At 43.4% G+C, this 248,739-nt stretch overlaps 6 protein-coding genes and 1 pseudogene across 8 annotated transcripts in view; 1 reads left to right on the top strand and 6 right to left on the bottom strand.

Annotated features, from left to right (window-relative positions):
- Positions 1-4,338: 4,338 nt before the first annotated feature.
- On the bottom strand, positions 4,339-19,244 carry rsph3 (radial spoke head 3). The gene is made up of 8 exons (XM_079527038.1): positions 18,971-19,244; positions 17,740-17,827; positions 15,898-16,042; positions 14,409-14,554; positions 10,816-11,019; positions 7,399-7,561; positions 6,095-6,181; positions 4,339-5,039 (listed from the first exon to the last, which is right to left on the bottom strand). The coding sequence occupies exons 1-8, from the start codon at positions 19,090-19,092 to the stop codon at positions 4,969-4,971; spliced, it is 1,026 nt and encodes a 341-aa protein (XP_079383164.1). The 5' UTR covers positions 19,093-19,244; the 3' UTR covers positions 4,339-4,968.
- Positions 19,245-28,010: 8,766 nt separating this feature from the next.
- On the bottom strand, positions 28,011-59,838 carry tagapb (T cell activation RhoGTPase activating protein b). The gene is made up of 13 exons (XM_079525495.1): positions 59,658-59,838; positions 54,720-54,808; positions 49,103-49,273; positions 39,792-39,962; positions 36,482-36,523; positions 35,913-35,994; positions 35,393-35,446; positions 34,942-35,014; positions 34,539-34,675; positions 32,256-32,417; positions 31,773-31,882; positions 30,564-30,753; positions 28,011-29,700 (listed from the first exon to the last, which is right to left on the bottom strand). The coding sequence occupies exons 1-13, from the start codon at positions 59,748-59,750 to the stop codon at positions 28,453-28,455; spliced, it is 2,622 nt and encodes an 873-aa protein (XP_079381621.1). The 5' UTR covers positions 59,751-59,838; the 3' UTR covers positions 28,011-28,452.
- Positions 59,839-72,283: 12,445 nt separating this feature from the next.
- On the bottom strand, positions 72,284-85,725 carry opn8c (opsin 8, group member c; the record flags this gene model as incomplete). Its single annotated transcript, XM_079526372.1, has 4 exons — positions 72,284-72,904; positions 75,620-75,951; positions 80,376-80,669; positions 85,590-85,725. 4 exons carry the CDS (start codon positions 85,723-85,725, stop codon positions 72,284-72,286), a joined length of 1,383 nt encoding a protein of 460 aa, XP_079382498.1.
- Positions 85,726-86,770: 1,045 nt separating this feature from the next.
- On the bottom strand, positions 86,771-180,999 carry ppp2r5a (protein phosphatase 2, regulatory subunit B', alpha isoform). The gene is made up of 13 exons (XM_079527037.1): positions 180,005-180,999; positions 136,495-136,691; positions 112,787-112,888; positions 112,512-112,604; positions 101,896-102,026; positions 99,487-99,546; positions 97,255-97,363; positions 95,413-95,466; positions 95,050-95,100; positions 93,216-93,335; positions 92,388-92,515; positions 91,066-91,167; positions 86,771-90,153 (listed from the first exon to the last, which is right to left on the bottom strand). Exons 1-13 carry the CDS (start codon positions 180,150-180,152, stop codon positions 89,850-89,852), a joined length of 1,599 nt encoding a protein of 532 aa, XP_079383163.1. The 5' UTR covers positions 180,153-180,999; the 3' UTR covers positions 86,771-89,849.
- Positions 181,000-182,038: 1,039 nt separating this feature from the next.
- On the bottom strand, positions 182,039-195,927 carry dtl (denticleless E3 ubiquitin protein ligase homolog). Of its 2 annotated transcripts, none has more exons than XM_079526521.1 (15): positions 195,643-195,927; positions 193,642-193,770; positions 193,375-193,467; positions 193,200-193,261; positions 192,493-192,613; positions 192,196-192,261; positions 191,047-191,165; positions 190,883-190,956; positions 190,131-190,234; positions 189,585-189,689; positions 188,664-188,776; positions 188,253-188,342; positions 184,221-184,350; positions 183,321-184,042; positions 182,039-182,692 (listed from the first exon to the last, which is right to left on the bottom strand). In XM_079526521.1, the coding sequence occupies exons 1-15, from the start codon at positions 195,692-195,694 to the stop codon at positions 182,627-182,629; spliced, it is 2,046 nt and encodes a 681-aa protein (XP_079382647.1). In that variant the 5' UTR covers positions 195,695-195,927; the 3' UTR covers positions 182,039-182,626. The 2 variants fall into 2 exon arrangements, with proteins under 2 accessions (XP_079382647.1, XP_079382648.1); XM_079526522.1 differs by having other exon boundaries at positions 193,642-193,767; positions 195,643-195,925.
- A 14,137-nt stretch (positions 195,928-210,064) lies between these two features.
- Positions 210,065-211,190, bottom strand: LOC306941066 (peptide chain release factor 1-like, mitochondrial; annotated as a pseudogene). Its single transcript has one exon. The product of its transcript is annotated as a peptide chain release factor 1-like, mitochondrial (transcript).
- A 34,612-nt stretch (positions 211,191-245,802) lies between these two features.
- The window catches only part of dusp10 (dual specificity phosphatase 10), a 20,511-nt gene continuing 17,574 nt past the window's right edge, over positions 245,803-248,739 (top strand). Inside the window, exons 1-2 of the mRNA XM_079526943.1 lie at positions 245,803-245,950; positions 247,570-248,521. Coding sequence (XP_079383069.1) covers positions 247,618-248,521 — 904 coding nt within the window. The 5' untranslated portion in view covers positions 245,803-245,950; positions 247,570-247,617. The remainder of the gene's footprint in view (positions 245,951-247,569; positions 248,522-248,739) is intronic.

The raw sequence follows: 248,739 nt of genomic DNA, 5'->3' as shown, positions 1-248,739 counted from the left end.
TCAATCAAAATGTCGCATATGGGCTTCTTGCCTTCTATAAAGTCGATATACATTATGCAGAAGCACTTTATCGCAGATCCGTCATGTTGGCTCTAAGCAGCCACATCCTCACTATAATCCCACACAGACACCTGTTGTGCTGTCTGGGAGATTTGCCTCCTTTGTGAGGAGGCGCGCGTACTATACACAATGCAACAAAGTGCGCAAAAAGTAAACCGAACACGTACAATGTGGTGACGCCGTATGATGGGTCCTCGTTCGTCCGGTGCAATCCGCGGTAGAAAGTCTTACCAGATGATGATGATGATATTAGAATGTCTTCAGTCCTGAAGCCGCAGATCTGAGATTTCCACCCTGACCCTCCTCCCCTGCCGTGTGTGTGGAAGTTGCAGCGTGCGACAATATGGCGGCGCACGCGCTCTGCGCGCATCCACATCCATGAGCCATCCCACATACTGTTGTGTTGTCACCAGTTCCCACCAGTGGTGGGAAGTAACTAATTACATTTACGTAAGTACAATTCTGAGGTACTTTTACTTTACTGGAGTATTTAAAAATGTATACACTTGTTTTACTTCTACTCCACTGCGTTGTAGAGGCAATTATTTTATTTTTACGCCACTACAATTATTTGAAAACTTTAGTTACCAACGGAACAGCGCGGCCTGGTATTCCTAAAGTAATCTAAGTAAATTATGCTTAAACGGTTAAACCAATCCTAACCTTATTCCTAACCTTAACCTCGGTAAAACTATGCCTAAACCTAACCCTATTCCTAAACTTAACCCCAGTAAAACTATGCCTAACCCTAAACTTATTTCTAACCTTATTGATTAAAACAAAATAAAGAATACAAGAACCGCCGCACCGAGCTGTCGGCGGAAAAGAACTGGGGCGAGATGGAATTGGGGCGACCGTACCTGTTACCCCTTGAGTTTATAGAACTACTAGGGCCTTTGATATAGCCTACTTCACAGGAAATAGGTATACAAAATAAGCCTATAGCCTAATAGGATATTGTGATAAGTGATCTAATAGCCTAACTAAATCATCATTCAAGCCATTATAGTTAATAAGCAATCACATCACACAGCCTCTGATTAAGAGAATACTTTTTAGGGGGAGACAAAAAGGTTAGGCTTTCATAAAAAAAACAACTCATTACCTTCCAGTCTCCCTTCAGAGTTAATTAGTCTGCAAGACTTTCATTTTAATATGTCTGGCAAATTGGGTGTGAATTGAATTGAGAGTCCGTAACATCCTCAGTGTTCACTTATCCATGTCTGCAGGAGACAGTGGAGTGTAGGATACAATATGTAACCAATTGGACACAGGAACACCACGATTTCACTGGGTTCACACTTTTCCATAGCATTGCCCCGTGTGTAATGCTATGTAAAAGTGTGAACACTGTATATACAGTCAGTAAGTGATTACATTTACAGTTTTACACCATCATCTCTCGCTCTCGTTTATTTCCATCTCAGTCGGGGAAGTTACACTCGTGCACACGCCCACAGCGCACACGCCCACTGTGTGAGTGTGTGCACGTACACGCCCCCTGACTGGAGTTTCAACGTAGAGCTGCGAAACCCAGTGGGGAGGTGTCATTACTGTCATAAGTACCGCTGGCCAATAGTTTGACAGGACTAAAATAGAGTCATATATATCGGAGGTAGAACGTGCAGTTTACCTTCAGTGCTCGCTCGCTGTCTCTGTAGTAGTGTAGGCTGTGTACAGTGTACACACTACAGTCAAGTGAGTCAGCCTCAGCCTGGCCCTGGACACACCTAGCAACCACTTCCTCACGCCAGCACTATAGCCTGCCCTACAAGTCTATAGCTTACCTCAAACTCCACATAGCCTAAACCAGGGGTCTTATCACTGTTTTCAGCCTAAAGACCCCTTAAGCTGATAGTGATAGAGAAATGAAGTTATAAATTAAGTGAAGTAAAAGTACAATATTTGGATCCAAGATGTAGAAGTAAAAGTATTGGAAGTGAAGAGGGGTCCCATCGGGAAGGGGCTTCAAGCACACTCTTGAGCAAGCATAGATCAAAAAGCCTTTATTAACTAGACAGGGCTATACATAAACAAACAAATGTGAAAATATTAAAAGTATTGGAAATTAAAAAAGTTAAAGTTAAAAAAAACAAAAAACTATTGAGCAATTTGAATACAACCAAGACGCATCAGAAATGCTGCATAATAATCGAGAATATTCCTATGTCTACTAATTTCGAATACATATTATTTTCCCTCATCTTGGGGTGGTTGGGTAGTTCAGTTTTACAAACACAGGATATGATGCGCCTGACCGCATACTTGAATTGGACTGGGCGCAATCCGTTTATAACTTCAGAAACGGGTTCGTCATGTGGGCGCCTTTCATCTTGGGTGTTTCATTGACTACGACACGTCAAGAGGGTTTAACAGCAACAACTGGCTTCCCAGGTGTGCCCCCCTCTGCCTTATCCCCTTCTAAACCTCACTCCCCCCTTGATGTCGTCTTGGACTTTAGGCGTCATTGGGGTCAATGGGGTGGCTGCTACCATTATAGTAGCTAATTAAATGTACAGATGGGCAGGTAAATGTAGTCAAACACTAACTACAGTGACTGGGATGCCTCAGGGGTCTATACCAAATCTCGTTGTTGAAAATAGCCAATCTAATCGCAATGTGACGCATTGTGAGGTTATAGACCAATTATACCATTATTACATGCCCAGAATAGAGATGCTATAGGCCCGGGTTCATTTGGTTAAGACAAACCTCTTTAAGACTGTTTTCGAGAACTATCTCAAAGCTCACCTGAGATTAGTGGAAGGCAGCGCCGGAAGTTCTGTCTTGTAGCATTTGGATGATGCACACCTTCATACAGTAGGTTGTTGACAACGCTGAGGAAGGCCCATCAGTCCCAAACGCGTCCGTTGTCCATCAGAGGTAAATAAACCATGTGAAAGGGACATTTCTTGTGTGTTGGCTATTTATTCATTCCTTTATACGTTGTTTCCTTGTTTATTTTGCTCTCATAGGGAGATAGTTATTAAAGTAAATTTTCTTCTGATTCACACTGACCAGTTGCATTCTATGATTCTTTATTTTAGATATGAAATGTAAAATATTGACTGTCTGGCTCTGGTTAATTTAAGGGACTACTAGTACTTACCACCACAACAGAAGATAATGAGGATCAAATAATGAACAGTACATTGCAAAGGCTAAAACTTTGAATGAAACCAACACAGAATATTGATTAAGAAACTCATCTTAAAGGTGTTGGGGGAGATTATACAAACACAGCAATCATTACCATCACAATGTAGTTATAACCAGTGGTGGAAAAAGTACTCTTAATTGTTTTACTTGTGTAAAAGTACCAATACTGCAATTTAGAACTACTTCGTTACAAGTAAAAGTACGGAATTGAAAATGTACTTGAGTAAAAGTACAAAAGTATCGGCATCAAAATGTACTCACAGTACTAAAAGTAGAAGTACTCATATTGCAGAATGTCCCATTTCACAAGTTCAAACTGTGTACTAGATTTAAATGACTATGTAAAAATGGAGATATGTTTTGCCAAAGGGACTTTTATTTCTCAAGCTTGGGAAAGAAGACAGAGTACTAATATAATGAATTATGTAATGTAAACATTCTGTAAATGCATGAATTATGTAATGTAAACATGCTGTAAATGCAATTGTGAAATGGTGTCTTATGAACCCATGAGGGTTGGGCACATTGTGTGCAGGACACGAAAATAAATAAACAATCAATCAAAATCAAATGTACAAAATCGTTTGAAAATAGCAGATCTACAAGCTCACAATGCGTCACGTTGCCATGCATTGTGAGCTTGTAGATCGGCTATTTTCAAATGGCCGAAATGTATAGGGTTGAAGTGGTTAATGTATGTTTTCTAATACAAATTAAAATCGCCAAAGTAACTAGTAACTAAAGTTTTCAAATAGTTGTACTGAAGTAAAAGTACAAATGTTGGCTCTGAGATGTAGTGGAGTAGAAGTAAAAGTACTGGAAATTGGAAATACTCAAGTAAAGTACAAATACCTCAATTGTACTTAAGTACAGTACTTAAGTAAAAGTACTTAGTTACTTTCCACCACTGGTTATAAAGTTAATAATAGCAACAACAACAATGGTCACTTACAGCAGTGGTTCTCAAACCTTTTCATGCCAAGGACCCTTCAATTAATGTATGCATTAGACTATAACAACTCAGTCTTCATAGTAAGTGAGTACATTTAAGATTTCCTCCTGTTGTTATCGTTAAATAAGTGTTCAGACGATACACACTTACACATTGATTGTGATTTATTCAATAGCAACTGTAAAACAGACCAACTTTTGTCATTAGGATTTTTCATTATGTTGGCAAGGCTCCAACCTTAAATATAAAAGAAACACCATCCCAACACATGTATCTACGTAAGTCTGTGTTATTTTACCAAATGAACAACACAAGGGAGTTTATGCAACTAAGAACCGTTCATTTATTGTTCATACTATTTCCGTGGCCTTGACGTTTCTCTTTATTTTATTTTATGGAGGGACAGACAGTAGGCTGACAGGAAATGGGGAGGGAGATGGGGGGATGACATGCAGTGAGGGCCGTCGGGATCGCGAGTCGAGCCCGCAGCACACTGCCAGACTGGATTACCAGCCTAGGTGCCTGGACCGCTGAGCCACGGCCCAGGCCAACTTGTAAAGTCTTTTCATAAATTAATGTTGACAAATGTAGCAAAAAATAGCCAGCCAATCTATTGAACATTTGTGAAAGTGGTTAAGTGTATCTGTTAAGTGCTGTTGTGACTTAATAACTACATTGAACACTTTGGAACACAGGTTAAATTGTTTTGCCATCTCCTGAAAAGTAGTGGTTTTGGGACTTACGAGGTTTCCTCCCGACAGTGACGAAATGATCGCTAATATTATTATACCCCACAGTCATTTGGGTGGGTTTGGCTCCAGCTGCCAGTAGGCCTCCAGCTGCCTCTGTGTGACATCAAGGATGAGCGCTGTAACAGAGGAGAGCAGTATCATTGAAGTGTCAATCTGAGAACCCATCATAAAAAAAATAAAAGGAAAAACAACGCCCTCTTCTCCTTAGTCAACAATCTGTCTCGAGACTACTGAAGTGTAGACAGAACATGCTTGATGTGAGATTTAACCCATTGAGACCAGCTTCTACAAACGTCTTCTAAATCATGGCAGTTTTCTGAAAATGTTTTTTCTCTATGTCAGTGATGCTCAAACCTTTTCATGTCAAGGACCCCCAAAATTATATGTATTTGGCCATAGACCCCATCTCATAATATTTTCCCAGGCAAAATTTCTCGTTTGGATCATGAGATAAGGTTTTGGGAACCACTGGACTACAGCAATCTGTAATGCTAAAACATGACCACTAGATGGAGATGTAACAACATTATAAATTGTCATCCCTAGAGGCACGCCACCAGTAAAGTGTGCTTAAAGTTTAAGGCAGCTAAATGCTTAATTTAAATTGATACATCATCATACAACAAAGTCAGACACTGATCTAGCGTTGTTCGCTTGTAGATCTGCTAGTTTCATTTAGCAACCAGGGTTTAGGCTAACATGTGTATGCATGTCTATTTGTCTAACCCTGCTTGTTGAAAAAGATGTGTACAAATTGGTGGATAGAAAACTAAGTACATTTGCTTCAGTAGAACTGTAGAAATGTACTGAAAGTATATTTTGATGCCAATACCTGAAAGTTTGAATTCAGCACATTCAGACAGGATACTTTAATCCATTCAGGCCTGACCTCAAAATTAAAAAATATATATTCTAAATCCTCCAGTTTTCTGAAAAGAATATTTTCACGATTTTTCAAAAATAGCAGACCTACAAGCTCGTAGCGCGCCACTCGGTGGCACGCTATGAGCTTGTAGATCTGCTATTTTTCAATAGCTAAATTATAACATAATGTATGTAACACCAAAAGGGGTTCCCACCCAAAATGGGTTAAGGAGTATTCCTACTTTGTTGTGTATTATTACTACTTTTACTTATGCAAGAAAATCTGTGTGCGTGTGTATTCTCTTACAGTCCAATTGTTGTCTAGCGATGCATCTCTTCTCCAGATTGTTGCCAACTTCAGTCATCAGCCAAGGGAAGAAATCACTCTCGATATCTAGAAGTCAAAACAACAGACACACATAACAAGGTTATGTAGGCCTACAGTATCTATCTATAGGACTAACTATATCAGTGATGTCAAACCTTTTCAAGGACCCCCAAACTGATATTTATTTTTACTGCAGACACCCATCTCAAAGATATTTTGTGCCAAGGACCCCCAGGCGTCTGAGGACCCCCAGGGGTCCTTGTGGGGGTTCCAGGGGGGTCCCAAACAAATTGTCTAATACACCATCAAAATCTGTTTAACCACTTCAACCCTATTTCATACATGAGCAGCTATTGGACAACAGCTGATCTACAAGCTCACAACACAAACATGTGTTGTGAGCTTTAAATGAGAATAATGTGGAATGTTTTAGAAACATTTTAACAACACAAATCCTGTATACTAGAGTTCCTTAGCATAAAGTATCTGCAGAAGTGGGCCTGCGCTGCGGCCAAACACATATTAATACGCATTTGGCAGTCCTTGACATGAAAAGGTTTGAATGACTTGTGTGCAACACATAATACTGGTGTTATAACCAATTTATGCCATAAGATTGCTGCTGCGTTGCGTTGCGTTGCGTTGCCTAATTTATGGTTGGAGTGGAGGTCGTTGACCTTCTTGTGTCAGGGACTTACACAAACGTTGACTGAGGTTATATGAAATAATCGATTTAACCGACAATTACGGTAATTAATCGAAAATGAAACCAACAGAATAAAAGAAAATGATATGGTAACAAATAAATGTGCAGCCCAAATGGAAACCAAGGGCAGGAACCTTATGGCAGTGGTACTCAAACTTTATGTTTTACCAAACTCAGATTTTAAATCTGAGTATACATAATATGGAACCAGACCTGTAAAATGGTAAATGGTGCATTTATATAGCACCTTTATCCAAGGCGCTTTACATAGATTGTGCATTACATTCACCCATTCACACACACATTCATACACCGATTGCGGCGGAAGCCATGCAAGGTACCAACCAGCATGTCGGGAGCAATTTGGGGTTCAGTGTCTTGCCCAAGGACACTTCGACATGTAGACAGGAGGAGCCGGGATTCGAACCGCCGACCCATGGATCATTGGACGACTTGCTCTACCTCCTGAGCCACAGTCGCCCCGTAACGGACCATTTAGAATCCCCTCAGGGAACACTGAGGGTCCCCCTGGACCTCACTTTAAGAACCACTGGCTCAATGGTAAAGAAGGGCACACCTTTCTCCACGGGGTCATAGAAGTAGCCCTGGTTCCTCAGGGTGTTGTAGACCGACGGCAGGAGTTCAGACAGGTAGTGTTGGGCAAACGCCCGCGCAGCGATCTTCTCCGCAGTCTCCATGTCCTTCTGCAGCATGGCCCTCTCCTCTGCAAGTCTAGCATCCTGGGCTCAGAGAGAGAGAGAGAACACAGTTCTAACATTTTCATGTCAAGGACTCAGAAAAATTGACTTTGAAATAAAATCTAAATTATTCCACTTTTTCGTATTTCAATGTTTCAATATTTACTTTCTCTACAAGCTTGCAAAAAGCCAAAGTATAAAATAGTATTAATTAACTAGATCGATCTTCTGATAGTAATAATTGCTAATAGCACAGTGGTTCCCAAACTTTATACTGTAGGCTTTCTATGGACTCCCAATCCTTAAATAAAGGCAAGGCAAGCACATTTCAGAAACAAGGCTAATGTTCAATGTGCACCGAGTGCAAGTACTGTATGAACTTGTAGGTCTGCTATTTTTGAAAAATCGTGAAAATGTGGCGCAAATCTTTGAATATATTTTCTTTCAGAGGGAACGTTTTTAACTCAAGTCTTTGCTTCTGGGGGCATCCCTGGAACGACATATTTTCAGATGGGGGTCGGCGGCCAAATACATATAATTTTTGGGGTTCTTGACATGTAGAGAAAAAGAATCCCGCACACTGTCTTCACTTAGTTAGATTTATTGAGCAACGTTTTGGTCGTCAGACCTTCATCAGAAGAACTGACAAACAGTCAGTATAAATACAACTCTGGGATCAGCGGGGGCCAATCAAAAGCCCCGCGCCAAACCGTTACCATGGAGAGGTTCTGAAATTAATTGAAATATTGAGCACCACTGATATGGAAACATAGGTATTTCAGAAAACTGTCAGGATTTAGAAGTAATTTTTTAAGAATAGTCCTCAGGTCTAAATGGGTTAAGGGTGAGGACAGGGACACATGGGTTAAGGGTGAGGACAGGGACACATGGGTTAAGGGTGAGGACAGGGACACATGGGTTAAGGGTGAGGATAGGGACACATGGGTTAAGGGTGAGGATAGGGACACATGGGTTAAGGGTGAGGACAGGGACACATGGGTTAAGGGTGAGGACAGGGACACATGGGTTAAGGGTGAGGACAGGGACACATGGGTTAAGGGTGAGGACAGGGACACATGGGTTAAGGGTGAGGATAGGGACACATGGGTTAAGGGTGAGGACAGGGACACATGGGTTAAGGGTGAGGACAGGGACACATGGGTTAAGGGTGAGGATAGGGACACATGGGTTAAGGGTGAGGATAGGGACACATGGGTTAAGGGTGAGGATAGGGACACATGGGTTAAGGGTGAGGACAGGGACACATGGGTTAAGGGTGAGGACAGGGACACATGGGTTAAGGGTGAGGATAGGGACACATGGGTTAAGGGTGAGGACAGGGACACATGCACAGGTGCATTGGCCATCATGAGAGAAGATGGGGGAATGCTGTCATGACTCATGATTAGGACACATTAAATTAACAAATAATGTATTCTTTAAAATAAATTAAATTGCAGCGTAAGTGCATTTTGGGGACATTAATTGATTTATTACGAGATTCGCTCAGACACACATTATGTAATTCTCCATTCATTGTCAACGGGAATTTAATGTTTGTGTAAGACGAAAGTAGCTGAATATAGGAGGGACTAGCGCCCCTCAAAAAAAGACGATGTGGGCAGTGGCACTCAGGAGTAAAAAAAGAGGAACAGCCTTTATTTAACCCATTCAGGACCGGGAACCCCTTTTGGGGTTCTTGTTGCTATGTACAATATATAGCAGCATAAAATTCTTTCCCGAAAACTTGAAACATGTTGGCAACTGCCAACATGTTTCGGCCTTGGGAGGTCTTCATCAGGGCAAAATGAACCCACTACTTTAAATTAAATATTAGTATATTACTCAACTACAAGTGAAGGTTGCATCGTGCAGCCTGTACTTGAGATATAGTACTATTCAACAGCACAACTTCATTGCGTCAAGAGTGCCGACACCTCGTTACGCATTGACAGGTTCTGGGTATCGTACGCCTCACTTATACCTTGGAGTGACTGGAGGACATCTTCGTAATGAATCCACGCGGCTTTGGCTGCTGATGCGTGAGCAGCACAGTGCACACCACTCAAATTGAGTGTCTCTATACGATTACTTTCATTAGGTTGAAGATGCATTGTCAGTAGCCTATCTACCACCACAATGGTGATCTGAAGAAAAGATAATAAAGGGAAAGAAATAACTAAAAAGACCTATTACCTGTTTAGTCTACTCTGCAGGCAGCATTTTACTGTGTTCACTCCCACTAGATGTAATGTATGGGCTGTGCATGGGACCCATTCTGCCAGTTGGGTTGTGATAAGAAAGGTCGGAGTGGCTTATTGGGAAAGCCAACATCTTATCCACTAGCCTAAAAGGGGATTCCACTTTGGCCAGGGGAGATATTAGCAGGATTCGCACACATTTTTACCAATACATTTTCAGAACTTTTTCAAAACATTTCTTTAACCCCAAGTATTTAACCCCAGTTCCAGGCTTATAGCAATCATATTGTGCAATATAGAGGGTATGCGCATGCATAGACGTTCCTGCACAACTTCCGGGTAAAATAACAGATCTATACGCCAATAACATATCACGGTGCAACATGTTGTTTGTTTCTCCCGGGTTTCAGTGTGTGTTGAGCTGTTATGTATGTTCTCAGTGTATGCTTGTGTTAACCTTGTTTAAGTTCAGTACAGTCTGTGTAAACTGTCCTTCTTGGTTTCCTGTGTGTACTCTGAGTTTTGAGATTCTGCATATGGGTCCAAACACACCCGGGGTCCTGACAGTGTTTATGTCCTTTCAGACGGGGAGCAGGTGACGCTGGCGTTGTTGCCTAGATCAATGACAGGTCTCTAGATCTGCTCATGAGGGGCACGGGACACGTAGCGTTAAAAAATAGCTAAACACAATCCAGGTCTAGTCAGCCGCGGGCGCGTGCACGAAACAAGCACATGAGCGACAATTTCACGGGGCCGCGCCCACGAAAAAACGCTTGCATTGTCGCCCCTCAACTTCTCTGCGCGTCCAAAATTAACGCATGCCTCTCATTGAAAATTAATTACTAGGCGCGTCAGGTCACTGTCCATCTGAAAAGACCTCTAGATGTATGTTTTGGGCATGTTTTTTTTTTTTTTTTTTGGGGGGGATTTTTTACTCCCTTTCAAAACACAAATGACCAAAGAAAATCCACTTCTCGAGTATTCAATTTATCCGCAAATCTGAAAGATGATGGACAGAATAATCACCAAGACCAAGCAATAATAATGGATAGTTGCAACTGATCTGTTTTGTGCGTATAGTATTAGGTAGGCTACCTTCTCTTGCCGCTTGCGTCTCTCCTGCTCCTCCAGACGCTGCACCTCCACCAGCTCTCCGTTCCTCAGCTCCTCGAAGGCCCTCTGCTGGGCGCGCAGCACCGCCAGCTCCTCCTCCTCCATCACCTCCAGCAGAGACTGCTCCACCGTCTTCCCCACCAGAACCTCCAGCGTGGCCTGCACCTCCCGGTCAAAGTCAAACAGCTGCCGTGGGGTGTTGGGGGGGGGGGGCAAACACAGGACAGAACGGTTCTGAGCTGAACACAGGACAGAGACAGGACATACCAGAACCCTACTCTCCTGGGTCACTGGCATAGGGTCCAGGTACCTAGGCCGACAGTGCGCCGCGGGTTTTCGAGTCCTGATCCCGTGTCACACTCACTCCCCATCTCTCTATCCCCATTTCCTGTCGGCAATGCACGTAATGATCAAAGTAACTAGTAACGTGAACTTTTCAAATAAATGCAGTGAAGTACAAAATTTGGATCCGAGATATAGTGGAGCAGAAGTAAAAAAAGATTGGAAATACTCCAACACAAAATGTTACTTAAGTACAGTACTTGAGACGGTTTTGGACATTACCTTCCACCCGACATGCACATGCACACTATTTGATTGTAAGGTTAAATGTGTTTTAAGGCACATGTGTTTGGGTTCACATACCGTAGCTACACCATAGATCTTTTAACTCCATAAGAGACACTGCTGCAGCTTCTGCTTATGCAATTATTGTGCTGTCTACATGACATGCTATACATGTGTGCCACTCGTGAAAAGCCCTTTGAATAGATTTGCTATGTACAGGCTTATGTAAGCTCAGTGCTGCAGATAGATAGATTGTTTATTTATGTGTCATGCACCCGAGGTGCCCAGCCCACATGGACTTATAGGACACACCATACAAATCATTGCTTCACTATTGCATAAGTGTACAATAAAATGAAAAAAAAAAACAAAAAAACATTCAACCTTTTTTCCCACGCTTTGCATAAAAAGTCTGCTAAAGCAAAAATACCTTTCCTAAAGCAAAATTCAAGAACATACGGTTCAGGGCCATAATTATTTTTAATGAGACGATATGTTCTTAGTTTTGGTTTGTACCATAAATCAACAGCCCAACTCTCCTTATACCCAAGGAACATATAGTTCTGTATTTCATGATTATTACAGCCTAGTCTATTTAAATAAATAAATGATGAATTATTCATAACAAATAAAGACTTTACTTCATTGGCCCAGGGGTAACCATTATAAATGTCCCAGTTAAAAATGTCATCGGACATATTAACAAGTCTATTCCAAAGTCTCACCTTTGTGTCTGATATTTACGGGCATCCATCCCATATCTCCGCTAATAGCCAAGATAGGCGTAAGCTTATGAACTCCAAGAAATTACATGGCTCTATTTTGAATTGTGTTACAACTTTCATTGTCCGGAAAACCCCATACACCGGAGGCATAATCCGAAACAGGGCATACACAAGACTGATATAATTGTGTATATGTATGTATGTATGATATCCTAAGTCCTTACAGGCTTTCACCTTATTCAGTACTGACCCCAGGGCTCTACCAGCTGAATCAGAAAGAACCCGAGTGCCTTCCTTCATATGCTCATCTAAAGTGAGGCCAAGATATGTATATGTCTTTGTGTATGTTAATACAGTTCTCCCAAACATAAATGAAAATAGACTCCTTTCTACAGATGGTTTCCTAAAGTGAACAATTTGTGTTTTGTCATTATTTACCACCAGCCTCCACCTTAAACACCAATCCGCAACAATATTGAGCATGTTTTGCAGCTCCTTTTCGCAATCGGCAAGTAAAATTATGTCGTCTGCATACAAAAGTATGCCTACAATCATATCCGCTACTTCCAGACCCAATTTAGAGTTTCTAATCTCGATTGCTGATCATTAACGTACATGGAGAACAAAGTTGGTGACAAGACATCTCCTTGTTTCACACCAAAGTGTGTAGGAAACCATCCTGTTCTGAAGTAATTTACCTGAACACAAGCAATGGGGGCCCGATACAGGGCCTTAATGGCGGCATAAAACTTCCCGTTCACCCCTGTTGTTATTAATCTGTATTCAAGGAGCTCCCTATTTACCCAGTCAAAGGCTTTTTGAAAATCAATGAAACATGCATATGTAGATTTCTTTTCTTGAAGTCTTGCTCTAACAATGATAGTGACTGTGTAAATATGGTCAATACAAGATCTTGCTTTACGGAAACCGTTCTGTTCGTCAACAAGAAATCCTGACCGTTCAAAATGATCTGTAAGTCTATTATTTAGAAGTGACGAGTATAATTTGTATACATTACTAATTAGACTTATGCCTCGATAACTCAGCGGAAGTTTAGGGTAATTCTTTTAGGACTTTGGAATAGGCTTTATGATAGTTTTGTACCACTGCGAAGGAACAATACCACTATCGAAACAGGATTGAAACAAATTAAACAAGATTTCTAACAACTTAGGTGATTTCAATACCTCATATGAAATGTCATCAATTCCCGTAGCTTTTCTTAATTTACTTTATAGTGCTGTATAGTGGTGAAAACACTTTGCATGTTGGTAGTACCACCTATATAGGTGGTCTATACACTGATGCATAGTCCTAGGTGCAGAATAGAAGGCCAGGTCAGATCTTAAGTCATCTTTAGTGTGTTGCTGTCGGCTGAAAATCTTTTATTAACAGCTCCTTTTTTATTATTTGAAAAACGATATAGCCAATTTACGAGTATATCTGCTTTTTCACAATATTTGTGCACCATTCTATTATGATGAAGTAGGATACTCATATTAATTTAAGAAATAACATTACAAAATATCTATATTATGGAGAGACAAGGGGCCGTACCCCTAATCCCTAAACCTCTTTGCCTTTCTTTTTTTTTTTATATATATATTTTTAAGAACATTTTTGAATAGTTCAAACAGCCGATCTACAAGCTCACAACGTGTCGATGTAGATCGGCTAGTTGAACTATTTTTAAATGTTTTTCAAAATGGTAAAAAAGGCAAAGAAGTTTAGGGATAAGGTGTAAGGCACTGACGAAAAGAGGGCCCAAGGTTTCTGCCCAACAGCAACGAGTCAACGACATTTTATATTGTTGCTGTCGGGCAGAAAGCTCTTATCTCCATATTCTAACGCCCTACTTGATCATACTACAGTGTCACACAAAAGTAGCAGATCTACAAGCTCAGAATGCGTTGCTAAGCGACGTGTTTTGAGCTGTGGATCTGCTACTTTGAATTTGAATCCAAAGAAGTTTTGAACAGATGATGTTTCCATACTCAACACATACTCCATATATGGCCAGTACAAAATTCATTCCATATGTTGATCTGACCCCCCCCCCCCCCCCCATGCCACAACACCAGCGCTCGCCCAGCAGCCTGCCGCCTGCCGTCACCCAGGCGGATGCGTGCATGCAACTGCCCTCAGGGCGTCTTACTGGTTTTAACACTTTCTGTACTCTCTTTTGAATAAATCTTCCTCCTAGTATAATAGTACCTGATGGTCATGTTTAAAGGAGAGGGGGAAATCACAGTACTGTGCCTTGACCCACAGTGGACCACCTACCTCGCCATGCTCTATCTGCGTGGCCACGTCTCTGCCAGATTTGGCCGGGATGAAGAGCGGAGTCGCTGGTTTGTCCATAAAAGCATCCGTCTGGCACTGGACATCAGTCACCTCAATGCGATCGCTCAGTTCCTCAAGATAGAGCTCTGAGAAGAAAAGGCGTTACTGTTTGAGTCCAAATGCAGACATTTTATCAAGCACGTATACGTATAGCCATATATACTTTGAGGTACGACAAACAATAGCCAATCTTTTTGTGACACATTTCAAGTGACAGGTGGTTCACATACAATTAACCCATTTAGACCTGAGGCTGATTCTAAAAACGCCTTCTAAATCCTGACCTAAGTTTTCTGAAAACCTTCAAATTCGTATTCAAAAATCACACCCGTGTGAAGTGAGCGGCGCTAATATATTAAAGTCTAACTCATGTTGATTAGGTGATGTAATGGTGAACAAACGGTGCCAACACAAACATTAAATGCCATGAACAATAAAGAGACAATATGACGTAATGAGGGACAACATGACGTACATTTTCCCTTCATTGTCAATGGCGTTTTTAAAACAAACATTGAACTAAAAACAAACATTAAACCTGTATATAGGAGGGCCCCTCAAAAATGTAAAGAAATGAGACAGAGGTAGCTCAAGGATTGAATAACAACGTATAGGGTACTTACAACTACAACAAAAACTGGTTAATAAAAACAAACAACCACAGTCACAGAGTATGGTGGCAACCTCAGGAACTGTCTATAACAGGGGTAAGGCAACCTTAGTGCTCCAATGTCCTCTCCTTCTCAGAGGTTTGATTATTTTTTTGTATTCTTTGAAGGACCTTTATGTTTCCATGGAGACTGCCACGTGCAGAACAGTGCAGATTACAGTATTAGAGCACTACCCTCCCCTGTTTGGTATGTGAATGCCTCCCTAGCCCGCAGCTTTCCTGACTCTGAGGAAGATGTCGAAGACATCGAAACGTCAGCCATCCTTGCTAGTTCCTGTGACGCACCGGACAACATGCCTTGTTTTGGCTGAGGCGTGGTGGTATTCCTCTTCTTCATGAATATCAGACCCTCTACATTTCTCAAAAGGAAATGCCAGTACTGTACTTAAGTACAAGTTTGAGGTATTTGAGTCTTTCTGATTTCCAGTACTTTTACTTCTACTGCACTACATTTCAGAGGCAAATATTGTACCTTTACTCCACTACATTTATTTGAAACTTTAGTTACTAGTTACTTTGTAGATTTTGATTATTATTACAAAAAATCAATCTGACCAGAAGCAGAAATCAAACATATCTCCACCGGCCATACAAATGAAAGACCAGAGAGGGAGATATCAAAAGCAGGGTTCAGTCAGACATTTTCAGCAAGCTATCTGCTATCTTTTAATGGCTAAAGTTTAAAATAATGGTTAATTAACGTGGTTAAAAGCTAAGGTGACACAGACACGTTCCAGGTCTTAATGGGTGATGTTGTACCTGTTTGTACGTCGATGTGCTGTCTGCCCTGCAGGGCCTCGGGGGTCGTGGGTCTGTACTGCTCTCTGGTGCGTTTACGAGCCAGCGCTCTCCTTCTGGTCTCCGTCTGTTTCTGGATCTCTGCTGCTGGCTCTAGCTGAGCTGTCTGTCACACACAAACTTACATACTGTAGATTATATTGTACATGCACATTTTTAAGATTCAGCCTCTTGGCGTTCGGGGTGGCGCAGTGGTAAAGTGTGCGGAGGTTGTGGGTTCTAATCCACTGCCGTGCATCCGACTTTGTCGAGCGTCTATGCAATTGGTCCCATTGAACACGGGACAAATTTTGTTTGGGGAGTGAAGCCGGGTGGGGAGGGTGATATTTGTCACTGCATGTGTTCCTACGAGCCTGGGGCGGCAGCTGTCAGTGGGGAGTGTTGGCCGGGAGGAGTATGCCAAAGGCTCTACAACATCATCCCGGTGGTGGCTCCTCACTGGCAGGTAAGATACAACAGCAGTGACAACAACACACAAATGTATGTGGGGAGGAAATAATTGCCATTAACACTTAGGCCGCTAGCATTTATTGAAAAATTAGGATCTAATTCACGCCAGCATTTTTTAAATTTGAGCTCTTATTTTGAAAAGCCGCCATTTCCGGTCCATGAGCAGTAGTCATAACCTAGGAAGCTACACGGAGCGGACAGGCCTTGTTTACCATCTGAAGCCAGACCGGAGCTCTGGAGAGCTCTACATCGTCCGATCTGTGCCGTCAAAGAAACGCTGTTTTGACCAAAATGCCATCTGGGACAAGGAATAGGAGATACAGGCGATTGAAAGAAATGGATAGAATGGATTCTTATGGCGACGACGATCTAAGATGGGCGATCCAGTGCTGTGCTAACAACACAGCTAGCTAACCGGCTAACGTGAGTAGCATTTTGGCTCAAGCAATCGAACGCACTATAAAAGCTCAATTGCCGAAGGCCGTCGGCAATGGCGTTAAGCGTCAGTATCAAAATTAGGCTTCAATTGACTTTAATCGTCGGCAATGGCACGCTAAGTGTTAATAGTGACTCATAGGAATAGACTACGTGACAAGTCTGGTGACCACCGGAGAGACGGATGATAGCCGGAATGTAGACGGTACCCGGGAGCAGTTTGGGTTGGCGCCCCAGGCTGTGTCTTCCGTGAGGAGGAAGCCCGAAAAACCCACGGTGAGGCCTATAGGAGGGCCATTCAAGCCGCAAGCGGAGCCTGCAGCACCACCATGCAGAACCATTGCGGCTCGAGAATCCAACACTACTGAATGACGTGCCTGGTGGGAGACTGGTGGAACGCACAGGTCCTGGACCTGGTGAGAGCAGGAATGGACCTGGTGTGACGTAGGAGGGGCCCGGACAGGAGTCAACCGACTCCACGTGCCAGTTCCTCTCACTCCCAGTTCCGGCAGAGTAGTTCCGGAGCATCAGATTGTGTGGCCCTGTCTTTCCCTAATGGGACTGATCGAGGGTAGCTACTGGGACGTAAATCTGGACTTGATCACCCCGGCTGGGTCACCTGAGTGATGATGATGAGAGACCCGAAACCCCGATAACCTTAGGATACATCACTGAGGATACGTCCCAGGTGCATCCATGCGATGTATTTTTGTTTTAGTCCATAATGACTAAATTGGGGAGAAAAGAGGGGTAAAAAGAAAATAAATAGACAAAAAAAAGAAAATCACAGGCAGCCATCTTTGAATATATATATATATATATATATATATATATACATATATATATATATATATATATATATATATTTTTTTTTAAGCAAGGCTTCTGGAACACTATCTGTGGCTCAGGTATACTCACAAGTGGCATGATGTGCTGGGCATAAGTGTTCCCTCTGACAACACGGCGGTCATACATAATGTTTCCATATTGACTGGCTGTGTCATCCCTATGATGTCAGGGAAAAGGAAAATTGTGCAATTATCAACACTTTCAAAGCGCAATTCAGACAAAGCCGTAACATATATATAGTGTAGGACATGATCGTTCTGTCAATACTCAATATGCTTAAATAAACGGACTCAAAGACTCATTTTCTTGAGCTCTTTACAGCACCTTTAGGACTATGGCTGTCGTTCTTTATTGCTTTTATCTTTAGCCAATTTATTTAACTAGAGTGTGTGTGTGTGTGTGTGTGTGTGTGTGTGTGTGTGTGTGTGTGTGTGTGTGTGTGTGTGTGTGTGTGTGTGTGTGTGTGTGCGCACGTGCATGCCTGCATGTGTGAGTGATGTCCCTCACGCATTAGAAGGACATTCTAATGTGTGAGGCCAAAAAATTCCACATTTATGTGATTTTTATTGTAATAATATAATATTTAATGTTATTTATTTGAAAGTGAAATATCCCTTTAAGTGGTCAAATGGTTAAATCCACCAAATGTGGAATCTACAGGAAACATTTAGGCTATTATAGGCTAATCTATATATGCCTGTCTCTATTGTATGCTACATACTACATATAGGCCTAGGCTATTTTATATAATTTTACCACTTGTAGCCTTCTGTCCTCCTAGTCATTGGCAATTCGAAACGACTAATAGGGCTGCGGGCTCTGAAGGCACGTACCAAGTAGGCCTACCATGCATTTACATTGTCACAGTAATTAACCTCTCAAGCAGGTGGGGATTCTTGGTGGATGATGTGAAGACAGCAATGAGCAATATCAATAGATCTAGTTAGTAAGTTCAACTGCCAATAATTCTATTCCTGGATATGGAGTCGTTTTATAAGAACTGAGAAGGCAGGCCACCGTGACCCTGGGCCCTTGATCACAATTAAATCGACACTTCAACAATGACACTTAGGCTACGGTAAATTGAATTGACTTGATTGCACCTTCCGAGTGCACTATGGAGTGATGAGCTCAATGCTTTGTGAGCGAGCGAGCGCGCACACGCGCGCGCACGCACCCGTTTATTATAATAGCCCACGCCTACCGTGTCCGTGATATATATTATGCTGTCTGTCACAGTCTGTGCATGAGGGTTTATGTCAGTGAAGTAAACCGCTTTACTTAATGTTCTCAAACTCACTGTTGTTCGGAGACAGGTTCCCTGTATTTGGAGCGGTTCTGTGCGGGTCTGGGTCGGCTTGAGAACGTGTAGGTGCTGTTGGTGGACTCCTTCTGAGTTTGAGGCTTCAGAACCGACGTCATTGTCTTCTCATAAAAATGATAAAACGATCAGTTGTAGTTATATCACTGACAACTTTGACTAGCAACGCTTGGAGGCTTTACTACCCCGTTGGATCAAATAGGCTGCTGGATGTTTGAGCGAGACAGAGGAGTTGAAACGGTGTTGATGTTTATCAAGGCAACGCAACGGTATCCAGGAAACGCGTCGTTCATCACTTCCTCTTTCAGAAATGTAAAGTGTAATTTGAAGATGTTCAATAAAGTTTCATTTCATGTAAACTTTTTATGTGACTGTGACCTTAATTGTCTCCACCAGGCCGAAGGCATGGGGAGAGAGTGTGGAGAAGGCATGGGGAGAGAGTATGTTTTGCACTCCGTCCGTCCGTCCGTGTGTCCGTGTGTCCGTCCGTCCGTCTGGGAACAGCTAATCTCTGGCACCGTTGGCTTGATCGCAGCCATACTCTGCACACACACTCCCTGAATGCCAGAGCTGAACCTCTGCCCCAAAGTTTTCACATTGGCCTGTTATAGCGCCACCAGGAGGCCGCTTTGTGCAAAACAAATGTTTTGAAAGTACACCTACAGATTTTGTCCAAACATTACGCAAATTGGTACACAGTCTCTCTAGAGCCATTCAACGAAACGGGTCTTTCAGATTTTTCAGACTCCATCCTGATTGGCTAAGATTGGCTTCCAAAGTTCGAAGGAGTGCTCCGTTTCAACAAAATGCTGCAAATCATGAACACATGGTGTGATTTCCGTGAAATTTTGCACGCACATTCCCACTAGGTCGAGGAAGAAATGCCACTTGAATATTTTCAACTCAGCCTCATGGTGGCGCTATAACTGGCCGATTTGTGTTTTTACCTATAACTGCACCGATCTGTGTAAAACCATGTATGCACACTCCCTAGAGGCCAAGTAAAAACCTTTGCCTGGAATTTTTCACATCTGCTCTTTATAGCGCCACCAGGAGGCCGACATATGTAAAACACATTTTCTAATATTACTCCTTCAGATTTTATCCAAATTTCACGCAAATCGGTACACATGCTCTCCATAGTCATGTGATCATGTGATTTGTTTGATTTCGCATAATTATCCATCCTGATTGCTACGATTGGCTTCTAAAGTTTTCAGGAGTAGCCCGTTTTGTACAAATCGCCACAACTCCGCAACGCAGCGTCCGATTGCGGTGAAACTGTGCATGCCTATTCCCACTACTAGGCTGAGGAAGAAATGCCACTTGACAGTTTTCAAATCAGCCTCATGGTGGCGCTACAACAGGCCAAGTCGCGTCACACACACACACACACACACACACACACACACACACACACACACACACACACACACACACACACACGTTTATATTACTCCTAAACATTTTGCCAAACATCACACACAATCCTATCCTCCTGGTGGAGACCTGTGCCCAGAAGGGCACTTTTTCTAGTTTTGATTTGAATTACATGGGGAAAAAAATCTATACTCCATACTAACAAAATGTCTAGACATTGATTGATTGATTGATTGATTAATTGATTGATTGATTGATTAACAGTTTGCAGAATTACAGTACATTCAAGCACAACTCCATACAAAAACTGTTAACTGTGTGGGGGTCCCCAGGGGGTCCCCGGAAGTTCCAGAAACACAGGAACGCGGCTAGCGTGCCGGCCTGGTTCCGGCGAGCCACCCCGCATCCGAAATAGTTGAGAAATGACAGAGTTACCGTGTGGGGGTCCCCAGGGGCCCCTCTACTGTACTGCACTGTACTGTCACTGTACTGTAACAGTGTGTGTGTGTGTGTGTGTGTGTGTGTGTGTGTGTGTGTGTGTGTGTGTGTGTGTGTGTGTGTGTGTGTGTGTGTGTGTGTGTGTGTGTGTGTGTGTGTTAGGCTGCGCAACAGTGACACTTGGTTGTGAAAACCAACCAAACGCTATTTTGTGCTCGGACAGACAGACAGACAGACAGACAGCCAGGGACCCATGGGACACACATGTCTATAGGAGTGGTTGCACCACTCAAAAAAACATATACAATGAGGGGGAAAAGGGGTGGGTGCAGGGGGATTCAGATTTTACGGGGGCCAGTTTTGAATTGCAGCCGTCCGTAGGTGCCCTTTGAGAGCGGTTTTAAAGGAGTCAAGGGATTCACATATGTTAATGACTGTTGGTAGGGCGTTTCACAATCCACATTTTGGTGGCATAGGAGCGAAATGTATTTAGTCCCTTGTTTGTGCTGAATCTGGGTTGCACATGTTGAACTCCCTCTGGTGTTGTGGGTGTAGAAGACTGCGTTGACATTAACATAAATTAACATTATACATATTTATATACATTTCCCCCCCACCTCATAGCTGACTTATTATGACTTGTTTTGACTGACTTGTTTAAAATATTGTATTTCAATAGTGTGTGTGTGTGTGTGTGTGTGTGTGTGTGTGTGTGTGTGTGTGTGTGTGTTTGTTTCACAGACACTCTGGCTAGCGGTCTGACTCTGCACTTGCTTGTGAACCTGTACTTTGGTACTCAGTAAGTGAAAACATATTCTGAACAATTTCACTGTTTACATTCAGAAGCTCAGTTGGCACACTATCAGATTGTATTTCTGAAACTGAACAAAGAGACTAGGAGACTAATTGCAATCAATTGAGCTATCAATAACAACTCACTTGATCTCTTAGCTCTGCCTTCACTTTTGAAAAGCTCTAATATGTATAGTTTCATTATATAGATATTCCACTGTTACGTTCTTAGCTTACCGGTATGCATGTTTCATGATAAATGCTTTATGTGATGTATTCCCATGCTTTTTTGTTCTTGCTTAATGTAAATCGCTCTGGATTAAGAGCGTCTGCTAAATGCCTAAATTGTAAATTGTTGTGTGTGTGTGTACGAGGACATGTGTGCATGTGTATGTGTATTGTCTGAATATTGAGCACACACTCCTGAAAAGATGAAGTCTATGTTGCCCATGTTCCATTTGAATTGTCAAGGTTGTACTTTGTTACAGGTTACAATATGAGTAGTTGTTTGGCTTCCTTCAGACAATGCAGCAGCATAGATAACAGCAAAAACACAGGGATAGAATAAAGAGTGCAAAAAAGAGAACACACTCCTGAAAAGATGAAGTCTATGTTGCCCATGTTCCGTTTGAATTGTCAAGGTTGTACTTTGTTACAGGTTACAATATGAGTAGTTGTTTGGCTTCCTTCAGACAATGCAGCAGCATAGATAACAGCAAAAACACAGGGATAGAATCTTCTTCTTCTTCTTAGGCCTTTGTATTCCTTTCGGAACATAGGCCATTGATGAGTCGTTTCCACCCTCGTCTGTCTTGCGCCATCCTCTCCAGCTGTTTCCACGTCAGTCCCTTCTGTTTGACATCTAGCTCTGTGCTCCTTCGCCAGGTGTTTTTGGGTCTCCCTCTGCTCCGTTTTCCTTGTGGGTTCCACGTTAGTGCCTGTTAGGGATAGAATAAAGAGTGCAAAAAAGAGAAAACGAAGAGTAAAATCACACCCGTGTGAAGTAAGTGGTGCAACGCCATGTGGGGGTCCCCAGAACTTCCAGACCCGCAGGAACGCACCCAGGGTGCCGGCCCGGTTCCGGCGAGCCGCCCGCGTCCGAAACGGTTGAGAAATTACAGAGTTACCGTGTGGGGGTCCCTCTACTGTACTGTACCACCTGAAATCATACAGTTAATATGTATGTGTGTGTTAGGCTGCGCAACAGTGACACATGGTTTTGAAAACCAACCAAATGCTATTTTCGTGCTCAGACACAGGTAGCCAGGCAGCCAGCCAGGCAGGCAGGCACACACAAAGCTACTTAATGAAGTGGTTGCACCACTTAACTAAAAGAGTATCATGTACATGTGCATGTCTTCCCTCCCTGTAGTAGCAAGTGAAAGTGATATTTTGCATGTATATTGTTAATATTTGTTACGGCCCTTTAAAATTGGCTCGAACACCAAGGGCCACAACATAATAAAGGACACGAAGTCAGGTCAAAAGTGTACAAAAATATACCAAATTTATTTAAAATTGAGATCGAGCATTAAATGTCAGAAACTGAACCCCAGCAAGCCATGAATGCAACACAAAAGGAAACACTGAATAACTAAAGGGTTAACTTAATAAATGCTGAAAACATTAATGATAAACTCAAGACCTAACTAGGCATCCTAACTAACAAACACAAATATGGGCTGGGCAAACTAATAAGTGGGGGAGCCTGGGGAGCTATGCACTATGTGCATGTCGGAGTCCCCAGACTACCCATAAACTACCAAAACAAAATAAAGACCTAAACTATAACCAAAAACCAAACGGCAAACAAATACTTACGACCAGCCCAGTAACTGAAATAACGAATAACAAGATCAACAGAAAACAAGGGAATGGCATGTTTTTGTTTTGCCTTGAGACCTGAATATGTGGGCAGCGAAAGATAAGAAACTGCACAGAAGAAGATGTTAACCACAATAAAGACCTTTATGAGAGTTTTAAAATGACTGAAAGGTGTCACAGGAAAATATAGGGCACAGGAAACTGCACACAGCAACTCTGTTCCTTTTTGTGACCTCTCTTTGTGCTCATAGAAAACAGTCAAAACTTGATATTTTATATTATTCTGCTCTGTGCACACTAAAATCTGCAGTGTAGGCCTTTTTAAACCATGACAGTTGTTATCTAATATTGCCTCATTTGTCAGTGACAAAACATGCATCTGCATAAACAAATTGATAACCATGACATGATGATTGTCCACTACTGTATCGGAGGGACTGTCTGTATATGTGCAATATGATATGAGTTGCATGCTTGTTCCTGCTCATTCTGTTCTTTGTTTCCATAATCTGCTAGGGACGTCATAGATCCACTGTCGCCTCACGAGACATGGCCAAAGCATTTCCGGAGGTCCCGAGCCAAAAACGTTGAGAACCTCTGATGTAAAGAGTAGATGGGCGTAACAGGTAAAGGGCCGTAAGTATTGTAGTAGAGAGGGTTATTGTCAGTATCAGCTATCCCCGTCTCAATGCACTAATCCCCTGGTTGGTTTGCTGAGATGGAGCCCCACACCTACCATCACCTCCCTGCAGTATTTAACCTAACTCACAACTTGCTGCAGCTAAGCTGTGCTACTCATACACTGAATCGTGGTGTCAGGGATCAAACTCATGATGACCTTGTGGTTCAAAGGCGAGAGCTCTACTGACTGAGCCCCTATAGAAAAGTCTTGTTTTGGGCTCCATACCGTACTACATTGGTATAAAAGGGACACAGATACTACTAGTGATATTAGTCTCGTCACTCTCAGTGTTAGGTTTTTTTTTTTTTTTTAATATTTGAATATTTTGTTACCCACAGTTTTTTTGTCTAATTCTGGGCGCTACACCTCCTCTGCCAACCTGGGGAGGGCAGCGGACTGACCTCATGCTTCCAAGTGTCTTACCCACATTCTGTCTGTTGGTTATAGCCTGGTTCCAGATGAATCTGGTTGGCCGCCACCATTTCGGCCGTGAAGTCCAATTGAGAGGGGCCAGACCTAATCTGGGGCAATATGCATTACAAAGGCAGATGAAGGCTGGCTACGCGAGGCTACGATAGCACGCACCTAAATAAAAGGCTTTAATGTAACTGTCCGAGCTCCAGTGTCTATATTCTCCATGACAGACAGACAGACAGACAGACAGACAGACAGACAGACAGGCAGGCAGACAGACAGACAGACAGACAGACAGACAGACAGACAGACAGACAGACAGACAGACAGACAGACAGACAGACAGACAGACAGACAGACAGACAGACAGACAGACAGACAGACAGACAGACAGACAGAAATAAGTAGGTAAAAGCACAATCTATCACCATTTAATACAATGCATGATGAATGTACAGTACATCTGTTGCCAATGGATATAAGATATATAATTATACAAGTGAACAGTGAATTTGAGAAGTATAAATTAGGCTACGCTATTAGGCTATTATGTGTCATTATATGGATCATTGGTTAACACTTGCTCATAATGAGCAGGTGTGACCAGACATTATAAGGCTGCTGCTGTGATTCTTGGAAATGGTCACAGATGTACTATATAAGTGGCACGCTCCTGAGTAATTGCAAGTGCAGAGAGCGCTCCTGAGTAATTGCAAGTGCAGAGAGCGCTCCTGAGTAATTGCAAGTGCAGAGAGCGCTCCTGAGTCATTGCAAGTGCAGAGAGTGCTCCTGAGTAATTTCAAGTGCAGAGATCAACGTATTTTATGAAGGGTTGAAATGATGCTGTTCATCATCACATGTCACTAAGAGTAAGGACAGGGAGAGGGTTGCAGTTGTGGAATTAACAAGTAGGCTATTCCCATTTCTATCCATATCCATACTGCAATGTAGAAGTACTCTGTTACAAGTCAAAGTCCGGAATTCAAAATTTACTTGAGCAAAAGTACAAGTATTTGTATCAAAATGTACTTAAAATATCAAAAGTACTTCAATTTCAATTGGGTCCCGGGTCTAATCTCTCTTTTTGGGTCTCGACCTGAAAAGTTTGGGAACCACTGCTATAGACTACTATGACGTGTATGCATGACATGTAGCACAAACCACATATCGTAGTTGTGGAGCATCTCCTGATAATGATCACCATGAGAACTGAGCAGTGGTGGAATGAACAAAGTGAATGTACAGTTGGGTGCCACAGATATTGTCCCTTATCATTTGACCCATTTAGGCCTGACCTCAACATTTTAAAAAATCCTTCTAAATCCTCTGTTTTCTGAAATAAATATTTTCACGATTTTTCAAAAATAGCAGACCTACAAGCTCGTAGCGCGCCACTCGGTGGCGCGCTATGAGCTTGTAGATCTGCTATTTTTCAATAGCTAAATTATAACATAATGTTTAAAACACCAAAAGGGGTTCCCGCCCAAAATGGGTTAACTGTCCTTTTGCGCAGATCACGCAAACCTCAGCAAAAGGAAAAGGACAATATCGATGGCCTCCAACTGTACCATTTAGAAGTAGCCTAATTACTAATTATACTTTGCTTGAGTTTATCCATGTCATGCTTAGACTTTTACATTTACTCTTCTGCAATTATTTGAAAGCTTTTAGTTTGCAGTTATTAGTCATCCAAATTATGAATCAGCTGATACGTTACAATCTATTTTCATATTGCCTATACTGTCGGTTAAGCCGGTGGATGGTTCCCAGACTTTTTAGGTCGAAAATTAGACGTTTGGGCAGTTTGACGTTTTGACATCCCTGCTTTAAGTGGCCATGTCAAAGATCTAAGTACTTCTTCACTTGTGAAGTCTCATCTGTTTCCTGCTGGGGGCGCTGTCCACATGCTAGCGTGTACATGAGCAGTAATGTGTAGGGGTCCAAGAGGTGTGTTACATTCTGTGTTATTTTAATTGGCTGTGTCTGGCACGTGCTGCAACAATGTGCTGCAAGCTGTTCCATCCCCAGGTGTATTCAGTATCAAAGTAAGCACAATTTAAAGCTGTTGTTGTGCAGGACAGAACAGTTATGTCTGTTGTAGCCTGCTCTGTATGTGCACTCAATGCAATTGTTTTGTAATAATTGTTCAAATTAATATTTGGGCACAGACCCGCCCATCTAAAAATATTTGTGTCACAGACCCCCCATACAATATTTATGTTATTACATTTTGTCTTTTTTATTCAAATGTTTGAACCGGTGACTGTATATATTTTACATATATGTTATGGCCTATTTGTCTTTATTGACAGATCATTCACAGTGGTTTGACAGGAAAGGGGGAGAGAGATGTGGGGGAAGACACACAGCAAAGGTCGTCGGGATCGGGACTCGAACCCGCAAGACACTGTCAGGCCTAGGTGCCTGGCCCGCTCGGCCGGCCCAGACCCATCAGACACATTCTTAAACATTTGACAGTGTGTACTGTGTTGTATACATAGTATACATATATATAGAATAGTAACTGCTGATCATAGCAGGTCCGTTTGAACCAGAGCTCCATTAATGCATTTTGGGTTATACAATTGAGGAAGGAAAAGTGTCAAACCAAAATGCTCAGAGAGGAAGAGGAAGAAGTCCTGCCATCAGCTCATCAAGCAGCCAAAGATGGCAGGCAAGACAATTCAGAGAAAAACCAAATCCGTTCATGTGACATGTCTGGTTTCCCTAGCTCGTTGTTCATAAGTGTGCCAGAAAGAACATGTTGTTCTTTCATATACTGTTACGCAACACCATGCTAAAGGAGAAGTGAGGCCAATTAAGCTCTCTGTGCACTCTGTTTAACCAGGCTAATTAAATGGTCCATGTTCTCACTATAGGGGATGGCCTATACATGGTTAGCCTCGGAAACCCAGACGTTTTTATTTCCAGGGAATACATGGTTATCCCTAACAGAATAATATCCAATATTGAGATTCTTGTTGCATTGTCGTCCTCCAAAGGTGGCCTCACATTGTTTCGATCAAATCTTTTGATCAAAGTTCTACAAGTCACAAGCTTGGGGATCGGTTATTTTTGGTTCAGCAACATAAGGTGTAGATAAGGAAAAAAGGAGCAGCCCAAGTATAGTTTTGGGTGGACCACCATGGTCAACTATAGTATTTGAACTTACAGGTATATGGTTAAACTTAGAGGTGTGCATTGGCACTGCTTACGATTACTACTTATGATTCACCAGGTAGCGATTCGATTTGATTCCACGATGCATCGTGTTGCATCACTTTTCTATACTGCACAACATGGCACAGATATACTGAACAACAAATTAAATTTTGAATTATATTATACAGTATTATATTTACATATAATTATATTTAGGCTTCGATTATGTCACGTTGCTGCATCGATGCAGAATCGTGCACGGCTGAATCGCGGTGCATTGCTGAATCGATTATTTTTTACACCACCAGATAAAATGAGGACAAAGTATGACTTATCATCACAAAGGTGCTTTAATGTAGTGAAAGTAACCAGGTTAGTATTTACAAAAGATTATAAAATGTGCGCTCAGATACTAGTTCATACAGTGGGACTATACAAAACAAAACAAAACACAAACTTGTAGACAGATAAAAAATGTACATTTTTAAGTTTAGCATATTTTTCTCCTTGATATTCTGTATTTATTTACATAGCTTTTTTGCCATCGACTAGATATCTACCCTACACCATAAATATCCACGAAATGATGTACTCTAAACGGTACTACTGAAAAAGCCTCATTTATACTTTGTCATACGCTGGTGTCGCGTGCCAAAAGCCAGCAGTTTCAGGCATGCAACACCGACATATGATGGTGCATAAATTAAGCATAATGGTTGCACACAGTCAACATACATTCAAATTGAAAGAGTGAAACATGAAAGTCCATTCAAACGTAAGACTCCTTGGCATAAGATAAGTCATCAAATGGCAGCTGCTGGCCGCAGCACCGCAACACAGACTCGGACATGGCCCTCGGGCGGCGGTACGGCGGTATGACTCCGACAGCTGCGGCGGCCGGCGTTTGCGTGAAGCAGTCCGCAGCGGCGTACCGGCTCGCGGGACAGCTCGCCATGAAATCGCCATGCACGGAGGAGGGGCGGGACCTCCTGCCCAGCTCTCGGGCGACCTGCACGGTCATCATGGTCCGGTACTGCGGAGGAGGCGCTGGCAGGGCGGTGCTGAGCACGGCGTGCTCGTAGGGCGGAGGCCTGCATGGCAGCTTGGCATCCACCTGCCGGAACACCTCGATGGCCGACAGGGGCCGGCGCTGTTTGATCAGCTTGTCCGCCGCTGGCGTTTCAGGCCCCCCCTCGCTCTGGGAGTCCTCCTGGAGGGTCCCGCAGGTGGTGAAGGGCCTCTCTCTCTGGTGGTGCCCGCCTTTCTTCAGACTGCCCATGGAGAAGGAGAAGCCGCCCAGGCTCTTGGTCCTGAGAGGGACCTTGTCGAGCCTCATGGAATGGGAGCGTCTCTTCACCTCCACCGCGTCCTTTCCTTCCTTCACCCCGACGGAGGACGTGGCCGGCTGCCGGGTGGAGTTGGCCCTGCGGACGCAGACAGGAGACCCCGGAGGAGGGGAACTGGCGAAAACGGAGCCCTCCGACTGGTTGCTCTCCAGCGAGCAGGACGAGGATCGCGAGCCGTCCTTGGACAGGTTGCAGGCGGCGTACAGCAGCGCCGGTTCCGCGTTCCATGGTGGCAGCGCCTCCGTGGCCCCGGCTCCTCCCCCCCGCCCTCTGAGCAAGAAGGAATCGTCCGAGATGGGCTTCTTCAGGGGCTGCTCTCTCTCGTGGGTGCAGTCCTCCTGGCTCCTGGATCCCACGCGACGCAGGCTCCTCACCGCAGACGCGTGCAAGATGTTGGGTTCGGAGCGGCGTCGGTTGAAGGGGGCGGGCCTGGTTGTCGTGGGGAAGAAGACGGCGTCATCGTGCGGACAGTTGGACGAACCGCCCGCCGCCTCTCCCTGGACGGAGCCCGCCTCTCCGTCGGCGTCGGGGCCGGGGCTGTCGTATGCCGAGTCGTGCTGCTGGGAGGACAGGGAGTCCTCGTCGAAGTCTCCCAGGAGGTCCGAGACGTTTCCCCCCAGGATGTCACAGGCGTAGCAGTTCTCCATGAGGAACCGCGTCAGCTCCGTCACCTGCAAAGGAACCAGGACGGGAGAGCTGGATGAGCAAACATGATTCGCCATCCAAAGTGACTGAACATCGCTCAACATACCTTACATATGAAAGGACATTTTATATCAACTGTCAATATCACTGGCAGGTTTCTGACCTGTCCACACGACTCCGCAGCCAGGAGGACCAATTATTCAACATAAGGTTGAAAATGGACGAAGTTCTCCTTTAATGTTTCATAATTCAGCTTTTTATTCTAAGCTACAGATGTACTTTTTTTTTGTTGTGATGTGCATTTCTCCTTTTCCTTTTTTAAGTGTATCCTCATCCTCACATGCATGAATGGAGATGTTTATGAACAATATTGTAGATGTTAATGCGAGTAAAAGATTTTAAGCCATTTAGTAATTGTTTGCTTGACTAAACATTTGACATTCTTTTGCGTTGTACAGCTGCCAATTCTCAACTATTGTTGACATCAATACAGGACTGCGCTTTGTCTGAACATACTGAACATCAACAGTTCCTTCAGTACTACTCTGTGAAACGAATCCCATGGCATTGCTTCAGAACACCACGGTTGCTGCTGCAGCCTAACTCTTGTGAAACTCGTTTGTGGTTTTCACCGCAGAGCTTCAAAGAGCCCTGCAGGGAGGCGAGTGGCATCTAGAACTTTCACCTTATTAGTGTTGATTTTGACAGAGCAAATTTTGACATAGTTTTAGTCATTTGTCTTTTGAATAAAAACCCATTTAGTTTTAGTCACATTTTAGTCATCTGAAATGTTTTAGTTTTAGTTTATATCTAGTTTTCGTCAGTTAAAAAAAACGTGGTCGACGGTCATTTTTCGTCATAGTTTAGGTCGACAGCATCAACACTGCACCTTGTTCAGCTTGGCCATCTGCTCCGCCACGGGCGTGGCGGCCTCCAGCTGCAGCAGCGTGGGCGCGATGCACACCGCCAGATTGGCGGCGTCCATCTTGTTGGTGTCGGCGCTCTCGAGGACGCGGCAGAGCACGCACAGGAGGTAGCGCAGGAGCAGCCTGTTGGGCCCCGGAAGCATGTCTACCACCCTGCAGGGAGGAGGAGGGGTGAAAGAGGATGTATGTCAGTTGAGCGCACCCCCTTTCTTTATGTAATATACTTCTCTTTTTCAAAACTGTGAGGCCAAGTGAGGAAAAGGGGAAGTGTTTTACTTTTATGTAACACGTTACATAAAACGACCTCAGCTCACACTCTGAAAGTCTGCATTCAGAAAACTTGGACCAAACAACTTGGTCTTGTTTCAATGAATAAAACATAACTTTTTTAACCAATCTGTATGTATACGTTAATACAATATAACTATAGTACATCTGTATGGTAGAGTATAGTAATACAATAAATCAGACGTGTCTGAACTGAGCGGTGCAGGCTGTGTGTGTGTGTGTGTGTGTGTGTGTGTGTGTGTGTGTGTGTGTGTGTGTGTGTGTGTGTGTGTGTGTGTGTGTGTGTGTGTGTTAGGCTGCTCAACAGTGCCACTTTAGGTCACCCAGCGGTATTGCCATACTCAAGCGGACATACATGGAGACATACATATACGGACACACATAGCCGTTCATTAGAGCGGTTAGGCACCGCTCAATAACTAGCACATCTGCAGTCGGTGGTCTCCCTACTCTAGGCATCTAGACCCTGCGGTGTCTTAGGACAGGGGTTCTCAACCTTTTTGGCCGGGGACCCCCGGAAATGCTTTGGCCATGTCTCGTGACCCAAAGCGTGCCCCCCCCCCTGCCAATACAAACTGACTTACAAAATAACCGTAATAATAGAGAAAATATATCAGTCTATATATAGTCTATATTAGTCTGAAACCAGATTTTTTTTTTTAATATATAATTTGGGGACCTCCCAAAATAATGTGGCGACCCCCCGAGGGGTCGCGACCCACGGGTTGAGAACCCCTGTTTTAGGACACCTGCTGACAATATCAGTAAAGGTATTTGAAGCAGCGCATGAGCAAGTGAGCCACAGAATGTTGTGGATCGTGGCTTTAAAATAGATCAGCAGATCAGATCAGAAGCTATAGTGGCTCTAAAGCCGGGGAACTGACCTCTTGACCCGTGAGGCTCTCTGCTGTACGTCCTCTGTGTCCAGAGCCTCCATCCACACGTCGTACAGGTCAGACACCAGCAGGCTGCCGGGCAGCTCCTTCAGAAAGCTCTGCATGTGGTCAACAGGAGACACACCGTATCACACCACCATCCCTCCTGGAATCAACCATCTTAAGCCCTATATACTTCATTAGATGACGAATAGCTCACTAGAATAACTCACTTATAGCTCACTTTTAATAATATTTGTTTACTATGATCCTTGCATTAGGTAGCGGTCTCTGTATCTGTCACTATTAGGGATGGGCAATATATACATTACCAGTATACTGATATCCTAATATGTGGCTAGATATCGTCTGGGATAATGGATATCAATTGTTGGCATCATAATGGTGCGTCAAAAAGACAATCTAAACTTTGCCACGGACGAGACCAAAGTCTTTGCCACGGACACATTGATGAGCCCTGCTGCGACGCACCTTGAGGAGGCCCACGAGGTTGGCCACATTCATGTCTCCCATGTCCACGTCGTGTCCACCGTCGAGCTGCTCCCGGGCCAGCCTCATGGCCTTGTTGTTGCACGGCTTCCTGAAGACGCCCTCCGTGGACGGAGCTTTCTTCCACAGCAACGCCAGCAGGACCTGGTGGGAGGGAGGGAGGGAGGGAGGGAGGGAGGGAGCGGATCAGATTACTCAAGTGCTGTACTTAAGCACAATTTTGAGGTATTTTCTATACTTTACATGAGTATGTCCGATTTCCAATACTTTTACTTCTACTCCACTACATCTCAGATCCAAATATTGTACACTTTACTTACCAGTGGTGGCAAGTAACATTTACTCAAGTACTTATACTTAAATTCAAGTTTTAGGTGTTTCTTCTATACTTGAGTATTTCCAATTTGCAATACTTTTACTTCTACTCCACTAGGGATTCCAAACCGATATTGTACTTTTTACTCCACTACAATTATTTGAAAACATTAGTTACTATAGTTTCTTTGTCGTTGTTGATTAGTATTACAAAACATACATTAACCACTTAGCTTGCCGTATATACATTTCGGCCATTTGAAAATAGTCGATCTACAAGCTCACAATGCGTCGCATTGTAGATCTGCCATTTTCAAAAGGTTTCTTATGCATTTGAAAACTTGAAATGGGACATTCTGCGTCACGAGCACTTTTACTTTTGGTACTTTAACCTTCTAAATCCTGACCTAAGTTTTTACAGCAACAAGAACCCACACATGGGTTCCCGTCTTGGAAGGGTAAAAACCCCAAAGGGGGTTCGCGTCCTAAATGGGTTAAGTATACACATTGAAGCCAATACTTCTGTACTTCTACTTACAGTAAGTGAAAAATAAGAGTACTTTTGTCCACCACTGCAGATTACAGCCGGTGGCACAACAGGAGGTCATGCGTGTGTGCATGAATAAGTCAGCGGTCCATGGGGGGATCATTATAAAGTGTGAGCGTGTTTAAGTGGAGGCTGAGAGTGTTACATGGCCACAACCTGCCACAGTATAGACACTTTCAGAGAGTCGCAGGGGACCCGTATTTCCTGTAGGCGGAGAAAAGATTCCCAGAGCATTTAGTAGTGTAACTAATTACGGCACCGCTCAGCCACCGCGGGGCCGTTGAACCGTCTCTGAATGCGTCTATAGGTACCAGGGATGGACAGCCAACCTATACAGCAGTCATTTTATTCTCCACCTTTGGACTTTCAAGGTGATAAGCGTTAGGCCATGGACGCCCCCATTTGGACCCCAATCCTCCACGCTGTAATGCCTTCATTTATTATGTTCGGTGAAGAGATTTGCCATAGAGGGAGAAAAGGAGGGGACGACATACAGAGGCCTGTAGGACACTGGTGTCCTGGACACCCATCAATGAATTGAGTAGTTGAGACACAAACAAACCACAATGTGATCATTTTAACCTTTTCTCTTCTCTGTACTTGTGTATAAGTATATTTTCTACATTGTTACTTGTAATGTTTCAGTTTGTTACCTGCCTATAGTGACTATGCTGCTGCTCATATATCTAAACAGATCATCAGAGAATAATAAGCCACAAGATTAAGAAATGTACAGTAAAGTAAGAATTCACACCTGCAGCTGATTCGCAAGAGACAGAACAATGATGGTGGATGGTTGGTGCGAGGCGACCATACGGGTCTTGTTCACAGGTTTGTGGTGTCACCTCAGAACGATGCAGTCACTCCACACTATGCAGCGTGCACGCTTCAAGGTACACCTTGCACACTCGCAATATCTATAATTGGGCCACCTCACTAGTAACAGCCATTACAAGATGACACCCTTTCTTTCTAACACTTTCATCCCGCCTCAGAGGAGAGCTGTGGATTCTTCAGAAAGCATGCCTATACTGTACCAATCGTGGCCAATCGTGGTGATCGTGGCCAAAAATAGCCGATCTACAGGCTCCACGACACATTGCATTGTGCAGCTTGTAGATACTGTCATGTTCGAACAAGGTTTTGAGCGTTGTCGTAAAATGTTCGTCCAAATATAGAGGCGGCACGTTGAACCCAGTGGTTTAACCCAGACCTGAGGTCGATTTATCAGGTGGAAACCTCCAAAACTGTTACTTTTCAGTATTCAAATCCAAAAACAGCAAAAGCTGCTGATCTATAAGCTCAATCCGTTATTAGAGTAATTAACTCCATAGACACATACAAAACAGAAAAAGTACAAAAATCACGGCACTCCATCTTTAAAACAAAGAGGAACAACATACTGTGATTGGTTTGGGCAGAGGGCCGTCATCGGGGCAGATGCTCGTCAGCGGCTGTCCAAACAGCTGCGTTCTGGACTCGGACTGATGGGCCTTCCTCCCAAGAACGCTCTTCAGGATGTTCCACTTGCTGCCGTTCTCTGATGGACGGAGGAGGACAAAAAACAAAGCGTTTGGATCAGTCACCATTATGATGATGACAGGCAGCAGTGCATTGGAAAACAACAAGAACAACCAGGTAAACAAAAGGTAACGACAGTAAAAAGTGTAAATGGTGCTCTCATTCACTTGTACAGTACATTGCAGTTGTTAATTCTACTAATTAAGTAAAACATTTGAGTACTTTCTCCAGCGCTGCGGCCCCATGCAGGCTGACATCTGGGGTTGTGGTTTCATTCAAACTCACCAATAGGCTGCTGAGCCAGCCTGTCGTCTTGGCTATGTGAGGCCTTGGGCAGGGCGGAGATCTTTGCATCGCCCTGACAACGAAACAAACATGAGTAAAGACATGACGAGGATGAGGGAAGGTGTGTCCTTGGCAGAGGGGGGGGGGGGGGGGGGGTTGTCTCAAACAGTCCTAAAACCACAGGGCCTCACATACCCTCTTATACGCACAAACCTCCACAGCCACAAGCACATGCGATTCACACACACCTCCACGCACGCACGCACACACGCACACACACACACTTCATGTCTACTTCCGTCTGAATGATACAGAGTGAAATAAGACCCACGAGATCAACCCGACCTCAACACCGTCCCACTCCAAAATTGCCCATATTTTCAACAAACATGAACATGTCTTAATATCAAACTGTAATTCACTCTTCAAGGCAGAATGGGAACTGGCTCACCTCAAGTGGAAACCCAATGAAAGGCTCCATTCCACCTCCGGTTAGACTTTTAGTCTATAGAAAGCAGAGAGACGGAGAGTGAGACACACAGAGGATGTATACGTACAGTATATGTGTAATAGGCCTACACATCATAATACCAGTGGTTCTCAAACCTTTCAGGCCGTGACCTCCTTCCCCCAAAAAAAAAACATATTTGAACTGGGGACCACCCAAAACAATATTTGAATTGGGGACCCCCCACACTGACATAGCCTGGCTAATAAGCCAGACCGAATCAGCCGTTGGCAAAAAAAAATTCCTGCCGACGGATTACAGTGTTGTGTGATATTAGTCTGGCTCATTAGCCAGGCTAACAATGACAAGCACTTGGAATGTAGGAGTTAATTGAGGCATATTATATTCTGTTTGACTCGGTTCCTCTGTCAAATATTGTGAAAATAGCAGATCTACTTGTAGAACAGCGATGTGTGCTGTACTATGTGTATCCCCAACTGTGTTGTATCAGGGGGTAACTTACAGCGATGCTGCCACTCAACACCTTCATGAGTAGGCTTGGAGGAGAAGTACAACCGTTCCTCTCTTTTGCTTCCTTAATCTTCCTGTGATGAGGAAACACGTAAAAGATAAATAATGTTGACTTCTATTCCATTACATGGTTTGTTGGTTTGCATTTGGTCAGTCTGTGCAGCGCTGATTATTACACAGACTGGCGATATCATCTAAATCTAAAGTCCATATTATGAACCTTTTTTTTGTGTCTTAAAAGGAGAGATTCATATATAAAAATAATGAATATAACAAACACATAAAACAATACAAAATAAAACATTTTAAATGTGTTATCATTAGTCATCCAAGTTGTTAATTATTGGTAATAAAAAAAACTTAAAAAAATAAAAAAATTCTGTAACTTTAAACGTAATTCCTCCTCTGTGTTAATTTAACTCCAAGACTGTGCAAGTGGAACCAAACTCTTGGAGATACAACACCTATACAATCACAATTGAAGTAATTGTCGTTTAATCTCGAGTGCTCATTTGCCTCACGTGATTAACAATTTAGTGTGAGAAAGTCATCGATGCGTACCTGTGCAGAGTACCCAACCAGCGTTCTTTGAGCTCAGGCGAGCTGGAGGCAGATTAACAGCATGGCACGAGTTACCAATGACAATGACCAATCCACACAGACAGAGAGAGAGACACAGACACACACACACAAGAGTGAGAGTCAGTGGGGGGACTGAAAACAACGGCTCCGCCTGCCTCTTTTAATATGTCTGGTGGAAAGACCATAGTCTTTTGGAAACTCTAACTCAGTCATGGGGACAGGAAGTATAGCGTCACGGAGGCCTGACACCACCTTCTTCTTCCACTTCCTGATGTGCTGCTGCCATGTGCCTTGATGTCGTCCACCATTGGAAACACACTGCAGTGTGACGGAGAGACTGTCACTGTCACACACACACCTGACAGCTGAATACCTGTCAAGCACCACTGGGGGGTGGGGGGGTCGCCCTAGACTTTAGGTTTATTCATACTGTAGTTTTAGGTGATAAGATTGATATGGTAATGGATGTGGTTGCCTGGCATCTCCGGACGCAAAGATTTGAGTACAATGTTCGATTTAAAAATATATTTGCACAAATGTTCACCATTTTTGAATTAAGTATAAAATATGTTTAAAGTGGTTAAAATGATTGTGATGCTATTAACTAATTCTGCTGGGGACCCCCTGGTACAACCCTGTATACTTATATAACGGACCCAAGTTAACTGTACTTTTCCCCCCCTCTTTACACCAACTCTCTATGCCAAAAATAGCCAATCTACAAGCTCACAAGTTCTGCTATTTTTGGCAAACGTTTCCCTCAGAATAGGGATGCTGGGGTTCAAGTGTTTAACGGTTGCAAAACACTGTGCATTTCTCAAAAACAATTTCTGCAAACACAACACCACACAATGTATAACCTGCAAAGGGCTAAAGTGGAGGTGCATGCTGCTCTCTATTACCTTTATAACCTGCAAAGGGCTAAAGTGGAGGTGCATGCTCTATTACCTTTAACCTGCAAAGGGCTAAAGTGGAGGTGCATGCTCTATTACCTTTAACCTGCAAAGGGCTAAAGTGGAGGTGCATGCTCTATTACCTTTAACCTGCAAAGGGCTAGAGTGGAGGTGCATGCTCTATTACCTTTATAACCTGCAAATGGCTAAAGTGGAGGTACATGCTCTATTACCTTTATAACCTGCAAAGGGCTAAAGTGGAGGTGCATGCTGCTCTCTATTACCTTTATAACCTGCAAAGGGCTAAAGTGGAGGTGCATGCTCTATTACCTTTATAACCTGCAAAGGGCTAAAGTGGAGGTGCATGCTCTATTACCTTTAACCTGCAAAGGGCTAAAGTGGAGGTGCATGCTCTATTACCTTTAACCTGCAAAGGCCTAAAGTGGAGGTGCATGCTCTATTACCTTTAAACTGCAAAGGGCTAAAGTGGAGGTGCATGCTCTATTACCTTTATAACCTGCAAAGGCCCATCGCTGATCTCTCCAAAGTAAATAGGTCAGTGCCATCAGAATGACACGTCATTCTTTACAGACCAGACAGTCAGAAATCCCTATCATGTTGCATGTCGATACAACGGTATATGTTCTCATGAAAATGTCAATAATTGATTAATGCTCAGAGCTGTACCTTTTCTGTATGATAAAGCAATTTCAAACAGAACAAAATAACACATTAGTGACATTACAGTTCTGTTCTGTTCTGTGACAACAGATCCAGGACAACAGATACTCATCCATATCACGATTGACTGACTGATTGATTGATTGATTGATTGATACACTCAGAGCGCTGAGAATATTATTGTTATTGTTATTATTGATGTGCACAAGTGACTATATGTGATTGGAACTTAAGTGGAACATGTAATTTAGAGAATTTCAATTCTGAACTTCAGACATGTACCAAAGCGACCGAGGAAAAACTGCAACAACATTTCGACCTTTTTTGTTTTGGAATGCATGGATGGCCTCGTGTCATCACACACACATGGCCTCGTCGTCATTGCCATCATCGATTCGTTATCAATCTCCACCCACAGAAAAAGAGCAAACCACAACCATTTTCTGATAACAGTAAAAGACTGATGTTTCAGGACTATAGCAGGAGGACCTGTTGACTCCCAGCTTATTGGAAGGATAGCTAAACAGTTTCAACTCTTATGTTAGTTCAAAACAAATGCACAGGTCCAGGAACCCGGTTACACAAAAAGTGCAGGAACCCGGATACATGTAATCTTGACCTTCAGGTCAACATTTTCGTCAAAGCATTGAGAGGATCGTGTCAAAATGTCATGTCTCACCTAGACAGGATGGAAATGTCTCAATAGAAGAGCAACGAGAAAAATACGACCACCCCAATTACATTTAAGTATTATAGTGTATTTAACATGCTCTGTCTACCATACAGATTGAACACATTTTATTAATTAAAAAAACGTTAGTGTCGCTTTAAATGATCCATTTCATAACTACAGTACAGTCAGTGTTACAGAAACATCTCCGTGCCCACAGTCTATTAGTCAATATCTGAGGTTCTCTTTTGTTTTTATTGTAAAAGCCTGCGTTTCCAAAACGACGAGGTCCTCTGGCACAGAAATCCCCAGAGTCATGTGATCGAGCTGTCAGATGACCCCAACTTCCTATTAGAATAAACCAAAACAGAAATCTCTCTACTTCCCTTTATTTTTTCAATGAATTGAAACGCCGGGCTACGTTCACGGAGTTAGTGGGGCATTCCAGTACACCATTACTACGTTTCACTGGTCACTGGTCCAATAAACACACCAGATTAGAGAAACAGAAAGAGAGGGACAGAAACAGATAGGACACTTTTTCTGCCTCACAAGTTACAACAACAAGACACAAAAGCTTGCACGGAGCCTAAGCCCTTATCCCTAATTGACCTAAACATATTAGTCTTTTTTGTTTGTTTTTACTATTTCAAACATTTTAAAATTGTTATAGTGCCATGCAGCACATGCAATACACTGCAGGAGGCATTACATATGTAGGCATGAAAGAATGTGGATATGATACATCACATCCACTTTCATGTCTTCATGGCTTTCATCTATTGTGAAAAATCACGTCATGTTTTGCTAATCTTTGAATACATATATATATATATTAAAAGCAAACATGTTAAACTCAAATCTTTGCTTGAAAACTCAGAAAACTGGTAGGATTTAGAAGACATTAAAGAATCGGCCTCAGGACTTAATAGGCTAGACGTTAGAACGATTGTTCAGGTACACAGGGTCTGCTGTTGCAGATGTTATGTACCTTGCGCGCGCACGTGCGCGTGTGTGTGTGTGTGTGTGTGTGTGTCTGTCTCACCGGAACGACACCAGGCAGAAACTGAGAGCCCAGGCCAACATGAGTGTAATCCTGAGATCAATATCTCCCCTTTCATCTTCCTCATCCTCTGGGTCTTCTTCATCATCAAAGCTGTACAGCCACACGTCCTGTAGACTCACCCTGTGCTTCAGACGATAGCTGGCACTGGACCTGCGCGCGCGCGCGCGCACGCACGCACGCACGCACGCAACGCACGCACGCACACACACACACACACACACACACACACACACACACACACACACACACACACACACACACACACACACACACACACACACACACACACACACACACACACACACACACACACACACACACACACACACACACACACACACACACACACACACACACACACACACACACATTACATCAGGTCTCAAGGTCATGCTCTCAACGAATGACGCTGTTAAGCTGTAGTTAAGCTACAAAGCTTCATTGGTCCAGTCCAGTGAGAGACCACCTGAGCCCCACTGTTCTAGAGTCTGATACTGAATTTCTGAAGCTTTTTATAATGCAAGTGTAATTATCGTATTGTGAGGTATGTAATACCGCAACACTATTGTTGTAAAAATACAGGGGTACATTTTATGAGCAGGCAACTTCGTAGACAATTAAGTAGCCTATACCTGGTGATCACAGCAATGGAGGGTTCATTCAACTCCATTTGTATACACTCTCAGAGTTACAGACCTGAAATGTCCATTTGGTTCCTACTGTAACTATCAGTCATTAACTGGGGACTCCCTGCAAACCCCTCAAGGACCCATCGGGGTCCCCCACACCCCATTTTGAGAACCACTGCTGTAGAACACCTACATGTTGTTGATGGCACATTGGTCACTAAAGAGCTCAGACTTGCATTGCAGTGTGTGCAGTGCAGATGCTGCAGATTAATCAAGAACCCTTCCACACGTTCCATGTTTCTGGGAAGCTCTTCCAACGACGACACTCATTTTATTGACCGCTTGGGAACCAGTTCGATGCCGGGCTCCCCCAGGGTTAGTGTTGAATAGAGCCAGACTCTGAACCCCTAATTGCATCCGATGAGCAGTTTGGTGCCTTGCATGTTTTCCTCCACCATCGGCGTATGAATGTGTGTGTGTGTGTGTGTGTGTGTGTGTGTGTGTGTGTGTGAATCTAAGTAAAGCACCTTAGCATAAAGGCGCTATATAAATGCACCCTTTACCATATTAATTGGGCATTATATTATAATGCCCAGTTTATATTCCGTTGTATGACGTCATAGCTTCTAAAGGTCGCTGTTCCATATGTCCATGCTTGTAAGCAGATAAGACGTTTTGTTTTGGTATGCAACAGGAGACAATGAAATTGCATAATGTGTCTGTCGGGTTTGATGATTGCTAAGCTGGGCTCCTTGGAGCAACCAGGTCTATGAAAACAAGCCCAAAAGAAGCGACTATAGGCCACATGAGAACTTCACACATATACTTCGACATATTTGAAAATAGCCAATCTACCAGCTCACAACGCGTTGCGATGCTTGATGCAAATTTGAATCTTGAAAAGTAACATAATGAGGTTTGCAGCCAACAGAGACAATACATTATAGACTGTATTACAGCATTGTTGATAGTTGTCTCCACCAGGCCGAAGGCATGGGGAGAGAGTATGTTTTGCACTCCGTCCGTGTGTGTGTGTCCGTCCGTCCGTCCGTCCGTCCGTCCGTCCGTCCTTCCGTCCGTCCGTCCGTTACCAGCTAATCTCCGGCACCGTTAACCCGGTCGATGCCAAACTTTGCACACACACTCCCTGGATGCCAACGATGAACCTCTGCCCCGCATTTTCCAGAACGGCCTGTTATAGCGCCACCATGAGGCAGCTTTTCACATACCTAAAACTGCACCGATCTGCGTGAAACGTTGCATGCACACTCCCAGAGGCCAAGGACAAACCTTTGACCTGCATTTTCCGCATCTGCCTTTTATAGCGCCACCAGGAGGCCGACTTTTGTAAAACACATTTTTTGATATTACTCCTCCAGATTCTGTCCAAAAATCGCAAATCGTTACACAGTATCTCTATGGTCATGTGCTCAAGTCGGATCTGTCCGATATTTCATATTCCATCCTAATTGGCTATAATTGGCTTTCACAGTTTGCAAGATTGCCCCGTTTTGAACAAAAGCCTCAAATCATGAACGCAGCATGCAATTTACGTGAAATCTTTCACACATTTTCTTACTAGGCTGAGGAATATATCCCACCCTTTTCACATTGGTCTGTTATAGCGCCACCAACAGGTTGATTTTTGCTAAACACATTTTTGGAACAAAATCCCTCAAATCATCCAATTGCCATCAAAGGCAAACATGTTTATATTACTCCTAAACATTTTGACAAACATCTCACACAGTCCTATCCTTCTGGTGGAGACCTGTGCCCAGAAGGGCACTTTTTCTAGTTGGATTTGTTTTCTCATTTCCACTATATACATCTTATTGTACTTTATTCTTATTACACTGTTGAAGAAGAGTGAGTAATAACTTGAACCATAGATTAGAGAGTATGAAAAGGTCTAAATATCGATCCAGAGGGGGGGAAAAAAGATCTGAAACAATTCAAGCAACAGACGTGCCGTTTTTGTCGGTTCGACTCACCCATCCAAAGTCAATAAAACCGATACTAATAATAAAAGGCTTAAGTGCACTGACCTACCGGCATGTGCACCGGCAGGTATGGCTCCCCATATCTTGCAAGCATGATTGAACCCTACAAACCCCCCCAAGCACTCAGATCAGCCAACGCAGGAAAGCTGGAAGTACCCTCACTAAAAACGCCGGGACAACGCTCCACACGTCCCAAACTCTTCTCCCTTCTGGCCCCAAAACTTCCCGTTGCAATCACAACTGCAGCATCACTCCCAATCTTCCTTCACTTTTTAGACTTAGATAGCATTTGAAACAGACTTATAGCATGTAGACAGCACAATAATTGCATTGTATGTAGTCATAGCTGTCACGGTGAGACAAAGGGTAGGACCCAAATGCAGGACAAGAGCAAGTTCAATTAACTGATTTATTAAATTAAACAAGGTGAGGCTTACAACAAAAGTTAGCAGTATAGCTGCATTCAGAAAAAACAGGAACGCCCAAAATGCAAAACTCTTCAAAAGCATAAAGTCCAAAAGTCAAACCTTTCAAAAGGCACCAAGTAGCAAAGTCCAAAACTGCCAAACCATTCGGAGTGCAACGCTAGGGACAACAGTGAATGTTCTGACGGTGTGTTAGTGGAATGAGTCCAGTCTTATAGGGAGCAGGGTGATTGCAGAAGTGTTCTCAGGTGGGAATGGGCATGGCACTGTTGGGCTGAAGAGGGGGTGGAAACAGGTGTGTGACAAGGACTGAGAGAGGGAATGGAGAGTGGGAGTGGCTGATGTGGAGACATGGTCTGTAGAGCGACAGACCATGACAGTACCTCCCTCATAAGGGACGGATTCCAGACGTCCCACCACGCTGGCCCGGAACACAGAGCAGGGTGGGTGGAGGGGGTCTGGGGGAGGGGAACTGATGCTGAGCAGATTTCAGGTGGGCGGCCCGGATGATGGACCAGGGCAGAGGAGACATCAGGAGGACGACCAGGGGGCTGAGACAACAGAGATGAGGCGCTGTCCGGTGGCAGACCAGGGGGCAGAGATGACGGAGATGAGGCGACGTCCGGTGGCCGACCAGGGGGCTGAGACGAGGCGGAGGTGACGTCTGGTGGTCGGCCAGGAGGCCGAGGCGAGGCGGAGGTGTCGTCTGGTGGTCGGCCTGGAGGCCGAGACGAGGCAGAGGACACCGAAGCCAGGAAAACCGCAGGCGGCGGCAGGGGAGCCGCAGGGTATGCTGGGGAAGCCACCAGCGGAGGCGATGCCAGGGAAGCTACAGGCAGAGGCAGGGCCAGGAGAGCTGCAGGTAGAGGCGGGGCCAGGAGAGCTGCAGGTAGAGGCGGGGCCAGGAGAGCTGCAGGTAGAGGCAGTGCCAGGGAAGCTACAGGCAGAGGCGGGGCCAGGAGAGCTGCAGGTAGAGGCGGGGCCAGGAGAGCTGCAGGTAGAGGCGGGCCCAGGAGAGCTGCAGGTAGAGGCGGGGCTGCAGAGACGAGAGGCAGGGACGCAGGCGGGGCTGCAGAGACGAGAGGCAGGGCTGCAGGCGGGGCTGCAGAGACGAGAGGCAGGACTGCAGGCGGGGCTGCAGAGACGAGAGGCAGGGCTGCAGGCGGGGCTGCAGAGACGAGAGGCAGGGCTGCAGGCGGGGCTGCAGAGACGAGAGGCAGGGCTGCAGGCTTGAGTACTGGCGAGACAGTGGACTGAAGAGAAGGAGAGGCCGGAGGGACTGCCTCTTGAGATGGAAATTGAGGAAAAATGGCACCCCGACTCTCCCACCTGAAAAAGGCCATGTACTGGGCAAATTCTGGATCCTGCCTCCAGTATTTGGCCAGTTGCTCCAAGAAATGGGGATCTTCATTAAAGATGTCCCTAGTAACTCCAAAGGTGGCTACTGGCCATGGTTGACAGCCTCAGCAGCTCACCGACACAACACTGGCAAAAAATCCAAAAAACTAAAGTCCAACAAAAACAAACTTGTCCGCTGGGTCCAGACTGGTCAGAACATTCTGTCACGGTGAGACAAAGGGTAGGACCCAAATGCAGGACAAGAGCAAGTTCAATTAACTGATTTATTAAATTAAACAAGGTGAGGCTTACAACAAAAGTTAGCAGTATAGCTGCATTCAGAAAAAACAGGAACGCCCAAAATGCAAAACTCTTCAAAAGCATAAAGCCTTCAACAGAAAGTCCAAAAGTCAAACCTTTCAAAAGGCACCACGTAGCAAAGTCCAAAACTGCCAAACCATTCGGAGTGCAACGCTAGGGACAACAGTGAATGTTCTGACGGTGTGTTAGTGGAATGAGTCCAGTCTTATAGGGAGCAGGGTGATTGCAGAAGTGTTCTCAGGTGGGAATGGGCATGGCACTGTTGGGCTGAAGAGGGGGTGGAAACAGGTGTGTGACAAGGACTGAGAGAGGGAATGGAGAGTGGGAGTGGCTGATGTGGAGACATGGTCTGTAGAGCGACAGACCATGACAATAGCACAGTATAGTATATATGTATAGTTTATATGTATAGTGTCATTATATAGATATGTTCTAGTTACGTTCTTAGCTTACGCATGTTTCATGATAAATGCATTTTATATATGTGATGTATTCCCATGCTTTAGTGTTCTTGCCTAATGTAAATCGCTCTGGATTAAGCCTCTGCTAAATGCCTAAATTGTAAATTGTAAAAAATATCTGGGATTTGTCTTGATAAGGCTTGGGATTTGTCTTGATAAGGCTTGGGATTTGTCTTGGGATTTGTCTTGATAAGGCTTGGGCTTTGTCTTGGGATTTGTCTTGATAAGGCTCGTCTTCAATGCAGGCAAAAAACTTTTACCGGCGCACCGGAAGTTGCTGTGTTGCTGCATGTCTGTGTAGCAGCTAACAATAGCCACACCACTCTAGAGTCGATCGACAACAACGGGAGACAAGAATAAATCTATCGCGACTAGCGACTCGACCGCGGAAGGCCGTCAAACACAGGATCTTTTTTCAGAATTAGACGGGATGATTTAGATCGGGAGTTATGATCGTTTTAAGATTTTCGTTTTCGTCAGCTAAACAGGCAGGGAACATTTGACACGTCATCTGATCGGGCAACAAGCGCTCCTCCTAGGCTCTAGAGCGAACGGTTTTGTTATCATTAATCTCCGTCCTATTTATCAATCTCCGGCTTGGGCACTTGACCATGACCTTGAACTTGACGGAAAACCCCGCCCGGGCCTCCATGGTAACAATGACAAACAATAACAGCAATCATGATAATGATTAAAAAAATAAAAACAAACAAACAGTGAAATAGCTTCTACACAGTCAAAATAAGAAACTATTTGACTACAAACAAATAGCCCCCACACACTGAAATGAGTCATGAGCTGATTCACAGCACACTGACTGGAACCAAACAGACACAATGCACTAATACACTCCATACTCCATACTCTACATGTGACTGTAATAAGCCGAAGGACTTTTTTTTGTGTGGCTTTTGCCTTTATTTTTTTTATTTTTTTTATGGAGGGACAGACAGTAGGCTGACAGGAAATGGGGAGAGAGATGGGGGGGTGACATGCAGTAAAGGGATCAGGAGTCGAACCCGTGGCACACTGCCAGACTGGATTAACAGCCAAGGTGCCTGGACCGCTGAGCCACGGCCCAGGCAGCTCAAGGACTTTTAATCCTCCGACATTACATTTCTATTCACCCTTGACAGAATAGCTGCAGATCACTGAGAGGCTCTTTGAATATGTTATTCTCAAAAGTTTTTCTTCAAAGCCTGTATCTGCCTAAGCTTAATAATAATATTAATTAAAAAAAAAAGTAAAAAGAAAAGAAAAGAAGATGCGTCTTGATTATAGGCAGCCCAGAACAAAACATGAATGTATCATTCATTCTTCTATACAGTCTGCGGCAGCTACTGGAAAAGTGGGCAGTTGGTCTACAACGGCAGTGAAAGGAAAAGTGAGTGGGACAGACGACCTACTCTTCAGCTAAAAGCTATAAACAAAAACGTTCCCCCTCAGTTTGAGCCTCTGCTTAGTAACACATTGTTACGCCTGTAATTTACACTGTTGGATGACAGTGTCGCTCGCAGATAATAGAGCTCAATGAGCTGTAGATATTATGTGCTATTTTGGCAAGTGACACGAGGTGTTGTGAGCTTGTGGTTAGGCTATTTTCACAACGTTTGCCCCTTTCTTACGTAATATCTTACAATTTGGTATTAAAAATAGTCTTAAGTTGTGCCGCAGGTTCGACTCCCGATCCCGACGGCCTTTACTGCATGTCACCCCCCCATCTCTCTCCCCATTTCCTGTCAGCCTACTATCTATCCCTCCATAAAACAAATAAAATAAAGGCGAAAGCCACAAAAAAACATTAAAAGAAAAAGATATATATAGTCTTAAGTTAAGTCATTAAATTATAACTTTAGAAATGTGCAGATACCCTGTAAACACTTCTATTGAATGTTGGTATATGTTTACGGTTGAGTGAGAAAACAACGTTGCACATTTAATCATCTGGGGACCTCCCAAAATAATTTGGGGTCACCCTGACCCACTGGAGTTCCCGACACCCGGTTTGGGAAGTACTGAGCTATGGCACACAGTGGCGTATCCAGGAATTACGTTTTGGGCAGGCAAGATCATGTGTTAATTGTCGTCTCCCCGCGCACAATCGTAGCACTAAAGGTTTTCAAAGAGCTATACCTGCCAGACGAGTAGGATACAAAGGCTGAAAGGCATGCATTTACATTCCAATGGGTGATTGAGGGTCGCGCTCTACCACAACGGCCAATTAGCTGTCCATTAATAGTTCTCAGGTCTTGTTTTTGTATTATTTTTTTCCTCATTGTATGGATTTTGGCCAGGCCAGAAATGGATTTGGACAGGCGGACGCCTGCCCTCGCCTTATTGTAGATACGCCTCTGATGGCACAGCGGCAATAATTAACCCCTGGCCTCGGGTTATATTTGCTGCTCACATTTTGGATGGATATTGGTGAGAATATCACTATTTAATGTATTTAACCATTCATCCTGATAGAAGCTTATCTGTACTAATCCTCAACAGTAGCATTTTTAAAAGAATACCGGTGTTGATTTAGCAGATATTGACCAAAAAAAACAATTTTTAAATCTAGGACATCAGGGCCAATGTGGATAACAATCATTTTGATGAAATAGTTAAATTGTGATACTATGAAACATAAATATCAAACATAATGAGACCAAAAGGAAATGCATGTATATTCAGTGTGACCAGAAGCTGTGATCAAATATATCCCCACCGGCCATTCAAATGGATGACTAAAGGTGGGGGTGTCAAAAGCAGAGGTATACAAGGAGCAGATCCAATTGTCACGGTGACACAAGTCCAGACAACTACTCACTTCCTTTAAAAAAATAACAACATTCAAATCTGAGTCATTGTAATGGCCATTTAAAACATGGAACTATGATGAATGGAAAATCTGCCAAAAATAACATGCTATTAGTGCGGTTGCCATATACAGAGTAGTAATTGCTATGTATATCTTACTGCTTTTTATGGGATCAAGAAGATTCAATTCCTCCATCCTTGTGGCTATTTCTTTACATTTTTTAAATGTTTGAGGAAAAAGTTTGAGAAGGTTTAGAAGGCATTTGTAGAACCGACCTAAAGGTCAATAATGGAGATTTCGGGCCTTCCTGATCCTCTGTTAAAATGATTCAACCAAGATATACCAAATTCTGTACACATTTCGATCACTGGAGTTATATGACAAGTTAATAATTTGTAAATAGTAGTTAAATCTTATATTCAGTCTAAAGACATTTCTGAAAATAATTCAAGCTGAGAAACCTTCAACTGAAGTGGGAATCCCCATGCTTTCTACTCCGTATTTGGAGACACTACAGACTACACAAACAGATGCGTTGCCAGGAGAATCCCTGACAGTCATGTGTTCAGCAACACGTTTTTCTCACTTCCCCCATTGCACTACTGGTAGATATTATATTACATGTAGATGTGTCAGGGCTTGTAGCACATACAGTACATGTAACATATACATCTTTTCCATGTTTTTATCAAAGTTCCTCCTGGTGGATTAAATTGCTTTTTTTATGTCACACAATTTAAAGAGGGGGAACTGGCTACGGTGTGTGGTTTATACACTGAGAGAGGGAAGTCCATTGAGAAATTCCCTTTGACTTTGTGTGTTGACTCTTGAAATCTTCATTGTGTCAACACTACAGAGTGCAGCAATTTGGATGTCGTTTGATTTGCTTGCTCTGTTGCACTTCAACTTCAAACTTTATTGTAACATGACTAATTTACAGGTATTTTGTAGTGCCATTATGAAATGGAGTCACATATCAAAGATATGCCAGAGATGAGTGACATCATAGAGGATTGGATTCAAAGGTTGGATACATGACATCTGAGATCAACATTGGCCCCACAATGTGCCCATGTGTATCCCTATCCCAAGATTCAAGATTCATCATGATTCCATTTGTATCGTTATATCTTATACGAGTGCATGAGAGTATAAAGGTATTTGGTTTTGGTTTTGGTTCCCAAACATTGTAGGTTGTCGCAAATAGTGATAAGAATAGAGAATGGAGAAAGGGAAAACGGTTAATTGTCATGTCTTTTCATCTGTAGCTACACACACCGCTTCATCGTTTGTGTCCATCATCTTACTTGAGCTTGGCGAAGATGATGACGTCACTGAAGAGGAAGAGGTGTCTGTCCCTGGTCTTGGTGCCCTCGGTCACCTGGACGCACTCGTCCAATAGGAGCTCTCCGTTCTCGCTGCATAGACCGAGGACAAAGGGACACTGGTCCAAGGTGACCCAGCATGAAGACTCCTCCCTAGACCGGTGACAACAACACACAACAGCCAAATCTGGACCGTTCATTTAAACTCTTAAATTAGTAGTTCCTGAGCCACTAATTTGATGACGGGTCATCGATCAATCTGGAGACTCCGCCGGTCATCAAATGAAGGCTTCATGGGGTGTGTGATAGATAGCGCTACTGAATACGGAGTACAACAAATATGGAAAATACAATCCCATCGTGACTTTCCCAAAGTCGGCAGGCTGAAAGTAAGGGTCAATGTTTGACTCAGTGGTGGGCCGTCAGGGCCAGCAAGGCCTTCTCTGCTGGCCCACTTGCCTGATGCCACTTGCCTGATGCAGAAATTTATATTTTATAATAAGTTTTTCTTTTTAACAAATATTATATCTATAATATTATATATAATATTATATTTATTTCGCTGCCACTGCACTGTTTTTCACTCAGACAGGCTGGATGCTCTGCTTCCATTCTGTGCAGGTACAACAGCCCTTGGGTTTTTTTTAACCAATGAGATTATTTCCTTGTGTTGTCTCCGGGTAAAATTCTCTACCGGGAGGCCTGCAGAAACTCCAGTGAATCCCCTTGCTGTTGAAATGAATGGGATCAATATAGAGATTGACAGGTTCCTTAGCCAATCAGATTTCGAGTTTGCCCTGCTGGGCGTTTTCTTTCAAGTACGAGCGCCACCTAGCTGGCCTTTGGTGACGTTAACGTCTTGCTTGGATCCCATCATTGGGGGGAAATATTGTCAAATGAGAAAAGAGAACTGGGTGTTTCAAACTTTCTGCGCGAGTTCCCATTTGTGGGTTGATTGAGGAGCTAAATAGATTTAACTCACAAACAAACGCGGAAAACGGCTGAAGGAGGAGAAGAAACAGATTTAGTGGTGGATTTACAGTCAAAGCATTTTTCGAGAAGGAAGGACTTCAAGAAAAGCTTGCAGGGTAGACCATTGGTATGATGCAGGCAGCCATGGTAAGGATCTTTATATAATATTTAAATACTGTACATGCGATCACGATGCGACGCAGCTTATTGATTGATCGTTTTATAGGCTATGGTTGTGGACTTCAGGACGTGTGGTTGTCCGTGCTGACAGTGTGTGTGGCCGAGTCTTATGTGGCTGTGCGCTGCGGAGTGTGGTTCAGTTCCACCAATTTTTGCGTGGTTTAATGTTGTATAAGAACATATGACAGGGGGGGGGGGGGGGGAATAGCCGATCTACAAGCCCACAGCGCGTCGTGAGCTTGTAGATCGGCTAGTTTCGGGGGGGGTGGGGGTGGGGGGGGGGGTGTTGAAGGCCTAGTTCATTTCGGCACGGACCGCCACTGATGTTTGTACACTTTCATCACCTGGTAGATCAAAAAGATGTGATTGAGGGGTTATAGTATGCAACTTATATAGTGTAGAACTGATGGTCAAACTGGGGACCCAAAAACAAAAAGAAAGTATGCAATTGTAACAAGCAGTTCCTTGCAGTGTTTTTGTGTTGATATCAGTCTTTAGCCACTTCTTAAACCCCATCGCCTACTGAGGGTCCCTCAGAGGAAACCCTCTATACTTGGCCCCTTTCTGCCTGTCTATAACAAATTTCATGGGCTGAAAATAACAGATCTACAAACAAGCTCACAATACGTTGCATTGCAACACATTGCAAGCTTATAAGATGTCCACTTTTCACAGAATGTTCACCACAGTGTACAAGTAGTCAGTCTACCGTTATAATAACCGGAATTATAGCCTACTGTCTGAAGAAATCTAGGCTACATGCAGCACTGCAAATAGTATACTATAGTTAGTATACTACAACAGTACAGAAGTGTATGTTCACCACACAGTATGTTCGCAAACTTTGCATATCATGACATGAATTAATCTGAATGGAATGCTACAGGGTTCATGTGGTAAAAACAATAATGAACCATCTTATTCATAGACACACTTCAGGACAAAGCTGAGCCCAGCCTTTGCCTGGAAAAGCAGCCCATTGGTTGTTTGCAATCAATAGCATGCAGTCCTGAAATCCCCAATCAAATGTCATTCAATGACACTTATTGATTACCTGTTCTTCCCACAATGACAGTCATTGTGCGAAAATAATATTCAGTTTTGAGAATAAATGTCATTGAAGCGGGGGTGGGGGGGTCACTTGAGGTCACTGACAACATTGTATTGGAAAGTAGCTCTTTCTGACCGAGGGGTTTTCGGTTGGGTGTAGCCTATTTAATATTCAAATGACATCAACACAGGTACTTTCCATCCTAAACCACAGCTACTGGGTATGAAATGGATAAACCAAAAGGTTAGCTCTGAAATCCAATAGGTGTGAGAATGAGAACAGAAATCACTGGATAATTGGAGCACAGCAGCCCCACATCGGCAAGGTGCAGCAGGTGATAACCATTATTATAGCATTGCCCATAGGAACAGAAAATTAAATCTATTTCACGGTTACTGTACAAACTACAAAGGTGCTTTGTCTTCTGCTAGATGCAAGATAAGTATCTCCTGTGCACAGTATTGTATGTGCATGGCACAACGAAAGGCCATCGCGATTCGCGATATATAGATAGCTTTGTTTATGAATGTAGCTTTGATTATTCTTTTTTTCTTCTTTTTTACATAGTGTGTTTAGAGTCGATATGCTTTTGTGTGACGCTGTAGTATGATCGGTTACTAGAACGCTCGCCCCAAAACACAGTCACCTCGAGGGGCGTACGGCCTACAGTTGGCGGAACTGCTCAGCCTGGTTACTGGTATATTCCTAAACGTAACCTAAGTAAACAATATGCTTAAACGGTTACATCTAACCTTATTCCTGACCTTAAACTCAGTAAAACGGTGCCAAAACCTAATACCCTATTAAAACGTAACCCCAATGAAACTATGGCTAACCCTAAATGTATTTCCAAGCTTATTCTCTGTAAAACAAATACAAGGATATACAAGAACCTCCCAAGTCCCCACAGAGCGGTCGGCATGAGGTCAGTGGAAACAAAATGAGGGCGAGCGTGTTTTAAGCCGAGCACTGTATGATCAAGTAGGGCATTAATTCACGAAAAAACTCAAACATTAAAAATATGAAGATATAGATTTCTGCCCGACAGCAATGCTACTGTACTGTACTTTAGTTGACTGACGCATATATGCGTTGTGAGCTTGTCGATGGTTCATGTGGTTAGATGCCTGTCGTGATCTAGACTAGATCAAAGAGACATGGTCGCCCACCGCTGGTCTCGATAGCAGCTTCTCCATGTCATTGACGCCCACGCGGAATATCGTGTGGAATGTATGCAGCATTGAATGCAGTGTGAATATGATAACTCCCCCTGTCTGCAGCTCTGGGCGGTCTGCGAGGGCAGTGTTCTAAAGGTTAAGTGGGATAGTAGTGAGTGACTCATAATATAATATAGTAGGCTATGGTATGGTGGGCTTCAACGTGGGCTATAGAGGCCACCAGGGGGGCAATAGGAAAGAAATTAATTTAATTCTCAAGATTGTTGACATCTATGCAATCCTCCCTCCCTCCATCCATCCATCCATCCATGATCCATCATTTGAATGGACTATTGTCACAATGACAACATTCTTGGACTGAACCTACCGGTATGTCCAATGTTCATGAAACAGAACTCAATTAGAGAGAAAGGAAAATGAAACAGTAATGAATTTTAATTTAAATTCCAATAAAAGTCATAACATTGTTGGCGCACACACACACACACACACACACACACACACACACACACACACACACACACACACACACACACACACACACACACACACACACACACACACACACACACACACACACACACACACACACACACACACACACACACACAGGTGTTTATTTACCTACAGCTATCGGAAACCCCTCGGCAAACCCCCATACACACGCACACGCATGCACGTCACACACACACACACACACACACACACACAGCTGGGCGCTGAACAGAGTGAGGGACTAAAGCCCACACGGTGACATAGAGAAACCAACAAACCGCTATTAAACAGGTGCTGAAGGCCTAAGAGCACATTTACAGCATGTGTTGCTTGCAGTATGCAGCAAAGTCTGTTTGTGAATAGTGTATACTGTATATGAGTAAAGAGCCTGAGTGTTAATAAAGGGATATATCACTTTCTAATAAAATAAAACATAAAACAAAATATATAAACAATATTGCATGCATTAAATGTTCTTCTATGGCCTATATGTTTATTGTATTTGAAAGAACTCTGTCGGTGTACAACTGTAACCAAATGGACCATTGTATTTGTACACCCACAGAGTTACAGACCCATAAGGTACCATTTGTTTCAAATTGTACCCTCTCAAGAGTTAGAAATGGATACATTTACACAGTATTTTACTGTGTAGACTGTAGACTCATACTCTGCCATGTTTCCTCTAGCTCCCCCTGTAGGCTGTGAAGTGCAGTGAGGAGTGAGAATGAAGTTAGATTAATTAACAAAGATACAGTAGGTGACATCCTAATCCTATACAACAAGATCCATCCTAATTAAAGAATACCAACTGGGAAATTAGAAGCAAGAACAGAACAGTGTTGCTCGTTGTACTGGGCTTTTCCCAGCTGCGAGGGAGTGTGCAGACCTGCAAAATGATTATGCTTGCTCTGCAATCATTCTGTTGAAGTGTTACAGGGACACTTCACCCCTTTTGCAACCAGATCTTATTTGAATGATGTTTGGGAGACAAGAAACACTTTCCTGGGGGGGTTTATGTGGGTTTTTAGATATTTCAGTATCTCAAAGTGTCCATGGACATGATGTCATGGATGCGTTATTATTTATCCCACCGCAGTTCTAGGAAAGCCCTGCTGTGATTGGCCAGTAGTCGTTGTGATTGACAGTTCTCGTTTTTGCGACCAGTCATTACTCCTACAACTACAACCTATCTCAAACCCTCACCCTAAACCTAACCTCCCATGGGGCAGCACACCTAAACCTAACCTTAACCCATGTCTAACCAATGACTAGTCTAAACTAAGTATGCACCCCCCTAAACCTAACCCGAACGGCCTAACCTCAGTAAAACTATGCCTTCCCGGGAGCCAATCAGACACATGGTGAGGCGGGTCTACCCTAGAACATTGGTGGGATTCATAATCACGCGTCATGGATACTGGGCTCACTTCCTTCCTGGACTACAATTCCCATAATGCTTTGGTCCACTGCTCCTCCTTGTGGATAGGGGGAGGGCTGTCTTACTGAGACAACATGTAGTCCAGGAAGTAAGTGAGCCCAGTATCCATGACATCATGGAGCCTGGACACTTTGAAATACTGAAATATCTAAAAACACACTTTACCCACATGAGAACCCCAGGAAAGTGTTTCTGGTCTCCCAAACATCATTAAAATAAGATCTGGTTGCAAAAGGGGTGAAGTGGCCCTTTAAGAGAGGACAAAAAAGAGGTTCCACACACCTGATGGGAGAGCATGGGATCCCCAACGCCTTCCCGAAAGCCAGCGATGGAGCCGAGCGTCGCCTCTGAGCCAAGCTACGGAGCTGCCGCTGGAAGACACCAGAAAGGTTTGAAGATGGTAAATTAAGGGTTCCATTTTAAAAACTAAACACGGTGTGAGCTTGTAGATCTGCATTTTTTTTTTGTTCATTTCAACCTTCGTTGACGAAGTTTGACACATTCTTAAGATTTTCCCAAAGTACAGTAGGGATATTGTAGGGATTGCTGTGTGCGTGCATGCGTCTCAGATGTGGCTATAGACGACTAGACGCTATAGACGACTAGACGCTATAGACGACTAGACGCTATAGACGACTAGACGCTATAGAGTCTATAGCGTCTAGTCGTCTATAGTATAGACGACTAGATCGCTTGACACAAGCGATTTAGTTATTATAATAATGTAATTATAGACCGATTCTGAACATTAAAATGACCAGCAGAAAGGATTCAGAGACCAGGAGAAATTGATGTCCTTGCATGCAAGGCTTTTGTCGAATGTTATGCCACATGGCTCTGCAATAGGCTAGCTGTCTATGAGAGTGCGTGTGTACAGTGTGTGTGCGCGAGCGCGCACGTGCGCGCGCGTGCGTGCGTGCGTGCGTGCGTGCGTGCGTGCGTGCGTGCGTGCGTGTGTGTGTGTGTGTGTCCGGAGCTAATCTCGTAAACTGCTGGACCAATTAGTGCCAAACGTTGTATGCACACTGCCAGTAGGCCACAGAAGTAGCTTCACACCAATAGATTTTTCCTCATATATTTATACTTTTGAATTACTTGCATTTGTTCATGGAAGTCAATAAAGAGCTTCGATCTGGCTGGTGGAAAAAGTGCTCACATTTTTTACTTAATAAAAGTATCAATGCTGCAATATAGAAATACTCTGTATTTACTTTATTACGAGTAACAGTCCAGCGCTTCTTGATTACTGGATGAATCCATAGTTGCAAGCAGCCCTGGACAATAATAAGCATTCCACTGTCCAGCACTTTATGATGAGTTACTGACTGGAAGTAAACTTCTTATTCACAACAACACAAAGCATCTCTTTCTGGTCTGTGTCATATCCTGTCACCCAAACGGTGCCCCATTTCAACAGCTGAGGCAGATGGTACAGGACAGACTGGCTGGCACACAGGACAGACAGACTGGGGGGGGGGGGCATGGTGGTGGTGCACTCGGTACCGATGTGGGCACTGGGGGCGTGTTCTCTCCCCATTGGTTGGCGAAAGGGCCTTTCTGTGTGGAGTTTGCATGTTCTCCCTGTGTCCCCTAGGGTAGGTATAACATAGAGTTATAAAATAGAGGGCGGTCTGCCCTGCCCCCACTATTAATTTCAAAGGAAGTTGCTCAGTGGTCCCAAGAACGCTCTACTTCAGCATTTTCTCGACGCACTTGAAGCGCTAACGCAAGCGATCCATGTTAAACCCCAGCTACGCGTGGTTTACACGTGCAACATGCACGTGCAGTTCCTGCTTTTGCCAGTAGAGTGGGGCGGCTTAACTTTGGCCAGCTGCTCTGGGGGCTTGGTACTGCAGTAACATGCAGTAATCCTGGTCTCTATACTGCCTCCCCCTGGTCAGCCTGATGGATGGGGAAAGGAACTGGATGGAATAACGTGTTCCTTCCGCACGCTACGTCCAACCTGGGAAACTCCCCCCATCAGGTGACAGGAAGCGGCCTGCTCATTCCTTATGCATTGAAGGAAGCATGAGCTCAGTTCGGAGATCTCCCCAGGCTGGCAGCAGGAGTATAGCGCCAAGAATTACATCTTACTGAGCTAAGGGAATTGGCACCGCGTGAAAAATGGGTTACAAAATCGTGGGATAAGAATTTAGGTTTAAGGACAGAGTAGACAGACTGGCACACAGGATGGTACAGGACAGACTGGCATTACTGTACGCCACTAGGACCAGGGTGTCCTAGCGCAGTGGTTCATTACTGTACGCCACTAGGACCAGGGTGTCCTAGCGCAGTGGTTCATTACTGTACGCCACTAGGACCAGGGTGTCCTAGCGCAGTGGTTCATTACTGTACACCACTAGGACCAGGGTGTCCTAGTGCAGTGGTTACTGTACGCCACTAGGACCAGGGTGTCCTAGCACAGTGGTTCATTACTGTACGCCACTAGGACCAGGGTGTCCTAGCGCAGTGGTTCATTACTGTACGCCACTAGGGCCAGGGTGTCCTAGCGCAGTGGTTCATTACTGTACGCCACTAGGACCAGGGTGTCCTAGCGCAGTGGTTCATTACTGTACACCACTAGGACCAGGGTGTCCTAGCGCAGTGGTTCATTACTGTACGCCACTAGGACCAGGGTGTCCTAGCGCAGTGGTTCATTACTGTACGCCACTAGGACCAGGGTGTCCTAGCGCAGTGGTTCATTACTGTACGCCACTAGGACCAGGGTGTCCTAGCGCAGTGGTTCATTACTGTACGCCACTAGGACCAGGGTGTCCTAGCGCAGTGGTTCATTACTGTACGCCACTAGGACCAGGGTGTCCTAGCGCAGTGGTTCATTACTGTACGCCACTAGGGCCAGGGTGTCCTAGCGCAGTGGTTCATTACTGTACGCCACTAGGGCCAGGGTGTCCTAGCGCAGTGGTTCATTACTGTACGCCACTAGGGCCAGGGTGTCCTAGCGCAGTGGTTCATTACTGTACGCCACTAGGACCAGGGTGTCCTAGCGCAGTGGTTCATTACTGTACGCCACTAGGACCAGGGTGTCCTAGCGCAGTGGTTCATTACTGTACACCACTAGGACCAGGGTGTCCTAGCGCAGTGGTTCATTACTGTACACCACTAGGACCAGGGTGTCCTAGCGCAGTGGTTCATTACTGTACACCACTAGGACCAGGGTGTCCTAGCGCAGTGGTTCATTACTGTACGCCACTAGGACCAGGGTGTCCTAGCGCAGTGGTTCATTACTGTACGCCACTAGGACCAGGGTGTCCTAGCACAGTGGTTCATTACTGTACGCCACTAGGACCAGGGTGTCCTAGCGCAGTGGTTCATTACTGTACGCCACTAGGACCAGGGTGTCCTAGCGCAGTGGTTCATTACTGTACGCCACTAGGACCAGGGTGTCCTAGCACAGTGGCATTACTGTACGCCACTAGGACCAGGGTGTCCTAGTGCAGTGGTTCATTACTGTACGCCACTAGGACCAGGGTGTCCTAGCGCAGTGGTTCATTACTGTACGCCACTAGGACCAGGGTGTCCTAGCGCAGTGGTTCATTACTGTACGCCACTAGGACCAGGGTGTCCTAGCGCAGTGGTTCATTACTGTACGCCACTAGGACCAGGGTGTCCTAGCGCAGTGGTTCATTACTGTACGCCACTAGGACCAGGGTGTCCTAGTGCAGTGGTTCATTACTGTACGCCACTAGGACCAGGGTGTCCTAGTGCAGTGGTTCATTACTGTACGCCACTAGGACCAGGGTGTCCTAGCGCAGTGGTTACTGTACGCCACTAGGACCAGGGTGTCCTAGTGCAGTGGTTCATTACTGTACGCCACTAGGACCAGGGTGTCCTAGCGCAGTGGTTCATTACTGTACGCCACTAGGACCAGGGTGTCCTAGCGCAGTGGTTCATTACTGTACGCCACTAGGACCAGGGTGTCCTAGTGCAGTGGTTCATTACTGTACGCCACTAGGACCAGGGTGTCCTAGCGCAGTGGTTCATTACTGTACGCCACTAGGACCAGGGTGTCCTAGTGCAGTGGTTCATTACTGTACGCCACTAGGACCAGGGTGTCCTAGCGCAGTGGTTCATTACTGTACGCCACTAGGACCAGGGTGTCCTAGCGCAGTGGTTCATTACTGTACGCCACTAGGACCAGGGTGTCCTAGCGCAGTGCTTCCCAAATGTTTTAGCACAAAAAAAGAGAGATTTCACTCGTGAAAACAGTAGATATACAAGCTCACAACGTGTCGCTTCACCACTTCTTAAACTTGTTACACATGTATTCATAGAAATGATTAGATTTTATTTATGACATATGTTGGAGTTGTTTTTCATTGAACACACACACACACACACACACACACACACACACACACACACACACACACACACACACACACACACACACACACACACACACACACACACACACACACACACACACACACACACACACACACACACACACACACACACACAATGAGCATTAGTGAGGAGGACCAATTATATAAAACTAGGTTGAAAATGGGCTCTTCCTCCGTAATCTGTTGTTGTGATGTTGCTGCAGCGTGTTGTGACATCCGTAATTGTTTGTCGGCACTAATGTAATTCATACAGTACATACTGTACCATAGGGTTAGGGTTAGGGTTTGTGTGTGTGTGTGTGTGTGTGTGTGTGTGTGTGTGTGTGTGTGTGTGTGTGTGTGTGTGTGACATGTCCTCTCAGTCACACTAGACCAGTGCTCTCAAAGTGAGATCTGGGGACACACAGGGGTCCTTGAGCGAATTCCAGGCGGTCCACGGCTAAATGAGTTAATATAGCAACTAATTTAATCCTGTTTTTAATTCCTTATACTTCGGCTAATTGAAAATAGACAATGTACGAGCTCACAGCCCGTCATGATGTGACACACATGATGCTTGTAGATAAACCATTTTCAAAGCATTTTCAAAAAATCTAAAACAACTATTTCAGAACCATTTTACACATATTTTTCCATCAAATGGGGGTCCACAGCCAAGTACGTCAATGTGGTGGTCGTTGACATGGAGATGTTTGAGAACCACTGCTCTAGAAGGTCATCACCTCATCAACAGTAGGTGTCTTCAACATCTTTGCAGTGGGTGGTGTAGGGATGTATATAGATGGATGGATGAATGGATGGATGGATGGATGGATGGATGGATGGATGGATGGATGAATGGATGGATGCTCACCGTGCACAGTGAGGCCGCAGCTTCATCGTAGCTTCCCCTCCTCATCGCTGCCGCTCCGTCACGTCGCTTGCAGCCACTTTCGGTCGCATCCATGCCTGTGTGTAGCGTCTCAAAGTCGTGTCTCTGGTTCTTCTCCGGAGCTTTCCGCCTGTCTGTGTGAGATTGTTCCGCAGAGGAAAGAGCTTGCTTGATCTCCACACGTAGGCTGAGAGGGGTCAGTCACAGAGTGGGGCTGCTGGGTCCTCGTTCAGCTGGTCCTAATGAGGGTTACAACAATGAAGGGCTGGCGGACAATAGAGGAGATGGGGTCGTGCTTGACCCTGGCTGTGGCCTCCCACAGAACCCCACCTCTCCATCCCAGCCTGTTCCGTTAATGAGATCAACAGGCATGGCTACAGAGGCCCCGCCGCCCCGCCCCCGCTATCCAGGCTAACGAGGTTGAGATGCCATGTCGTACGTGCAACAGTCCAGGGGCCCGTTTCACGAAACTTGGATTAGAGATTAAACCGGGATTCAACAGATATCCTGGTTTAATATATCCTGGATCAGCGATTAACCAGTTGCCAGATTAAGTTAGTCAGTTAACCTGGATATGTTGAGGCTTGATTCAGTTTCATCAAAGCAATGCCACACTAGTTACCATGGAAACTAATGCTGTGGACTTAGCCTGCTCCGGACCAGGCTAACAGCCAGGTTTAACCTAATCCTGATGTCTTTACTGTTCATTAAACAGTCAATCTGATCACAAACCAATGATTTTTTCCACACTTATTCAATTATTATGGGTTTATGTTGCCTTGTTTTAATCGGTCTGCATTAAAGGACTAATTTAACTCTTAGCCTGCCGCCATTAATTAATCCCTCGATTGCGTATTGCCATGGTTTAATCACGCGTGACACTTACTTTGAAGAGCCAAATATCCGTAATCGCATTTTACTATGAAACCATTCCGTGTGTGTTGACGAAGCTGGTGCTCGTTCTCTCGGTCGGTGGTGGAAAAAGTGGACCGCGAGTATCACAGCGCCTGCTACAGGCCGTTGAAAACGCTTGTCTGGGACAAAGCGTCCTCTGCAATGTCGCTTCTGTGAGATAAAGCCGTCTGAAAACAGAGCCGACAATGTTAGTGGATGCGCGCGCATTTTCAAAATGGCCGCGCCCATTGTGTCAGAAGCATAACAAAGCTAACTGACGGTAGATTTCGATACGATCGTATTAAAACATGCATTAATGAATACATCGCTGTTAAAACGGCTTTTCCGTTTGTGGCAGGCTACAAGATTCTACGTTTTAAAATTCCTATGTTCCTGGCGGGTAAACGATTAAGCACTATATACAAAATCAAAGAACCAAAATATATAGGCTGCACAACCTCATCATGACAGCTTGTGAGCTTGTAGATCAATTTACAATTAAGGCATTTAGCAGATGCTCTTAATCCAGAGCGATTTACAATAAGCAATAACAGAAAGCATGGCAATACATCTCATACCGGTACATAAAACGTAGTTATCATGAAACATGCGTAAACTAAGAACGTAACAGTGGAATATCTATATAATAAGACTATACATATAAACTATACATACTATACTATACTATACATATACTATAAAGTGCTATGACTACATACTACAATGTAATTCTAGTGCTGTGCTGTGTGCTGTCTACGTAACATGCTATAAATCTGTATAAAATGCTATATAAGTATACATAAAGTTATATCTAAGGGGCTAATCAGCTACTTTTGGTGAATGTTCCCCCAGAATAGGTTTGCTGTGGTGCCAGTGGTAAAGAAGAATTATTATATTATATTATACAATTATTATTCTTTTGTAAAGGTGAAAACATTACTAAATATTACCATTACTCATTGTTTTACAACATATTACCATTGTAACATTTCACCCACTATTGAACCCATGAACCACGGTTCACCAGTCTGGCCCCTGTCTGGGCAACAACCCTATTCCCCAAAGGTAGCTCCCTCAGAAGAGGAAGTTATGGCCAAATATCACGATGCTACAATATCATTATCATTATGCGGAGTATTGCCTGACTGTTTTAGTGATCATTCCATCATCTTCTGTGTTTGGAAGATTAAAGTACCCAGCCTGCCACCAAGATATATCAAAGTAAGAAAACACAAAAATATAGACATTGATCTTTTTTCTCGTGACGTGATTGATATAAACTGGAACAGGTTCCAACTGATACCATCTGTAGAAGATGCCTGGAATTTCTTCCATACTGAATTGACCAATGTTATGGACAGGCATGCTCCGTGGATTACAATTAAAGTTAAAGGCAGACATTTGCCCTGGATCAGTGGTGAGCTCATACGTCTTTTTAAACAAAGGGATAATGCTTGGAGAAAGTGTCGCTCGTCAAATGACCCTGATGACTGGAATATTTATAAACAACTAAGGAATACATGCAAAACAAAAACAAGAAATGCCGAAGCAAATTATTTTAAGGATTGTTTGACAAATAATTTTAATAATCCCAAACAATTTTGGAACAAAATTAATAATATACTAAATAAAGGGGAAAAAAGTCCCAACCGCATCAGAGTCAATAACAATCTTACAGACGATCCTTCCATAATTTGTAATGCATTCAGCCAGCACTTCTCCTCCATCTGTAGCTCTCGACCATCAGACCCACCTTACTCTCATGCCCCCCCAAACATTCCCAGACCTGACAGCTCCTTCTCCTTTCGAAAAATTATCCCATCAGATGTGGAACGGGCTATCCATGACCTGAAATCTGGAAGTGGTGCCGGGCCAGATGGTCTGGACATTAAATTCATTAAAATTGTACCTCATATCCTGGCATATCCATTAGCTGATCTATTTAATCTATCTATAACCACAGGTGAAGTCCCAGCAACCTGGAAATGTGCCAGAGTCATGCCATTACACAAAGGTGGTGATCCTCACGATCCTAATAACTATAGGCCTATTTCCATTATAAATAGCATAGTAAAGATATTTGAGAAACTGATATTCAACCAACTATCAAAATATCTCAATGACTCTAATATTTTATCTCCTTTTCAATCAGGTTTCAGGCCCAATTTCTCCACGACCACCACACTCATGAAATTTACCAACAATGTTCTCTCCTCATTTGGTAACAATATGCCTACGGGAGCAATATTTATTGACCTCACCAAGGCTTTTGATATGGTGGACCACTATCTTCTCCTGGATAAACTATATGCCATTGGTCTTTCAAGACAATCTCTATTATGGTTCAACTCATATTTACATCACAGGCATCAGTGTGTCTCATTTCAAGGTACCCAATCAGACTCTATGCTAATGGTAAAAGGTGTACCCCAAGGCTCATCTTTGGGGCCACTGCTCTTCTCAATATTTATAAAGGATCTGCCTTCAATTTGCTCCAATAGCCATATTCAATTATATTGATTTTGTTCTTAAAATCTCTATTATTGTACTTATCCCCATTACACCGGCTGCCATTCTCTAGTGGGGGTTGCATACAGTAGATCCTGTAAGATATTTTGACCATGCATCATACATAAACACCATTCAATGATTAAAAGCCCTCAGTTTCTATTTCTTTGAAAATGTAATATAATATATTACATTTTCAAAGCAATAGAAACTGAGGGCTTTTAATCATATATTATAGCAAAAAATCACACCCGTGTGAACTGAGTGGTGCAATCCCCCCCCCCCCCCCCCTCCCCTCCCCTCATTAGCAGGCAACAGTGCAATACTCTCTCTGTTTCTGGCACAACAGCGCCCCTACTGGTACTCATGAGTCACACATGAGTCACACACAAACACACAGTCAGTCACAAACATAGGTGAACAACACAGACATTGCTGTTACTTGGAGTGGTTGCACCACTCAAAAATAGATCTATGTTTTGTCAAAACATAGAGCTATAGCAGACCCGACAAGCTATAGGTTAAGTGGTTAATGGCTTTAGATTTTGCATTTGCTCGCATTCATCCCATTATATAAAAAAGCTAGTGTTGCAAATTGCAGCTAATGTACTTTCTGAATAATTGCCAGTCAGTGTGGAACAAACTGTACTGTCATGAGAGGTAGAGTGGCCTAGTGTGAGGAAGTGCAGAACAACATGAGAGGTAGAGTGGCCTAGTGTGAGGAAGTGCAGAACAAATGGGCAGAATCCAGGATTGAAAAGAAACAATATTTAATTTTCCCACAGATGGTTAACTCAGGATAGGCCAACATGAGGGCAATTTTCATACAACATCTTTAAAAGGGTCTAAATAATGTCCCAACGTTTCTACTTCCATTTCTATGTCCATCTCCGTCCAGTCATCCTCTCTGACCTTTGCTTTGTTTGTTCTGCCTCAATTATGCCTCAAGTACCTGTCTGTGTGTCGAGGAGTTGTAGTTGTCGCCATTTTGTGTGTGGGAATGTAGCACCCATCTACCACCTTTTTTGATGAAAGCTAGTAAATACCACTAATTTCAAGCCTCTGCAATCTGATTTTCAACCCTTACACCGAAATGAATGGATTAAGGAATCCAATAACTTCCTCGAAAATCAAACAAACCACAATACCATTGTTGTTGTCGCCTATTGGGCAGAAGAAACCTGTATCTCTATATTTCGTAAATGTATGCCCTGCTTCATCATACAAGAGTGTCGCACACAAGTTTTGAATATAAGACACATTATCAATTATTGTGACACAATTGTGACAAATTTAGAAAATTCACACAAAATAGGGCTGCCACGTTAATTCTATTAACATGCATTTTTTAAATGGATCGTTAAATGATATTACCAAACACACATGTCAAAACATATCAGAAAGTCTTCAACAGGAAATGCATGTATTTAATTCAGTCCAGTGTTGATTTTGACAGCCAATTTCTATTTGGTTTTAGTCATGTCTTTTGAATAAAACTCAATTTAGTTTTGTCATCTGAAAGGTTTTAGTTATAGTCTAGTTTTAGTCAACTAAATACCATGTGATTTTAGTCGACTAAATCTACAGTTAATTTTGTTGATCGAAATGTATGTTGGCAGGCCTTGATGGTGTCGTAATGCCAGATTTTACACTTGGTTTCATGCTGAAAATAGCCAATCTACAAGCTCACGTGTCGCAACCAAAAATAAAAATGACTTGTCTTTTAGTTCTACTGGATCTCTTCTACATTAGTCACTCCCTTACATTTCAGTCTAGTTTTAATTTGTTGACAGAATTGAACTAAACATAATTAGCATTAGTTTTAGTCATCATAGCTTGGTTTTTATTTAGTTTTCGTCAGTAAAAAAAGGTAGTCGACGGACATTTTTCGTCTTAGTTTTAGTTGACGAAATCAACACTGATTCAGTGTGACCAGAAGCAGAGATAAAACGTGTCCCCACCAGACATAAAGATGAATGACCACAGGGGGATATCAAATGCAGATGCATGGATTTCCTCCCCATCCCCTCGGCCTCGCCCCATCCATCCTTACATATAGGCGTGAACTTTTTCCACTACAGGAAAAAGTTAGGTTTTCTTTTGTAAATGAATGCCCTACTACTGCCTACTTGATCATAAATATGTCATCACACAAAGCATCAAAAGTCGCAGATCTACAAGCTCGAAACGTGGTGCTACATTTTTTTTTTTATATATTTTTTATCCCACGATTTTGTAACCCATTTTTCACCCCTGTGTCAATTATCTAATGTGATCCTGGGCTCTACACACCCTCCGCCAACCTAGTCCCCATATATGGGGGACATGGGGAGAGCAACGGACTTGAACTCATGCTTCCTTCATGCCTGAGTGTCCAAGTTTCTCCTTTACACCTGACAGGGGGGAGTTTTTACACCTGACAGTGGGGAGTTTTTACACCTGACAGTGGTGCTACTTTTAGCAATACATGTTGTCCTGTTTCTTTGTGTACTGTATATAGACTAGGTTGACGTAGGTGCAGTCAACCCAATGTCCCTCTGGAATCTGTAAATGACGTACCTGCCATACCTACTGTAATATCTCCCCAGGGAACATTTATAACTAATGTGAATTACATCACTGGGCCTTCAATTATGAGAAGATGGGAACTAAAGCAGGGAAATGGAAGCACATGTCGACTCTTCATCAGCTGAACAAAAACGGGTACAATTTTGGATACTTTTCTATTCACACAGCGGGATGTCAGAATCACCTGCATTACTGGAGACAAGACAGCACATTTTGATATGTGCCTTTTATTTGATGTGTGCAATGTGTCTGTACGATAAGTGTATGTTTGCTTGCTCACTCCATTTATGCCGAGACACATTATGAGTGCATAATTGCTTTGCATATGGAGGTGCTGACCTTGTCATAAACACTGCTGTGAGGAATGAGGATGACATTTTCTGTCAATGGCCCAACCTCGTGGAACGAACTTCAAAACTCCTTAAAACTGAGCTCCCTGCCATCCTTCGGTCAGTTCAAAGGAATGCTCCAGAATATTTTTCACCGTGATTGCTCCTGCTTCAATTGATTTATTTTACTGATTGTTCTGCATTTAAGTTCCTTTGTAATTTATCCTGATTTATAATGTTTTGTTGATGTATTGTTTTGACTGTATTTGTGAATTGTAACCTCGGCTACATTGAAAATGAGGGCTTGTCCTCAACTGTATTTCCGAGTATAAATAAAAGGTGATGATGATGATGACATTGGACCCCGACTCTGTCCTGACAATCTGAATAGTTATGGAATCAAATCAATAGTCCATATTTATTGCTATGGTGTCAGGCAACAGCCTGTCACCATAGCAACAAATATAGCCATAATAAGCAATAACTTGAACTGCACTCTGTCGAGTGCCTACTTGCGTGTTGCGCAAGCAGAGCGAGCAAGTACTGTCGACTGTCAACTGGCTGTCAATGGTGACGTAATTACGATGTGTTTCAATATTGGTTGGGTAACAGGTAACGTATGTATATGTATACAATACATGTATGTACGTTGAAAGTACTATACTGTGGTCGACTGGCTTTTTTATGTACGTATGCTTGGTTGGTATTAAGGTCAGTATACCTCCCAAGCTCACGTGCATATGTCCCAACACGACCACAATACTTGCGCGCTCTGCTTGCTGCTACAGACTTTCAAATCTCAGCCTCTGCAACATTGTCCTCCCCCCACCCCTATCTTCACGGACACCTGTTGTTGTGACTCTGGACTGGCACGAGCAAGGACATCTCTATAGCAACTTGTTGCTATCTTCCACCACGAGAACTGACCTTGCATGCATCCCAGAAGAACTCTCCAGGTTAACTCTCACACACACACATGAACTCATGGACATACACTCACACACACACCCGCCTCCCATCCCACCCCCTCCCCCCGCTCTGTTTTCTTTTCTTTGATGTTGCAAGAAAGATGTATTGGCGCTGCTGGACATGGGCATAAGGGCTACGCTTGCATGTGGGCCCTTTGTCGAAGACAAATTTCTTCCTCGGGAGACAAATAATAAAGAACCTTGAACTAGCCTCTCTGTAAAACATTGGAATGAAATACTAAAGTAGGGTTATAACTGGCTGTCAATGGTGACGCAATTTACGATATGTTTCAATATTGGTTAGCTAACAGGTAATGTATACATGTATATGTAAGTTGTAAGTTGAAAAGTAGTATATTGTGGTCACTTGGGTTGTTTTATGCGTAGTAGTAGCAGCCTTCAGTCTCGAGAGACCATGGCACAAGCGCACTTGGATTGGATCAGGTGGTGCTGAGGGAACAGTACTTTGTGTGTCTGAGCAGCCCAACACGTGAGTGACAGTCTCTTTGGCAGTGATGGCAATTGAATGCGCTGCCGTCGCCTGCTGACGCCGATTGAGGTGCCTTTCGCCTAGCTCATAGGCGTATATACTATACGTATATATATACTAATTTTGAATGTGACGTAATGAAGATTACGTCAGTAGTAAGTATCAATGACAGGATATAACCGGCTTTCGATGGTGACGTAATAAAAGGTAGGTTTCAGATTACATACATGTATACATAGACATAGAGGCATTACCTTTAATCCACCCGACACACTGAAACATTTATTACGTCACCATCGAGAGCCAGTTATACCGCAGCATTGATACATGTCTTCATTACGTCAAAATCAGTATATGTACCACGGCATACGTATCAAAGTGCCGGATAAACCACCTTACTTGCGCGCTCAGTAAATATGGCCATAATAATATAGCCACGGCTATGGTGACATTCTTTCCCCATTAAAACTGGGAAAGAATCTGTGTCATTGTAGATTTGAGCTACCGGTATATAGTACGGTTGGTTATTTAAAAAATCACACCCGTGTGAACTGAGTGGTGTAAGGTCTTATATAGACTGATCAGCTGTGGTCTGACGTAATGTCTGACGTAATGAAATCACACCCGTGTGAACTGGGTGACCATAGCAACCATGCTCATTTTCTGGTACGAACAGACAGACAGACAAACTAACAAAGCCAGTTAACTGTAGGAGTGGTTTACACCACTCAAAAATATAGCTTGTAGATCTGCTATTTTTGAAAAATCTTGAAAATGTGTACAAATCTTTAGATTCTTTACTCAGAATTTTGCTCCTGGGGGTCCGTGGAACAACATTTTTTTAGATGGGGGTCGGCGGCCAAATACATATGATTTTGGAGGTCCTTGACTTGAAAAGGTTTGAGCACCACTGATACTGTATACTGTAGCAGCTTTTCAAAAAAACTATTTTTTGAATCGGCCTCTGGTCTTAAATTAGTTATCAAAGATGTTTTATGAAATGTTTAAATTGTGATTTTATGTATTTAATTCAGTCTGACCAGGACCACGGATAAAACATGCATCACCACCGGCCATACAAATAAATGGCCAGAGGGGGATATCAAAAGCAGATGTATGAATTTACCCCCATCCCCCTCAGCAAATCCAACCCTAATCAATGGAGTGTACCGTGGATCTTTAAGCTCCATGGGACATGATGATGAATTCATGCCACTGATTCAGACGTATAATGCATATTAAGAAGACGTGCTGAACATCTGACACAGCATGAGAACAGCAGGGTGATATTCATCTCGTTCATCTCTCCATCACATCATCTGATGAGACCATCAAGATCGTCAGGAATAATCATTATGTCAAGAGCCCAGCGTCGAGTACATTTGGAATGTGCCATGTCTTGACTTGCAGTAGGGCTATTATCACAGTAGCCTAATGTATGAAGGAGCACATTCCAGCAAATGTACTTGGATTAATAACATAATAGCTAGTTGCTTATACTGTGCACATAATGTATCCATTTAGGATGGCATAGCCTACTGTACGTGTGGCCGTAGTGGTGTCAAAGATAATTGATTCTGCAATCGCGATTCGGCTGTGCAGCAATGCAATGCAGCAATGTAACATAATCGATAAATTATAAAATATAATTATAATACGGTATATTATATATAATATAATTCTAAATAAAATGTGTAGTTCAGTATATATATATATATATATATATATAATTTTTCCATGTTGTGCAGTAATATAGAAAAGTGTGACTGTGATGCATTGCAATGCATCGTAGAATCGAATATTTACCTGGTGAATCGTAATAGAGTTGAATCGTGAGGGCAGTGCCAATCCACACCTCTGGGGGCACGGTGGCATTGCCGCCTAGTCGGTAGCGCTGTCGCCTCACAGCTAGTGGGTCCAGGGTTCGATTCCCACTGGGGACGCTGTGGGCGTGTTCTCTCCTCCTCCAACTGCCACTGCTTGTCCGGAGTAGCACAGTTCCAGGAGAGAGCTCCTCCAGACTTCCCTCAGGAAGGGCTACTCCATTACACTCTGACCTGTCTTCATATAGATCAGTTGGCATGTCAGAGGCCGGAATAGGTCTAAGCCTTGAAAATGTGTTCTGAACTTGATATAAACATTTCACAAAACATTGTGTATAAGCGGACATTTATCCCATGTACTGAATAAAATCACACCCGTGTGAACTGAGTGGTGTAAGGTCTTATATAGCCTGATCAGCTGTGGTCTGACGTAATGTCTGACGTAATGAAATCACACACGGGTGAACTGGGTGACCGTAGCAACCATGCTCATTTTTTGAGCACAGACAGACAGACTAACAAAGCCAGTCGTAGGAGTGGTTTACACCACTCAAAAAATCATGTAAATCTGCTCTGGGTCAGGATCAATTATGAAAGTGTATGACTAATAGGAAATGCATTCAGATGTAAGGCTTCAGTTGTCTTAACCCAACGTTGGTTTGACGTCAACCTCTGATTGCGACCGAAGGTCGCAGTTAACTATGGAATTGTGCATTTCCCGTCACTCAAAATCCCCATACATGGGAAAAGCCCCATATATGGTGCCCACGTCTCGTGACATCATCAGGAATGGAGATCCCTGCTGTTGCAATTAAGCCCATATATGGAGATCCCAGATGTCATCAATATTAGTATATGGATATATGTCCTGTTCTGACATTCCATGTGTTGATCCTTCCACTTCGATGTCTCCCTCTTGACTGATACCTGTCCATTTAAACTCTAGACGGGCCTGCCCTAAAGTTATTAGTGCAGCCGTGCCCGGCAGCTGGCGAAATCTAGAGTTCTCAACAGGCCCGAAAATGAAGGCCCGACCCTACCTGGGCCCTCATCAAACCCTGATGTACACTCAAGACACTGCCCCCGCTGCCACCCTTAGATCTCCATATATGGAGTTGACCTGTTCTGACATTCCATATGTTGATCTGACCTCATCAAACCCTGTACACTCAAGACACGCTCCATATATGGACATATATGGCAAAAAAAGTCAAAAAGACTGAATGAGAAACAACACTGAGAAACCTTATTTAACAAAATGTAGATACAATCAGTTAAAATTAAAATGTATGTAAATCATACTATAAAAGACCAATTGCCGAAGATCTCCAGCAATGGCGCAGTATTTATTAATAGGCCTATCTCACAGCCCCCTTTCCACGCCCACTTCCGGTAGATAGTGGTGTCGTTTAACATTAGGCATTACCACTTTTTTTCTCTGGAGAATCTAAGTACATTTCCTAATGTTAAAATGTCAAAGACCGATAATAATATGAAGAAAACACAATGGTATAACAACTCAAATAAGTAGAATAAACCTTACCTTTACAAAACGGTAGTTTGTGGCTTGTGAAAATACCTCTTTTAACATGGAAGCCTATGGACCGCAAAAAAAATAACACCACTATCAACAAAAGGGGGCGTAAAAAGGGGGCGGGGAAATGCTGTGAGATAGGCCTATTGCCGAAGATCTCCAGCAATGGTGTTAAATGTGATATAGGGTAATATATTTTTCAGTGATTTTTCTATTAAAATCATTTAATTTTCCTCTCCTTTCCAATTGGCCTCTCTGGTCGCCCCAGCGGGTCATCACCCACACTTTGAAAAGCAGGAGCTGCCTTAGGAATCTGGAGGCCCGTTTCAAGACCAAATATGAGGACCCCATATATACTCATGACATACCGTAATTATTCTGTTGATACAGGTGTATTGATACAAATAGTTTTTTTTTTTTTTTATCCCTCGATTTTGTAACCCATTTTTTCACCCCTGTGCCAATTATCTAATGTGATCCTGGGCTCTCTACACACCCTCCGCCAACCTAGTCCCCATATATGGGGGACATGGGGAGAGCAACGGACTTGAACTCATGCTTCCTTCCTGCCTGAGTGTCCAAGTTGCTCCTTTACACGTGACAGGGGGGAGTTTCCCTGGTTGGACGTAGCACGTGGAAGGAACACGTTATTCCAACCAGTTCCTTTCCCCTCCATCAGGCGCCCCGGCTGGCCAAGGGGGAGGCAGTTTGTTTAGAGACCAGGATTACTGCATGTTTTTGTGAGGGTACCTACCATAGGGGACACGGGGAGAACATGCAAACTCCGCACAGAAAGGCCCTTTCGCCAACCCCGCTTCGGGTATGGGCACTGATGACGCGGAGGAGGAAACACGCCGCCAGCACCCACAGCGCCCCGAGCGGGAATCGAACCCAGGACCTTCTAGCTGTGAGGCGACAGCACTACCAACTGTGCCACCGTGCCCCTTACAAATAGTTTTTTGAATGTTCAATATAGAGCGCAGACGTCACTCTCAACAAGTACGCAGCAACACCACCACCTCTCCTCCTTATTGTCGTCCCTTCACAATAAAGTGTCTCCCTGTTGTGTACCTCCAAATGCACATTTTACCCAGGTTATTAAAAGGAAATAGGTGTAACCTAACATCGTGCAAGAGACCAAGGCAGTGAGTGAGCGAGAGTGACAGGGCCAAGGGTGACGGTGGGTTGACTGACGCCTGGCGGTCAGTCGTAGTTCGGAGGCCCCCCCGAGGGTGGAGGCCCATTTCAATTGAAACTGGTGAAACATAGAAAGGCCTCCTACTGTATGTTGAAAAGCACTACGCTGTGGTACAGCTCTGCACTGGCTGTATCCAGTTCAGCAGTCTGCAGAAACCCAGCGTAGACCCATGATGCACAGGGGCAGTGACCGCCTCAGTAAGGGCAAAGCTCCAAACTTCGTTCTTTACCCGGAAAATGAATTCAGCAGACGCGACAAGAAGGTATAGATTACTCCTTTTTGTCACATGTCACGTGTCACATAGAGACGGGCAGGAACTCTCTGACAGCTTGGTGGCTCACGGAGGACGGCATGACCTTCAGCTTGGAGCCCCAGCACTGGTAGACAACGGCGTCGCCGGGGACGTAACTGCCCGCCAGACGCTTGGCCCTGCTGCTGCTGCTGCTCCGGCTCTTATTATAACTGCCCGCCAGACGCTTGACCCTGCTGCTGCTGCTGCTGCGGCTCTTATTATTCTGTGGCAGGTCGGTGCCACGGCCGGAGGGACGGCGCTCCTGGAGCTCTATCTGGATGGGGTGGGGGGCCTGGTGGAGCGCGCTGGAGCGGGCGCCCACACGGTGGGGTGAGGGCTGGGGGGCCTGGTGGGGCGCGCTGGAGCGGGCGCCCACACGGTTGCCCAGCACGCCGGGACACAGCGAGCGGAGAATGCAGCGCAGCTCCTGCTGGAAGGTCCTGTTGAAGTAGAAGTAGATGAGCGGGTTGTAGACGTGGGAGCTCTTGGCAAAGAGCGCCGGGAGGACGAAGACCCCGGGGCTCATGCTCCCGTCATTGTCGTCCTCCTGGAAGATGGACATCAAGGAGACCACGGTGTAGGGCGCCCAGGCCACCACGAAGCCCAGGCTGATGAAGAAGAACATCTGGAGAAGCAGAGAAACAACACGGACGCAGTATTCTCTTTTACACTTTTGTCGTAGGGTACAACCAGAGGTTGAATGTAGCTACGTATAGTATATTTAGTATTAAGTGCCGTACTTAAAGATGAAGTGCCACGATTTTTGTACTTTTACTGTTGTGTATGTGTCTATGGAGTTAACATTACTCTAAATAGCCCCCTTAGGTGTGGTTAGAATATTGAAATATGTCTTCCCTGTGTATTTTTGGTATTTTTTGCAAGCCTTTTATTTGAGTCAAAAGGCCCAATTGAAATACACCACATTTTGTGACATCATAACCCTAACCGCTCCCCTAATCCCTCCCCATTATCATACACAAAAACAGCTGTGGGCGAGGCTTCAGTTCAGCTGGGTGGTGCTATGGTGAAAACCAGGTATACTTAAGGAACTGGTGGGTATCGCCACATACACATAATTTTAACACTTTTTTTCTCCAATAATCATAGTACCTGATCATAATCTTATTTTAGGGGGGGAATCACGGCACTCCATCTTTAAGTACAATTTTGTATTTACATTTTTCAATACTTTATAGTTCACTCCACTACATCTCAAATTGCACTTTTTACTCCACTAAAATGATTTGTTATGATTTGTTCATTTTAGTTTCAAGTTAGACCACAAATGGCATGTACCTGTCAAGCTACTTCCTAAACGTCAACGGCGTCCACAATCACAACACCAGAGGGAGTTCCACAAATCACTTGCAGCGCAGATTCGGCTCAAACAAGGGGTTAAATTAATTTACGATCCTAGGCCACAAAAATGTGGAAAGTCCTGGCAACAGCCGTTACAGCAGTAAAGTAATGTGAATCCCTACTCTCCTTCAAAACCGCTGCAATTCGAAAGTAAAAATAAAAAATAAAAAGTCAATGTGCTGGGAGAAGAGGGTTCACCTGGTTCATTCAGACATGATTGATAATTATAGTCTCTGTCAAACAGTCGACGCCAGTGCCCTCACTTCCCACATTCACACACCAATGGTGGCGAGCTACCACGTGAGTCACCGACTGACTCATTGGAGGCAATGTGGGGTTCAGACATAGAGTATATAAAAGGATAGAGACTGAACTGGCGCGAAGCTCCGCCCCCCCCAGCTATTCATGTCAGTGGAAGTTGCTCAGTGGTAAATGGTAAATGGTAAATGGTGCATTTATATAGCGCCTTTATCCAAGGCGCTTTACATAGATTGTGCATTACATTCACCCATTCACACACACATTCATACACCGATTGCGGCGGAAGCCATGCAAGGTACCAACCAGCACATCGGGAGCAATTTGGGGTTCAGTGTCTTGCCCAAGGACACTTCGACATGTAGCCAGGAGGAGCCGGGATTCGAACCGCCGACCCATGGATCATTGGACGACCTGCTCTACCTCTTGAGCCACAGTCGCCCCGAGTGGCGTTTTGAAGCACCCGGAAGACTGCCGGAAGTACCGTCTCAGAACGTCTACTTCCGCATTTGACCACCACATTTTGGTGGTCAAATGCGGAAGTGCAACCGAGTGCTCAATGTTAAAGCCCAGCTGCACAGGGTTTCCCGGTCATGAATACACGGGTCCGCCTGTAGTCCCTCCTCCTACCACTAGGGCCCAGAGCTTCAACGTTGAATAGCTTCACTGGCCCCTTGGGTTCAGACCTGGTTTCCGACACAGGCAGGCCGGTGGAGCTAATCATTGGTGCCAGTGCATGTGCAGTGCTCTTCGCAGAGGGTACAAGAGATGTGGAGGCCAGCAGAGGTGGCCATGGTGGCAGCTAGCTAGAGTCACAGACGAGCTCGCAGTGGACGCAGCGGGAGTGGAGCCTTAGACGGATAGGATGTAAGTCTGAGAGCTTAAGGGATCCATTTGGACCCCTGGTGGTCCCTGGAGGCTGGACCCCATGTTGAGAACCACTGGTCTGACTCTGAAGTCTGAGGGAACGAATAACCTTTCACCCGCCTCCTCCTGCTGTGCACAAAGCCTCTCACATAGCGGGTTATGTAAAGATGACATCATCTCCTTTGCCAGTTTTCTTCCTATGTTTGAACCAGGAGTTTAACGCTGTTTAATCAAAGTCAAACGATTAGTCACACATGTTACCGCAGTGAAATTTGTTCTCCGCATTTCAAAACCGCTGCAATTCGAATGTAAAAAAAAAAGTCAATGTGCTGGGAGAAGAGGGTTCACCTGGTTCATTCAGAGAGGCTAACATATAAGACATGATTGATAATTATAGTCTCTGGCTAACAGTCGACGCCAGCGCCCCCACATTCACACACCTCCTCCTGCTGTACAATTATTGCTCTGTAAAGCACTTTGAGCTGCATTTCATGTCATGAAAGGTGCTATACAAATACATTTTATTATTATTATTATTATTATTATTATGAATGGTGGCGAGCTACCATGTGAGTCACCGACTGACTCATTGGAGGCAATGTGGGGTTCAGTGTCTTGCCCAAGGACACTTCGACATGTAGACAGGAGAGCCGGAGGTTTCGAACCGCCGACCCACAGATCATTGGACGACCTGCTCTACCTCCTGAACCACAGCCGCCCGATAATGAAAACAATCATTTATAAAAAGGACATGCAAGAAGCTCTAATCTAATCTAATCAAAATTACAGTTCAACATTTTAAAATGTCTAAACTAAATCAAAACTTCCCGTAAACACTGCTCAGCTTTCAGCTCACCATGGAGAGGCGTTTCTCGGCGTGCCGCAGGTTGTTGTGGATGCCACGGGCGGAGAGAGCGTGGGAGAAGCGGTAGATGGTGCGCAGGATGTGCCACTGGGACGCGACGATGAGGAGCATGGGCACCGCCGTGAAGCAGGCGAACGAGCACACCACGTACACCGCGTCCTTGACCGAGGCGTGGTAGGCACGCCAGGCCACGGTGCACGACAGGCCGTACGGCTCAGGGACGTACGCGCCCCAGCCCAGCAGCGGGAAGCACGACCACACGGCCGCCACCGCCCAGGTGCCGGCACACACCAGCCGGAAGTTGGTGCCCTCCAGCCGCACGGCTGCAAAGCAGAGGGTATACGGATAAACAACGTACAGTACGTACACAATGGATGGATGCAGTGGTGGAAAAAGTATTCTCACAATTGTTTTACTGAAGTAAAAGTATATTAATATTGCAACGCAGAGGCACTCCATCTGTTACGAGGAAAAGTCCGGAATTCAAAATGTGCTCGAGTAAAAATGTCATAGTGGATACAGTGCATATAGACAGCCACAAACCAACACATGACAAACAGCCGGATGATACGACAATTCTGATAGGGGCACATATGTGCAGAGAGATCAACATAGAATCACGACATGTTCACAGTTCAGATTAAAAGCAGTGTTACGGGGGTTAGGGTGCCATTTAGAGCAGGTTCCCAACCTTTTTAGCCCGTGACCGAAAAGAGGAATTAGATATCTCCCCGGGACCCCAAAAATAGCTCATCTACAAGCTCAAAACCTGTCCCCATGTTGTGAGCTTGTCGACCGGCTATTTTCACAATGGAATCCTACATTCTTTTTTCATGAAATGCAGAAAGGGGATAGGTTATTGTGCAGTTGGATAGCCCATTACAACATCTCTTTAGACGACACAGCCCAGTGAGTGGTGAGGGAGAGGAGAGCCGCTGGTGCAGAGGAACGGCGAGGTATGTCACAGCCCAGTGAGTGGTGAGGGAGAGGAGAGCCGCTGGTGCAGAGGAACGGCGAGGTATGTCACAGCCCAGTGAGTGGTGAGGGAGAGGAGAGCCGCTGGTGCAGAGGAACGGCGAGGTATGTCACAACCCAGTGAGTGGTGAGGGAGAGGAGAGCCGCTGGTGCAGAGGAACGGCGAGGTATGTCACAGCCCAGGGGGTCATAAAAGCCACAGAGGTCGAACCAACAGCTACTGATGATTATGGAGTTCCCGGCAGACCTGGTTTCCGACACAGGCAGGCCGGTGGAGCTAATCATTGGTGCCAGTGCATGTGCAGTGCTCTTCGCAGAGGGTACAAGAGATGTGGAGGCCAGCAGAGGTGGCCATGGTGGCAGCTAGCTAGAGTCACAGCCGAGCTCACAGTGGACGCAGCGGGAGTGGAGCCTTAGACGGATAGGATGTAAGTCTGAGAGCTTAAGGGATCCATTTGGACCCCTGGTGGTCCCTGGAGGCTGGACCCCATGTTGAGAACCACTGGTCTGACTCTGAAGTCTGAGGGCACGAATAACCTTTCACCCGCCTCCTCCTGCTGTGCACAAAGCCTCTCACATAGCGGGTTATGTAAAGATGACATCATCTCCTTTGCCAGTTTTCTTCCTATGTTTGAACCAGGAGTTTAACGCTGTTTAATCAAAGTCAAAGTCGTACGATTAGTCACACGCAGTGAAATTTGTTCTCCGCATTTGACCCATCTCTTGGAGCGGTGAGCCGCAGTGTGCGCCACGCTGGGGAATCATTAGTTGATTTGACCCCCAATTCAACCAATTGATGCCGAGTGCCAAGCAGGGAGGCATTGGGTCCCGGGTCTTTCGTAAGACCCGGCCGGGGATCGAACCACCGACCTCCCAGTTCCAGGGCGGACACTCTAACCACAAGGCCACTGTCTGCAATCAGATAGGACTTTTCTGTTTGGATGTATGGGCTGTCAAGGCCAGAAAGTACTGTTTTTGCCACTCAGTAGGCGTTCCTGCATACAGTAACTTCCGGGTATGATGATAATAATAATAATAAAGCTTTATTTGTATAGCACCTTTTAAGAACCAGTCACAAAGTGCTTTAACAGAGAAACATATATAAAGACATACGATGATGATGTCACGTGCATAGCCTCTATTTCTGAAATAGGGCTTATGGCTACCCCTAATATAGTACTTTTGGTTATTATTTATTTTCTTATTTTGCCCTAAATATAATTTGCATTGAACTTGGTTTGCCCATGAACTTGAGGTACCGAAAGTGCAAATTTGGTCATTTATGCCGGAACGCCATATGGCAAGGTGTCAGTGGGACAGAGCAAGTGTGTGTTGAACTTCCGCTCACTGACCGAGCGTTTGTTTGAGTGTGACGGGGACGTGACAAGATACATTCCTTGTTATTCTAAAATGTGAATATTTATGCTACTATCATGTCTTCTTTATAAGTCTATTGATGTATTGCAGTTGTATGTTGCTGTCTGTAGACAGTCTGTTCCTGGGCGGACTCCCTCATCCTCATTCCCTTTGGGTTATACATGTGCAGCCAGCAAAGTCTGTTTATATTTTCTTTTGTTGTACAATGTTTATGTTTTATTATGTTTTATGTGCCATTATTTATGTCTGTGTTTATTTATGCTTTAAGCCTACGGAAAAGGCTGATGCACACCTCGAAAGGTTGCATAACATCAAAAGGGGAACTCTGAATGACAAAGAATAGGACCCGCACACTGGCAGGAACTTGCAAACAAATGTTACTCTTTATTCAGTGTTTCGATCGTTAGACCTTCATTCTTTGTTGTTCAGAGATCCCCTTTTGCTTTCGACGTCGATTGTTGTTTTGTTGTCTATGTTGTCTATTAAATCCACCAGTATGAGAAAGAACAGAAACAGAAACGGTCTGAGTTATTTGGACCACTCTCATTCTGTCTATTTCTGTTCTGAAATGAATTCTGTGATTTGAGCACAGATTGTCCATTCTCGTGCAGTCAGTGGGGGGCTGTAGCACTAGGTGCTTTTCCATCAAGAATTTTCAAAAATAGAAAGCGAGTAAGTAAGTAATTTGAAAAAAGAAAAGCGTATTTTTCCTGTTCAATAGTAGCAAAGTCAGCAAAAGTGCATTAGTGGGCAATATGTGAGAGGCAAGAATAAAGTGCTATCTGCTGTTCAGCAGCTGAATAGCAGCCGGGACAAAGGATAGTTTGAACCGATTAGTCTTTGTGGTGGGCACCCTCAGCCGACAACCTGAGGGCAACAGTTCAAACTCAGACCTAAGTGGGTGATCTGAGGCTCTCTTAAACATCTGCCTCTTGTACAGGTCTTGGAGGATACAGTATTAAATAAGTTCATGAAATAAACACACACACACACACACACACACACACACACACACACACACACACACACACACACACACACACACACACACACACACACACACACACACACACACACACACACACACACACACACACACACACACACACACACACGCTTCTAGTTCTTACCACTGTACATTGTGTCAGAAGTTCAGAACTGATCTATAAGCTGACAGCATGTCTCATCTTGTACATCGTATGTTATCTGCACGACACCATCATGCGACAAAAAGTAATCCTTATACAGGCTTGAACTTGCATTAATATTCGGGACACATGTACAGTAGAGGCTACCGGGGGATAAATTGGTTGTTTATATTGATTGCACAGTGCATCATTGCAGCTGGTACAGTGTACGTCTCTCATCAATGCAAACGGAAAAGCCATTCGTTGTTTCATCACAGTTGCTAGGAATAGACTATAGATATGTAATGGCCAGACAACTTATACCAGTTTAGAATTGGCGGCGATACATTCTCTATGGACATTATAGCAATAATAGCGTATTCCTTTTCCAACTGTTCAAAAGCGATATAATGCGAGTTCAATGCGTTATAATTAGAAATCTTTTTCTTTTCCAAGTGCTTCCATATAGCCCATTTGTGCATTTCACTTTTTCGATATAGCCCAAAAATCCACCCCCTGCGACTCAGTGCAAAAGTGTTTTTGGAAAGACTTATTCGCATTTTGAGGCGTTTCCCTTCAGGATTTTATTCGCAAGAGCCTTATTGCGCAAAACCAGGGCTTTATGGAAACATGCCTACAGAGAGTTTTAAAGCATGCATGCTCTACCTATGCTGTACCGTTGACAGTCAGGTAGGCGCGGCTAGCTGGGCTGTAGTCTCGTAACTAGCTTTTAGCTATTTAACCGGGTGGTTACCAGCCTCGAGGGGACCTTTGCATTGAATTGAGATGTACCTGAGAATGGTGGTGAAAAGGTCATTCCATTTTTTTCTCTCTGTAACATCTTTCAACCATTTTAGCTCGAGCCCCAAAAGAGAAATTAGATGTTTGCCCGGGATAGTGAAAATAGCAAATCTTCTCTATTAACTGTTCCTGGCACAAAACATTTTCAGATGGGGGTCCGCGGCCAAATACATAATCAATCTGCGGGTCCTTGACATGAAAAAGTGTGAGAACCACTGCGGTAGACCCCCCTCCCGTGACCAGAAAGCTGTTCTGGTATAATACACATCATACACATGTTCCGGTAAAAGCCCCCCACCCCTCACCAAAGAAGCCCCTCCCCTCACCATAGACTATATTCACACGGTGGCCATGTTGGCATTTTGCATTGGGAAAAGCAGGGCGGCATTTCATTAACGTAACGGCAAGATGGCCGCCGTGTGAATATGGTCCATATACTATAGAAGAAGCCCCCTGGGACGCCTCACCGTAGAGCAGGCTGTAGCAGGTCTTCAGGTAGCGGGTGACGCTGATGGCGGCGATGGTGAACATGCCGCACAGGCCGAAGATGAAGCAGCCCAGGCCGTAGTAGACGCAGGTGGGGCCGTGGCCCAGCCAGGCGTGGTTGAAGGAGGACAGGATGGACAGCGGGTAGAAGAACACGCAGCTGAGGAAGTCCACCACGGCCAGGTTGACACACAGCAGCTCAGAGCCCACCATCTTCTTCCTCCTGCGGTAGGAGATGAGCAGCACCAGGCCGTTGCCCGCGAGGGAGAGGACAACTGAGAGGACGGGGAGAGGACAACGTGAGGGAGAGGACAACTGAGGAGGACAGGGAGAGGACAACTGAGGACAGGGAGAGGACAACTGAGGGAGAGGACAACTGAGGAGGACAGGGAGAGGACAACTGAGGAGGACAGGGAGAGGACAACTGAGGGAGAGGACAACTGAGGAGGACAGGGAGAGGACAACGTGAGGGAGAGGACAACTGAGGAGGACGGGGAGAGGACAACGTGAGGGAGAGGACAACTGAGAGGACAGGGAGAGGACAACTGAGGGAGAGGACAACTGAGGAGGACGGGGAGAGGACAACTGAGGACAGGGAGAGGACAACTGAGGGAGAGGACAACTGAGGACAGGGAGAGGACAACTGAGGGAGAGGACAACTGAGGACAGGGAGAGGACAACTGAGGGAGAGGACAACTGAGGACAGGGAGAGGACAACTGAGGGAGAGGACAACTGAGGACAGGGAGAGGACAACTGAGGGAGAGGACAACTGAGGACAGGGAGAGGACAACTGAGGGAGAGGACAACTGAGGAGGACGGGGAGAGGACGTGAGGGAGAGGACAACTGAGGAGGACGTGAGGGAGAGGACAACTGAGGAGGACAGGGAGAGGACGTGAGGGAGAGGACAACTGAGGAGGACGGGGAGAGGACAACGTGAGGGAGAGGACAACTGAGAGGACGGAGGGAGAGGACGTGAGGGAGAGGACAACTGAGGAGGACAGGGAGAGGACAACTGAGGAGGACGGAGAGGACAACTGAGGAGGACAGGGAGAGGACAACGTGAGGGAGAGGACAACTGAGGAGGACGGGGAGAGGACAACGTGAGGGAGAGGACAACTGAGGAGGACGGGGAGAGGACAACGTGAGGGAGAGGACAACTGAGGAGGACGGGGAGAGGACAACTGAGGAGGACGGGGAAAGGACAACGTGAGGGAGAGGACAACTGAGGGAGAGGACAACTGAGGAGGACGGGGAAAGGACAACTGAGGGAGAGGACAACTGAGGGAGAGGACAACTGAGGAGGACGGGGAAAGGACAACTGAGGGAGAGGACAACTGAGGGAGAGGACAACTGAGGAGGACGGGGAAAGGACAACGTGAGGGAGAGGACAACTGAGGAGGACGGGGAAAGGACAACGTGAGGGAGAGGACAACTGAGGAGGGAGAGGACAACTGAGGAGGACGGGGAAAGGACAACGTGAGGGAGAGGACAACTGAGGAGGACGGGGAGAGGACAACGTGAGGGAGAGGACAACTGAGGAGGACGGGGAGAGGACAACTGAGGAGGGAGAGGACAACTGAGGAGGACGGGGAAAGGACAACGTGAGGGAGAGGACAACTGAGGAGGACGGGGAAAGGACAACGTGAGGGAGAGGACAACTGAGGACGGGGAAAGGACAACGTGAGGGAGAGGACAACTGAGGAGGGAGAGGACAACTGAGGAGGACGGGGAAAGGACAACGTGAGGGAGAGGACAACTGAGGAGGACGGGGAAAGGACAACGTGAGGGAGAGGACAACTGAGGAGGACGGGGAAAGGACAACGTGAGGGAGAGGACAACTGAGGAGGGAGAGGACAACTGAGGAGGACGGGGAAAGGACAACGTGAGGGAGAGGACAACTGAGGAGGACGGGGAGAGGACAACGTGAGGGAGAGGACAACTGAGGAGGACGGGGAGAGGACAACGTGAGGGAGAGGACAACTGAGGAGGACGGGGAGAGGACAACTGAGGAGGACGGGGAAAGGACAACGTGAGGGAGAGGACAACTGAGGAGGACGGGGAGAGGACAACGTGAGGGAGAGGACAACTGAGGAGGACGGGGAGAGGACAACGTGAGGGAGAGGACAACTGAGGAGGACGGGGAGAGGACAACTGAGGAGGACGGGGAAAGGACAACGTGAGGGAGAGGACAACTGAGGGAGAGGACAACTGAGGAGGACGGGGAAAGGACAACTGAGGGAGAGGACAACTGAGGGAGAGGACAACTGAGGAGGACGGGGAAAGGACAACGTGAGGGAGAGGACAACTGAGGAGGACGGGGAAAGGACAACGTGAGGGAGAGGACAACTGAGGAGGACGGGGAAAGGACAACGTGAGGGAGAGGACAACTGAGGAGGACGGGGAAAGGACAACGTGAGGGAGAGGACAACTGAGGAGGACGGGGAAAGGACAACGTGAGGGAGAGGACAACTGAGGAGGACGGGGAAAGGACAACGTGAGGGAGAGGACAACTGAGGAGGACGGGGAAAGGACAACGTGAGGGAGAGGACAACTGAGGAGGACGGGGAAAGGACAACGTGAGGGAGAGGACAACTGAGGAGGGAGAGGACAACTGAGGAGGACGGGGAAAGGACAACGTGAGGGAGAGGACAACTGAGGAGGACGGGGAGAGGACAACGTGAGGGAGAGGACAACTGAGGAGGACGGGGAGAGGACAACGTGAGGGAGAGGACAACTGAGGAGGACGGGGAGAGGACAACGTGAGGGAGAGGACAACTGAGGAGGACGGGGAGAGGACAACGTGAGGGAGAGGACAACTGAGGAGGACGGGGAGAGGACAACTGAGGAGGACGGGGAAAGGACAACGTGAGGGAGAGGACAACTGAGGGAGAGGACAACTGAGGAGGACGGGGAAAGGACAACTGAGGGAGAGGACAACTGAGGAGGACGGGGAAAGGACAACGTGAGGGAGAGGACAACTGAGGAGGACGGGGAAAGGACAACGTGAGGGAGAGGACAACTGAGGAGGACGGGGAAAGGACAACGTGAGGGAGAGGACAACTGAGGAGGACGGGGAAAGGACAACGTGAGGGAGAGGACAACTGAGGAGGACGGGGAAAGGACAACGTGAGGGAGAGGACAACTGAGGAGGACGGGGAAAGGACAACGTGAGGGAGAGGACAACTGAGGAGGACGGGGAAAGGACAACGTGAGGGAGAGGACAACTGAGGAGGACGGGGAAAGGACAACTGAGGGAGAGGACAACTGAGGAGGACGGGGAAAGGACAACTGAGGGAGAGGACAACTGAGGAGGACGGGGAAAGGACAACTGAGGGAGAGGACAACTGAGGACGACGGGTAAAGGACAACTGAGGGAGAGGACAACTGAGGAGGACGGGGAAAGGACAACTGAGGGAGAGGACAACTGAGGAGGACGGGGAAAAGGAAGCCAACGATCAGCGGCACAGTGGTGGGGAAGAGTACTCGCATGTTGTAATTAAGTAAAAGTATCAACGCTGCAATGCAAAAGAACTGTTGCAAGTAAAAGTCCGGAATTCAAATGTACTTAACATATACCAAAAGTAAAAGTACTCATTATGCAGAATGTCCTGTTTCAAGTTTTTCAAGTCTTTTTGGAAATAGCAGATCTACAAGCTCACAATGTGATGCATCGCAATACATTATTTTTCCGACCAATCACAACACTTGTTTCATTCACAGAGAATAAACAGGTTTATAAAAAGTCATCACTCTCACTCACACACACACACACACACACACACACACACACACACACACACACACACACACACACACACACACACACACACACACACACACACACACACACACACACACACACACACACACACACACACACACACACACACACATAACCAGTATGACGCCTGAGGTCGTGTGCATGCATCTGCCTCGTTGAAGGCAGACTGCTGGGCAAGCGCTGGCACTTTGACATGGGGGATCAGATCAACATGGAATGAATACTGTACTGGCCATATAAGGAGGATTGTCTTGAGTGTAGGCTACAGAGTTTGATGAGGTCAGATCAACATATGGAATGTCAGAACAGGTGAGCTCCATACAGTAAATATAGATCTAAGGGTGGTAGTGGCGTGGGGCCATTCTCTTGAGTGTACAGGGTTTGATGAGGGCCCAGGTAGGGCCAGGCCTTAATTTGCTGTACTAATAACTTTGGGTCAGGCACGTCTAGAGTTTGAAATTTGAATGGATATATTAAAGTCAAAAGGGAGACATCAGAACAGGTTCTGACATATATCCCTCCTCTTACGAAACAAACACTCTATAACAATGAATAGCATAACCTACTATCAGCTATCAGAGCTATTAACGCTTATTTTAACCAAATAAAAGCACATACCCTACCCATGGTGTTTTTTTGGAGGTGTGGAAACAAAACATTTTAATTAGGCTACGATTCTGCCATCTAGTGGCGGTTTTGTTAACTGCAGCGTACACGCTTCACATCAAACAACGTGTGACATTCCAGCTTTTTCTCTTTCTTTCTTTCCATTGATTTATGTGACACCACTGTCCACTGGGCTTCTAAACTCAACGGCTACATTAGCCTACACAAATAATGTTTAGCCGCAGCCAGCAGGATAGGTCTACCGTCTACATGGCTCCATGGATCAGTGTCAAAGGTTTAATTAAGTTTAATTATTTCGGTCATGATTTAACAATAGCCTAAGTTAACAGTTGATACAAACAGAACAATGGCGCAAGATAACTATAGGTGGAAAATGTAGGACTATATGGTTATCCAGTCTCTAAAAAGAACCAAGATATAGAGCTTGTGCTAGTCTATAAAACTAGAAAGATGCACGCGGGTGAAACACATGAAACAGACCTAACTTTTTCTTCAAAAAGGTCGTAGGCCTATATTATTTTCTAAAGATTATAGTAGCCATAATATCCTACTACTCAGTAGACAGTAGTAGGCTATTTTGGCTATTTGGAAATATATAAATAAAGACAGTAAAAAAGTATATTTCCAAGTTAAAATAAATACATTAAATAGGCTATTAATGAGAAATATATATGCCTAGTGTAACAAAAAACGGCGCTATAGGTATTCATCAATACACAAGCACATTATTAGCCTAATATATTCACAAACAAAGACAGACATGAAGTTTTTTTTTTTTTACTCACCAACAGAAAGGATGGCTAGTCCTACGCATATATCAGCACCAGGTGCGAGTTTGGACTCGTAGACAGAGAGGGTTTGGTTGTGATGATTATGATGCTGATCAGAGTCCTCGTGTGGAGCGGACCGGTTGAGAGGCATAATCACAGCCTAAGATGCACTGGACTGGAGATACTGACTCCTTCATCCTTGACCTTCTACCTCTATACACACCACCTACACACACCACCAGCAGCGAATCACATCTTCTCTCCTCTTCAATTAACTTACATAATCATTTAGGCTACGTAGTCCGCCGTATGATGGTGTCGCTTGGCGAAAACAGATATTCAATCAAGCCCAATGCCCCAGTCATAATGAACTTGTGCGAATCCCTACTCCCATTATTTTAAGCCGTTCTAAACGAGCACTTCTAGGTTGCTGCATTCCCTTTCCAAAGCCTCCTCTATGATTTCCTGTTATATATAGTAGGCCTAGTATATTTGTACGTCTCGAAATGTTATGAATTGAACATGGTGGACCCTATTGTAAACAAGTTTAATGCTTTATGGTGTCGTCGACAGTTAACAGTGCTTGAAATGTAGCCTACTGTTATCCAATCTGTTAATACATCTTTCAATCAATCGGAACTGGCCTCTGTAAAAAGTCCAGTCTATCACTAGTCTAAAGGATAACAATAACGTTAGACAAATATAGAAAACGTTTACACAAATCTGTAATAATTTAGAAAAAATGTAAATCCTCTTAGCAGACCTTGTATTGAACTGTACTTTCCTGTGCTTTTTTCTGCAAACTATTCAATCAATCAATTCAACAAACATGTTCTCATATGGGCGTCCATAACACAAAATCATTTCAGTTTCAGATGGGGATATACATACTGTATCAATGAGGGGCCCTTCACATGACAATGTTTGCGCACCACTGCTAGGACCACAATGGAAACAATAAGTCCCCTGGACGGCTGGACCTTTGTGTTATCCTTTTAGCGGCAGCCCAATGTCTGACTGTACCTCGTGCCGTTTACTTTTCTGTGTAATGAAGTATTCAATCAATTATCACTCAATGCTGTAGCAGGTGGCCGGAAAGTTGAAGCACGTTCATCTGGCGCCATCTGTTGACACTCAAAGCACACTACAAGTCCACACGCAGCCATACTGTACATAAAAAGACATTGGATGTTACGTTTGGAGTAGAAAGGTAAGGTAGACTTTATTTGATGGCGTTTCAGAGCCTACACATAAAGGTCTGCCGTTACAAAACACAGGTTCCCCACACAGTCATATATGTCACAGAGATTGGAATGGTGTGTAGCCTACTGACAGAAAGACATCATCATCACACAGCAGACCTAAAGTACAGGGGGGCAGTCCAGTTTAACCACTTGAAGCCTGGCCTTCCCTATGTTAGGCATGTCCATATAAAAAAAAAAATCTTGGGGGGGGTTATCAAAACCATTCAAAATAATTCCAATCACAATGGCAACAATAGCTGATCTACAAACTCACAATGTGTTGCTGCATCACATGCTATGAGATTGTAGATTGGCTGTTTTTGCTATACGTCATACAGCAAAATATATAGGCCATAAGTTGTTAAAACCCATATACTGTGTCGACCGGGGGTTCCCCAGGTGTCTATACGGTACCGCCCCCTGCTCCCCCCTTCCCCCCCCCCAAAAAATAGCATATCTATTCTTATATATATATATATACATACTCCCGTTTCTCCCTCTACACCACATCTCTAGGCTGAAAATACAGCATACGATCTACAATACAATCTGGCAAAGTAAGCTTATAGGTCAGGGTCTTCATGTGGTTAAAGAGGGAACACGGCTGTGGGGCCAGTCAGGGTCTTCATGTGGTTAAAGAGGGAACACGGCTGTGGGGCCAGTCCAATCAATATGACGTTGTCAGGTGGAAACCTTGTCATGTCCAAAAACTTTTACTTTTCAGGAAATTAAAAAAAAAAAAAAAAACCTGTGTTCCCATGGAATGCAGTAATTATTCAGTTAAGCTCTTGTTAATACTTGGTAATATTTATAAAACCCACAGACCACAGGGAGGGACCACTTTCAATTTCAGTAAAAAGAAAAAGTCTTCCAAAATGGCAAAAAATAGCTTACTAGTCATTATTTTTACAACTTTTGCAGGGCGTTAATTTACGGAAAAGAAACCTCAAAAGCCGAAATACGGATACAAGGTTTCTGCCCGACAGCGACGACTTGTGGACATGGACGAGTCAAATATCCGCTCAGCTCTATGACGTCCTCGGACAAAGACCTGGAGGTCTGAACGCACAAGTAAAGACAAAGGCCATGGTTATCTTTGCTTGACGACATCACAAATAACATTCATGCTTACATTGACTGATGGTTGCCTTCAAGATGCCACACACACACACACACACACACACACACACACACACACACACACACACACACACACACACACACACACACACACACACACACACACACACACACACACACACACACACACACACACACACACACACACACACACACACACACACACACACACACACACACACACACACACACACACACACACACACACACCACATCCAGCCATATTTAAATTTCACACCTGCACCGTCTACTGTTATTATCGCTTAAAAAATGTTTGCCATGACAATACTCTTGGGGTGGGGGCCGGGGAAAAAAATATATGGCTCATTTCTTTGTGTCTGCTTTTATTAATTCTATTCAGCCTGGAAAAATACAATGTATAATATATTTATATAATATATCTGTGCCCATTTCGTCATTAATTTCTCTCTAAACTAAGATAATTTCAATACCTTACTGTAAATAAGTCTTATGGCTGCAAGGTCATGGTTTGTGTTAAAACTAGTCAAGCTTTGTGTCCATCCAGATAAAAAAAAAGAAAGAAAGAAGAAATCGAATAAACCTAAACACCCGAAAGGCTGAAAAATATGTCATGAATATTGACATTCTCTAAAGGAGACTTCCAACCGAGTTTAACCTGCGTTGCCCAGAGTCACTAATAAGAATTAAGCCTTATTAATGCTTCATCGCACAGTGGCGTCACACGTAAATAATAGCCAACATACAGGCTTGTAGGTCGGCTATTTTTAACGTACGATACAGTCACTCGACGATGACTGAATCCCACTTTGTCCGTCCATGATTCAGAGCTTCCAATGTCCCGTTCAAGGGGAGAGGGCCGTCAAGCTTAATTTATGCTTTATCGGATGTACGACAGCGTTCGCTCACCGAAAACAGCCAATCTCACAAGCCTCACAAGTGATGGATGTTTGGCAACAGACAAATTATGAATCAGCCTTTATATACCTCACCCCCCTGCCTATATACAGTACATCATCAATAGACGCGTGTCTATCAAAACGGTCTGGTCCCAGCCACCCGCCCTGTCCTCCAAAAGCTTGCAACCCCCCCCGCCCCTCTCCCCAAAAAGGTTTGCTTGCACCCGTGTGTTGGCAGCAGTGAGGAGAAAAAAAAACACATACAAAATAGACATCTTTAAAATAGCAATATAGGTTTCTCTAAGTGCAGCGACAATCAGAAACATTAATTTCAAGTCATTATACCCCCCTCCCCTCGTCTCATATATCACAAAATGAATCAATTCTCAGTTAAGAAACTAAATGTGAAAGGATAAACTTTGATCAGACAAAAACAAAACAAAAAAAGATCAATATACTGCAGCCAGGCTGTACGGTAACATCCAAAAATATATACTTACGTTGAAATATGCTTTCTGCCAAAGAACTGCCGGCATTTTAGTCACTCTAAATAGGTTTATTCTTTTTTTAATATACTGATGAGGTTTAACTTGTGTATTTAACCACCTCCTTAAAGCTACAGTCCGGGACTTATTTTAATGAATGAAACGGTTTATTTTAAACGATCTGTATGGTAGAGTATGTTAACACAATAGAACTAGCACATCTGCAGTGGGTGGAGGTGGTCTCCCTACTCTTCCATTGAGACATGAATAACCCTTGTGTCGGGGTTAGGAACACCGACTGGTCGACAACGTCAATAAAGTTATTTCGAAGCAGACGCCACAAACCGGATTGGACACTAGTTCGGACATCGTTTACAATTACAGTACCTCTCTCTGTCGGGAGAGGTAAAACAGAAAAACCTTGCGGATTGTAGCTCTAAAACGTTGTCCGCTTACGGACAGTTCTTTTTTTGTTTTTGTTTTTTTTCTACTGCGGTGTTTAGGGAATAGAAAAATTCAAGTCCTGTGTCATTTGGCACACGGAGGTTCGCTCTCGCCGGAAGGCGCGGCGGTGGCGTCGGCCTCTGGGTTGTCGTGTTCCGCTGCGGCCTCGGGGATGTTGTCGCGGACCGCGGTGGCCTCACCGCCGTCCTGGTCGTGGCTGTGATTGCTGCTACTGGCGGTGGTGGTGGTGTTGTTGTTGTTGTTGTTGTTGTTCTGGGCGTTCTGTAGCAGCCCGTGGCTGTTGTTCTGGATCAGCTCAGCGCTGCCCAGTCGCAGCTCCTCCAGCTTTCTCCACAGCTCCTCCCTCTCCTGCTCCTTCTTCTTCTCCCTGACCAGGAAAAACACACACACACACACACACACAGGTTTGAATTACTGCACTTGTAATGTTGCACAGTAATTTCTTCCCCCAAACCATCAGGACACTGAATGCTCGCCACATATTGCCCCCAAGGCCAACATCCTGAGAGATGAATAGCACTTTACACATATGCACTTTGAATGCATCAGCACTTTCTCCTGCTAATGTTGTCTGCTCCTTTTACCTTTTAATGTTTTTTAAAAGGCTTTGCCTCTTTTTAATGTGTCTATTGTTTTTAAATGTGAAGCATCATGAGCCGTGGAGAACGGTATTTTGCTCCCCTGTATGCCCAGTGTATATTGTGGAAGTGACAATAAATCTGATTGATTGATTAACAGTTTAGGAGTAATAACTCAGAGTTATGTGGAGTCCTTAGTATTGAACGGTTTAAGACAGTGGTTCCCAAACTTTTTCGTGTCAAGGACCCCCAAATCAACATTTATTAGGCCACGGACCCCCCATTTGAAAACATTATGCCAGTGACCCCGATAAGGGAGGATTTTTACGGCTCTATAGCAGCGATTCCGAAACATTAATTTCATGGACTCCCAGATTCACACGCATTATGCTACGGACCCCCGATTTAATGGCATTTCTATATCTGGTACCCCAATTTATATTGTAAAACCACTGTTAATTTAACTCTGAGTGTACTCTGAGTGTACAAATGGAACCAAATGGACCCATTAGGGTCCATTTGGTTCCATTTGTACACTCTGAGTTACAGACCCATAAGGGTCCATTTGGTTTCTATCTCTAATTGAGCTAGGTACCCCCTGGAACTCCCTCAAGTACCCCCAGGGGTCCCCGGACCCCACTTTGGGAACCCATGGTTTAAGAAGCACTGCTCTAGTGCACGACTGGTCGTCATGGACTCACCGTTGCCTGTCTGCTTTGTAAGAGGCGGTGAGCTCGTCAAACAGAGTGCTGTTCATCTCCATCAGTGTCTTCAGCACATTGTAGACCAGTGCGACGATGGTCCTGCAACAACACCACACACAACATACTTCGACAAACTCAAGGGACCCTTTTTAAATCATTTAGACCTGAGGCCCATTTTGAAAAGGCCTTCTAAAACCTGAGGCAGTTTTATGAAAGACACCCTAAAACCTAAGGTTTTTCTGACAAACTTCACAATCGAATTGAATTCGGAATAGTACCGAAAAAGACTACAAGGAGACGTGCTTCAGAGATAAAGTAACGCTGCCGCAGCAGTCGGTCTAACCTCTTTCCCTCCCAAACACGAGTTACGTTTTCTTTGTTTAATTCACCGTTTTTGATCACTTTTAAGACATACAAGGTTTTCCTCAGACACTCTAGGATACGTCACATGTTTGGATCATGTGACCGGAAAAAAAAATCCCTGAGCCTGGCTTCTCAGGGCTTCTGGGTAATTGAGGGACAATGCAAAGTCTATGGAGTGTAATGGCGGCATCCATGTCGCTCTGTTCTCCGTTGTTGTTGTTGATTGGGACTGTGGAATATTTTTGGACAAATTTTTATGACAAACCATCACACTATTTTGTGGAGGATTTTTGTGAAATGGAACTACGGTCGCGGTCGTGATTCTTCAAAGGTTAGTAAAATCGTAAACTTAAGCACTGTAAGTGTTAAATTAAAGAATATCGTAATTTTTTTCTTCACAGAATCAAAGGTTTTAACAAACTAAAAATCAATGCTGCTGCCAGTACAGGAAAGTCCATGATTCACAAGTCAAATCAATGGTTTGCCAGGAAGATCGACTGACAACCACATAATGGTCCACAGTAGCTCTCAAGCTATGATTGCCCGTGTGACTTCCTGTCAATGAGACTGCACAACATAAACACCATTCACTTTCCTTTGCTGTCGGGCAGAAACCTCGTATCTCTTGATGTATTTTTTTTTCTTTTGAAAAATGAATGCTATACTTTGTTATACTAACTACAGTGTCCCCCAGGGCAGGGGTCTGTATTTAGCTCCCTCCTTTTTCTCCCAACCTGCACCACATCTATTCACTGAAAATAGCTGATCTCCAAAGTTAAGCTGGTAAGAACGACCTACTGTAGGTTTGCGGAATCTTTGCCTATGAAGGCAAACCCAGAATAGTTAAGTTGCGCTAGGAGCTTCATGTGATTAACAATTTTCAGCTCAGTTGTGACACAGCTTTTTGACAAATCATTGTGGCTTGAACTGAAAAGCACCCGGAACAGAATACATACGGATTCCAGTGTTCTTTGGAGATCCTGTACAGGCTGCCAAACATAATTGGTAGGACCTTGTCGATGTTCTCCTCGATCAGGCTGAGAATATACTCGTTGTTCCAGAAATACAGCGCTCGCTCAGCCACCTGCAGGGTAGAAGAGGCACTGCGGTCAAAATATAATAGCAACACCTATTAACTTTAACCACTTAAAACCTGTATGCTTTGTTGATTGGGGTCCCCCAGGGGTCTATACCAGGCCACCTCCTTTTCCCTCAAAAATCTCTTTGCAACAGTAACAGAATCTTTCTTTATTTCTTTTTCTGAAGTTTGTTCCATTTGTGTGGAGCAAAATGAATGAAAGCAGTCTTTCCTTTTTCACTGTTCTCACGTGGTATGGTATATCTAATGTGAGTGTGAATGTGTTGTATGTCCAGTAACCGTTGGTTCTAAAAGCGACTAAGCGAGGATAGGTACAAAGGAAGCTTACCAAACAAGGCCTTATGAAGAAATAAAATAAATGTTGCTCTCTACGAAGAGTTGGCCAACCCACTTGTCATATGACATATAATACAATGATGATGGGTGCGATAACGACCAGCCCCAGTATATAAGTCTATATAGTCTGCTATTTTCTTTTATGACATGCTAAGAATAGGGACAATTTAGGGTTCATATGGTTAATATGAGTACACATCAGATCAACCCAGGTGAAAACTGAGATTCATTCATAATTTCACCACATAAATATACAATGACAAAATAGTTGTACTCTTACAGTACAAGATGCAAGTGTGTGTGTGTGTGTGTGTGTGTGTGTGTGTGTGTGCGTGCGTGCCAAGCATACCTGGAAGTGGGGATTGGCCACGCATCTAGAGATTTGCTTGAACAACGGCTCCTCAATTTTCTTGAACTGTGTGGGCTCAATGACGTCCAAAATCTCCTCTATTTCCCCCAGATACATCACCTGGACAAGAGACCGACGGTGTAAACCAGTGGTTCTCAAACCTTTTTCATTTCAAGGTCCCCGTCATTACCCCGAGAGTGGAACAAATGGAATGGTTGGTCCATTTGTTCCACTCTCAAGAGTTGCAGACCCTTACGGGTCCATTTGTTCCACTCTCAAGAGTTGCAGACCCTTACGGGTCCATTTGTTCCACTCTCAAGAGTTGCAGACCCTTACGGGTCCATTTGGAACCCCGTCAACGAACCCTGAGGGTCCCTGAACCCCACTTTGAAAACCACTGGTGTAAACCATTCACCATCACAATATAACTGGCTAAAAATAACAACAGAGCGATGACAGTAATCATAGGAAAGTTCTAATAAGCCTATCTCACAGCCCGCTTTCCACGCCCACTTCCGGTAAATAGTGGTGACTTTAACATGGGCATTTACACGTTTTTTTCTCTGGAGAATCTAAGTACATTTTCTAATGTAAAAATGTGACAGACCAATATTATTATGAAGCAAACAAGATGGTAAATCAGCTCGAACAGATAGAACAAACCTTACCTTGAGAAAACAAAAGTTGTAGACTTCTTAAATTACCTTTGTTAACATGTAGCGTCTATGGAGTGACGTCACGCTATCACCACTAACCCCGAAAGGGGGCGTATTAAGGGGGGCGGGGAAATTCTGTGAGATAGGCTTATTGCATTCTATTGGAAAAGGGCAGGCATTGGTAGGGATATCCCTCACATACCATTTGTTCAGGTGTTCTTATTGATTATGAGAAGAATAACATCTGTTAACGCTACAATCTATCTGTTTTTATCTCCTCTCCCGACAGAGAGAGGTAACAGCAACAATGTCCGAACAACAACAAAGATGGCGGCGCGTCTAGTGTCGAATTGGATACGCCATGTACTTTAAATAACATTATTGATACTGTCAACCAGTAGGTGCACTACCCGATACCAGGGTCTAGATGTCTCAATGGAAGGGTAGAGAGACCACCTCCACGCACTTCAGATGTGCTAGTTGTATTGAATTAACATACTCTACCATACAGATGTATTTTATATTGTATTATTACATGGCTTGGTTGAATGCTTGATTCTGATTGGTCAATCGCTTAATTCAGCTGTGAATTATGTGTCGATAATGACCGCTGCCTAATCAAACCCTCTGAGCACCAGCTGCGTGGCTGCGTCCCGCTTGATTTACTGCTGTTTCCAACATGACAGCCATGTAAACACACACTAGTGACACACAATGTCATTTACAGCTAAACATTGCTCTTAAAAATGTTTTTGAAAACATTTGAGCGAGAAATAGACGAAGCAGGACCCGAAAATGGATTCTATTTGATCAACTCACTTCCTTGTTTTCCGACAGTCCTGCAGCTGCAGACGCAGCCAGCGCGAACTTATGGAATACTTTTTTTGTTGTGTTTTGGGTCAATGTATTAATTTATGTTAGTTAGCCATGTAATAAGCCGAGGTGGTTACACTCCCTGAAGGTGAATTATATCCCGACAATGACCACCTAGCCAGATATTATCCCTTACTTAACATACTCTACTATACAGATAAACTTTATATTGTATTAACATACTCCACCATACAGATTAACTTCATATTGTATTAACTACTCTACCATAAAGACAATAATAACATTTGATTAATTTAAAATAAGTACCAGATTGTAGATTTCATATCATAGTGACAATACTGTACCTCCTTCTGGCTGCAGGTTTTAGGCCAAAACTTCAACAGTCCACGGATTACCTGCAGATAACAGAGAGGAACATAATAATAAATAACAAACAAATCATATTATGGCTTTTTTGTCTTCTTTTGAAACCAAAACGCCTGGGTCCACGAGGCTACTTCTCCACTAGTGTAGTTTCTTTTTTTTTTTATGAAATTACCAATATATTTATTCATAGTTTTAGTCATCAAAGCTTAGTTTTTGTCAGTGAAAAGAAAGGTAGTAGACGAACATTTTTCATCATAGTTTTTAGTCTACGAAATCAACACTGTATTGCATGCATTCCATCACCAATAATAGGCCTTCTAAGAAGAACAAACAAGACGAACCGGTTCAGTGAGTGTGGGGTCCTTCTCCAGGAACTGGACAACACAGTAGGCCAGCTGAACAACAGAAAACAAAGTTAGAACCTGTATGAACAGTATGGAGGTCGTTTCACTTCACCGCCACTAGATGTCACTGTAGCAGTATAGTATAAAACATGGCTTATGTGCTTAAATCAGAAAAATCGATTCTGTCAATTATAAAGATTCAACTATAACCTTTTCACATCAATTTGTTAATTTGCTGAAAAACAACAACAACAACAACATACGTCTCATTTATTCAATGAATCTGTAGTAAGTAAAGTAATCGACAGAATAAATGCGATTAACAATTGAATGTTTTCTTTTCCATTTGACTTTGACATTGTAAACAGAAACTGCACGGGATATATATACACTGTATGCCAAATAACTTCAATATACAAATAAATGTATTCCAATAATCAAAACAAATAATGTACTATGGCCAAAATAGGCCATATTTAATGATTTTATATTCACAATTTGCTCAAAACGACAAAACTAGAGGAAACAATTTTTTTTTATAAAATGAATGAACATTTTTCAACACGGAAACAACTGTCAATTATGCAACACAATGAGTGATTATCTGAAATAATTACTTGAGCGTGCAAGTCATGTTTTCGGCCAGGTGCGATGTTTGGGGCCACACAGTCATATGCTGGCCCCAAGCGGACCGCACAGGTGTGTTTTCGTCATGCTACGAAGCATATGTCCCACGTCCCATGACGTGATGAAGATATGTACAAATGTCCCTTAGAATGCACGTGATATGATGTCATACGGACATACGGAAGCTGACCGTGCAGGTATGTTTTCCGTGAATCGTGATTTAGATTATGTACCAATGCCAGGGTATAATTGGTTGACGATGATGATACGTTTCAGTGTCAATTGACCCAGCCGATTACATTATACCACCAACCACTCAGAAAAGTAAATATACATACATACATACATACATGTACACATATATGGACACATGAGCATAATGACGTGTTAAATATATGTACCAGTGCCAGGGTATAGTTGACGGTGACGTAACGATGACGTGTTCCAGTGTGACGTCAAACAAGCTTATAAGTAATTACCATCATCATTTTTCAACACTAGTGTGCTCTCTGCTTCGTCCCATAGGGGACGAAGAGGAGTAAGTAAGTAAGTAAGTGCTCTCTGCTTGCGCACTAGTAGGCCATTTATGGAACAGGGACAGTCCTTTAGCAGTGTGCATGTTGTCAGGCCTACCTGTGCATGGAACAGGGACAGTCCTTTAGCAGTGTGCATGGTGCCCTACCTGTGCATGGAACAGGGACAGTCCTTTAGCAGTGTGCATGGGGATGAGCACCTACCTGTGCATGGACCAGGGACAGTCCTTTAGCAGTGTGCATGGGGATGAGCACCTACCTGTGCATGGACCAGGGACAGTCCTTTAGCAGTGTGCATGTTGTCAGGCCTACCTGTGCATGGAACAGGGACAGTCCTTTAGCAGTGTGCATGGTGCCCTACCTGTGCATGGACCAGGGACAGTCCTTTAGCAGTGTGCATGGGGATGAGCACCTACCTGTGCATGGACCAGGGACAGTCCTTTAGCAGTGTGCATGGGGATGAGCACCTACCTGTGCATGGACCAGGGACAGTCCTTTAGCAGTGTGCATGTTGTCAGGCCTACCTGTGCATGGAACAGGGACAGTCCTTTAGCAGTGTGCATGTTGTCAGGCCTACCTGTGCATGGAACAGGGACAGTCCTTTAGCAGTGTGCATGTTGTCAGGCCTACCTGTGCATGGAACAGGGACAGTCCTTTAGCAGTGTGCATGGTGCCCTACCTGTGCATGGAACAGGGACAGTCCTTTAGCAGTGTGCATGGGGATGAGCACCTTCATCAGGAACTGCTTGTGTTCTGCCTTCAGGGGCAACGCAAAGCCATTGATGATACTGTGGTGCACACAGACACAATGACACCATGTTATTATGCAGCTTGATTTGAATTGCTTATTTAGATCGGACAATCAACATCATTGAGGCCGATTCTACAAATGCCTTCTAAATCAGTAGTTTTTAGTCACAGATTTGAGATTTTTCCACTTTAAAAAAAAGAAAAGAAATAGCAGATATACCAGCTCTCTTTTCCCAGATTGCCTTTTTGGTCAAAACAAGCTTTATTCATTCAACGGCCCATAACTAAAGAACCGACGGTTACAACATTCCTGCGTGAAACTAAAGACGTCCATCCGTCACAACACACAGCGTATTTAAAAAAAAAAACCTAAATACATAATTTAAAGTCAAAGTCCTATAGGGTCCAAATGGACCTTTACAGGTCTGTAACTCTGAAAGTGTAAACATTGAACTAAATGGACCCTTACGGGTCCACTTGGTTCCATTAATACACATTCAAGCGTTATGGGAGTCTGTTTGAGACTTTATACCAGCGGGTATGAAGGCTTGTGAACTAGGTTTATGCTGCGTGACTGGACCTGGTCAGGTGACCAACGTGGTTGTGCTCACGTGACTGGACCTGGTCAGGTGACCAACGTGGTTGTGCTCACGTGACCATGTTTTCCCTGCAGCTCCTCTCGACTGCTTTTACATTACATTACCACTTTGTGTAGCCTTTGTGGGACATGATTTGTGATCGGGGTACTGATATTGTCTAATGGGATTATGTTGTCCATACCGTAAACACCTGATGAGAGAATGCGTTGTAGTTTGACCGGTTTCAATGTTTATTCTGACACTATGGGTGACTCATTTCATTTTCATTAATTGCAGACTGGTTTATTGAGAATTGTTCATTTCAAATGCTTTTTTTAATTGGCTCATCATCATGCCCCATGTGTGTTCTATGTTTGTAGGTCAGTGGTTCTCAACCTGTGGTACGCGTACCACCGGTGGTACTTGAGCCCCCCCCAGGTGGTACGCGGAATAATCTTCCCAAAAAGGGGCGGGGGGGGTGAAAAAAAAACGGTGAAGTTTGACAGAACGGTTGAGAAACGCATGCATGTGAATGCAATGCATGCAGCGATTCCAATAGCCCCGCCTCTCTCACCCCCCCCCCTCTCTCATTCCCACTCAGTCCGTCAGCCTGACTCCGGAGACTGGAGTTAGTGGCAATTTAGCAGTGAGCAGTTGTCGCTGAATGTCTCCGTAACTCCGTTGGGCTCGTTATTAATTAATTTGCTTCACAATGTGTAAGATCACAAAACAAAAAAAAAGTTGTTTTATTATTATTTTTATTATTTTTATTATTTTTTTACCAGTGTTCCCCCAGTACCTCCCCAGTGTCCCCCCAGTGCCTCCCCAGAACCTCCCCAATGTCTGCCCAGGGCCTCCCCAGTGTCCCCCCAGTGTCTCCCCAGTGCCTCCACAGTGCCCAGTGTCCCCCCAGTGCCTCCCCAGTACCTCCCCAGTACCTCCACAGTGCCTCCCCAGTGCCTCCCCAGTGTCCCCCCAGTGCCTCCCCAGTACCTCCTTAGTGTCTCCCCAGTGCCTCCCCAGTGTCTCCCCAGTGCCTCCCCAGTGTCCCCCCAGTGCCTCCCCAGTACCTCCCCAGTGTCTCCCCAGTGCCCAGTGTCCCCCCCAGTGCCTCCTCAGTGCCTCCCCAGAGTCCCCCCAGTGCCTCCACAGTACCTCCCCAATGTCTGCCCAGGGCCTCCCCAGTGTCTCCCCAGTGTCTCCCAAGTGTCTCCCAAGTGTCTCCCAAGTGCCTACCCAAAAAAGCATCAATAACCGCTAATAACCGCAGATTTCCGCCAAACGTGCACACGCGCGAGTGACAAATAAAATCTGAGGTGGTACTTGGTGTAAAAAGGTTGAGAACCACTGTTGTAGGTGATGTGAGATACAATCTTTTCCTGCTACTGAATAAAAACACTTTTCATTGTAGATGATGCGAGTCCTGCCCACTTCTTCCTATATGACATCTCCAATGATATGCCCTTTTTCTTTTTACCTCGTGTAGGTCAAAACGTTGCGAGTTGCGTCTAATAAGGTTTGGGAGCGGTATGAAGACGGCGTGCAGATGTATGTTTCTCTACTATACGCGTTAGTGCACTGACCTTCCCAGGATCTCCAGCAGCTCAGCCACACCGTTGAAGTGATCCGTCTCATAGATGAACCTGCACGACCGACCACACACACACACACACACACACACACACACACACACACACACACACACACACACACACACACACACACACACACACACACACACACACACACACACACACACACACACACACACACACACACACACACACACACACACACACACACACACACACACACACACACACACACACACACACACACACACACACACACACACACGATTTAAATAGATTGGGTTTAACATTTTGGGGTCTTGCCATGACAAAGTTTGAGAACCACTGTTCTATGAGCCACCCATGTTCAACTGGCCGGGTGGTACGGTAGGTTGGTACCCATTGGAAGCAGCAGGGTGGTACGGTAGGTGGTACGGTAGGTCGGTACCCATTGGAAGCAGCAGGGTGGTACGGTAGGTGGTACGGTAGGTCGGTACCCATTGGAAGCAGCAGCGCTTGGCAACTGTGGCACTATTTTTAACCCCCGACAGCAGATGGCCAAAGTGGAAACATCCGTTGTCTTCGGTGCCACTTTGCCTGTTGGACGTGACGTCGAGTGCCCCCTGTTTTTGCGCCAGCCAGCGTTGAATCCTGCTGTATCACAGCAACCAGGGTGACAACGATCAAACACGTCCCCGTCGATGATGTGAGGAGGACCCGAGTGTTTGCTCTTGAGTTACGTTGCGTCTGTTGTTGCAGCTTTAGGGTCGTCTGTCTGTACAGAGAGGAATGAGTTCTCTGGCTCAACTCATCTCAGACCTCCTCCGAGGAGGAACACCATTGGTCATGGCTCATGGGAGGGAAGCAAATAAGCAATGTCTGTCACGGCACTTTAGAGCAATGGTTCTCAAAGCTTTTCATGTCGAGGACCCCTGAATTGATATGCATTTGGCCGCAGAACCATCTGACAAGGTTGTGCCAGGGAAACCCAGGGAGAGAAGATTATTAGGCTTTACATGATGAGTCAGTTACATAACTAAATTATGTAATAAGCATTATCAATATTATAAAACAATTTCCAAACATTTTTTGATATTTTTCAAAAGAATAATAAATACAAAATATGTTCCACAGTAGAAGTGAGCTTGTTTCACTTTGGAAGTGAGCTTGTTTCACGGTGGAAGTGGGGTCCAAGGAACCTTCAGGGTTCCTTGAAGGGTTAGTTCAGATTTTTGGTATTAAAGCTGTAGGAAATACTTGCCATTAATATAGTGGTTGTAAAGGTATTCATTGATCCGTGGTGGGAGTTCTGGTCTGGTTTTGGTGAATATTAAGTAGTTCCGGTCATTTGGTGGGGGGCACTGTGGGCCACTCGTTAAAAATAAATGAATCCACAAAACTACCGTCATTGTCTCCACCAGCCAGACTTTCCTACTCTCCCCATGCCGAAGGCATGGGGAGAGAGTATGTTTTACTGTCTCCACCAGGCCAGGCCAAAGGCATGGGGAGAGAGTATGTTTTATTGTCTCCACCAGGCCAAAGGCATGGGGAGAGAGTATGTTTTATTGTCTCCACCAGGCCGAAGGCATGGGGAGAGTATGTTTTGCACTCCGTCCGTGTGTGTGTGGGTCCGTCCGTCCGTGTGTGTGTGTGTGTCCGTCTGTCTGTCTGTCTGTCTGTCTGTCTGTCTGTCTGTCTGTCTGTCTGTCTGTCTGTCTGTCTGTCTGTCTGTCTGTGTGTGTGTGTGTGTGTGTGTGTGTGTGTACAGCTAATCTCCGGCACCGTTAACCCGGCCGATGCCAAATTTTGCACACACACTCCCTGGATGCCAACGATGAATCTCTGACCCACATTTTCCAGAACGGCGTGTTATAGCGCCATCAGGAGGCCGACTTTTGAGAAACACATTTGTTGATATTACTCAGATTCTGACCAAAAATCCCGCAAATCGTTACACACTACTGTACATGTATCTCTATAGTCATGTGTTCAAGCCGGATCTGTCCGATATTTCATATTCCATCCTAATTGGCTAACGTTGGCTTTCAAAGTTTGCAGGATTGGCACGTTTTGAACAAAAAGCCTCAAATCATGAAAGCAGCATGCAATTTACGTGGAATTTTCACAGACTTTCCTACTAGGCTGAGGAATATATCCCACCCTTTTCACATTGGCCTGTTATAGCGCCAGGACGAGGCCACAACCAGACCTGCCCTGGTGGAGACTTGTGCCCCGAGGGGCACTTTATCTAGTTTGTATTGTTGACCTATTTGTACCAATTAGAGCAACTTTCGTTGAACTTTGACCCCTCTGTCACATGGAACTATGGTTTTATGGCGTAGTGATACTGGACAGGGAGGAGGACTTCTAAGGAATCCAAATGACTGAAATCATGCAAACCCATGCATTTATCTGACTCACCGCAAGAAGATGTTGTTGATCTGCTTCCGGATGAAGGCTCGCAGACCCAGGAACTTCCCGTAGATCCGATGCAAGATGGTCTTGAGGAAGTCCCTCTCCCTGGGGTCCTCGCTGTCGAACAGCTCCAGCAGCTGAAAGACACCCATCACAGAACATCCACAGACCACCATTATTACACACCCATCACAGAACATCCACAGACAACCATTATTACACACCCATCACAGAACATCCACAGGTCTTCAATTACATCCGCACACACGCACGCAGCTATCCGATCAGACGCGCCGCAAGAATCGCTCACAGTCACACAACAAATGTTTTCCACCTAGAAAACTAAACTACTGTCCCTAGGGGACAGTTCGAAAATGTGATCCTACGTGCATTAACGTTGGTCCGGCTGGCATCGTTTTGCCCAGCGCGAAACAATGTGGCTGTGCCTGTACCAAAATAAACATGATGCAAAATGTACTTTTGCATCGCGTATGGAAAGCGACTGAAAAAGACCACGGATATAATTAAACTAAGCCATGGTTCCCCTGTGCACAGCAGATACAGTATAACACACTTACTCCAGGTACAAACTAAAAATGGACTGAAGCTGGATATTCACTTTATATTCGTGTTGACTGTAACGATCTCCAGTCCTGCAATGAGGAAGAGAGAAGCCTCTCTCAGTCACTAGTCCACCTCTCTACAAGGCCAGTCTAGTCTTGTAAACCTACATTTGTGTTATTCAATATATTACTTGAGGCTTTTCCAAACCACACCCTGTTTCCATGGCTGGCTATGTAGGCTATTATTGAATTTTCTGTGAATTAACTATATTCTACAGTTTAACCCAGTGATTCTCAGCCATTTTAATTTCAAGGAAAATCAAAAAAGATTCCTTTTGTCAACAAAAGTGCTCTCAGGACTCTAACTGTAACCCTAATTCAGTCCTCCTTTGACTATGCCACTATATGCCACTATACCACCTCTTGGTTTGTCAACATCTCACTAAAAACTAAGCTCCAAGCCTTCCAAAACAAAGTAATTCAACTACTTCTCGGCCTTGGGCCCATGACCCATGTTTTTGCTACCCATTTTGATAGTCTAGGTTGGCTCCGGGTAGAAGACAGAGTGAAGCAATTTAAATTGGGATTGACATCTAAAATTGTAAATGCAGCTTTGCCCTCTATGCCCTCTGTACCTGCATACCTGACTAACTACCTAAAAAAAGTGACACCCACAGCCACAATACTAGAGGAAGTGAGAACAACGATCTGGTACCACCCACTTTTAAAACAAACATGGGTAGATAGATACTCCAGCACTGCCACCCAAGTATGGAATGCCCTGACCCCTACCCTCAAAAAATGCAAATCACTGGCGTCCTTTAAAACAGGCCTGAAAATCCACCTTTCAGCAGGCCAAAGGGAGAGGAAATGATCGCTCCTCCCATAGTCAAGTGACTACGCCCACCTCTTTATGAACCAATTCCTTTTTTCTCCGTACCTGTACCAGTCTTTTAAAGAAAAAACATTGTGATGATTCGAATTTTGTCGTTAATTTTCACGTCATGACTATGAATACCCAGGACCTGAATGGAAACAAGACCGCAAGGACTTTTTCGGTGATATCCTATTAGACTAAGTGTTTGACTGTACTCTGTACGGTTTACATTTCTGACTCATAAAGTATTCAGTCAATCAATCAATGCAACTGTTACTTATTCTGTAATTAGATTTGAATAAGCCATAACTTGACATAAGCGTAATGTACACAGTGCACTCATTATGCTGCTCAGGAGTTGTTCAAGTTGCGCTCGGAAGGTTGGAGTGTTTGTTCAGACCGATTAAAATGTTGAGGAAACATTGTCTGGAACAAAACAAAACAAAAAATAGTATCTATTGGTATAAATAGACCTATTTATACCCCCCCCCCCCCCCTGAAGACAGCAACCAGCTCGCCTCGCTGCATGGTTGTCATCTGAACAAATTGGCATAAATAAATAACAGCACCACATCTTACCAGCAGCAGGCAGCCCACGTTATGTAACTGACTCATCATGTAAAGCCTAAAGGCAGCGTATCGTATATAGATTTATACCCGTGGCATAGGAATGGCTATTTTCAGCTGTGTGTGATGAGTCATTAGTGCATGGTTGCTTAGCGCAGCCCGAGCAGTTGAGGAAAGACTGTCACTGACACACATCTGCTATCTGTGAGGCAGGTTGGCCACGAGGCGCGGCCGTCCTCAGCAGGGCTCACAGTCAGCGCTTTGAGCCCTGTGGCGCTTTCAGTGGTGGAAAAGGTACTCATATTATTTACTAAAGTAAGAGTATCAATTCAATACTGCAATCTAGAAATATTCTGGCATACATCTGATGAAAATCAAAACATCCTACTGTATCTCAAAATATTAGAATATTTTATTAGACCACTAAAAGACATATTTATAATACAGAAATGTCAACCATCCGAAAAGTATGTTAATTTACAGTATGCACTCAATACGTGGTCTGGCCTACTTTTAATCAATGGGGCGTGGCATGGAGGTGATAAGCCTGTGGTGCTGTTGAGGTGTTATGGAAGCCCAGGTTTGCTTTGATAGCAGCTTTAAACTCATTTGTATTGTTGAATCTATAGTGTCTCACACCTTCCTCTTGACAATAAAACAAATTCTCTGTGGGGTTCAGGTCAGGCCAGTTGACTGGTCTGTTAAGAACAGTAATACCATGGTCAGTACACCAATTACTAGTAGTTTTGGCACTGTGGGCAGGTGCCAACTGCTGCTAGAAAAGGAAATCAGTATATCCATAAAGCTCGTCAACATACGGAAGCACACACAGTGCTGTAAAATATCCTAATAGATGGTTGTGTTGACTCTGCAATAATTGATAAAAGACAGTGATGATTTGGGGCCATGTTATCTGCATGGTGTTGGCCCACTGACAGTGAAAACCTCACACTGGAGTCGACACAGTTGATTATATTAGCTGTTATATGATTTAAATCTTCGTTTTGGGGGTCACATGTTGAGAATCACTGATCTAGGAAATAGTTTAACTGAACAAGCATGCACATTAGAAACTATGCTTGATGACATAATCAGTCACACCTGGCTATGAAGAAGCACTCTGTCAGAGTTATTGAATTCGAATGCTTGAAGTAAGGATCAATATTTAATCACAACATCCCTCTGTGCTGGGAAATTACAGACCAATTTCTGCCCTTTCTGGGCACGGTCCTAGAAAAGAAAATCTTTCATCAGTCGGATGCGATTCTACAGTACAATAAGGTGCATAACCAATTCCAATCTGGCTTCAGGAAAGGTCACAGGACTGAAACAGCTTGTAAAAGTAATGAACGATCTTAGAGTGGCCGCCGACAAGAACAATCTGTCCATTCTCCTAATCCTTGACTTAATGACTGCATTCGAGACAATTGATCATTCAATTTTAACGCCTGGAGTACTAGATAGGTTTGTCAAGCACGGCCTTATCTTGGTTTTCCTCCTACCCAACAGGCAGAAGCTACTTTGTCAATGTAGCACGACATCTGCTCTGGTATACCACATGGCTTAACTCTTGGTCCTTTATTGTTCTGCCGCTGGGAGATTTCCATTTTTATGCTGACAATACGTTATATCTTTCCGTAGCTCCAGACGACCCCTGTGCTCTTGACCTGTTGTTGACCTGTCTGTCCAGCATCAAATGGTGGATGAGTGAGAACTTTCTCAAACTAGATGAGGATAAGACAGAAGTTCTCATAATTGGCTCTAGTGAACAGAGAATCAATAAATACTCGGTAACCTGACTCTGTAGATGGTAACACAGATTTCACCGTTGGATTTCATTTGACGAGATATCTCATCAATGGCAGTGGATGCATTAAAATGACCTGGTGCTACTGTACATCAACACCACAGCACTAATTGGGAGACAGGGCTCAGTCTGAACATGGATTCTCTTCTCAAGCCAAACAGCCTGCTATTTTTAAACCCTCCTGACGCCCACTGTGACTGCGGCTGCCTGGGAAACATCAGGTTTTGTTTTTAAAGGCTCATCTTTTGCTGCAACCAAAAGCCAAGCCTGGTAGTTGACCCATTTTAACTACTTAAAGCCGTTGCTGTTGGGCATGCTTATCTCCATATTCAATTCATTTTGTGTGTTTTTTTTGTTTTTTTGTAAATGAATGCACAGCTTGATCAGTGTCACAAGCCTCAAAAGTAGCAGGCCTGAAAGCTCAAAACTTTCTAGCTTGATGATTTGCTACTAGTTTCCACCCGACATAGACAATATACTCTGTTGGCTGGGGTCCCCCAGGGGTCTGTCTTTTGCAAACTTTTTTCCCCCCTACACACCAAAAATAGCCTTGCTAACGTAGATCGTCTATTTTTGTCAAATGCTTGGCTGATGGCTGTCATGACATGCCCTGAAAAGGGATGCTAGGATTCATGGGTTGATAGATCAGATGAGAGCCAAGAATACATTTACATTCATTAAGATTTCCAACACATACACCTGACACTATGAACTATGATGACACACCTACACAACTAGAGTGATTTTACATAAGTGTGTGTGTGTGTGTGTGTGTGTGTGTGTGTGTGTGTGTGTGTGTGTGTGTTTCATTGGTCCGTCTCGATCTGTGATGTGTGAATCAGCGTGAACAGAGTCCTCCACACTAGTGCGGTTTCCTAAACAATCAGCACAACATGCAGAATGATCATGTTTAGGTATTACCATGTTCCTGCTGTTCCTACGTACAGCCAACAGGTGGAAGAAATGACAGATTGAGGCTTTTAACCTTATGTGAAATATCCACAACCATTAGGGTTCTACAGAAGATGCTTCCGAACACGTATTCTATTGTGAGCATGACCCATTCTAATTATCTTTAATCACATAAAAAAATGTGTGTGTGTGTGTGTGTGTGTGTGTGTGTGTGTGTGTGTGTGTGTGCACACGCGTGTGTGTGTGTGTGTGTGTGTGACTGTGTGTATGTATGTGTGTAAACGTATGTTTTCTCATGCCAATAAAGCCCTTTGAATCGAAGTGTGACTGTGCATGTGTCATATCATGTGGGATTCTGTGTGTAGCTGACACGTGGACCTATCATGGCGGTATGCTGATTGACAAGCCTTAGGGAGGAATGACTATACTGCACCAGCAAGGTAAACAGGCTGTGCAATGCACCGGGAGGTCACTCACCACCTCTGGCACTTCCTCTAACCCCCCCTACCCCCCCCCCCCCCCCCCCACCACCACCACCACCACCACCACCACCACCACCACCACACACACACCCAGGACCCCCCACCAAGGTGCTAACAACCTCATCTATGCTCTTCCTTTCACTCTGCCGTTTATGAATAAAGCCCTGCAATAGAGAGACATCGACATTCATGTCCACAATTGTCCACTTATGATTATAAGTATATGTTCGTCGACTACCATTTTTTTCCCCTCCACTGACAAAAACTAAATTAAACTAGATGAAAACTAATGACTAAAACTATGACTAAATAAAAATATTGAAAATGTTGACCACAAAAGTCTTAAAAAAGTGAATTATTTGGAATATTGTTGAAACATTTTAACAACAAAACTCTTGTATGGGGTCGGTCCCTGGCACAACATATTTTCAGATTGGGGTCTGCAAAAGTATAATAACTGCACAGGGTTAAATCTCAATAACAAAAAGGACAGTAATTAAATGATGAAGTAATCAAGTTATGACAGGAGATAGGAGCCGCAAACCGGTTTCAGACAAAGGATTTGCTTCATTTCAGCTTAGCGACAATGTTTTCATCTCAACAGATCTTCATCAGGTCAGTATAGTCAGTATAAATATATCACTATACTGACCTGATTAAGATCCGTTGAGATCGAAATGTTGTCGCTAAGCTGAAATAAAGGAAATCCTTTGCCTGAAACCGGTGTGCGGGTCTCCTTTCCTATATTGCCTTATTTGCCTAGCACCTACTGTTGTATAAATAGGTATGCTCTGAAGTAATCAAGTTAACCATGTTGTGGTAAACCAGGGGTTCTCAACGTTTTTGGCCGGGGACCCCCGGAAATGCTTTGGCAATGTCTCGGGACCCCCGCCCCGCCCCCTCCCGACCCCCAATATAAATTGACTGCTACAATAACCTTAACCCATTTTGGGCGGGAACCCCTTTTGGTGTTTTAAGCATTAGCGTTATAATTTAGCTATTGAAAAAATTGAAAAAATTAGAAAAAAAATAGCAGATCTACAAGCTCGTAGCTACGAGCTTGTAGGTCTGCTATTTTTTTTTTTAATAATAATTTGGCGACCCCCCGAGGGGTCGCGACCCACGGGTTGAGAACCCCTGTGGTAAACTACCCAGCAGCACAACATCTGAATGAAAACGTGTCCAGCTGTCACTCTGCTTGCAGAAGCTGGAGGTTGAGCGCCGTCACCATCACAGCATTTTAGTCGACGCTCAAAGCCTACAACACACTCGTGCCATTTGTGCCAAACTAAAAGTGAGAGCAGAAAGCTGCAGTTCCGCTCCGTGCCACACGGTTCTGTCCTGGGCTGTCCTGTCCTCCTCCATCGCCCCCGTCCTCCAGGAGAGTCAATAATAAGGAGCTATGTTAAAGCTCTTCCTCCACCTGCCACCAAGACGCAATCACATCATGGAAAGTCACGCAGTGGTGGAAAAAGTACTGGCATGTTTTACTTAGGAAAAAAGTATCAATATGGGAATTAATTACTCCGTTCAGAGTAAAAAGTCCTGGATTCAAAATGTAAGTAAAAAAAATAATTAAATAAATATCCCACGATTTTATTTCCCCCACCTGTTTTTTCTTTCGTTCACCCAGGGTCAATTATCTAATGTAATCCTGGGCGCTACACTCCCTCTGGGGAGAGCAACGGACCTCATGCTTCCTTCTATGCATGAGGAGTCCAGGGGGGATTTTCCCCGGTAGGACGTAGCGCATGGAAGGAACACGTTATCCCATTGCCCTCCATAAGGCCAGGGGGAGTAAGTATAGAGACCAGGATTACTGCATGTTTTTTGTGAGGGTACCTACCCTAGGGGACATGGGGAGAACATGCAAACTCCACACAGAAAGGCCCTTTTGCCAACCTCACCTACGGTATGGGCACTGATGACACGGAGGGGAAAAAAACAATTAAATATTTACTTGAGTAAAGTACAAAAGTGTTGTTATCAAAATCTACTTAAAGTACCAAAAGTAGAAAGCACTCATTATTCAGAATGTCCCATTTCACAAGTTTACAAATCTTTTGTAGCCTGAAGAACATTATGCTTTTCTGGGCATAGAGGGTGGGACAAACTAGCGCTGGAAACAGACAACTACTTCCTATTGGTTTACCAACCTATAAGCCCGGCTCACTTTAGGTGTTGCAGCTGGCCGTGCTCAGACAGACAGAGACACACATAAAGGACACACATAGCTGCGTAATGGAGCGGAGGCACCGCTCAAAAACTCAAAACTGTACTCAAGTACAGTATTTGAGTAAATGTACTTAGTTCACCTCGGATGTGGGCCAGTCGGCATTCCACTGCTGCCCACACGTTACACCTCTACGTTCAGTCTGTGGCTTTGACACGACCAGATGAAAAGTCAAGCTCTCCTGTGATTCTAAAACAAGGTGAGGTGGGACGTACCAGCTAGCATGAGGCTGGACCGCGTACTGTATGGGGTCACGTGTGAAATTGCAGGAAACTTGCTAAAAAGGGGATTGTCAGGATTGTCAGTGTTTTTATATAATGTGAAATTAGGACAGTCATAATGATAATAACTTTATTTATATAGCACCTTTCTAGACAAAGTCACAAAATGCTGACATATTTGCTTGATCAAAAGTATTTGAATAATTCTCTAGAATAATTTCTATTCATCTGTATAGAAACAGCTGGATGAAATGAACAGAAACGTAACATTTTCAGTTCATCATTTTGGGCAAAACTAGCCGACAGCACAATTATTGCAATAATGTGTGGTTGTCAAAAAAATCCCAAGCCACACCTGGACTTTAGTGATGGGAATTATCGTTAATTTCAGTGACTCGTCATTTCATTCCAATCCCCTAAAAAGATCAGTTACTATAATAATGTTCACCGTTCAACCGTTCAGTACTTCTGGTTCCGCCCTCCTCACGTAGTTTAGTCCAATGACGAAAGAGCAACGTCTCTCCTCAGCCAGTCAACATGTTGCATTCTGCCACTGACTGACTGAACCTCGTGTCACCAGGCTTTCAACACGGAGGAAACTGAACGACTCGAGGAACGCTAATGTCTGAGGAATTCATTCCCGTTCGCGCAAAAGACCAAATCACTTAGAAGGAATCAGTGGAATCAGTCAGTTGGAGAACCACTGACCTACTGTAGTGTGTCCAGCAAACATTGGTGCAGTGGATCTATCGCTACCTGCTGTGATGTCCTTCCACTCTAGCACTGACTGAGCTGTGCTCCCATTTCAATTCCTAGTCTCTTCCCTCTACCACTCGCCCTTGCTCGGAGGCACAGAAGGCCTTTACCTTAAAACTATAGATGGCTCACGTACTGTAAAGGAAACCGGGAAGAGCACAGGAACGTGAAAGACACAAACAGACAACAGCCTAGTTCTCTGTCCGCCTGCTGTAGCAGGCGCCAGTTACAGAGGGAATGATAGATCATGTAACAAACAGGAATATTAACCACATGAACCATCGCAACCATATACCATAATTCAGCAAAAATAGACGTTCTACAAGCTCACAAGGCGCTGAAGATTGAGGTCAAGGCGACATTTATGTCGATTTAGCAAATTTCATGAACCAACGGTTCTCAAAGTGGGGTCCCAGGGGACTCTGCTAAACTAATTACTATAACAAAAATCACACCCGTGTGAACCGAGTGGTGTAAGGTCTTATATAGACTGATCAACTGTGGTCTGACGTAATGTCTGACGTAATGAAATCACACCCGTGTGAACTGGGTGACCATAGCAACCATGCTCATTTTTTGGTACGAACAGACACGTAAACTAACAAAGCCAGTTGTAGGAGTGGTTTACACCAGGGGTTCTCAACGTTTTTGGCCGGGGACCCCCGGAAATGCTTTGGCAATGTCTCGGGACCCCCGCCCCGCCCCCTCCCGACCCCCAATATAAATTGACTGCTACAATAACCTTAAACCATTTTGGGCGGGAACCCCTTTTGGTGTTTTAAGCATTGTTATAATTTAGCTAGTGAAAAATAGCAGATCTAAAAGCTCATAGCGCGCCACCGAGTGGCGCGCTACGAGCTTGTAGGTCTGCTATTTTTGAAAAATCGTGAAAATAAAATTTTAAAAAAAAACTTTTTTCTTTTTTGGAAAATAATTTGGGGACCCCCTAAAATAATTTGGCGACCCCCCGAGGGGTCGCGAAATTTTAACCACTTTTTCCGTTTATGTTCTACGGCCAGCCTTTGCTGCGTGTCACTCTCTCCCCGTTTCCTGTCCAACTTCACTTCACTATCAATAAAAGGCATGAAAAGCCCCAAAAATAAATCTTCACAAAACCTTTCAGATGTCCGTGGCCAAATACATATCAATCTGGGGTACTTGACTTGAAAAGGTTTGAGAACCACTAGGGTGAATGACTCACACCTCACAACGACACTGCAGGTTCTACAACCAATTTCTCAGCCACAGCCATTTAGGTCCAAACGATCGACCAACGCTGTGACTTCACTCAGTCATCACAGTCAATAGTCAGTCTATAGTGCTGACCTCACTGGTCTGGCCAAAAATAAAATAACTCTGCTCTCTCTCTTTCTCTCGTCCCCTGGGTGGGCTGTCGTGAAATGCCAAGCCAGGCACAGCCTCCCAGCTCCACTTAAATACGTTCATCGAATCGTGTCCGTCCGTGTTCTATTTTGTTTTTTGTTTTTCTGTCCATTGTGATAAAAAATGTTTTTGAGCTTCGTCACAGGACTTCATATCTGAATAACAGCAGCCACTGAGAAACTCATTCAAGACTGCTGTTTTAATCATAAGAACCCTTAAAAAGCAAAGCTTTTGCACACCTACAGGCGACAGGTGCGTAGGAGAGGGTACGGTGCCCAACAATGAAAAAGGAACAAACACCCGCACATTGTCTTCAAATGCAGTGAAACAGCAACGTTTCGGCCATAAAGAAACGTTGCTGTTTCCCTATTAAAGTTGGTTCACTACATTTGAAGATAGTGTGTGGTTGTTTGTTCCTTAATCATAAGAACCCTAGCATCCCTATGTCATAAATTGCCAATCTACAAGTCCACAATGTGTCGCAAAACACAACACGTTGTGAGCTTGTAGATCAGTTAGTTTTGATGTAGAGGGGAAAAGGAGGGCACCAAGTATAGACCCCTGGGGTGGTTCCGCTCCATGAAATAGGGTTTTTAAGTGGTTACTGTTCTGGTTTGCTAACGCATGATCATAATAATAATAATCCACTCATTTTGCAAAGGTGAAGCTGAAGCCTGAAAATGGTCTGTACTGATGGAAGAGGAATGACTTGCTAATGCAAGCTATTTGGCACGACGACAACTCAACTCCAGAGTCCAGACGGCGCCATGTTAATCACACTGGGTCAGCGGAAAAAGGCTTAATGCAATGAAGACACTTACCTGAAGAACAAACCTCTGATCAATGTAGCGCTTCGCCATGCTCGGCTGGAAATCTGGGTTCTCCAAGAAGCGCAGGAGAAATTCATAGACGAGCTGTGTGTGGATAAAAGCAAATGAAAAAGGTGGTAGGAGAAAAATACATCCTACCACAACTAAACCAGCAAGCTCATTTAGACCTGTGAAGTTGAACTGTCATCTCCCTTTTCAGTGGGACATTTTTGACAAGCCTGTGTGCAACAAAGAATAAATAAGAATTAAGAGCGTTACAGTCTTACTTGTATGTGAGGCCATGAAGCCTCCAGCGTTGGCTCATCTTCCTCTGGGTCAAAATCAGGGTTGTCACTTGGTGGAAGAGTCCGGAATATATTGGTGCAGATCTGGAGACAAGAGGAAGGAGACAGAATGACGTTCATGAGACATCAGGACTAACGGGTGGTGTCTATACTATGACATCAGGACTAACGGGTGGTGTCTATACTATGACATCAGGACTAACGGGTGGTGTCTATACTATGACATCAGGACTAACGGGTGGAGTCTATACTATGACATCAGGACTAACGGGTGGTGTCTATACTATGACATCAGGACTAACGGGTGGAGTCTATACTATGACATCAGGACTAACGGGTGGTGTCTATACTATGACATCAGGACTAACGGGTGGAGTCTATACTATGACATCAGGACTAACGGGTGGTGTCTATACTATGACATCAGGACTAACGGGTGGAGTCTATACTATGACATCAGGACTAACGGGTGGTGTCTATACTATGACATCAGGACTAACGGGTGGAGTCTATACTATGACATCAGGACTAACGGGTGGTGTCTATACTATGACATCAGGACTAACGGGTGGTGTCTATAGACATCAGGACTAACGGGTGGTGTCTATAGACATCAGGACTAACGGGTGGTGTCTATAGACATCAGGACTAACGGGTGGTGTCTATACTATGACATCAGGACTAACGGGTGGTGTCTATACTATGACATCAGGACTAACGGGTGGAGTCTATACTATGACATCAGGACTAACGGGTGGTGTCTATACTATGACATCAGGACTAACGGGTGGTGTCTATACTATGACATCAGGACTAACGGGTGGTGTCTATACTATGACATCAGGACTAACGGGTGGTGTCTATACTATGACATCAGGACTAACGGGTGGTGTCTATACTATGACATCAGGACTAACGGGTGGTGTCTATACTATGACATCAGGACTAACGGGTGGTGTCTATACTATGACATCAGGACTAACGGGTGGTGTCTATACTATGACATCAGGACTAACGGGTGGTGTCTATACTATGACATCAGGACTAACGGGTGGAGTCTATACTATGACATCAGGACTAACGGGTGGTGTCTATACTATGACATCAGGACTAACGGGTGGTGTCTATACTATGACATCAGGACTAACGGGTGGAGTCTATACTATGACATCAGGACTAACGGGTGGAGTCTATACTATGACATCAGGACTAACGGGTGGAGTCTATACTATGAAATCAGGACTAACGGGTGGAGTCTATAGACATCAGGACTAACGGGTGGTGTCTATACTATGACATCAGGACTAACGGGTGGTGTCTATACTATGACATCAGGACTAACGGGTGGTGTCTATACTATGACATCAGGACTAACGGGTGGTGTCTATACTATGACATCAGGACTAACGGGTGGAGTCTATACTATGACATCAGGACTAACGGGTGGTGTCTATACTATGACATCAGGACTAACGGGTGGTGTCTATACTATGACATCAGGACTAACGGGTGGAGTCTATACTATGACATCAGGACTAACGGGTGGTGTCTATACTATGACATCAGGACTAACGGGTGGAGTCTATACTATGACATCAGGACTAACGGGTGGAGTCTATACTATGACATCAGGACTAACGGGTGGTGTCTATACTATGACATCAGGACTAACGGGTGGAGTCTATACTATGACATCAGGACTAACGGGTGGAGTCTATACTATGACATCAGGACTAACGGGTGGAGTCTATACTATGACATCAGGACTAACGGGTGGAGTCTATACTATGACATCAGGACTAACGGGTGGAGTCTATACTATGACATCAGGACTAACGGGTGGTGTCTATACTATGACATCAGGACTAACGGGTGGAGTCTATACTATGACATCAGGACTAACGGGTGGTGTCTATACTATGACATCAGGACTAACGGGTGGAGTCTATACTATGACATCAGGACTAACGGGTGGAGTCTATACTATGACATCAGGACTAACGGGTGGTGTCTATACTATGACATCAGGACTAACGGGTGGTGTCTATACTATGACATCAGGACTAACGGGTGGTGTCTATACTATGACATCAGGACTAACGGGTGGTGTCTATACTATGACATCAGGACTAACGGGTGGAGTCTATACTATGACATCAGGACTAACGGGTGGAGTCTATACTATGACATCAGGACTAACGGGTGGAGTCTATACTATGACATCAGGACTAACGGGTGGAGTCTATACTATGACATCAGGACTAACGGGTGGAGTCTATACTATGAAATCAGGACTAACGGGTGGAGTCTATAGACATCAGGACTAACGGGTGGTGTCTATACTATGACATCAGGACTAACGGGTGGTGTCTATACTATGACATCAGGACTAACGGGTGGTGTCTATACTATGACATCAGGACTAACGGGTGGTGTCTATACTATGACATCAGGACTAACGGGTGGAGTCTATACTATGACATCAGGACTAACGGGTGGTGTCTATACTATGACATCAGGACTAACGGGTGGTGTCTATACTATGACATCAGGACTAACGGGTGGAGTCTATACTATGACATCAGGACTAACGGGTGGTGTCTATACTATGACATCAGGACTAACGGGTGGAGTCTATACTATGACATCAGGACTAACGGGTGGAGTCTATACTATGACATCAGGACTAACGGGTGGTGTCTATACTATGACATCAGGACTAACGGGTGGAGTCTATACTATGACATCAGGACTAACGGGTGGAGTCTATACTATGACATCAGGACTAACGGGTGGAGTCTATACTATGACATCAGGACTAACGGGTGGAGTCTATACTATGACATCAGGACTAACGGGTGGAGTCTATACTATGACATCAGGACTAACGGGTGGTGTCTATACTATGACATCAGGACTAACGGGTGGAGTCTATACTATGACATCAGGACTAACGGGTGGTGTCTATACTATGACATCAGGACTAACGGGTGGAGTCTATACTATGACATCAGGACTAACGGGTGGAGTCTATACTATGACATCAGGACTAACGGGTGGTGTCTATACTATGACATCAGGACTAACGGGTGGAGTCTATACTATGACATCAGGACTAACGGGTGGAGTCTATACTATGACATCAGGACTAACGGGTGGTGTCTATACTATGACATCAGGACTAACGGGTGGAGTCTATACTATGACATCAGGACTAACGGGTGGAGTCTATACTATGACATCAGGACTAACGGGTGGTGTCTATACTATGACATCAGGACTAACGGGTGGTGTCTATACTATGACATCAGGACTAACGGGTGGAGTCTATACTATGACATCAGGACTAACGGGTGGTGTCTATACTATGACATCAGGACTAACGGGTGGTGTCTATACTATGACATCAGGACTAACGGGTGGAGTCTATACTATGACATCAGGACTAACGGGTGGAGTCTATACTATGACATCAGGACTAACGGGTGGAGTCTATACTATGAAATCAGGACTAACGGGTGGAGTCTATAGACATCAGGACTAACGGGTGGTGTCTATACTATGACATCAGGACTAACGGGTGGTGTCTATACTATGACATCAGGACTAACGGGTGGTGTCTATACTATGACATCAGGACTAACGGGTGGTGTCTATACTATGACATCAGGACTAACGGGTGGAGTCTATACTATGACATCAGGACTAACGGGTGGTGTCTATACTATGACATCAGGACTAACGGGTGGTGTCTATACTATGACATCAGGACTAACGGGTGGAGTCTATACTATGACATCAGGACTAACGGGTGGTGTCTATACTATGACATCAGGACTAACGGGTGGAGTCTATACTATGACATCAGGACTAACGGGTGGAGTCTATACTATGACATCAGGACTAACGGGTGGTGTCTATACTATGACATCAGGACTAACGGGTGGAGTCTATACTATGACATCAGGACTAACGGGTGGAGTCTATACTATGACATCAGGACTAACGGGTGGAGTCTATACTATGACATCAGGACTAACGGGTGGAGTCTATACTATGACATCAGGACTAACGGGTGGAGTCTATACTATGACATCAGGACTAACGGGTGGTGTCTATACTATGACATCAGGACTAACGGGTGGAGTCTATACTATGACATCAGGACTAACGGGTGGTGTCTATACTATGACATCAGGACTAACGGGTGGAGTCTATACTATGACATCAGGACTAACGGGTGGAGTCTATACTATGACATCAGGACTAACGGGTGGTGTCTATACTATGACATCAGGACTAACGGGTGGTGTCTATACTATGACATCAGGACTAACGGGTGGTGTCTATACTATGACATCAGGACTAACGGGTGGTGTCTATACTATGACATCAGGACTAACGGGTGGAGTCTATACTATGACATCAGGACTAACGGGTGGAGTCTATACTATGACATCAGGACTAACGGGTGGAGTCTATACTATGACATCAGGACTAACGGGTGGAGTCTATACTATGACATCAGGACTAACGGGTGGAGTCTATACTATGACATCAGGACTAACGGGTGGAGTCTATACTATGCTGTGTAGATTGGCTATTTTCGTGGCTGTTCTGGTTAACCCATTAAGACCTGAGGCCGATTCTAAAATATGTCTTCTAAATCGTCTATGTTTTCTGAAAAGCTTATGTTGCTATATTATACAGTGATGCTCAAACCTTTTCATGTCATGGAACTCTTTTCATGTCATGGAACAATATTTTGTTCCAGGGACTCCCAGAAGCAAAGATTTCATTTTTTTTTTTACATTAGATAGATTGTATATATCTGCTATTTTTGAATAGCCAAATAAATCTAAAAAATGAGGGGGCAATGGGGATTGGGGAGTGTGGGAATTGGCTTAGCAACTAAATAAAATTGGGTACAAAACTAATGAATAAAAAAAAAAGAATGAATGAACATTTTCTGAACGATATAACCCACAGCTCTAGTTACTTGAAGAGATTCTGACCATGTGACCATGTGACTGGAACTAAATCTAGGTTTCTATACTCAATAGATTCTGACCATGTGACCAGGTGACTGGAACTAAATCTAGGTTTCTATACTCAATAGAGATTCTGACCATGTGACCAGGTGACTGGAACTACATCTAGGTTTCTATACTCAATAGATTCTGACCATGTGACCAGGTGACTGGAACTAAATCTAGGTTTCTATACTCAATAGATTCTGACCATGTGACCAGGTGACTGGAACTAAATCTAGGTTTCTATACTCAATAGAGATTCTGACCATGTGACCAGGTGACTGGAACTAAATCTAGGTTTCTATACTCAAGAGATTCTGACCATGTGACCAGGTGACTGGAACTAAATCTAGGTTTCTATACTCAATAGAGATTCTGACCATGTGACCAGGTGACTGGAACTACATCTAGGTTTCTATACTCAATAGAGATTCTGACCATGTGACCAGGTGACTGGAACTACATCTAGGTTTCTATACTCAAGAGATTCTGACCATGTGACCAGGTGACTGGAACTAAATCTAGGTTTCTATACTCAAGAGATTCTGACCATGTGACCAGGTGACTGGAACTAAATCTAGGTTTCTATACTCAATAGAGATTCTGACCATGTGACCAGGTGACTGGAACTAAATCTAGGTTTCTATACTCAAGAGATTCTGACCATGTGACCAGGTGACTGGAACTAAATCTAGGTTTCTATACTCAAGAGATTCTGACCATGTGACCAGGTGACTGGAACTAAATCTAGGTTTCTATACTCAATTGTGCCAGAGAGTTTACATGGACAATTGGACAGATATATTCAACTTCAGAATATCAGAATGACTGCTGATTAAGAATAAAAATGCTCATGTAAACACCTCCATTGGAATAGACCATTCCATTCCGGTTTGAACCGAATACATTTTCATTTGTGTTTGGAGGGGTGGTATATACTGCAGTACTGTCTGAATATATTTAACATAAAAAACACTTTATTCCAAACGTGCCTGAGAGTTTGGAATACATGCATTATTTTGCACAGGGCTGCCCTTAGTATAGTAGTAGCATTCTGAATGAATCCTTTGGTCATGTAAACAAATGACAGAGGAATATGTTTATTCAGGTTCCATGTAAACAGTCGGGTATGACTCTCTATTCGGAATGAATTCATTCTGAATGAATTGTGAGGCCACAGCTCTCACGTTTGTGATTATGTCAACAGGTTCCCAAAATAGTGGAACACTGTCGCTGGCATACACAGGAACATATTAATACTATTCTCCAGTGTTGTGAAGAGCACACACCCGGCAGGGCTTGTGCACAATGTAAAAAAGTGCACACTGGATGAAGTTGTTAAGCAGAGGTAACACTTTAGAATAACTATCCGTTATAACTAGTTAAAAAAATCATTCATAAACTGTTAGTTAATGAGTTTTTAATGACTTGTTAAGCAGTTGATAATTGCGAAGGCAGTGAGCCCTAACTATGGAAGCCAGGCAGAACATGTCTGTCTGTCTGTGTGTGTGTCACGGTGTGCCACCAGAGGGCGCAGTTACTATGGAAGCCAGGCAGAACTGTCTAACGTGTGCGCAGTTAGCTGTCTAACGTGTGCGAGTGTGTCTGTGTCAGACTGCCACAAAAGCGCTTCATTGTCTAACTAACGTGTGTGTACCACACATAGCTGTTTAACGTGTGTGTGTGTGTGTGTGTGCGTGTGTGTGTGCGTGTGTGTGTGTGTGTGTCACACTGCGCTCACACAACAGCGCTTCGTGCAGAATAGCCGACAGTGAGTGAATGGATATTCAGCAAGCTGCAAAACCACACATAGCTGTCTAACGTTAACCTTAGCTCTAAACCAACCCTTGCTTGGCTGTAATCTCTGGGTCCAACATTAGCTTACATAACGTTAGCACCGTCTCTACACCAACAATAACAACCACAGCTAACTTAAAATTTACATTTGACTGATTGCTAAAACCACACATAGCTGTCTAATGTTAACCTTAGCTCTGAACCAACCCTTGCTTGGCTGGAATCTATCTATCTATATATTATATTATAATATTACTTCAAATATTATTCTAATTGTTATTATTGCAATTTACGAGCTGCGTTCGCTTCGTCTTACTTGTAGTTAAGGATTAATAACTATGTCTAATAACTACTTAATAGATTGTTCATGAAGCATTAGTTAAAGAGTTATTAATGTCTTGTTAAATATTTGTTAGGTTAGTTAAGGAGTTATATAACCATGCCTAATAGTTATCCCAAACTATTAGTGAACTTATCAACTGTATGCTAATCATTTATAACTCCATTATGAATATTTAATGATTATGAACAAGCCATTAGTAAACTTACTTACTTACACTTACTAATGGCTAGTTAAGCATTTGTTAATAGTTAATATAATTATGTTACTGTTAACAAATGTTTAACAAGACATTAATAACTCTTTATCTTAATATAATTTCTTTATAAGTAGAACACTAAATTAACTGGTGGGCCAACAATCTTTACAGTCGTTCTCAAAGTGGGGCCCAGCACAGTTAGTTAATATAATATGGCATCAAGGTCAGTTTAACTACTTTAACCTATGTTTTAAAAAATAGCCGATCTACAAGTTCACAGTGTGTCCCATCGCACAACGGCACAATATCATTTCAGACGGGGGTCAGCGGCCAAACATTCAGACATAACATTCAGTATATTCATTTGGGGGTCCACCACATGAAAAAGTGTGAGAACCGGTGGTGTAGGGAAATAGCAGTGGTGGAAAAAGTACTCAAGTAAAAGTATCAATACTGCAATGTAGACATTACAACTAAAAGTCCGGAATTCAAAACCTACTTGAGTAAAAGTACGTACTGTAAGTAAAAGTGTTGGTATCAAAATGTACTTCTCATTGTGCAGAATATCCCATTTCAAATGTATGCAAATCATTTGAAAATAGCAAATCTACAAGCTCACAATGCGTTGCATCACGGTGCATTGTGAACTTATAATAGATGTGCTATTCTAGAAATGTATACTGTAGGGCTGAAGTGGAGTAGAGTAAAAGTACAATATTTGGATCTGAGATGTAGTGGAGTAGAAGTAAAAGTATTGGAAATTAGAAATACAACCTGGTGACTAAGAATGTTCGAGCAGAGCTAGACATGGACGGACAACAACAGTAACCAAAAGGACGCCATTATGGATTCTGCACGAGCCACAAGTCCCCATTAAAATTCTGTGCTCAACACGATGATTGTAGACGGGTCATATCCTCCACTACTGCAGCCCGGTAGTATTTTTAGCAAGGAAGAATTGGAGAGAGTCACGCACAGCAGGAAAAGTCTGCCTTTACTGTCTGTGTCTGTGTGTCTGTCCCTCTCTGTGTGTGTGCGTGTGTGCGTGTGCGTGTGCGTGTGCGTGTGTGTGTGTGTGTGTGTGTGTGTGTTAATTATCACTAGACCAACTGGACCAACTGTCCAGACAAATAGTAAAATGTGTTATATATATATTCAGTTGGAACTGGATGAATAAAATCAAACAGCCAAAACATGTCCGGGGTTCTGGACAAGATCGATGCTGATTGGCTGCCAGCATGCGATGCATGGAGTCTCGGGGAAGGTTGCTTCAGATGGATTTTTCCAGCCGGAAATTCTGATGTCTTCCCAAGTATATAATATATAATACAAACGTGTGTGTGTGCGTGCATGTGCGTGCATGTATTTGACTGACAAAGATAACGTAACAATTGACAGCTGGGAGTTCCAAAACGAACAAGGACAGACCATTTTAAGCTGACAGTAAGGCCCAACTTTTGACAAGCTTTCAGCAAAACTTTGGTAGAGAGACGGACCATTAATTTTCCAGCCGGTGAGAAGCCATTGGTAGCTTTGTATACTGTAGGACTGCCAATGACGTCACGTCTGCTCACCTTCGCGCTTCATCATCAGATCACTGGCCTCAACAGAGGATATGATGTTATTACCCAAAGAAACAACGGTTTAACCCATAGAGACCTGAGACCAGGTCTCAGGTCTATCAGTGGTTCTCAAACAATTTCATGTCAAGGATTATCTGTATTTGGCCATTTTAGTTTTTTAATTCAAAATTTGAATAATGAATCTGTAGTACTGAAATATAATACAAATAAAAACAACTGAGGCCGTGCTGCTACTACTGTGTGATCTTTCTTGGCACTGGTGGTGTGCTGCAATCGTAGCTGGAGGCAGACAGTGACAGCATGGCACAGAACGGCTCTTCCCTCTGGTGTATTAAAATCTACATTCATTATGATCTGCACTTTGAACAGCACACCTTTCATCCTCGCACATCAATAAACACAACGGCATCACTCAGTGAGGGAGGGACTCTGTCAAAGATGTCCTTGTCTCGTCCTTGCCAGTCCAGACAAAAAGGACTCCAGGGGGCTGGAGTCTTTTTTATTTGTTATTATCTATTATCATGCAGGCATGATAATAGATCAATAGGAATGAAGAATTAGCCGGCACACAAGGAATGTCCTTTTCACATGATGTATTTACTGTACCTCTGATAGACAGACAACGGTCTGTCTAGAGGTAAATCAATCATGTGAAAAGGACATTCATTGTGTGCGGGCTACTTCTTCATTCCGATTGCATTATTGAGCCTAATAAAGGCCCAAACCACACCAGCTGCAACTCCTTGCAACAAAACCAACCACACCAATGCAACTCCTTGCAACAAAACAAACCACACCAATGCCACTCCATGCAACAAAACAAACCACACCAATGCAACTCCTTGCAACAAAACAAACCACACCAATGCAACTCCTTGCAACAAAACAAACCACACCAATGCAACTCCTTGCAACAAAACAAACCACACCAATGCAACTCCTTGCAACAAAACAAACTACACCAGCTGCAACTCCTTGCAACAAAACAAACCACACCAATGCAACTCCTTGCAACAAAACAAACCACACCAATGCAACTCCTTGCAACAAAACAAACCACACCAATGCAACTCCTTGCAACAAAACAAACTACACCAATGCAACTCCTTGCAACAAAACAAACCACACCAATGCAACTCCTTGCAACAAACAAACCACACCAATGCAACTCCTTGCAACTGCCATTGGGAATAATAGTTGCAAAGTAGTTGCATGTTGCAAGGAGTTGCATGGCGACCCTCTGGTGTGGTTAGGGCTTTACACCTATAAAACTATCTAATCTGTCGCACTGCAGGTTATTTCTGCTTTTGCAGAAATAAGTTATTTTCTCTTAATGATAAAAGGACCATTTTTTTGTTTCTTCTAATATGTTAGATATAAGTCACTGAGGAGCATCGGCATCAACGTAAAGCGGCATGTGCAATTAATCACGCGTCGCTGTTATGTCACCGCCTTGGCAGAAGTGTTAGCATAGCCGACATGTCACGGCCACAGGCAGAAGTGTTAGCATAGCCGACATGTCACGGGCACAGGCAGAAGTGGTAGCATAGCCGACATGTCACGGGCACAGGCAGAAGTGTTAGCGGACATGTCACAGGTACAGAATTTAGTTTGGGAGCTCAAGACCGGTTAAGCCTAGAGACGGGCAGAGTTGTACATTTACAACCAACCAACCTCGGCTACGTTGCTGAATGTGAAAAACAAAGGCAGAAAGAGCGTGTCCAATCAGGACGGGGGAGGAAAAAGTCAGAGCGGACAGCGTGGAAAATGGAGAGAGTGCAGGCGAAGAGGAAACTGTCACCTTGATGCTGACTCAGAGTGAGTCTCTCTCTGGTGTCACACACGTGGATAGACGGCCCACCCACCCACGCCCCTGCACACTGACTGAGCAACAGAAGGAGCTAGAATGCAGTCAGGGGGATCGACGCCGCTCCCAGTCTGTCTACCGTCAGCCTTTTCACGTTTAACCGCCGTGACAGCGAAGCAGAGGCTCTAAAAAAAAAGCGGTTGCCGGGTGCGCCTTGCAAAACCACACATCATCACTGCAATCTACAGTATTACACAACTTTACAAAAAGTTATGATTTTCTTTTTACTATATCTGTACTTTGTGCAAACTAATTTCCCAATGCAAGCCAATTATAGCCTCTTGAAATACAGTAGGTGAGAATTGAATTTATTCATAAAGGGGGGGAAAAAACGCACACTTTTGAAAATAGAACAAATTTGTTGCAAATCAAGAGTGCAAGACTGCTTGTCAAGAATCAAGCGTAACTCCAATCCCAAAGATCTGAGAGGAAAACTCATGATTTTCAACATAATTATCGTTGCTGCATCGATTGGCAATATCGATGGGGAATCCAATCCTTGTATAAGTCTTTGGGATCCTCCATATTTTAACTTTTTAGTATTTCTTCGTAAATTAACATCCTACTACGTGATTGATCATACTGTAGATACAAAAGCATCAAAGGTAGCAGATCCACAAGCTCTGAACGCGCCAATGCGGCACAAAGCAACACGTTTTGAGCTCGTTGATCTGCTACTTTTGAATTTGAGTCCTGAAAAGTAACGGTTTGGATATAATGAGGTTTCCACCCAACATAGACATCATGAAAATGTATTGCGATGACTCAAGTGATTTCAATCAGGCAATTATGGGTGCAATCAATCTGTGAATGTGAAAACTACAACCCTTTTCTCCCTGATTTTAGCCGCTGCTAGTACCCTCACTGTCTCGTGACATTGTCCTTGTCCCATTGTGTTTATGGTAAAACAGCCATCTTGACTTCAGAAAATATATGAATGGAAGGTGATGACAGCCGTACACAGGCTGACGACAGCCACAGACCGCATGGATGTACCAGGCCGCTGCGTGCATGTGTAACAGAGAGTAAACTAACTCTGCATGGATGTACCAGGCCGCTGCGTGCATGTGTAACAGAGAGTAAACTAACTCTGCATGGATGTACCAGGCCGCTGTGTGCATGTGTAACAGAGAGTAAACTAACTCTGCATGGATGTACCAGGCCGCTGCGTGCATGTGTAACAGAGAGTAAACTAACTCTGCATGGATGTACCAGGCCGCTGTGTGCATGTGTAACAGAGAGTAAACTAACTCTGCATGGATGTACCAGGCCGCTGCGTGCATGTGTAACAGAGAGTAAACTAACTCTGCATGGATGTACCAGGCCGCTGTGTGCATGTGTAACAGAGAGTAAACTAACTCTGCATGGATGTACCAGGCCGCTGTGTGCATGTGTAACAGAGAGTAAACTAACTCTGCATGGATGTACCAGGCCGCTGCGTGCATGTGTAACAGAGAGTAAACTAACTCTGCATGGATGTACCAGGCCGCTGCGTGCATGTGTAACAGAGAGTAAACTAACTCTGCATGGATGTACCAGGCCGCTGCGTGCATGTGTAACAGAGAGTAAACTAACTCTGCCAGCTCACCGGCTAAATATATCCTATGGCCAAGGGGGGGGGGGGGGGGGTGGATTTCCCCGAAGAACCAGGTTCAAAATCCTGGGGTGTTACACCTGCAGGAATGCATAAATGGAATGTCATGTATGCTGAGAATGAGAGAGAACCGAATGGGAGTTTAACTGAAGAAGCTACAGCCGTGTGTGTGGAGGTGCTTTCGGCAGAGACTCAAAACGGTAGGGCAGCGTCCCTCCAGGAACTGAAGGAGAAGCGTTACGTGTGGTCAAAGTTGATCGTATCTCATCACCGAGGACAGGCACCAGCCACAAGCTGTTCACACCCCTACTATCATACAAAGTACTCACATAAAAGTATCAATACTGTAGTGTAGAAATACTCTGTTACAAGTAAAGTCCAGAATTCTAAATTTACTTGTGTAAAAGTACTAAAGTATAAAAGACTACAAAAAGCAGATCTACAAGCTCACAATGCGTAGCAAAGTAGCTATTTTAAAATGTCCGAAATGTACTTGTAATAACCAATAAACCAATTCAATGATTTTTTTTCCAGTAATTTCATGAGGATAATAAAAGAAAAATCAAAGCAATTCCATCCATTAGAAAACAAATGTTTAAGAAGTAGTGAAAATAGCCAACCCGCAAGCTAACAACGCAATGCGAAGTGACACATTGTGAGCCTGTAGATCTGCTAAAAAGTACATAGATATCTAGATTTTTGTTGTTCTTTGATATCGTTATTTTATCTGACTAGCCACGAATAAAAGATGAATTACAGCCTCAAATTGTATCAGCTCTTTAATTTATTTTTAATTTTTTGTTCCACAATTTCTGCTATGTTCCATAAATGGAAGAGTCATTCGTCTCATTGTTGCCGGTAAGCAGTTCCCTGTGCGTTTCATTAAGACAGTTTGGTTCAACAATACTCTCATTTGTGACACAGCAACAACAACGTAGGCTGGCCATGTACAGTACAGATAGTGATGGGAAAAGTACTGCAATGTTTTACTTGTCTTAACCCATTAAGACCTGAGACCAGATTCTACAAGAATTTTTCATGAATCTACTGTATGTAAACCTACTGTATGTTTCTATGTCAGTGGTTCCCAAACTTGTTCATGTCAAGCCTGGACCCCAAATGTTATACTGTATGTATTTGGCCGCCGGACCCCAAACTGAAAAATATGTTGTTCCAGGTATAACCCCCGAGGAGCAAAGCTTTGAGTTAAAAACGTTCACTGTGAAAGCATATATTCAAAGATTTGCACACAATTTCAAGTTTTTTCAAAAATAGCAGATCTACAAGCTCGTAGCGCGGCACTCAAGCTTGTAGATCTGCTATTTTTTAGTATATCTACGAGTAAAAGTATCAATACTGCAATAGAAATACTTTGCTACAAGTACAAGTCCGGGAATTCAAAATGTACTTGAGTAAAGGTACAAATGTATTATCTCTAAAATGTACTCATTATGCATTATGCCCCGTTTCACAAGTTTCCAAAACAAGGACAGCACCAAAGAAGTCCTTGCGGTCTTATTTCCATTCGGGTCCTATGTATTCAATTCATAAACGTGACACATGACAAAACCACAAAATATAAAACACTATATATATTATGTACACTATGTACAGTTTGGAAGAAAAATAAATGGTACCGGTAATTCTATTGATCCAAACAGAGGAACCCAAATAAACATGCCATAAAAAAAATGCACGTGGTCGACCAGTCTGCCCAGACGGGTGAGATGTTCGAGTGGGCCCTGATCCAGACAGAAGGTTGAGAAAGAACCAGTAGGCTTGTTGTTGTGGTGCTTTGTCGCTGCTGCTGCTGTGTTGAACACAGCACAAGCCAGCCTCCCCACCGGTCCACAGTAAATTGCTTCCCAGCATCCCGTTGGCAGAGGTCGAAGACAGATGAATAAAACAGCGGTTTGTTCTCGGTGGCATATTGCTTCGCTTTCCCCCGGTGTGAAGCACCTCATTGGGACAAGGGTGGTGAGGCCTGTGCTATACTCTTATGTCGCCGTCACGGGTAGCCAAGCTGGGCATTATGCCCGTCACGATGCCCATCGTTGCCAACAGAGAGCCACTGTGAGTCTTAACCCATTGACGCCTGGTGCAACCTATACGTTGTTCTACCTTTGATGCCGGCGTGCTCTCTGTGTCTTATCAGCTATTGCTATACATGTAGGAACATAACCATTTAAAAATAATAATAATCAGAATTTGAAGGTTTTCAGAAACCTTAGGTCAGGCCCTCGAAGGCGTTCCCAGATTCGGCCTCAGGCATCAATGGAGGCTCACGCTCGACACACATGCAATTTATCTAGTCTGACAAACTACTTGACCTGGTCACGACCTTAATGCAGAGGGGACTCACTGTCCCAGAGATTTCTACATTATGTGCGTGGTTTTGAGGTTATTATTCTGTGAGGTTATAGGGTTACATTTAGGTTTAGGGTTAGCCATAGTTTGTGAGGTTAAGGACAGGTTAGCGAGGGCATATAACCATGCCCAAAAGCTCTGGGAAAGTGGTAGTCCTTAACTGTCTATACTGGGGCAGGACCTCTGTAAAGTGGTAGTTTTTAACTGTCTATACTGGGGCAGGACCTCTGTCATATGCATTTCTAACTGTCTATACTGGGGCAGGACCTCTGTAAAGTGGTAGTCCTTAATCGTTTACCCGCCAGGAACATAGGAATATTAACACGTAGAATCTTGTAGCCTGCCACAAACGGAAAAGCCGTTTTAACAGCGATGTATTCATTAATGCATGTTTTAATACGATCGTATCGAAATCTACCGTCCGTTAGCTTTGTTATGCTTCTGACACAATGGGCGCGGCCATTTTGAAAATGCGCGCGCATCCACTAACATTGCCGGCTCTGTTTTCAGACGGCTTTATCTCACAGAAGCGACATTGCAGAGGACGCTTTGTCCCAGACAAGCGTTTTCAACGGCCTGTAGCAGGCGCTGTGATACTCGCGGTCCACTTTTTCCACCACCGACCGAGAGAACGAGCACCAGCTTCGTCAACACACACGGAATGGTTTCATAGTAAAATGCGATACGGATATTTGGCTCTTCAAAGTGCCAAATAAGTGTCACGCGTGATTAAACCATGGCAATACGCAATCGAGGGATTAATTAATGGCGGCAGGCTAAGAGTTAACTGTCTATACTGGGGCAGGAACTCTGTGGTAGTCCTTAACTGTCTATACTGGGGCAGGACCTCTGTAAAGTGGTAGTCCTTAACTGTCTATACTGGGGCAGGACCTCTGTCGTATGCATTTCCCAGATTTGTAAAGCCTCAGTGGAAGAGATTTGGGGCCCGATCTTGCATGCCACCTGATGCAGATGCAAAGCTACAGTCTACCATTCATTGTCAATGGAATCCAGCGACAAAGATGCATCCAACATTTGTAGCTGCTGCAAGCTACAAATACAGTGTAGCTTTGCATCTTTGACATCTGCCCGTGTGAATTCGGCATTACCCTTATCCCTAAACGTATTAGCCATTTTCTACTATTTTTGAAAACATTTTAAAATAGTTCAACTAGCTGATCTACATCGACACGTTGTGAGCTTGTAGATTGGCAACCAGATCTTGCCCAGCTTGCTTAAAGCCTGACATTAGTAGTTGTGACAATGGATGTTTTAAAATAGTAAAGATGACATATTTTAGGAGGAAATACGAATGTCACAAAGAACTGCATCTGCCTATAACAATGGTCAGTCTTCTAGGTCTCTTGACATGCATTGTCCAAAACAATGGGTTATGTAACACACACACACACACACACACACACACACACACACACACACACACACACACACACACACACACACACACACACACACACACACACACACACACACACACACACACACACACACACACACACACACACACACACACACACACACACACACACACACACACACACACACACACACACACACACACACACACACACACACACACACGTTCCAGTCAACAGATGCTGAGAGATGGACAGAACGGGGCAGAAACGCTTATTGGTTCCTTCCGACTGTCACGAACCTTTTGAGGTGCGCATCAGCCTTATCTATATCCCTACAGTATATCATTCTGAATCCCTTCCGTCTATAAAAGAATGCAACAAGAATTACACATGCAACTACTATGCCCTAATATAGAAGCATTAATGTGAACGTTGTGAAGCTAGCCTTTGCCTTGAGACCTATTACTGCGTGGCCCCTAGGGGGCGAGCTGTCTACAGTGAGGGGGAGGGAGGGAGGGAGAGAGGTGAGGGGGGGAGAGAGGGAGGGAGAGAGAGGGAGAGAGGTGAGGGGGGAGGGAGGGAGGGAGGGAGAGAGAGAGAGAGAGAGAGAGAGAGAGAGAGAGAGAGAGAGAGGTGAGGGGGGAGGGAGGGAGGGAGAGAGAGAGAGAGGTGAGGGGGGGAGAGAGAGAGAGAGAGAGAGAGAGAGAGAGAGAGAGAGAGAGAGAGAGAGAGGAATAATGGCTCAAGCATCCTCCAACCATTCCCCTCCAGCCCTTGCACTCATGTCCCTGTCACACATGAAAAGGGCCAATTAATTCAATCAAAAACGGTTTGAGAAGCCATTTCTTTTAATAGAACAGGTCACTAATAACAACAGCGTGGGGGCCAATAATGGAACCGGTGCTTCCATTATAGATGAGAAACCCGTCTTGTTTATATAATCTCAACAGCCTCAGTGATCAAAGCATAGCTGGCCCAGCCAGCATCATAATGGACTGGCCATCTCTTCATTATCATTACCATGTGATGTCCACAGTGGAGAGAGCGAGAGAGAGTCTCCACCTGGCCATGTCTGTGCAGTGGTGCAAAGAATGTAGTCACATTATTTACTAAGTAAAGGTATCAAATTATCAATACAGCAAGTAAAAGTTGGGAATTCAACATTTACTTGAATACTAGTACAAAAGTATGGGCATCGAAATGTACTGCTCTTTTTTTCCTATCAATACCAGTGGTTAATGCAAACAATATTTATATCCTATCACACAAGGATTTGGTGTGTCCCCTGTAGTTAAAAAGCTAGAAGCCCCCCCAAAGGGTGATGATAAGTGCATGGAACAATAATAAAATAAAAAAGAATCTACCTGACCATCTCATTTGACTCTCAGCCAGATGTCCATTTGCAAACAGTATAGATTCTGTGAACATTGCTGTTCAATATGCAAACTACCTGCTGGTGGTTAAACTGTACAAGATCTAGAGAACCACACAAAGCAGACACACACACACACACACACACACACACACACACACACACACACACACACACACACACACACACACACACAGGTTGCCTGTTCTCCCTGAGTCAATGATGGAAGGTATGATGTTGCCTGTTCTCCCTGAGTCAATGATGGAAGGTATGATGTTGCCTGTTCTCCCTAAGTCAATGATGGAAGGTATGATGTTGCCTGTTCTCCCTGAGTCAATGATGGAAGGTATGATGTTGCCTGTTCTCCCTGAGTCAATGATGGAAGGTATGATGTTGCCTGTTCTCCCTGAGTCAATGATGGAAGGTATGATGTTGCCTGTTCTCCCTGAGTCAATGATGGAAGGTATGATGTTGCCTGTTCTCCCTGAGTCAATGATGGAAGGTACGACATGGATTATTATTACGTCTGAGCCGTCGGCTAATCTGAGGTCTCGACTCAGCAGAGCACACAGACGACCAGACACAGAGAGAGAGAGAGACACACACACACACACACACACACACACACACACACACACACACACACACACACACACACACACACACACACACACACACACACACACACACACACACACACACACACACACACACACACACACACACACACACACACACACACACACACACACACACACACACACACTTCTGTTCACCCGCACGTAATCTGCATGACGTGCTGAATCATGGGCAGCAGTACTGTGGCTGTCACACAGCGACCCTAAACACTGCATGAGTCACCGCCGGCCTTCGAGGGACAGGCTAATCCATGTCTGCTGGCCTGCAAGGAAAACGTGCAACAGGCCAGGGCGGTCCGCCCGGCTGTTCACCGTTCTCCTGTGAGCGTGTGCTCTGTAGGGTGAGTGGGCCATGACTGTTCCGACCGCCTCCGGTGTGATGCATGGATTTGCGGGCGTGTTCACGTATACATCTCAGAGGGAGGAATGAGGATTCTTAATTATACTGACTGCGTATCATTTGGTAACTGCAGTGCTGTCTGGCCTGATGCGTACGTCATGTTGGGCATCAAAAATAGCCAGTCTACAATGCATTGTGAGCTTGTAGATCGTCTGTTTTCGATGTCTGACACTGGCACTCAAATGAGCATGAATCAGGTTTAAGGTCGCAGGAGGCACGTCAACGGCACATTAAACTAGGAAATTACGTAAACGCAATCCGCGGAAACACTCAATTTGCCAACCTAAGCCCCCCCTAACCCCCCCCCCCCCCGCCCCAAACACAAACACACACCAACATGCATGTCTCATCATGTCAACCGCTGTGCGAGGCTCAATGCACTTACCCTGCCAAGTAGGTTAAACCTAATTGAAGAGGGAGAGGTCACATTTGTTTTCACCGTGACTGCGTGCGTTCCAGCGGGGTGGATGAAGTAGTATAATGTGATGAAGTACTGTATGCCATACAAACAAAAATATAAAATATATATGTATTGTCGCTGCCAGGTGGAAACCTTGTATGTTGAAAACTGTTACTTTTCAGGAAATGGATCCAATGTAGTGATTACCCAAATACACACTTGACCACATTCAACGTGGTGTGCTAATTATGGGGCATGTCATCAAGGCAAACATGTTAGAATTTACCCCACGCCCTAAAAAAAAAAAAGTAGAACAATTGCAGACTTTTGCATTACACGGTCATACGATGAATTATGAAATAGGGAAAACAAAAAATAAATAAATATGGTGTTACGAGGTTTACACACGCCCATACTTCGTCGTACGACGAATGCGGAAAATAGACGATCTACCCAGCTCACTAGGCGTGTTGAGAGCTTATACATCCTGTTAGACCCTGCAATTTCTGAAATTTTCTTATTTATTTTTTTATAGTTCAATGTCCAAAATAGGGCCAGGGGTTGGTGGTTAATCTCATGCAACAGTCACACAGCACACTCTAAATACACTCCTTAACCCATTCTGGGTGGGAACCCCTTTTGGTGTTAGCATTATGTTATGCTTTAGCTATTGAAAAATAGCAGATCAACAAGCTCATAGCGCGCCACCGAGTGGCGCGCTACGAGCTTGTAGGTCTGGTATTTTTGAAAAATCGAAGAACCACTGACATAGAAACATAGCTTTTTCAGAAAACTGTCAGGGTGTATTTTTATAATCTGATCTCAGGTCAAAATGGGTTAATAGAGTGATTTGCTGACAGTTCACAGTTTTGATCAACCACCCCCTCCATGCATGATGAGGGGAAAAAAAGCCTGTTCCCAGCAGTGTTCTTCTGAGAGCCATTTGGATTCACAAAGGTTCCCCGGAGCGTGGAGCACACATGATGCAGAAATGATTGTCCGTGACAGATATGTCGGTTATAGACCATGATGCCACGCCTACCACTCTTATCTCAAAAGGTCCTCCTGTCCCAAGTCACGTCAGAAAAATCACTGACTCGGGACTGATCGTCTAAAATAACAATAATAAAAAGGCCAACACAGCCAACAGCTACTTTCACCATTTAAAAAAATAAAGTCACTGGAGATGGAGTCACTTGGAGGGGGCATGAGGGGGGGAGGGAGGGAAGAGGGGTGAAAAAAAAATCCTGGGAATTGCACTTGTGTCCTATGTATAAATATAAATGCTGTCTATACTGTACTGCTTTTTCCAAATAAAATAAATATTGTAAAAAAATAATAATAATAATAAAGTCACACACTTGTCATTTAGTGCCCTAAACAAACATGACCGACGTGATTTACTGGCAGCATGGGTTCTGCTGCTACTTAAAATATCACACAGCAATATGCATGAAGCACACTTAAAGACGCCAGAAGTTGATCACACGATGCAGCTAGTTTACCTTCTATACAACTATAATTAACACATATTAATTTTTGTTTGTGTAGACGTGTACGGGCACATGTCATGATCCCTAGTGAACAAACAAAAGGGTAAATGATCACGTATAACCAACAAAGTGCTGCAAAGAAACTAGTCCAGACCAGGATACCAGGTAAATAACAAAATCTGTGAATTTGTGGAGTACTAACCAAACTAGTATATCATCTCTATCGGGTGGAAACCGAATGTCCAAAACTGTTACTTTTCAGGATTAAAATAAAGAAAAGTTTAAAAAAAAGATGATAAGATGTTTCTGCCTGACAGCAACGATATATGAGTAGCATAGCACTTATGTAACAAGTGCTACGAGAGGAGAGTGACTTGAATTTAAATGTTTTCTAAAAGTTACTGCATCAGTTAGTGAGGGAGGTAGTGTTGGATATTGCTTGCAATCTCACGATAGATATGTATCACGATACATTAAACGTTTATTCAAAATAATGACCATGTTGCACAAATACAATAAAACAGATTATTATTATTTTTTTAAATAGATTTGTTTTTGGCTTTTGTGCCTTTATTGATAGTTACAGTGAAGATGGACAGGAAAGAGGGAGAGAGAGAAGGGAAGAGACATGCAGCAAAGGTCGTCATGAACGGGACTCGAACACGCAACACACAGGCCAGAACCTATATGTGGCATGGATGATGCGCCTGGACCACTAGGCCAGAACCTATATGTGGCATGGATGATGTGCCTGGACCACTAGGCCAAAACCTATATGTGGCATGGATGATGCGCCTGGACCACTAGGCCAGAACCTATATGTGGCATGATGTGCCTGGACCACTAGGCCAGAACCTATATGTGGCATGATGTGCCTGGACCACTAGGACAGAACCTATATGTGGCATGGATGATGCGCCTGGACCACTAGGCCAGAACCTATATGTGGCATGGATGATGTGCCTGGACCACTAGGCCAGAACCTATATGTGGCATGGATGATGCGCCTGGACCACTAGGCCAGCGGGCGCCTCTTAAAACAGATTATTAACCTGGTATGACATCCACAGCAGGCTAAGTTCAGACGAGGGCAAAAGGATGAACGTGATTAAAAGCGGTCGTGTGCGGGAAAGCTTTATCAAGCCTTGTGTCAGCCCTTTTTCGTCTAAGTGTGTGCTTGTTTCAGATATAACGGAGCCATATAAACTGTGTAGGCCGATCTTTAAACCAGCCGATGTACGTGTAAACTATGTTTTTTTCCCCTCCGTCCTATAGCCTTGTACAAGAATGGGTGGACATTTATTGCTGTGGAACTAGCTGTGAATCATGGCCGTTACTAACTCTCTCATCAAGCTGAAGCTGTTGATCTCAATCAGCAGTTTTTCACCAGCTGATTGAGATCTGATTTCAGAACTTCCGCCTGACGTAGAAAGCTCACAAAGCTCTGGGTTGTCTGCCTTTGGATGAACTTCCAGCTCTCACGGAATAAAGCAAAATAAAATCTCATGACTGAAAATGTTATGATTAATATATAGGTGTTATCATTATGCTAAACCTCATCATTATCAGTGCTGCTGTTCCACATACAGCCAATGCAGTTGAAGAAATCACAGATTTTTCTTTGCCGTTATGACATTTCTGAGATCATTCATGTCTATGCTTCAGAACATTCTATTGCTAGTTTGACCACATCAAATGCTCTTTAATCTTTAAAAATAACCAATAACCGAAAATAGCCAATCTACAAGCTCACAACACGTCGCAGTGTGACGTGTTGGAGCCATTGGATAACCGTTTTAGGTTTTGGAGCATCATCCATTGTGCGGAGACTGCAGACCTTATCTTTCTTTTTCCGTTATGCTAACCTCGGCCCGGCACCTGCTTTTCACTGAGACCCCTTTTCCACCGGTTGGTTCCCAATGGGAACCGGTTCAGTTCTTTGTTTTTTTAGTCCATGAGCCAGAGCTCCAAAATTGGTGGGCAAACTATACCCTATATTAAATTGTTTATAGGATCAATACAAGTAAATGAATACATGATAACCCTTCCACAGTAGTAGCTTTTTCATATTTTCCTACATAATGCCTCATTTGCATATTTAAAAATGTAAAATTTGTTATACAATAAATCAATGTCTTCATGTAAGTACTCAATTGGGGAAGTTTCATGGTGATAACAATCTAATATAGGTATGGTTTTGCCCACTCAATTCATAATTAACGTTTCAATTTTGGAGCTCTGGCTCATGGACTAAAAAGCAAAAAGAACTGAACCGGTTCCCAATGGGAACCAACCGGTTCCCAATGGGAACCAACCGGTGGAAACGGGGCCTGAGTGGATGTGCATGCTTTATTGCAGTGGTTTCCAAACTTTTCAGGTTGAGACCCAAAGGAGAGATTAGACGTTTGCCCGGGACCCAAACTAGTGAAAATAGCACATCTACAACTCGCTTCGCGCTACATTTAAACATTTGTTTTCTAGTTTATGGAATTCATTAGATTTTTCTTTTATTTCTTAATGAAATGACTGGAAAAAAAGATCTTTTGCTTGTTTTAAATTCATGGAAACAAATAAGCTATTTTGGGAATGTTTTCTGAAAATGTTTTGATTGAACGAAAAAATAAGGGTCCCAGACAAAATGTGTCCCGACCAGTGTTTGGGAAACAGTGCTTTATTGTGCTTCTCTGTTCCTCCCTCACTCACCATGTTGGTGATCTCGGGTAGGGTTAGGGTTCATTAGCCTCCCTCACTCACCATGTTGGTGATCTCGGGTAGGGGTAGGGTTAGGGTTCATAGTTCCTCCCTCACTCACCATGTTGGTGATCTCGGGTAGGGTTAGGGTTCATAGTTCCTCCCTCACTCACCATGTTGGTGATCTCGGGGTAGGTTTAGGGTTCATACTTCCTCTCTCACTCACCATGTTGGTGATCTCGGGTAGGGTTAGGGTTCATTAGCCTCCCTCACTCACCATGTTGGTGATCTCGGGTAGGGTTAGGGTTCATTAGCCTCCCTCACTCACCATGTTGGTGATCTCGGGGTAGGTTTAGGGTTCATACTTCCTCTCTCACTCACCATGTTGGTGATCTCGGGTAGGGTTAGGGTTCATAGTTCCTCCCTCACTCACCATGTTGGTGATCTCGGGTAGGGTTAGGGTTCATTAGCCTCCCCCACTCACCATGTTGGTGATCTCGGGGTAGGGTTAGGGTTCATAGTTCCTCTCTCACTCACCATGTTGGTGATCTCCGGGTAGGCGGACTCCACCAGCACGCCCCGGTTGGTGGAGACGTAGTCCACCAGCTCGTTGAGCACGGCCCTCTTGATCTCCTTGCTCTTCAGGTCCGTGACGGAGTCCATGAAGTCAAACAGCATGCAGCACTGCTGGAGCTTCTGGTTGAACAGCTCCTGCTGCTCCGTGGACGGAGCGTCTGCACAGGGAGAAGAACAGAGGAGGAGGAGGACACGGCCGTTATGCCTCAGTGCTACAGCTGTCCAGGTTGTGACATTTTAGTTGACGAACCCATTAAGACCTGAGGTTGATTCTTCTTAAATCCTGACGAACTTTCTATATCAGTGTTCAAATGTTTTCATGTCAAGGACTCACACAATTATATGTACACTATTCGGCCACCGGCCCCCATCTCAAAATATGTTGTTCCTGTGACCCCCCCAGAAGCAAAGCCGAGTTAATAACGTTCGCTGTGAACAAAAATCTCGTAGATGCTCGCTATAAGCTTGTATTCTGCTATGTTTCAATAGCTACAATTTTAAATGATTAAAGTGGTTAAAAGCTACGGTGACACAGATACGTTCCACTAACAAAAGCATCAAAAGTAACAGATCCACAAGCTGGAAACGCAGTGCGAAGCTGCAGTGCATGATGTGTGTGATTTACATCTGTGTTTGGCTGTGAGGTGCAGAGGTAGCCAAGTCTCTACTGCTGGCAGTAGAAAAGATGATCTGCAAGCGCTGCGAGACACTATTTTTTTAAATTTCTTTTTTTGCCCCTTTCTCAGGTAATATTTCACAATTCGGCCAATGTTTGACCATTTTCTATTGTATAGCTTGTTGATTACTTTCGATGCAGTGATGGTCTTATTCTTTTAGGTCTTCAAAGTCATGAAATTGTCACTTTAGAAATGAAACGTGCAGACACCCTGTATGCACTTACAGTTGAGTGCCACCGATATTGTCCCTTATCATTTGACCCATTTAGGCCTGACCTCAAAATTAAAAAAAATCCTTCTAAATCCTCCAGTTTTCTGAAATAAAATTTTATTTTCACGATTTTTCAAAAATAGCAGACCTACAAGCTCGTAGCGCACCACTCGGTGGCGCGCTATGAGCTTGTAGATCTGCTATTTTTCAATAGCTAAATTATAACAATGTTTAAAACACCAAAAGGGGTTCCCGCCCAAAATGGGTTAACTGTCCTTTTGCGCAGATCACGCAAACCTCAGCAAAAAGAAAAGGACAATATCGATGGCCTCCAACTGTACACAGTCTTGTCGGTTTGTTTAGAGAAAACAATGTTGCACATTACAAGTTAAATGGACCCGCAGGTTGAGAAGAACCGCTGGACTAGACAGCCAGGGTTATTAGAGCTGTCAAACTTGACCTCGGCTGAGTGGGTCCGTCTATAAACAGCCTCTGGCAGTCGTCCAGGGTCCAGACATGCAATTGACACACACTGTGCAGCGTTGTTGTGCAGCCATGTTCTGCTGCAGAGCGTCTAGTGTGGCGTGTGTGTGTGTGTGTGTGTGTGTGTGTGTGTGTGTGTGTGTGTGTGTGTGTGTGTGTGTGTGTGTGGGGTGATACAGCTTGGTGAAGCAACACAGCAGGTCTGATTTATAGCCACCGTTCAAGAACACAACACCTGGAGGTGTGCAGAGGTTATGCAAACACTGCCACCAACCACCGAAAGCCATGTTGACTCTGTGTGGCTCAATGGCTTCATGAGTCAGCACTGTGGTCCCTGAATGTTTTAATACGTTTTTTCCCCCCCATCTCATTAGCAAAGTTAGGAATGTGAAATACGGCAGCTTTATCCATTGAAATCAGCCCCCCGGAGATCTATCAGCTATGGGGGGGGGGGGGGTCCAGTCAGTGGGTCATTTTAACCACATAATCCATTTATACCATTTGTCCATTCAAAAAAATAGCAGATCTACAAGCTTGTAGATCTGATCTGCTATTTTTGAACATTTAAAAATACAATCTTGAAAGTATTGGGATATTTTGATCCCTGGCACAAAACATTTTCCGATGGGGGTCTGCGGACAAATACATTGGATTGGGGGAGGGGTCCTCCTTGAGATGAAATAATGTAAGAAGTAAGAACTACTGCTATACTTTGATGAACCAAAGCGTCTCTCATCAGGAGGGGACTGTGTATCCGTCAACAAAGTATTTAGGCTTAAAGCCTCACTATGTAACTTTTTGAATGAATAAAATGTAATTTTGTCCAATCTGTATGGTAGAGCATGTTACTACAATATAACTGAATTGGGGTGGTAGTATTTTGTTGTTAGATCATGTCAAAGGTCATGTCTCACCTAGACACTAGCCTGGGCAGCATTCCTTTTCGGGTTTATGATCCGGTCTGGAGCAGAGGATATCGCTACGTCATGTTGTAGTCATTGTTTTGTAGTCATCAGGCAGGAACCATCAATCTGGAACTTCCTTTTCCCTCAAACCGAATTTTCTCAATAAAAGCAGCAGGCTACGAGAGCTTTTATTGTTATTCTTCCGGTTTGAGGGAAAGGAAGTTCCAGATGATGGCTCCTGCCTGATGACTACAAAACAATGACTACACCATGACGTAACGATTCACAGCAATTTCGTAACACGGACCAGGCTTTCCTCCGAGGTGGAAAGCCTGGTGACGTGAGGTTACCTAGACACAGGATCTGACACGGATTTTGACCTGATGGTTAAGATTTAATGTCTACCCTGAGCAAGCAGGCAGGCTCTATTAGCTCAATGCTATAAAAAAAAGTGTCTATATTATTATTCATATTAGAGGGATGCTAATGAAGTGCTGACATTATGTTAAAACGTAAAGCTGCTTTCAGAACATGACTGTACAGAGGTCAAATCAACATTTTTCAAGTGATGATGAATTTTGCATTCGTCAGGTTTGTTCTGTGGGAGTGGGTGACATTATCCATAATGACTCAGAGCGAGCCGGAGAAGCCCTACCCTGGATTCCTGTGTAAGCCATTAGCTAGATCAGGGGTTCTCAACCCGTGGGTCGCGACCCCTCGGGGGGTCGCCAAATTATTTTAGGGGGTCCCCAAATTATTTAAAAAATAAATAAAAATAAAAATATTTTATTTTTTAAATTTTATTTTCACGATTTTTCAAAAATAGCAGACCTACAAGCTCGTAGCGCGCCACTCGGTGGCGCGCTATGAGCTTGTAGATCTGCTATTTTTCAATAGCTAAATTATAACATAATGCTTAAAACACCAAAAGGGGTTCCCGCCCAAAATGGGTTAAGGTTATTGTAGCAGTCAATTTATATTGGGAGTCGGGAGGGGGCGGGGCGGGGGTCCCGAGACATTGCCAAAGCATTTCCAGGGGTCCCCGGCCAAAAACGTTGAGAACCCCTGAGCTAGATAGACCAATCAATTCAATGTGTCCGTTTGGCTGATATATCTGCCATTATTTTACTTTTTTACAGAATATCGGCAATTATGCAGCCGAGGTCTCCCGAAGCTTATAAGTTGACTGTTCTCAAATGGAACTTTAGGCAAATCTCTAAGTCCTTCCAATTGATTTCAAGATGTCGCACTGCTTTCAGTTGCACTGCATAGCGGTCAAAACATTGGTATAAATACACATTTAAAACGAGAAATTTACTCGTGAGCCATAAAAATAGGCTCGCGACCCAAAATTTGGTCCCAGCCCACTGTTTGGGAAACTGTGTGTCCTAGCTGAAACAGCATTGATTTACACACCCTGTCCTACTCTACTTTTAACACACACACACACACACACACACACACACACACACACACACACACACACACACACACACACACACACACACACACACACACACACACACACACACACACACACACACACACACACACACACACACACACACACACACACACACACACACACACACACACACACACACACACACACGACATCAAAGGCATGGGAGTGCAGTAGTGCAAAGTTTCATTTCGTATTGAGACGTGACAGATTTCCCTATTATGCAACCAGTCAGGCATATCCCCAGAAAAGAACATGGCACGGGGGAGACGACAGGCACTGCCAAAGAATCCTCACCAAGTTTCACACCTAATGAAAATGTTCCAGTGGTGCCTGAAGGCGGCCGAGAGTGCCGAGGTACTGTAACTGGATCCTAACAGGTCGGACGGCCGCTTGTTGCTCTTTTACACTGCCGAGGAAAATCACCCGACTGTGTAACAAGACCTTAGTCTGCCAATAAACCGTCTCACACCCCATAATGCACGTTTCCTATAATACCACCCTTCAAGGACTGAGTGCCAAAGGACTTTGTCTATAAAGCCAAATGCGAGCTGGGAAGGTAAAAAAGATAAGTTGACAGACACTCAGGCCACAATACCTCTCTGTCCAAGAGTGTATTGTGGGTTAGCGTCGTGACACATAGTTAACATTCCTCCCCTGTAAGTGCAGAAATAGGCATGCTGTAAGCTTGTCTAGGGCTGGAGGACTCAAGAGTCGTTACTTTGGGCAGGCGTGCTGCTGCTGGATTTGAATTTTGAATCTTAAAGAAGTGGGACGGCCGGTTTTAGTCTAGGCTACGGTTAGACGTTGTTGTGCAACTGGTTCAGACATGGAACGTCGAGGCAAAGTATACAAGTGATTTGGAGTAACGCACTCCGTCTGAACCCAGAGGCTGTGAAGTGTGTAGAGCTGCTTTTTTAAGAGCTTATTTTCCTGTCCTGTCCTTCCATGGAAACAAAGAGAGGCTACATTTAGGCCAGGTCGAGCCAAAAAAAACAACAACAACAACAACAATTGTTGCAAACAATTTACTTTTTGGGCAAGTGGGCATGACCTTTGGGCAAGTAGAACATGACCTGTAGTTGCCTGACGCAGTGAGGCAAGTGCCTCCTAGACCTTAGTGTCAACCCCTCAGTGACATGTAAATACCAGCTCACCAACAGAGTGCACACAGTATTTTTGTACAATATGTTGCAAAAGCTCCTTGCACAAATTGCAAGGATTGTTTTTGGATTTTTGCTTTTTAAACACTCACCTGCTAATTTATGGTGCATGAATGAATGCATATTATGTTTTTCACTACACAAATGGTTCTACCTCGGGTGGGGGTATCTCGAAAACTAACGCCCTGTTTGCGTTTGTCACTGCCCTGTCAGGCTCCAATGTGTCCTATGGGGAGCAGAGATGGCTCGGCCTGTGGATACTGTCCGACATGTAGATTCTTTCCCCAATGCAAAGCTATTTTTACCACTCAGAAACGGATCGTCATAGCGTACACATTCCAAAAGGGTGCTTTGGAGAGAGAATGGAAATATTTCCATGAGCAAATCTGAAAATGGCGTTCCAATGAAGATGAAGATGGTGTTGGCAAGCATACAAGATGATCATCACAGCTGCCCATTTCTTTCTACTATTAGCTTTTTTACCTTCTTTTATTTCATCATTAAATTAAGTGTTTGATCAATGTGTAATCAGTAATTCAGACTACTGTGCTTTGTCTCTGCAATGCTGTAATGCTTATAGTAATGTATGCTGTTGCACCGGCAGAAAATGCTGTTGCGCACCAGAAATAACCGATGTATGAACTCAAAGTGGGGTCCTTGGCGGGGTTCAAGGGGGCCCCCAGGCAGCTACATTTGTTAATACACCATCACAATCATTTTAATCACTTTACATTGGCCGTTAAAATCGCAGATCTACAAGCTCACTTCACCTCCCAATGCATGAATAAAAGGACCATTGTAAAGCGCTTTGAGTAAGCACGTAGTGCATAGAAAAGTGCTATAAAAATGCAATCCATTATTATTATTATATTCTGGGGGTCCCTGGTACAAAACATTTTCACATGGACAGCTAAATAAATATCAACTTGTGGTTCCTTGACATGACAAAGTTTGAGAATCACTGTATAAATTCCACAGACAGGGGTCAAAGGTCCTATACTCAAACTGACAGACATACATACATACATACAGGCACACATAGCTGTGTATTGGAGACGGTGTGAAATGTCATTTCATGTAGGTGGGATTCATCTTAAATATTGGTGAATTAGGGGCACACTGCCGGTAGGTTGAACGGATAGCAGCTCACCGACCATAACGGACGGTGCCATGTGTCGCACATCTTTCCCTTTTTCCTGTACCCTTAAACCTCCTTCCTCTCTGCACGCTCCTGTCTAAATAAAGCAACGATTGCCCAAAACAATAAATAAATAAATTGGCAAAGATCCCCTTTGATCATAATGGAGGAAACAGGAAATGTGAGTTTATTTATTTATGTGGGTTCACTGGGTTGCTAACCTTCATCATGGCATCACGTATAAAAAAGCTGGCCCGGAATAATGACAAAGCTATTTTTTCCCCACACTGAAGCTTTTGTACGGACGATGAGGTTACGAAACAAAAACATTAATTTCATCCAAGCTGAACTTTTTTGGATTTAACGGCCTCGCACCTGAAAAAGCACAACAAGCATGACGTACAGTATGTGATTAACTGGATCAGCACGAGTGCTACAGTGGCCGCTAGCACGCCAGTGCTATAGTGGCCGCTAGCGCGCCAGTGCTATAGTGGCCGCTAGCACGCCAGTGCTATAGTGGCCGCTAGCACGCCAGTGCTATAGTGGCCGCTAGCACGCCAGTGCTATAGTGGCCGCTAGCACGCCAGTGCTATAGTGGCCGCTAGCGTGCCAGTGCTATAGTGGCCGCTAGCACGCCAGTGCTATAGTGGCCGCTAGCACGCCAGTGCTATAGTGGCCGCTAGCACGCCAGTGCTATAGTGGCCGCTAGCACGCCAGTGCCAGACGTTTGTGAAAAAAACTCCTAAAATGGCCGACAATCATTCCCGGTTCAAACGCGTGATTTCTTTCTAGGTCCGAGGCTAGACAGAGACCCGCCCCGCCGCTCTGTTTGATGCCTGCATGGATCCTTTTCATGAGAGGAGAGCAGATCACTACCAAGAATTGCCTACCGTCCACTGTCTTCGTTACTCTAGCACATGGCACAGGATTATGATTATGTCATGCGGCGACAGATAAATGTCAACAAAAACGTCAACAAAAAGAAGTGTTCACGAGACAATTGCTAAGCCTACTTACTTAATACAGTTACAAGGCTTACCTTTTATCGGGGACGGCGACAGATAAATGTTGGCGTTTTAATATTATCATCGCTAAATCGCTAACGTTTTAATATTATTATCGCTAAGCTTCTCCCTACTTCCTCTACTCTACTTCTGACAGCAGCAGCATAGCTAGCCAAAAAGAGGGTTCGCGGCCAATCAGAGGCAGGCGGGCCGTGCGGGGCGTCACCAAGGGCGGGTCTCTGTCTAGCCTCGAACGTAGAAAGAAATCACGCGGTTCAAACACTAGTAAACTTCCACTAGCTATTTCAAAGGTCAGGAGGAGAGGTGATCCGATCGGGGAATAATTGTTTTTGTCACATCTAAGTCAAATTAAGCTCTAATCAAGCCCCGAATATCGCATTTTAAACATATTATGATCCATAATGCACATAAAGGCTGCGCGTGTGCGTGCACGAGCGTGCACGCGAGTATTAACTCTGGGGAATAGGCTCTTCGTACAGCAGCCATATTGGAAAGAAATTGGGCCTTTTCCTTCACAGGTCTTACCAATGCTACTAATTAAGACTGTTGGATTTATTGTAGCACAGTGCTTCTCAAACTTAAACATTTCGAGGCTACCATAAACTCAGAGTATACACCCGTTACAGGTTCCATGTGTAGTACACTCTCAAGACTTACACACCCGTAACAGGCAATTTTCTTGCAAGATGCCATGTCAGGTTTAGCACGAGACCCAGAAATATGGCATTGGCCAGGCTGTAGTTACAGCAGTACTGATGGATATAGGATCTCTGAAGGAGTTTAACAAGTAGGGCACAACAAACCACATGGTATGCAACTATGCATTATTAAACCCTTGAGGTAAAGCTCTGATGTTAAACACTTACAATGAGTGACTGTGACTGCTCTGGAAAGAATTGCCGTGGCATCACAACCGCACAAGCCATACATAGCATTACAGTGGCTACTAAGTCCTTTGAAATGTATTACGTCAACGAGGCACACAGCTGGAATCGCTCTCTTGGAACACAACTGATGACAAAAGCTGAAAACACAGAACTTAATTCAATGAGCGTGAACTCAACCACTTAAACCCTACATCATCGGATCTATCAATGTCGGGCAAAAACCTCTTATATCCATATATTAACTTTTAACTAAACATTTTTCATCAATTAATGCCCCTACTTGATCATATTACAGTGTCACAAAAAAAGCATCAAACGTAGCAGATCTACAAGCTCGCAATAAAGGTAAAAACAACAATATGCAGAACAAAGTGGGGTTACTTTAATAAACATACTTTTTTGCAGGTAAACCAGGTATGACAACTATTTTCCCCTTCCATTATTGAAGTGTGCAACTATGCAGGGCTCCAGCGTGCGACCATTTTTAGTCGCATATGCGAGTTAATTAAGTTAAGGTGCAACTTAAACTTTAACGACTTGCAGAAGTTGCAGGAGGATGCGTGAAAAGAGAAAAACAATTTTTGTTTTACTGACCGCCTCAACACTGAGGCACGGGCGGCTATGTTGAATAATAAAATATGACTTTGGCTCAATCGCCTAGTCCCATCTCTCCTCCTCTCTCTCTGCCTTCCTGAGTGCCTATCAAGAGCTAGTATCAGGCCACACACACACACACACACACACACACACACACACACACACACACACACACACACACACACACACACACACACACACACACACACACACACACACACACACACACACACACACACACACACACACACACACACACACACACACACAAACGTAGCGACAATGTTAGCATTTTCATTGATATCAAACAAGATACAAATATTCTGATTTGGTTTTTTTTATAGTTGGCCTCTCCTTCTGCACCAAACTTCTTGCTCTTAGCGACAATGTTAGCATTTTCATTGATATCAAACAAGATAAAAATATTCTGATTTGTTTTCTTTTTTTTTATAGTTGGCCTCACCTTCTGCACCAAACTTCTTGCTCTTCCGCGCATGCGCGTTGTGTCAGTTATAACCCTGGCATTGGTACATATCTTCATGTCATACGCAGCTACGGACATACGCATCAAACGACCCAAGTAACCACAGTATACTGCTAATCAATTTACAAATTACATATATACAGAGGCATTTCCTTTAATCCACCCGACACTGAAACATATCTTTATTACGTCACCATTGAGAGCCAGTTATACCCTGGCATTGGTACATATCTTCATGTAATGATTAATTTGTGCTTGATATGGCATTGGTTTCAGATTACATATATACATGTATGTATATGTAAGTTGTATGTATATGTAATTTGTAAGTTGAAAAGTAGTATACTATGTTTACTTGGATCGTTGTATGCGTATGCCGTGGCTGCGTTTGACGTAAGGAGTTAGAGACACCTATTCTCAGACCATGATTTAGTATTGATATCACTATAATCCAAAATTAAGTAAAATTAAAGCAAGGTTATTGAAGGTTTAAAATAAATAATATTATACTATATACGTGATTTTTTTCAACTTTTTTTTTTTATGTGATATACATGTTTTATTTTTCTTTGAGAAACTACAAGTGGATCCTGGACACTTCTAAACCGATGGGACGGTTTCTTTTATAGATAGAAGCTTTTACCATACTTCAAAATACTATTTTTCTTTTACCTCCAATGACTAGGTACGTAGCACATAGCTAAACCAAATAATTCAATATTGAAACCAATATTTCACAGAGAGGCTGAGATTTGAAAGTTCATAGCGGTCGACAGTACTTGTGCGCTCTGCTTGCGCACTAGTAGGCCATTTATGGCCTACTTGTGTGCAACACGCAAGTAGGCACTCGACAGAGTGCAGTTCTAGTTTGATCAGTGATTTGGAAACCCCCCGGTCCGCCCCGGTAACAAGATGTGCACATGCACGCAGCCACGCACTACAGTGGGGGGGACACGCGACAGGCCAACAGAACACACACCAAGGCCCACCCGCTCGATCATGATTGGCGGAAGGCCCCTCTCTATCCTGATTGGATGAAGGCTCGGCCACCTAGCCAAAAACGAAACCTACGGTTTTTTGACCCCCAGGGTTAACTGGGGACAGGGAGGAAGTCCTTATATGGTCAGCACACTCTATAGTAGGGAGGATTATTACAACAAAACAAAAAAAGTAGTGATATTTGAATTACGTGAAATCACTAAATATACCTTTAATCCATTTGGTATCCATACTGTATGTTGTGCTTACTTTGAAATGATATACATTTTATGTTCCCTATATTTGCCACCTGAAAACCTTAGTGAATGCTATGGGTGCTCATCCTTTTGCATTTTTTTAAACAAAGACTTTGATAAGTTTAAATTTGTATGCATTATTGACTTTGTGTAAAATGGGATGCAAGTCATATGCGTTTGTTAAAGGTTCATAACCATACAATCCAATAGTAATCATTGTGTTTGTTCAGTAACATGGGTCTCCCCTTTCTTTCACTTAGTAAATAAACAGAAAATACATTTTCAGGTCAGGATACCAATTTTATCCAGTCAGGAAAGAGAAACAGATGCCGACGTGCACACACACGCGAACACAATGTGCATTATTACTTACTTTATTTGTCTCGTGCCTAATGCCTATGCACTCGCACTTTTATGACTATCGCATAGCACTTTAACGCCTGCACTTTATTGGTTATGTGCACCTTTGTACTTTGGTATGATCTGCTATGTGAACTGTTTGTTTATGTGTACTGTCTCATTGTTTAATGTACGTCTATGCTGCAACCCAATTTGCCCTTCGGGGACACTAAATAAACTTGAACCTTGAACCTTATTAAAGACGGGGTGAAATGGTTAATTTTATTTTGAAGTTTCAGTCTCAAATGCCAGGCTCTGAGTTTCTTAACCAATCAGAGCGTCCCTTCGGGTTATGGGACGGGACGTAGCTCCATCTCATGCACGGACACATGCACGCACATGCAGAGTGTTTGTTTACAAAGTGACAGACGTGCAGCAAAGCTCAACGCTTATTTTTAACCTATAATGTTTTCAGATACATTTTAGCGTGATGATTACGTTTAAAACGAATAATACATTGGATGTCATCTTGAATGAGATTAAAAACTGAATATTTCTGTAATCAAAACCTGTGTTTTTGAAACTACTTTGCTTGTGGCTCTGCATTTTGGGTTCAGTCATCGTCTGGGCCATGGCTCAGACTCAATTGACTTCCACGTGTTGCTGTTGGTAGTCATGGCTGCCAGTTCCCACCTGATGTCGTGTGTGAGGTCCGACTGGTCCAGACCGTACTGAATAACTGCTAGCTTACATAATGTCTTGAGGCTAGGACTGAACGTGAACGGGCGTTCAGAGAATGGGCGTTCGATATATTCACCTCGAACTCGAACCCATCCTCCAAAGAGGATGATGCGATCTCCCATCATGCAACAGCAGCACATACTAAACGTCGGAGACAGTCCTTTCCCCTTGGGCTCAACGTTCTTCCAGGAGAATGTCTCTGGACTGAATTTCCACAGATAATTGAAGCTTTGGCCCCAGTTGTAGCCACCAAATATGTACAGCTCTCCGTTGTAGCTGAAGGCTGAATGACTAGCGCATCCTTCTGGAAGAAGCTGTGTAGAAGGTGTGTTCAGCCAATGGTTGGTCTCTGTGTCAAACACTCTGATGGTGTTGTCTTGTTGAACTCCCAAGCCTCCAAATACAAACATCTTTGTCCCGATGATGGTGGCAGTGTGACCCATTGCTGCAGGAGGTAGAGTTCCACTAGTGTTAATTAAAGACCAGACCATTGTGGTAGTGTCCAACTTGTAGATATCATTGTTGGCGTCTCCAGTCGAGTTGGCACCTCCATGAATATACATGGCCTTCCCCAAGAGACAGGCTGAGTGGCCGCACATCACGTCTGGAACAATACCAGAAACCTGTGGTTTTAACCAGCTGTGGGTGTTGACATCAAATTCATAAAGCATGTGGCCAGACATGTGGTGAAGCCGCCCTCCCAAGAAGTAGACAATATCTTCAATCAGCACAGCTGTGTGGCCAATACACCTGGAGGGAACCACATGGTGGGGTTCTCTTCCAGTTATCGGTGGCAACTTCCGCCAGCGCAAAGACATTGTGTTGAAGACGAGAACTTCAACCTGGTCAATATTGTCCAGATAAAAGCTCCACCCTCCAATCGTATAAACCTCGTGTCCGACTGACACTGCTGCATAATATCCTCCTGGTCTGTTCTGATTCACAGTATACCTCAACATTTTACATGAAAAGATAAAAATATCAACTTCGCGAGCGCTGTTTGTAACAGAACTAGAATTTCGCGGGCCTTCGGCCCGCTCATCCCAGAGTTGCGTTGCCCCGCGTTGCGATACAGAAGTCCACAGATACAGAAGTCCACAGTGACACGCGTTTTATGCAGCTGTTTTGTGTTGCAGCGCGTGCACGCGCGCGCGTGTAGTGTTGTTGTTCTTATCCATAACAATAAATGGATCAAATATGCTCTATATTAGTTATGTATAGATTTAAAGCAGTGGCTGTCAAAGGTGTGTTCCAGGGACCCTCATGGTTCCTTGAGGGGGTTCCAAATGGACCCATTATAGGTCTGTAACTCTGAGAGTGTAGAAATGGAACCAAGTGGACCCTACAGGTCTGTAACTCTGAGAGTGTACAAATGGAACCAATTGGACTGTTTTATAACGTTTAACTGTGATACTGTACAAATGGAATCAAATGGGACTGTTATGGGTCCATTTGGTTTTACTCTCAGAGTTATGGGGGTCCTTGAAATTTAAAAGGTTGAGAACCTGTATGCAATGGCTTATGTCTTGTAAAAAGAGAGAGCAGCCTATTCTCCAAACCATCATATCTTATGCTTTGCTAGGTTGTACAAATTAATATAGGGTCAATATAATGTGCAGGACTCACGTGTGTGCTCTCTGTCTCTCTCGCTCTCTTCTCTCTCCTCCGTCTCGGTGGTGTGTGGGGGGGGGGGGGGGGGGGGATTAGTTGCGCTGCCTGCGACAGTGCTATACTTCTCCAGCAGCGGTGCAGAACCGAGAGAGTGACACATTCGTGTGGATGTAAACTGCGCAAGTTGTAGCTTGAAAGTTCGGATTGTGTAGTCGCACCGGTGGTACAAAGTGAATGTTACAACTCGCACGGTGATGTTGTAAGGCGCAAATGCGAGTACCTAGTCGCACTGTCGAGCCCTGTGTAGTGTAGTGGCATTTGCGCTGCATCGCGAGGCGAGCCAAATTCCCCCCCGCGCACGCACGCACGCACACAGACACACACACACACACTGTACGTAGCTGTGTGTTGTTGCAGCGCGCGCGTGTGCGTGTAGTGTTGTTGTTGTTGTTGTTGTACCACGCCAGGTTTGCACAGTGCGCTCAGTGCGATATTTCCGAACGTGGGCGTTGTGTGTGTGTGTGGGTGGGTGTGTGTGTGTGTGGCTGGCTGTGTTTTGTTGCGTGGGGATCGCCATGTGAGGGGGCTAGCCAATAAGGGCCCTGTGTTGCATGTGGAGAATGGTGTAGGTTAGTGTGTGTGGTGTAGCCGAACGGGGTGTTGAGAACATGAGGGGGATGTAGCACAGCAATCGGTGACCCCTACATTAAGCTGTGTTGCTCCCAAGATGCAGTGCAAATGCGTGTTGTAGCAACCGTAGCCAATGGGAAAACAGGATGCAGTGTTGCCAGGTCCGCGAATTGTAAGCGAGTTGTAAGTAGCGTGTTGAGTGGCATTTTTTCTGGGCTAGTTTTCATAGACCTGGCAACAAATTAGGCGGGGGTGTCGGTGCTTGTGGCGTGTTTGTGTTTGTTATTGATATTGATGTTGTTTGTGAGTGTGGACGGGAGGCGGCTGTAGTGGCAGTGCAATGACAGTTTTTACGCGGGTGTTGTTGATTGTGGGCGTGCGGCGCGACATGAGGAGATAGCCGTGGATCGACGCGGAGGGTAAGGCTGTGTCGTGTTAGTGTGTTGTTGCAGTGTGTGTTGCAGCGTGTTGCAGCGTGTCAGTGACGTAGTAGCTGGTGCCTTTTGTTCCTGTGCGTGCTTTTGGGGACATGTTTTCAATTGTAATATAGGATGGTAAGTGGTGGGGCTCACACTACCACTTATTGGTACATTTTATGTTCCCTATATTTGCCACCTGAAAACCTTAGTGAATGCTATGGGTGCTCATCCTTTCGCATTTTTGAGTGGTGTAAACCACTCCTACAACTGGCTTTGTTAGTCTGTCTGTCTGTCTGTCTGTGCAGACAAAATGAGCATGGTTGCTACGGTCACCCAGTTCACCCGGGTGTGATTTCATTACGTCAGACATTACGTCAGACCACATCTGATCAGGCTATATAAGACCTTACACCACTCAGTTCACACGGGTGTGATCTTTTTTAAACAAAGACTTTGATAAGTTTAAATTTGTGTGCATTATTGACTTTGTGTTCATAACCATACAATCCAATAGTAATCATTGTGTTTGTTCAGTAACAGGGGTCTCTCCTTTCTTTCACTTAGTAAGTAAACAGAAAATACATTTTCAGGTCAGGATACCAATTTTATCCAGTCAGGAAAGACAAACAGATGCTGACGTGCACACACACATGAATACAGGACGTAGCTCCATCTCATGCACGGACACATGCACGCACATGCAGTGTTTGTTTACAAAGTGACAGACGTGCAGCAAAGATCAAGGCTTATCTTTAACCTATAATGTTTTCAGATACATATTTTAGCGTGATGATTACGTTTAAAACGAATAATACACTGTCTGGATGTCATCTTGAATGAAATTAAAAGATGTATTTGATATATTTGATTACAAAAAAGTATTTCTGTGATCAAAACCACCTGTGTTTGGAGGACGACACAGCAATGGGAATCAAACGGGTGAATGAAATCAAGATTCATTAATATATACACATCATCACGCAGCACGTTTTCGTTCAAAGGAAGTAATTAAAATGTTATCTTATGAACTTTTTATATAAAAAAAAGAGCAGCTCGCAATTAATTTTCAATGAGAGTCACTGGGTTTCACAGAGCAGCTCTGCTCCATGGGGGGAGGAGGGCAGAACACAGCCATGGAGCAGAGCTGCTCTGTGAAACCCTCTCCCCCCGGAAAACAGAGAGAGCGATTTCGTTTCAATAGTGTGTCAGAGCGGCCTGGGCCATGGCTCAGTGGTCCAGGCACCTTGGCTGGTAATCCAGTGCCGCAGGTTCGACTCCCGATCCGACGGCCTTTACTGCACGTCCCCCCCCCCCCATCTCTCTCCCCATTTCCTGTCAGCCTACTGTCTGTCCCTCCATAAAAAATATAAAATAAAGACGAAAGCCACAAAAAAAACATTAAAAAAAAAAATAGTGTGTCAGAGCTTCATGCACCCGAGTTAAGACTGACAGATGTTTGAGAGAACATGCTACTGTGGTGCCAGTTGCAATTATGCAGCCACTTTCCATTTGACTATCTCATGTTGGCAATTTTGTGTGTGATGTGCTGTGAGTTGGATGCATAGCGGTCTGATGATTTCAACTCCAGCTGCATGAGGAAGTCATGCACCATAGAGCTGGCCAGCAGACTTAGTTACAATGCATACAGTAAATTACAAAATATATATATATGAGAGAGAGAGAGAGAGAGAGACACAGACAGACAGACAGAAAGACAGACAGACAGACAGACAGACAGACACATACTATGAACATATGTTCTGTATTAGACAAACCTAATGAGAGTCCTGAGGTAATCCATCATCATCCTAATGTTTGTATGTAGTATGTATGTACTGTATACATATTACACAAGTGACATTAACAATCTCCAGCACCGTTAACCCGGTCGGTGCCAAATTGTGCACACACACTCCCTGGAACACACACTCCCTGGATGCCAACGATGAACCTCTGCCCCAAATTTTCCAGAACGGCCTGTTATAGCGCCACCAGGAAGCTGACTTTTGAAGAAATTTTTTTTTGATATTACTCCTCCAGATTCTGTCCAAAAATATAGTCATGTGTTCAAGACAGATCTGGCTGATATTTCATATTCCATCATAATTGGCTAACATTACATTGGCTTTCAAAGTTTGCAGGATTGGCCAGTTTTGAACAAAAAGCCTCAAATCATGAACGCAGAGTGCAATTTATGTGAAATCTTTCAAGGACTTTCCTACTAGACTTACCTACATTGGCCTATTATAGCGCCACCAACAGGTGGATTTTTGCAAAACACATTTTTGGAACAAAATGCCTCAAATCATCCAATTGCCATTCAAGGCGTAAGAAGAAATGGCACCCTTTTCACATTGGCCTATAATAGCGCCAACAAGAGGCCAGATCCTGACCTTCCCCGAGGGAGACCTGTGCCTCGAGGGGCACTTTATCTAGTTATTTTATTTTTTTAATCAGACATGCATGCGACGTGCACCGGTGCACGTGGCCGCATGCGTGCACTTATTTGCCATTTTTCGGCTCAAAATGAGCCAATCTGGGATGTTTAGGACCTTAGAAAACCTTAAAACAACCAACAATGTTGCTACCACCAGAGGTTGCTAATATTGTATCCATAGGAGACCATAACAGCTATGGATGGCTACACTTCCTGGTTCGTGAGGGAGCTGCTCTTCTTCTTTGGACTTTCACAGATTTCTCTGGCACTGGCTCCACCCTAGAGGCTTGGGCAGGAATGTGTTAAAAACAGAGGCCTTTAGTCTACTACTCTCTGGTAGTGTCTGTGTTGGTAAACCTCCAACAACGATGTTGGTTAATGGCGCCATATGGGCTTCGGAAGGTCGCCGGTTCGACCCTCGGCTCGCCCAGTCAAAGTATCCCTGAGCAAGACGGGTCAATCTAAGAGCTTCCGCCCGTGCACTACATATGTACAACAAACATATTGTTATTATAGTACATGATCCTGTCTACAGACAGACGGTACTGCAGAGCTGGCCGTCCATCAACACATCGGAGAACATTAGCCAAGCAGAAAGACACCACAACAAGTGCAAGGTGGGTAATGCAGGTCATATGACCTCTGTCTGCAGTAGGCAGTCTGTGCTACTAAGTAAGGGTGGAATCGCCCACTGGTTCCCAATGCACTCAGCGTGAGAGGTTGGATTGGGGGTAAATCCCTGCCACATACTGGCCAGGGGGTGTACTTGTGCACCATGTGACATACTAGCATTAAGTCCAGGGGGTGTACTTGTGCACCATGTGACATACTAGCATCATGTCCAAGGGGTGTACTTTTGTTTAGTTTTTTTTAATCTGAGAATCTTAACCCAATCGGTGCCAACCTCGAGATACTATTTAATCCCTCTGTGCCAACCTCGAGATTTGATTAAAGAGCATTAATCCAGTTCTTATTTTTTTACCTTTTGTTTCCCGCGGCTAGACCCCAGCTCACTCTCAACAGCCTACATCCCGATCGTCAATGCACGTGCCCATGCATGCGGTCATTAGTGGTTTTTGTGCTCAGTATGCGATAAATTGCCATGTTTAGAGCCTAATAAAACATTAATCCGAGGTCGCGCTAAGAATAAACATCGCCCGCACGTTAGTAAACAGCCTGGAGTGAGGCTAGACTACACATATGGAGGGCTAGCATTTCTCTGGCACTGGCCTCACGAGCCCACCTAGAGTGCTGGGCAGGATTGTTAATTTCCCTCAATAATGTTTAACATAAAAGTGAGTCTACATTTTGCTGATATACAGAAAGAATACAAAAGGCATATTACATTCCTTAATCAAATAAGACCATTTGAGATACAGGGCCAGGCAATGACATCTTTGTATGAGGAATAAAATGAAAATTAAAAGTGCACAGTCTTGTTTGTCACATCACACGCAAAAGCAGAGACGTTTCTGTGGCTACCAAGGTGGGGGGACTTCTTTTAACCGGCCCACATGTGCATTCCTCTGCCGTGCGCGAGCGCAGACAGCATTACATTCACAGAAAATGATGGATGGAAACGCAGAATATTCAATTAATTGTTTTTTTCTTTGTTATGTTTTTGTGGCTTTCGCCTTTATTTTATATTTTTTATGGAGGGACAGATAGTAGGCTGACAGGAAATGGGGAGAGAGATGGGGGGGTGACATGCAGCAATGGCCGTCGGGATCGGGAGTCGAACCTGCGGCACACTGCCAGACTGGATTACCAGCCAAGGTGCCTGGACCGCTGAACCACGGCCCAGGCCAATTAATTGTTAACGGTTACCTTTAATTGAAGAATTTCTTAACAGTGATTAATCAATTAACAATTAACTATTAACATCCCTAGTTCGATCCCCAGGCTACTTACTTATCATTTATAAAGGGGACCCCCCTGGAACGCCCTGAAGGACCCCTGCGGATCCATAGATCCCATGTTGTGTACCAGTGGTGTAAAATGAGTAATTGCAAGTCCTTGAAAAACCCTGAAAAAGTACCAAAATCAGGGCACTGCATCTTAACTTACACCCACGAATAAAAGACTAGGATACACTCAGCTACACAGTATAATGACAGACTAGATTTAGGATTCCACATAAAACTGATATAGCCACCCTGTCAACATTTACCCTTGAAGTGGTGCTATCTCAACGATAGCCAACTGCTATTCTCTTACCATTAAACCTAAACTTTGCATTGCACTGGCTTCTTTAACATGTCCACGGATGTATTTTTACAGGCGGTGTGACGTCATGTTGTAGTTTTTGGTGGTCACCTCTTCACCGAAAACTGGACTCTTTAGCCCGTCATGAAAATAGCAGATCTGTGAGCTTGTAGATCACGTCATGTAAAACTGTTAAAATGCCAGCATGGACGACAGGCTTTAGAATTAGTGTAAAAGAAAAACATAACGTTTTGTATATCTGTGTAAAACACAGCCAAAGGTGAAACATTAAGGTGATCAATTTAACAATGTCTCCTCTATTCAAGCTAAGACTCTAAAAGTCTACGTTTGTGCTTGGTGGAACAATATCACAGCACTATGTTCCATATAACATTATTATTTTATCTGTAATATATCATATCACAATCTAATTCATAACGTTAACTACTCTATGGAGGGAAGAGCAACATTTTTTTGAACAGGGGTGTCGATCATTGGAAAGGAGACAGATTTGTAATTAGCCAGAGCTTGTAGATCAGCAATTTTCAGCTATAGAGTTGGATACAGTTCCTAGTTTGACACCATGACACTTTATCCATTCACAGTATATATTAGCTATTCAAAAATAGCAGATCTACAAGCTCTGTGTACATTTGTTTCTGTTTTGGGGGGGGGGTCCCTGACACAAAACCTTTTTCAGATCATGGGGGTCCGTGGGCGAATACATTTAAATGTGGGGGTCCATGGCATGACAAAGTTTGAGAACCACTGTGTGTCACAGAAATGTGACAGGAGTGCATCGCTGTCACCTACCGGTGACAACAACCCATCGCCTAACAACGCATCTTGTCATGACAGGTTAGCTTGAAGATCTGTTCTCTAGACCAGAGGTTACCAAACCTTTTAGCCTGTGACCCAAAACAGAAATGAGATATTCACCCATGACCCAACTACCCAAGTCAAGTCATTAGATATTCACCCATGACCCAACTACCCAAGTCAAGTCATTAGATATTCACCCATGACCCAACTACCCAAGTCAAGTCATTAGATATTCACCCATGACCCAACTACCCAAGTCAAGTCATTAGATATTCACCCATGACCCAACTACCCAAGTCAAGTCATTAGATATTCACCCATGACCCAACTACCCAAGTCAAGTCATTAGATATTCACCCATGACCCAACTACCCAAGTCAAGTCATTAGATATTCACCCATGACCCAACTACCCAAGTCAAGTCATTAGATATTCACCCATGACCCAACTACCCAAGTCAAGTCATTAGATATTCACCCATGACCCAACTACCCAAGTCAAGTCATTAGATATTCACCCATGACCCAACTACCCAAGTCAAGTCATTAGATATTCACCCATGACCCAACTACCCAAGTCAAGTCATTAGATATTCACCCATGACCCAACTACCCAAGTCAAGTCATTAGATATTCACCCATGACCCAACTACCCAAGTCAAGTCATTAGATATTCACCCATGACCCAACTACCCAAGTCAAGTCATTAGATATTCACCCATGACCCAACTACCCAAGTCAAGTCATTAGATATTCACCCATGACCCAACTACCCAAGTCAAGTCATTAGATATTCACCCATGACCCAACTACCCAAGTCAAGTCATTAGATATTCACCCATGACCCAACTACCCAAGTCAAGTCATTAGATATTCACCCATGACCCAACTAACTACCCAAGTCAAGTCATCGCTTCGCACGGCATTGGGCTATTTTCACTACTTCTTAAACATTTGTTTTCTAATTCATAGAATTCCTTTCATTTTTCCTTTATCATCTCCATGGAATCGCTCAAAGAAAATCATTGAATTTGTTTTGAATTCATGATTTCTTTTGCCTTTTTTGGGGATGTTTTTTGAAAATGTTTTGAAATAGCAATAATTAAAAACAAAATGTAGGAAACGGGGGAAAAAAAGGGACCCTTAAAAATGTGTCTGCGACCAACAAATGGGTCCCGACCCACTGTTTGGGAACCGTGGCTCTAGACGGCCGTGGGATGGAAGAGTACAAAGTGAGCTTAGGCCCAGCGCTCACATGTTGCTGCCACAGCAACTGTCAAACTGGTTGGGTGAGACAGACTGTGCTTCTCACTCTGGTCTCCAAACGTGTTTAGGGTTAACACCGTCAAATTATGCCGGCACAGTTTGTCACAACAGAAGCCCACAAGAGCTGTTTAAGCAGGGGGGGGGAAACGTACTCCGATATTTTACTTCTAGTAAGAGAATGAGATACTTGTAACTAAAGTTTTCAAATAATTGTAGTGGAGCCAAAAAGTACAATATCGTAGTGGAGTAGAAGTAAAGTTTTTTATAAATCCTATGTTTTATAAAAACTACTCAAGTAAAGTAAAATTGCCTAAGCACACAAGTTGAGTAAATGTACTACTACTAACTTAGTTACTTTACAACTCTAGTTTTTAAGAGTTACATAAGATAAGACGCCGGCGGAAATGTGAGCGAAATATAAAGAAAATGTCCAATGAAAAAGGTCCATGGATTAATTCCATGCCAACAGATACGAGTCCGTCATAAAACAGAAAAACAGAACCGGTCGTCAAGCAACGTTCTGCTGATCTGATCATCACAGTAATATGTCTGTGTGATTACAGTACTGTCTCTCTGCCAGGTCGTTCTGCCATGGACTAAATGCCTCTATAAACTCATATGGAGAATAGAAAGCACTAGTACACACACTGTCGCGCACGCACGCACGCACGCACGTGGAAGAAGTACTCAAATGCCTGGGGATCGAACTAGGGATGTTAATATTTTGAGTAAATATATCAATACTGTTACAAGTAAAAGTCCGATATTCAGAATTGACTCGATAAAACTAGTACAAAAGTACTATCTGCATAAAAATATACTTACTGTACCAAAAGTAAAAGTACTCATTGTGCAGAATATCCCATTTCACAAGTTCAAAATATATCAAAAAATATATATGAAAACGCATTGTGAGCTGCTAGATCTGCCATTTTCATATGGCCAAAATATATATAGGGCTGAAGCATAGTGTGTTCAAAATCTACAAAGTGACTAAAATTATAACGCATTTAAGGTGGTTGCACTCTGGACGCGTTTTTCGGAAAACCGATGGAGAAACGCCGCTAAAACTCCGAAAAAACGCGCTGTGTGCAGGGACCTTTAATCCATGCTTGGATGACCCGCCCCATACATGCTATAATCCCATCCACTCTGCCCTTTCTAGCCCTATCTGGATGGCAATAACTAACATAAGTTGGTTATTGCCATAAAAGGCTGCACAATTTACATACAGTAGGTAGAGGCTCAAATCACATAGCACGAGATGAGAGACAGAGACACCATCCTGCCACACTTTTTTTTGTTATAAAGAATGAAAACATACATACATACCTATGTTAAATGTATATAACCGCCTTCTGACATTTATCTTTCCATTCCCACAACAATATACAGAAAAACATGGCATATTTTGGGACATAGTTCAAATGGTGATTAATCATGATTAATTAATTTTTAAGCTGTGATTAATCTGATTCAAAATTGTAATTGTTTGACAGCCCTAATATATATTTGAGAAATGGTCTTTACGTAATGTAAAGTATACATGATTTGACAACATCTTGTTTATGCCCAAATTTACATGGTTATAGCAATTTGTAGCAATTGCAGAAATATTAGACCTTAATTATCAAATATATTCTAATAATATTCTAATAATATTCTAATATATTCTAATTCTAAAGAATATTCTAATCATGTATACTTTACATTATTTAAGATACATTTCCAAATGATATATATATATATATATTATATATATATATTTCTTCTTCTTTCTTTTTACATTTTGGAGGTGCACGCTCTTCCGGTTACACTGTTACTGTTCAGAGGTCCCAATATCATTGTGACTTGTATAGGAATGGAGCCCATTTGACTGGTAAAAACAGTGTCAAGCTAAAATGCCAAAATCATTTTAATCCAACACATATCCAACTCTGGGGTTTCTGCCTACAATTGAATTCAGCAGCTTTGTGTATTAAATAATGAAGAATGCGGACAGAGGACTTTTTAATGAGCAGCATCGCTGACTTGTTATTGATAATGGTGCCAAGTCCAGACCAGTGCAAACAAAGCCTTCCACTCTGCAGGGTCCCTGTAGCATGGTTTCTAATAACAAACCCACAACACAACCATAAACACTGACCAGGGTTCACCATGAAACACGCCAATGAACACCAGCAGAAAGCCAGAGAACGGAACCATTTAAGACCTGGAACGCATCTTTGTCACTTTGAACCACTTCGAATGAATTAATTTATACTTTAGCTATTGGGATCTAGCAGATATACAAGCTACGAGTTTGTAGATCTGCTATATATCTGGCTTTTTGTTTTTTATCGTGAAAATGTGTGCTAATCTTTGAATATATATTCTTTCACAGAAAACGTTTTTAACTCAAATATTTCCTTCTGGGGGGGGGGGGGGTCGCTGGAACAAAATTTCCAGCGAATTTTCAGAAGGGGGTCCGCGGCCAAATACATACAATTCTGAGGGTCCTTGATATGAAAAGGTTTCAGCACCACCGATACGATTTTCTGAAAACTGTCAAGATGTAGAAGACATTTTGTAGCATCTGGTCTCAGTTCTAAAAAGGGGAATAGCACAAATTTTCAACATTGAACTATGTCATTAAAGGGATATTTCACTTTAAAAACATTTTTTTTAAAGTCTATTCAGGCTTATGTGACACAGTTTTTAAGTTGCTCGATTCAGTTTTTAGTCATTTGATATTCATTTTAGCTGCCCCTCCCCCTTCCCATACAAACCCGTTGTGACTTCAAACTCCAGATCTCATTCTTCGAAAACACATACTTTTTTCTGGTGACCGATATTGTACTCGGGGGGGGGCTGTATTTTTTTTTAGATACATTTTTTATACTTTTCATTTATTTTTAATAAATGTTTTGGAAAAGACCCTCCTCCAGGAGCACGGAGAAGAGAAAAAAATCTAAAAGAATTATTTTAAAGAAATGAAAACAGTAAATAAAAATAAAAACAGCCCCTCACGTATTAGGACGACAATATCAGTCACCAGAAAAAAGGACAGGGATTTTCAATGAAACTATCATGGTTAAAATGGAGTTTGAAGTTACAATGGGCTTGTATACGAAGGGGCGGGGCAGCTACAATGAATATCAAATATCCAAAAATTGAATCGAGCAACTTAAAAACTGTCTGGGGTGTTCACATAAGCTTATTTTCAGACCGCAGCTTTTTTTCTGCAGGCTAAAGAGTACTTGATGTAACTGATCACATGACCAAGTTCTACACCTCCAGTTCTAGGTTTTTTAGTATGTCCGCACAACTCCGCTAAGGTATATTAATGAAGTGTCCTTGGGCAAGACACTGAACCCCAAATTGCTCCCGATGTGCTGGTTGGTACCTTGCATGGCTTCCGCCACAATCGGTGTATGAATGTGTGTGTGAATGGGTGAATGTAATGCACAATCTATGTAAAGCGCCTTGGATAAAGGCGCTATATAAATGCACCATTTACCATTTTACCATACCGGTAGTTCAATGTTGAAAATAAATAAGTGGTATTCCCATTTAATGGGCTAAGCCCCGTTTTGCAGTAGAGTGATCGATGGCCTATTCTGTTCTAACCCTAACCCTTTTTCACTCACATATTATTATCGTTGCTGTCGGGCAGAAACCTTGCATGTCCAAGTTTCACATTTTTCATGTTTTTTCATAAATTAATGCTCTAGTCTACACATCATCATGCAAGAGTGTCACACTAAAGTAGTGGATAGAAATAGCAGATCTACAAGCAGTGTGCTTGCATTTTCACATTTTTAAATGTTTTTTTTTTTTTTTTTTTTGAATAAAATCTGTATCCACCCGAAAGCTACGATATAATGACATGCCAAAAATAGGTACACTAGGTTGAAAGTGGTAGAAGCGATAATCCTACTCCATTGTGCAAGGGTGTCGTCTGCCAAAAAGAACAGATCTAAGATCAAGTAGAACTCTTTTTGGCAAGCAACACTTGTCGCACTGCTGAGTACAAATGAGGCTAACAATACAGTCTCCGACAAGAGATCAAAACTAGAAAGGCAAATTACCTGGAATAAGGAAGTGTACTCAACGAAAGCTACGAGCTATTTTTGGGTTTTTTTAACAACTCTGTACTATGAATGTTAATCCCGGCCTGTCACTGAGAAACTACAGGACCATTTTACATTTACTCGTGTTACCTCCGTCTGTACGGGAGACGGTGAAACTTGAGCATGTGTTAGGGATTCTGAGAAAGATGAATGTGCGCTGAAAAGACAGGGAGACGTCAGCGGTGTTACTAGAAGAAGCTGTGAAAGAGCGGAGAGAGCCCTGACTCTTGGATTTTCTGACCTGGCCGACAACATTTACAGTTTATTTGTCTTCCTAGAGATGTGCAAAACATATCTCTCTCATTGCAACAAAACACTGATTTTAACTGGAACCAGGGAACAGAAAGAATGGAAAAAAATTTTGAAGTTAAAACACGATAGCTTTTATTATTGCCATGTGTTATTACTAGAATTTCGCGGGCCTTCGGCCCGCTCATCCCAGAGTTGCGTTGCCCCGCGTTGCGATACAGAAGTCCACAGTGACACGCGTTTTATGCAGCAGTTTTGTGTTGCAGCGCGTGCGCACGCGCGCGTGTAGTGTTGTTGTTCTTATCCATATATGCGCCTCGGTTCGTCCCGTTTGTTCCACGCCAGGTGTCGACGCAGTCGTTCGCGCAATTTGCGTGTTTGCATTATTTTAACTGTGTAGGCATACCATATTCTGAATTACCAAAAAGGACACATGCGCGCGTGCATGTGGATGTGGATGTGCACATGCGCGTGCACGTCGTGCATGTGCCGTGCATGGGCGGTTCTGTTAAATTCAGATGTCAAAAGAATCTATAGCCTAACAATAAATGGATGAAATATGCTCTATATTAGTTATGTATTTATTTAAAGCAGTGGCTGTGAAAGGTGTGATCCAGGGACCCTCATGGTTCCTTGAGGGGGTTCCAAATGGACCCATTATAGGTCTGTAACTCTGAGAGTGTAACACATGGACCCAAATGGACCCTTACAGGTCTGTAACTCTGAGAGTGTCCAAATGTAACCAAATGGACTCTTTTATAACGATTAACTCTGATACTGTACAAATGGAATCAAATGGGACTCTTATGGGTCCATTTGGTTTGACTCTCAGAGTTATGGGGGTCCTTGAAATTAAAAAGTTTGAGAACCTGTATGCAATGGCTTATCTGTTGTAAAAAGAGAGACCAGCCTATTCTCCAAACCATCATATCTTATGCTTTGCTAGGTTGTACAAAATAATATTGGGTCATTATAATTTGCAGGACTCACCGCGCGCACAGCTGCCTTGTCTGTGTTGACATGACATGGGCTTGCAGGACAGAACTTTTATTTGTGACAGACACATAGTTCCTTTGCAGACAATACAATGTGCTTCTCATTGGTCAGTCACAAAGCTAAGAAAACAGCAGCCTACTTTTTCTGCATGTCAATGATGAGATAGTTCTCCGCTGTCTGTCTATCTGCAGACAGCGGAGCAGCCAGCGAGCCTTTCTCTGATCTGCGGTCGGGACCAGTGGTAGTGGTGTCAGCGTGCAGCGCATGCAGAGTTATGAAGAATACACATTCCGGGGTTCGGGCTGAAAGTCCACCTCTCAGTGTTTTTCCACTACGAACCATTGAACGTGCATTGTAATACACATTGGTGTGAATGGTCTGTGAGCGTAGCGATACACTACAGGCGATACGTGTGAAACCCCGGACATTTGAAGGAATTTATAAAACCACCCGGACTGGCCGGACAGGCCCCCAAAAGAGGACGTATGGTAAACTGTGTATGTAATCGCGGCGCTGTCCATCCAAGTTAGAATGAGTGTGTGTGTTGTGCTGTGCTTACAATGTTGCCAGGTTCGCGAGTTGTAGTGTGTGTAAGTAGGGTGTTGAGTGGCAGTTTTAGTGGGCTTCGTTTTCATAGACCTGGCAACCCGTGTGTGTGTGTGTGTGTGTGTGTGTGTGTGTGTGTAGTGTTGTGTTCGTCTTGTTCTTGTAATGTGTGTGTAGTGTGTAACTTCCGGTTGTCTTTTCGGAAGTGCGCAATGTAACATGGAAGCTCGTGTTGGGGATAGAGCCAATGGAAGAGGGCATGTTAGTGTTGCCAGGTCCGTGTATTGTAAGCGAGTGGTAGTGTGTGTAAGTAGCCTGTAGGAAGTCAGGGTTTGCGGGCTTGGTTTTCTTAGATGTGGCAATAAATTAGCAGTGGCAAAATGGTAGCCAATGGATGCAGGATGCAGTGTTGCCAGGTGCGCGAGTTGTAAGCGAGTTGTAGTGTGTGTAAGTGGCGTGTTGAGTGGCATTTTTTGTGGGCTTGGTTTTCATAGACGTGGCAACAGTGTTCAGGGGGTGTGGGTGGTTGGGACGATTGTGGCGTGAGTGTGGAAGGGAGGCGAGTTGGTGAGTGTGGAAGTGAGGCAACATTGGTGTCAGTGCAATGAGTAATGTTCCGCGGGTGGTTTTGAGGGTCGGCGTTCGGCGCGATATGAGGAGATAGCGGCCGAACGACGCGGAGGGTAAGTGTGTGACGTCAGTGCCGTGTGAGTGTAGTGTGTTGCAGTGTGTCAGTGACGTGTCAGTGGCGTATGCAGTGTGTGACTTTGGGTCCCTTTTCCTGGGTTGGGTACAACTTCTCACTTGTATATATAGATAGTATTCTCAATGTTTGATGGCTATCATAAAACAAAAGTATTATTATTATATTTCCACTCAGAAATATAATTCTGAGTAGGACTGAATTTTGAGTGGCAGACCTGCCATTTGGTGAGAGCTGAAAAAAGGTGTCAACTTAGAAATCTTAAAACTAACCCTCGTCTGTCTGGGCCTCGGGCATGACTTGATGGTCTAACCTTGGAAAAGATAACGCAGCAGCAACGCAGCAGCCTATAGGCCTACAAGTAAAACACTAAATATTTAGTGGCAGTCAGAAAACCTCAAACCCCAAATAAACTCTTCTAATCTGAACCATCCTCAACACTATGAGTCACTCCGAAGAACATGAGAGTGAACATGATAATTATTTCTGCGCATGTGTGTGTGCGACTGCAGACTGTGCGTGCGCAATCGGAATGGACTATAATTATTTAATGGTGTTCAATCGAGGCTTAAAGCTAAGCGTAGCGTTACATTTACAGCACAAACACTCGATCCTGTGACAGAAACATTAGCATAAATCAAGCAGCAGTCTATCTTTGGAAGGTAAAAAATATGCCCGACTTGCTCTCAAGGCTTCTGGCTGCCATGGCAACCGTGTTGGTCTCTCAGTGAGTCATCTTTTCAGTGTCTATCAACACTACACAGAGCCTCTCTCCACAGCAAGAAGCAAGACACATCTTTATCTTAATGCCACTGCATGTCTACAGACTGGAGATCTACTGTATTTGACGCATCCTTAATGCCACTAATTAGATCTGACGCAAGTTTACCACCACAGTTCATGTCAAGCAAATTCTTACTCTGCCTTTATTGTACATACATAGTACACAGTAGAGAGAGACAGGAAATGGGGAGAGAGAGACAGGGAGTGACACAGAGCAAAGGTCGGACTCAGGGAATCGAACCAGCGACTCGCTGTCAGGCTGCATTAGAGCCTATATGGCATGCGCCGTAACAGGAGGCATTTCAGTCCAGCAACCCCCAAAATAATAATATTTTGGGGGTTGGGGTCCCCAGTTGGTGGGGTCCAACTGGGGACCCCACCCTGACTGGCCTGACAAGCACACGGAATTGTAGGCATTGCATTTAGTTTGACTCTGTTCCACAGATAAACATTGTGAAAATAGCCAAACTATAAGCTCACAACTAGGGATGTTGAAAAAAGTTGAAAATCGACTCGATTTTCGACTCATGCCTTCCGCGACTCAAAAACGTATGAGTCGAAAAATCGTTTTTATTTTATTTTTATTTTTTTTGTAATGGCTCACATGCATGCCCTGGCTGCAGTTAGAGCGCCATCGTCCAAGGGTGTGGGGTGAAGGGGAAGGGTATCTTAGCAACACTGAATGCTCTGTCCCATTGGTCGTGTGCTCGTATCATGAGCCAATGGCTGCAGCTCTGAGCCCCCAGACCCCAGGTTCGCATCTCATCGCTCACGCTCAAAGACAGGTCCGCTCTGTTCTGAGCTGTGAGCGCTCTTCTCTTCTCGTGAAGAAAGCAGGACAGCGTTGTCAAATAAATCCCGCCGTCATTCATACTGTATTTATTCCCCGACCCGACATTAAAATACGGAACAACGTGCGTCCCGTATCAGTTCATTACGGGACTTGTGACAGGCTGCTGCAGACACTTGAGTTGGGACTAGCTGATAGCATAGCAGCCGATAGCGCCGCTGCTCCTTCAGTGTCGTTGTTTACAAAATAAAGTTTATTTTTTATTATTGGGCTTTGATCATTGATGCAAATTCTAAACATATGGATGCAGCTGCAGAAGTTGTGTTGCTTAAAGGAATGCATAGTTGCGTTCTCCTCAACTGCTGCGCAGCAACAACAAAAATAAAAAAATAAAAAATAATGGAAAATAAATAGGAAAAAAAGTCGATCGACTCGTCGATTTGCGCCCTCGATTTATCGATTGGCCAAATATGAGTCGTTTGGCATCCCTACTCACAACGCCTCGCAGTGAGCTTGTAGATCGGCTAATTTCACAAGGTACTATTTGTATGCCCTGTATAGGCCTACACTTATACTGTACAGTGTATGTTGGTTTATTTACTGAAAACAATGTAATCATCTGAGGAACCCCCAAATATCACTGGGGGTCCCCTTGGTGGTCCCGACCCCAATGTTTGGAACCACTGCCATAACAGACCCTTTTGTCAAGTCCCACCCGACGTGGTCCTGACTCCTGACCCTATTTGCGGCCATTGGTTTGCCTTTTCTTGGTTGTACAATAATCCCGTATCTCCATCCACTACCACGTCCACAACCATTGAAATAAAGGTGTTTTCCAGTTGCCTCGTATTTGATATTTAAATGTATTCAATTCCTATTTTAAAATTGGCCTCCGTAAAAAGGAACATCTCGGGTACGGTATATTGACTGGACATAACATTTACCCCCCCCCCCCCCCCCAAAACTGGACATTGTTCACATATTTAGCAAACTCAGCATGAACAACCAGAGGGGAGGCGGCACCAGGGTGTAAGTTGGAACAAGGAGGAAGGTGCCTGCTGGTTGGTCGTTCATGGACCAATCAGAAGGCAAAAGGGGCTTCTGTTTAAAATCACTTAATGTTTTGGGGATGAGGTTCCAACAGAACAGTGAACTGGCTCAGGACAACAGATATCCAATGTTTCAGGGATGAAGTTCCAACTTCCAACAGAACAGTGAATAACATACTGTATATCCATTGGTGTGAGGAGAGGGGAGCAGCACAGACAGCGCTGTACCCAGTTGTCATTGCAGCTATTCCAAGGATTATGATATTAACAACTCTGGCGTCTAGTCATAATCAGAGTAATCTAGTAAGCAGTGGTGTAATGGTGTTTTTTTTTCCAGTACCACGGCACGTCGCGCGCACGGAGGTGCACTCGCACGCACGTACGTGCACTTCGCTCGCGCACACGCCTACATGTGTGCATGCGCACAGAACAGCTGATAGCCTAAGCCTATATTGTTTATAGTGTATGAGAGTTTGACACAAACACAAAAGTAGACTTAAAATAATCAGATAAACTACTTTACTGTGCTGCAGTAGCGAAACTAAAATGTTTGCTTTGTACGAATCTCTTCTTTGATGGAGGAATTCTTGTTGCGTGTAGAACATCACAGAAGCAGCAGACTACGCTACTGGAGCCATACTGCTGTGCCGTGTATGTATGAGAAGTTGGAACGTTCGCTAAGGTTCGCTAACAGTTAATCCTGTTATGCAAAGTAGTATAGCCATTTGATTTGGGCACGGTATTTAACGTGGTGCGGGGGGGGGAGCGCCCATCGCCAGTAAACCTAGACCACTGGGTACATGGTGCGTCTTGGAAAGTGTGGTGGTGACCTGAAGTTAGGTGCGTCTTCTCTTAAATCTAGGGGGACGCGTTCTAGCGTGCCTGCACGTGCACCGTTCCATGACATGCACCTGCGTGTGCATGTCACAACGTTTTTGGTACCACGGTGTGGTACTGCGTTCTACGACATGACACCACTGCTAGTAAGAGAGTGGCGACATGCTTTGATCTCGCCGCAAAGTGGGGTGCTATGGTCTATAGTTCCAAACATTGCAATGGAACTATCCCATTGAGATAGAACAAGTAAGACGCGTAAACGCGGGAAGCGAACGAAGCTGTTGTGGCAGTCTGACACACACACACACACACACACACACACACACACACACACACACACACACACACACACACACACACACACACACACACACACACACACACACACACACACACACACACACACACACACACACACACACACACACACACACACACACACACACACACACACACACACACACACACACACACACACACACACACACACACACACTTCCAATTTCAGTTGCCCTCTGGTGGCGGGTGGGTGGTGTTACAGCGTGACACACACAGACAGTTTTGTCCAGCTTCTATAGTTAGTGCTCACTTTGTTCACAATGAGCACTTCCACATTCCATTGTTACAATGGGAGTCAACGCTAGTGTTGCCACTCTCTTACTAGATTACTCTGGTCATAATAGGGCTAGAGACTCATTAATGTATGGATAGACAGAGTGGAAAGTTAAAGCCTGCACAGAGTACCCACTGAATGCAGAAGTACTAAACACCACTCAACGTTACGTCCACCTCAAAGAAGACACAGCTTAGTGAATGTGAACTGGCACAAAAGACCTCTGCCCCAGACCTGACACACCACAAAAGCCCCTTGGCCTGGCTGGCCAGTGGCCACCATATGCTGCGATACAGTACATAGATACAGTCTACCGTTCATTTTCACTGGAAGCAAGCGACATGAAGATACATCCCACGTTTGTAGCCACTGCAAAAGCACAGATACAAAGCTACACAAATGTTGAGTTAGTTTCTCAACTTCAGCTACAATGACGCTGTGTAGCCTTGTATCTTCAAATCTTTTGCATCTTTTGCCAGGGGACCCCCCCCCCCCCATATTTTGCCAGGGGACCCCCACCCCCCCCCCCCCCCCCCCCCCCACCGAGTATAGCGAAAATGTGTTAAACAATTCAACATTATTAAAACATTACTTTTTACCTATAATGACATAATCAAATTGACAATATAGGGAAGAACTAGCCTGGTAAACCATCCCGGTCGCGGAATTCACATTTCATGTGTATTCTGCGACGGTTTACCAGGCTAGGGAAGAACAGGATTAATGTGGTTTAGGAGGAGCGAGGCCCGTAGGGATTAGAGCAGGGTTTCTCAAAGTGGCTGCTGTCCAGGGGTGCCTCAGAATACTCACTTCAGTTTAACCACTTGTACTACAGTACACAAAGTCTCTTCACCAAAAATAGACCATCTACAAGCTCACAACGCGTCACAACGTGCAATTTTTGGCGAATACCAAGAATAGGTATGCTGGGGTTCAAGTGGTTAAAAACGCCATGTAAGAAAGTTCTGTCCTAATGGAAATGGATATAGAGGGTATGCGTGTGACATCATCATCAAACCAGGAAGTTATGCAGGAACGCCTACTGAGTGGCAAAAAACTACTTTCTGGCCTTGACAGCCCATACATCCACACAGAAAAGTCATATCTGATTGCATTAAACAACATTAAACGATGTTAAACTCACTTTGCCTGTTGCTTTGCCACTCGATTTGCCACTCAACGTGCCGTTCACTTTAAGCATGCGCATACTCTATTCTCTCATGTTTTCCTCACAATGTGGACGTACTGGATTTTAGAGGGACAGTTTCACATATTTATGTAGTGTAAGTAAATATGACATAAGGTTCTAAAAATGCACAATGTCATTCAGGGCTGCAGTGGATGATGAGTTATTTACAGGGGATGAGTTATTACAAAAATAAATGTTTGAGAAGAACCTCTGGACTAGAGTCATGTTGGACCCATGTTTTGGGAACCAGACGGAAACAAACGAAGACTTCAGTGACCACCGTGCAGGTTACAGCAGCCCACCTGACAAATAGCGACACAAAAAGCAACCTGCGTGCGCTCTGCAGCTAGGAATAATTGAGTGTACCGTCTATGTCGACAGTTATTTCCGGCAAACAGAGCAATTGGAGTGGAGTCCCTGACATTGTTGCCAATCCATGTTAGATTATTATAAGCAACTTTTGAGCTTGTTTTTCTGTAAAGTCGCTTGTACATATTGGTAGTTGCGGGCTAAGGTTTTTTGGGCTTGTTTCTAAAGTGTAGTTTATTTGAGCTTGCCGACTAATGTTCAAAGTTCAAACCAGCGGTTCTCAAACATTTTCATGTCAAGGATGCTGAAATTGACATGCATTTGTCATCTGAAAATATTTTGTGCCAGGGACCCTGGCACAAAACCTTGTTGTCAACGTGACACATCATGACACGTTGTGAGCTTGTAGATCTGCTTTTTTCCCAAATAGCCTATTGTCATAATCTTAAAGGTCTTGGCAGACTGGGGGCAAAGGCTGCAAAGAAATCCGAAAACGCAGCAGTGTGCAGACATCTTTATTGCCGCTTATTTTGGGCTTGTTTTCATAGACCTGGTTGCTTGTTTCTCACTGTGATTTGGAGAACAAGGCTAATCAGAGGCATCGTGGCAGGTCAGACTGCACGTGTTGTGCTGCGTAAGGTGCACAACATGTGACGTCACGGTTCTGAACTCATCGTGAACCTTGTTGTGATAATCCCCTCTCTTTGTCAGTCAGTCTCTCTCTCCGCTGTATGAAGCCAAAAAAAATACCACAGAACCTTTCAAAGGCTAATAGTGTTAATACTTTTTTTTGCCTAAAAATGGGAACACAGAGAGCACTGAGCAGTGGATTTCAGCTTCCAGGTCACACCCCAAGGTCAGTCGCACTACTTTGTCCCTAAGCAAGACACACACACACACACACACACACACACACACACACACACACACACACACACACACACACACACACACACACACACACACACACACACACACACACACACACACACACACACACACACACACACACACACACACACACACACACACACACACACACACACACACACACACACACACACACACACACACACACACTTGTTTTTCACACTTTAGATCACAGTGGTCATCATATGGGCATACCCAACAATAGATCAAAAGTCCATACAAATCCAAATTTAATTGCTACCTTTGAACAAAAAAAACTAAAAAAAATGACATAACGCAGCCCGAAGAATCTTGATTTCATTCACCCGTTTGATTACAGAACTACTCCGTTTTTAATCGCGTCTGTCTCTCATTTGTAAACAAAGAGACTCCACGCGGCACGGATGTAGCGGAGCCTGAAAAAATGCGACGCACTCCGTTTCTGTACGTTCAGAAACTTACAACCTTCCGTTTCAGACTGAACATTCTAAATAAAATGAGTCAATGACTGAAAAAGCCATTTCACCCCGACTTTAAGGACATACTGATCACTGTTGCTGCGGACTAGGCCTGTCACGGGGATTACGTACGTCGCCTGATTTCAATTATTTTGAGCTAATCACAATGATTTTGAGCTACATTTGGTATTTTTGAATTTGAAAAGTAACAGTTCTGGACATCTGTGGGCAGGTTTCCACCCGACGAGATGGACGACGATAATCAAGTTATTTGTCAAATCGACCCGGTGAGATTTACAGAGGCTAAAAGTAAAACAGATTTTTTTTTTCCAATGACAAATTGAACCTTGGCTACTGCTGTCCTGAGTCGTACATAACTCACTGGGATACTGACGTCCAGCTCTGGGACAGCCTCGTCCCTGTCAGTTAAATAAAACACAAGACAACTTGATCAGTACTAGTACATTCAGCTGACTCTCTGCCACCTGATCACCATGAGGGAGTTAATGTGAGATGTAAACAGAGGAGCTAGCTTCCCGTCCAGTTGGCCAACAAAAATGATTCGCTTGTGTCTGACGAGACGCGCGCCACACACACACACACACACACACACACACACACACACACACACACACACACACACACACACACACACACACACACACACACACACACACACACACACACACACACACACCCCCCCCCCCCCCCCCCCCCCCTAACTGAAATATAATAAATTCCACTATACTGCTGAAATTCCATCAGCTTTGGCTGCAGTGCCGTTGCTGGGTTGCATAACTAACTACACAGGGTGCAACAGTTAATCGTCCACATTCACAAGCTCACAACAACGTGGCTATTTTTGCTATTTATCACAAGACAAAGTATAAAGGGCTGGTTACTCAGCTGTATACTTACTGTACCTGTTGACCAGCCTGCTGCCTTTCAAAGAATGAAGTAGATAATGACTATACTATGGCGGTGACAAAGCAACAAGGCTACAAGTCATTTCCAATGGAAGGTTACAAAGCCACAAACTGATGCCTGTGTGTACCTGTCGCTGCGTGACGGGTGTGACGTGATACAACTCAAAAGTCATTGATGCAGTGAAGCATCAAACAATAATGTTTTCGCTTTCGTCATTTCCGCTCCCCGTGTTACGTAAAAACAGTTCCCCTGTCTGTGCTGCCATTTAACCCTTTTTTAAATGTATGAAGCTTGGTTAAGCAACACTTCCAACAGTTCCAACAGTGACTCGGCAGCAACGTAGCCGCCCACACACACACTGGTAGTAGCTGTAGTAGTACCTGCTAATGTGTGCGTACGCAGCATTACTGTTCTTACAGCGTGTGCTTCTGGCCACACCACTGCCATGACGTGTAAAATAAACTGTCCCATGAATATTGTCCAGTTGCCTAGTCCATATCGTATAGTCCAGTGGTTCTCAAACCAGGGGTCCTTGAGAATTAGTTAATATACCGTAGCCATCAAAATCAAGTTTTGAAGTTCCAAACATTTTGAAAGAAATCATGAAACGATTTCCAACAATTTGGAAGAATTTTGAAATGTTTTCACACAAATATTTTCTTATGTCTGCCTGTCTGGCACAACATTTTGTAGCTTAACCCATTTTGGACGGGAACCCATTTTGGTGTTAGCATTATGTTATGCTTTAGCTATTGAAAAATAGCAGATCTACAAGCTCATAGCACGCCACCGAGTGGCGCGCTACGAGCTTGTAGGTCTGCTATTCTTGAAAAATCGAAGAACCACTGACATAGAAACATGTGATGTATTGCCATGCTTTTTGTTCTTGCTTAATGTAAGTCGCTCTGGATTAAGAGCTAAATAACTAAATTGTATACAAGGAGTATTGATTGACTTTGCATTTGCAAACCATTTAGTGCTTTGGTTAACTTGGTTTAGCGTTTCAACCCTTACATTCTGTTTTGCTCTCTCTGTGTGTGTGTGTGTGTGTGTGTGTGTGTGTGTGTGTGTGTGTGTTTGTGTGTGTGTGGTGTGTGTAGTGATGCAAATATGGTACGTTTTGCGTCCCTAGATGCAACATATTGATGAATGACGCAATCGAGTCCCCTTCCGAGGGTCCCTGGACACACTACAGTAATCAGTACTGTAACAAGAATCCATGTTAAAAATAAAATCGCGGAAAACATATAATAGTCCACGGACACAATCGTTTTGCATGGCCATATCAGAACTCATCCGACGTCATCAAATCCATCGAAGAAATCGTTGAAAAAACAAGATAGAAGAGATAATCATAACACACGACGCCATGTTGCGCAGCCTCAGACCAAAGACCCAATTCAGGGTCACTTATTTGAGCATAACAACACAGCGAAACAGTGGCCTGCCGTGACATGAGCGGACCTGCTGATTGAATAGGTAACACTGAGTAACACATTAACACATTCCCCGCAGACCTCCGCGGGGACCCCCACAAAACTCCACGGGGACCACTGCGCGCCGAAAAGAGTTTTTCCAGAGCTTGTAGATCTGCGCAATTTGGCTAAAAACGGCCATTCCACTGGTACCGTCTAATGACAAATGAGAGACTTTAATTGAGCTGAGCATATACATGTACGCACCATACAAAGTATTTAATTTACTTGGGTTAGGGTTCGGTTTGCATATACTATTATGCACTGTTTTTGCATAATTTTCTGCAAATGTTAAAGTTGTCAGATTTAGAATTGTGTTTATTTATTTCAGATACATTTTCTACATGAATATAACAATGAAAAACTAAATATGACTCCTAAAAATTACATTGAAGTGGGACTGGGACCCATCTAAAAGACCACCCCTGGGACCCATTACATTGAAAACCTATTTACATCACTGTGTGTGACTGTGTGTGTGTGTGTGTGTGTGTGTGTGTGTGTGTGTGTGTGTGTGTGTGTGTGTGTGACTGACTGTGTGTGTGTGTGTGTGTGTGTGTGTGTGTGTGTGTCTGTGTGTGTGTGTCTGTGTGTCTGTGTGTGTGACTGTGTGTGTGACTGTGTGACTGTGTGTCTGTGTGTGTGGTATTTAACCCACACAAATAATGTTAATTACTGAGCTAACGCATCATAGATTCAAATAGTCAAAGAGGACCCTGGAGCATGTAGGGACTAAAGTGGATAATGTCATTGTCACCGCATGTGAACAAGGCTGCCAGATCTAATTAATTAATTTGGCCTGCACTCCTTGGGGTGTTTTTTGTCACTATATATTTTCCACATAACTACTAGAAGCAGGGAGCAGCTATCAGTGGCACTCATCGAGCAGTTAGGGGTTAAGTGTCTCAAGGACACTTCTGACACATTGCTGGGGCCTGGAATTAAACCTGAGACGTTCGGCTTCTCAGGCGGGCTCTCCAACCGCCCGTCTACAACTGGGAAGGTTCAAATGTAGCAGAGGATATATGACTGAGCATGCCCACCATTAACAAATACTAGAGTAGATCCTCCATCAATCATCATTTAAATATGTTCATATGTGCGCTGACTGCGCTCGCTCGGGCGGTGCAGAAATAAAGTTCCCCTGCCCTCTACCGCAGAGACTAGGGGTTTGAATACCCCGCAATGCCTCCGGATTGGCCGGGTGTTCCAACGAATACAACTGGCCGAGTTGGTGGGAGGGAAGCCAGACAGGCAGGGAGGGAAATCTGTGTCGCTGCACTACAGACTCGTACAGGTTGTTCAGTGGGGAGCCGAGTTGGGATGGATAGCGCATTCCTACACCCTGGGGCTGTCACGATTACAACATTTAAAGTTGAAGATTAGATGGGAACATATTAATTAAAAATTAGTAATTGTATTTTGTTTGCCTTTTAGGCTTTGCAATAAAAAATGTACAGGGAAGATATGACAAATAACTTAAATACACATTTTTTTTATTTAAAAATGGTATATATAAAAAATAAATAGCCGATCTCTAAAAGCGTACATGTTGCTACCGCATAAGCTTGTAGATTTGCTTTTTCTGCTATTTTTGACAAAATGACAAAATGTATGAACATTTTTCGACATGAACAATTATGAGGCTCATGCAAAATAATTGTGATTATGGCCTATACATCCCCCCCCCCCCCCCTCCCTATAATCCTTACATGCTCCAACATGATCAACACTGTGCGTAGAAAATATGTTATAACAGGGGATTGTTCTGTTGTTACAATGATGAGGCTGCACAAGGTGAAACCTACAAAACCTGATTAGATTTAAACCTTCATTTCAGTCCATAACCAGAAGTCTGCTATGTATGTTGTATGCCCTCAAACTGACATGCGGGGGTGAGTTAACTTGTCAGAGCTTGCTTTTATAAAGGGAAGGAGTTTAAATTGCAATCATAATAACTTGACGATTGAATCACACACACACACACACACACACACACACACACACACACACACACACACACACACACACACACACACACACACACACACACACACACACACACACACACACACACACACACACACACACACACACACACACACACACACACACACACACACACACTTCTAGTAATGTCAGAAATTATATTTTAGAAATAAAATCTTCATTCAAAAGTGTGTAATTTGCCAGAAATATGCAAACCTTCTTGTCTGCTTCATGTTTTTGAATAAGAAATAACTCTGGCCAAATATGTTAGCACACACTTGTCCAGACAGTGGTTTTCAAACTTTTCTGTGCCCAAGGCACAGCAAAAGGCAAGTGAAATTCTCAAAGCACACCTGCATATCCTTGCAAAGTAGCCTCTATAGCACGTGTTATCGCTAGTTATCACACTGAAACATGCTGCATGCATCGCATCGCAAATCTGCCATGGAACGCATTGTGAGCTTGTACATTGGCTAATGGTTAGCTATTTTTGGTATTAAAACATTTTACATTTCCACCTATAATGACATGCCAATTTTTTTTTTCTATATAATGACATGAGGGATGCCAGATTGTAAGCGGCTAACTTTAAAACAGGAAAAAAAAGAAAACATAATTCTGACCTTTTTTTATTTCGATATATATATATATATATATATTGCAATAACAATTTCACTTTGTCATTATGACTAAATCAAGTCTCAAGGCACACCTGGACTTGTTTCATGGCACAGTGTTTTATAGAAACACTGCTCTAGTGGAGTAGAGGAACAAACAATCAGATAATTACATTATCCGCATAATGTAATTTGTGGTGAAAATATCAGTGTGCTAGCTCACGGCCAATTATGGAGTTTCTGTGCGTCAAAGGCATGTTCATACAAGTGAACTTAGTGTTAACATAAGTGTGAGAGTACTGTGCACGCTGAAATACTCAGAGTTATGTATCCACGTGTAACTCCCGAGAGTGGGGTTGGCATTTAGTCAATTAACACTCAGGATTTTTACTGTGTGTACTACTGACAGGTGGCTACCAGATTCCTCATTCAGTTCCCATGTCACTGCATGCACCCATCAAGAGGTTACTTCCCTACCCCCTTCTGAAAAGCATATATCTGAATGATTGTGCAAAGACCCGCCCGGCAGCACTGTTTAATGCAATTTATTTGTGCGAGTTATAAGTATATATATATATATAGTATTTTTTGTTGAATTACTCATGACAAAGTTGTAAAAGTCAACAGTATGTATGTCCATAAAATAAGCAAGCAGCACGCGCAGACAATACACTAGTTCTTTCTTTCAATTATTTTATTATTATTATTTATTATTTGTACAACTTTGTCATGAATAATTCAACAAAAAATACTTATAACACGCACAAATAAATTGCATTAAACAGTGCTGCCGGGCGGGTCTTTGCGCAACCGCTCCGTCATTTAGATATATGCTTCTGAAAAGATCTACAACCTCACAAAATAGAGCAGGGCTTAAAAGTGTGAAGTGAGGGGCGGTCTTATCATCATATTCCAGCCAATCCAGGCATCCTCACTTCTCAGCGGCCAATCACTTTTTATCCTCAAGTCCAATCAGGCTAATCACTTCAAATCATCGCTATGGGGTGCTCAGACAATCAAATCATCACTATGGGGTGCTCAGCCAATCAAATCATCGCTATGGGGTGCTCAGACAATCAAATCATCGCTATGGGGTACACAAACACACAAAGCTAGGCATAGGAGGGGCTATCAAAAAAGGGCGGTCCTTCACATTGCCATGGTGATATGATTGGTTTTCAAAACAGTGGGCGTAGGTTTGTCAGTGGAGGACGTTCTCTCAGATGTTCTAGAAAGTGCATTGACATTTAGATGTCACCAGATGTTTTCAGATGAGATCTCTGGCTACACCATGTTTTCTCACGACACACGTTGTGAGATTGTCGATCAGCTATTTCGGGCCAATGTTCCCCCCAGAATATGGATGCCGGGGTTCAAGTGGTTAACATTTACTCTACTGGCTTGGCTACCCATAAACCTCAGTACAGCCCGACTTCTTGACTTGTACGCAGTCATGACCACGATAGTGCCACCAACTAGGGCTGGGCATTTGGGCTTTTTTTGTAAACATGTATATACTTGGGAATGCTGTTGGTTAGCCGTGGTTAACCATAGCATGACATCAATGTCATGCATGGATATGACACTGCAGAGCACATCAAGTGCCTTGTACAGAACATCAAACAGCATCACTGAGTTTAACTATGTTGCACAACTGACGAGAGTGAATGCAGCGAGGAGACAAAGCCTTAGCCCTAGAATGGCCATACATTATACTAGCTGCAATTTGCAACTCTAGATTTTTTTATAATGGGATGAATCTAGAGTTGCAATACCCTCCATTGACTCCCCACTCATCCAATTGCGTTTGTGATCTGCTTGTCTTAAACAACGTTAAACTCACCAACATTGCAGCTGTAGTTCAAGCTTGAATTATCCTCTTTCAATCTGCCGAGCTTGTTTTTCATAAGAATCCACCGTAGACATGTTATGAGCTACTTTCTGTCCAAAATATTCCACAAGTGATATTCCGAGCCGCCATTTTGTAATTTTCCGACAGGCCATAAAACAAGACGTGAGGGGGAGCGCTTGTTTAATAGAAGGCCGTGCGTGACGGGGCGTCGCGCTGCGTTGGCCTCTTCTTTGGGTGGCTTACCTGCACAGGTAAGATTCTATTAAACAAGCTCTCCCCCTCAAGTCTTGTTTTACGGCCTGTCGAAAAATTACAAAATGGCGGCTCAGAATATCACTTTATCACTCATAATCTACGGTGGATTTTTATGAAAAACAAGCTCGGCAGATTGAAAGAGGATAATTCAAGCTTGGACTACAGCTGCAATGTTGGTGAGTTTAACGTTGTTTAAGACAAGCAGATCACAAATGCAATTGGATGAGTGGGGAGTCAATGGAGGGTATTGCAACTCTAGATTCATCCCATTATAAAAAAAATCTAGAGTTGCAAATTGCGGCTAACATTATACATACACAGTTAATATAATCTATATACACAGCCATAGAACACTCAATGAGATGAGCATTTTGTCCATGTGAAATTTATCATGGACAAGTGGAGATAATTTACTAAATACACGATTTCTGCCAGAACTTTCAAATGGATTTTAAGCTAACCCCAAGTCACACAACAATTAATAATGATCAAATACACACATAATGGCACAAATTATTATGCCACAGAGATAAATAACTTAATGGAAATGCATTGTGTTCTATGGCTCTATGTAGAACACATGCATTGTAAGGAATATCAGCCATTCTATGGCTAACAAGAGCCTACAAGGTGAAATTACAGGTCAAACATATTTAGTCATCTGTCTTTCTTAACTTTTTTTTCCCCAACCGCCCTGCGGTTTCCTAGGTGTCTCTTCATCAGCTACGGTTAACTGTGTACCCGCCCCCATCCCTAGCACTCATCCTTAACACCAACACACACCACCTCAGCAGTCCGCACTGCAGACAGCTGAGCCCACATAATGAGACCTAATCATATTGTCCTGCTCTTCAACTTGAAAAGTATAGAATGTCTACATCCAAAAGGCAAGTCTTGTTTTACTGAAAACATGACGTCTCAAGCACAGCACGTTAGGCACAGTTTGTGTCTATTCTCTTTGATATTACTTCTGCTTAGGGATACCGCAATGACTATTGCCTAAGAGTTTGAAGAATAATTATATGTACTACACTCAGTATTGACAGCCCTTATGCACTAAATAAAAGTAATATTCAATCAATATAATATTCGATCAATAAAATATTAAATATCTGTTTAGTAATAGTGACCTCACAATGAACCCTTTAATACCACGCTGGTAAGCCAATCACTTTGCCCAGACTAGTTCTCGTTTTCATTATTCTTTAGTGTGGCATTGTTGTGACACTCATTAATACACAGTAGTAGTCAGTCAGGAATAGTGCACCGTTGTGACAAAAAGAGGCTTAACTTTAATCCTCGTGGTTTGGAAAGATCTGGGATCAACAAATAGAAGACAGCTCTCTGTTCCTCCAAACTGTCTTTGAGTTGCCCTTGATGGCTGTGTGCAGCTCTCAAGAGACTCAGTTGTGGTGACGAAAAACACAAAAAGGTGTTCAGAAAAGGTTTCTCTGGGTGGTAAAAGTGTCTCATGTCATGAAACCTGCTGTCAGTGCACAATGCACATTCCTCACATGTCACACTTTGAACAGCACAAGCCTTATATCAGCACATTAATTTGCTCACAGGAAGCCAAGCATCTTCCAGTCAGTAAGTCACATTATCAAACCCACACATCTGGCTAAAGCACATCCTGCACGCGTCAGTCAGTCAGGGCAGGCCTTCTGGAAGCTTCAACCACACAGTTTGAGTTGTGTTTGGGTGTAGAACAACAACTTGATGCGTAGCCAGTTGCATTCAATCACTTCAAAACTGGTTTCATGTGAGCATTTAATTGCGTAATAAATGAGCAACAAGTTGCATTTTTCTCAACGCTATTGTCGTGACTGCTGCCTGCAAGCTGAGGTACTTTGCAGCACGTACCGACGTACGCATGACAAATATTCCCACTGTTGATTTAACCTAGTATATTGCATACATGGAATGGGTGCTGTGTGAGTACATCTGGTTCCATTTGAACACTTTTCAGACTTTTACAGTGTAGGTATATAATAAGAAGACTTGTATAAAATTGGTGCACATTTTCCAATAAGTCATCAGATCAGAGATCTCAGGGTGAACATTGGGGTCCATTTACCTTTTAGTGGAGGCAACGGGGCCAACTCGACCAGGGCACTCTGGGTTCGGAACTGGGAAGACCCTTGAGACTTCTTCTGTTTCTGGGCCTTCCTCATCGATTTCCTCGTAAATCCGTCCACTTTCTCGGATGCAGAGATAGCCGACATTTTGATGCATGAACCGATACAATTGAAGAAACGAGAGAAGAAAAAAAACACCCCTGGGATAAATCCCTCAGTCAAATCAAAGTTTCCCACGCGTGTTCTTCTTCCATGTGCACCAGTAAATAAAAATAAAAGGACACGGAGAAACAACAAGATGGGTCTCCTCTCCTGGTGAAGTTCTAGATCCTATGATGTGTGATCCAACATGGTCGGCAGTGACAGACCCGTTCCATCGGACAGTAGGTGGTTTTGGTTCCGGACCCGTATAGTCCACCAGATCAAAGAACAAAATGCAAAAGAAAGAACTTCAAGACATTTACCAGACTGGACTACATCAAAAACAAGACCCCCTGCTGCTGTGTGACCGAAGGGGCGACTAAACTCTTCCCTGGGTTGGAACACAATCTACAACCTGTTGCAGAACCTATTAAAGGCATGTCACATCAAGTCAGGCCACACACATACTTCACCAGAACCGAGCTTTCTTCGTTAGAACCCCCTCGTCACCCACCACCCCCCTAAACCCAGCCTGGATGTATGGGAGCTAACGCAACTAGCTAGCTAAAGTTAGCCTCCGTTAATGTTAGCCGCCGCCGACGACGACAGCTGTCAGTTTGACGCGATGTAATTCATACAAAAAAGAAGTCAAAGTTGTTCCAAGAAAGCGTCGTCTTCTTCTTCTTGCTGTTGTTCTTATTATGACATAACTGTGGCGGGTCGGGTTGCGTTGCGCGGAGGGGAGCGGCGGAGGTGTCTCTTTGCACACAGGGAGCTGCTTTTAATCCGTGTTGGTTGTTGGAGGTTGTGAACAACTGTCCTCCTCCTCCTCCTCTCTGACGATGTGTGAACTTTCAACGGAGTCTCATTCTAGGCGGAACGTGCCTAGGCTACGACAGCGTCGTCACAACTAAGCGACGGGACGCTGTCTAGTTTGAGGTTTTGTATTGTAATCTAATCAGCACAATAATTCAGTGTTTTTAATGGCACGTGTCTTTTTAAACCTGTGAGGCTGTGATCATGCTGAAAGTTGAATAAACAAACAAACATAGTAGTGGAACTGACATTTAGATGTTATATTATCATATTAAATCATATTCAATTAACAAAGTTGAGTTGTGTCATAAATTGTAATTATACACACACACACACACACACACACACACACACACACACACACACACACACACACACACACACACACACACACAGGGGGGGTTAAAATATCTAAACATCTAAGTACAGTGACGTTTTAAACATCAAGTGAGCGGTTACTGTGACGTGCCAGTGCCCACTACTGACCACTCCAGATCGTTTGTGACGTGACGTCACTGACCCAACCTTGACATGTTTATTCCATGTCTCATTCAGTTTACACGCACATTAAAATACGGTTACACAGAAATAAAACAAACTCGTTTTTAAATAAATTAAATGATAAAACATAAAACTGCTTGATGAATGATTGGTCAGTGCTCAGATCCGGTCTAGAGTGCCCACTACCCCTCAATGACTGTACCTAAGGACTGTACCCGGAAAATTGGCACATTTACCGTACAGACAGGTTCCGTATCCGCTGCAGAACGGATCTTCTGAAAGGAAGTTCTGAACTGATGGCCAGTGTAGTTCATAGATATATATATCTATGGTGTAGTTGAACACTGCTATTTGATCTTTGTGGATGACGCATATTCTAAGGGATGACGCCATGCACCGACTGACATTTCTACTGGCCAATCAACAACAGGAACCCAGAGTACTCGAAACTTTTCCACCAATAGAAATCGCAATAAGACGGGACCAGACACATGACAACTAAAAACATCAGACTGGTAAAAAGTTAGAGATGTACTTAATTTCGTCTGTATACACAAAACATTAGAAACACAAGCTTTAAATCAACTATTCTGAATTTAATGGACATATAAACAGGTAAAACAAAACGCATTGGTTTATTTTGTACATATTTGAACTCAAGGAAATAATCTTTTTTGTTGATTAAACAGGAGCCATGTTTGGGGAACTGTTAAACATCGAACAAAAAACAAAACAAAAATTGCAGCTTCTTGCTATGAGGAAACTGAAGTAGGCAATTTCCACATTTCCTCAACTGTGAAGCTCAGTTTCATTAAGGTCATGTAATTTGAAAAACAGATCAGCAATCTTAAATCAATATACTTTACTGACCGGGGTCACCCTGGGGTCTGTACTTTACTTGGTCCCCTCCCTTTTTTCTATCGACCAAATCCCTTCAACGAAAATACATTTGTGTGCTTGTAAATCAGCAAATATTTGTATATACCATTATGACATGCCCAGAATATAGGCATGTCTATATAGACCCCATGTTATGCCCAGTCTAAGGGTGCCTTGCCATAAAATGAAAATATACAATAAAATACTCAATAAAAACAAACATCAATATATATATATATACAGTATGTGAAGGACAGAAATGCTAGGCTGGTCCATACAGAAGATCACTCCAGAATTCTTCTGTGGAAATAGGAGGATATTTTCTTCATGGACTGTGGTGAGCCGATTGTCTGAAATACAAGAGGAGAGACTGGTAAGTTGCTTGTTCTTAAACTTCTAGATGCTAAAGAAGACACTTTACATGTGGATTTTTAGCCATGATAGGGATCAACCTATCTGCAAATTACAGAGCGTTCTTCTCGCTCAAGCCAGGGATGTATTTATTGTGCAGGGTCAGAGCCACAGTGTCGACAAGACAACCAATTCATTCCCTGCTAGGGCTGGGTGCAATGGACATATAAAATATTTTTTCACCAAATACCACATCAATATTGTGATAATATTGTAACATTATCAATTTGACCTTGTTTAGCACATAAACTTTACTGTAATCTAATCATGCAACCTTTAACCACTTTAACCCTTGAACATAAAGAAACTCTTAAATGACCAAAAAGGTGTCACATGACAGTTGACACATTGTCTGAGCTTGTTGATCAGCTATCTTTGCTATTAGGTGGTTAAAACCAGGAAAGGACAACACTTATAATGCAATAACACCATTTCCAAATTCCAGACGGTATCTAGTCAATCCAAGCCCTCTTCCCTGCAATTGTCATGCATTAAAAACGAGCGACATATAAACAAACAAGACATATTAAATACATGTTTTGTTTTGTGAGTCATGCGTGTGCTTACTGGTGAAGATGGCGTCCTGCTGCCCTCTAGTTTCTTGGAGACACAGGGACTTCTGGAGGTGCTGGCACCTCTGGAGGATCTGGGACTTCCCTGGCCGGCACCTCCAGAGGATCTGGGACTTCCCTGGCCCTTCCTCAGTCTTTGCCCCAACTCTGACAACCAGTCCACTGCACCAGGGGAACAGTTCTCCTTGCCGCCTTGTCTGGAAGGTGATTGCCTGGGGTCATCCATCTCCGCAGAGTCTACGCTGTGGTGCTGGTCCTGGGCCGGGCAGCACACGTCCACGAGTGGGCGACTTCTCTTGGCCGGGGGATCGAGTAGCGTGACACAATCGCACCGCTCAGCTCCATCGCAGCTCACCGCAGCCCCGCCGCCGGTCTCGAGCCTGCGCTTGACCCGACGCTCGGATTGAGGGGAGATCCTCACCGGGCTCAGCATCTCCCGCAGCAGTGGGCTGGCCGGCCTAGCGGAGGACTCGGGGGTGGTGGGGGTGAACCAGCGTTTGATCGAAGACGGAGTCCTCTGGTGATGGCTAGTGTAGGCTTTGCCACCGTGAGCATGGACGGGTGATGTTGTGCTGGAGGACAGTGGCAGGGCGGCCACACTGGGGGCACAGGCTGCTGGCTGTGGTGACGCCAGGGCTGGCTGTGGTGATGCCAGGGCTCCAGCACTCTCTGTCCGTGTGCTCTTGGCTGGCGTGTTCTCAGTTTGCCTTGAAGTCTCTTAAAGACACCATGAGACAGACATTTGTAAATATTTTAAACTGCCCTATTGTATATCCATACCATCTATATCTAGATATAGCTATATTAGATATGCTTTTTATTATTAATTAATGTGTAAATGGTGGTTTGGCTCAGTGTTCGTTTGGCAACAATCTACCACGAGTGGTCTACTTACTTGAAATTAAGGGAAGTCCAGGACACGCCCACCCGACAAGATTGGCCTCTCCTAGGGATGACCTGGCACCGTCCATTCCCCGATCCAACCTCCAGATCCGCACCGTGTTGTCATCAGAACAGGAAACCAACTGCCAACAAAATAGTGGACATTATATAGGGCCTAAAATCAATCTTCCTGGTATTTTAAAACACTTCACTTTCAAAGGAGTGGAAAGGCACAAACCATTATGTGTCAAATAAAGCTTACGCCAAATTTATACTTTTATATTAAAATGAGTGGAGAGTGGCTGGAGAGTGGCTGGAAACTTCAACCACAATAGGTTGAAGTGGTTGAAAGATGAAGGTGGTAATGGGCTTGTTAATTTACCAGTCACCATCAGAAATGCCATATAAGCTCACACCTGCCCCCGTGCTGCTGGTGCAAGAGAGGCAGTTGAACCCTACTGTCACTCACTCATTGTGCTGCAGAGAGAGGGGAGGGGGAATCTGTACGCTCCAATAGACCCTCTCTGACCACATCTCTCTCCACAGTGATGGCCACAGCCTACTGTCTGTGTGGGTGAGGGGGAGGGAGGGGGGATCTTGCCAACCCTCCCCAGGAAAACCACACAGCTGCCTCGGACACAGCATGGCACAGGGTGGGGCAGGTACTCGCCTGAGTAAGGCTATCATCACTTGGAAGTTAAAATGTTGTGCATTTTATGTTAGATATCTTTGACATATGTATCCCCCCCCTTACCCGAAAGCACTGAATGATATGGAGCGTGTACAACAAACATTTCACCCACTTCTATCACATGTGATGTGCCAACCTACATGTCATAAATGGCCAACCTACAAGTCCACAACATGTCGCATCCGCAATGCTTTGTGAGCTTAGGTCAGCTATTTTCGGCACGTGACACCAGCGTACGATGGAGTATAACCTATGCTTTAGTCACTAAGGACTAAGAACAGAATGTCACCTTCATGGTGTAGAACTGTACTTAAAGCTACAACAATCCATAAGTATTATGTTTGTAATCTCTCTCCCAATGTCGAGGTCATTGTAATGATGTCCAAACCACAATAAAGATGGCAGTCCGCCTAGTGTCCAATCCGGTGCGCTGTCTGCTTCAAATAACTTTATTGACAATCTCAACCAGTAGGAACGTCTAAATAATAATCATTTTTAAAAGAGTAGGGAGACCACGCATCCAACCACTAGTACACAGATGTACTAATTCTGGGTGCCTGCCATGCAATGGCAGAAACACAGGTTGAAATCTAAAACGCATACTTAATAATTATTATAATCAATACGCGAAACTTCGACGTCTACGGCCGGCCGCACGGTTTGCCAAAGCCCCGCAATATATACATCAAAACGTGCGGCTCGGCCGGGAATGGTGTGCTTGTGCTTTTCTTTCCGATTCGTGTTACCGTGCCCACGTAATTCGCAATAAACGACGCGAAAAATGCCCCATTCAAAGTCGATGGGGAGACGCGGGTAAAAACAGAAAACGACACGTTACTTTGGAGCCACATTGCTCGGGCATACTGTTACGTAGAAACACGATTTAAACGTCAAACAGCACACGAGGCCATCGACTTTGTGGTGGTTCAGACGGAATTCGAATACGTTGCACGGTTTGCCCGCTATCGCAGTTCAAAGTGTGTGTGGTCTGAGCAATATTCTCGACTCAGAGTGTCGCACGCCCAGAGAGAGAGCGGATCAGAGTGAGAAGCCAATGTGAAGACTATACCGAAATTCTCCGAACAAATCGTCCTCACGGCCAAAATATTCACTTTACACGCATGGGTTTCGGTAATTTTGTAGCCACACTCGTCCTCTTTCACCCAATGTCACAACCATAGCCCAGATACATACAGTACGTGAACTACAGCCCTGAAAGCGACAGGTGTACCATCATAATGTGTCATAAACTCCATGTTAAATGCCTGAATGAGTCAGCAATTTTTTCATCACAAGCACAATTCTTAACTCGCTCTTATAACCACGTTTTTTATCGTACCAATACCACGATCGCACACGGCGTACCTCAATGCCTCGGGTCACTCACGGTGAAAACAAAAATCGCATTCGACTTTTACTTTTTGCGATAGAGCAATTTGTTCGGACATACGTTCTGTCATAGAGAGTCACTGTGCTTTTAACTTTCAATACTGTTTGCATTGCATAGACTAGCCCAGGTGAAAATGATACTTTGTTAATGATTCAAGGTCACCTGACCAACTCTCACACACGCGCGCACACACACGCACATGCACGCACATGCACACATGTGCACGCACACACACATTGAAAGTCAATAGAGAAATTCGGGGAAACACGTAACTCTGTCATTTCTCAACCGTTTCGGATGCGGGGCGGCTCGCCAGAACCGGGCCGCCCCCCTGAGCGAAACCAAATGGACCCCTTAGCATGTTAGCATTAGCATGTTAGCATTAGCATGTTAGCATGTTAGCATTAGCATGTTAGCATGTTAGCATTAGCATGTTAGCATGTTAGCATTAGCATGTTAGCATGTTAGCATTAGCATATTATCATGTTAGCATTAGCATGTTAGCATGTTAGCATTAGCATGTTAGCATTAGCATGTTAGCATTAGCATGTTAGCATGTTAGCATTAGCATGTTAGCATGTTAGCATTAGCATGTTAGCATGTTAGCATTAGCATGTTAGCATGTTAGCATTAGCATATTATCATGTTAGCATTAGCATGTTAGCATGTTAGCATTAGCATGTTAGCATTAGCATGTTAGCATATTAGCATGTTAGCATTAGCATGTTAGCATTAGCATGTTAGCATGTTAGCATGTTAGCATGTTAGCATTAGCATGTTAGCATGTTAGCATTAGCATGTTAGCATGTTAGCATTAGCATGTTAGCATGTTAGCATTAGCATGTTAGCATGTTAGCATTAGCATGTTAGCATGTTAGCATTAGCATATTATCATGTTAGCATTAGCATGTTAGCATGTTAGCATTAGCATGTTAGCATTAGCATGTTAGCATATTAGCATGTTAGCATTAGCATGTTAGCATTAGCATGTTAGCATGTTAGCATTAGCATGTTAACATGTTAGCATTAGCATGTTAGCATTAGCATGTTAGCATTAGCATGTTAGCATGTTAGCATTAGCATTTTAGCATGTTAGCATTAGCATGTTAGCATGTTAGCATTAGCATGTTAACATGTTAGCATGTTAGCATTTTAGCATGTTAGCATTAGCATTTTAGCATGTTAGCATTAGCATGTTAGCATTAGCATATTAGCATTATCATGTTAGCATGTTAGCATTAGCATGTTAGCATTAGCATGTTAGCATTAGCATGTTAGCATGTTAGCATTAGCATGTTAGCATTAGCATGTTATCATGTTAGCATTAGCATGTTAGCATTAGCATGTTAGCATGTTAGCATGTTAGCATTAGCATGTTAGCATTAGCATGTTAGCATTAGCATGTTAGCATTAGCATGTTAGCATGTTAGCATTAGCATGTTAGCATGTTAGCATTAGCATGTTAACATGTTAGCATTAGCATGTTAGCATTAGCATGTTAGCATTAGCATGTTAGCATGTTAGCATTAGCATGTTAGCATTAGCATATTAGCATTAGCATGTTAGCATTAGCATTTTAGCATGTTAGCATTAGCATGTTAGCATTAGCATGTTAGTATTAGCATGTTAGCATGTTAGCATTAGAATGTTGGTGGCAACGTAATGTGCAATAAACTTAGACAAAATACCCCGTTGAAAGTCAACCAAATGGACCCTTACAGGGTCTGAGAGGCTAAATGTCATCAAATGGTGGTCCGTGGCTCAAATGCTGCACAGACTTGGCGAGCTGTAGGCACCCAGTCAAATTTCCTGAAATTTGTTTCTAGTTATATTGCATTTACGTATTCTACCATTCAGATTTGGTTAAAATAACGTTTTACTCATTAAAATAAGTTGCAGATTATAACTTTAGCTGAAACCTTGTAAATATTTGCAAACAATAAGAAGACGGTATGTAATTTCACCTTGCTGAAGTCTGTTGGACACCAAGCAATAGACGTCACTTCCTGGCTGTGACCCTTGAGCAACACAGGAGGTCGTTCAGGCTCTGAAATCTGCAAAGTTAACCAGATTTTATTATGATGTAATTTAACCACTTAAATCCTATCTACATACAACAAATTACAACAAAAGCAGATTGAATTGCTTGTTGATCGGTTATTTGTGCTATTTAAACATTTTAAATAAGACATTTTTGGTGTCTCTCAAGACAGTTGGCTTGCTCAAATTTCAAATGCTTGACAGCTTCCCATTTGTGACCTTTACAAGCCATAGCCACACACATAGACTATGTAGCATTCGAAGATTGTGGAAGAGTTGGCTTGACAGACTACCAAAATAGGGACCTCAGGGTTATAGCGGTCAAGGGGACAAACCTTCCAGATGTATGTGTGCTGGTCACTTGAGCCACTCGCTAAGAACTGGTCGTCTGGACTAATGGTGGACTTGACATAAAACGAGGCGTTCAGGTGGCCACTGAAGACGGACACTGTTGGTGGAAAGCAAACAAACGTTACGTTCTGAGAGACGAGTGCAGTGCAAACTGAGACACAAATGGCAGTAGTACAGTGACACCATGTTGCTAACAATGAGTGATCTAACAATACATCTAGCCTGAGAGACAAAGTCCACCTGACCCTGCTCTGTAAAAAATACATTGAATCATGATAACAGTGTGCCTCCAATATGGATCTGAATATGGACATCATGTGACCAGCCTGTGACATCAGTCATCTAGGTCTGACATATTTGAAACATGACTTGAAATTTGACAACCTCAGAAGTCTTGACTCTCAACCTCAAAACAAAGGCCACTATGTATCTGACAATGTTGTCTAGGCAAATTCATCATGACACTTTTCATATGCAGTCAAGGAAGCCGTTATCTAGAGAAATGAATGATGCTCAGAGCAGACAGTCTATTGTGAGGTCAGGTGTAAGAGTGTTTCAAAAATGGCCCTCTTGGCTTTGCGTACAGTAAGATTTATTCTGTAATTGTGTTGATAAATGAACAAATTGCAAACGAGTCTGTTCAGATTTTGTTAATGAACAAATTGCAAACCAATCTGTTCTCAACACTGACTTGCGCAATACCAAAAGGTATTCTCTTTCCTGTGAAAATATACCCTTTCATTCACTTCACCTCTCTATTTGATACAAAATAAATCTGCAGTGCCATCTAGTGATAAACAATGAATTACATAGGAAACATGAATAGAAAATAGCTTGCTCTGTCTGAAAAATAGAGCCATCATGATATGCAAGTTAGTTAAACATTTCAAATGAATCTTGCTTACCTGGAGTGGTTTTTAATCCAGCAACATTGAACATATAGATGTTATCATCGGTACAGTTGGACAGCAGGTTGGACCCTGTCGAGTCCAGAACAAGCCCAGAATAACCTGTAAAAGACAGAATCTAGTCATTAGCTCAGACTCTTGGAATTTTCACAAGGGGCGTAAGTGCTATGTTTGTGCTATGTTTGTTCAAAGAAAAGGTTGTTATAAAGTTAAATTCCAGAATGTGTTATTGTAGAGTGGTTGTGTTCAGTAACATGGGTCTCCCCGTCTCTCCAGCTCTTTGGTAAACAGAAAATATATTTTCAGATTGGGATACCAATTTAATCTAGTCAGGAGAGAGAAGCACTAAAATATTATTCATCAGCTTCAATAGTGTTCCAGTTCCCACTCGCCTATTAGTTTGCATTGCACAGTGCGCTATTTCCGAACGCGCCCATGAAAACCTTGTTACTGAACAATGATGATTGAAATATGATTACTACAGTATAGCTTACACCCCTTAAACAATAACAAAAGCCTTTAAGAAAATAAATACCAACCAACCTAGTTTCCGTTTGCTAGAACCAGGGTAGGGGTACGTCTGCATGGGTACAGGATCACAATGATGTACAGTGTAGTTCTTCCTTAGATCCCAAACCTTGATTATGCTGGTTAAGATGGAAAACAAATTCACACAATTAAAAAGCAAGATTATGCTCTCCTTTATTTATATACGATTCCATATATCTCTCCTAGATGTTTTTAATGTTATAACAATGTCATAACATTTATATCATAAAAGTTGACATGATTCACCATCTCTGTAGACTATTGGGGTTTAAGTTGTCATTCATTAGAACAAAACTTCCATTTAACAAACATAATCATTATTATGTGCAAAAATGCAATTTTTAGGTCAATGACCCCTCAAGGTCACCAGATGTCAGTCAGAAAGTGGTTCCACGTCTGAAATCAAACCTTGGGGTGTGTAGATGATATTCTGAAAGTTTCATGCTTTAGTCATAAAATGCACAATTGGTTTGGTTATCCGCCGCACTAATAGAGGGTATAATGCGTGAGACATCATCATCATCATACCGGGTCGTTATGCGGGAACGCCTACTGAGTGGCAAAAAACTACTTTCTGGCCTTGACAGCCCATACAACCAAACAGAAAAGTCCTATCTGATCCCATTAAACAACGTTAAACTCACTTTGCTACTCGTTTTGACACTCACTTTATGCATGCACATTACCCTCTATTCATGTTTTTCTTTGACAGTATAACAACAACTGATGATGACAGCCGTACTCACCCATCAACAGCTCCAGCCGAGATGAGGGTGTGTTCATCACGAAACAGAACCACTGTGACACTCTGTTGGGAGTCCTGTGAGGAACATACAGCAGCACATCTGTAAACAGCATCCTAATCCTAGCCATTCATCAGTCCTACAGCCCAGCGGTTGAGTGAACTCACCACAGATGGTGCGATACCATGGACGAAAGGCCGCCTCTTCTTGGTTTGTTTCTTTGGCGTGATTTTGTCGTATGTATTGTGAGCACCGCTGATCTGTTTTACCTGTCTGTAGAAACCATCTGACAGGGAAACAGAATTTCACTCATTACTCATTTTTGCAAATCAACATGAATCAAGCAGTTATTTATAAATAGTCCGGCAGCCGGCTTCTTTTGTTTAAAGTGGGAAATTTGGTATATAGTCTTTTTATTATTAGCCTAAAATATTGTCTATATACTTCATGAATCCACTAGCTGACCGGCTGTCAGCATTGAGCAATATTTTATAATAGGGGTATACATGTGACCATACCATACCATATATATAAGGAAGATTTTAAAATTTTCAATATGCTTTATGTAGCATGTGACATGTTGAACTGGGGGGTTTTCATGATTCTGAATCCATTTCAAGCATTAGTTTTGCACAAAAAAACACTGGGGCTAAAAACGGCCAAAGCCATTTGCCCAAATTCCCCAAAATGTGCTGACCTCATCACAATGCTTGGAATGGATTCAGAATCATGAAAACCCCCTAGTTTGACATGACATGTTTGTCACATGCTACTTAAAGCATAAGGAAAGTTTGACATTTTTGCCATATAGGATGTCAATGGTATGGTCACATAAACCCCTATAAAAATAGCTCAATACCGTCAGCCAGTCAGCAAGTGGATTCATGAATGTATGTATATAGACTGTCATCGACCCAAGTGCTGTACCGGTCAAAGAAGAATAAAACAACAATACAATCAGGTACAATCAACAAGGGAAGGTTGAATCAGAGGTTCTCAAACAAATGGATTAAAGCAAAAAAAAAGACTGAAAACGTTTGTGTGACCAAGTCCTAATATGCGATTGTGATTCATTATAATTAACTAATTTACTACTAATAAATAAGTAAAATTATTACATATGGTATTACCTTTAGTCAATGCAAAGTGCCATGAGTTCAAGTGTGCTGTAACATCCACACCATAATTGCATTATATACAACTATACAAAAAGTTATAGATTTAATTTACTTTATCAACATTCAAAATGTGGACCCTTTTTTGGTGCCCAAGGCACACCAAAATCATATTTTCAAATTCAATCAATCTCAGCATACCTTTTTTGCTGCACCTGGTGTCCCAGACCATAATATTTCCATCTCTTCCTCCGGTACAGAACACAGCTGTTGAAGTGGACAAACATAAAATAGTCATGAATTGGAATAATTAAGATTGACAATGGTGCAATGTCATCAATAAAGGATTTTGTGCCTGCTTGTCTCTTAAGCCAACTCCACATGAATCGCAGGGTCCCCTCCCTTTCTGTGCCAAAGTTAGCCAATCTACTCGTGACACGTTGTAAGGTTGTAGATTGAAGAGGGAAAAAAGTAGAGAACTAAATATATGAATGGTACCTTTCTCCTCCTTGGTGAAGGCCACAGACTTGACACTACACTGGTGTCCCTTGAATGTGCCCAGAAGTTCTCCAGACTTCAGGTCCCACATTTTGGCCATCTGGTCACCTGACGCAGTTACCTGAGGAAGATGATCCATGAGTGCCATCTTTTAACAGTATATTAGTCAATGTTGTCACCTTCCTGGTGATAGGCTGGGGAACATACAGTACCGTACTGTACTGTACAGTATGTATTTAACTTCACAGCTGTATCTACATGCCATTATGGATATTTACTATTGATACCCAGTACATACATAAATGTATATCATTATTACTGTTGATACCCGGTACATAACATGTTGTATAAACATTATATGGCCTTTTACTCTGACAGACGCCTTTCGCTAGGCCTTGTGCAGGTGACTAGGTAATTCCCTAAATTGTATTTAAATGATGTATTTGTAGGTGATTGAATGCAAATGTTACCTTCGACTCCTTGTCCACCCATTGGTGGACAACACACTATGCACAGTGCACACCTGACCAGTCCAGGCCAGGTCATATCTTAAGTCATCTTTTATATAATACTGTTACCCTTTTTGTTAATAGTGTAGTGTTACCATTTCTGTTTTTCTTTGTTTCATCCTTATAGTGGTGCTGCTATGATGACAGGACTATCAGTAAATTAAGTCTAATATGATTTTGTATTTGTATTTTCCGTACCAAACGAGCATCTCCAGGAACCCAGGCTATATCAAACACGGCATTCTCGTGGGCCATCCATTCTGTGTGGACAAGTACACACAATCCTCATTAGACACTTGGATTAATTTATTGATGACAGAAGCTGTGTGCTAAAAATGACAGTGACAACAAATCCAGGCAATATTATACATACCTTTAAAAATTTGGTTCGTCCGGTTTTCTGTGTTGTACAGACGAACGATACCTTCCTCATTGGCCACGGCAAGGACATTCTGCATGCCCCTTACTAAAGACATAGGTAGATAGAGCAAGACAGGGTCATTAGATGAAACATTGACAGTACAATTCTTGTTCATTTAGCTCTGATAGTATAAATAGAACTGTTTCATGATTGTAGGCCAGGAGTTAAAAATGACGGTGGTCTCTGAAGATGAAATGAGGCACATAGTGGTTAATTTACCTGAGGAGAACTCTAGTCCAAACGGGGGTACAGCAACACCGTACTTTCCATGGGAGATGTACTCATCGTGTCGGGCACACTGGAAGCCTTCTAGCAGAGAGGTGAGAGGGTACCTGGGACACTGATCTGCTGGAACACAAGAGTTAAAGATTACAACAACAACCAACTAAGTCCAACAATTCATATGGATCCCTCACTGGGGGAACGGTAATCTGTATTAGAAGGATAGACCCCTTAGTCGAGAATAAGATCTAACTAAGTAGGCTACATTTAATCAAGTACAAGACAAGTACTACTGTACTTTAAAGTACAGTTTGTGGTACTTTTACTTAAATTGAGTTTTTGACAGCTTTAGTTTGAAGATTCATAAAACATACAATAAGTGATAACTGATAATAGCTCTAATGCGCGAGCTATGGACCAGAGCTAACCATAACTGTACATTCAAGTTGAATGTAACTACAGTTATCTTGATGCATAAAACAGTAGGCCTGCATGCAATGTATCCGAATGTCAGCCATTCTAGGTAGGGCTAACGTTACAGCAGCAGGATCTGGTCACTCGCCAGCTGGAGAACTCCTAATGCTATGGACCAGAGCTAGTCCACGTAATGGACGCGGGTTAAAGTATGCATTAAATAGAGGGTATGCGCGTGACATCATCATCAAACCAGGAAGTTATGCAGGAACGCCTACTGAGTGGCAAAAAACTACTTTCTGGCCTTGCCCATACATCCACACAGAAAAGTCCTATCTGATTGCATTAAACAACGTTAAACAATGTTAAACTCACTTTGCATGTTGCTTTGCCACTCGATGTGCCATTCACTTTAAGCATGCGCATACTCTCTATTAGCCATGGTTAACATGACGCTTTTACTTCACGAGCGTCATGGCTTAACTTCCGCCTGTTTTATGCGATCGCTACATTTACAGTCCAAACGTGTATATAAACATTCCGATTTAAAATATAAAGTACTCGCCACATGTGCCACGGGTGTTAGAAATGTGCTGGTACAGCGATTAGCATTGCTGCATTCCGCGTTGTTTAATAAAAAGCATTTTTATCCGAGCTGTTTTTTTGCCATTGGCTTTTAACTACGCGCCCCTATCGGTCGGGATCGGTGTGGCACTCGGTGTGTTCGATATAGGCACGCTGACCGCACTGCCAATACAGACTAATAGGCGAGTGCGCCCCCGGTGTGCAACTGTGAATTTCCCAAACGAACCCCGTTTGAGAAAAGTAGCCGGAGCGCTCGGATAAAAATGCTTTTTATTAAACAACGCGGGATGCAGCAATGCTAATTGCTGTACCAGCAAATTTCTAACACCAGTGGCACATGTGGCGAGTACTTTATATTTGAAATCGGAATGTTTATATACATGTTTGGACTGTAAATGTAGCGATTGCGTAAAATAGGCTGCAGTTGCGCCATGACTGTCAGTCTATGTTTCAGGGCTAGCATTAAATAAGCACTAAGGCGTGTCATGATGCGTTTGGTTAGTCATGGGTGAACAAAACGGTATCAAAAACCGAAAACAGATTAACAGCACAGCAGTGAATGCACGATAACGTTAGCATGCGGCTAGGGACGTCCACATTCACTCGGGCCACATTAGCCCTAGCTCTGGTCCATAGCTCTAATGTGTTTCAACGCATTAGAGTTATGGACCAGAGCTACATTAGCCCCAGTATGTTCCCTCAGCACTACGCTCAGGGAGAGGGCACATATGGGGCTAGGGCCACATAGACGTTATTGACCGGGGATCTACTGATCGCACCATTTCATTCATTATATTATTCGAAAATGCCCAATCTTTCCAAAATGATTGCCAGTTTAGTTCCACATCTTTGCAGATTTGCAAAAACAAAAATAGCGGATCTACGAGCTCACAAGGAGTCGCATCAACACCCTAGTGAGCTTGCAGATCAGCTATGTTTTCGGAAGCCCGAATAAAAAATAAATAGGGTTGAGTGACAAAAAGGTGATGCTTTTCTCACCGTTGAGCTTCCGTCTGCCGATTCCTCTGTCAACGATGGATCTAAACAACATCTCTGCTCTGAGACAGCAGATGATCTGCAGTACAGTGAGAATATTTTATTTACGGCGAATGTATATTTCTCCTCCTAGATCAGCCTGGGTTTCTCTTGAATCTCTAGTCTACACGTATGCGCGCCGCGAGCCCTAGTCCTCTCTTTCTTTCCCGCGAACACCGACGGATCGAATCCCCCCGCGAAACTTGCGTCGGGCTCAGCCATTGGTTGCAAGCACAGTGACGTCGGACGTACGGACCCCAGTGGCCAATGCGGCGACTACGTCTGCTACGTACGAGACCAGGAGAGCGATTGGTCTAACAAGAACCCCGCCCGGCTTGATCACGTCACAGTCGTGATTATTAGTTATTGGTTAGTTTTAGTTATTTGTTCAACATAGACCGGTATGCTTTTGCTTGAGGGAGAGGGGAGACACACAACCACCAGATTTGGAGATCAGTTGGAAATATTATTTTACGCGAGAAAAACACGTGACCAGTGACTACAATAGCTGTAACTTATCTTCTGTTTTTTGATTGATTGAAATATTTATTAACAGTTTGCAGAATTACAGTACATTTCGAGCACAAACTCAATACAAAGGCTGTTAACTGTGAGTGGACGACCCAATTAAGCATTACACTTGTTTACAACAGGGTCCACCATGTTCAATTCATCCCACGCTTTTGATGAATTGAACAAGGTGGATCCTCTTGTAAACAAGTGTATAAATGTCCACTCACAGTTAACAGTCTTTGTATTGAGTTTGTGCTTGAAATGTACTGTAATTCTGCAAACTGTTAATAAATATTTCAATCAATCAAGCTGTGGTCCCACGTAACACGTTTGTGAAAATACTCCAGCTTTAGACAAAAACATTGATAGTGACATGTGAAATCCTCTGCTCTACTGGATGAATGAAGACCCCTGGTGGTTGTTTCTAGTTACTGCATCACAAAATGATGGTTGATTCCTGATACAGGCTATGACGATGGTAACACTTTACTGACATCAGGGCAGGCCATAACACCTGTCATAAACATGACATGGCAGGCGTACAAGTTGTCATAATACATACATAAATGACTGAATGAAATGTAATAATGACTATGTAATAATTTCCCCCCCCACCACCCACCCCTTTTTTTCCCTCACTGTATATGTTTCTTTTCCCTTTTTACCTCCTTTATGATGAATTCCTGTTCTGTCTATAGAAGTGTCTATTTGTACGTCTCTAAATGTTTTGATGATTTGAACACAGTGGACCATATTGGAAACAAGTGTAATGCTTAATTGGGTCGTCCACTCACAGTTAACAGCCTTTGTATTGAGTTTGTAATAAATTCTTCAATCAATCAAAAAAAAACTCTTAAATTCATAAACCTTCCTTCACTGACAGTAAAGTAAGTTTGTAACTCGAAACTTCAAAAGGCTACATTTGTATTTCAGAGTTGAGACACTGGACAATATTACCCATTATTTCTTAGATTGTGTGGGCCTGATTTGAGTAGCTTTTAAGTCCAATGGGAAAAGTTAACATGAGCAAACATGACTGGATTGCTGTAACAGGCCGATGTGAACAGCGATCGGCCCAACGGTGCCGTAGATAAGCAGACACTAAAATAGTATTTTTCCAGACAGACAAAGCAGGAGGAAATTAACTTTATTTCAGACCACTGTCTCAGCAGCACATGAAATCTGCCAGTCAGATCGCAGGTTGTTTGCGTGAGCTCTAACAACAAACAACAGTCATGTGGGGATGGCATGAAATGCCATTCATTCCAAAGCCTTTGCAATCATGTATCTTTATCGAGCATCTGGTCTCACCTGAACCGGTCTGGACCAGGCATCTGTTTCAGCTTTTTCAGCTGTTTTTAAAGCTTTGGCAGAGACAGGCTTTAAGAATATCATTCGAAGAACCTATAACTGATCTGCAGCTACTCAGTCAATGAGGGTATATTGTATAAACTGAATGTTTGATGATTAAAAGTCCTTGAGCGTTAAGGGTTGCAGTCACACACTGAGAAGGTGTTTGTTCAGCCTCTTCTTAAAGGCATGAACACTACTTGGTGTAATGTCTCCAACAACCACAGGGGGAAGGCTTTTTTGATTGATTGATTGAAGTATTTATTAACAGTTTGCAGAATTACAGTACATTTCAAGCACAACTCAATACAAAAACTGTTAACTGTGAGTGGATTACACCATAAAAGCATTACACTTGTTTACAATAGGGCCCACCGTTTTCAATTGATCATTGGACAACCTGCTCTACCTCTTGAGCCACAGTCGCATATGGTTTGTTGAGCTCCCTCTGGTGTTGTGGACTTCGTTAACTTTAAGGAAGTATTTAGACAGGTACATGGGTATCTTGGTAGTGTATCGAATCTTGTGGACCACACCCATTGCAAGATGCTGTACTCTGCCGTCAACCCTAAGCCATTCCAGCCTGTCAAAGTGGGCAGGGGTGAGGTGGGTTCGGGGAGAGAGGCCAAGTAGAAGCCTGACCAGTTTGTTTTGGGAAGTCTGGAGCCTTGTTTTAAGGGCCTTTGAGGTGCTGTGGTACCAAGAGGTGCATGCATAGTTGAAGAAACCTTGTACGAGGGCTCCTGTTAGGGTCTTCAAGGTGTTTTTATCGACCAGTGAGGAGATCCTGTATAGGAATCTTGATCTTTGGTTGACTTTTTTGATTACGTTTGTGGCCATTTTATCACCAGAAAGATTTGCCTCCAGGATGGAACCTAGGTAGGTATTTTCATATTTTCGTGTGATAATACTGTCACCCACTCTAATCAAGAAGCCATCTGGCTTGCTGAGATTACTGCTTGATCCAAAAAGAATGGATTCAGTTTTTCCCAGGTGTAAGGATAGTTTGTTATCTGTGAGCCAGGTGCAGATTCTACCGAGTTCAGAGCTGAGGGCCTTTTCAACCTGCAGTTTGTTCCTGTCCGAGACCTAATAATTTCCCCCCCCCACCGCCCACCCCTTTTTTTTCCCTCACTGTATATGTTTCTTTTCCCTTTTTACCTCCTTTATGATGAATTCCTGTTCTGTCTATAGAAGTGTCTATTTGTACGTCTCTAAATGTTTTGATGATTTGAACATGGTGGACCCTATTGGAAACAAGTGTAATGCTTAATTGGGTCGTCCACTCACAGTTAACAGCCTTTGTATTGAGTTTGTGCTTGAAATGTACTGTAATTCTGCAAACTGTTAATAAATTCTTCAATCAATCAAAAAAAAACTCTTAAATTCATAAACCTTCCTTCACTGACAGTAAAGTAAGTTTGTAACTCGAAACTTCAAAAGGCTACATTTGTATTTCAGAGTTGAGACACTGGACAATATTACCCATTATTTCTTAGATTGTGTGGGCCTGATTTGAGTAGCTTTTAAGTCCAATGGGAAAAGTTAACATGAGCAAACATGACTGGATTGCTGTAACAGGCCGATGTGAACAGCGATCGGCCCAACGGTGCCGTAGATAAGCAGACACTAAAATAGTATTTTTCCAGACAGACAAAGCAGGAGGAAATTAACTTTATTTCAGACCACTGTCTCAGCAGCACATGAAATCTGCCAGTCAGATCGCAGGTTGTTTGCGTGAGCTCTAACAACAAACAACAGTCATGTGGGGATGGCATGAAATGCCATTCATTCCAAAGCCTTTGCAATCATGTATCTTTATCGAGCATCTGGTCTCACCTGAACCGGTCTGGACCAGGCATCTGTTTCAGCTTTTTCAGCTGTTTTTAAAGCTTTGGCAGAGACAGGCTTTAAGAATATCATTCAAAGAACCTATAACTGATCTGCAGCTACTCAGTCAATGAGGGTATATTGTATAAACTGAATGTTTGATGATTAAAAGTCCTTGAGCGTTAAGGGTTGCAGTCACACACTGAGGAGGTGTTTGTTCAGCCTCTTCTTAAAGGCATGAACACTACTTGGTGTAATGTCTCCAACAACCACAGGGGGAAGGCTTTTTTGATTGATTGATTGAAGTATTTATTAACAGTTTGCAGAATTTCAGTACATTTCAAGCACAACTCAATACAAAAACTGTTAACTGTGAGTGGACTACACCATAAAAGCATTACACTTGTTTACAATAGGGCCCACCGTTTTCAATTGATCATTGGACAACCTGCTCTACCTCTTGAGCCACAGTCGCATATGGTTTGTTGAGCTCCCTCTGGTGTTGTGGGTGTGGACTTCGTTAACTTTAAGGAAGTATTTAGACAGGTACATGGGTATCTTGGTAGTGTATCGAATCTTGTGGACCACACCCATTGCAAGATGCTGTACTCTGCCGTCAACCCTAAGCCATTCCAGCCTGTCAAAGTGGACAGGGGTGAGGTGGGTTCGGGGAGAGAGGCCAAGTAGAAGCCTGACCAGTTTGTTTTGGGAAGTCTGGAGCCTTGTTTTAAGGGCCTTTGAGGTGCTGTGGTACCAAGAGGTGCATGCATAGTTGAAGAAACCTTGTACGAGGGCTCCTGTTAGGGTCTTCAAGGTGTTTTTATCGACCAGTGAGGAGATCCTGTATAGGAATCTTGATCTTTGGTTGACTTTTTTGATTACGTTTGTGGCCATTTTATCACCAGAAAGATTTGCCTCCAGGATGGAACCTAGGTAGGTATTTTCATATTTTCACCCACTCTAATCAAGAAGCCATCTGGCTTGCTGAGATTACTGCTTGATCCAAAAAGAATGGATTCAGTTTTTCCCAGGTGTAAGGATAGTTTGTTATCTGTGAGCCAGGTGCAGATTCTACCGAGTTCAGAGCTGAGGGCCTTTTCAACCTGCAGTTTGTTCCTGTCCGAGACCAGCAGTGCTGAGTCATCTGCGAACAGGAACAAGTTGCATTCACAAGCTGATGCCATGTTGTTTACATAAATTAGGAACAGTATTACAACAGGCTGTTCCATGTTGTAATAGCAGATTGGCGAAAGCTCCTGTCAAGGCATTTCATTTGGTGTTTGACTTGACAGGGCGTGGCTTGGTATGGTAGTACTAGTACCCCTAGGTGATACATCCTGAGATGTGAGCTTGGGGTAGCAGTGCTTTGAGAGCCACTGGACTGTTTCCTTGTATGATCCTGCATGTTATTGCTCATGTATACAGTAGTAGGTATACTGTCTTGCTGTAGTTGACTGGACCTGGATGTATTTATATTGCAGTAAGTTATGGATATTAAGTTATAGTTAATGTTTCCTTCTTTAAGTCTCTTTTTTTCCTTCTTATTATTTACTGTTTTTTGAGTTTTAGCCATTAAAGGTAGCCTACTATAACTATATTTTTGGTTAAAACAAAACCTTTATTGTTCAGTAATGGGGAATATTGAGCCGCCTCTCCAGCTCTTTAGTAAACACCAAATACTATTTCAGGTGTTATACAAATTCCATCCAATCAGGAGAAAGAACCCCACAAAGATTTATCAACTTGTGTTCCGGTTATAATTTTGTCTGCTCATGTATTTGTTTCATAATTTCCAACTTAACTTGTTTATCATGAATCCTGTATTTATTCTCTCTCCTAAAATAGGTATCCCAAGCTGAAAATGTGTTAACTAAACACTTACCTCACCTATAAATAATCTGTGACAGTCAAACTATTTTGAACTATTTAAACCCCAGTTGACTGGGCTCCAGGGCTCTACAGTAAGTTGGCTATATTTCTCTCTAAATCTCTTAACAGAAAATTATTACCAGATCAAGCTATATTTATTTGCTTCCTATGGTGTTCAACTACATTCTCACAACACACCAATGTGTAAAAAGATTGACTTTGTGACTAATACAAAATGAAAAATTCAAAAATAACTTGATCGCGGGCTCCCCCAGAGTTAGTGTCGAAGTGTCCTTGAGCAAGACTCTTTAACGCCTAATTTCTCCCGATAAGCAGGTTGGTGCATGCTGTGCATGGTTTCCTCCACCATTGGTGTATGAATGAATGTGTGTGAATGGGTGAATGTAATGCACAATCTATGTAAAGCACTTTGGATGAAAGTGCTTTATAAATTCACCTTTACGCAAAAGAGTATGCAATCAGACTCCACTTTATGGTGTTTGCGTGAGAGATAAAAACCCTGATACTACTGTAACTGGAATTCTGTTGTTTGTTCTGTTGTGCTGTTAGTAACAACTAATATTTGTGGCATGTCATATATCCTGTTCCACCGTATACTGTAGTGTACATCGATTGGGTATAGTTAAGTGCAGTAACTACGAACAAATTTGGCTGATATTGGGTTTAAAAGTGTTTCAACTGGTCAACCAAATGAGATATCGGCAAATAAGTGATATTGCACTTATTGTAAATAATAAATATATGTTCTTGAGGTAATTGTTTGTCCCCCACAAACGCTAATTTCACCTTTGGGATACACAAATAAGCTGGTGTGTACAAAAATGTACGTTCTTTTTAACCATTTTGAAAAACATTTAAAAATTGTTCAAATAGCCGATAGCCTACATTGTGAGCCTGTAGATTTTTTTAGTTTTTAGTTTTTTGTAATAGTAAAAAATGCTAACACTCCTACAGATTTCATCCAAAACTCATGTGAGGGAGTCAGTGATCAAGATAGCCTATCAGACATTTTCAGATCTCATTCCAATTGGCTATGATTGACTTCCAACGTTTGCAGGAGGGGCCTGTTTTGCAAAACAACATGAACACAGTTTCCTATCTGCCCCAAATTTGAATCACCTCTAAACAATGCAGAGCCCAGACATCATGGGGCTGCCACAGGCACAAATGGTCCCGTAAGTAAGGCGTACTGTAAGTCATGTGACAATGACTGTCACATAGGGTTTTGATACTCCATACGATGTGTGGATGGGGTATATTTATTCAAAGATAATTTATAAAAATATCATGAATACAACATCCAATCATATAAAAAAATGAACAACTGCACCATCTGTCATAGAAACTAATTTCCGTCGCATCTTCCTCATGTCCTGATGGCTAGATAGACTGACAGTCCTGGCTAGACAACCCGGCCTGGTGGCACTAATTAAGGAGCACTCTTTATACTAGCCATACCATCATTTGACACTTTATGTTACAACCAGATTTTCTTTGTATTCTTGGAATGAATGCCCAAACAAAAGCATAATACAATAATAGCATAATGTGATAGTGAATTAAGCACTGTATTACCTTGACATCTAGCCATGTTACATATAAAATGTTTTCTTTTTTCATTCTAGAAATTCCAGCTGTGTTTTGAACAGGCTTGTGATAGCTGTTGTCATTATTGATTCTTGAAGTACTGAACATCTATGAAATGGAGAGAAAACTTTGTCATGGTGCATTTGTCTTACTGGTAATGTTGCAGAAATGTTTTTAATTAACTATATATGGCTATGAGACCTTATTAACTACGTTACATTATCAAATGGAACAACCAATGATGATTTCTTTCATTATTTAATAGATTTGTATCATCCATATGGATGTTGGCTGTGCTGTCACTTGCTCCCGTGAAGAGTATTATATAGGGGGGCAATGCTGCCCCCTGTGTTCCTCTGGTAAGAACTACAACTATCTAAATCTAGATAGAAGGATTGTTGGATGGATGGATGGATGGATGGATGGATGGATGGATGGATGGATGGATGGATGGATGGATGGATGTGTGGGGTGAGTGAGTGAGTGAGTGAGTGAGTGAGTGAGTGAGTGAGTGTGAGTGAGTGAGTGAGTGAGTGAGTGTGAGTGAGAGCGTGCGTTTGTCTGTGCGTTTGTCTGTGCGTTTGTCTGTGCGTGTGCACGTGCAAGTCTGTCAACTGAATTATAACAGAAGACACTCATTCATGATTCTCTGTCCCACAGGAAGTCATGTTTCTAAACATTGCACACAGGATTCCGGTACATCATGTGTTCCCTGCAGCGAGGGAACCTTCCTGGATCAACCTAATGGACGCAACAACTGTTTTACATGTAACAACTGCAGTGCAGGTATTTAATAGAAACTGTTTCCCTTGTAAAAGCTCTTTGTCCGTGTGTCCGTCCTTGTGTGTGCATCCGTCGGTGCACGGTCCATCTGCGAGCAGCTAATCTCCGGCACCGTTGGACCAATCATTGTTCACATCAGCCTCTTACAAAAAAGCTTTAAAAAGCTCTTACAGCACCTTGTGGTGCTGTAAGAGCTTTTTAAAGCCTTTTTTTTCTTTCTTTTTTTAAGTGGTGCAAACCACTTCCTTAAGTGACTATGTGTGTGGGTAGCTGGCTGGCTGCCTGGGTATGTCTGAGCACGAAAACAGCATGGTTGTTTTTCACCACCTGTGCGCAACCACACAAACACACACGCATATATTAACTGTATATATGGTGATTTCAGGTGTGCCAGTACAGTGACAGTACAGTACAGTAGAGGGTACAGTAGAGAGACCCCCACACGGTAACTCTGTCATTTCTCAACCGTTTCGGACGCGGGGCGGCTCGCCGGAATCGGGCCGGCACCCTGGGTGCGTTCCTGTGGGTCTGGACCTCCCCCCGGGGACCCCCACACGGAGTTGCACCACTTACTTCACATGGGTGTGATTTTTACACACATTCCCACTAGACCAAGGAGGAAATGCCACCCTACATTAAAAGAAAATGGGCCTCATGGTTGCGCTATAACAGGCAGATTCACAGTTTGGCCTATAACAGCGAGAAACTTTGCATGCACTCCCTAGAGGCCAAAGGACATCTGCCTCTGCTCAAACTTAGAGTGGAGCTTTAAAACTGGAAGAACACAACTTATAGTTGTGTTTTTTAAGGCTCTCTTTTCTTAATATATATATTATTTTGACTGGTTTTGTTTTTTATTTGAGTTTTAGCCATTAAAGGTGCTATAGCTGATATGCTTTTGGTTAAAACAAAACATTTATTGTTCAGTAACAGTCATACTTTATGTTAATGTCTGACTTTGTCATTTTAATCAATGGTGGTCATTAGACAACACAACTATAGTGTACTGTCTAAATGGTGCCATGCCCCTTCAGCCAATGCACCAAATGAGTTAAGATAAACAAAAAGCAAAAACCTTTATTGATCCCCAGTGTCCAGGGATCAACAAACAAGCTAGTTTAAACAAGAATCTCAATATCAATCAATCTCATTAGAACACAATCTAATACATTTAACATTTGACATCAAATATTACAGCAATATAATATAATAAGTATTCAAGATAGAACAAGGGTAATAGTTGAATGACTATAGCAACTAATTGATTGATTATTGATTATCTCATGAAGTCTGTAGTACGTTATGAAAGCCATCCACAGATTGATCACATTCGGTACTGATATATCACTCTACCCAGCTGTGATCAAATGGCATTATTTCCCATGAGAACAACACATTACTGAATGACTAAATGGAATGATGAACTATAAACACCAGAAGAGTCCATAGAGCATACATTATTTTATTTTAATCCAATGACAAATTATTGCACTGCATTTGTGCTCTCATCTTTAATCCATAGGTCCTGGTTTGAAAGTACAGAGTCCATGTACACCAACATCTAATGCAGTGTGTGAACCGTCAGATGGATTCTACTGTGTATTCCAAACAAAGAATGGATGTTTTCAAACACGGAAACACAGAAGCTGCATGCCTGGCCAATACATTTTGATAAGAGGTTAGTTGTTGATATTGTCAGCTTATTACTAAGTTAGTTAGTTAGTTAGTTATTAAAATACAGTATTTCCAGAAGCCATCGTGATTTATCATCATTTAATATTTTCAGTGTTTGCTGAAATCTGCTTGATGAGATTTTCTTGAGTGACATGATTCAACATTCACTTGATGTGAAGATATGACATAGAGCGATATGTTGTCTGAAAAATGTTCAAAGAACCATCCCCCATGAAGGAAAGGCTGTGGGTCAACTAAATCAATTACATTAACTGCCCATGTCCTGACTGACTGTTGAAGGACATGATTTTTGATAGTAAAAAAACAAATTGCACACTCTAATTATGTTAATAAGTTGGTAATTGGTAAATGGTGCATTTATATAGCGCCTTTATCCAAGGCGCTTTACATAGATTGCATTACATTCCCCCATTCACACACACACACATTCATACACCGAAGGTGGCAGAAACCATGCAAGGCACCAACCAGCACATCGGGAGCAATTCGGGGTTAAGTATCTTGCTCAAGGACACTTCGACACTAACTCTGGGGGAGCCTGGGTTCGAACTGGCAACCTTGTGGTTACCATTCGGCCACTCTACCCCTGAGCCACCGCCGCCCACAAGTTGCCCACTAGAAGTATCAAAAGACTGCCCAGAATCACAGAAGAGAGGCCTTTGGTGTCATTTTAACCATCCTTACACTAGAACGTCCTCCACACACTGACTGCACCTTTGGTTCCCTTTCAAATATGACCTGGAATGATGTACTGTAGTATGTTGTCCTTGTCCCATGTGTTGTTGTGATTGTGTATTTGTTTGGCTATACCAGGAACATCATCTACAGATACTAAGTGTGCTGACTGTACCGGTGAAACATATTCAGATGGTACATTTAGAACTTGTCAACCACGCACAGAGTAAGTGTAACTTAAGAGCCAAGTCCATCCTTCATAATGATAATATATAAATAAATGTAGGCCTATATACAATGTACAATTAATACTAACCAAAATGTTTCTTATGTCATTTCAGCTGTGAATCTATTGGCCTTCAGCTAATAACACCAGGAAATCATTCAAGTGATTCTGCATGTGGAGAAACTCAAACTTCAGATTCACAAACAATCACTGGTGTTGTCGTTGTTCTATTTGTTGGTGTAGTTGCTGGTGTTGTTGTCGGTGGTGTTAGTGTTGAGGTTATTTCTGCTGTTGTCAATGTTGTTCATGGAGTTGGTTTTGTTGTTGGTATTGTTGGTATTGTTGGTTTTGTTGTTGGTGTTGTTGGTCTTGGTGTTTGTGTCCATGACGTTGTTAGTTCTGTTGTCAGTGGTGTTGTTGTTGGTGTCAGTGTTGGTGTTTTGGTTGGTCTTGTTGGTATTAATTACCGGTATCTTGTTCTTGTTGGAGTTGGTCTTGCGGGTATTGTTGACTTCCTTGTTGCTGTCGGTGGGTTTTCGGTTTATGCTTGTGATGTTGTTAGTGTTGTTTATGCTGTTACTGGTTTTATTGTTTCTGTTTTTGGTCATGTTATTGGTTTAGCTGTTGCTGCTGTTTTTGGTGAGGTTGTTCGTCGTGTTGTTGGTATTATTGTTGCTGGAATTTTTGGTTGTGTTATTGGTTGTGTTGATGGTATTGTTGGTCGTGTTGATGGTGTTGTTGGTCGTATTGTTGGTTGTGTTGTTCTTGTAGTTTGGATTATGTTTAATATTTTGTGTTTTATTGGTGGGCTTGTTAGTTTTGTTTATGGTGCTGGTGTGCATGGTATTCTTTATGTTGTTGCTCTTGCTGTTGTTTGTGCTGTTATTGGTAGTGTTTTTGCTGTAATTGTTAGTTTTGGTGATTTGGTTGGTTTGGTTGTTTTTCTTAATGTTGGTGTTCCTGTCGTTTATGTTTATGTTCATAGTGTTGTAAAACTTGTATATGGTGGTGGTGTTTATGGTATTGTTGTTGGTGGCGGTGGTGTTGTTGGTATGGCAATTCTGTTGTTGATTAAAACATCATTTTTAGATGAATGGTGTCAAAGAGAAATTGGTAAGTTTACATAGATAAGAAGATAACATATATAATTTTGCTCATGCTGTAAATCGTGACACTGCCATTGAATAAGCTGATGGTTCTCATTGTTATTTCACAGCAAGACGAAGATGGGGACAACTTCTCCCGACACGGCGCATACTACAGTGATACAAGCGCGACACCGAAGACTGACACAGGACAACTCTCTCTCCTAGCTCTCTTTCTCTCTCTCTGCATGCAGTGACCAGACACAGGAATAGGCTACACAGGGCGAAATGTTTCGTCACTCGATATAACTTAACTACGCGGGTGAGGGTGACACACTCCTCTCCTACACCACCTCCATCGACATGCCAGACAAATACAACAGGGTTTTTTGAGTCCCATTCAGCCTGGGACGGGGGAATTAGCAGCCACAACGTTACGTGCATTATCGTCAACACATGCACTGTCATGCAATGTTTCGAGACCATGACTGCCATCCCATGCCGTCAAGAAAATAAAATGATAAATACATACAGAGATGCAATGACAGCTAATGACAGATATCTATCTATCTTATATAATAACATTAATTTTGTGCCCAAATTCAACCCAATTCCCAACATCATCCATTAACACTTCCCTCCCAATCAATGTGATCTATTATATCGCATTACCCACACTGTAGGCTACATAATTTCCAGTTCATATATTAGAACGGGTAAGGCCTAATGTTAAAACTATTCTTTGTCCACATTCTCTACTGTGGAGATCGTGACATCCACGTGCATCCAAGCATAAAATGACTTGTCTTACTTAGTTCTACTACTAGGACTACTACTAAGGACAGGGCCTTCTATGTTTTTGCCCCCAACCTCTGGAATGAACTCCCCAACCATCTCAGAGCTGCTCCCTCTCTCCTCTCATTCAAAACCTCACTCAAAACCCACCTCTTCAGGATAGCTTTCCCCAGCTGAGGTCTGGATAGGATGTCCCCCCGTCCCTCGTTTATCCTTTTATCTTTTTAACCCTGTACTGTTGTTGTATCTGTTATGTTTTGCTTTGTTTTTTTTCTTATTAAAGTCTGTTCCTAGTGTTCCTATGTAAAGCGCTTTGGGTATTTAGAAAAGCGCTATATAAATCTGAGCTATTATTATTATTATTATTTTACTGTATAATGTGTATATATCCCTTCTCCACTAGTCCCTCCCTAACATTTTAGTCTAGTTTTAATATGTGAGTGCTGATGAAATATATTTCAGTCATAGTTTTAGTTAGTTCGTTTTTATTTTGTTTTTGTTTAGTTTGTCTGTGAAAAAGGTTGTCAGTCGACTCGACAAACATCTTTCACCATAGTTTTAGTCATTGCACCTCCAAGTGTGTTTGCAGTCGTTGTAAATGGGTTTAAATGACTTGAGCATCTGACGCATTCCATTGTGTCAGGCTCTTTACTTCATATATACTAATCAAAGTTAGGTATACCATGTTAGGTGTGTCTCTCAACAATTTGTTCCACAGGTTGAAAGCATCTTCAACACCTACAAACACATGTCTTCCTAACACAGAAAATGGACTGCAGAATCCACTACTGATACCAGTTGCATGCTGGTACATTTTCTTTGTATGCAAATACACTGTAAATGTTTTAACTATGCTAAAACTATGTTTTTTTTGTTTGTTTGTTTTATGTAGTTGAGTGTAACTACAGTGTAAATGAAAATTGGTCGTCTCTAGATAAATAAAGTTGGGAAATTAAATGGAAATGGAAACAAACAAACCATCACATTGTTTTATTTGTTGATGAAATTGCCACTATTTACTCTTAGTTTTAGTCATCATAGCTTCATAGTTTTTGTTTAGTTTTTTGAGGGGCGATATCCCCTCCAACGTCTGGCTTTCAGACATGACGTCATGTGGCAGCCAAGTCTATGGATGTTTTATTTATTTTCTATGGACTTCTAATGTTTGTCTTATTCATGCTCCGCCAAAAATCAGCAAGCCCCCAAAATCGACAAAATCAACACTGTCCGATAGCCTACTGAAAGAAATCGTAATTAATTCCTGGTCTAATCGTCTCACAAGTCAACTGCCAAATCAGTGTAGGCTTATATGCCTTAATTACAGAAACATTGTCCAGTCACTGACTCGGCATATAAAGTGAGACAATGCCCAAAACCCTTCAGTGCGTAACAAGGTGTCAACACTGTGATATAATGAAGTGATGGAAACTGCATTGGAATTCTTATGCACATGTTGGAGTTGGCAGAGCAGTTTACAAAATGAAAGTACTGTATGCAAGTTGACTTCTCAGCTTAAAAATAACTTCTTTGTGACAAAATTGATAGATTGTATTCCTAGATTGACTATTGACAAATCTCTTACTAAGCTGGTAGGCTATGACCAGACATGGTTATTGTTGGATTTGCATATATTAATGTATTCGGTTTTTGTCTCGTTGAGATAACCAACACAGTTGGAGGCCTGCTCAAGAGATTGAGCCAAGGATTGACTGATAAGCGCGATGTCATCAGCAAAATCAGTGTCAGTTAGGTATTTAGCAGGATGACGAGAGCTTCTTTTAGGGTTTAGTTGCAGTTGCATGGAGTAGTTAAGTGTCTTGCTCAGGGACACTTCGACACATTGCTGAGGTCTGGAATCGAACCCGGGACCTCGTGGACCTCCGGCTTCCCAGGTGGGCTCTCAGCCATTCAGCTATGGCCACCCTGGTTCATTTGACACCAAATTGCTATACAATATTCAGGCGAGTTGCTGGTCATTTTCTCTAAGGAGGTCGATGAGCATCTCCTGATTGGTCAGATCCTCCAGAGAGGAGTTAATTTCCTCCAGGAGTGCCTCGCCCATCAGGAACTCTCCGACGTTATGGACAGTCTTCCCCAGACGGTGATCAGTGACCCGGTCCTGGGCAAAGTTGTAGCTGCGTATCCTCTCTGACCGGGCTTTGGTGCCAGTCTGTGCTTTGGATCGTTTGGCGGTCTCCTCCTCCAGTCTCATAGAGTAGAGTTTGGCACTTAGCACCTTCATGCCTTTCTCCCTGTTCTTCAGCTCGGATCGCTCTTGTTGACACTCTGACGCCACGCCGGTGGGTTGATGCACGATTCTTACCACGCTGTCCGTGGTGTTGACATGCCCCCAGCTCCACTCGCCCTCTTGGTCTCCACCTTCAGGTCCTTGGGGTTTATAGTAAAAGAGATCTCTGTTGGTTGTGGCAGGACGAAGACAGTAAGGGTGCTAGTGTGCATGCGCCCCTGTCTCTCTGTTTTGGGCACCCTCTGGACACGATGGACCCCGGCTTCAAACGGCATACTCTTGGAGCACTGGGGGCCACTGATGCTGGCCGACACGTGCCGCAGCCCACCTATCTCACTGGTCATATACTCCAGGATTTCAAAGGCCCATCCTTGGTGCCGAGCGAAGCCCCGGTACATATCAAACACCTCCGCGGTGAACAGCATCGCCTCCTGGCCTCCGACCCCAGCTGTGACTTCTAGGGTCTAGGTCGCCCGGCTCCAATTCCTCCCCGGGGATCAACAGACCCAGGATCCTCTGTCTGATGTCATGGATGACAAGCTTTCATCCCCAGGTCTGCCAGCTCACGTAGGTCTGGATCCGTTTTCAGCACCGACTCCGTCTCCGCAATCTCCTTTTGTTTGGTTTCCAGGTCTTTGATGCACTGGATGAGAAAAGCCAACAGTGATACTTTAGTCCTCTTTGCCCTGACCTCCGGTTCATCCCACGGCTTTGTAATATTGTTGTTGTTAACGAGTTTCCAACATTCACTATAATCACTCTCCATCTTCTTCAAATAGCTCTGCAGAGATCTCATAGCAAAGATCTCATCGACAGTCAGCAATTCATCCACCATCAAGGGTATACCAGTATGCAGAGTTCTAGTAGCTTTGTAATTATTGGACAGTTCATGAAATCCAACTAAGTGATTAGGAATACACTTGCTTCTGTGAAATGAGATAGTTGGTGGTTTTGGAAGACAATGCCTTTGCCCTTTGGGAACCATGTGGATTACTTATACATGCTTTGTTTGAATAAGCAGGCGATTCTGGTGTAGCCTACGATGAATATCCAAGGTCCCCTAGTATGTCAGCAACTCACTTAAATCACTTAGATCTTAAATCCAAGTTCCCTCATGCATTCTTTATGTGCATCTATCAAGTCTGTGCAGTTCTCCTCGCCCTTTTCAATGATGCAAGCATCCCTAACTTTCTTGGTCTCAGGACAGGCACAACATGCTTTCAGTGGCTTGTCCTTGGTTCCTTCAATTGCTGGAACTGACTGGACATTGGTATCAGATTGGCAAGACATGCGGTGGTATGAGCAGATAACAATAGCTGAAATTTTGCTGCGTTCAAGATCAATTCTGTACTCGAGTCGAGACTGCTTGTTCCATATTGTCTTAAAAACACAATGTCACACTTTCTAGATTTCCATATTTGGGCATTGGTGCTGATGTCACTGTGATGCAGAACTGATCACATTCAAACTTGGCCTGCGTATTGCTGAGGAGTCGAGGAAGTGGCAGTGCCCAGCGTGAAGTGGGTCAGACAGGTGGTTTTCCAGAACTACTGATATGCCCATATATGAGCATTTTCCAAAGTACCAGAAAAGATTATGACATCCGGGTTTGTGCTGCATGTATGGTCCCGACCCCTCCATTTTATTGTATGTGTGTGGGTTTGTTTCCCAGCAGTGCTTGCAATTATCACTGTATAGGCTCCAGTAAGGCCTGCCACTAACTCAACATCCGGGGAGCCACTCCCCGGAGATTCTGTTGTCTTCCACTCTGCAGTCCCGTGGTCTTCTAATATGGACCCCCAACCCCCAACTGATTCGCTGTGTTCAGGATCAATTCTGGACTCGAGTCGAGAGCGCTTGTTCCATAGTGTCGTAAAAACATGATGGCACACTTTCTAGATTTCCAAATTTGGGCATTGGTGCTGATGTCACTGTGGTGCAGAGAAATGGAGAAATTCCCCCACATTGGGGGAAACATACTGCAGACTAAATTACCTTTTTTACAAAGTGCCATGCATGGGCAGACACACAGGCAGATACAGGCAGTGTCATATAGGGCTATAGTGGTGACGCATTTGACATTTGACATAGTTATTGCGCAAGAATGTTTTTCAGAAAAGTATGACGTGTACAATATGTTTGTAAATACACTGTAAGCAGCTATGCAGCAGTTCTTCATTTAGAACGCTGTGCCCACTTCACATCATATTTACAGAAAAGCATTAACAGAAAAGCAGAAAAGGGCATTAAGGTAGAGTGTCTCCCAACACAGGTGTTTAATTCAGTTTATTTTGAATATTCACATAAAAGCAATTTAGCAATAAATTGAGTAATGGCTTGTACAATTAAACAATAAATAAATTGAATAATGGTTGTACAATAAAGAATAAATTGAATCAATGGATAAACAATTAACAAAAAGCCCATAATAATGATGTTAATACTGGATGTAATAATGTGATGTTCATCTCTGGTATAATAATAATAATGATATATGATATATATTCATGATATATATATTATCTGACAGACTGACAAGTGTTGTTATCATCATGTCTGAGGTGCAGCAACTGTATATGCCAAGGTTCCAGATAGCACAAGTGATTTACTTGTATAATTCTACTTTTTCCCACCAGGGGGCACTCGTCTTATGGCTGTGGCTATTTGCAATTTAAATGATTCTGTATCACTTTTACAGAAAGTTGACAATAAAATCCTAAAGTGATAATGTATCCATTTTAAATTCTAATAATGTACAATATCTCTTAAATTATCTATGGATTGTACTGTAATATAAGTTACACGCAACCATTATAGGGCTGTGAAAGGCTATATAATGTACCTTTAAATATAAATATATTTTTCTCGTACCATTCTTAAGTGATTCAAAATATATGAAATTTATGAAAAAAGAAATGTCATTAAAACTTTGAGAAATATTGCTTATAGCAGCTTTAAGTGAGACACTGAAGCCATATAAATGAAGCTTTAAGTTGCCTGTAGTGATTGTGTCTGAGCCGTCACAGAATCACTAATATAGTCTCCACACGTCAGTGCCGCCTCAGTCAGACCTCTGAAGGTACAGTATCTCCATCTGCTGTCTGTACATGTAATGGACCAGAGGAGGTGAGGATGCTCCACACAGATGGACGAGTTGTTGTTAGGTCCAGAATCATCACGTCTTCTGATTCTGAACAGACTTATTCGAGCAGTGGTTCCCAAAGTGGGGTCCGGGGACCCCCAGGGGTCCTTGAGGGAGTTCCAGGGGGTCCCCAGCTAAATGATAGTTTGAAACCAAATGTACCCTTATCAATTTACAATTTAGGCATTTAGCAGACGCTCTTAATCCAGAGCGACTTACATTAAGCAAGAACAAAAAGCATGGGAATACATCACATATGTAAAATGCATTTATCGCGAAACATGCGTAAGCTAAGAACGTGACTAGAACATATCTATATAATGACACTATACATATAAACTATAACTAGAACATATCTATACTAGAAAAAGTGCCCTTCTGGGCACAGGTCTCCACCAGGAGGATAGGAGTAATATAATGTGTGCGTGTGTCACGGCTTGGCCTGTTGTAGCGCCACCATGAGGCTGATTTGAAAACTGTCAAGTGGCATTTCTTCCTCAGCCTAGTGGGAATATGCATGCACAGTTTCACCGCAATCGGACGCTGCGTTGAGTCATTGTGGCGATTTGTACAAAACGGGTACAAAGCGGGCTACTCCTGAAAAGTTTAGAAGCCAATCGTAGGCAATGAAGGTGGATTATGAGAAATCAAACAAACCCGTCTTGATCACATGACTATGGAGAGCATGTGTACCGATTTGCGTTAAATTTGGATAACATCTGAAGGAGTAATATTAGAAAATGTGTTTTACATATGTCGGCCTCCTGGTGGCGCTATAAAGAGCAGATGTGAAAAATTCCAGGCAAAGGTTTTTCCTTGGCCTCTAGGGAGTTGGCATACAAAGTTATCCACAAATCCGTGCAGTTGGAGGTAAAAACACTTTTTGGCCAGTTATAGCGCCACCATGAGGCTGAGTTGAAAATGTTCACGTGGCATTTCTACCTCGGCCTAGTGGGAATGTGCGTGCGCAATTTCACGGAAATCACACGATGTGTTCATGATTTGCAGCATTTTGTTTGAAACTGAGCACTCCTGCGAACTTTGGAAGCCAATCTTAGCCAATCAGGATGGAGTCTGAGAAATCTGAAAAACCCGTTTCGTTGAATGGCTCTAAAGAGACTGTGTACCAATTTGCGTGATGTTTGGACAAAATCTGTAGGTGTACTGTCCAAAAAATTGTTTTGCACAAAGCGGCCTCCTGGTGGCGCTATAACAGGCCGTTCTGGAAAGTTTGGGGCAGACGTTCATCGTTGGCATCCAGGGAGTGTGTGTGCAAAATTTGGCATCGACCAGGTTAACGGTGCCGGAGATTAGCTGTTCACAGACGGACACACGGACGGACACACGGACGGACGGACGGACGGACGGACACACGGACGGACGGACGGAGTGCAAAACATATTCTCTCCCCATGCCTTCGGCCTGGTGGAGACAATAATGACACTATACATATAAACTATACATATATGCTATACTATGGTGTACATATATACTATGAAGTGCTATGACTACATACAATGCACTTATTGTGCTACATGACATGCTATAAGTCTGTTTCAAATGCTATATAAGTCTAAGAAGTGCTGTCTAAGGGGGGTAGGGTAAGTGCTATGGGCCATGATGGAGTCTGAAAAGGTGGGTTTTCAGACTACGGCGGAAGATCGGGAGTGATGCTGCAGTTCTGATTGGGTCTGTAACTCTGAGAGTGTACAAATGGAACCAAATGGACCCATTTGTTTCCATTTGTACACTCTGAGTTAAACTAACAGTGATTTTACAATCTAAATTGGGGGTCCCAGAGATGGAAATGCCATTAAATGGGGGACCGTAGACTAATGCATGTCAAACTGGGGGTCCTTGAAATTAAACGGGTTGAGATAAAGATCTTCTCTTAATATCTGGGACTTAATATCTGGGACCAGAGACGCTTTACATGTGTGTGTGTGTGTGTGGGGGGGGGGGGGGGGGGGGACATGCAGAAAAAACAACTTTATTAGAAAAACAAGTCCCTAGGGGTCCCTGGCATATCTTTATTATAAAAACAAGTCCCTAGGGGTCCCTGGCATATCTTTATTATAAAAACAAGTCCCTAGGGGTCCCTGGCATATCTTTATTAGAAAAACAAGTCCCTAGGGGTCCCTGGCATATCTTTATTAGAAAAACAAGTCCCTAGGGGTCCCTGGCATATCTTTTCAAATGGGGGTCCTTGACATGATAAAGTTTGGGAACCACTGTATTAGAGAACAACTGGTCACTCACTACACGCTCAAATCCTCCACGTTACACGCATGTGCACACACACAAACACACACACGCACGCACACACACGCACGCACACACACGCACGCACACACACGCACGCACGCACAGACCGACAGACCATTATCAAGGAATCACACAGAAAGATAGAGAAAACAAAAGGCGGGAAAACGGGTCAAAAGGGAGGACTGGAGGAACGAGGAGTAGACAGACAGACAAAGAGACTAGCAGACAGACTGACAGACAAACAGACAGACAGACAGACAAAGAGACTAGCAGACAGACTGACAGACAGACAGACAGACAGCGGGCTAGATGGCAGAAGGGTGTTCCTCAGTGTTCATTTAAGTGTTCATTTAACTCTGTGTATCCCAAATGGACTCCGAGTTACAAATGGATACATTGACCTCACTGTGTGTTCCCTATGGTCAGCCGTCGGGTGGAAAGAGACCTTGTATGTTAGTTTGTTTATTCAGCTTTCAGCGTGGTGCCATTAAAAACAACACATTATTTTGCTGATTACGATATAAAACTTCAAAACTTAAATGCAATTTCCTACTGTATCAAAAACATCCAACAACCTAAAACACAAATCCACTATCATGTAAGAGTCTGCACATGTATGAGATTGGTGATTTCTTGTATCTTTTTGTATGTCCAAAAAAACTGTTACTTATCCGGAAATGTGTGTGTGTGGGGGGGGGGGGGGGGGGGGGAGAGAGCATGCATTTCAATGAATGGATGAAATTTAGTTATTATTTAGTCACACACAAACTCTTGTTAATACTTTTCATTGTAAAAGTCGTCCCAACCTCACTGTCAGCCATCGCCGCCCTGCCTGAGCCCTCGTCGGCTGTCATCGTCGACCCGCCTGAACCCCTGTGAGCTCACCCAGCTGACGCCCCAACCGCTCATCAACCGTAAAGTCAACCAAGCCCTCCAGAGGTCTGTATCTGTCCCTGACTCGAATGACTAGTCCTTGACTCCCCCTACTCCTTCTGTAATGACTAGTCCCTGACCCCCCCTACTCCTTCTGTAATGACTAGTCCCTGACCCCCCCTACTCCTTCTGTAATGACTAGTCCTTGACTCCCCCTACTCCTTCTGTAATGACTAGTCCTTGACACCCCCTATACTCCTTCTGTAATGACTAGTCCCTGACTCCCCCTATACTCCTTCTGTAATGACTAGTCCCTGACTCCCCCTACTCCTTCTGTAATGACTAGTCCTTGACTCCCCCTATACTCCTTCTGTAATGACTAGTCCTTGACTCCCCCTACTCCTTCTGTAATGACTAGTCCTTGACTCCCCCTATACTCCTTCTGTTTCCCAGACCGCTCCTACCACTGTTCGCCGTCCGTCATCCCTTTTGTTCGCCCGGGTCTCTCTGGCCCTCGATTTCCCCAGACTGGTATCTCTCCCCGGGCCAATCTGTTCAGCTCCAGGGCATCCTATACCCTTCTGCCATCTAGCCCGCTGTCTGTCTGTTTGTCTGTCAGTCTGTCTGCTAGTCTCTAGTCTGTCTGTCTACTCCTCGGTCCTCCAGTCCTCCCTTTTGACCCGTTTTCCCGCCTTTTGTTCTTGTGTGATTCCTTGATTAATGGTCGGTCTGTGCGTGCGTGCGTGCGTGCGTGCGTGCGTGCGTGCGTGCGTGCGTGCGTGCGTGCGTGCGTGCGTGCGTGCGTGCGTGCGTGCATGCGTGCGTGCGTGCGTGCGAGCGTGCGTGTGTGTGTTTGTGTGTGTGCACATGCGTGTAACGTGTTCTTCTTACCCAGTCCTGTTCCCTGTCTTGGACAAACGTTTCGGCTATCCAGGCCTTCGACACACACTGACGAAGGGCTGGATAGCCGAAATGTTTGTCCTTTCTTGCAAATACATGGAGAAACAAAATAAACTAACCCACTCTTGTCGCTCCGAGTGTGACCTGTCACTTATCTAAGAGGATAGCGCACTACAGGAGTCAGAGTGTGGTGGTAACAAAACGTTTATCTAACTTTAATGGGCTTCCACACATTTAATTTGTCGTGGAGTTCCCCAGATAATATTACTGTGTTGACAAAGTGTCCACATGACCTGTAAGTATATTTTAGAAGTGCCAGAGAACACTCTAAATGTCCTGCCTATGCACTAACCTATGACACTCGCACATTAGTCATTAAAGGTAAAAGCCTCTACCCAGGCAGTACCATCATCAGCGTAATTTAACCGTGGGAGTGTACAAATGTAACCAAATGGACCCGTGCATCTATAGTATAAATTGGTTACATTACCTCAGCATTCATTTAATCATTTGTAACTTTGAGTGTATACATTTTATACGTGGTCCGTAACAGTTACAAATTATGAAATGAATGCTGAGGATTTTCCTATGTAGACATCTAATTTCACATCTTGATCTAATTTCTGCATACAATTTTAAAGTGTAATAGAGAAACCAGCGTATTTGCTTAACAAACAGCGGTTTGAGAACTGTTTTAGAGGTCAATGCAACAGCCGGAGACGAATGACCGTCCGGAAGCCACGCCAAAGCTCATCAGAACTAACTGACCGTGCTCACGGCAGACAGTCAGACAGGAGTGGACACAGCAGGTGGGCCCGCCGCCCGGTCAAAATGGCTGGTGCTGTACCATACCCAAAATGACACAGGACTGACCCCCGATGTGTGCCCTGGCCCAGCCAGGGCACACATCGGCCTGTTAGGAGCTTGTAGATCGGCTATTTTCGGCCAAGATATCTGGAGATGGGACCAAGTGTTGTTGGACCAAGTATATTGGGCAGTGGTTCTCAAAGTGTGTTAATATGGCATCACAATCATTTTAACCACATTATCCATGTACTGTATATGTAAAAAAATAGCTGATCTACCAGCTCTACATCTGCTTTTCTGAAAAATCTCGAAATCTTTTAGAAGATTAGCATTTTCTTTTACACAACTCTTCTCTTCTGGGGGCACCCGACACAATTTAAGATGGGGGTCCGCACCCAAATACATATCAATTTTAGGGTCCTTGACACAAAAGGATTTGAGAACCACTAGGGTTTAAGTGGTTAGGTAGACGGTGAATGAACAATGTCAGCTTGAACTGACATTAAATTAAGCTTGAGATAAGATAAGATCAATCTTTAGGAAAATAGTTTATTGCAGTGCCCTGCAGGATTTGATCTTCTTCTCAACATAATTTGTACTGGATGGGTTTTTTTTGTTTTTGTTTGTTTGTTTGTTTGTTTGTTTGTTTGTTTGTTTGTTTGTTTGTTTGTTTGTTTGTGTTTTTGCAAGATCTTGAGGTCATGCCTGCTATAAAACAAAATGAAATGGATGAAAAATAAACTGTCATGTAGGGTCAAATATTCACCCAACCCTATTAAACCTATTGTAGCTACTGGGAGCACCTGGCTTTGACTGAAGGCCCCCTGAATGGACAGGTACAAGTTTGTCACTAATGAATCCCAGGTGCAGGTTTACTGTCCAAATGTTCTTGCTGCTGCGAGAATAAAATGACACAACTAATGCAAAGAGAGAGTTAGTTTAATTTTATGCCTGACATGGCAGAGCTGAGCTGCCTGCATGGCCTTAACTAAACCCCCCTCCCTCCCTCTCCTCTTCTTCTTGTCTCTCTCTCCCTCTCTATCACGCACGCACGCACGCACGCACGCACGCACGCACGCACGCACGCACGCACGCACGCACGCACGCACGCACGCACGCATGCACGCACACACACACACACACACACACACACACACACACACACACACACACACACACACACACACACACACACACACACGCATGCTGACACACTGCAGTTTGTGACTCAGGGTCTTGCATGACTTGGTTTGCAAGGATTTGCAACTTACAATCCGGACTCCACACAGTGACATGGTGACATCTTGGCACACTGTCAATATCTGGAGTGATAATTTAATGGAACAGCGCGTGGTTCCATGTGTGTACCCTAGTGGGGTTACAAATAGCTAAATGACTAAATGTAGCACTGAGGATTTTCCTGAGTAGCCTATCTCTCTGCAATGCATTTTAAGTCCGGTACAGTACGTATGAGAGCAAGTTGGACTCCACCACGGACACCACAAGCACTATGTGCGGTTAAGGACACAATCAAAGCAAACAATGGAAACAAACTAACAAAAGACTGAACACATGCATTAATATCTTCTGAAATATGTATATATATATGTTTTTACCAAATAGGTTCCCAGATTGGTCAGTCAGTCAGTCAGTCAGTCAGTCAGTCAGTCAGTCAGTCAGTCAGTCAGTCAGTCAGTCAGTCAGTCAGTCAGTCTGTCTGTCTGTCTGTCTGTCTGTCTGTCTGTCTGTCTGTCTGCACCTTTTTAAAATGCCACCACACAAGACACAAACCGTGAGTCGAGTCTAAAAAAAAGGAAAAGAAATCCCCAAATACCCTACCTCCCTTTCTCTCTGTGAAGGTGAAAGTAAGTAACGAGTGCAACACCTTTTGTTCTCCGAGTGTGGCGGCAGAAATAGCTCTCAATAATGTATTAGGAGAATAAAGAGTGTGAGCTCATTTTGTATGGAGATGAGGCTTTAGGTTAGACTCCATGTGCCAAGACCAGCTGTTTTCTGTGCTAGGTCTCAGTGGTGAGAAAGCATCATGTACTGCCCAGGTTCCCAAACACTGGGCCGGGACCCATTTGTGGGTCGCGGAGACATTTTTACAATTTATAATTTAGGCATTTAGCAGACGCTCTTAATCCAGAGCGATTTACAGTAAGCAAGAACAACACATGGTAATGGTAAGGTACATCAAATACATTACATTTGATCAACGATCATAAGCAAGCTAAGAACTTAACATCCGTCTAACAGTGGAATATCTGTACAATGAAACTATGAGTATAGTAGAGTACTATGTCTACATAATATGCTATCTAAATTACATAAGTTTAGCCTTTACATGCGCCTGTAAGGTCGTCGAGGCTAGTGCAAGTGCTACAGCAGGTGCTGCGGGCTAAGATGTCTAAGTCTGAAGAGGTGGGTTTTCAGACTACGCAGGAAGATTGGGAGTGAGTCTGCAGTTCTGATTGCAAGTTCATTCCATAGTTTTGGAGCTAGAAGGGAGAAGAGTCTGGTTGGTTTTGTTTTGTTTTTTTGTTTCCTACATTTAGTTTCAATTATTATTTCAAAACATTTTCTAAAAAACATTCTCAAAATTTGTCATGAATTAAAAAAAAATTCAATTATTTTTTTCCCTCAGTAATTTCATGGAGAAATAAAAGAAAAATCAAAGAAATTCCATAAATTAGAAAACTATTGTTTAAGTAGTAGTGAAAATAGGCGATCTACAAGCTACGCATTGTGAGCTTGTAGATCGGCTAATTTCACTGTTTTGGTCCTGGGGAGACATCAAATGTATCTTTTGGATGAATTAGGTCATGGCCTAAAAGGTTTGGGAACCAGTAATGTATTGTATCCTTGTTGTCGGGCATATTCTAACTTTTTGTGAATGAACGCCCTACTTGAACTTGATCATACTACAGCGTCACACTTTGGCTAATTTTGAATTTGAATCCTGAAAAGCAACAGTTGTGGGACGTATGAGGTTTCCACCCGACAGAGACGATATCCATCATGGGAAGCCGCTATTGGGGTCTTGAAATAAGACGTTTTATACTGATGTCAAGGACTGAAGGACATAACTGTGTGTTACGTCATCTTTTGTAGCGCTCAAACCATTTCTAGCAACCACTGAGGCCTGACTTAGTCCAGTGGAGGTGACAGTAATAATAAGGAAACGTTTACTGGAGTCTGGACTAGTTATGTTTTATCAGACCAGCTGTGGACAGTAGGCTATATTGAAGATCCAGGGACCACCACCCTGACTAAGAATCAACCTGGGGACCATTGTTATGTTGGGAGGGGATATGAAGCACTAATCTTATTAAACTTATGTTAACTTATACATGTTGATTTGTATCTTATGTATGAGTGAGCAGATACATGTGATTATACAGTGACAGGTTATTAGTGCACTTTCCGGTGGAAGAAAATAAATCTTCACTTTCCTAAATTACTAAATGCATGCACATGTAATTTTGACTTTCTTAACACAAATCTTCTCTTCTGGGGGAACCTGACTCCGCCAGATGGGGCAACAGAGAGTACACTGGGTTCCGCCCTCCTGCTCCCATCTGGGAACTCTCAGGCAGACTTGATGCTCCGGCCACAAAACGGCCTGGCCAATCAGCGGCAGCTAGAGGCGGGATCAAGGCATACACAGTGCTGCCTTGATCCCGCCTTTTGAGATGGGGTCCGCGGACCAAATATATACCACTTTATCCAAATATAAATTCAAATATCGCAAAAGTAGCAGATCATGCGTTGTTGTTGCCTATTTTCACTATGATAAAGTATAAAGGGCTTACTTAAGTGGTTATACCAAATCTCTCAAGTCTCTCTCATGATGCTAGCTCGTATTTCCATTGTTGTGAGACTTTTGGGATTTGTTTTTGTACTGTGGGAGGAGGATGACCTTTCGCTGAAGAATAAAATGACTCTGTTTCACGTTAACAGGAACAAATTAACGTAGTCACTTATTGTCCCCAACTCCACTCCCCCCCTAACCCCCACCCCGACATGAAATGACAATATGGCAGTCTGTGCGAATTGTAGTTGAGTTCAAAGGGTTTCTACTCTGTGTCTGTCTGCTACATGTGTGACACTGGCTCCTTTGAAACATTCCTTGAAAACAGGGTTGGATTTAATTGTCGTCGGGCAGAAAACTCTTATCTCCATATTGTTTTACTTTTAAGCGTCACATAAAAGCATCAAAAGTATAGCAGATCCACAAGCGATGCGTTTCAAGCTTGTACATCTGCTACTTTGGCTATTTTTTTATTTGAATCCTGAAAAACAACCGTTTTGGACATAAAATAATTGTGTCTGGGGTTTTCTGGCTCAAACAAGTGCTCTGATTTGCCTGTGAGTGTGAGGTAAGACTCCACGAATCCTATATATATGACATAGGGATTTGCCAGCAGATGTCACTGTTTGCCTGTTTTCATTGCAGGTCAAAAGGGTTCAGAACACACAGAGAAAACCACAGACCACCGAAGAGCCACTGAATGTTCAAAGTTCAGGTTGTTTGGGTGTAATTGAGGTCATAAAACCTAAAAACAAAACGAAAAATAAAAATAAATGAAAATTTATGTCATAAAACCTATAAGAGATTTCAACACGACAGAGACGATTTGTAAACACAAAAATCAGAAAAAAGACCTACAGTACTCCTACAACAAATCTACTAGCTCACGACAACACATCACATTATTGCAACACATTATTGTAGATCTGCGTATATATATATATCCTAATATAGCCTTTTATTGCAATTCATGATTTCAAATGAAATGACAGAAACAGTTCGTTCAAGTCGTGTGGAATCTGTTCAATCTATTGAATGTGTAGAATTCCCATGTCTGACCTAATTGAAAACATATATTTTTGTGATCGTGTATTACAGTCTCTCTCTCTCTCTCTCTCTCTCTCTCTCTCTCTCTCTCTCTCTCTCTCTTGTTGCTGTTTGTGTGTGGACTTTGTTCTGTCGTGTTAAACAGTGTTGTTAGGTCAGATTAACAAGTGGTTTGGGCCGGTGGCATGGCTGAATAACAGCATTAACCAGAGGACAATGGAGGCGTGGGACTCTGACAGGCCGTGCGGTTGATGTCATCTCTCTGACTCAGGCGGTTAAAACACGCTTTACCGGCCGTTAGCCTGCATGGACGCCAAAGCCCAGTGACATCAGCAACTAAAACACCGACACATATCACTCTCTCTCCACACACACAGGTCCCCTATACCTTCTTTCATTGGAGCCCATGGGCACCGGCTTTTTTGTCTTTTTTCGTAAATGAACGCCTTACATGATGATATAGTAAGTAGCTATAGGAAGCTCGAAATGTGGCGCGAAGCGACACATTTCAAGCATGCAGATCTGCTACTTGTCTGCTACTTGTCTGCTACTTGCGGATCTGTTTAGAGCTTCTGGATCATCTGCTGCTTTTGCTGTTTTTGATTTTGAATCCTGAAAAGTAACAGATGTGAACATACTGTATGTTCCACCCGACAGAGATGATATAACAAACATGTCCGTGTACGCACACATGCACACATAGTTTTTCCACACGTTAGGCACTTGAGCCTTACACAACTCTCATACGACATATCAAATCTAGATCACTAGATCATCTCTATTGGCTATATATTCTTCTAAGTTGTGAAAAATATAGCAAGTTGGACTGATAGACCGTGGTGGATAACAACAAGTTACGATTTTGTGTTTAAAAGTTAGACTATCTTCAAACAGCTACGGTATAGGCCTCGCTGTGAACGGGGTCGCCAGATTCTGCAAGAGAAATCTGTCATTAGAACGACAAGTTCGACAACCTACCTCAAACCCTAACCGCAAGCACGGGAGCAGCGCATGTTTGACCGCATGAATCGATGTGTGACATGTTTCGAGCTTGTAGATCTGCGGAAAATCTTGAAGAATTCTTTGAGACACACATAAGGGTATTTCGGGGCGTGGCTCGGCATGGCTAAATCCGCCATTATTGTTTATGGCTAAAGACAATTGGAATTGCATTACGGAACCTACATGTTGTTTTTCTTCGTCCTACAGCAACACATGGCCAATATTGTAGTGTCGGTAACTACAAAAACAGCAGCAACAGAGATAAAAACGGGACGAAATTTGGGCAGACGCCCAAATGGAATTTTTCATTTCCCAGTCATAAAAAGGATCCGGAGAGAAGAACACTCACATAGGGTATTTGTGAGGGTATTAGGGTATTTCGGGGTGCCAACTTTGTTTATGAAAAGTCGTTAAAACAACAGTTTAATGAAACTAACGACAAAACTATGAATTGTCACCAAAAACCCAGACTTTTGACGACTTCTGCACCGGTTCTCCTTGGTTTCAACTGACTGTTCAGCCCTATTTCAAAATGACGCAGACCACGTCCTGAATGAAATGTCTTGACATGAAAAGGTTTGAGAACCACTGATTTAAACAACATTTAGGAAAGTAGCTAAAAGCCCCAAGAACCTCAACACGCAGCTACCAATATTTACTGGGAACCCTGTGAACTATAGTAGCTAGGCTACCCTCTGTGACGTACTCCCTCAGGTGGCCCCGGACCCCAGGTATGATTGACTCTCTTCTCTCACACAGAATGCAGATATGGGGGCAACATTACTGCAACGCAAGCAGAGAGTGACGTGGCAAGAAATTAAGTAAGTGGCTATAGCAAGCTAGCGCTGCCTGGCTGTTATAAGGTGCCAGTGCAGTAGTGCTTGTTTGTTATAATCCTGGTAATCCCAAATTAAATGGATGTTTTGGTCTGTGAATTTCAATTCAGTAATCAGGGTTGTCCTTAGTGGGTTTAGTCGGTTTGGTCGGTTGGCTACACAGTACAGCACACGCATTCTGTGTTTTGAAAGGTCGACAGCAGGAGGGTGTCAAAGTTGAATTGGGTTGATCTTTGTGCGGAGCGGCAGAGATTGGACGCCGCTTGTGTTCACCAGAGCACTACACAGCCCCTTTACACTGGCAGCCAAATCTAGGCTGTTGTATGATGAAGTATGAGACAGGTTTAACTCTTCTGATTTCTCTCTCTTTACTGTGTGTCTCCCTCTCCCTTTCTCTTTCCATTTCAAGCAACCTTTATTCAATCTATAACCCAGTGATGAAAATAGGTTTTCAATGTAATGGGTCCCAGTGACATTCAACAACGTACAGTACTGAGTACAGTATTGCATCCCAGGACCTATTGGCATTGCTATAACCTCACTCTCACTCTTTGCTTGCAGCATTTCTTGCATACTCATCAGTTTCGCTACACAGTAGAACTTGTACTTTGTTAGTTCTTGAAAAGGGGAGAAAAATAGTTGGAGAAGGACTTGACATTGTGTCATTTTCCGGGAGCCAAGAGGCTTTCTGTCTCCGCCACACCGTGCTAAACTAAAGAACACGTGTGCTGAAGAAGTTGATGAGAATGGAAATCTTTCTTGGCAATGTGATTAGCATTTCTCCTTGACACTAGTGTGAACTGTAAATGGTAGTGACAGTGAACCCCGGCTGCAACCTGCAGATTGTCACCAAGGTTGACAGCTTAGTGCCTTAGTTGAGAAACAATAGGAACATTTACTACAGCTGTCTTGATCCTCAAAATATAACAATAAATATTATTAACATGTAGCATATAACATCAGGCATTCCTCTCAAATACAGTGTTCATGCTACGTGTAACTTAATTGCCCATTTGCCTCATTACGTGCTACCACGAGTACTTACAGTGCATGTTCACACCTGTGTTGTGTGTGCGTGTGCGTGTGCGTGTGCGTGCGTGCGTGCGTGCGTGCGTGCGTGCGTCAGATACACAGAGGCAAAGATACTGGAGGTAAGGAAATGAATGACAACCGTCACATCAGTCTGTTGTCAACGTTATTTTTGCACGGAGAAATTCCTACCAGACGCGTTTCTCATCAATAACATATAATAGGCCTATGCATCATAGAGAACAAGACCTAGCATTGCTAGTACTTCTGGTAATTTGGGCAGAAGGTTTGTGCCGCTATGTGGCCCTCACACCTGAACCAGAAGGTTTGTGCCGCTATGTGGCCCTCACACCTGAACCAGAAGGTTTGTGCCGCTATGTGGCCCTCACACCTGACTATGTGGCCCTCACACCTGCGTCTCACTGCCGATCCGACCGATATGTCTGAGTCATAGTGTTGAGGGCTTTGTCAGGGTATCCATTGCACCTGTCTGTCTGTGTCCCCTTTGTGCCCATATATGGAGATCTCTGTATCTGTCTGTCAACCTGTGTCCTTATTTTATACTTGGCTATTCTGCGAGCTTGTAGGCTACATCTGCTATTTTTTGCAAATTATACTTGGCTATTCTGCGAGCTTGTAGGCTACATCTGCTATTTTTTGCAAATAGCCAATTATATATATAAAATCACACCCGTGTGAACTGAGTGGTGCAACAGTGACGTCACACACATTCTGCGAGCTTGTAGGCTACATCTGCTATTTTTTGCAAATTATACTTGGCTATTCTGCGAGCTTGTAGGCTACATCTGCTATTTTTTGCAAATAGCCAATTATATAAAATCACACCCGTGTGAACTGAGTGGTGCAACAGTGACGTCACACACTAACCATAGCAACCATGCTCCCTTTTTGAGTGGACAGTGACGTCACATACTAACCATAGCAACCATGCTCACCCGTACAGGCACAAACACACAGCCTAACAAAGCCAGTGGTTGGAGTGGTTTGCACCACTCAATAATAGTTTTTATTTGTTTTTATTTTTTGAGGGGCGCTAGACCCTCCTATACAGTGTAGATTTTCATCGTACACAAACATTACATTCCCATTGACAATGAATGGAGAATTTATGTCATAATTATGTAGACGAGCAAATCGGCTATTTTTGTCCTACACAAAGACTAAATTCCCATTGACAATGAATGGATGATGTACGATGATAAGAGCGCCTTTCACTTCACACAGGTGTGATTTTTTTTTTAACACAAAGCTTCTCTTCTGGTGGTCCCTCCCTGGCCCACATACAGTTTGGGGGCCCTGGGACGACATGGAAATATTTGAGAACTAACTACTGCATTTACAGTACAGCATGAGCATTATGGCCACTTTACGGTTGAGGCATTTGGCAGAGATGGGGCTCTTATCCCGTCGCTGTGGTGGTCCCCATGCACACAGACAGCTGCTATAGCGGAGGGCTAAACCTTGGCCTCCTCTGGGGAGAGAGAGAAGCCACACCGTGCTAAAAGGCTTCTGGCTCCCACCCAGCCATTCAGCAAGCTATACAGTAGGTGACCCCCCTGTCCTAGAAACAGTTGCTGTTTAGATGTGGACTAGCAACGGGGTGCAGACAGAGTCATTGTTATTTATACTGAGGCCAATAAGCACTGTTTGTATCAGTCAGTCTCTCCACCGAGGAGGAGCATTTCTCAATCTCTGTTCCAGAAGGGGGTCAATGCTGCCTGCAAACCTGTACGCTGAAGCTCAGGTTATGACCAGTGGTGGTTGTGGGAAGTATATGTAGGCCTACTCAAATACTTAAGTACAAGTTTGAGGTATTTGTACTTTACTTGAGTAGTTCCAATTTCCAATACTTTTACTTCTACTAACTCCACCAATCAGGCAAATATTATACTTTTACTCCAATACAATTATTTGAAAACTTTAGTTAATAGTTTCTTTGTAGATTTTGATTACTATTACAAAACATACATTAACCACTTCAGCTCTATATACATTTCGGTCATTTGAAAATAGCCAATCTACAAGCTCACAATGCGGCACTATACGATGCATTGTTGTGAGCTTGTAGATCTGCTATTTTCAAACGATTTTCATCATTTGAAAACTTGAAATGGGACATTCTGTATGAGTACTTTTACTTCTGTTCCTTTAAGTACATTTTGATGGCAATACTTTTGTACTTTTATGCAACAGAGTATTTCTATATTGCAGCATTGATACATTTGAGTGTACTTTTACTTTACTTGAGAAATTCCATCCACAAATGTAGCTTATACTTTTTACTCTTCTCCAATTTCGTGACACATTAGTTACTTAGTTACACATTATTACAAAACATGCATTAACCACGTAAGCCCTGTTTTATACTTGGGGGGGAGGGGGTACTTTTGCAGTGCAACTTGTGCAAGCATTTAGATGGCAATACTTTTGTACTGGCAAGTACACTTTTGAACACTGGCGTTTTGTGATATTGCTACTTCTATCCGAGTACTTCTTCCACCACACTGGTTATAATAACCTCAGAGGAGATATAAACAGTTTACTAAACACAGAGTCATTGTGGGTAACGGGGTATAAATAACAGGGACATCACCTAATACTCGCACAGTCACGTAATAAGCTATCCAACACGTACGTAGACAGACATGCTTCCATTTTGGGAGAAGGTCAGAATTAAATTAGGCCTTCCCACTTGCAGGCAGAATGACAATATTTGCTATTCCTGAGACCGTTATCTCACATTTCATTGAGGCATGAGTTACAGCAAAAGTTGCAAGCACACACAGGCTTGTCTGTCATTGTGCATATCAGTTACTATATCATGATTATGATGGGGGGCGTCTGTGTCATCGACTCTGTGCATTTAAGTGTATTATCCGAGAGTGATTGACGAGGGAGCGTCTAGTGTCTTTTGATTGTTAACTAAACAATATTTGTCAGTTGCTAAGTGACTGTGAGGATGATTCAGCCCCTCTCCGGGCTAAAGGACATGCCAACTTGAATGAATAATACCATAGCGGACCGGCCCAAGTCAGGGAAAATGGGGTTGTTATGAGTACAGAGATAGAACAGGCTGCAGTTAGATATAAACCATGCTTTCTCCTGGGAATCTGTCACAGAGAACTGCTGGGCTGCTCTGCTCACAGACAACACAATTGCAATGTCTTAAAGGAGACATTTTGTCCTTTAAGTGAAGACAAAACATAAAAGGATATTGCACAGTTTTGTGAAAACAGATGGTGGTACATAACTCATCCAGCTGCATTTCCATATCTGGCTTCTGGAGCACTTAATCAGAGTTGTATTTTGTTGTTCTTGAAGAGTTCAATGTTTAGATGGCTTATACAGGCTTCGTTAAGGACATAAACATAGCTTTATACAGTTATTCTTATACCATTTCTCTGTTTTAATCCCTGGGACCCGCATCTACATGGTCAGCAACTCTAAGACTGTACAAATTGGAAGGGAATTTGACCTGTAAGGGTCCATTTGGTTCCTAACTATTAATCATTTGAGAACCAGTGGCTTGTACACAAATAATACTAATAACGCAAGAGAGAATATTCACATGGCGTGTCACATGCTGTCTTGTGTCAAAAGATCTTTCCAGTGATACAAATGTATATGTTTAATAATTACACCAAGTCACTGTATTAAAGTATTTCAACAGGGTGTGGGTTGCTGCACTGCCACTATAACCAGGGGCCTAAACAAAGACATTTATTGGGTGTGAAAAGTACACACTGCAAAAATGCTGAGTGAACATTGAATTCAGAGAGTATACAAATGGATGTTTGTGTGCGCTCAGAGTTAAAGGAACACTCAGGTTTTGACTGTGTATTTGTGCTTTGCATCCCAGTTCATAATATATACCAGGGGTGGGCAACTTTGATGATGGAGAGGGCCACTATATTTCCACACTCACTCCCTAGGGCCATATATTACTGTCGTAGCAAAAATAGCCGATCTACAAGCTCAAAACGTGTCGCGCTGCGACACGTTTTGAGCTTGTAGATCGGCTATTTTTGCTATATTCGAATTGAAATCTTGCATTCTTTTTTGCTATTTTTGAATTGGAATCCTGAAAATTTACATTTTTATGTAATTTCAAATGCCTTTAATTATATGTGTGTTGAAGCATTGAGCTACTAATTTAGACTGAAGTAATTAAAGCGGGTCATGTTTGCATGTTGTTGAATTGTAACAGCTGAAACCAATTATATCAGTATTCTGACATTAACCTGAGGGCCGCATTAAGTGAAGGTGGGGGCCGCATGTGGCCCCCGGGCCGCCAGTTGCCCACCTCTGATATATACCGTTTCCGGCGGGTGGAAACCTCACATGTCCAGGCAGAACAGTTACTGTTTAGGATTCAAGCGAACTCCGGATAAGCGGTTGAAGATGGATGGATGGAGATGAGAGGTTTCTGCCCGACGGTGACGATACAGTGAAGATGGATGGATGGAGATGAGAGGTTTCTGCCCGACGGTGACGATACAGATGGATGGATGGAGATGAGAGGTTTCTGCCCGACGGTGACGATACAGTGAAGACGGATGGATGGAGATGAGAGGTTTCTGCCCGACGGTGACGATGCAGTGAAGGTCACTCACGTCCATGATGAATGGATTGTTATTTTGGGAAGGCTTTGTTGGTCTTTAGCAATGAGACGAAAAAGAAAGATTGATTTAATTAGAATCACAATGATCAATGAACTCGGTTGTTAGGGATTTGAGGCAATTATAGGACATTGAAATAGCAAAAATTAATCACCGTGATCCATGATCTCTCTATTATGTAACGTGCTGCATGAAATAGACGGTGAAAATGCATAATGAGTAGTGACTCATGCCGTTGGGAAGAAGCCTTACATACCTGTATCTTTTGTATGGGTTTTTTCATGAATGAGATGAAGCGGATGACGATGGAGGATAGCCGGGGAGCCACAGGCCCAACTTTTTTATTTGTGTTTTTCTATTAATTTGGTCATTAAGGTCCACAGAATGAGAGGCCTGCTCTGCCGGAAACATTGCGAAAAAAAGTTATGGCCATTTTTGTATACCACACCAGGCATATAGACAACCAATATAAGGCAACATTTCCCAAATTTCATCATGCTTTAAGTAGCATGTGACAATTGTGTCAAACTAGGGGGTTTTCATGATTCTGAATCCATTCCAAACATTAGTTTTGCACGAAAAACACTCCTTGGCCTACATTCAGCCATAGCCACCTGCCAAAATGTGCCCAAATGTGCTGATCTCATCACATTTCTGCTGACCTCATCACATTTGTGATGACAGCTATAGCCGTTTTTAGGCCAAAGAATGTTTTTTCGTGCAAAACAAATGCTTGAAATGGATTCAGAATCATGAAAACCCCCTAGTTTGACATGTAACAATTGTCACATGCTACTTAAAGCCATACCATAACTTTTAATCCTTAACTGGCTCCCCGGCTAGGAGGAAGGTGAGGAGGAGGATCTGCAGAAACTGGAGAAGATGATGATCACCAATTAATAACAGATGCTTCATGTCTTGGTTCAAATTTAGTTTGCGTTACCTTGCTGTTCCACAGGGCCCTATTATTTTATACTTTGGGTCCCCAGGGGCTCCCTGTACTGTACTGTACTGTACTGTACTGTACTGTACTGTACTGTACTGTACTGTACTGTACTGTACTGTACTGTACTGTACTTGTTAACTAGTTGTACGAACGCTTGTTTTCTATTGTTGTATTGTTTATTGGATCTTGTTTAGTCGATACACTTAATTGTTTTAGCTCATGCTCATTTGATTTAGCTATTTTGTCTCATCTGTTTAAGGAAATAGGTAGCTGATATATTGCACTTTTACCTTAGCGCTAGGTATACTCTTGGTTGCTTGTTTTTGCAGAAAATGCACTAAAGACTTCTGGTGATTAGTAGTTTTTGTTCCCTACCTATGTTGAATACACTTATTGTAAGTCGCTTTGGATAAAAGCGTCTGCTAAATGACTGTAATGTAATGTACTGTACTGTCACACGCGAAATCGCGTAGTGGCTGCTGGGGTGAATGGGTCATGCTCATACAGACCTAGACAGTTAATATCAATGGATGGTGCTCGTGTTCATACACACACACACAGACATACACACGAAGTCACGTAAGTACTGTACTGTAGTCTGTTTAGGCTACTGTACTGTACGCTCACACACGTACTCTATACTGACTGGTGAATGGGTCATGCTCATACTACATACACAGTTAATATCAATGAATGGTGCTCATGCTCTGCTCACGCTCACACACACTCTCTCTATCTCTCTCTCTCTCTCTCTCACACACACACACACACACACACACACACACACACACACACACACACACACACACACACACACACACACACACACACACACACACACACACACACACACACACACACACACACACACACACACACAAACACACAAACACACACACACAAAAGTCACGTAATGGAGGCGGGTAGCACCGCTCAAAAAACATAAATCGTTGCTGTCCGGAAGAAACTACCTAAGTCCATTTTGGAGGTTTAGATTTTTTGTCATAAATCAATGCTATTGAAGTCCTCTGCTCCCCCAACCCATCTTCACTGGATTAGAGATGTACTCCACTTTATTAAATTAGAAAAAATTAGATGTACCCTGAGACTAGGCTCGGTATCCAAATTTGAAGACACATGGGGCCCCTTCCTCACACTTGTAAATGAGTTGCAGTTCCAAGCTATTCCAGATTGAATGAGTTTAATCCTGAATCTGAGCATACTAGATATATGATTCCCGACGCAGCTGGGTTGTCCAGTATATTTATTATTAGGAACCATGTGTGGGTGCACTGCCACGTCCATTATGTTTGAGGGGTGACCAATGACCATGCCATGTTGTCTTGTCTTGTCTTGTCTTGTCTTGTCTTGTCTTGTCTTGTCTTGTCTTGTCTTGTCTTGTCTTGCCTTGTCTTGTCTTGTTTTACGTTTGTGTTTTTGTTTCAAAACTTGATTCAGGTTATGTGGTTTGTAACTGTCATCACTTCCCTGTTAGCATAGGACTATATAATTGCTTTTATGCTACCACAATATTTTGCATATAGTGGTCACAACATTTATATGTACATGTTATCTCTTTGGTATGTCCCATATGGGTGTGTCACATATACTGTCATATTGTTTGATTTACTGTATACCCTGAAATCTTGAATAAACAAAACTGTGAAAAAAATTAATAAATCAATGCTATTGATTTATTGAACACCCTTTACATCTGCGTGTTGGTTAAAATATATACAACCAAAGCATTAAAAAGCACTTCACCAAATACCTTAACTCCACTAGACGCATTTCCAGACAACGTCACACTGATAAGAACCTGTATGTGTGCGCAGGTAGGGGACAAAATAAACTGATCGCTCATTAGATGCAATGTAAAAGTGGTCACAGCACTGATGTGTAAAAATGCATCCCAGATAACTTTCAGATGCTGTTTTCCTTCCCATGTGGAAGAAGAAGGTTACTGTGATCTCTCGCTCTTGAAATATATACCTTGTTGTCTCCACCAGGCCGAAGGCATGGGGAGAGAGTATGTTTTGCACTCCGTCCGTCCGTCCGTGTGTCCGTCCGTCCGTCCGTCCGTCCGTCCGTCCGTGTGTCCGTCTGTGAACAGCTAATCTCTGGCACCATTAACCCGGTCGCTGCCACATTTCTCACACACACTCCCTGGATGCCAACGATGAACCTCTGCCCCCAAATTTCCAGACCGGCCTGTTATAGCGCCACCAGGAGGCCGCTTTGTGCAAAACAAGTTTTTGGACAGTACACCTACAGATTTTGTCCAAACATCACGCAAATTGGTACACAGTCTCTCTAGAGCCATTCAACGAAACGGGTCTTTCAGATTTCTCAGACTCCATCCTGATTGGCTAAGATTGGCTTCCAAAGTTTGCAGGAGTGCTCAGTTTCAAACAAAATGCTGCAAATCATGAACACATCGTGTGATTTCCGTTAAATTGCGCACGCACATTCCCACCAGGCCGAGGAAGAAATGCCATGTGAACATTTTCAATTCTTAGCCTCATGGTGGCGCTATAACTGGCCGAAAAGGGTTTTTACCTCCAACTGCACGGATTTGTGGATAACTTTGTATGCCAACTCCCTAGAGGCCAAGGAAAAACCTTTGCCTGGAATTTTTCACATCTGCTCTTTATAGCGCCACCAGGAGGCCGACATAATGTAAAACACATTTTCTAATATTACTCCTTCAGATGTTATCCAAATTTCACGCAAATCGGTACACATGCTCTCCATAGTCATGTGATCAAGACGGGTTTGTTTGATTTCTCAAAATCCACCTTCATTGCCTACGATTGGCTTCTAAACTTTTCAGGAGTAGCCCGCTTTGTATCTGTTTTGTACAAAACTACTCAACGCAGCGTCCGATTGCGGTGAAACTGTGCATGCATATTCCCACTATAGGCTGAGGAAGAAATGCCACTTGACAGTTTTCAAATCAGCCTCATGGTGGCGCTACAACAGGCCAAGCCGTGTCACACACACACACACACACACACACACACACACACACACACACACACACACACACACACACACACACACACACACACACACACGATTATATTACTCCTAAACATTTTGCCAAACATCACACACGCTCCTATCCTCCTGGTGGAGACCTGTGCCCAGAAGGGCACTTTTTCTAGGTTTTTGTTGGTCCAACTTGAGTGTAAACAATAATAGTGATTCTCAAAAGCATTTGTCCCCCAAAACCCCACCTCCAGTCGCAGAGGGATCGAGCGCTCCCTATTATGATCACGGCTGCTTGATAGCGCAGCTGAATCCCTTCAAACCTAATTTATACTCACTTTTCTGCACTGCGAGCTTGTACACATGCTAGTTTTTAACACGTATTATGTAATCTTGAGTGTTTGGAAAATGTTGAAGAATTTGGATTTGGATAAAAAAAAACACAAAAAAAACACATATCTTTTCTTCTGGGGTTCCTTGGCACAAAATATTTTCAGATTAATTTCGTGTTCTTGGCACGAAAAAGTTTGAGAACTACTGCGGTACAGTAGTGTACTCTACAGTAGTGTACTCTACTGTACCGTGCCGTGCTGTACTGTACTAACCTAGATACTAATACATATGCAGCAAATGAAGGGCCATAGGTCGCCAGACCGTTGAATCCTTGGCAACTCTGGCTGTCATCAGTGGACATGTTGCTTTTCAAGCTGTTGTGTTTGTGCAGTACGCTCATCTGTGCCAAGCCTCTCTCAAAGCAACACTCGCTCGGCACGTCTTCTCTGCTTCAGCATCGCGTGCAAAACACAGCAAGTTGCTGCTGTTTATAAAGAGGCAAGATAAGAGGAGAAAACAACTGTTTTTTTTTCATGGTGAATTTGCATTTATTAGCTTCCATTTGTTAAAAACTGTGGTGAAAATAATTAAATACATTTATTTTTTATTTTATTTTTTATATGTAGCCTACTTTAGGCCGAGTATTTCCAATTTCCAATACCTTTACTTATACTCCAGTACATCTCGGATCCAAATATTGTACTTTACTCCACTACATATCTTATCTTAGCTTAACCACTTAAGCCCCTGTATACTTATTTGTTGTACAAAATAGCCAATCTACAAGCTCACATCGCATTGCGATTCGCTGCATTGTGAGCTGACACATTTGGACAATTCACCTCAGACAGGGATTCCAGGTTTGATGTTGATTCAGTCTGACCAGAAGCATGGATAAAACATATAAATGAATTGCCTTCAGTGCCTGAAAATGTGCTATAGATCAGTGTTTCTCAACCTGTGGGTCGGGACCCCCAGAGGAGCTTGTAGATCAGCTATTTTCACAATATTTATCTGTGGAACCCTTGTCAAACATAATTGAATGTCTCAACTCCTACAATTACAATTCCAAGTGCTTGTCAGGGTGTGGGGTCCCCAGTTCAAATAGGATTATTTTGGGGGGGTTGCGGCCTGAAAAGGTTGAGAACCACACTGCTATAGATGAATGACTTGATTCGCCTCTAACTTGTATTTCTATCATTATACAGTCTCTGGGGTCGGCACGTATATGAACGTATATAATGCATGACAGCTGGCTTCCGACTTTACCTGAGGTTAATTCCTTCCTGTACCTCTGTGGTGAAGACAGGAAGTGGCTCGCGGGTCTGTCTTCTGGGGCCAGTAGATACCACACTGAGCTGTCACACTTTCCATACACACAAAATGGTAAATGGTGCATTTATATAGCGCCTCTATCCAAGGCGCTTTACATAGATTGTGCATCAATTCACCCATTCACACAAACATTCATACACCGATGGCGGCAGAAACCATGCAAGGCACTAGCCAGCACATCGGGAGCAATTTGGGGTTCAGTGTCTTGCTCAAGGACACTTCGACACTAACTCTGGGGGAGCCCGGGTTCGAACAGGCAACCTTGTGGTTACCATCCAGCCACTCTACCCCTGAGCCACCGCCGCACACACACACACGCACACACACACACACAGACACACACACACACACACACACACACACACACACACACACACACACACACACACACACACACACACACACACACACACACACACACACACACACACACACACAGGAGTGAGGAGAAAACTATTCTTCACCAGGTTTAACATCAGAGTTTGACATTATCGTGCATCAAATGTGTGAAAACGGAAATGTGAAACCTCGTCACGCTTTCCATGGGCTGACATTAAGAGTGGTTGGAACTCACTCAACCCTGTCTTGCATAATTTTTAAATATATGGTTGACTGGTTGACTTTTTTTCTTTCTTTTTTCTTTTTTGTTCATGTGAAATTTGTCTTACTCTTCAAAATGAGTCAAAAGTTATTCCTGGTACATTACATTACTTATGTAACTGTAAAAGCACAACAGAGTCCTGTCTGTTTCTCCAAGTAAATGTAAAAACCAGTACCTTTCTGTCTCTTATTAATAGTCTCTCGAGACAGACTGTTGACAAATTCAAGGAAAAAAAGAGAGCACTGTTTTTCCTTTATTTTTTGCCGATTTTTTTATCAGTGAAAACCGAACTGAGAAAATTATGTTATTTCACATTTTCAAAGAGCTCTTCGTCTGATGCTGCTGCTGTTCTGTGATGAGCAAACATCACAGAACAACCAGGAACCATATGCAGAGGAAGGCAGGAAGAGCATACAGTCTAGTGAGCTTAAGTAGCCCGCCCAATTGGTCAGCTGACTGCCACATCAGCGAATGACGTGTGGGACTTGCACACACTTATACACCCACATAGAAATACAGCATGTTAACCCCTTGAGTATAGTATGCGCCTTTGAGCACGGCATGAACTCCCTCGAGTTATGTCTGACTGAACTAACTCCGCAGGCTACGTATCATTTCGTTTTTCAGTTACAATGATCTTAAAAGTTACAGGAAGACTTGTGTTTAAGTTGCTGCATGCCTTAATGTACATCCGAGGCAAACCACGTCCATATAGGCTGATTTTGTAATATGTTTTCCAGTTCAGGTGTGTATAGATGGGTGTGTTAGATTCAGGTGTGTGCAGAATATTACAGAGGTACACCTAATATCAAACACACCCATCATTTATTTGATTAACTGCAGCTGTGTTGCTTATATCATATGTGTGTTATAAGGCCAGTCTTATCCAGCCTGAATTGATACCTGAACTGAGAAACAAAACAAAAAATCAGCCTAGAGTTTCATCCCCCTTTAAAAAACAAAACAACAAGACATTTTTTATATAAAACATTACAGTTATAGCTCTCGTTAATAAAATGTCCAGAAACAACACAAACATAAACATAACAGACACACAGACACAATGGTTATGTCTTGGCTAATGTTCTAGATTGCAACAGCTAGTGAAAGAGCCATTACCAATTGACATGATCAGTTAAGCATTCATTTATACTTGAGCACAATGTTTAGTGAAATGTTTGTCTGTGCTAGACCGGTCTGAAATGGTGCTGAATAAACATGGAACTACAATGTCATAATGCACTGCACAGGCTGAATAAGAACATTGCCATGCACTATTACACCGATGCTTGGCTTCCCCGTTTATTTGGATGTGGTCCATTTCTTTTTTTTTTCTTTTTTTATAATATTTATTTTATTTGGAAAAAGCAGTACAGTATAGACAGCATTTCTATTTATACATAGGACACAAGTGCAATTCCCAGGATTTTTTTTTCACCCCTCTTCCCTCCCTCCCCCCTCATCCCCCCTCCAAGTGACTCCATCTCCAATGTCTCTGTATAATCCTCGCTTTCTTCAGATGGACTACATATGGCATCAAGTCAACACTTAACAGGGGCAACAGGGCAATATCACTTCAGAGTGTAGTGGTCCATTTCTATAAAATGGATGGACGTAAGGGGTGGTTAATGCTATAGTACTTTCGTGTTAAATGTCCCATTGACCTCTACCACTGATCTCAGTAATGGACTTTATACAATTAAGTAACCTGGTGTCATAAATCTCATGTATCTCCACAGTACCTACTGTATAAGTCAGGCAGAATTTTGTTTTTTTTAACATTTCAAGCATGACTAGCGCCTGACAACATGAAACTTGTTCCCCAGGATGAGCCGGTTCACAGAGACACAGTCCATGCTGCTGTCATTGTTATCCTGAATATCTTGAACTGATGACCTAAATGTAGCTTTATGCTACATGACAGCTATTCTACAGTCCTCCAATGCCACAGAGAGTCGTAGCATCTTCAACAATGTTCAGCATAAAACTAAACAAAAGTTTTTGCAATTGTATTTTTTGGTTTATTGTATTCTTGACTGTTGTTGATAGGCTTATTGTCTCCACCAGGCCGAAGGCATGGGGAGAGAGTATGTTTTGCACTCCGTCCGTCCGTCCGTCCGTGTGTCCGTCCGTCCGTCCGTCCATCCGTCCTTCCGTCTGTGAACAGCTAATCTCCGGCACCGTTAACCCGGTCAATGCCACATTTTGCACACACACTCCCTGGATGCCAACGATGAACCTCTGCCCCAAAGTTTCCAGAACGGCCTGTTATAGCGCCACCAGGAGGCCGCTTTGTGCAATACAAGTTTTTGGACAGTACACCTACAGATTCTGTCCAAACATCACGCAAATTGGTACACAGTCTCTCTAGAGCCATTCAACGAAACGGGTCTTTCAGATTTCTCAGACTCTATCCTGATTGGCTAAGATTGGCTTCCAAGGTTCTCAGTGCTCAGTTTCAAACAAAATGCTGCAAATCATGAACACATTGTGTGATTTCCGTGAAATTGTGCACGCACATTCCCACTAGGCCGAGGAAGAAATGCCACATGAACATTTTCAACTCAGCCTCATGGTGGCGCTACAACTGGCCGAAAAGTGTTTTTACCTCTAACTGCACGGATCTGTGGATAACTTATGTATGCCAACTCCCTAGAGGCCAACCTTTGCCTGGAATTTTTCACATCTGCTCTTTATAGCGCCACCAGGAGGCCGACAAACACATTTTCTAATATTACTCCTTCAGATTTTAGCCAAATTTCACGCAAATCGGTACACATGCTCTTCATAGTCATGTGATCAAGACGGGTTTGTTTGATTTCTCATAATCCACCCTCATTGGCTACGATTGGTTTCTGAACTTTTCAGGAGTATCCCGCTTAGTACCCGTTTTGTACATATCGCCACAACTACTCAACGCAGTGTCCGATTGTGGTGAAACTGTGCATGCATATTCCCACTAGGCTTTGGAAGAAATGCCAGTTTTCAAATCAGCCTCATGGTGGCGCTACAACAGGCCAAGCCGCGTCACACACACACACACACACACACACACACACACACACACACACACACACACACACACACACACACACACACACACACACACACACACACACACACACATATATATATTGCTCCTAAACATTTTGCCAAACATCATACACACACTCTTATCCTCCTGGTGGAGACATGTGCCCAGAAGGGCACTTTTTCTAGTCTTGCAACTCTTTTTCAAGTTCTGCATCGGGCAAGAGGATTGTATAGAGCAGTGGTTCTCAAAGTGGATTCTATGAACTCTGTCATGGGTTCCTTTGGGGCAGCGGTTCTCAACCTTTTTGGCTGGCGACCCCCCAAAGAGACTCACAACCCCCCCCCCCCCCCCCTCAAGCTGGCTCTGCGCTCCCTGCAGCACAAGGGAGATTTACCCCTCCCTGCCACATAAACGTAACTTTCTCCGTGAAAGTAAAAAAAACAGCCAAGAGTTAATTGATTTAAGGAAACTGTCGCAATACTGTATATGTGGCTGTGGCTCTCAACAGCCTGTGGACAGTGGGTGGAACGGTGTGGTGGATGCATCTTGCTGTTGGTAAAATACGAAGATCCATAAACAGATATCACACACCTAACACCGGATGTGTTAACATACACCCCACAGGCCCACATCGTCAACTTCGACCCGCAAGTGAGAAGCTCTCAGTGGGCAAGTTAAGGCTGTGCATTGATCAGCCCTGTGTCTGAGGTTCTGATGCACGATGCTTAACGTCAGTCGATCGATGTGATGATTTGGGTAATCATCACATTGATAAATCAGTGGAGTTTTCATTGCCATACATGCAGACGTGTGCATCCGAAAACGTTTACCTACTAATTATTATTGTTAGTCAGAGTTAAGGAGAGACCTTGACATCTATATATATCTATCTATCTATCTATCTATCTATCTATCTATCTATCTATCTATCTATCTATCTATCTATCCACAGTATCTCTATAGTCGTGTGATCAAGACGGCGATGTCAATTTTTTTCATATTCCATTCTGATTGGCTAAGACTGGCCTCTAAAGTGGCTAGTTTTGAACAAAATACCTCAAATGATGAATTCTGCATACGATTGCCGTGAAACTTTACACGCACATTCTCAATATTATGAAGAAGAAATGCCACCCTTTTCACATATTGGCCTATTATAGCACCACCACAGCAGGCAGATTTTGCAAAACACCTTTATTTGATATTACTCCGGTCTACATATTTTGTCCAAACATCACGCAAATCGGTACAGACTATCTCTAGAGTAATTTCATCAACACGGACAAATCCATATTTCATTCTGATTGGCTATTGACTTCTACTACCGGGCCTGGTGGAGACATGTGCTCCAATTTTTCTAGTTGATGGTGTTTTAGTGATGGTATTCATGCCCTGGTCCACTATGTCAGGGGTTCTCAACCCGTGGGTCGCGACCCCTCGGGGGGTCGCCAAATTATTTTAGGGGGTCCCCAAATTATTTTCCAAAAAAAAAGAAATAAAAGATTTTATTTTTTATTTATTTTTCCCGAGACATTGCCAAAGCATTTCCGGGGGTCCCCGGCCAAAAAGGTTGAGAACCCCTGCACTATGTAATGGAACCCTTGCTGTAGCGTACCTTTCTCACTGAATAAAGATCTACAGTATGTGTAGTGTTCCAGACAAGACCCGGCCACAGCAGCTCTGCTATCGGCACGGTGGGTTGTGTCGGTTTGCCGACTGTGAGACTGGGGTTTGATTTCAGCTCGGTGTGAATCGCTACATCTCTATTATTTTATTGCTATTCCTTTGCTATTTTCTCATGTTGGTGCTCCACTGTCGAGAGTGAAAACTCAATAATTGTCTTGCACTTCTATAGACGGACATGATGTAAAGAAAAAGGTATCTTGTATATGTTACAGTTTGTATTTATGGTGCACCTAAAAATGAAGATCAACACCTCAGCCCTGCGATCAGCTGTGTGAGTGTCCATTTATATTCCTCTGTACTGGGCTGCTAAGAATAGCAGCGATCATACATGTGCTGCATTGTTTGAGCGTGCCAACGAGGCTAAATGCAGAGCAGCTTAGATGATATTATTATGGACAGTGGTTGCCAAGGTACTCAACCCCACCCCAGGCAGTACTTTAAAAAATACTCAAGTATTCAAGTACATTCTTTAAAAAAATACAAAAGTACAGATTGCAAAGTATATTTGCTAGACATGCAGTTAATAATAGCATTCATTAAATCATTAAAATAGCAGAGCTTGTTGTAGATCTGCATTTTTTTATCCACTTAATTAGAATTTTGATTTTAGTGGTTAAAGTGGTTAATTCAAAATGTACATTTTCTCTTCCTAGAAATGTAGTAGAGTAAAAAATGTTGGTCTTTGAAATGTAGTTGCGTGAATTCCTATATCAGGTCAAAGTGGCGTCCGGGGACCCTCAGGGGTCCTTCAGGGCCAAATTGCAGGGACAAATTGTAATTTGGCGGTCCTTAATTGGCACGAAAATGTTTGAGAACTACTGGCTTAGAAGCTACTATTAAGGGTTTTGAAGCCAGCGAGACCCTTTCACATTATGTGACACGTGTGCTGCCTGTCTTTATGGGAACGGCGCAGTCAGCCAACTTGGCACTCAGTCAGCGGCCATCTTCCTGCCAGAGACACCCTACTGATGTTCACTAATAATGTCACCTACGTGTTTCACATAGAACCAAGGGTGACTTATGTCGTTACGTGAACAAAGACAACCACAGCGCGTCACGCTCGCCGCTGTCTTTTGAATGTCAATTTATATACTTGCGCAAAAAGGCAGACTGACTTGGCATGCCTGCCTCAAGACCAGACAATACATGTTATATTGTCGTGATGAAACCTGTTTGATGTAGGACGGTGACGCACAAAAGTTGTGACAATAGAGATCTTTTCCTATCATGACCCATTTGTACCCATTTGCCTATAAATGGAACCAAAAGGATTTTTTTGGTTTGTACACTCTCTGAGTTACAGACCCATATAAGGGTCCATTTGGTTCCAAACTATCATTTAGCTGGGGACCCCCTGGAACTGCCTCAGGGACCCCTGGGGGTCCCCGGACCCCACTTTGGGAACCACTGGACTACAATGAGTGACATTATCACAAGCTGTTGTTGTATAGAGCTCAGGGGTACATCACTATGTCCGTACACAGACAACATGTGTCCGTGGCAAGACTTGGTCTTGTCCGTGCCAGATTTTAGATTTACTTTTTTACACGCCATTATGTTGTTCTTATTTTGATCACAATTACTGAATGACAAGTCTCCAGGTTTTCTTCAGAATACTATGACACTATGGCATATTAGGAGTCTATAGTACTAGTACTAGTGCTTCTCAAGTGTTTTATTTACTATGACACTATGGCATATTAGGAGTCTATAGTACTAGTACTAGTGCTTCTCAAGTGTTTTATTTACTACGACACTATGGCATATTAGGAGTCTATATAGTACTAGTACTAGTGCTTCTCAAGTGTTTTATTTGCAAGGACCCCCTTAACTTTGAGAGTGTTCAAATGGTCCTTTTGGGGCAGGCTAGCTCTTTATGTGTTGTTGGTTTCTGCACTTTCTGGTAATATTATTGTCCACTCATTTGATATGTCAGTGGCAAAAAACTTGACAAAAATCTCCACCACAAGCCAGCGTGGCGATGGCCCCTGGCCCTGATAGAGCTGTTCACTGTTTGAAGCGGTCAGTACTTTCAAAGTAAACTTTACAAGAATTTCTCTAAGGAGAGAGTACCAGGACTCACGGACATGTCATTTGGTTTTAAGACACTTTTGGTTTTAAGACACACTTTATTCTTTTATAATTCGCACAGTATGCTGCAGAGCAGACAGCACAACGTACGCGTTTTGGCATATAGCCTTCGTCAGCGTTGTATGCTGTCAACAACAGAAGTGTCACATTTTATATTAGTGTCTGTATAGGGTGCGACACCGTCCCCTGTCCTTGTTAATGCAAACAACCTTTATAGTAGTAGTACAGACAAATTCACAATATTATACCGTATATACATAACTTTGAAAATCAATAGTGCACTAAATGGCAATCTCTGAGTCCTTTAGACAATGTAAGAGTATAAATACTAAAAGATTAAATGTGCAAAAAGGGCAACAGGTAGCCAAGTCCTTAAATGAGGTATACAGGATTTATAATTGCAAGTAGTAGAGAATGTAATGTGCAAAAGTAGCTACATCAGTAGCTAAATCATTTTCTTTCCTTGAAGAGAAGACAGGTTGAGCAACAAACCAAAACTAGCAAAACACTTGTTAACTTTCAAAGTAGCCATGCTAAATCAGCAACAGACAGACACACACACACCCTCTCATGCACGCAGACAGGCACAATAGATAGATAAAGTCTGCATGATAATATATTGATAAATATTATATAAGCTGTATATAATGTACAATCTATAACCAGTAGGCCTACATCTTTCGTCAATGATGGGGATGCAAATGTAGTCTGTATCGACAACAGTGGACAAGGCTTGTAGCCATGTACAGTGACTATACAATGGATATGGCCTTTATGTGCAGTCAACAACACTGGAGAAAAACAAACAAACAAACAAACAAAAAACCATATAGCATTTTATCAACAGTGAAACATTTATAACAGAGACACAAGAAATTGCCAGCTTTTTAGAACCACTGTTCTCTTGTTATGGACACTGAGCGTTTTGTGATGACGACAACAACAGAGCAGGTGCTCTTTGAAGTTTGTGAATCAGCAGGTAGATGCAGGAAGCACCGGCTTTTAGGGATTACCCCTTTTGCTTTGGAATGTAGCCTAGAATACCCAGAGAAATCCTGAGTGTGCATTGTACCATTTGGACCCATAAGGGGTCCGCTCATGGTTGCATGTGGTAGCTACAAGTATAGGCCTAGCCTACATTTGAGAGTGAGAGTGCACATGATTCCATTTGTATACGCTCAGATTTAAAGGTGCAGTAGTGTTAAATAGCTCTATATTATATTCATTGCGGTAGTGTTTGTTCAGTAACAGGGGTCTCCCTGTCTCTCCAACTCTTTAATAAACAGAACCTTAATGTTCAGGTCAGGATATGCAGGGTAAAGGATAAGTGATTTTGGAAGTGATCGATGTCACAAAGAAATGAACAGAAAGCTATACTTTTTGAGCTGATACATTTTTCTATTTTCTTCTGATTGGCTGGAATTAGCAATCCACTTTATTTTTTGTTAATAATTAACAAAAAAATAAAACTCTTTAAAGAGTTAGAGACAGGAGGAGACCTGTTACTGAACAAATACTTTTTGTTTTAAGCACACACACTGTGACGCGCACGCACGCACCACGCACGCACGCGCGCGCACACACACACACACACACACACACACACACACACACACACACACACACACACACACACACACACACACACACACACACACACACTCTGTTATAATAATACATTTAAATAATTAAACACTCAGGATTTTGACAGTGCGCGGTAAGCGGTTCGGTGTTCTTGCACAAAATTGGCATGTAGGGACTTTTGATTGGTTTCCAATGACATCATCACCACCATGGCCGCTCGTGCACACTCGGGACGGGACTGTGTGTGTTCACTCGGCAATCTCCGTCACGGCCAGCCAAAAGAGACGGCTGCTGCCTGCTTCACGGTTCACAATAGACCCCTCCCCGTTGCGGGGCGTTTGTTTGCGGGGCCGGGCTTCACTGTAACGCAACGAATCCCCACCGCAGCCACGCATTGGTTCGATTCCCCGTCAATCGCACCCCCCCCCCCCCCCCCCCCCCAAGCAGCTTCTGTAGGTTGGCTGACTTCCTTCAGTGTTATTTCTGTGGGGTTCAAGTCCGCCACCACACCGGGACGCTGCTGAATGGAGGCGCCCCTGTCAGCCAGCCTTAGAAGAATAATAATATTCATATTATTATTATCACCCTTCTACACCCACCCCACCTCCCGCAAGGCGAAACATGCTGATACAAATACATGTAAGTAGGCTACAACTTTTTGGGGGGGTGATAGTTTTGGACTAATATTGAATCAATCTGCACAGTCTCTCACTGAAGTTATAGCTGTCGGGATGAACTGTAGGCTACATCCACACAGCGCATATTCTTTATGATAAATGAGTATAATATAAGATGATGATTTTCTCGTGATTGCATTCAAACACAAACCAAAAAGATCCGATTTATTGGTTTCGCGTTGAATCTAGATTTGGCCTTATAGCCTCTGTCTCTCTCGCAATGTTTTGCATTCGGTTTAAATGTTTATTAATTCTAAGCCGTAGCTAAGTTATTGGACGTAAATGTCTTCCAAATGAAATCCAGGCATGGCATTGTTTGTGTTGTTTTTCTCTCTCATTGATTCATTTGCAGTCGGAATGGAGATTGCGTTTTGTGTGTAATTCAAGATGATCGGATCAATTCGCTCCGAGCCGAACGCTATATCATATTCTCAGCACGTTCTCATGCCGGTTTCTTCAATGAATTTGCCATGAATGATTTCTCCCTGGACTGAACGTGTGCCGCCGCGGCTACACGACCAACACAGGACAACGCACACACACACACACACACACACACACACACACACACACGCACAGACGCGCGCACAGGGACAGACGTTGCTCGGCGGGGGACTTTTTTTTATTATAATTTTTTTTACACACAATAATGCGAGGATGACATGGCTTTTAAATGATTGTGCTTTTTGGGAGAGCGATTGTACCCTTTTTTCTTTTTTGCACCCTGACTTCCCATTTTGAGGGAGAGACCAAACTGCGGTGTAGCGTTGATGCAGCATTTTATCTTTTTTGTCACTGATGTGTAGCCCGGTGAGAGGCTCCAGCTAGAATAGACAGAAGCTGTGGCTTGGACACACACACACACACACACACACACACACACACCACACATTAGGGCAGGCGTATACATGCATGGCGATGGATGGAAGCACATCGTTTCAGTGCACACGTGCATTTGAAGGGATTTATATGCATTTCATTCAAAAGTCATTCAGTTTCATGAAACTGCTGGCTTTATTTTCTTTCTTTTTTATGACCCAGCTGGCACCCACCACCACCAGGGTGTTGCCCTGCCCTGCATGCAGGTGTTGACATGACTATTATTTGGTTACATTAACCCCTTTTCCGGTTTGCGTGCGGGCGGCCGAACTCTTCCCTCGCCGTTCGTAGCCTTTGGCGAATCCTTGAGGTTATTTTTTAAACAAACTTGTTATTTTATGTTACATTTATCCATTTGTAAACCCACGAATGCATGTGCAAATGGAACCGTGAGGGATTGAGCGACTGTGACTCAAGAGGTAGAGCAGGTCGTCCAATGATCCATGGGTCGGCGGTTCGAATCCCGGCTCCTCCTGTCTACATGTCGAAGTGTCCTTGGGCAAGACACTGAACCCCAAATTGCTCCCGCTGTGCTGGTTGGTACCTTGCATGGCTTCCGCTGCAATCGGTGTATGAATGTGTGTTTGAATGGGTGAATGTAATGCACAATCTATGTAAAGCGCCTTGGATAAAGGTGCTATATAAATATGAATGAAACCCCACAAGGCCTTGACTCTTGTGCTCCTCCCCTCCTCCCCGCAGAGCCACTCGCCGAGTTCTCCGTAAGACGTCACCGCCCGCGGCCTCCCCATGCCTCCGTCTCCTCTCGACGACAGAATTGTGGTGGCGCTGCCAAGGCCAATCCGACCTCAGGAACTCCAACTGCGCCTGGACACCACCACCAGCTTCCTGGACTCCTTCACCACCAACGGCGGTAGCGGTAGCGGCGGCGGAGGGGACCACCACCATCATCATCGCCACGGCGGCAGCAGCAGCGTGGGCAGCAAGACCGTCATCAACACGACCACCGTGGTGAAGATCCAGTCCACTACCACCAATCTCATAACGTATATGCCCTCATCCAACGGCTCCACGCGCTCCCTGTCGTGTGGATGCAGCAGTGCCAGCTGCTGCTCGGTCAGCACCTATGAGAAGGACGCCGCCCCCCAGAGCCACGCCCAGGTGAGCGCCAGCAGCCCCAACCTCAGCAGCTATGCGGGCGGGCCCTGCTCCAGCAACCACGAGGCGCTGAGCGGCGGCGGGGGCACGCCGCCGGCCCTCACCTCCTCCGGTCCCCCGCCGTCGGCCAAGGTCCTCCTCTCGTCCGTGCGGGTCATCCACCCCAATGAGCTGGCCAAGCGGGTGACCTGCTGCCCGATGGGGCACCCCGTGACGGGGACGCCCGTGCCGGTCATCATCGACTGCCGGCCCTTCACGGAGTACAACAAGAGCCACGTCCGAGGCGCCGTGCACGTCAACTGCTCGGACAAGATCAGCCGGCGGCGGCTGCAGCAGGGCAAGATCACCGTGCTGGACCTCATCTCCTGCCGCGAGGACCCGCGCGGCAAGGAGCCCTTCAAGGGCATCTTCTCCAAAGACATCGTGGTGTACGACGAGGGCACCGCCGAGCCCTGCCGGCTGACGTCCTCGCAGCCACTGCACGTGGTGCTGGAGTCACTGAGGAGGGAGGGCAAGGACCCCATCGTCCTCAAAGGTAGGAGTCACTGAGGAGGGAGGAGGGAGGGAGGTAGGAGTCACTGAGGAGGGAGGGCAAGGACCCCATCGTCCTCAAAGGTAGGAGTCCCCAAAACACTTCCTCTCTCAAAGTCTGCTGTTGTTTGTTTGTTTGTTTGTTTGTTTGTTTTTTCGGGTTTTTGGTTAAATGCCTAAATGCCCATTTAGAACCGAGGACGATTCTACAAATGTCTTCTA

The sequence above is a fragment of the Electrona antarctica genome (genome assembly GCF_951216825.1).
Source record: "Electrona antarctica genome assembly, chromosome: 17".
Classification (NCBI taxonomy): domain Eukaryota; kingdom Metazoa; phylum Chordata; class Actinopteri; order Myctophiformes; family Myctophidae; genus Electrona; species Electrona antarctica.
This window is presented reverse-complemented; position numbering and strand designations above follow the sequence as displayed.

Excerpts from the sequence above, each read along its gene's own strand:
- dtl (XM_079526521.1), bottom strand. The coding sequence starts at position 195,694 with ATGTTGTTTAGATCCATCGTTGACAGAGGAATCGGCAGACGGAAGCTC. Across the intron at positions 192,262-192,492 it reads CTTCACCAAGGAGGAGAAAG|CTGTGTTCTGTACCGGAGGA; the intron begins GTACCATTCATA and ends CCACTTCAACAG. Across the intron at positions 191,166-192,195 it reads CACCAGGTGCAGCAAAAAAG|ATGGTTTCTACAGACAGGTA; the intron begins GTATGCTGAGAT and ends TTTCCCTGTCAG.
- tagapb (XM_079525495.1), bottom strand. The coding sequence starts at position 59,750 with ATGGATGCGACCGAAAGTGGCTGCAAGCGACGTGACGGAGCGGCAGCG. Across the intron at positions 32,418-34,538 it reads CTCTGCCCAAACCAATCACA|GTCCTGCTGGCGTTGCTGTG; the intron begins GTATGTTGTTCC and ends CCCTCCCACCAG. Across the intron at positions 29,701-30,563 it reads AGATGGCCAAGCTGAACAAG|GTGACGGAGCTGACGCGGTT; the intron begins GTGCAGTGTTGA and ends GTTCCTTTGCAG.
- rsph3 (XM_079527038.1), bottom strand. The coding sequence starts at position 19,092 with ATGACGTCGGTTCTGAAGCCTCAAACTCAGAAGGAGTCCACCAACAGC. Across the intron at positions 14,555-15,897 it reads GCACATCGACGTACAAACAG|AGCTCTATCTTGAGGAACTG; the intron begins GTACAACATCAC and ends TTTTCTTCTCAG. Across the intron at positions 5,040-6,094 it reads CGCTAGACAACAATTGGACT|CGCTCATCCTTGATGTCACA; the intron begins GTAAGAGAATAC and ends CCTCTGTTACAG.
- ppp2r5a (XM_079527037.1), bottom strand. The coding sequence starts at position 180,152 with ATGTCGGCTATCTCTGCATCCGAGAAAGTGGACGGATTTACGAGGAAA. Across the intron at positions 136,692-180,004 it reads CCCGTTGCCTCCACTAAAAG|ACGCTCCGTCCACGGAGCAG; the intron begins GTAAATGGACCC and ends CTCCCTGTGCAG. Across the intron at positions 93,336-95,049 it reads AAACCTGCAGCCAGAAGGAG|GTGATGTATCTGGGGGAAAT; the intron begins GTACAGTATTGT and ends TCTCTTGTCCAG.